This window comes from Homo sapiens, chromosome X, assembly GCF_000001405.40.
Source record: "Homo sapiens chromosome X, GRCh38.p14 Primary Assembly".
NCBI lineage: Eukaryota > Metazoa > Chordata > Mammalia > Primates > Hominidae > Homo > Homo sapiens.
The window spans coordinates 135431026-135705868 of NC_000023.11; the positions used below are offsets into that span (position 1 = coordinate 135431026).

The window sequence follows — 274843 nt, forward strand, 5'->3', positions numbered from 1 at the left end:
CATTATTGTTGCACCTCTCTCCATTGTTGCAAGTCCCTCCCCCTCTGGCTGAAGCAACTTCCCAAGATTTAAAGGGTTAGCACCACTTTTCCTTTTCCCTCCTTCATTTTTCCCTTTTCTCCTTTTGGAAGCCAGAGATTAAAGACTAGGACATTCAAAAACAACTGCACATATGGAGGAAATTAGAAAGTGACTGCACATGCACAGGGGAAGCTGCAGGCTCAGAAAAAACCTGAGAAGATCTTAAGTTTACACCCCAGGCTAATCTTTGGCAAAGAAAAAACCTACAGCAATAAAAAGAACCACAATAAATAGAAACAATAACAAAAAACAGCAAACACCAAGGAAGGGGAAGAATCTGATTTCCAAAGTTCTCACATTATTATATTCAAATGTCTAATTTTCAACAAAAAATCACAAGGCATACAAAGAAACAGGAAAGTATGGCACATTCAAAGGAAAAAATAAATCGACAGTAACAGTCCCTGATCTAGTAGATATGACAGCAGATCTATTAGACAAAGACTGTAAAACAACTTTCTTAAAAATGCTCAAGAACTAAAGGAAGATGTGGAGAAAATCAAGAAAGTGATGCATGAACAAAATGGAAATATCAAGAAAGAGATAGAAAGCCAAAGAAAGAAATCAAAAATAAACTGTAGAGCCAAAAAGTACAAAAACTGAAATAAAAAAAATCAGAAGAGGGGTTTAAAGGCAGAATTGAGCATGACAAAAGAAAGAATCAGCAACCTTGAAGATAGGACAATGGAAATTATCAAGTCTGAGGAACAGGTAGATAAAAGATTGAAGAAAAGATGAACAGAGCCTAAGAGACTTTTGGACAACACCAAGCCCATCAACATATGCATTGGAGAAGTCCCAAAAGGAAAGGAGAGAGAGAAAGGGGCAAAGGAAACCTTTGAAGAAATAATGACTGAAAACTTAACAAATTTTATGAAAGACATGAATATAAACCTCCAAGAATCTCAATGAATGCCAAGTAAGATGAACTAAGAGATACCCCAAAACCACAGCACCTTATAATGAAACTTACAATAGGCAAACACAGAGAGAAAAATCTTGAAAGCAGCAAGAGAAAAATGACTCATCACATACAAGTGATCCTCAATGAAACTGTTAGCAATTTTCTCTTCAGAAAATTTAGATGCCAGAAGGCTGTGAGCTGATATATTCAAAGTGCTAAAAATATGTTGACTAAGAATGCTATATCTGGCAAAATTGTTCCTCAAATATGAGGGAGAAATTAAGATATTCCCAGATAAACAAAAGCTAATGTTACCACTACACCTGTCCTGCAAGAACTGCTCAAGAGAGTACTGCAAAGTGAAATGAAAGGGTACTAGATAGGAATTCAAAGCTGTATGAAGATATAAAGATTCCCCCCTCCTTTCCTCCCCTATTCCCTCTTCTCTCTTTTTCCCTCCCTTTCTCTCCCTTCTCCTTCATCCTTCCTCTTCCTTCTTCTTCCCTCGGATCCCCCCTGCCTCTGCTTCCCTCCTCTCCTGTCCTTTCCCATCCTCTCCCCTCTCAACCCCCATCTCGCTCCTCCCACGGCTGTGGTCACATGGGGGCGCCGCGGGATTTAAGCTTAATCTGCCTGGTGCTCAGCACAGCAGCCTGGCTGTGGGGCGTGCTGACTGAGCTAGTCTTGGGGTCCTGCAGAAGGGGGCTGGAGGGATGCCCACAGCCACCCCGCCATGAGCTTGGGGCTGTAGGGGCCACAGGAGGGCCAGCTGACACTGGAGACGGTTATCCGGACACTGGAGAGAAGCGTCCTGGGCCATGAGAAGGGCTTGGGCACGCGGGACCTGGCCCAGGACCCTCAGACCATCATCCTACCTGCCCGCATCAGGGAGATTGTCACCCGCAACCTCTCCCGGCCTGAAAGCCCAGTCCCTCTGCGGGCCACAGAGATGGCACTGCTGCTGTCGCTGCAGAAAAAGAACCAGCTGCTGCAGCAGGAGCTGTCGCGCGCGGAGGACTTACTGGCCCAGAGCCACGCCAAGCGTGATGAGCTCACCATTAAGCACAATGGGCTGGAGCAGGGTGTGCGTCTGGAGTCTGAGGAGCTGGAGATGCAGGAGCCCGGGGGCTGGTACAGCAGAGCGTGGAGTTGTGGAGGCAGCTGCAGGAGGAGCCTACCAGGAGGGCCAACAGTGGCAGGCCCAGCTTGTGCAGCAGCTGCAGGCCAAGATTCTCCAGTACAAGAAGAGGTGCTGGGAGCTGGAGCAGCAGCTGCTGGAGAGATCCAGAGAGCTTGCGCAGCAGCGGCTGAGGGACACAGAGCACAGCCAAGACCTGGAGAGCGCCCTCATTCGGCTGGAGGAGGAGCAGCAGAGGAGTGCCAGCCTGGTCCAGGTGAATGCCATGCTCCGAGAGCAGCTGGACCACGCAGGATCGGCCAGCCAGACTCTGAGTGAGGACATATGAAAGGTGACCAGCCACTGGACACTCAGCCGCAAGGAGCTGGAGCAGCGGGAGGCGGCATGGAGGCTCGAGGAGGAGTCCTTCAACGCCTACTTCAGCAACGAGCACAGTCGCCTGTTACTCCTCTGTAGGCAGGTGGGGGTCGGGTGACTGGTCAGCGAGGTGAAGATGTCCACCGAGAGGGACCTGCTGCAGCTGGGAGGGGAGCTGGCCTGGACATCATACGCTGTCCAGGAGGCGGGCCTGGTACTGAGCACGGGCCTGCGGCTGGCAGAGAGCGGGGCCGAAGCGGCCCTGGAGAAGCAGGCCCTGCTGCAGGCCCAACTGGAGGAGCAGCTGCAGGACAAGGTGCTCCATGAGAAGGACATGGCCCAGCAGCAGATGCAAAGCGACCTGGACAAGGCCGACCTCAGTGCCAGAGTGACAGAGCTGGCCCTGGCAGTGGAGCGTCTTCAGAAGCAGAATCTGTAGTAGGATTAGGTCAAGAAGCCCCTCGGCAAGCCTGAGGCCCTGGAATCCCTGCGGCTACAGGAGCAGGTGGCCCTGGAGACAGAGGATGGAGAGGGGCTGCAGCAGACCCCGAGGGACCTCGCACAGGCCGTCCTGTTGGACACTGAGACGGCGTCCAGCTGAGCGGCTCCGAGCACACTGCGGACGCGTGCGAAGGCAGCCTGCGGGGCTCTCAGGCCAGCGGATCCCATCCCCACCCACCGCAGTGCTCCTCACTGGGCAGCAGCCGTTCGCCCCACCGAAGCCGGTCCCTGGCTAGCTCAGACTCCTCCAGGCTCGCCCTGATTCACTCTGCCCTGCACAAGCGACAGCTGCAGGTCCAGGACATGCGTGGGCACTATGAGGCAAACCAGGACCTGCTGGGCACCCTGTGGAAGCAGCTTAGCGACAGTGAGGTTGAGCGGCGGGCCCTAGAGGAACAGCTCCAGCACCAGTGGGACAAGACCGATGGCGCCGTGCAGGCCCAAGAGGACGCCCAGCGCGAGGTACAGAGGCTGCGGAACGCCAATGAGCTCCTGAGCAGGGAGAAGAGCAAACTGGCCCACAGTCTGCAGGTGGCCCAGCAACAGGCCAAGGACCTTCTGAAGGAGCGTGAGAAGCTGCAGGCTGCCCAGGAGGGGCTGCGGCGCCAGCGGGACCGATTGGAGGAAGAGCAGGAGGAGGCGGTGCAGGATGGTACACGGGTGCGCCAGGAGCTTGAGCGCAGCCATAAACAGCTAGAGCAGCTGGAAGGGAAGCGCTCAGGCCTGGCCAAGGAGCTGGTGGAGGTGAGGGAGGCGCTGAGCTGCACCACACTGCAGCGGGACATGCTGCAGGCCGAGAAGGCCGAGGTGGCCGAGGCGCTGACCAAGGCTGAGGCTGGCCAGGTGAAACTCGAGCTCTCCGTGACCAAGCTGAGGGCAGAGGAGGCCTCCCTGCAGGACTCCCTGTCCAAGCTGAGCGCCGTCAACGAGAGCCTGGCTCAGGACAAGTTGGATCTGAACCGCCTTGTCGCCCAGCTGGAGGAAGAAAAGGCAGCCCTGCAGGGCCGGCTGCGGCAGGCGGAGCAGGAAGCCACCGTGGCGCGGGAAGAGCAGGAGCGGCTGGAGGAGCTGCGGTTGGAGCAGGAGGCGGCGCGGCAGGGCCTGGAGGGCTCCCTGCGAGTGGCAGAGGAGGTCCAGGAGGCGCTGGAGCAGCAGCTCCCCACGCTGCGCCATGAGCGCAGCCAGCTGCAGGAGCAGCTAGCCCAGCTCTCCCAGCAGCTGAGCGGGCGGGAGCAGGAGCTGGAGCAGGCTCGGCTGGAGGCACAGTGGCAGGCAGAGGCGCTAGCCAAGGGGTGCACTGGCCTGGTCATGCAGCTGGCGGCCGCGGAGCCTGAAGGCAGGACCCTGTCAGAGGAGGCCACATGCCTGCGCTTGGAGAAGGAAGCCCTGGAGGGCAGCCTGTTTGAGGTGCAAGGGCACCTGGTTCAGCTCGAGGCCCGCTGGGATCAGCTGGAAGCCGATGGGCAGGCCCTGCTGTTGGCCAAGGAGACCCTGACTGGGGAGCTGGCGGGCCTGCAGCAGCAAATAATAGCTACAAAGGAGAAAGCCAGCCTAGACAAGGAGCTGATGGCCCAGAAGCTGGTGCAGGCTGAGCAGGAGGCCCAGGCCTCTCTGAGGGAGCAGCGGGCAGCCCATGAGGAGGACTGGCAGTGAGTCCAGCGCGAAAAGGAGGCAGCATGGCGGGAGCTGGAAGCCAAGCGGGCCCAGCTGCAGAGTCAGCTGCAGTGCGAGCAGGAGGAGCTGCTGGCCCGACTGGAGATCGAGAAGGAAGAGCTGAGCGAGGAGATTGCTGCCTTGCAGCAAGAGCGCGACGAGGGCCTCCTCCTGGCCGAGAGCAAGAAGCAGCAAGCCTTGTCTCTGAAGGGGTCTGAAAAGACTCTGTCAGAGAAGTTGTCAGAGAAGTTGATGGGTACGCGGCACAGCCTGGCCACCATCTCCCTGGAGATGCAGCCACAGAAACTAGATGCCCAGAGCTGGCAGGAGCAGGACCGGAGCACCGTGAACGCTCTGATGTCCAAGCTGAGGGACCTATGGGCCCAGCTGGAGGAGGCTGATGTGGCCCACGCCCAGGAAGTGAGGAGGCTGCAAGAGCAGGCCCGAGACCTGGGCAAGCAGCAGGACTCCTGTCTTCGAGAGGCAGAAGAGCTTCGGACCCAGCTGCACGTGCTGGAGGATGCCCGCGACCGGCTTCGGCGGGAGCTGCTGGAGGCCCAGCGCAAGCTGCGTGAGAGCCAGGAGGGCCTCGAGGTGCAGCGCCAGGAGGCGGGCAAGCTGTGGCGCAGCCTGGGCGAGGGTGCCAAGGAGCGTGAGGCACTGCAGGCCGCCGTGAAGAAGGCAGAGAGCGAGCGCATCAGCCTGAAGTTTACCAATGAGGACAAGGAGCAGAAGCTGGCACTCCTAGAGGGCAAGGAGGCTGGGGAGCTTTGGACTGGGCTGCAGGAGGTGGAGCGCTCACGGCTGGAGGCTTGGAGGGAGCTGCAGGAGCTCCGGCGTCAGATGAAGATGCTGGACAGTGAGAATACCAGAGTGGGCCGCGAGTTGGCGGAGCTGCAGGGCCGCCTGGTGCTGGGCTAGCAGGCAGAGAAGGAGAGCCGGCGGGAGATCCTGCGCCTCCGGCAGAGGCTGCTGAAGGGCGAGGACAGCCTGGAGGCGACGCGGCAGGAGCTCCAGGTAGCCCAGCGGAAGCTGCAGGAACAAGAAGGCGAGTTCCGGACCCGCGAGCGAGGCCTGCTGGGCTTCCTGGAGGAGGTGCGCGGCACCGAAAAGCAGCAGCTGGACCACGCCCGCGGCCTGGAGCACAAGCTGGAGGCGGCGCGGGCCGAGGCTGCGGAGCTGGGCCTGTGGCTGAGCGCGGCCGAGAGCCGGGCACAAGACCTGGAGGCCGAGCTGGCCCGCGTGGAGGTGCAGCGGTGCGCGGTGGAGGCCCAGCTGGGCGGCCTGCGCTCGGTTCTGTGCCGGGGCCTCGCCCTGGGTCGCGCGCCCAGCCCAGTCCAGCCCCGCCACCAATGCCCGGCTCCCCTGCCCGGGACGCGCCCGCTGGAGGAAGCGGGGAAAGGCTAGGCCGCCCCAGCACCTTAGAATGCAGCCCTGGGTCCCAGCCACCATTTCCAGGACCTACCACCTCCCCGGCTCCTCTAGACCTGGACCCAGAGGCAGTGCGCGGGGCCCTCCGGGAATTTCTGCAGGAGCGGCGGAGCGCCCTGAGAGAACAGGACGAACTTCGGACCCAGAGTGCCCTGAATCGCCAACTGGCCAAGATGGAGGCTGAGAGGGACACCACAACCTCGAAGGCCAGGCAGCTGCAGAAGGCCAGAGTGGCTACAGTGGCTGAGAGTGAGAAAGCCCTGCGCAGTGTGGATGGACGGCTGAGCCGGGTCCAGGAGGAGCTGGCGCTGCAGGAGGAGAGTGTGCGGCGCAGTGAGCGGGAGCGCCAGGGCCACAGTGGACTAGGTGGCCGCACTGGAGAGAAGCCTGCAGGCCACTGAGAGCGAGCTCCGGGCCAGTCGGGAGAAGATCAGCAAGATGAAGGCCAACAAGAGGAAGCTGGAGGGCGACAAGTGGTGCCTGAAGGAGATGCTGGACGCCTCCGAGGGCCTCACCGTCAAGCTGGAACTGCAGCGGCCCTCGCTTGAGGGGGAGCCGTAGCGCAGCCACCTGGGCCTGAGCGGCCACGAGGCCCAAGCCCAGGCCCTCCAGAATCGGATGGACTCCCTGCAGAGACAGGTGGCAGACAGCGAGGTGAAGGCAGGAATCCTGCAGCTGACAGTGGAGTGGCTGAATGGGGCCCTGGCCAAGGTGGAGGAAAGGGAGGGGCTCCTGCACGTCAAGGTGCGGGGCCTGACAGAGGCCCTGGCCTAGAGCAGCGCCAGCCTCAACAGCACCCAGGACAAGAACCTGCATCTGCAGAAGGCTCTGACCGCCTGTGAACATGACTGCCAAGTGCTCCTGGAACGGCTGGACGCTGCCAGGCAGACATTGTCTGAGGCAGGGAAGCAGAGCAGCTCCCTTGGCGAGCAGGTGCAGACGTTGCCAGGCGAGGTGGCTGACCTGGAGCTGCAGTGGGCCGAGGCCGAGGGCCAGCTACAACAGCTTCAGGAGGTGCTGCAGCAGTGGCAGGAGGGCGAGGCTGCAGTCCTGCACACGGTCCTGAAGCTGCAGGACGAGCAGAGGATGCTGCAGGAAAGCCTGGGCAGCCTGCAGCGCACCCTGGCTCAGCTGGAAGCCGAGAGGCGGGAGGTGGAGCGCTCAGCCCTGCAGCTGGAGAAGGACCCTGGGGCCCTCAGGAGGGCACTGGACAAGGTGGAGCGAGAGAAGCTTCGCAGTCATAAGGACACAGTGCCGCTGAGCCCAGAGAAGGGCCGCCTGACCTGGACCCTCATGGGGGCTGAGCTGGAGCTGGCCGAGGCCCAGAGGCAGATCTAGCAGCTAGAGGCGCAGGTGGTGGCGCTGGAGCAGAGCCACAGCCCAGCCCAGCTGGAGGTGGACGCACAGCAGCAGCAGCAGCTGGAGCTGCAGTAGAAGGTGGAGCGCCTGTGCAGTGCCCAGGCACAGGCTGAACGTACCCTGGAGGCATGGGAGCGGGCCCACCGCCAGAGGGTGCACTAGCTGGAGGAGCAGGTGTCCACACTGAAGGGACCAAAGTTGCAGCAGGAGCTTCAAGGAGCTCAGCACCCTTCTCCCACCCTCAGGCCCCCCCAGAGAAATAAGCCCCTGCTGGCATCTGGAGAATGGCCCTGTGCCCGGGACAGGGGAGGGCCCTCCTCTTGGACACCCCACCCAGAGCATGGTCCCTTGGGGGCCTCGAGCTGAGGTGGAATGAGGAGGAGCCCCACTGGCAGTGCTGAGGAGAGGTACTCCAGCTCCAGGCCTGGAGAGCCTTCCCGGCATCGCCTGCGGACCCCACCTCAGTCCAGCCCCCTCTTCCAGGATGAGCCATTGTAGATCATAGAAGGTCTTCCTTGAGAGGTTGAGCCAGGGTTCGGGAGAGCCCTTGTCTCTGGTCAGCCTTGGAGCATGGGCTCGTGGGAAAGAGGAAGGGGACGGGGCACAGGGCAAGGATCAGAGGCCCAGGCTTCCAGAGATCTCTCCGCCTTAGTTCAGAGTGTGTGTCAGGAAATTCCTCAGAGAGCTCAGAGCCCCTACCCTGTATTTTTATACCTTTTTACAATGTTAACAGTTCAAAACTGTTTTCTGTGACAAGAAGACCTCCTTTTCTAAAAAAAAAAAAAAGTCTCAATAAATATATGGGCAATTATAAAAGACAGCATTATTGTAACAACCATTTGTAACTCTACTTTTTGACTTGTGCATGACTTAAGAGACTAACACATTTTTAAAATTATTAGTCTAAAAGCTTGTATTATTATAACTTTGGTTTGTAACTCCACACTTTGTTTCCCACATAACTTTAAGAGATGAATGAATTTAAAAGAATTAGTAGTTTATGTTCTTGGGAATACAGTGTGTAAGGATGTAAGCCTGTGATGTCAACAACTGAAAGGAGTGAAAACCAAGTTGTAAATAAACAGAGTTTTTATATGTTATTGAGGTTAAACTAGTATAAATTCAAACTAGAGTGTTATAACTTTAGGATGTTAAATGTAATCCCCATGGTAAGCACGAAGAAAATAACTACAATATGTACAAAAGGAAATGAGAAAAGAATAAACTGCTCACTGCAAAAGAGTCAACACAAAAGAAGACAGTAATGCAAGCAATGAGGTCCCCCAAAACTATAAAGAATATTAAAAATGAGTGCCAAAATATCAGAAGTCCTTCCTTATCCTTAATTACTTGAAATGTAAATTGATTATACTCTCCAATCAAAAGGCAGAAATTAGCAGAATGGATAAAAACACATGATCCAAATATATTCTTTCTACTATCAACAGAGTAAACAGACAACGTACATAATGGGAGAAAATATTTGCAAACTATGTATCTGACAAAGATCCAATATCCAGAATCTATAAGGAACCTAAACAAATCAACAAGCAAAAACTAAACAACCTTGTTAAAAATGGGCAAAGGACACAAACACATTTCTCAAAATAAGACATACGAGCATCCAACAAGCATACGAAAAAATGTTCAATATTACTAATCATTAGGGAAATGCAAATTAAAACCATAATGAGATACCATCTCGCACCAGTCAGAATGACTATTACCAAAAAGTCAAAAAATAACAAATGCTGGTGAGGATGCAGAGTAAAGGGAACGTTTATATACTGCTGGTGGGAATGTAAATTAGTTCAGCCACTGTGGAAAGCAGTCTGAAGATTTCTCAAAGAACTTAAAATAGAACTGCCATTTGATCCAGCAATCCCATTACTAGGTATGTACCCAAAGGAATATAAATCATTCTGCCATAAAGACACATGTATGGGTATGTTCATTCCAGCACTATCCACCATAGTGCCTAAATGCCCATCAATGGTAGACCGGATAAAGAAAATGTGGTACATTTACACCATGGAATACTACACAGCTATAAAAAGAATGAGATCATGGCCTTTGCAGCAATGTGGATGGATCTGGAGGCCATTATCCTAAGTGAATTAACACAGGAACAGAAAACCAAATACTGCATGTTGTCATTTATAAATGGGTGCTAAACACTGAGTACACATGGACACAAAGAAGGGAACAATAGACACTGGGGCTTATTTGAGGATAGGTAGTGGGAGCAGGGTGATGATCAAAAATCTACCTATCACGAGTTATGCTGATTACCTCGGTGACAAAACTATATGTGCACCAAACCCCTGTGACACACAATTTACCCATGCAAAATACCTGAACACGTACCCCTTGAACCTAAAATAAAAGTTGAAAACTATATGTATTTATATATATATGTATGCATAAAATATGTGTGTATGTATATATATGTGTGTGTGTGTGTGTATACATGTCTACTTTCTAAAGGAGACTCATTTTAGATCCAAAGACGCAAATGGATTGAAAGTGAAAGGATGGAAAACTATATGGTATGCAAATAGTAAACAAAAGAGAGCAGGAGTGATTATACTAATATCATACAAAATAGACTTTAAATCAAAAAAAGATTCAAGAGACAAAGCCATTATAATAAATAAATGGTTCAATACAGCAAGAAGATATAACAATTATATACACAATTATAATAACAGACCATCAAAATATATGAAGCAGATATTGACAGAATTGAAGGGAGAACTAGACAGTTCTGCAATAATAGTTGGAGACTTCAATATCCCACACTCAATAATGGATAGAAGAACCAGACAGAAGAGAAATAAAGAAATAGACAATTAGTTGTAGTTTATTATTAACACAATAAACCAACTAATTCTAACAGACATACACAGGCCACTCTACATAACAACAACACACACATTCTGCTAAAGTGCACATAGGACATATTCCAGGATAGATTACATGTTAAGCCACAAACTTAGTCCTAATAGATTTTAAAGGATAGATATAATTCAAAGTATTCTCCAATTACAACATGATGAAGTTAGAAATTAATAACAGTAGTAAAACTGGAAAATTGACAAATTTGTGAAAATTGAGACATTCTTAAACAATCGATGGATCAAAGAAGAAATCACAAGGAAAATTTAAAAATACTCAGAGGTGAAAGAAAAGACTATGCTTTGGGGAAAAGACATTCTTTTCAACAAATGGTGCTGGGAAAACTGGATGTCTTATGTGAAAGAATGAAGATGGAACCTTACCTAACATCGTACACACAAATTAATTCAAAGTGGATCAAAAACTTAAATGTAAGACCTAAAACCATAAGACATTTAGAAGAAAACAGGGTAAAACATCACAATATTGGATTTGCCAATTATTTGATGGACATGAAACCAAAGGCACAGACAACAAAAGAAAAAATAGACAAATTGGACTTCAGAGATCCTGTCATTTGCAACAACATGGATGGAACTGGAGGAAATTATGTTAAGTGAAATAAGCCAAGCACAGAAGGACAAACTTCATGTGTTCTCACTCATTTGTGGGAGCTAAAAACGAAAACAACTGAACTCACGAAGATCAAGTATAGAAGGGTGGTTACCAGAGGCTGGGAAGGGTAATGGGGAGCAGGGAGGAAAAGTGGGGATGATTAATGGGTACAAAAATATACTTAGATAGAATGCATAAGTTCTAGTATTTGGTACCACAACAGGGCGACTACAGTCAACAATAATTTATTGTACATTTTAAAATAACTAAAATAGTACACTTGGAATGTTTATAACACTAATAAATAACAAATGCTTGAGGTGATGGATACCCCATTTATCCTCGCATGATTATTACACATTGTATACCTCTATCAAAATATCTCATATACTCCATAAATATATACACCTACTAGGTACCCATAAAAATTTAAAAATGTGTGCATCAAAATACACTATGAGCAGAGTAAAAATGCAACCTACAGAATGGGAGAAAATATTTGCAAATCACATATCTGATAAGAGAGTAATATGAAGACTATATAGAGAATACATACAACTCAACAACAACAAAAACCTGATTCCAAAATGGATGAAGGACTAAAATAGACAACTCTCCAAAGAAGATATACAAATGGCCAATAAGCACATGAAACGATGCCCAAAATCGTTAGGAAAATGCAAATTAAAACTACAATGAGACCCAATAAGATGGCTACTATCAAACAAACAGAAAACCACAAATGTTGACAAGGATGTAGAGAAGTTAAAACTTTTGTGCACTGTTGGTGGGAATGTAAAGTGGTATAGCTACTGTGGAAAACAGTGTAGCAGTTCATCAAAAAATTAAAAGCAAAATGACCATATGATCCAGCATTTCCATTTCCAGTATATGCACCCAAAAGAATTAAAAACACGGTCTCAAAGAGATATTTGTACACCTATGTCATAGCTTTATTCACAAAATCTAAACAGTGGAAGCAATTCAAGTCTCCATTGATGAATGTATTTATGACTGTATTCAATTCCAATGAACTATACACTTAAAATGGTTAAGGTGATAAATTTTATGTTATGTGTGTTTTACCACAGTAAAAACAACTGAAAAAAAAAAGGACCAGGGATTCTTGGAGAAATCACTGATAAAGTGGCATTTTTAAATTCTGACAAAATAAATTTTTAAAACCACCCATTAAACATGAGAGAGGGGTTGTTTATACTCACAAAACATATCCATAAGGCAGATATATAGTCAAACTTTTATGCATCTTATAACAGCAGTGAAATAACAGACCAAGTAGTATATTACTACTATATAAGTAGTAATGGATGAAACCACAATTATGATGAAGACTTCAAAGCATGTCAATTAATAACATCCATAATCATGATGACAATAGTAAGTACAGTATACTAGGTCCTAATTAAATTCCAGGTACTTTAATAGAACTTCAATTTTTAAGAATCATTTCAGGCATCAAGACAGATTTGACACAACAGCCTTAGCTTTCCAACCCCTGCTCAAGATCATTGTCTTATTTCCTTTTCTTCATTGCATGTAATCCTGTGTCAGCCCATTCTCACATTGTTATAAAGAAATAATTGAAGCTGGGTAATTTATAAAGAAATAATTGAAGCTGGGTAATTTATAAAGAAATAATTGAAGCTGAGTAAATAAATAATTTATGAATAATAAAGTAATAATTTATAATTTAATAATATTTATGAAGAAATAATTGAAGCTGGGTAATTTATAAAGAAAAGAGGTTTTATTTGGCTCATAGTTCTGCAGCTGTACAGGAAGCATGGTGCTGACATCTGCTTTTGGTGAAGGCCTCAGAAAGCTTACAATCATGGCAGAAGGTGAAGGGCAGCCAGCGTGTCACATGGTGAGGGAGAGAAAGAAAGAGTGAGGAGGTGCCATGCTGTTTTTAACGAACCAAATCTCAGGTAAACTCCAAGTGAGAACTCACTCATTATCGCGAGGGCAGCACCAAGCCATTCATGAGGGATCCGCCCTCAAGACCCAACACCTCCCACCAGGCCCCACCTCCAAATTGGGAATCATATTTCAACATGAGATTTGGAGGGGACAAATATCCAAATCATATCAATCCCTAAATGAGCTGAAGGACATCTAACATCAGCACATCTGCAACCCATTCACAGCATACCAGTTGGAAGTTCTACCATAGAACACTGGAGCCCCAGAAACTTGTGGTGACAGGTTCCTGTATTTTCTTTTCTTTTCTTTCTTTCTTTATTTACTTTTTGAGATGGATTTTCGCTCTTGTTGCCCAGGCTGGAGTACAGTGGTGCGATCACGGCTCACTGCAACCTCCGCCTCCTGGGTTCAAGTGATTCTCTTGCCTCAGCCTCCCGAGTAGCTGGGATTGCAGGCATGTGCCACCATGCCCGGCTAATTTTGTATTTTTAGTAGAGACGGGGTTTCTCCATGTTGGTCAGGCTGATCTTGAATTCCCAACTTCAGGTGATCCACCTGCCTTGGCCTCCCAAAGTGCTGGGATTACAGGCGTGAGCCACTGCTCCAGGCCGGTTTCTGTATTTTCATGGCATTTCTTTTTCACCAGTAGAAAATATGCTTTTAACCCATCCTGCTACTTTCCTGCTCCCGGGGTTCTTGCACCATTTAGGAAGACCAGTATGTTGCTTCACTGAGGGTGAGGTTATCAAGAACCCTGCATTTGAAATTATGGCAACAAGCCTCAAAGTTGACATATCCATGAAGCAAATGTTCAAAGTATACTACTGCTGGACCAGCCCTAGAAAAGCAAATGGATTCTGGACTTTGCTATTTAAAAGGATGAAGGAAAATTATTCATGCAACCACTGCACCCCAGGTACCGAAGTAATTCACTCATTTCAGTCATGATGTCTGTGTAACACTGGCTATAATTGAATCACCACCTGACTAGGCTTACCTTAATCCACTGTTACTCTCAAAGAGCATTCTTCTACAGCAACTAACGCCAAAAATTAATTGGGGAGATGGTAGCATCCATGACCCATGTATCTCTCAAGTCCAATGGTGGCCTTCTCTGTAATTCCCACAGCTTATGGGGCTGCTTTTGAATGACGACTTTCACAGGGACCTGGAGCTGTCACAGTAAAAGCCTAAAATCTACAGGATATTCATGCCTACTATGTTCCTGTAAAATGGGAAACTAACCACTGGATGCTTGAAAGGTCTCAGTACACCTGTAAAGCAATTTCAGAACCAAACTTTCTTTATCCACTGAGCAGGAGATTATGGGGTAATTCTGAATCCCAGGACTGAAAGGGAGCTCACAGCCACTTTCCAGTGACGCCCAAAGATCTGAATATGTCCCTTCCCCTAGGCCACAGTTATCTGGTTAAGGCTCTATTTGAGGAAGAAAGGAAAACTTTTCATCAGGTGTATTTGTGGGATTTTAGTACCATCATAGCCCATGGGTAGGTAGCTTCTCCTTCCTTCAAAGGGCTCTGATTTGCCCCCTAATTCATGTATGGAGTTGGCCCGCACTTCTCCCAAAAGTAGATCTCCAGCCACTTTGAGGCTTATGTGCACCAGATCTGGAGACGTTTTTAGTAAAATATCAAGTGAAGTCTTAATGGATTGCTCAACAATTTTATTCCTAGAAAACAAGTCATTAATTACCCACACCTAAGCATTATCGTTGGCCAGATCACCCATTCATTGAATTTAACAACATTTAATCTGCCTTTAATATATGCCAGGCACTCTTCTAAGTGCTTTGTGATGCATTAAGGAGAAAAGCAGACCAAAATACGTTCTGGCATAACAAATTAGGTAGGTAAATATAAGATGAAAAAGGCTATGGAAAAATAAAAACAGCATAAGGGGGACTCAAAATTGAAGTCAGATTGTAACTTTAAATCATGCTTTTAACATGCTGACTCTGCTGCTTCTTCAGTTAAATTCTTTTCCTCTGATGGTGCCTTCAGGGCTGCCCCAGGCCTCTGCCATCTTATAATTCACTCTTGGTAATAGAAAACAAGGAATTTAAGGTGAATTGTTGTGTCTCCAGGAACACCCTACCTACAGTAACTTGCCAGGTTTAGCATGCTTTTTAATTGATAAGGCACTTCACTAAAGTGGGCTCATGGTCCAAGTGAACCAGCCAGTATCTTAATTGAATTTACTAGAAAAGTCATATGTAAAAAAAGTTTAGGTTTACTAAGCTAAGCTTTTCAATTAAACTAGACTCTTTACTGCCCAAAGAGGAGAAGATGAACAGAGAATAAGTGTTTTATTATTACAACCTTTGCACCGGTGTGATAGAAACTGCCCTCCAAATATAACAGGATTGAATCCTCTCAACCATGGCCATATTGACGATATCATATCTTTGAGGTATGTATCCATCAGGAAGTTTCAGAGAATCCAAGGTGAAAAAGATACTATCATCTATCACCCCATGTCTTCCATGTAGACTAGTAATGCAGGCCTGTAATTATAAATGGTGGAAATGACTATGTAAAAGCATAGTACACTTTAATGGGCTCTGCACCTCCTCACTCTGGCTCTAATCTTCAAGTCACTCCATCTTCTTCAGTGATTCCCAACATGGTTGGCACACGGGCAACACCAGGGGTACTTTGTAAAAATAATTATGCCCAGATTGCATTTTAAGCCAACTAAATCAGAGTCTCTGGGGATGGGGCCTAGGTCTCTGCTGAGAAGCTCTGTGCTGAATACTACATAGAATATCCATAAACCTCTGTAGTAAAGGTTGAGAGAGTGAAAGGGGTTGAATGAGAAAGGAATGTGGCAGTAAGTAGACTATCATTTTTTCCCTGCTTCCTCTGTCACTTTCCAAGCTCACTATTTCATCTGTACCTTTGTTAAAAATGAATTTCTTTCTCATTTTCAGGCTCTACTATCCAAATGATACCCAGCATTTACTGGAAAACTCAAATCCCACAACCCACTCCATTCATTCTCTCCCAACAATTTTCTGGCATACAGCATTTTCTGTCACACAGTTTTTCTTCCTGTTGTTCTCAGAACATCCTAATAACATTAAAATACCAAATATACTATACAACTTAGAACTTACTTATGTACATGTTCTACATGATTTTCTAATCATTTTCTTTTGGGAGTCCTGCCATTTCAGTAAGAAAACAGGCTACTTTTGATAAAAAACAAATATGTTTTCTCATATTTTCTAGATTTCCTAGCACACCCAATAGACTTCTGGGCATAAAAATTATCACTAAAGGAAGGTTTCGAAGAAACTAATGACAAGTGCAACATGGAAACAAATTACCTCGTCCACATATTTACAGCTCATGGGCTTCACTGAGCATGGCTTGATGTTTAAGGTGCCTGGCTGCATGTAATACTCAACTTCTAACCAGTCACCGTTATAAGGCAAGAGACCTAAAACAACCATGGAGAAATTTGAGTGTCATTATCTATTAATTGAGGTTATGTTAAATTTCACGTTACTTTGACATTGTAATACCCTAAAATAGCTTTTAGTAGATCCAAGGTACATTTCGCACATGTTTAAACAGACACCTTGTAAATCTGTCAGAAAGGAAGTTTATAATCCTTTAGGCATTGATTCTCCTTTACTGATTTAACAAAGTTAAATGGAGAAAGTGTGAACTTTTCATCACAGCCAATCTAAGGGAGAAGCACAGGATTTATTAAACAATTGGTCATGTTCACAACTCCTTAGTGAGAGGCAGTCAAGTACACAGGTAAGAGCAAAAGTTGGAACCTGGCTACCTGCGTTAAAATCTTGACAGTGTCACTTACTCAATTTGCAACCTTAGTCAAAGCGCTTAATCTCTCTGTTCCTCGGTTTCTTCATCTATAAAATGAGAAGCACAATAATAGTCCTCACGACATAAAAGTGTTGTGATAATTAATTGGTATATTTAGAGCTCAGAGAATAATGCCTGGCACTAGTAACCACCAAATAAATGTTGATTGGTATTAGTGGTAGAAATAACTATGTAAAAGCATAGTACACTGTAACTGGCTCTGCACCTCCTTACTCTGGCTCTAACCTGATACTAGGAAATATTGCTACTGTAAGAATGAATCAATTCCCTAGGTGTTTTGTTCAGTTGATAAACTCTTATTTATTTATTTATTTATTTATTTATTTATTTATTTATTTATTGAGATAGAGTTTCACTCCTGTTGCCCAGGCTGGAGTGCAATGGTGCAATCTCAGCTCATGGCAACCTCCACCTCCTGGGTTCAAATGATTCTCCTGCCTCAGCCTCCCAAGTAGCTGGGATTACAGGCGCCCGCCATCATCACGCCCGGTTAATTTTTTGTTTTTTTTGTTTTTTTTTTTTTTTTTAGTAGAGACGGGGTTTCACCATGTTGGCCAGGCTGGTCTCAAACTCCTGACCCAAGAAGATCCACCTGCCTCGACCTCCCAAAGTGCTGGGATTACAGGGGTAAGCCACTGCGCCTAGCTTGAACTCTTGGATAGGTATATTACGTGTTACAGTTATAAACAAGTAGTTTCAAATAGAATTTTACAATAAGTTAAAAGTGAGTTGCAGGATATAAATGTCAAGGATCTGGAGGAACTAGAAATTTCAAACACTGCAGGTGGGAGTGGAAATGGTCACACCATGTTGGAAAACTGGCAACATCCGCAATGTTAAACATTTCCTTAACTTACTATCCAACATTATAAATGACACAAGACACACGTCTGGGACCATTTCTCTTTTAATATACATACCTTTCTTTGGTGTGACTTTATATAATATCTGGGGGATGATAACTTCAAAATATGTACACCTCCAGCATTAACCAATCTCAGATTCAATTATCCACATGTCTACGCAAGTTTAATATGTCTAAAGCTGAGTTCTTGCTATTCTTCTTATGCACCCAATTTGGCTCCTCTCAGTTCTCCACGTCTCAAATTGGCAATTCCATCCTTACCACTTCTCAAACAAAAAACTTTGCAGTTACTGGCAGGAATAAGTGACATCAGCAAGATAGCGGAGTAGGAGTTCCAGCCTTTTTTCCTCCAAAACAACAACAACAACAACAACGACAACAACAACAACTTGACGGTCATTCATGAATAAAAACAGCTCCAAAAGAGCACAAGAGTCCACTTAAGAAGCTATAGCAACACAGTTGAAGAAAAAAACTGAGAATACTTGCACAAAAAAGGTAGGAAGGACAGTTTCATTTTACCTGCATCATCCCATCCCCCAGTTGACACTGCTCAGCATGGAGAGAACATTCCCTAGCTCGTGAGTTCCTCTTGCAGGGCAGGATGAACAACTGGCTCTCTCAGTCTTCAGGACACTGCCTGGGACTGATCTGCTCCAGTTTCACTCACTCAGAATGTTGAGAAAACTGCCAGCTGAATGCTTGGAGATGGTTAAGAACAAAGGAAATGGGTAGGGGATATCAGTGTCTGCCATGTAGGAGAAGCCACTGTGGTCCCCAGTAGCCTGCTTTGCACAGGACTCCAGCAGCCTTCTTTACTGAAGACCTTAACAGCCCTTGAAGCCTTTTACTGCTGAGGAAAATAAATCATGTCCTCTCAGCACTGCTGCAGTGGACAACCAGTGCCTCGAGGGCTGTGAAGTTTTTCACCTTCGCAGTCTCCAGCTGCCAGAGTCTCCACCCTTCTTCCACCCCTTCTCCTGGAACATCCCCAGTGGCTGCTGCTGTGGACACCCCAGCCCAGTGACCCCACACATCCACCTTGCATGTGTGCACAATCAGCCTGGGCCTGTGCTACAGGCCCCAACCCACCACTACATGTGTGTCTGACTGACCCTGTTAGCTGTATGTGTTCATGCACAGCTGGCCCTGACTCCAGTTGCCAGCCCCTACCATCACATTTATGTCGGCAGCTGATTCCTGCAACATGTGTACACACCAAAAGCTCTCGTGGTCCTTGCAGCTGACCAACCCCTGTTGCCAGGCTGCACAGTCCTGCACATGCCTATAGCTGACCCATGGAACTGTGTGTGTACTGGCCACCATTTGCATTCCCCATGGCTATGCATGCACAAGAAACCAGCCCTGACTGCTGACTCATGTCTCCAGCCCTTACTGCCATGCTCACTTCCACAACTAGCGCCTGTAGCAGTGTACATGCATGCTGCCAGCTCTGGTTATGTGCAGCTGTGCACATGCACACATCAACCCAACCTCCATCACAGGCCACCCATCATGCATGTGCCTGCAGATGGCGCCTGCAGCTGCACACATGCTGTCCAACAGCCCTGGCCCTGTAGCTATGTGTGTACTTGCACCTGGGCCCACCAACTGGTGCCTGCCCTCACTACCATGCTTACACATGCAACAAGTCCCTGCAACCATGCACAGGCATGCTGCCAGACCCAACTCCTGTACCTGTGCACGTGCAAGCCACCGGCCCCCACCACCACATGAGTACCTGCAGTCAGGCCCTGCTGCCATGCATATGCCTGCAGCTGAACATGTGTACACCACCAGTCCTGGCCCCCGCCACTGCCTACCCTAGTCTCTTGCCACTGAACCCGAAGCTCCACTGAGAACCCAAACAGCCTTTAGAACCACCAAGGACCATGCAGTTACCAGAGTTGTAGACCCTAGCTGCCCAAGCCAATGAGACCCTGCATCCTCCCCTGAAACTCGAGTGCCCAACAGAAGGTTCCAGTATGTTTCTATCCTTTGAAGATACTGCTGTTACAGAGAATAATAGGACATGTATGAAGCAGAGAATTATTCCTCGTCTTCAATCTGATATTAAGCTGAACAACAGGGGCAGCTGTCAATCTCTGTATCTGGATTTTTGTCAGCACCACTGCCAGATACACCTATTTTATGCAGCTAGTTTGAAAATCAAAAAACTATCCTGAATCTACCCTGGTGGTGAGTTTTGCCTTTGGGTCAGGACTTTTTTTTCTGTAACATATTTGCTGATGTGTTATTGTTTCACCACTGGGCCTTGTGTTAGTCTGTTTTGCATTGCTGTAATGAAGTACCTGACGCTGGGTAATTTATAAAGAAAAGAGGCTTATTTGGCTCATGATTCTGAAGATTTTACAAGCATGTCACCAGCATCTGCTCAGCTTCTGGTGAGGTCTCAGGAAGCTTTTACTCATGGTAGAAGGTGAAGGGGGAGCGGGCATGTCACGTGGCAGGAGAGGGAGCAATAGAAATGCCAGGTTATTTTAAACAATCAGCTCTCATATGAACTAATAAAGTGGGAACTCACTTACTACTGCAAGGACAGCATCAAGCCATTCATGAAGGATCTTCCCCCATGACCTAAACACCTCCCACCGGGTCCCACATCCAGCATTGGGGATCACATTTCAACATGAGATTTGGAGAAGAGAAACATCCAAACTATATCTGGCCTCTTCCATAGACTCTCTTGGCCTTTCTTTCAATCCCCTACAGCCCTTGCCCCACCACTGTGGTATTAAAAGCTTACAAAAGTAGCCCCATCCTATTAGTTCCCAAGCAATCCAAGCCCTCAATTATTTCTCTATCTGGTGGTTCAGAGAGTGGGGATCCCCAGTGAATGATCAGGTGATCCAGGACTGATCCAGCTACATTCCTCAACTGTCTGCCCAGTGGAGAACATCATAGACTTCTTCATTCTCCTTCCTGGCCTCATGCTTTAGAGAATGATCAGGGCATTCATCTTCCACCCCAGCAGGCTCACCTGCATTGCCTTTGGGCTGGGCTCTTGGCTCTGACCCTGAGGCCTTCTCCTTGGACACAGATGTCCTGGCCTTGTGGGTACATTGGATGCCACAAACACATGACTGCCTGCCCCTGGACCAAATCCTACATCATCTCACATTCTCAGTTCCTCCCAGGAAGAGGATCAGAGGGGCAAACAGGACCCTAGACAGCAGCCAAGGGGGCTTGGTCCCTTGCCACAACATTCCAAATATGACCTCATGGAGAGCAGACATTGAGTCTTACAAGCAGGGTGACCAGACTCGCAGAGATTTAGTGGGACCAACAGGCTGGAACTTCTAAGGGTTTGCTCCCTGGGCCCTGAGACTGGGAGACAGTCTTGCTGCAGGCTGTACCCCATGAGCTTTCCTCCCATTGCGATGCTGCTGGTGGCACACACAACAGTCACTATTGCCATCTGTTCCACTCAGCCACCTAGAGATCAGGCTGAACCTCAAGCCCTCTCCCAGTTCTGCAGAGCAATCCCCCAGGTCCCCCCAGGCTGGATTGACCCAAGCCCTGCCACCGGCCCTTTCTCAGCAGGTTCCCTCTGTGGCTGTCATGACAGCACACTCCCTCTCCCTGGCCACCAGAGTCCATCTGTAACAACTGCAGCTGCTTTTCCACTCACAACACCCCCTCCTACAGATATCAGGGGTCCTCTCATTAACCAAATCTTTCTTCTTCCCCTACCCACACAAACATACACCAATTCATGCCACATACCTCCAGCACTCGGAAATTCAGAAGAGCTCTGTGCTCCAGGGAAGGCTTCCAGGACACCCTGACAAGGGACTCCTGGCCTATTCCCTGATCCCTTTTTACATCTGACACTGCAGTGGGCCCCAGGCACAGATTCCCTGTGGGCAGTTAGAGGAGGAGCTTACAGGAACAGGTGAGTGCTGAGTAGGAGACAAGGTGTGCATGCAGGCTCAGCCAACAGGATTGCAACTCCCCCTACCAAAGAAATAGTATGGGGTATGGGTTTTGTCATTACCTCCAGGGCAAAGGTTAACTCAGACAAAACCAGACCACCCAGACCCTCGGAGCTACAAGATGGCCTTCCCAGTTCCCAGAGATTGGCACCCAAAGATTTCTTTTTTCAAATTATGAACGTTAAAAATAAATGTCAGGGCACATGCAGCAAGAACCCCAATGTACACACCAGATATCATGGCTGGAAAGTGATTCCACTTATACTCTAGAAGTGCTCTCAATGCAGTTTTCCTGAAATGTCTTTTCTAAAGGGCTTTCCATGTGAACACCATGGCAAATCTGAGCACCGGTTAAAGCAGTTTTTGCTCAGATGTGATACAAAGCCTCACCCCAGACCCTCTGTTGTGTTTCTCATACTCCTTTTCCCACTTCCCTCTTCCATATGCTTTTGCTCATGGGAGTGCAGAGGGCAAAGACCAGCCTAAGAGCTCAAAGGCTGGCTTGGGTGTTCAGCTCCTGGTTCACCAGCTCTGGGAACATGGGCATGTCACCGTGCCCCTCTGCACCTGCCTCCCTCTCTGCCCCATGGGCGCAGCAGTACATAAGGGGGAAGCAACGTTCACAGTGCCTGTCAACATTTGAAACTGGCAGACTCATTTCTCTTCCACTTCCTAGTTTCTCACTTTCTATGACATTTCCAGGTAACAGCAACTCTCCACATTCATGCCACCTGGGAATCACTGCAGGTCCATTGTCAAATGTAGTAAAATGTCAGGTCATATTATCCTGGGAATCACAGCAAAATGGTTAAAGCTGAGGCTCTGCAGCCTCACACTGACACCTGCTTCCCTTACTCCCTTCCTGTGTCCCATGACCTCGTAGCCTTTCTTCTCTTTCCATTATCAAAGCCTGAGGTGCAGTGGTGGCTGTGTCTCTTGCTGAAAGCCTTAGCAATACCCTCCCAAGGGCCTTCGGATGTAGTTCAGGGGAGTGACCAAGAGATGACGCTATTCTTGTTAGTGCAAGCCAGATGAGCTGGGAAAAAGAACATTTCACCAAACAGCTTTGACAAAATTGGCCTTCTGTAGTTGAACAAACCATAAGAATGAGATAAATGGGCTTTCAGAAGTTATAAGAGGTACCTGATCTTAAGCAAATAAGCCCCCATGAGGTTGTTACGTGCTTTTGATTCCTACAAACACTACAGCAGAGATGTGCAAACAGGACTGGAGACCCAGATACCCAGATAAGTTACAAGGGCCTTCTCCAGACACCAGTAAACACTGAGAGACAGTCAACCCCATGTTTTAAACTAGGCACCCTGAGGTTCAAGCAGGCTTTGGAGGGAGAAACCAACTGGGCTTAAATCCTGGCTCTTCAGGTTATGAGCTGGGTGACATTGGGCCGGTCACTCACACTCTCTCTTCCCAGCTTCTGGTGGCTGCCAGCAGTCTTTAGTGATCCTTGGCTTATAGGCATCACTCTAATTGCTGCTTCCATAATCACATGGCCTTCTCTCCTGTGTGTCTCTGTGTCTTTGTTCTTAGGAGAACAGCAGTCTCATTAGATTCATACCCTAATCCAGTATGACTTCATTTAAATGTAACTAATTACATTTTTAAAGACCCTATTTTCAAGTAAGGTCATATTCTGAGGTTCCAGGTGGACATTGACTTTGGGGTCACACTAATCAGCCCAGAGCAGTGCTTGACACATGGAAGTGGTTAGTAAACGAGTACTAGTCTTTTTTGTCTTTATTAGCTTTTAGCTTTACTTGTAGCTGTTCACATTGTGTCTTGGGGACATCAAATAGACATTCATCCTGCAGACTGCCATGGAGACCAAGTACAGCCATGCTTGTACAAGTGTCTGGTACATAGGAAGGGCTGCATACATGGAATTGGCTGTGGTCATATGCAAAACAGAAGCACCACTGCGAGTGCTCCTGCCCATGAAAACAACTGATATTTATCCAGCCTCGTCTGCACCTTGTTCATCTATTTGTTACGTGCCAGCCCTCAGTGGCAGAGAAGGGGTAGCAGACACAGAAGGCTTAAGAAAAAGAAGAGAAAAAAGAAAACAGAAAGTAGGGGGCATTCTACCCATCAGCATTGTTTCTGGTTTTGGAAAAGGTAGCCATTCTCTGACTTTGATGGTTGTACTCCAGCTGAAATCAACAGTGAGCCTTTCTGAAGCTCACAGCCTTCCTCTGCTCGTCCCCAGCTCTGTCTGTGTGTGCCTGTACCTTTGGTTTCCTGCAGCCACTGAAGCAAGCATCTTGCTGCTGTGTCTCCTCACAAGTTCCTCCAGGAGGAAAACTTAAGGAGAAGAGCTTGGCCACATTCCTGCCCCCGCTCCATTCCTTCCTGTGACTTTGCCTTTTCCCCCGCCAGAGAGAAGGCCTTGGAATGCTTTGTGCTGTTTCCTGTCCCTGCTTCCTGATAACTCCCCAAACCGGGCCCATTTATTCCCCACTTGGAAGTTCAGCCCTGCCAGTGAGGCTCCAGAGCCAGGCATTCTTTGTAGTGGGAAGAATTTTGAATCCCAGCCCAAAGATAATCTGTTTGCTTCTCTTTTTGTCATTTAAGTTCTTATCAGGTAGATATAAAGGGAAATGTACATGTACTTATTGAAGTTGGGTAGTGCCTATATGGGAATTTGTTATACTTTTGAATTTGGTATATATTTGAAATTTTCCATAATAAAATTTAAAATATTAACCCCACTCCCTGAGAAAGGGCTATAATCCATTGCTTTTAAGCTCTTTTTATTTTTCAAATAAAATCTTAGGTGAAGCCCTAAAATGTAAAACAAATCAAAGGCAAGCTACTCCTACTAAAACTGGGGAGGGGGTGATGACTTCTAATCTTCCATCCCCACCAGCAGATAGGCAACTGAGACACTTCTGTGGTCCTCTATGCTTGCCTGCTACTAAAAGTGTTGTCCAGAGACAAGCAGAACATAGTCATCTAGAAGCATGTGAGAAATGCAGTCTCTGAGGGCCCCACTGCAGACCTGCTGAAGCAGGACCTGGATTTTGGCAAGATCTCCCAGTGATTCACGTATATATTAAAGTTTGAGAGGCATGGCCCTGTAGTAGGTTGGGGCTGCAGAGGCTGAAACCCACTGACATAAGTGAATTTCTTTATTTTACAAGTGAACTAAGTAAGACCCATAATGTCGTGCATAAAGCCATACAACTTTTGAGTGGGAGAGCCAAGGCTAATAGCCAAGTTGCCTGGCTTTCACTTCATGGATTTCTGCCCTATTCTTGTTGATTGCACCCTGTGGCAGATCCTCTTCTAGTTCCAGAGGTCGGGATCATGCTTTGTTTCTAGGACAAAGCCCCAGGTTTATCCCTGGTGCCCACAACAGGGCCCCTTTCTCATGTTCCTGCATGTAAATCCATTACTTACTTCCTTATTGTCTTAGTCAGCTGAGGCTGCTATAACAAATTACCATAGACTGAGAGGTTTAAACAACAAACAGTCATTTCTCACAGCTTTGGAGGCTGGAAGTCCCAGATTAGAGTTCTTTCTTCTAGGTCATCAGGAACAAGTCTCTCTGAGCTTCATCTTCTTTTAAAGACTATTCTGGTTAGGTCAAGCCCACCTAGGTTAATCTCCTTTTGATTAACTCAAAGCCAACTGATTAGTGACCTAATCACTGAGTGACATCTCATACATTCACAGGTTTCTGTCCACACTCAAAAGGAGGACATTATGCAAGGTATGTATACCAGGAGCAGGGGCGGGAATCTTGGGCATTGTTTCAGAATTCTGACAACTCCACTGATACAACCCAAATTTGGAAAGTTCTAAGAGCTAGACAAGGACTGATTGTTTCTTCCACCTTAGGGAATGTAAATAGCTCATGACCTGTCGGTAAGGTTCTCATTTGCATAATAATTCCAATGCTTCTAGTAGGGGTCACCTCTAAGGACCTGGAGGGACAACTCTCAAAATGAGGAAAATTCTTATCCTGGGGTGCCTGGTAGCAGCTCCTCAATTATAAAGGGCACACAGCAGTTTCTCTACCCTAACATTAACTAGAGTAAACAACCCTGGATCCTTTCCTTCCATAAACATTCAAGCATGAACAACTATGGGTACTGCACACTTCTACACTGTTGCCATAGCATCCTCAGTGATCTTTTAAAGAAACTGTACAGAAAGACTTTTGTTCTTTACAGGAGTGGAGAGCCCTGGAATCTTCTTTTTAATGTGGCAAAATACATATAACATAAAATTTATCATTTTAACCATTTTAAAGTATACTATGTAATGGCATGAAGTACCTTCACAATGTTGTGCAACCATCACTAATTCCACAATATTTTCATCAACCTGGAAAAACCCTGTATCCATTAAGCAGTCACTTCCCATTCTCCCGTCCATCCCTGGCAACCACTAATCTGCTTTCCATCTCTATGGATTTGCTCATTCTGGATATTTAATAAAAATAGAATCATACAATATGTTATATTTTGTGCCTGGCTTCTTTTGCTTAGGATAATGTTTTCAAGGATCATCCATGTGATAGCATCTATCAGTACTCCAATACCTTTTATGGCAGAATAATATTCCATTGTATGGATATACCACATTGTATTTATCCATTCATTTGTTGATAAGCGTTTGTCTTGTTTCCACCTTTTGGCTGTAGTGAATGAATAGTGCTGCTGTGAACACTCATGTACAATTTTTTGTTTGACACCTATTTCCAATTCTTCTGAGTTTATACTTAAGAGTGGAATTCCTGGGTCATATGGTAATTCCATGTTTAACTTATTGAGGAAACACTAGTTTTCCATAACAGCTACAACATTTTACCTCTCCCCAGCAATATATGAATGTTGTTATTTCTCCACATCTTTTCCAACACTTGTTTTCCTTCTTTTCTGTCAATCCTAGTGAATGTGAAGTGGTATCCCCCTGGAGTTTTTATTTTTGTTTCCCTAATAACTAATGACATTGCGCATCTTTCCATATATTGTTTGCCATTTGTGTATCTTTTTTGGAGAAATGTCTATTCAAGTCCTTCACCCATTTTCTAATTGGTTGTTTGTCTTTTGTATTGTTGAGTGGTAAGAGTATTTTATATATTCTGGATACTAGATCCTTCTCAGATATACACTTTGTAAATATTTTCTCCTATTCCGTGGGTTGTCTTTTTAGTTTTTGATAACATCCTTTGGTGCATAAAAGTTTTAAAATTTTGATTAAGTCCAATTTATCTATTTTTTTCTTTTGTTGCCTGTGCTTTTTTATCCTATCTAAGAAACCATTGCCAATCCAAGATCATGAAGATTTACCCTTATGTTTTCTTCTAAGAGTTTTATGGTTTTAGCTTTAGTACTTAGGTCTTTGATGAATTTTGATTTGTTTGTTGCATAGTTTTTAAGACAGAGTTCCAACTTTATAGTTTTACATGTGCACATCCAGCTGTCCCAGCACCATTTTTTGAAAAAACTACTCTTTAGCCTATTGAATTATCTTGGCACTCTTGTTGAGAAGCAACTGACCATAGGTGTATGGATTTACTTCTGGAATCTCTATTTTATTCTATTAGTCTATATGTCTATCCATACATGAATGCCACACTGTTTTGATTATTATGGTTTTGTAATAAGTTCTGAAATCTGGAAGTGTGAGTACCCAAAATTTGTTCTTTGTCAAGATTGTTTTGGCTATTTGTAGAGTCTCTTGCAATTCCTTTAAAAATTTAGGATCAGCTTTTCAATTTCTACAAGAAAAAGGGCCATTGGCATTTTGATTCTGTTGATCTTTTTGGGCAATATTGCCATCTTAACATTGTCTCCCAATCCATGCATACAGGATGTCTTTCTATTTATTTAAGTCATCTTTAATTTCTTTTAGCAATGTTTTATAGTTTTCACTGTGTAAGTGAAAGTTTACACAGTATACAAGTGTAAGCTGAATATCAAGTGTAAATTTATTCCCATATATTTAATTTATCTTCATGGCATTGTAAATAGAATTTCTTTAAGTTTCCATTTCAGATTGTGCATTGTTAGTGTATAAAAATACAACTGATTTTTGCATATTGATCTTGTATTCTGCAACACTGCTGAATTTTTTATTAGTTCTAATTGTTTTGAAAATTTCTTAGGATTTTCTATATAAAAGATCCTATCTCTGCACATAGGGTTTTCCATTCTCCTTTCCAACTTGGGTGCCTTTTATTTCCTTTTATTGCCTAATTGCTCTGGGTAAAACTTTCAGTACTATGTGAATAGAAGTGGTGAAAGTGGGCATTTTTGTCTTGTTCCTGATCTTAGGGGGAAAGCTTTCAGATTTTCACAATTGAATATTATTTTAGCTGTGTGTTTTTCATAAATGTCCTTTATTATTTTGAGTTAATTCATTTCTATTATCTTATAATTCACTTTTTAGCCTTTCAATTTTTTATTTTGTACTAGCAGTTTAAACATATCTTTAAATAGAGAGCTGCTATATTTAAATATTTTTGTAGCAAAAAAACACATAACAAAATTTACCATCTTAATCATTTTAAGTGTATAATTCAGTAATGTTAAGTATATTCACACTGCTGTGAAGCAGATCTCCAGAACTTTTTCATCTTGAAGATCTGAAACTTCATACCCATTAAACAATAACTCTCCTTTTCCCCCTCTCTCAAGCCCCTGGTAGCCACCATTCTACTTTCTGTTTCTATGAATTTAACTACTTTAGATACTTCATATACATAGGATCATACAGTATTTGTCTTTTTGTGACTGGCTTATTTTACTTAGCATAATGTCCTTAAGGTTTATCCATAATGTATCATATAAAAAGAGTTTCTTTCTTTTTAAGGCTGCATAATAATCCATTGTTATATATACACTGCATTTTGTTTATCTATTCATCTGTCCATGCAAATGTGGGTTGCTTACACCTCTTGGCTCCTGTGACTAGTGCTGCTATGAACATGGCCATGTAAATATTCCTCGAAGACCCTGTGCTATGGTCTGAATGTGCCCCCTCCCAATTCATATGTTAAAACTTAATCACCAATGTGATAGTATCCCCCCCCCAAAAAAAAAGAGGTGGAGCCTTTAAGAGGTGATTAAGTCATAAGTGTAGAACCCTCATGAATGAGATTAGGGCCCTTGTAAAAGAGTTTGGAGAGTTGATTCACTGCCTACTATTCCTTCTGCCATGTGAGGACAAAGCATTTGTCCTTCCAGAAGATGCACCAACAAGGTGCCATGGTAGAAGTGGAGAGTAGGCCCTTTGTACCAGACATCAAATCCTGATACCTTGATCTTGAACTTAGCCTCCAGAATTGTGAGAAATAAAGTTCTGTTATTTATAGATTACCCAGTCTCAGGCATTTTGTTACAGCAGTGCAAACAGACTAAGACACGCTACTTTCAATTCTTTTGGCTGTATATCCAGAATTGGGATTGCTGGATGGCATGGTCATTCTATTTTTAATTTTTTGAGAAAACTTCATACTGTTTTCCACAGCAGTTTCCCCATTTTTCAATTCCACCAACAGAGCACAGGATTCGAATTTCTCTTTATCAACACTTGTTATTTTCTGGGTTTTGAAAAATAGTAGCCATCTAGGCCAAGCACGGTAGTTCATGCCTGTAATCCCAGTACTCTGGGAGGCCGACACGGGCAGATCCCTAGAGACCAGGAGTTCGAGACCAGCCAGGGCAACATGGCAAAACCTCGTCTCTACTAAAATTATGAAAATTAGCCGGGCATGGTGGCGCATGTCTGTAATCCCAGCTTCTTGGGAGGCTGAGGCACTGGCTCTGCCAAAGAAAAAAAAAAAGTGGCCATTTAAACAACCATTTAAATGGTTGTTACTCTCGTAATTCATTTTTGAACTACTTTACAAAACTATTTGTTTATACTGGATTGAAAACCGAAAAGCCTGGTTCTTTGCCACGGGTAGTTTGTGGAGAAGCCTTGCTATCAAGTCTGGTACTGGGGAGTCTTGGAACAGACACTATGTAACATTTCAGTCACAGAAGAACTTAGGCAAAGTCAGAACTAAATTTTTGAGTCCAAGACATTAGTGCTTCTTTCCAAACTACCGAATTCTGTGTTACCACCTTTTCATGGCTGAGTTTCTTAAAATAACAAACTTGAATCCATTCAACATTCACATGCTTTCTCAGGCCTAAACATTAAGTTCTTGATCTTCCCTGGCCTTCAGAATTGTTCCTGTTGTCATTCCATTGGCTCTGGAGGATTGTATATCTCTATAACTCATCTGTGAATACTGTGACTGCCTGAAAATTCTCACCATGGCTTTGCTGGCTGTGCCTGCCCAATACTGTCTTCTCCCCTTCTGCCCCAGACCAGCAAATTCCTAAGACATTTAGAAAGACGGGCAACAAAACCTTTCAATCCTAAATACCCATCTTCGATGTTTGTACTTAAAATTATGGGATCAATGACAGATACTTGTATTTGTTTCTTCGGCTATGGGGCAAGGTGCTAATGACCACTGTAGTCATGGGAGAGTGTGCCCTTGACACAGTCTTTGGTACAGCAGCAGTTATTGTCAGCACCAAGAGACGTGGATGACCACAGTGAGGGGAAGCTGGAGCTGAAGAGAACTGTTCTTCAGAGCACACATGAGAAATCCGTGAGATACACCAAAAAGTACTTAGGAGGCATTAGGGAGGGGATCTGGGGCTTCATCAAAGCAGGTTCAGTCAGAAAAGTACTGATTGGAGTTCATCATTACTATGACCCTATTTTTATCTCTATGCTGGTGTCCTGAGGAACACAGGTATATTAGGTGGTTCTTGCATTGCTATAAATAAATATCTGAGACTGGGTAATTTATAAAGAAAAGCAGTTTAATTGGCTCAGAGTTCTGCAAGCTGTACAGGAAGCATGGTTCTAGCATCTACTTGGCTCCTGGGAAGGCCTCAGAGAGCTTTTTCATGGTGAAAGGCAAAGTGGGAGCAGGCACATCACATGGCCAGGTCAGGAGCAAGAGAGAGATTTGTGGGGAGGGGTAGGTGCCACACACTTGTAAACAGCCAGATCTCATGGAACTCATTCATTATTGCAAGGACAGCGCCAAGCCATGAAGGATCTACCCCATGACCCAAACACCTCCTTCCAGGCTCTACCTCCAATATTGGGGATTACAATTCAACATGAGATTTGACGGGGACATATATTCAAACTATATCCACAGGTTACATTTTAGGAGCCTGATTGAATTGAAATATTTTAAGGAAGTCATGTTTCTTTCCATATCTGCTCAGCTGCTAAAGTACCAGAGGGTGCTTTTGGAAACAGATTTACCTCTCACAGGCTGTGAAGGTCTTTGAGGCACCATTACGAATGCCTTTTTTCCCACTCTGTGGGTTGTCTATTTACTCTGCTGACTGTTCCTTTTGTGATGCAAAAGCTCTTTAGTTTAACTAAGTCCCAACTATTTATCTTTGTTTTTATTGCATTTGCTTTGGGGTTCTTGGTCATGAAATTCTTGCCTAAGCCAATGTCTAGAAGGATTTTTCCAATGTTATCTTCTAGAATTTTTATAGAAAATCTTCACAATCTACACATCTGAGAAAGGAATCTAATATCAAGAATCTACATCAAATTCAAACAAGTCAGTAAGAAAGAAACAAACAATCCCATAAAAAGTGGGCTAAGGACATGAATAGACAATTCTCAAAAGAAGATATACAAAAGGCCAACAAACATATGAAAAAATGCTCAACATCACTAATGATCAGGGAAATGCAAATCAAAACCACAATGCAATACCACCTTACTCCTGAAAGAATGGCTATAATCAAAAAATCAAAAAACAGTAGATGTTGGCTTGGATGTGGTGATCAGGGAACACTTCTACACTGCTGGTGGGAATGTAAACCAGTACAGCATCTATGGAAAACAGTGTGGAGATTTCTTAAAGAACTAAAAGTAGAACTACCGTTTGATCCAGCAATCCCACTACTGGGTATCTACCCAGAGGAAAAGAAGTCATTATATAAAAAAGATACTTGCACATGTATGTTTATAGCAGCACAATTTGCAATTGCAAATTTGTGGAACCAACCCAAATGCCCATCAATCAATGAGTGGATAATGAAACTGTGGTATATATATACAATGGAATACTACTCAGCCATAGAAAAGAATGAATTAAAGGCATTTGTAGCAGTATGGATGAGATTCGAGACTATTATTCTAAGTGAAGTAACTCAGGAATGGAAAACCAAACACTGTATGTTCTCACTGATATGTGGGAGCTAAGCTATGAGGACACAAAGGCATAAGAAGGATACAATGGACTTTGGGGACTTGGAGGGAAGGGTGGGAGTGGGGAGAGGGATAAAAGACTACCAATAGCAGTGGCAGCTGTTGATTTTTCTACCATACTCGTAATACTGTTCATGCTGGACATGTCAGAGTGTATACTGCTCAGGTGATGGGTGCACCAAAATCTCACAAATCACCACTAAAGAACTTACTCATGTAACCAAATACCATCTGTACCGCAATAACTTACGGAAAAAATAAAATAAGAGTGTCTTTTTTTAAGGAAAACAAGGCATTTATGAAAAACTTGAAGCACTCCAGCTTTTGATACAGCTTTTGTTTCTAAGGCCCCAGCGAAACCCCACACCCAAGTTATCACCAACATGTACAGTCACTCCTGTGTTTGAAACTTAATCATTGGAGAGTGGGTAGAAGCTAAAATGAACAAATTACCTGATGTATCTAGAAGCCAAACCATCACAGAATCTTTCTTCCCAAATCACTTCCCAGAAGTGTTCAATTTGTGACTGAACACTTCAGTCACAAACAGTGCATGCACCCAAATGTTTTGCTCAATATGTTTTGAGTCTAATTCTGTATATTGCTGCTAAAGATTTCCAGAAAGTTGCAAAAGTTCGTCCTTATTGATAGGTGATTGGAATTCAGTGACACTGCTGCTGCTCTGTAGTGTGTGCAAAGGTCAAATCAAAGTAATAAATACGATATTCTCGATCATTTCTCTGTAAAACTAGGTTTCTAGCCAGGGCCCATGCCTTCACACTTGCTGAAACAAGTTCACCTTCTGCACCAGTGCTGCCAGAGAGAGCTCCCTGTGACATGGGAATCATGTTTCTGCACTTCCCATGCAGGAGCCACTCACCACATGTGGCTCCTGAGCACACGAAGTGTGGCTGGAGCTGGGAATGGCTGAAGAGTTAGTTCTATTTGAGTTTCAATAGTGCGGCAAGTGGCTACTTGGAAAGCAGCACACCACCTGAGATGGAAGGAAAAACATGAAAACATCCTCCATGCCACTGCAAAAATGTCTGCCTATACATCTTAGAGGAAGACATGTCCAGCATGAACATCATTATGAGTACGGTAGAAAAATCAACAGCTGCCACTGCTACAGGTTAATAGATTGCCTTCAACATGAAGATAAAATGCTTCCAGCACTTCCACTCTGCCCCATAGTCTCTTAGTTGAGCTAATGCCCTGCACAGCTTCTCTTCAACCAGAAGGGGGCACAGACACCAGGCAAGAGCCTATGCTCAGTGATACAGAATGTTCTAGAGCCCAGGAGACCGTTCCATCCACTGAGCTGAGCTGGTCAGACCTAACTAATGTCATCTTTTCCTTCTTAAAGGGAGATGCCAGGATGAGGAGGGAACAAGTTAAAACTGCTTCTGCTGTTTCAAGGTTGTAAGAGGCACTACCAACCACCAAGGTCAACAACTCAAAGCCACTTCACCCGGCCTCAACTTCTTGGTTTGGGGCCCAGGTGGGGGAATTCTCCAGCTGCTAATGCAGTCTCTCCTCTTTCTTCTTCAGATAGAAGGTCATGTTATCGAAGATGGCCTTGTAGAGACTGCTGAAGCTGGCATCTGTGACGTTAGAGCCTTCCAGCATGGCCCAGTTCCCATGAATAACACTGGAGACTTTTTTTTTTTTTTTAAACACAGTGCATTCAGGAACAGAATGCCACTGGCCACCTACAGGCCTGCAGAGCACCAAGGGGATTTCATGGCAGTCCGGCAGCACCCACAGCCCCTGGGTCTCCTCGAAAGCCACATCCCACACATGGTGCTAGCTTGACAGATGCTGCCTGTACACTAAGTTAGCAGTCTGAGAGCATCAAGCTGGAAGATGTAGATTACAGGAATACAGTTGCACAGAAGCGTCATGCAGTTCTCCTAGCACCAGAACGTGATCCCGGATGTGACAAACCTCCGGTGTCCCAGGGGCCCATCAGCACTTGCAGACTGGCCAGGTGATAGCAGTGCAGTTGATGGCCACTTCTGTACTCCCAGAGCCTAAGAGTGCAGTCCCTGGAGGAGGACAAGAAACAGTTCGGGCTGAGTGGGCACCACAGAGATGCGGCTCACAAACTCCGTGTGCCCGAGGCAGAAGGACTCGATACTGTGAGGTGCTGTGGCCTAGCTGACCTGGATCTTCTCATCCGGGTTGGCAGTGAGGATGAAGCAGTTATCAGGACTCACAGTCACCTCTAACAACATTGACAGGTGTGCCAGGTCAAGTCTGCCGCATCTGTGTGGCTCTGAAACCAAAAAGGAGTACACATCTCCAGATTTGTCGGCCACCAAGACCTTCTCCTCAGAGGCTGTAAGGTCAGGGCCCTACACCTCCTTGCCATGGTCCTGACACTCAGACATTGCCATGGTTTTGTATGGAAAAGAATCAGACGCTTGTGGTCATCTGTTAAAGCAAAATAGCGCCAGACTTGGAGGTGGATGCCAGAATCATGCCACTCCCCCAGACCAAGGGCAGCCCGTCCTCCCCTTTATTTTCTTGTGACTATTCTGCAGCACTGCAGTCATAGATGAAGAGGTTGTTGTCATCATTGTTTGCAGCAGAGGTGGCCAGGAAAAACCCAGAGACTCCACAAGAAAATGGTTAGAACTGATAAACAAATTCAGTAAATTTGCAGAACACAAAATCAACATAAAAAACTCAGTATCACTTCTATATGCCAACAACAAACAATCTGAATAAAAAATCAAGAAAGTAGTCCTATTTACAATTGCCAGAAATAAAATAAAATACCTAGGGTTAAATTTAACCAAAGTGAAAGATCTCTACAATGAAAACTATAAAACATTGATGCAAGAAATTGAAGAGGACACAAAATAATAGAAAGATATTTCATGTTCATGGATTAGAAGAATCAATATTGTTAAAATGTCCATATTAACCAAAGCAATCTACAGATTCAATGCAATCCCTATCAAAATACTAATGCCATTCTTCACAGAAATAGAAAAAAAAATCCTAACATTTATATGGAATCACAAAAGATCCAGAATAGCCAAAATTATCCTGGGCAAAAAGAACAAAACTGGAGGCATCACATTACCAGACCTCAAATTATATTACAGAGTGTAGTAACCAAAACAGCATAATACTGCCATAAAAACAGACGTATAGACCAATGGAACAGAATAGAGAACCCAGAAACAAATCCACACCCCTACAGTGAACTCGTTTTCAACAAAGGTGCCAAGAACATACACTGGGGAAAAGAGTCTCTTCAAAAAATGGTGCTGGGAAAACTGGATATTCATATGCAGAAGGATGAAACTAGACCCCCATCTCTGACCACATTAAAAATCAAATCGAGTGGATTAAAGACTTAAATCTAAGACCTCAAATTATGAAACTACTACAAGAAAACATCAGGGAAACTCTCCAGGACATGAGACTGGGCAAAGATTTCTTGAGTAATACCCTGCAAGCACAGACAACCAAAGCAAATGTGGACAAATGAGATCACACCAAATTTAAAATCTTCTGCACAGAAAAGGAAACAACCAACAAAGTGAAGAGACAACCCACAGAATAAGGGAAAATATTTGCAAACTACCCATCTGACAGGGGATTAATAACCAGAATATATAAGGAGCTCATACAACTCAATAGGAAAAAATCTAATAATCTGATTTTTAAATGGGCAAAAGATCTGAATACATATTTTTCAAAAGAAGATATACAAATGGCAAACAGGTATATGAAAAGATGCTCAACATCATTGATCATTGAGAAATGCAGATCAAAACTACAATGAGATATCATCTCACTCCAGTTAGAATGGGTTTTATCCAAAAGACAGGCAATAATAACAAATGCTGGAGAGGATGTGGAGAAAAGAAAACCCCTTGTACACTGTTAGTGGAAATGTAAATTAGTACAACCACTATAGAGAATAGCTTGGAGTTTCCTTAAAGAAACTAAAGTAGGACTACCATAAGGATTCACCAATCCCACCCCTAGATGTATACTCAAATGAAAGGAAATCAGTATGTTGAAGTGATATCTGCACTCCCGTGTTTATTGCAGCACTATTCACAATAGCCAAGATTTGGAAGCAACCTATGTGTCCATCAACAGATGAATGGAAAAAGAAAATGTGGTGTATATACACAATGGAGTACTATTCAGCCATAAAAAGAATGACATTCTTTCATTTGCAACAACACGGATGGAACTGGAAATCATTATGTTAAGTGAAATAAGCCAGGCATAAAAAAGACAAACTTTGCATGTTTTCACTCATTTGTGGGAGCTAAAAATTAAAAATAATTGAACTCATGGAGATGGAGAGTAGAAGGATGGTTCCTGAGGCTGGGAAGGGTAGTCACAAGGGAGTGGGGATGGTTAATGGGTACAAAAATATAGTTAGATAGAATGAATAAGATCTAGTATTTGATAACACAGCAGGGTGACTACAGTCAACGTAATTTATTGTACATTTCAAAATCACTAAAAGAGTATCATTGGATTGTCTGTAACACAAAGAAATGGTGAATGCTTGAGCTGATGATTACCCCATTTACCCTGATGTGGCTATTATGCATTGTATGCCTAATGTATCAAAATATCTCAGGTACCCTATAAATATATACACCCACTATGTACCCACAAAATTTAAAAATAAAAAAATTAAACATTTTTTAGAGACAATATATAGGTAGTTATATGGATTTTTGTATAGATATAGATTTAGTTGATAAATACTAACTACCCAACTTTGTGTGATTTGCCTACGGTGTGACTGCATTATCTCTTGGGAATCATCAGGAGAGGGAGTATCTTAGAAGCTAGTCTGTAAGGTAGAATGCAGAAACTCTGACTTTTGAGGGAGAAACTGACGCCTTTCCCTTGACCTGGAAGGTAAGTCTATGGTAAACTGTGTGGGTAAATTAAGAATTTTGGCTTGGTCCCAGCTACTCGGGCACAATTCTCTCAGAACTGGGGTCATGTTATTTGTGATGGTTTTTCTGATGTGTCACCTTGGGTAGGCTACAGTTTCCAGTTATTTAATCAAACACTAAATGCTGCTGTAAAGAGAGTTTTTAAATATAATTAAAGGCTATAATCAGCTGAATCTAGGTGAGGGAGATTATCCTGGTTAATTTGGGTTGGCCTGATTCAATCTGTTGGAAGGCCTTAAAAGCAGGGTTGAGGTTTCCCTGAGAGAGAAGAAATTCCACCTATGGATTTCAGCTTCAGCCTGTGCCTATGAATTCCAAGTTGTCCAAGACTTTTCCTTCCTGACTGCCTGCCATACCAACTTGTTTAGCCAGACCTCACAATTGCCAATTCCATGCAATAAACAGATAGATAGATGATAGATAGATAATAGATAGATAGATAGATAGATAGATAGATAGATAGATAGATGGAGAAAGAGAGAGATAGGTAAGATATAGATATAGATACAGATATCCTACCAATACTGCTTCTGTAATTGAGTTCTTACTAATACACTCTGCAAAGGCAATTGAACTAGGGTGTTTCTACCGGTAAGATGCTAGGGCCCCAGAGGAGGGTTTCGAATTGTGTCTATACAAACCATAGGTGGTGCATCATCTCCTTGATTGAGGTTGACCACTTCAAGGCAGTTGAATGTATGTTTGGAAAAATGAAAGCTAGCAGGGATTTAGTAACTTGTAGAATTCTTAAACTCTGGAAAGCAGGAGAAAAGAAAGCCTCAGCAAATATACTGATGTTGCAGAGGTTGGAGACAAGGCTTTGGCAAAAGAATGGAGAGGAGCAAATCAGATTTGTTTAGATCAAGTGAGAGTAGGAACTGTCTGAAATAGAATACTTCCATGGAAACATGAATGGCACTGGAATCCTGAAGTCCTCCACAGATTCTCACTTTTATCAGAATTAGTTTGTGAGGAGGATAGAAAGGAAGCAGCATGAAAGGCTTGCAGTAGTGAAGGTGACTAAGTCTTATATCATGAGCAGAAACATTTAGGGCAAACACCCAGGACCTAGGGAAGTACTGTTGTGGTCCTCCCAAGGGAGGGAATGTGGAGACAAGTAGGTCAGCTGTAGCCACTGGGAAAACCACCTGAGAGCATGTAGAAAGCTACTGGGAATAGAGGCACATCAGAAAAAGGCCACAAAACCTTCTGTAGTGAGGAAACTTGGCACTGAGAAGGATAGGCTTAACAAAGGATAGGCTGACTTCATGTACCGCCGTGGGCAACATGGAAGCCAAGATAGAATGAAGGCTGTGTTTTGCAGTATTGGATGGTGGATAGTAGTGACTATAATTGTCCAATACTTTCTATGAATAGCCCTTGACCATCTCCCACAATCATCTATTAGCTGGTGGAGTTACTTTACCTCCTCCAGCCTCTTTTCTCCTCAGTAAAATGGAGATAACAATAGTCTGTTTCCTAGGAATGTTGTAATGGCCTTATGAGAGGATGTATGCAAAGTGCTTCAGTCAGCTGCTCACATTTCATGAAGTATATAAGGTATTTCAGGCTTCCATGTCTTTTCTGGTTGTTCCTTCTACATGGTAGGAGAACATTCCCACATCTGGCCTCAACCTTCTCAGACCCAACTAGAAAATTCTTCAGCATGTTTCAAGGCTGAAATTAAGGGTCCTCCCTCCATGAGCCCTTCCTTGATGGTCCTATTAGGCATAGCTGACCACTCTCATTCGGTGAACAGTCAAACAAGCTTCTATAGATGTCTTGGGGGGATTCAGTGAAGAGCATAAAAAGTTCACGCCAATCCAGGCTCTGGATTCCTTGTCTCCCATCCAGGATGCTCCAATTCCTGACTGCTACTGCTTTTCAAGTGAATTATACTGGAATGGCAACCAGCCTACGTTAAAGATTTGTTTAAAGCCATGGCCAGTTGCAGAATAGACTAAATGCATCATTTAACTGTAAGTAAGAAAACCCCAGCATGGCCCCCTAAGGGATCAGTGCAGAGACACGCCTCTGTTTTATCTGTCTTGGAACCTTTTCAGGGCTGCAGCAGCCTTCTGAAAAGAGTTTGATGAATTAATTTCAAAGCAAATATATTACTCTTAGCTATCTAGTGCAAGGGATAATAGATGGGGCAAGCAATAGACAAATCAAAAAAGCCTGGGAAATAAGAGGCTAGGGGAAAAGATAGAAAGGAGAACGAGGGCTTTGTAAAGCTTCTGAGTACATTAAGGACTCTATAAGCCCGTGCACTTGCCCGGGAATGGATGGATACTCAAAGAAGACCTGAGAAGACCTTGATCTTTCACCTATGGCTGACATTTAAGCTCTGCACAAGCATATAGTGTAGGCTAGGTCAGAAATGTAATACAGAGTCAATCTACTATTTTTATTTTTGTCTCCTAGCATGCAAGGAAATCTCGGTCTTATTATTAGTGGACCACTAAGCTAACAGAACAAAGACTTTAGTGAACACACATAACAAAGAATAGAGTCTTTAAAAATGTTTCTAAAAGTCACCAAACAAAAGAACAAACAAACCTACAACCCACAATAAGCAGTAACAACAAGCCCTGGAGAGAGATAATCTGATTCCCTGAGTTACTGCATTATAATGTTTTAGACGTTCAATTTTCATCAAAAATATGTAATGCCTGCAAAGAAATTAAAAACTATGACTCAAGCACAGGAAGAAAAAGAACAGGTACTGTCCCTGAGGAAGTCTGAATGTGCTTCTTACTAGACAAAAGACATTAAATCTTACTAGACAAAAGACCAGGTGCCTCACCTGGGGATCCTGAGGCCTTTATGTCCCCACTACTATTAAAATAGACCTGTCTTGGGATCCCTTTCCTTTAACAATACTTCCTGCTTTCTAATCCATATTGCTAACTTAACCTGACCACTATAGTTCTCATTGAAAGTTGATTGGCATTCTACTTTGTAAATCAATCCTTGGTAAGTTTGGCTTAACTCTTGGCTCTTGCAAAATGTGTTCATGACTCTGAAAAGCTGAAGACCAGCCCTTAGACATGGTAACTGAGCAGATTCTGAACATATCTCTAACTGCCTATGGCACACTCAAATATAAAAACTCAAAATGTCCCAAGTTGAACTTGTCTTTTCTTAAAAAAAAAAAAAAATCCCTCCTTCTTTCTTTGTTCCCTCTCTTGAATGGTGTCACCATCATATACCTAGAAAGTCAGAAGACATCTCTGAGTCAGCTGCATCCCACTTCCCCAGGAAAAACAGTTAAGACAGACTTCACTTCTTATAGTTTCAAAAATCCATCCCACACTTCATCCTCATCAGCCTTAACTTGGTTTGGATACACTTTATGTTCCCCTATGTCACTGCAAGTTTTTTGTTACTGTCCCTGTTTCCAGGTTTTCACCCACATCTCCACCAATGCTAAATTTATCCTCCTCATCCCAGGTAAGGTGATCCATAGAAAACATAAATATGACCACGCCACTCCCCTCTCCAATATACTTCAACAAAGAATATCAACTTATGATAAAGTTTGAATTCTAAGACCCATTAAAATCTAATTGCTGCCCTTACACCACTTGTTCTCCCTCTCTTCCACCTGAGGATCTCACAACCTGATATATCCTCCACTGCTGACAGAGTGATGTACTCTCCACACAACCTAACCTTATCCTTCCTCTTTCAGTCCTTCTTCCCACCATGAACATATCCTCATTTCACCTGCTGTCTTCAGGATAAAGTTCAAACTCCTTTATCCCTCTGATGTTAGTGTTTGCTACACCTCCAACTTGGCTGGATTATAGATATGGTCACAAAGGCAGATGAAGAAGGGCATACTAAGCAAACTCAGGAAATGAGCTAGTCATTAATGTCAGGCAGACACTGGCAGTGGGGAAAGGAAAGAATATGAACAACTGAAATTCTTCCCAGAATGACTGTAGATAAAATAAGGGAGCAGAAAAGTTATCAAAACCATAGGCTGGAACCATATAGTGAAGGAATGAACTGTGACCATCACATTCGTTACTCTAAAAGCATAATAAGTGGAAATTAATGATATAAAAGTAATAATTGATAACAATTAATATTACATATTGAATTCGTATAAATTAGCAATAGTACTAGTATGAACAATTAATATTTATATAAGGATGATCTTCAGTCATCAGGAAAGGGTACATTATTTTCAGGGTACTTAGTTTAAGAAGCAGAGGTCACATGTAATTCTTTAAATTCCTATGAAAGAAGTATTAAAAGTTTGGGTGCTCAAAGCTGACACTGACAAGTAAAATGTATATATACATAATATATATAATAGTATATATATCATATATAGATAATATATACATATATTGCAATTCAATCCCAAAAGATGCTCGGTACACGCAACTAAGATACTTAAAACATATGTTAGATATTTGTTATCTGCTAGGACTTGTACCAAAAGCTTTCCTTTGATTTTGACAGATAGGTTGTGGTGAGTATTATTACTACTATTTACCAATTAGGAGATGGAGACTCAGGAATATCATCTACCTGCCCATGATCACAATCCGAGTGAGTGGTGGAGATAGGATCCACATCTGGGTCAATCTGACTCCAAAGCTATAATTTCCTTGTATCTCAGTTTCACAAACTTTCCCTTTCTTTTCATGGCAGAAGGGCCAGAAATTGGCAGAAGATGAAAGCAAACATATTTTTTGAAAGAGAGAAATGCAAAAAGTTTGCATAGTGGTGGAAAGTCTGGAATGGCAGGGTGAAACCCTCCATAAACTTGTTCCTCCTTAAAAAAATGCAAATACTGGCAAAAATTGTCACAATCAACTTTTTTAGAACTCTGGAAATTAAACAAAGGTTTGCAAGAATCTGAGAAGCTTTTATTAAACAAAAGCTGCTGAGTCTCAGTAAGAGCAGCAAGGCTTATGACTTTTTAACTTGAACTATCCCCATTCCTTTCTCCCCAGCTTCACAGAATCCTTAAAATCCAGCATCCTCAAAATCATGGCTGTGAAAACCATCAGGCTGAAAAAGGATTCCTCCTCCACAAAAAAAAGTCAAAATGTAAAAAGTCCAAATGTCCTTCCATTAGTAATGGTTATCTCTGAGTGTGGAGTGAGATTTGAGACTTGCTTTTTACTTTATAACACTTCTATACAATTAAATTATTATGAGTGTAACTTTTAAAATAAATGACACAATAAAGATAAAACAGGAAGAAATCATTTCTGAAAATGCTCTAATGAGTGAAGGATGGTAGATGGAAATTATACAGAATTGCTTATGACTATTTCTAATTTTAAAAGTATATAAAATATTGACTTTTTAAGTGTGGTGTTCTGTCTTTAACTTTCATTTTTTTCATTTAATGTTCATTGCAGCACTATTCACAATAGCCAAGATATGGAATCAACTTAAGTGCCCATCGATGGATGAATGGATAAAGAAAATGTAGTGCACATAGACAATGGAAAACTATTCAGCCTTAAAGAGGAGAAATCCTGGATCTGAAACAACATAGGTAGATCTGAAGGACATTATGCTAAGCTAAATAAGCCAAACACAGAAAGGCAAATACTGCATGATCTCATTTATGTGCAGAATCTAAAAAAGTCAAACTCATAAAAACAGAGACTAGAACAGTAATTATCAGAGACTGCCAGGTGGGAGAAATGGGGAGATGTTGTTCAAAGAGTACCAAGTTTATAAGGTGAATAAGTTCTGGGGATCAGGACCATGAATCTGGGGATCCGTTCCATGAACGGATCAGGATCTCTTCCAGGCCTTTGTCAATGCTGCTCTTTTCTGCTTGGAATGTCACTTCCCCTCTCAAACTCCTTGTCTAACTAACTCTTACTCATGTTTTATGCATTAAAATTATAGCATCACTTCTTCTTAAGTCCTTCCCTGCTCTCTAAAGTCTGGGTTAAGTTCCTTTCCTCTGAGCTCCCACAGATCTCTGGACCTCCTTCATATACCACTTATCATGCTGCAAAATGATTGCCTGTTCAGTTGCCTGTCACTTTCACCAGACAGCTATGGACTACCTTGTTCACCTTTGTGATCTAGCATCTCACCAAGATCATGGCATAGAGTAGGATCTTGTACCTACAGTATGTTTTCAAACGAAATCAATACAGCACTTTGTTGTAATACGACAATATGTAAATAAAAGAGCATGCTGTGTTCACGGGACAGAGATTGAATAGGCCTGACTAGAATAGAAGATGCAGAAGCATGCTAGGAGTTGTGGGAATTAAGGATGAGTGGGTGCCAGGATGAGGCCTGAAGGGAGGGTCTTGAAAGGCTAACAGATGAGTTTACACTTTCTGCTATTGGAAATCCATGGAGTCATTGAAAAGCTTAGTACAGGGGAGTGAGTGGTGTGTGTGATGTTGAAGGATCATTATTCTGGTATCAGTATGTAGGATGGATAGAAGGCAGGTATCACTGTGGTTATCCAGGCCAGCTAGTGATCATTTGGGCAGGAGAAATGAGGGCCTGGGCTAGGTTGGAGGTGGTAGAGTTGGAAAAGACTAGATGATGATAGTAAATTTTAAATGATCATCAACAGAAGCCTTGGAAAATCACCTCAGAATACATTTATAATAAATAAACAGATTATTGCAGTCTATTTTTCAAATTCAGATAAAATCAAGTTAAAATTTAAATCAAGTCTTGAAAATAGTCACAGATTAGGGTAATTGAATGTGGCTGCTAGGGAAGCCGATCTCACCACTTTACAGCCTCACTTCATGAACCTCAGGTAATTTTTATTTTTGGTGTGAGGGACTTATTCCCTCTCCAAGCCTCTGCACCCTCCATTCCATGAGTTCCAACATGGAAGAACTCCTAAAATCACCTCCCCAACTGGCCTTAAGTTAGGAATAATTCTGCTGACTTGATACAAGTTTTTTGTGTGTGCGTAATTCTGCTGACTTGATACAAGCTTGTGTGTGTGTGTGTGTGTGTTCAACTGTTCTTTCAGAGTAATAGCATCTAGAAACACAAAGCTGTTTTGGCAAGGTCCTTTATTTGATGGATGTCCTGAGCTGAAGAGTTGCTTAATACACACACATACATTCACGTGCACACACATGAATGTGCACACATGTATGCACATACACATTCTAAATAGAAAAAATGAATGAATTGAATGAGTTAGCCTAAATTAGAAGAATTTGCCATACAACATAGAAATAGAAGAACTCTAGTTTCTCTGCATAGATTAATGACAGTGAGTCCTAAAGCAATGCCAGTCAAAATAAGCTAGGAAGATATATCCAGAATGGGCATATAAAAGTTATTAGGAATATAAAACAGCATAGTCAATTGATATGTAGATTTAATTTCTTCATTTGATATTATATGGAACTCATTAGAGTGAGGTGTTTAAGAGAGCTGGTTTTGCAGTCAGTCAGACCTGGCTCAAGTCCTAGCCACCACTTGCTAGCTACGTGATCTTGGGTACTTTGGCCTGTTTACAACTCGGTTTCCTCAGATGTCAAATGGAGGTACATATAATACTAATTCCATACGTTTTTGATGAAGATTCAGAAAATAGATACAAAGAGGCTGATAGATGATAGTGCTAAATACATAATAGCTATTGTCCTTTAAATACAAATGTAAGGGTTTATGTCCCTTATTAGTAATGTTTTCTCAACTGGCCAGATGGAAGACCACCACAGTGGAGTCAGAGGATGATGATGGAGATTATTAAGAAGCCAGAGAGAAGAGTCTCCACTGAGGAATAGGTGAACTAGAGCCTTCATTACGCTAACGTATGTCTGAAGAACTTTATAATAATTGATTGGTACTGGCTGATCTTCTATAATAACATAGTGTACTTTCAAAAAGCTACCTATATTATGTAGTTACTGTGGAACTGAATGTGAAATTATGTTCAAAAGGCTTTTCTCTCTCAAATGTCCCTCTTCTGGTAATACTTCAAGATTTTGAACACCTGGGAGGCTGCTATTCAAGGAGTCATTCTTTTTTACTCTATTGCAGTCTTAAGAGCATTGTCTCTAGAACCAGACTACCTGGACTCAAATACTTGCTGTACTGCTTGATAGCTTTGTTGTCTTAGGAAATTTAATTAACCTCTCTGTTTCTTGGTTTCCACATCTCTAAAATGACAATAAAAATAGCACCTCCTTCATAGGATTGTTGTGAGAATTAAATGAGATAATCCCTATGCTACCATGTATTATTATGTTTTTATGTACATGTACTGTTTTCGTAACTAGATTGTAGCACATACCATTGAGAGAAGGAACTGTGCCCTATTTATCTTTGGAGTCAATGTCCATGGACATATGCTGTTGAGTATGAGGAAACTTAAAGTAATATTTTTCTTTAATACATAGATTTTCAAAGGCTACCAAAGGTGGTTTTAGTTGACATTTTCTATTTAGACTAAAAGTAGGTCCGTGAAATGGGTCATCTGCCACTCTAGCTTTATAAAGCAAAACCAGACAGTTCTCATATAATAATGGGTGTCTTAACTACACTTATAATCCAATGTGCAGCATAAAGTTTTTGCCTTTATTTTGAAGAAATCCCAAAAGATGAAAGTGATTTTTGCAAAGTAAAGGATTTCTGCTGTAGCTATGGTATTGTATGGGACTTTTAGGCTTGCTTTCTAAAGAGTCTTTTTCTGGAGAGCATGTAATTGGCCACATTTGGATCCATCCTGATTTGTTGCCTAGCGATGGCCAAAGGAAGTCACCCTATGGTGAACCACAAGTCTGTTTGCCATTTTGGTTTCACACAAAGTGGCTTTGTAGCAATGTTTAGCAAAAACAACACAGTGCTCATTCGATCTCAAAACAGTTACATTGGGAGGATTCTATATTCTGATTCCCTGGTTTGCTCTGGGGCGCCCTAGGACCACTGTAAGATTTGGTTTAAGAAAGGGTCCAGTGACTCCAATAAAACCCCCTAGTTACTTAGCATCACTCTCTACAAATCTGGGTTTTTCAGAAACTCCAGGGGGAACTGATGATTCTGTATACCCCTTCAAGATTTCCTAACTGGCTTCAGGGGTCTGGACTCAATTAGAGTCTACTCTCTTATCAACTCGTATCCTTCAGGCTCTTTGACAGCCTTACTCTCCATATACCTTGGATTAGTTTTCTAGGGCTTCTGTTACAAAATACCACAAAGTAGGTGGCTTAAAATAACATAAAAGTATTGTCTCACAATTCTGAAGGCTAGAAGTCTGAAAGTGTCAGCAGGATTGCATTCCCTCTGAAACCCCTAAGGGAAATTCTTCCTTGCCGCTGTTTTAGCTTTTGGTGGTTGGCTGGCAATTTTGGCATTCTGTGGCTTGTACATGCATCACTCCAATCCTTTGTCTTCACATAGTATTCTCCCTGTGTGTCAGTCACATCATCTTCTCTCTGTTGCATATCTGTCTGTGTCCAAATTTCCCCTTTTTATAAGGACATATATTATAAAATCATATTGGATTAGGGCCCATACTAATGACCTCTTTATGGATTATCACTGTAAAAACCCTATTTTCAAATAAGGTCACACTCTGAGAATGTGCCTGGGAATTAGGACTTTAATATATCTTTTTTGGGGGGATGGGGTGGAGAAGAACACCTCAACCCATAACATACCTGCTTCTTGTTGTTTTGGTTTGTTTTTTAAAATTCACCAGATTTCAGTTCCCTGGCCCTTCCATGTTGTTCTAGTCAATTAACCCTTATCTGTCTTTAATTCTTTCCTGATCTAGACTAGACCTGTGGTACATTATTCAATGACTCTATCCCCGTTATACTTCCATTCCACTTTCCAGAAAAACTCTAACCCTGGGTCAATTCGATTGCACCTGCCTTCTTTGTGCCTTCTTACTCTAGAGTTGCTGAGTGCTGCAAGAGGAAATCCTGCCACCATGTGGATGGGTGCCAGCCACTACACATTCATGATCTCCAATTCCAACTCAGTCCTTGGATGCTGTCCAGGGTCCTCCAGAGATACAGAAACAATAGGAGGGGTGTGTGTGCGTGTGTGTGTGTGTGTGTGTGTGTGTGTGTCAGGGATTTTAAAGATTGTCTAAAAATCTGTGGGGGCTGGAAAATCTAAATTCTGTAGGACAGACCAACAGGCTGGAGACCCAGAGAAGAATTGAGACAAGTTGATACATAAGATTAATCACCATATACCCTCATGCTCCACAAGAACTATTTGAAACATTCTCTACTCTTGTTAACCTTCAGTCATAGTAAAAAGGACTTTGATTCCTACTCTTCAGGGAAAATGGCCATTTTCAGTCAGGAAGTCCCTCACCTTTCTGCCTTCATGCCATTAAAAACCCACCCACCCCAGCCGTGATCCTTGCCTCCTCTCTTCCTGGCACAGAGGAAGGGAAGTCACTCCTAAACCCAGTCTCCCCATCTGTACTCTGGGTTTTAATTATCACTGCATTTTCAGAACCTATATGGTGTAAGGAATATGGTGGTCCTTCCTTAAGCATATGTTGAACGACTGAATGAATCCCTTCCTAAGCCCTTTCTTTCATTCTCCCCTCTTTCCCTCTATCCTCAACCTCTCCTTCCACTCTTTAATATTTCTCTGTAGTATTTAAACAAACTGAAGTCTTTACTACTATGGAATTGGCAACCTTGACCATGTTTCTTCTTTGCAAAATAAAAATTGTATAAAAATTGTATATATTTAAGATGTACAGTGGGATTATTTGATATATGTATACATTGTGAAATGATTACCACAATCAAGCTCATTAACATACTCTTCACCTCACATATTTACCCCTTCTTTTATATGTGGTGAGAACATTTAAGATTTATTCTCTTAGCACATTTTAAGTATACAATACATTTTTTGTTGTAGAAACGAAGTCTTACTATGTTGCTCAAGCTGGACTTGAATTCCTGGGCTCAAGGGATCCTTCCATCTCAGCTTCCCAAGTAGCTGGGACTACAGGCATGTGTCACCACACCCAGATTACAACTTATTATTATTAACTGTAGTCACCATGCTGAAGTGTTGATGGGGAGAGGAGAGGGAAAAGTGTTATGGGAGCACTTAAAAGGAAACATTTAGTTCTACCTATTGGAAAGGAGAGAATCAAAGAAAATAGAGACAGTGAGAGTTTGATTGTGTTGTAGACATCTATGTATTGTGCCTGCACCTAACACTCTCCTGGGCACATGGAAAGCACCCAGCAGTTGATTGTTAGTTCACCATTCTGTCTCTTCATCAGCTAGGCCATTTAACAGATTCATTTTGGCCAAGGAATGCTGTATTAGTTATGCTGTGGTAGCAACACTAAAAATCTCACTGTCTGACTACAACAAAATTTAATTTCTTGCTCTCATAAAATCCATTGCAAGTCCAGGTGACACTCTGAGGCAGCTTTCCTTCATGTGGTGACTCAGTGGTGCCAGTTGCTTTGATTTTGTGGCACCCGAAATCTCTATACATGCTTCCATAATCACTTCAGGCATGGGAAGAAAGAGTGGAGGGTCTCACTCAGACAATTAAATAACGTAATCATAAAATGTATCACTTTATCTCACAATTCATTGGCCAGAATAAGTCACATGGTCTGTCTCAATAGCAAAAGAGAATGGGGGAAGTGGAATCCCTCAGTGTGCTCAGAAGGAGGAGAACCAACTAGACTAACATTAGCTAAGTGAATGCTAAATTTCACTTAAATAGATTTATTTATGCTATGGACTAAACGTTTGTGTCACTCCCCAAATTCATATATTGAAATCTAATCACCAAGGTGATTATATTAAAAGGTCCTTGGGGTTGATTAGGTCATGAAGGATCTGCCCTCCTGACTGGCATTACTGGCCTTATAAATGAGGCCCCAGAGAGCTGCTGTGCTGCTTGCACCATGTGTGAAGACGTATAGAAGGCACTATCTATGAGGAACAGGCTCTTACCAGAAAGCAAATTTGCTGGTGCCTTGATCTTGGACCTCCCAGCCTCCAGGACTGTGAGCAATAAATTTCTACTCTTTATAAATTACACAAAATACTTTGGTTGGTGCAAAATACTTTAGGCTGGTGCAAAAGTAATTGCGGTTTTGGACCATGAATTTTGAATCATTATAACTAGGCTCAAACACATCTTTATTAATCAAAATAGGAACCATTACAATTGATATAGGATTTAAGAAGAAATTACTTAGGTAGATAGTAAGGGTATGGGAGTCCCCAATAAGGCTTTTCTTTTTAATGAAAAGCAGCCCCAAATTATTTTCCTTTCTAATGAAGAGCAGCCTGTAAAATTAAGCTGCAGACACAGATACCAGCAGTTGTGCCAATCATGTTCAAGACGGCAGCTCCATCTCCCCTTCTGTCAGCCACTGGTGTACAGTAAGAAGCAGACAAGATGGCACCGATCAACTGGAATACCCATTTGCATAATAAGATTAGGGTGGGGCGACCCTTCTCCCACGCACTATGTAGACGTCATAACTGATTGAACCAATCTGTGAGAGCTATGTAAATCAGACACTGCCTCCTCAAACTGGACTATAAAACTCAGCGCATTCGCATCAGCAGTCCTTTTTTTTTTCCTCTTGGAGACCCTCTTTTGGGCTTTCTCAACATGAGGAAGCTTTCTCTCTCTTTTCTTCTTTTTCTGTTAAACTTTCTGCTCCAAAACCCACTCCTCTTGTGTGTCTGTGTCCTGAATTCCTTCTCTACTGAGACCAAGAGCTAGGGTATATACCCTAGACAATGGAGCTGTTTCACAATCAACACATTTTTGCCAAAGAGAAATAAGTTTGTCTATTCCTGTAGCATAAAAATCCATGCTTTGGGATTCGATGAACTCTTGGAAAGTATTTTCTGCCTCCTGCTGGTTGTGGAAGCATTTTCCCTGCAAAAAGTTGTCGAGATGCTTAAAGAAGTGGTAGTCAGTTGGCAAGAGGTCAGGTGAATATGGCGGATGAGACAAAACTTTGTAGCCCAATCTGTTCAACTTTTGAAGCATTGGTTGTGCAACCTGTGGTCGGGCATTGTCATGGAGAAGAACTGGGCCCTTTCTGTTTACCAGTGCTGGCTGCCATCATTGCAGTTTTTGGTGCATCTCATCAATTTGCTGAGCACACTTCTCAGATGTAATGGTTTCGCTGGGATTCAGAAAGCTGTAGTGGATTAGACAGGCAGCAGACCACCAAACAGTGACCGTGACCTTTTTATGATGCAAATTTGGCTTTGTGAAGTGCTGTGGAGCTTCTTCTCCATCCAACCACTGAGCTGGTGGTTGCTGGCTGTTGTATAAAATCCACTTTTCTTTGCATGTCACAATCCAATTGAGGAATGGTTCATTGTTGTTGTTATGTAAAATAAGACAATACTTCAAAACGACGATTTAAAAATTTTCGGTCAGCTCATGAGGCAACCACTTACAGAGCTTTTTCACTTTTCCAATTTGCCTCAAATGCCAAACGACTGTAGAATGGTCGACGTTGAGTTCTTCAGCAACTTTTCGTGTAGTTGTAAGCGATCAGCTTCTATGATTGCTCTCAATTGGTTGTTGCCAACTTCTGATGGCCAGCCACTAAGTTCCTCATCTTCAAGTCTCTCGTCTCCTTGGACCACCACCACACTGCACGTTCGTTAACAGTTCCTGGGCCAAATGTATTTTTGGTGTTGTGAGTTGCCTCTGTTGCTTTACAACCCATTTTGAACTCGAATGAGAAAATCGCTCAAATTTGCTTTTTGTGTAACATCATTTCTATAGCCTAAAATAAACAGCAAGTAATAAGACATTAGCAAAAATAAATAAATAAATAATAAAAATAAACCGAGGGCCCATTAAAATGATGTCTAACATAACCATATTATTTAAGAATGTATTCCAATATTAAACCGCAATTTCCAACAATGCAAAAACCACAATTACATTTGCACCAACCTAATATTTTATTATAGCAGCCCAAACAGACTAAGTCAATTCATGATTATTTGTGCTAAGTCAGTCTGTTAGCTATTGTGTTGACAGAGGCAACTACTCAAATATTTGGGCTTAGATGCTTTTGTTACAGTTGTTTTCCCTGACTGGAAACTATGCCATCACCTGTTTAGTGTATTGAGCCAACAATACTGTCATCTGGCGAAACGATTACATTACTTTGAGCCACTGTATTATCGATGATGTCACCATTTGGAAAATGTGGTTTGTATATGTTGCGAATGAAACAAGACAAACAGCCAAGTGACAGATCCAGGACAGATCTACTATGCTCTGTAGGTCTTTCTTATCAGATGAAGATTTTCTTCATTTGTATCCTTTGATGGGCGATTCAGCTATTTCCTTGAATTAGGTTGTCGTGCAACTTAAGTCACATCCATTATCCAGCTCTATCTATATTTCCTATATACAAACTCTATGAAGTTATATACCAAACGTACATCTGGTGTGTGTTCCCAGAATGAGTGTCTAACATGCCAGGCCCTGAAAAATGACCCTAAAAACCTTTTGAGAATATATGCAGGTTATATGGAAGAATGAGAGAGGCCAATTAGCATTAGCTTCCTAATTCACCCCAAATATGGATGCTTAATGTATATTGATTATTGGAAAAATAAGATATCCTTTTTTTGTCTATCCTAGTATGAAAAGTGTAAAAGTTTGATAGTATTAAAGAGGGTGTGAACAAGCCAGCACACTCTGGCTGAAAGTATAAATTGGTATGATATTTTCAAAGGGCAATTTGGTAGTATCTGTCAATTTGGTGGTATCTGGTAAAAGACGACTCATAAGACCCAGTGATGCAACATTTATAGTGCCAGACATTTTTCCTGTAGAAACATCTCCACAAATGTGCAAAGATTTATGTATAAATATATTTATTGCATCATTGCTTATAATAGAAAAAAAATGAAAAGAACTCATATGTCTATCCTTAGAGGAACTGAGAAAAATACACAAAGGTGCATTTTAAAAAATTAGGTGGATCTACATGTACTGATACGCAAAGACAATTTGTGCTGTATAAGTCATTTAATAAAGCAAACTAAAAACAGTATGAATCATTTGTTTAAAAAAATAGTTCTGTAATGTTAGAAAATTTTGGAATCAGTAAATGATATTAAGTTAGAAAAAAGGTAAAACTTTTCTCCAAGAAAACAATATATTTTTATATATGTACTTTATATATGTACATATATACACATATAAAATACATATATACTTTATATATCTATTTTTATATATGTATAAATATTTTTATATATAATAAAACTGTTTGAATAAAAGCTGACTTCTGAGAAAGTCCTGATCTACTCTGTAACTCAGGAAATAGATTTGGCAGCTCTTAATGTGACCAGACAAGTGTAGCAGAGTGGAGCTTAGCAAAAGGCTCTGAGCAATTAAAGCTGCAGAATAATTGACCAGGTGCGGTGGCTCATGCCTGTAATCCCAGCACTTTGGGACGCCGAGGAAGGAGGATTGCTTGAGCCCAGGAGTTCAAGACCAGCCTGGGCAACATAGTAAGACCCTGTGAAGAAAAAAGCTGCAGAATAATTACCAGCCATCAGAGCTTCTGATGGAACCCACTCCTCTGTACTGTCGTCTTTGATCTGCTCTCAAGCCCTAATCCAAATGCTTAGCGCTTTTGGTACAAGAGTACAGTTCTGATGAGATGACTCTCTTTAAAACCATCCTTGGCTACCTACAGAATAAATCCAAATCATTTAGTGTGGCATTCAGGGCCCTATGCTATTTTCCAATTGTAAATCTCAACCCAATCAAAAGGCCTGTACAGCATAATGTTTAAGAGTTCAGGTTTTAGAGTGGGGATGGTTAATGGGTCCAAAAACATAGATATAATGAATAAGATCTAGCATTTGGTAGCACAGCAGAGTGACTACAGCCAACAATAATTTATTGTATATTTTTAAATAACTAAGAGTGGAACTGGAATGTTCCCAACACAAAGAAATGATAAATCCTTGAGGTGATGGATGCCCCAATTACTTTGATGTGATTAGTACACACTGTATGCCTGTATCAAAATGTCACATGTACCCCATAAATATATACAACTTTTTTCTCATTAGAAGATTTTATTTCTTTTTTTTAATCTTTTTTTTGATTTGTTTGTTTGTTTGTTTGTTTGTTTTGGAGACGGAGTTTCACTCTTGTTGCCCAGGCTGGCATGCAATGGCAAAATCTGGGCGCACTGCAACCTCCACCTCCCGGGTTCAAGTGATTCTCCTGCCTCAGCCTCCCAAGTAGCGGGGATTACAGGCACCCGCCACCATGCCCAGCTAATTTTTTTACTTTTAGTACAGAAGGGGTTTTGCCATGTTGACCAAGCTAGTCTTGAACTCCTGACCTCAGGTGATCCACCTGCCTCGGCCTCCCAAAGTGCTGGAATTATAGGCGTGAGCCACTGAGCCTGGCCTTATCTTTAAATTATTATTTTATTTTATTTTATTTTATTTTATTTTATTTTATTTTATTTTATGTTCCAGGATACATGTGCAGGATGCACCGGCTTGTTACATAGGTAAACGCGTGCCATGGATATACACCTATTTTTTTTTTTTTAATTAAGAGTTCAGGCTTTAAATGCTTAGCCAGATCTAGGATTGAGTGCTCTGCCTTATCACCATTTCAACGAATCTTAAACTATTTGTCCTTTGAAGCCAAATTCACCAATCTTTTCTCCATACCCCCTTCTTCCCAGATCCCTGTGAGAAAGCATGAAACTGTCCTTTCCCTGAACTCCCACATGGTTGTGTCTATACTGCTCTCAAGGCACTTGCACTTTTTTACTAAGTAATTTTTTGTTTGTTTTTTGTGACTTCCGTACTAAAATGTCAGGCCCATGAGAGTGGGACTCCACCGCCATCCCCATAGCACCCAGCATATTGCTTGCACATGCCAGGCTGATAGTAAATATTTGTGGAATTAAATGAATAAATGAATGAATGCATTTCCTTTTTGCAACAGTCTCAACAATTTACATATGCTACCAGCAAGTGGCAGTAGTCTCCTTTGGCTGTTCTGCCATTCAGCAAGCTGCTGCTCATTAGAGCCTAAAATCATTCTACAAGTAATGCAATTCCCAGTTTTAGATAGTTTGGCAGAGCTGAAAGTGCTGAAATCAGAATCTAGTAATTTGAGCTTTTAGCCCCAGATCTGCCACTGACAAGATATGTGACTTTCAAATCAGTCCTTTACTTTCTGGATATTTTTCTGCATCTGCAAAATGAAGGATGGGATGATTTCCAGAGTTTGACATTCTGTGATTTTCATACCCTGCAAACTCAAGATAATGAGAGCTATGGATTCTTGGCTTGTTGCCATCGTCATTTTTTATCTCTTGTAGAATGTACTTAAGATAAGGTCATGGACAGAGGTATTTCCTTAGAAATTCTCTCTAAATGATCTTTCCTTGTTTGGATGTAATGGAAGATCACCAGGGCCTAACCATCCCTCCCTGACTAGTGTTAACTCTCACGACGAAAACAGGTAGTGATTCTTAGAAGTGAAGAAAGACGAGGATTAGGGGAGGAGGTTCAGTTCAAGAACCATGGGATCAGGCAATGTGGGAAGGCTGGGAATCTGCTGATTTGATTCCCAGAAGGATCTCTACTGTATCTGTTTCGAAACCTCTGTTTTGATTCTGCATGAATGTGTTTTTAAAATTATATTCTGGGGAAAAGGAGTAATTACTTTTTATAATTACTATGGTAATTTAACTATTTAATGTTTTTAAACCACAGTTCTATTTTCATCAATAAAATACTGTCCCTAAAACACTATTGGAGAGTGGACGGCTCTCGTAATATAATGCTAAGTGAAATAAACCAGATTAAACTTCTATAGACAATATGATCCATTGTGTTTAATTGTAACATATACACATAGAAAAGGAGAGAAGGCTCCCTATCAAGGATAGGAAGCAGGAAGCCAGACACTGGAGCAAAACGGCACACATTTTAGAACCCAGGGTAACTTCAGGTAAGCATCAGGAGAGAAAAAGTCTTGCTGTGTAGGTCGGGTTTTAAAGGCAAGAAGGGACAAAGGGCTGCCACGTTATTTAGAAAAAAAAAAAAGATGCACGTAATTGAGGTTCTGTATTTGATTAACAAATATAATGGATATCACATTCAAAGTTTTGTTACTTAGATGTAACAAAGGTAAATATTATTTTGATAAAGAGTTGAACTTGGTGTAGAAGTCTGGTTCTAGCTACAAGAAAATATCTTCACTCTTTTCTTATTACCTTGTGGCAGAGAGTGCAAATTACTGGAACAAAGAGTAAATTTGGAATAAGGATCTCCTCTGAGAGGGAAACTAATAGGGAAATAAAAATGTTTTCTAGTTACAAGAAACAACTGATTTAACTTTACCTTAACCAATGATATCAATGCATCTTAAGTATGCAGGAGAGACAGACAGAAAGTTTTCTGTGCATGTGCAGCACTGTCTAGGAGAAAGAAACAATCTCGTAATGTAATGCTAAGTGAAATAAATGAGATTAAACTTCTATAGACAATATCATCCATTGTGTTTAATTGTAATGTATACACATAGAAAAATTAGTGGAAAAAAACATACAAAATATGTTCACAGTGTTTATGATGGAATTTTACATAACAGGCAATTTTACTTTTCTTCCGTATAATTTTCTTTAACTTTTGAATTCTCTGTGGAACTAATAGAACGTTTACAATGTAAAAAGTAAAACTGATATCAAGGCTTATTATGTTAATAGTGAAAAAGGCAGGTATGGCTAAGTTTCTCTGGATCCTTGAAGCCCATCTTGCTGCCCATACTCCAACAGATTCCCAAGGGTAGGATATAATCACAAAGACGCCTCAGGAAAGAGCCTACTTATTGCTGAATCGCTTAAAGTATTAGGTTGGTGCAAAAGTGATCACGGTTTTTGCCATTAAAAGTAATAGCAAAATCACTTTTGCACCAACCTAATAGTTACTTACCTTGGTAAACTGGCCTGCTGTGTGTGAGGTGAAAGGACCCTTTTTTCCCCTTGAGCTTAAATGAGCTTAGATGAGAAGTAAAGCCTAAGCAGGTACAAGACAGATGTTTTTTTTTTTTTCTCCTTGGCCCACCCTGGTTTCCTTTTTGGGTAAGGTCAAGGCAGCCTGCTTATAAAGAGGAGACCACCCTGGCCTGTCTTGTCATACCAACCACATGAGTTGCAGGGGCAGGGGAGATCACAGAATGGAGAGAACTTGCACTGCACTGAAGAGGTTAGCCCTAGTCCTGTTCTAACTAAAATCACCTGACTCTTCCCGGAGAAAGCTCTAACACCTAGTAGGGGAGGACATGGGAGAAGCCTGGCCTTCTCCTAAAGCAGGGATTCCCAAACTTTGACGATGACCCCAGTACACACATACCACACACTCCCACACACACACCTGAAGTAAAACTTTCACAAAAAATACGTAATCCTCAGGGCTGGCTTCCTAGGCTTGTGGCCTGTTATAGTAGCACAGGGCCACACGCTCAGAAGAGCCGCATAGTTGGTTTAGTGTTCTACTACCACTGTCTAGGAATCTTTAATAATTTTATTTTTGAACTTGTGTTTTGTAAATGAAGTCAAATGCAACAGTGGAGCACGCACATGAGCAGAGTAGATGCGGAAAATGTGTGTTTCTTGTTCCCTCATTTACATACAGTGTTTGTGATGCCCCCAGAGAACACAACTGCAGTGAACTGGCAGTGCTTGGGAGTTCAGCAAGTCTCAAAGGGAGAAGAAGATGTGTTCCCTCTACAACTAAGGCGGGGTGGAGTAGGGTAGTGACAGACCAAAGAGGTCATGCTTACCTTTTGAACAAGATCTTGTTTCATAGACAGAAAGAATTCAATGCAATGGGATTCTAAGAAATATGAAAACCGGCCAGGCGCAGTGGTTCACACCTGTAATCCCAACACTTTGGGAGGCCAAGGTGGGTGGATCACGAGGTCAGGAGATCGAGACCATTCTGGCTAACACAGTGAAACCCTGTCTCTACTAAAAATACAAAACATTAGCCAGGCGTGGTGGCGGGCGCCTGTAGTCCCAGCTACTCGGGAGGCTGAGGCAGGAGAATGGTGTGAACCCAGGAGGTGGAGCTTGCAGTGAGCCGAGATCGCACCACTGCACTCCAGCCTGGGCCACAGAGCAAGACTCCGTCTCAAAAAAAAAAAAAAAAAAAAAAAAAAAAGTAATATGAAGAACCCTATTATATCCTATGGTGTTACTTTCCTGTATTAGCCAACCAGTTATGCTGAAGATGATGACATAGAAAAAAAGGGAGAAGATACATCAACCCTTTCTCTTTCATCATGCCTTACTCACCAGTAAACCAAAGGCAGAGACTATTTTTAGTATGTGTAGTATGTGCATGTATCGGAAGTGAAACAAAAACACTTCAATTCATTTTGTGCAGTGTTTCCACTGTTCTGGTAAAAGCTACAAAATATAAACTGTGTAGTTTTGGTGATTCTGCATGTAAGTTAAGTGCTTTTATATTTGTGTCTTTGAACTGGCCTTGCCTAATAAAGATTAACAGTAAATTTTATGTTAATAATTTAATTTTTTTTTTTTTTTACTTAGGGTTGGAATAAATAGCAAATAAAAATACACTGTGGCAGTCAGGCGCAGTGGGTCTCGCTTGTAATCCCAGCACTTGGGGAGACCGAGGTGGGCAGATTCCTTGAGTTCTGGAGTTCAAGACCTGCCTGGGAAACATGGTGAAACATGTCTGCACAAAAATTAAAAAATTAGCTGGGCATGGTGTGCACCTGTAGTCCCAGCTACTCGGGAGGCTGAGGTGGGAGGATCGCTGAAGCTCAGGAGTTCAAGGCTGCAGTGAGCCGTGATTGTCCCACTGCATTCCAGCTTGGGCGACAGAGTGAGACCCTGTCTCAAAAAAAAAAAAAAAATCCCCAATATGGCTGGCAAGTCAAGACAGAGACTGCAGAAAAAAGAAAAAAGCTTTATATTTGAGTCCCTCTAGCAACAGTATTTTCTGCCTTTTAATCAAGGAGCCCCATATTTCTATTTTGTGGTGAGCCCCAAAAATTATTTAGCTGGTCCTGCCTATAAGGTATGAGATCCATAATACTTTCTACTCTGGTCTTCTCTGTTTTTAAGTGTTACTCATGGATACAAACACATAGAAATGATAAATACTTAAGGTGATGGATACCCCAAATACCCTGGCTTGATCATTACACGTTCTATGCCTGTGGCAAACAGTCACATGTACCCTATAAATATGTAACACATTATGTATCAGTAAAAGAAAAAAGCCAAGCGTGATGGCTCACGCCTGTAATCCCAGCACATTGGGAGGCCAAGGCAGGTGGATCTCTTGAGCCCGGCAGTTACAGACCAGCCTGGGCAACATGGTGAAATCCCGTCTCTACAAAAAATACAAAAATTAACCAGGAGCACACCTATGGTCCCAGCTACTTGGAAGGCTGAGGTGGGAGGATTGCTTGAACCTGGGAGGTTGAGGCTGCAGTGAGCTGTGATCATGCCACTGAACTCTAGACTAGACAACAGAGCAAGACCCTGTCTCAAAAAAAAAAAAAAAAAAAAGGAAATGGAAAAAACTATAACACATGTAAATACACGAAGAACACAAGAAATAATAATTAATAATGTCATAAAAATAATGCTATCTTTAGTAATCCATATTACTTTAGAATGGTCTAGTCCATGAGTGTGTGAAATAAAAGGAGTCATGTAAATTGGGTTAAAAAATGTTGCTCATGATCCACTAAATTGATTTCATGACCCTTAATGGGTTGTGACAGGCAGTTGGCAGAACCCTGCCCTAGAGGTTAGAGTGCATGGTTAACATTTCCCCAAACATTTTCTCTTCAACTAAACCAAAGTGCTTAGCAGCCAGATCTGGGGTCAGTCAAAGGTGATTTCACTTCCCCTTGAGGGAGACAATTAGAGGTATAAGGAAAGTCCTACCAGCACCTTCGAAAGGCTGCTTGACTAATTATTGTCATGGCTGCTAGAACCAATGAGATGGCTAATTTGGTCCCTCAAGGCCTTATACAAATGTCTCTTTGATCTTACCTCAGAAGTCTCTGTAACCCATCAAAGTAATACTTCAATTAAGTTTATCCCAAGGCTATCCCACGTACTGGGTCAGGAAGTCACCCCCTATTCAATTTCTCATCTAAAATTATGCTCAACTCAGTTATCCAAATAGGGTCACCAGACAGGATTATACAAGGCACGCTAAATATTAACATCCCACAGAGGAAGCTGCATTTCTAACAAAATTAATACTGTGATGGTTCAGAGCATGAGCTTAGAAGTCAATTAGATCAGATACTAATCCTAGCTCTGTCCCTCTCTTGGGCATGTAACTTAACTTTTCTGGGTATTGTTTTACTCATCTGTAAAATGGGAATATTCATATCTATAGTGTTGCTGTAAGGATTGATGTTTGCAAAGTGCCTAATAGCACTTAGTAACTTATAGCTGTTATTATTGCTGCTGTCTTTTCCAACAGAGATATTTAAGTAAAATTATCTAAAAAACATCTTCCTTATACGATTCTGTTTCTGTACTGTTCTGTCCAGCCAGAAGGGTCTTCCTTCAGTACCTGGTTCAGTGATTCTCAACTGGAGGCACTTTGCACACTGGGTGATATTTGACAATGTCTAAAGATGTTTTGGTTGTCATGACACGGGGTGAAGGGTGCCACTAGCATCAAGTGGATAGAGGCCAGGGATGCCATTAAACATCCTACAGTGCACAGCACCCCTTACCCCAGATACACACACAACAAAGAATTATACAGTCCAAAATGTCAAAAGAGCCAAGGTTGAGAAACCCTGCCTTGGTTGAAGCCTGGACCAGCATCTATTAGAAAGTGCATAGCTCCTTCAACACCTCCAAAATTGTTTTTTTCTGATTTTGAACAATTAAATTTTAGATTTTGTGATAATTTAGTCAGACCTGGCCTAAATTTGTCATCATGAAATTTCTAGGCAAATAATTAATAAACAAGATATATGTGTGTGTGTATCTGTGTCTATGTGTGTATATTAGTATAGTGGTGAGGGGTGATGGTGAGAAGTACTTCCTTGAAAGAATTAAGCAATTTTAAGTACTCCAGGAATAAATTACAAATGAATTTTGTCCACCCGTACAATGGAAATCCTATAGGAATCTCTATTAATCTACCTTTTAACCTACTTTAAATTACTGAGTGATTACATGAAATGAAACTGGTGCAAAATTCAACACCTCCAAAATTATATTACTCCAACCCCGTGACTCCTATCTTTCAAAGTTCCCAGAGCTATCACACTATATGGAACGACCAGGGAAAATTTTGATCCATTCATACTACAGAATATGATGCAATCATAAAAGGAATGAGAACGTTAGCATAATAGCTAATATTAATTCAGCATTCACGTGCTTTACATTCAGGATCTCATTTGGTTCCTATGGCATTATGAGGTAGATTCTATTATGATCACCACCACCTCCCACACAGTTTTACAGATAAGGAAACTGGAGGTGGAAGAGGTAAGGTGACAAGTAATTGAGGTTAGTTTCTTGAAACTTGAGAGTTTATTTTTGTTAACCAAAGATAAATAATTGCAGTATGGTGTAAGTCAATTGGGAGAAACAGATTCAACTGGCTTAATATAATTTTAAAGGCCTATATTTCTTCACTTGTGATTTACTTGCTTTAAGATCTTATTTTGAATAGACAGAAACTCTTCTTATTGAATTTCTCATTATTTTGATTTTTTATATATTCACTGGGGAACCATCAGTGCAGGCACCATGGAATGTAATTGAGATATTAAATCCAAGCTAAACATTTGAATACTTATCCTCAAATTATAATGCAGTGCTTCTCAAAGTGTGGTCTATGGACCCATACAATCCCTTGAGACAGTCTCAGGGGGTCCACAAAGTCAAAACTAATATAATATCAAAATATTATTCACTTTTTTCACTATGTTGAAGTTTGCACAGATAGTGCAAAAGCAATGGTGAGTAAAACTGCCAGCCCCTTAGAATGAATCAAGGCAGTGGAACTAAACCACTAACTTGTAGTGGTTTTTGTAGTCTTCAATAACACATTTTATTGTAGTCTTCGATACCACATACTCAGAGGGAAAAAAAGCAGTTTCATTTAAGAATGCCTTTGGAGAAAGAGCAAAAATTATTATTTTTATTAAATCCTTTTATATTGCATAGTAACGAAATGAGAAGTATGCATAACGTAGTTCCACTTTGCAATAAAGTATAGTGGTTGTTTCAGTGGAAAGCACTTGTCTAGTTGTTTGAGTTGAAAGATAAACGTAAAACATTCATTGATATGACTTCACATTCCACATTGCAACTAAACTTTAAGAACTACCAAGCCAAATGACTTCACTGGTGAATTCTACTACTCACTTAAATGTAAATAATAGTAAAACTATATAAACTCTTCCAAAAAGTTGGAGACAATAGAATACCTCTCAACTCATTCTTTGAGGCCTACATTTATCTGACACCAAAACTATGAAAAGAAATTACAAGAAAAGAAAAGGTCTGTGGTTACAAACTAATATCCCTTATAAACTTCGATGCAAAAATTCTTAACAAAATCTCAGAAAATCAAATCCAACAAGATATATTTAAAAAGTGAATACATTGATATCAAGTGTCATTTATGCCAGGGAGGCAAAGTTGGTTTAACATTCGGAAATTAATTCAGTTCACCATATTAATGGATTAAAAAACTAAAAACATATCATTTTCTCAATAGACTTAAGGAAATACTACATCTATTCCCAATTAAAAACAAACCTCTCAGCAAACTAGGAATAAAAAGGAACTTTCCGGACATAAAGGGCACTTACAAAAAAACCTACATATACCATCATATTTAATTAGGAAAAATTAGAGTTTTTCCTCTTAAGATCAAGAACAAAGCAAGGACGTGTGCTCTCACCACTTCTATCCAACAATGTACTGGACATTCAAACCAGTGCACTAAGGCAGGAAAAGAAAAAGCATCCAGATCAGAAAGGAAGAAATTAAACTATCTTTATTTTCAGAAGAAATGATGGAGAAAATCCAGTGTAATCTACAAAGAAGTTACTAAAACTAAGAAGTGAGTTTAGCTTAGTTGCAGGATATAAGATCATTATACAATGTTTTTCTATACTAGGAATGAACAATCAGGAATTAAAATTTAAAATATTATTTATAGTAGCATCAAAAGTATGAAACACTTAGGGATAAATTTGACAAAAAAACGCAAGAGCTGTACACCAAAAACTACAAAACATTGCTGAGATAAATTTTAAAAGACTTAATTAAAGAGGGGAAGAGTGTTTATCACTTGGAAGAATAAATACTGTTAAGATGTCAATCTTCCCCAAATTGATCTGCATATTCAGGGCAACTCTAGACAAAATCTTAACATGCATTTTTATAGAAATTAACAAGCTTGTTCTAAAATTTATATGGAAATGCAAAGGACTCAAAGTAACCAAAACAATTTTGAAAAGAAAAACAAAGCTGGAAGACTTACACTACAGACCGGCCTGCCCCTACATCATCCTGGAGCCTGAGGACAGGCATGCCCCACCTCTGCCACCACCAGTGCTTTTGCATGTCATCTGGGGGCCTGGGGATCACCTGGCCCCATTCACCACAGCTGGCACTTGCATACACGATTGAGATTCCTGTGGGCAGACCTGCACCACCTGCCACTCTATGCAGTTCCCTATACTAGGCTCAAGGCCCATGAATGCCAAGGGGCTCTCCCATGGCTAGGATTGCAGGAATTTATGGTGGTAATGTGTACCCCTGAGGATATCTTGCTTACCTTTTTCCCATGATAGGGAATTTCTCCTGGTTCTGAGCCTATTTTGGTTGAGCCAGCTGCTTTGCCTCCCTCTCTTTCTCAGAGGGTCCCTGTCCCTTCCCTGCGGAATTCCAGTGTTCTCTCTTAGAAGCTCTATTTAACACGTGGTTATCTACTCCTGTTTTGGTTTTTCTTTGTGGAGGAGGCGATTACCAGGTGCCTCTAGTCAGCCATCTTGAAGCCCCCAATCCAATTTCTTAAATGGCAAAATATTTTAACAGACACTTTACCAAAGAATATATATGGATAACAAATAAATACATAAAAATTTCTCAATATCATTATTCATTAACTAAAATCATCATTAATTTTAAATTAAAATAATGAATACTACAACACATTCATTAGAATGGCTAAAATTATAAAAATGTATCATTCTAAATGTTGGTGAGGATTTAGGGCAACTGGAACTCATACACTGTTGGTGGGACTTTAAAATGGCATAACTACTTTGGAAAACAGTTTTACAGTTTCTTAAAAACTTAAACATATACCTACCATATGACCTAATCATTCACTCCTAAGTATTTACTTAAGAAAAATGAAAACATATGTTCATATAAAGACTTGTACATGAAGTCTTTATTTATGTGCAACTTTCTTTGTAATATTTCCAAACTGGAAACCACCCAAATGTCCATGAACAGGTGATTGGATAATTAAATTGTTGTATGTTCTTAAAATTGAATACTGCTTGGCAGTAGAAGGGAATTAACTATTAATACATGCAACAGCATATTATGAATCTCAAAATAATTATGCTGAGTGAAAGAAGACAAACAAGAAAGAGTTTAACTATTGATTCATTTTGTACAAAATTCAAGAAAGTGCAAATGAATCTATAGTTACAGAAATGAATCTATAGTTACAGAAAGTATATCAGTGGTTTCCTGGAACAGTTGGGGAGCTGAGAGGGTCAGAAGGGAGTCATAAGGGTTATAAAGGGTCATAAGGATAAAGGGTCATAAAGTTATAAAGGGTCATAAAGAAACTTTGGCGGATGCTGGATATGCTCATTGTCTTGATTGTGGCAATGGGAGCCCCAAGAGGGTGGATCGGGAGGTCAGGAGTTCAAGACCAGCCGGGCACGGTGGCTCATGCCTATAATTCCAGCACTTTGGGAGGCCGAGGTCGGTGGATCATTTGAGGGCAGGAGTTCGAGACCAGCCTGGCCAACATGGTTAAACCCTTGTCTCTACTAAAAATACAGAAATTAGCCGGGCGTGGTGGCAGGTGCCTGTAATCCCAGCTACTCAGGAGGCTGAGGCAGGAGAATCGCTTGAACCCGGGCGGCAGAGGTTGCAGTGAGCTGAGATCATGCCACTGCACTCCAGCTTGGGCAACAGAGTGAGACTCCATTAAAAAAAAAATCTCCACAAATTCTTTGATATACCTCCCTTCAAGAGACGTAGTTTACTTCTCCTGTTGAGTACAGGCTGGTATTAGTGACTCACTTCTAATGAATAAAATATGACAGAATTTACAGAATTTCACATCCAAGATTAAGTCCTAAAGAGCACTGCAGCATACTGAATGCATTCTGTGTTGGATCACTTATTCTAGAATCCAGCTGCCACGTATGAGAACACTCAAACAGTGCAATGGAGAAGCCCATGTGACAAAAAACTGAGACCTGCTCCCAATAGGCAGCAAAAAAACTAAGGCTTTCTGCTCATAACCATGGAAGAGAACCATCTTTAAGGCAAATCCTCCATCCTCAGTCATGCCTTTGGATGCAGCCCCAGCTGTGGTTGTGACTGAAACTTCATGAGACCATGAGCCCAAACCACTCACACAATTAAGCCACTGCTCGATTACTGGCCCACAGAAACTGTGATATAATAAATGTTTATTGTTTTAAGCCAGTAACTTTGGAGTAATTTGTTACACAGCCACTATATATATATATATATTTGCATTTATGTATTGCATATATATGTATATATATCAAAACATCAAATTATACTCTTTAAATATATGTATTAGTAGTTTATTATATGTCCACCATACTTCAATAAAATTGTAACAAGGAAAAGAAACTACCATTTGTTGAGTTTTGGTGCATATCAACAAAGAATATCCACAATTATCTTCAAAATATAAAGCACTCCTCTTTGTTCCAACTCTGCATCTATGTGAGTTCTGATTCTCTTTCACATACTGCAACCAAAACAACATTTGGCAACTGATTGAACACAGAGACAGATATGAGAATCCAGCTGTTTTTTATTGTTCTAGATATTGAAGAAATTTGCAAAAAATGCAAAACAATGCCACTTTTCTCATTAACTTTTTTTGTTTTGCATAATGTAAAGTTTTAACGTTTATTTTACCAGTTTTGAGAAATACCTAAATTCAATATGAAATTAAAATTACAAATGGGACACAGCCCTCATCACTTACCTGGATTACTATCATATCTAAGAATTATCATTCCGAAAGAAAACATATTATGCATTTTCTAGTAATAATTTAGCTGACTTTTATCATCTGTTTTCTAGAGATGGACACACCTAGAGCAAGACTATGAGGACTTCCACTTTGGGAGGCTGAGGCGAGTCAATCACCTAAGGTCAGGAGTTCAAGACCAGCCTGGCCAACATGGCAAAACCCCGTCTCTACTAAAAATACAAAAAATTAGCTGGGCATGGTGGTGTGTGCCTGTAATCCCAACTACTCAGGAAGCTGAGGCAGGAGAATCACATGAACCCAAGAGGTGGAGGTTGCAGTGACCCGAGATCGTGCCACTGCACTCCAGCTTAGGCAACAGAGGAAGAATCTGCCTCAGAAAAAAAAAAAAAGGTAAATTGAAACTGTATCCTAGTCTACTAATGAAACAATTCAGACTGGAAGTTAACCGATAGGAAACTATTCAAATGTTCATTAACAGAAAGACTGATAAATAAATTGTGATTATTCATACAATGGAATGTTATTTAGCAATAGAAAGAAATACATTCCGGTTATATACAATTTTGAATGAATCTCAACATTATGGTGAGTTTTAAAAGCCAGACACAAAAGAATGTATAAAATATGATTCCATTTATATAAAGTTCAAGAACAGGCAAAAATAACCAATGGTTATTCAGAACAGGGATGTCTATGAAGGGTTTGTTAGGAAGAAGGCATGAGGGAACTTTCTGGAGTTATTTGGATAATAGTAACATAGATGTATACATTTTTCAAAGACCATAAAACTGTACACTTAAGATCTGTGCCTTTAAATGAACTAAATTGTACCTCAAAAAGTAAGTTAACAAACCAATGTATAGATAGATCATGCTTTGAATTAATCCATGTGTCACTGGTTTAACCTAAGATACTTGTTTCTTTCAAATTGAAATGAAGTGAGACTGTCACCAGCTGTGGTGAAAAAGACTCATTTCTCCAGCAAAAATCCATCCACTACTAAATCTGTCCACTACTCCCCATCTCCACTACTCCACTCAAGTACACTAGGAGCCTCCCGTGTGGACTCCTTGCTTACAATCCTGCCCTGCTACAGTCTTCTCTCTAAACAGCAGCAATACCACTCAGAGCATATCATTACCATACTTACACCTTCCAAAGGCTTCCCTTCACATTTAGGAAGAGATCCAAGCTCCTTCCTCTGTCCTACAAAGTCCTACATGAACGGGTCCTGCCCTCCTCACCAGCTACTCTGCCACTTATTACTGTGTTCTAGCTACTCTGCCCATCTTTCAGTTCAAAAGCACCAAGCTCTTTCCTGACTCTAGACACTCACCCAGCCTGTTTCTTCTGCCCAGAAAGCTCTTCCCTGACCCTCTTCAACTAACTGTCCCACATTCTGCAAATCTGCTGAAATGTTATTTATTCAGAGAGTCCATCCCCGATTCTCCAGTCTGTTCGGTTTTCCTGTTATTCATTCTTATAGTACACTGTATTCTTCTCTTTTGCAGAACATATCCTCATTTATAGTTATATATTTATTAGTGTGTTCATTTGTTTATTGTATGTGTTCCCTACTAGAATGCTGTTTCTCCAGAGTCTAGCGCTTATTCACCAATAAATATTTGGCGAATGAATGAATGAATGCACTCATCCTACAACTAGCTTGAAAGGGTTTTATTTGGGACGATTATGAAGGCTGGCCTAACGAGTAAGAAAAGGGAACATTAGTGGAGAATGTTTTTTCTACTGGACAGAGCAGAAAGAAGAGCAATAGTGCAACAGTGAAGGGCATCTGTTGTTTTAATGAGTGCCCCAGGCAATTTTGAGGCAGATGGTCCCCAAATGTAACTCATTCTTTTTGATTCATGCCACACATACTTGATTAGCACCGTGTGTTGGGGAGACAGCAGGGAACAAGGTAGTTCCTGCCTCCATGGAGTTCACATTTTAGTGGAAGGCAAGAGAAAATAAACAAAATAAGAAAAGTGCCACACAATATAATGTCCGGACTGTAGTGATAATCCAAGGCTCAATCTGTAGCAGTAGCTCTACCTACTCCATCTCCACCTCCACACTTAAAGGCCTAGCAAGTACCAAGATGTGTCATCCCAGCCTGATCACTTTGCTTCTCTCTGCCTTCTTGCTATTTTAGAGTGAATTCTGATCATGTTACTACCCTTTCTATTTTCACCATGGTTCCCAACCATAGCTATACAATAGAATTGTTTGAGGAGGTTTAAAAAATACTGATACGCTGGGCTGCCCTCCCCCAGAGATTCTGATTTAGTTGCTCTGGTGTGTGGTCTGGGCATGCAAATGTTTTAAAGTTCCCAAGGTGATTCTTATGTGTAGCCAAGGTTGAGATGCTGTATAAGAAAAAATACTACAAGATACAATAAGACTTGGACATCTGTAACTTTTAACAAGACCTTACTGTCACCTGAAAGCTTCAACCTTAGCCAGAGGCTCTCGCCCTGTGATCCTCTGATTGCCTGAATCTGCTGGGGAGCATGTTAAATGCAGATTTCTGGATTCTACAGATGGAAGTTTTGATTCTTTAGATCTGGGATAAGGCCCATGTTTCTGCACTGAAACAAGCATCCTGCATGGCTCTGAGGCACACTACAGCCTCAGAACCTTGCGTCCTAGAAATTGGCCACGCCCACCAACTGGGGGTACAAAGCCCTGTTCTAGATGATGTGGTGGGGTATGTAAAGAAAGAGTAAATCAAGGACCTCACAGCCTAGTAGGGGAGAGAAAAGCTATACATGAATAACTGAAAGTCATGGTACAGTAAAGAGGGTGCCATGGCAGAGGTATTTAGGTAGAAAATAAGAAATTTCTGATATTTAAACATTATTTTAAGGATTGGTAAAACTTCAATAGGTGGAAATCAGGCTAGAAAGGGTCAGGCCCATACCACCATTCTCATTTCCTAGTCTGGAGCACTGCATCTTAATGTTGCCATGTTTTATTGTTGTGTTTGTTTGTTCGTTTGCTTGTTTGTTTTGTTTTTGAGATGGGGTCTCATCTGTCGCCCAGGTTGGAGTGCAGTGGCATGATCTTGGCTCACTGTAACCTCTGCTTCCCAGGTTCAAGCAATTCTGCTGCCTCGGCCTCCTGAGTAGTTGGGATTACAGGCATGTGCCACCACACCCAGCTAATTTTGGTATTTTTTTCTTCTTTAGCAGAAACAAGGTTTCACCATGTTGGTCAGGCTGGTCTCGAACTCCTGGCCTCCAGTGATCCGCCCACCTTGGCCTCCCAAAGTGCTGAGATTACAGGCATGAGTCACCATGCCCAGCTGGTAGTGCCAGGTTTTAGTGTGGAGATCATTTTTATTTCTCTGGCATGAATGCCCAGTGATGGCACTTATCATGGGTCATATAATTAGTATATGTTTAGTTTTTAATAAATTTCCAAACTGTTTTTCAGGGGCTATACCATTTTACATTCCCACCAGCAATGTATGAATGAACTAGTTTCTCTACATCTTCACCAGCATTTGGTGTTGTTACTATTTTCTTTTAATTTTAGCCATTCTGATAAGTGTACTGTAATGATATTTCATTATTGTTTTAATTTCATTTTCCTACTGATTAATGATGTTGAATAATGCTATGGCTTGCATGTGTCCCCCATAGTTCATGTGTTGAAAAGTTCTTCCTCAATGCAACAGTATTGAGAGGTGGGACCTTTCAGAAATGATGAGGCCCATGCTAGCTCTGCCCTCATGAATGGATTAATGCAGTTATCATGAAAGTAGGTTAGTTATCATTGGAGTGGATTCCTGATAAAAGGATGAGTTTGGGCCCCCTTCTCTCCTCTCTCTCTCACACATGCTTTCTTGCCCTTCCACCTTCCACCATGGGATGATGCAGCAACAAAGCCCTCACAAGACATAGGGTCCTCAAACTTTGACTTCCAAGACTCCAGAAATGTACCCTAGAAATTTGTAAAATCATTATGTATCAATTAAAAATAAATAAAATCAAAAGAAATAAATCTCTGTTTTTTATAAACCGCCCAATCTCAGCTAATCTGCTATAACAGCACAAAACAGATCAAGACAAACAACTTTTTATTGGCTTATTTTCCATTTGTATATTGTCTCCAGTGAAAGGTCTGCTCATTTGGTTTTCTCGTTTTCTAATTGAATTATTTGCTTTGTTACAGTTGAGTTTTAAAAATGCTTTATATATTCTAGACACTTAGTACTGTGTTAGATATGTGGTTTGCAAATATTTTCTTCCAGTCTGTAGCTAGTTTTTTCATCTTTTTCACAAGTTCTTCCACAAAGCAGAAGTTTTTCAATTTGATGAGGTCCAATTTATCAATTTTTTTCTTTTATAAGTCATGTTTTTGGGATCATGAGTTAATTTATGCATATGCTATAAGGTTTAGACCAAGATTAATGTCTTCCCTATGGTATCTAATTACAGTATTACCATTTGTTGAAAAAGCTATCATTCCTCCATTGAATTGCTTTTGCATCTTTGTAAAACAAATCATTAGCTCTTTCCCCATTAAGTATGATGTTAGCTGAACAACATACAGCTAACGTGAAAGGTTGGGGTTGTTTTTTCTCTTTTCTCTTTTTTTTTCCTTTTTCTTTTTTGTAGATGCTCTTTATCAAGTTGAGGAAGTTACCCTCTCTTCCTATTTTTGAGGGTTTTTTAAAAAAATCACAAAAAGATGTTGGATTTAGTCAATTTTTTTTTGCATTGATTAATATAATAATGTTGTTTTTCTCCTTTAGCCCGTTAATATGGTTGATTACATTGATTGATTTTTAAATACCAAACCAGCCTTGCATCTCTGGAGTACACTCCATTTGGTTATAGTGTAGAATTGTTACATAGTGCTGAATTCTATTTGCTAATTTTAAAGTATTTTTGCATCTATGTTATGAGGGATATTGGTATATAGTTACATGAATTTTTTTGTTTTTGCACTTTGTCTGGCTTTGGTATCAGGGTAAAACTGGCCTCATAAAGAGAGTTGAAAAAGCATTCCCCTCCCCTTTTCTGGAAGATATGTGGATAATTAGTGTGAATTGTTCATTAAACACTTGGTAAAAATCTCCAGTGAGACCACTGGACCAGGAGATGTATTTTTAGGGAGATTTAAAATTACAAATCCAATCTCCTTCATAATTATAGTACTATTCAAATTCTCTATTTTACATTGAGTGATTTTTGGTAGTTTGTGCTTTTCAAAGAATTGATACATTTTATCTAAGTTCTCAAATATATGCAAGCACAGTTGTTTATAGTATTCTTTTATGTTCTTTTAATGGCTCTAGAGTCAGTAGTGATACCTTGTTTCATTCCTGGTGTTAGTAATTTGTGTCACCTCTTTTTTTTTTCTTTTTCAGTATTGCTAGAGATTTGTTAATTTTATATACCTTTTCAAAGAAGCAAGTTTTTTTTCCATTGATTTTCTGTACTTTTTTCTATTTTCAATTTCATTGATTTCTGCTCTTTGTTTTTTCTATCCTTCTCCTTGCTGGCTTTGTTTTGCCCTTCTTTTTCTAGATCTTTAAGGTGGAAGCTTAGATTATTGATTTGATCCTTTTTTCTAATGCAAACATTTAGTACAATACATTTTCTCTTTAACTCTACTTCAGTGAGATACCATAAATTATAGTATGTTGTATTTTCATTTTAACTTAGTTCAATGTATTTTTTATTTCCCTGAGGCTTCTTCTTTGATCCATGGATTATTTAGAAATGTGCTATATAGTTTCCAAATGTTTGGAAATTTTCCTGTTATTTTTCTCTTACTAATTTCTAGTTAAATCTCATTGTATCAGGGAATAAACCCTGAGCACTTTTAATTCTTTTAAATTTGTTGAGGTTTGTTTCATGGCCCAGAATACAGTGTATCTTGGTATTACGTTCCATGGGTGCTTGAAAAGAACATGCATTCTGCTGTTGTTGGATAGAGTATTCTATAAATATCGATAAGATCATTTTGGTTGATCAACACCGGTGTTGTTGGGCTCTTTTATGGCTTTGCTGATGTTCTGTGTGGTCGTTCTATCGCTTGTTGAGAGGGGTGTTGAAGTCTCAACTGCAACTGTGGACCTATTTTTCCTTTCAGTTCTATCAGTTTTCGGTTCACAAATTTTTCAGCTCTGCAGTTCAGTACATACACATTTAGGATTCTTAGTGGATTGGCTCTTTTATCATTATATAATGATCCTCTCTGTTCCTGCCTTTCTGTAGATTATTTGAACATTGTTTTAGAATTCAGTTTTGATTTTTCTATATTAGTTTATCTCTTTGTACAACTTTTAAGTGGTTGTTCTAGGTATTACATTATACATACATAACTTATCACAGTCTACTAATGTCATTATTTCGCCAGCCTGGGGGAAAAATAGAAACTTGATCTCTCTTTGTATTCCTTTACCTTCCCTCGTTTATAATATAATTGTCTTGATTAGTCCCCTTGCCTATATTGACAATGAGTTCAGGGTAGTGTTATTGTTTTTGTTTCAACCATCAAAAATAATTCAGAAAATTCAAAAGGAGAAAAAAAATCTACAGTATTCGCTTCTACTTTTATTCATCATATTACTCTTTCTTCCTGATAATCTGAGACTATTTTAGTTATTATTTCTTGTCTGCGTATAGAAGTTCATGAACCATTTTTCCTCACTGGCATCATATTCCCTTAATCTTCATGTGAAGATTCATGTCTTGAATTCACCTTCATTCTTGGAGGATATTTTTGCTTGATATAAAATTTTGGATTGATAGTTCTTTTCTTTCAGCACTTAGGTCACTTTTTTTCTGTCCTCTATGGTTTCTAATGAGAAAATCATAATTATCTGAATTGTCTTCCCCATCTGTAAAACGCCATTTCTCCCTTCATGATTTCAAATTTTCCTTTTTCTATTTAGTTTTCAGAATTTTTATGGTGATTTGTCTAGGCCTGGATATCTTTTGGTTTATCCCATTTGGGTTAGCTCAACTTCTTGATTTTGTATGTTTATTTCTTTTGTCAAATTTTGGAAATTTTACTCATTATTTTTTGAATACTTTTTTCAGCTCTTCGTTTGAGACTCAGGGGGAGTTGACATGAATGCTAGATCTTTTGTTACAGTCTCACATGTCTCTGAGGTTGTGTTCATTTTTCCCTATCTATGTGCTCTCTGTTATACAAATTGGGAAGGTTTTATTGCTCTATTTTCAACTTCAATGATTTATTTCCTCTGTCTTGTCCATTCTGTTGTTAGGCCATCCATTAAATATTTTAGATTCATTTTTGTGTTTCTCAACTCTAAAGTTTCAATTTTGTTTCCTCTTTACATCTTTTTTTTCTGATATTTTCTATTATTTTAATTTTTAGTTTAGGTTCAGCGGTACATGTGCAGGCATGTTATGCAGGTAAATTGCATATCACAGGAGTTTGGTGTACAGATTATTTTGTCACCCAGGTAATAAGCATAGCACCCAATATGTAGTTTTTTGATCCTCTCCATCCTACCACCCTCCACTCTCATGTAGGCCACAGCGTCTGTTGTTTCCTTTTTTGTGTCCATGTGTTCTCAATGTTTAGCCCCCACTTATAAGTAAGAACATACATTATTTGGTTTTCTGTTCCTGCGGTAGTTGGCTTAAGATAATAGCCTCTATCTCCATCTTTGTTGCTATGAAGGACATGGTCTTCTTCTTTTTTATGGCTGCATATGTTGTATGTATGTATGTATTTATTTTAGAGACAGGATCTTGCTCTGTTGCCCAGGCTGGAGTGCAGTGATGTGATCATGGCTCACTGCAGCCTTGAACTCCTGGGCTCAGGCAATCCTCCTGCTTCAGCCTCCCAAGTATCTCGGACAACAGGCTTACACCACCACAGCCAGCTAATTTTTCAATAAAAATTTTTGTAGAGACAGAGTCTTGCTATATTGCCCAGGCTGGTCTTGAACTCCTGGGCTTAACAAATTCTCCCACCTTAGCCTCCCAAAGTGCTGGGATTACAGGCATGAGTCGCTATGCCTGGCCCTTCTAGAAGTATTTTTATAATAACGCCTTTAAAATATTTTTTGGCTAATTCTAACATCTCTGTCATCAACAGTAGTTGGCATCTACTGATTGTCTTTCTTCATTGTTAGAGATCTTTCTGGTTCTTTGTGTAACAAGTGAGTTTTTATTGAATCTTGGACATTCTTATATTATGTCAGAGACTTTGGCTCTTACTTAAACCTTTGGTTTTAGCTGGTTTCCTATGACACTGTTTTAGCAGGGAAAGGGGAGACACAGCCTTCTTACTGACAGATGGAAGAAGTCTAGGCTCACCAGTTGGCCTCCATTGATAACTGTTGGGGGCAGTGGGGTCATTACTGCTGTGAAGCGTTGGCAGTTTTGGGTTCTCATATGGTCTCCTTTATACCCAACTGTTTGGGAGGGGTTAGAATGCCTTAGTACAGCTCTTCATCTGGAGTCACTGACACAGGGCAGGTATAGGAGTGTGCAGTGGATTATTTTCCATTGGGTAGTAATGAAGTCCTGACTCTCCACTAGGCCTCCTCTGCCACCACCCTAGAAGGTACACTGGAGCACCTTTTTACAGCCTGTTAAGGATGGAAGTCTAGGCACCCTACTAGGAATTTACTTGCTTGGGTTCATTAATGCCACAGTATTTTCTATGGGGTTTGGCTGGAGTAGAGCAGTTATTACCTGAAAGTTTCCACTCTTGCTAGATTGCCCCTTTCCTTGTCCTCTAGCTAAAGAGACCAGGCTTTCCTTGGGGCTTTTTTGTCTACACCTTTTGGTACTTGGGGTTATCAGTTTCCCCAGTACTCAGTCTGGGATATATGAGGCAAAAAGGAAACTTACCATCAAGGTCCCTACCTTATTTGCCACCTTCTCTCCACTTTTCAGTGTCTTATGTTTGTTTTATTTATTTATATTTTGAGACATGGTCTCGCTCTGTCACTCAGGCTGGAGTGCATTGGCATGATCATGGCTCACTGCAGTCTCAACCTCTGAGACTCAAGCGACCCTCCCACCTCAGCCTCCCACATACCTAGGACTACAGGCATGTGCCACCATAACCAGCTATTTTTTTTTTGTAGAGACGGGATCTCACTGTGTTGCCCAGGCTGGTCTCAAACTCCTGGACTCAAGTGATCATCTCACCTTGGCCTCCCAAAGTGCTACGATTACAGGGGTGAGCCACCGTGCCTGGCTTGTTCTATTTTTTGAAGTCCAAAGTGTTTAGCTGTACTTAGTGGGAAGAATAGTGGTGGTGGGGGGAAGAATGTCTACTCTATCTTTCTGTATATGGAAGTCTCCAAATTTATTTTGAAATTCAGAATTTGGGGGATTTTAAGATGTTAATGTGATGCACAATGGTTCTCAAATGAGTGTGCATCAGAATTTCCTGGAGGGCTTGTTTAAACAGATTTCTGGGCTCATGTCCCAGATATTCTGATTGAGTAAATGTGGGTGGGGGTTGGGAATTTGTATTTCTAACAAATCCTATCCAATACTGCTGTTTAAGGATCACATTTTAAGACTACTGCCTTAAGATATTTAGCTCAATGATTCTCAACTTTGACTGCTTATTAGAGTCATTTGGTGAGCTTTTTTTTTTTTTTTAAAGAATGTCCAAGCACTACCCATTCTCTACCCCCCAGATATTTTGATTCTGTTGGTGTGGAGTGAGACCTGGGAATTCTGTAGTTTTAAAAGTTTCCCAGACAAGAATGTTCATAGCAGAGTTATTTATAATAGCTAAAAAGTGGAAATAACCTAAATATCCATCAACTAATGAATAGATAACAAAAATATGTTATATTTATACAATGGAATATTTAACCATAAAAAGAAATGAAATATTATACATGCTACAACATGGATGAACCTTGACAACATATGTAAAGTGAAATGAGCCAATCATGAAAGGTCACATAGTATATGATTCCATTTACATGAAATGTCTAGAATAGGCAAATCCATAGAGCCCAAACTTAGACTAGTGGTTGTCAGGGCTGGTAGTGTTGTATGTGTTGGGGGGATGCTATGGTTTGAATGTCTTATCTAAAACTCATGTTGAAACTTAACCTCAAAGTGGTAGTATTGAGAAATGGGGCCTTTCAGAGGCGATTGGATCATGAGGGCCCTCCCATCATGAGTAGATTAATACAATAATGGATTAAATGGTTAATGGATTAATGGGTTGTCATGGGAGTGAGACTAGTGGCTTGCTCTATCTATCTATCTATCTATCTATCTATCTATCTATCTATCTATCTATCTATTTGTAGAGACAGGTTCTCACTCTGTCACCCAGGCTAGAGTGCAGTGATGGGATTAGAGCTCACTGCAGCCTCCAATTCCTGGGCTCAAGTAATCCTTCCAGTTCAGCCTTCCAAGTAGCCAGGACTACAGGTGCATGTCACCATGCCTGGCTCAGTTTTTTATGTTTTGTAGAGATGGGGTCTCACTATGTTGCCCAGGCTGATCTCAAACTCCTGGCCTCAAGTGATCATCCCACCTTGGTCTCCCAAAGTGTTTGGATTACAGGTGTGAGCCACTGTGCCCAGCCGAGACTAGTGGCTTTATAAGAAGAGGAAGACAGACTTGAGCTAGCATGCTCAGTCACCTTGCCATGTTGGGACTCTAGAAAGTGCCCACCAGCAAGAAGGCTGTCACCAGATGCAGTCCCTCAACCTTGGACTTCTCAGCCTCCATAACTGCAAGAAATGAATTCCTTTTTAAAATAAATTACCTAGTTTCAGGCATTCTGTTATAAGCAACAGAAAACTGACTAAGAAGAGGGAAATAGAAAATGACCGCTAGTGGCTATGGAGTGGTTTGCTTTTGGAGGTGAAGAAATATCCTGGACTTAGAGAGTTGTGATGGTTATATGACTTTATGAACATACTAGACACCATTGAATTGTATTATTTAACAAGATGAATTTTATGGTATGTGAATTTTGTTGTGATAAAAAAAAATCCCTCTCAGGTGATATGCAATATATCCCAGTAACTGAAACAACGCAGCATTATACCTCACAGGAAGTTGCAAATGTTGACAGGAATGATTGAGATTTTTAAAGTCCAGGTAAAGGATTTGTAATTATTTCTTTAAGTTAATGTTTTCTAAACTTTTCTGAGCAGAAGAATCACCTGAGAACTTGCTAAAAATGTAGAGTTCCAGACCCCTCCAGTGAGGATTTAGATCTTGGATTGTGATCAGATTTAGGTTAAGAGTGATACTTATAATCTGTTTTTGTTTGTTTGTTTGTTTTAACAATACCTGGAGTGATTTTGTTGGTGGTTTTTTTTTTAAATTAATTTCAGTAGATTTAGGGCTACATGCGGTTTTTGGCTACATGAATTACTTGTACAGTGGTGAGGTCTGAAATTTGAGTGCACCTGTCACCTAGGTAGTGTACATTGTACCCAATATGTAGTTTTTTATCCCTCATCCCCCTTTTACCCTCCCCACTTCTGAGTCGCCAATGTCCATTATGCCACTCTGTATGCCTTTGTGTACCCATAACTTAGCTCCCACTTGTAAGTGACAACATACAGCAGCATTTTGGTTTTCCATTACTGAGTTACTTCACTTAGAATAATGGCCTCCAATTCCATCCAAGTTGCTGCAAAATACATTATTTCATTATTTTTATGGCTGAGTAGTATTCCATAAATACACAATATATACTATATTTTACTTATCCACTCATTGGTTGATGGGCACTTAAGTTGGTTCCACATGTTTGCAACTGTGAATTGTGCTGCGATAAATGTATGTGTGCAGGTATCTTTTTCATTAATGACTTCTTTTCCTTTAGATAGATACCCAGTAGTGGGATTGCCGGATTAAATGCATGGTAGATCTACTTTCAGTCTTTGAGAAATCTCCATTCTATTTCCTGGAGTGATTTTGATGTTCAGGCAAATTTGGGAAACAGCCTTAAGTGATGAGAAGCCAATGAAAGCTTTTTCTCTTTTAATTGAAAATTGTTATTTTCTCAAATATCTCTTTGTTTTGGTAGTTGATTAGACTGGAGTTAATTTAACCAGAATTTTAATTTATTACACCTGTTTGTCAAGGAGCAATTAAGTGTATTTCTGTTGTGTTAAACATTAGGAAATGGTCTATTTGTAAAGTCTATTCGATTTCAAGTCTAATTATGTATCTGTAGTTAGTTCCCACAGTTAACAGATGTGAATTTGTGTCAACTGCAGATTTCTAACTGTTTTCTCATCGTTTCTCCCATGTTGTTCCTTCTTCATTTTATCTATGTGTAGCACATTTCTAACATTTACATCATTTATCCAATGTTTTGCAAAATGGAAAATTTCCCTACTGACAGCTTTTTAAAAAATTCAAACAACAAAGAAAAAAATTAAAGTTATTCACAGACTCTTGTACTTCCCAGAAATAACTTCTGTTAACACTGTGGTATATATACTTCCAGATATTTTATGCACATATACAAAAATGGAATCATACTATACCTTCTGTCTTTTTTAGTTAATATGTTGAAGATCCTTTTGTGTCAATGCTTTAAATATCTACCTTGTCTACCTTAATGATTGCATGGTATTATATTGTATGTATACAACTGTCCCTTGGTGTCCCACCGCAGGGGACTGGTTCCAGGACTCCCTCAGAAAACAAAGTTGGAGGATGCTCAAGTCCCTTATATAAAATGGCAGTATTTGCATATCATCTACGCTCATCCTCCCATATACTTTAAATCATCTCTAGATTATTTACAATAATGAAAACAATGTAAATGCTATATAAATAATTGCTATACTATATTGTTTTAAAATTTGCATTACTTTTATTGTTGTACTCTTATTTTTAAAATATTTTCCATTTGTGGTTGGTTAAATCAGTGGATGTGGAACCCATGGAAATGGATAGCCAATTGTATATTATTACTTATGTAATCAGTATCCTTTTGAAAGACTTAAATGATGGTCCAATACTATACCACTTTTTGAATGAATGAAGTAGATCTGCATGTGCTGCCATAAAAAGATATCCAGGAAGTAATATATGGTTAAAAGAAAACCCTAAACTAAATTGCAGAACAGTATGTGAGCTATGGTCCTATTTTTGTAAAAATGTTTGTGACATGTATGTATATAGACATATACCTACATACCTAGAATACACACATACTCACACCTAGAAAAATGCCTGGAATATAACATATCAAATGTTAACAGTAATTACCTCTGATGAGTGAGACATTTATTTTTTTGGTTACACATCTGTATAATCACAATTCTGAATTTGTTACAATGAATAAGCAAAGCATTTTTTTTGTAGCTATATATATATATTCAGGATATATATGTTTAGAATATATAAATTTGGAATAGATATATGAAATTCCATGTGGAAGTTGTGTTTTTGTGAAAGTTGACAGTTTTAGAGCAGGAGTATGTAAACAATTAGAGCTGAGCCTTAGTTTAATCTGGAGAAAGGCATGTACCAAGGACAAGGATAGTTGGCAGAGACACTACAGAAAGGAAAAACCATAGGACCTGACAACTAATTCTATGTAAGCACAGAGATAAGGGTGAGTTAAAAAAAGCTCACTCAAAGAGCTTTGGAGATAGCATTAACCTGAGTAGGGAAGCCAGAGGAGCTGATTTTAAAAGGAAAATCATGACTTCAGAGCCTAGAAAGATATATTAGTTGCCTACTGTTACAAAATAAATTACCCTCAAACTTAGTGGCTTAAAACACCAATAATCATCTATTATTTATATGGCTTCTGTAGATCAGGAATTCAGACTTAGGCTCAGCAAGGAAAAGTTGTTTCTGTCTCATGATGTCTGTGTCCTCAGCTGGAAGATCCAAAAGCTGAGAGCTGGAAATCATCTGATGGCTCTTTCACTCACATTATCTCACAACTGATGTCAGGCTGGTGACAGGTGTCAGCTAGGGGCCTAGCTGGGACTGTCAGCCAGAACATCAACATGGAGCCTCTTCATGTGGTCTGGCTTCCTCACAACATAGTGGCTGCGTTCCAAAGGAGAGCATCCTGACAGAGAGAGAGAGAGAGATCCAGGTGGAAGCCATATTTCCTGTTAGAAGCTTGCCTTGGACATCACGCAGCATTGCCACCACTGTACACCATGGACCAGTGTGGTTATAAGCCCCCTTCCCCACATTTGAGAGTGGGAAACACAGACCCCACCTCCCAGTGGGAAGAGTGTTAGTCACATTACATTGTAAGGGCATGTGGGGTGGGATAAATGTATAGGTATGGCCATCTTTTAAAAATGAATCTGTTACACTGTATCATACTTTAAGGTGAATTCGACTATTCATGGCTTAATGAATTATCACTTCGAGAAAGACAGGCATTTGGCTAAGGAACCCAGCAGCCCACAATGCCTTAACCTAAATAAATAACTCACTAAAGGTGGGGAAGCTACATTGTTAAGGGGGGACCATGATTTGAGGAAGGGTGCTTTAATCTTTAAAAGGCTCAATATAAACATTAAAAAGACTCAAAAAGTCTTTAACATGGCATACACAGTCCTCTATGATCTGGCTTTTTGCTGAATTCTTGGGTTTCATCTTCCAACTATTCCTTAACTCACACCTTAAGTACAAGGTATGCCAAATGTCTGGAAGTTCTTTGAACATACTATTTGAGGTCAGGTTCTCTAGAAGCAGGGATTCAGGTCCTTGTAATTTACTACAGGAGAGTTTTAGGAAGAAGTGGGTGAGGGAAGCAGGATAGGGCAGGGGAGGAACCTAAGCAAGAATGTGGACTCACTTAGAGAGAGGGTTCGGCTACTTCCCCAAATCTGGAAATCATGAATGGCACCACAAAGATGATCCCATCTTATATAAAATGGCAATATTTGCATATCATCTACGCTCATCCTCCCATATACTTTAAATGGTCCCATCTTTGTTAGGCAGTCATTGGCTGCAGGTTGCGGGAGACGGCGAGGGGGATATGACTTGGTGCCAAAGAGGCTCCCATTCTTGAGGAGAACTTTCCAGAGAAGGGAAGGGGGCAGCCGACATTCACAGCAGCTGTGGGATGGGTGCACTGGCCAATAAAGAGCACCTGAGCAGACCACTAGTTGGGGCTACCACACACATTAATCTGTTTCAAGGCCTCAGACCCTGGCTCCTACTAGTCCCTTTATTTTGGAAGACAACTGCTTCTCTTTTTCTTTCTTTTTTTTTTTTTCATTTTTTTGAGACCAAGTCTCACTCTGTCACCCAGGCTGGAGGGCAGTGACATGATCTCAGCTCACTGCAGCCTCTGCCTCCCCGGTTCAAGTGATTCTCCTGCCTCCACACCCTGCTAATTTTTGTATTTTCATACAGACAAGGTTTCACCATGTTGCCCAGGCTGGTCTCGAACTCCTGACCTCAAGTGATCCACCCACCTCGGCCTCTCAAAGTGCTGGGATTACAGGTGTGAGCCACCACACCCGGCCTCAACTGCCTCTCTTTTTCATCACGAATTCTTCCTTTCAGGTCAAGTTCAGATACCACCTCCTCCAGGAGGCTTTCCCTGATGACTGGCTAAGTCCTACCCTTCTGTGCTCACATAGAACCTTGTGCGTTTCCCACATTGTATTGAAAATATCTGTTTCTATTCTGGCCTTCCCCAGTGGAATAGAAGCTCATCAAGGCAGAAGCCATGTCCTGTTTATCTTTTCACCCCAGGCATTTAGCAAAGTGTCAAGTAGAGCAGGCCTAAATAAATATCTGATGAACTGAACACTAAGTAAGTGATTTCTGTGGCCCTACAAGGCCAGCCAGCTCTGCTATCAATAGTTCTTCATTCTCCATTGGTAGAAGGGAAACAGGCAAAATTGGGAAAATTAAGTTATTTATGACAAATAAGCTAGGTATGGCGGTTCTCACTACACCTAAGTAAAAACATGATTTTACTATTGTTACATTTTAAAGGACCTGTTTACAAAAAAGGGAACAACAGACAGTGGGGCCTACTTGAAGGTGGAGGGTGGGAGGAGGGAGAGGAGCAGAAAAAATAACCATTAGATCCTAGGCCTAGTCCAACATATTCCTGTGACATGAGTTTGCCTATATAACAAACCTTCACATGTACTCCCAAACCTAAAATAAAAGTTAAAATAAAATAAAATAAAATAAAGGACATGTTCAAACATAGTTTAAATGTTGTCATTTAGAAAACATAGCCTTAAGGAGAGGAGGGAAGAATGATGAAACTTATGCTTTAGCAAGAATCAAAATGTTTCTTTTTTGTCAGTGGAAATGTCTTGGTACAGAAGCTGTTTAAGGATTTTTCACAATACTAATCCTCCCCAGAAGTTAAAAGGGAAACTAAAGGCATGTTAGTACTATGGACTAAATAAGATGCAAAGAACCCAGCCAGGAGAAAAGCAGTGAGGGGATGAATTTAAGTGATATAGAAGGTAGAAATTCAACAGTACTTGATGGTCTGTGGATGTGGAGGAGGAAAGAGACAGAAGCATCTAGTTTTCTGGAGGCAAGAGAGGCAGAAGCTGGCTGTGGCAAGGTCCTCCCCACCACCATGCTTAGAATTCACTCTCTGTGCACTGTGTACATCCCTGGTGTTCCACACACAGAATAATGACCCTCTTGCCTGTGAGTTCCACAGGAGGCATGGGCAGTGGCTTCAGGGTGGTGAGGTATGAGGAGAACACCACAGAAAATGTGAAGGGGAAAGACCAAGATTCCAGGGCCTCAGCCCAGAGGCTCCAACACCCTGACTTGTGAGAGGAAGTTACCCAAGTGGCAAGACTCGCTGGGGAGCTTTGTGCGGGCTGCCCTGGGCCAACTTTCATCATCAGCTATTTTTATTTTTAGCCTACACCACCTCTCAGAGTAACCAAGTCTATAAATGTCCATATAACTTGCTGTGCCTGGGCCCTGGGCAGAAGGGAGCCACTAAGAAGGATTGTGCTAGGCGTTTGGCTGCCCTTGATCAACAGATGTTTGGATCTCACCTCAGCTCTCTGGGCACCCCAACATTGCCATCACCCCTCACCCCTCATCAGCCCTTCTCTCATCAGGTTTCAGAAAGGGGATTTCCTGAGCATGGGTAGAACAAGTGTCCGTAGGCACATCACAGCAAATTCAGGTCCCATACAGTCCTACAAGATGGGTTATCCAAGGCCAGTCTTTTGCGGGCTGAGGGAGCCCAGTCTTCATGCCTGGATGACTCACTCGCACCATCCTCTCTCTGGCCCCTCTGCATCCTGCTCTCCTGCAGGGCAGTGCCCGGGTTTCCTGTGCTTCTCTGCCAGTGAGCTGGTTCCATGCTGGGCTTCTTCTAATGCATTTCTGGGCTCTTAGACACCCAGCACATACCCTCTCGCTCTGGTATTGTTCCTGCAGAGTGGAGAAAAAGAGCTTGGGCTGGGGGGTCAGGCAACTGACCAGCGGAGGGACCCCAGTTTCCTCACCTTCACCTGGGAAAAATAGCAGGCCCTACCTCACAAGGTTGATGCCTTGAGATAAGATGCGCAAAGTGCCAAGGCCTTTGCCTTGTACATAGTTAGTGCTTAAAAAAAGAAGCACTCACAACTGTAGTGTATTCCCACAAAATCTGTCTGGGAAGCTTCTGCCTTCTTCAAGGCTTATTTTTATACTTTACTCAGCCAGCTTGCTTCCTAGTAATTTTTACATGGGTGGCCCACAGACAAGTCAAACTCACCTTGCCCCCCTGCACAAAGATTAACTTTTTACCTGACTTTATTTCTTCCATGGTAGTTATCACCATCTGACATACTAGATATTTACTTGTTTATTTATTATAAATGCGCCAAGACAGGGAATCTTGGCCTATGTATCTAGATCTTGGAACAATGCCTGGCACTGCTTAAAAAATATTTGTTGAATAGCCTCCACCTGCTCCAAAATGCATCTCTTCTTTTGTCTTCTGTCTCAGTGAGTAGCCCCACAATTTCCCTATCGCCCAAGCCGGAATGCTGGTCACCCTTAACTCCTCCCTTTCCCTACACCCCATGTTCAGTCAATGGCTAGGACCTGACTACCCTACCGTCTAAATGTACCTGGCACCCATACACTTCTCTCCACCCTCTTGTCACCACTACAATTCAGCCCACCTAAATTACAGAAATAGACTCCTCACTTGTCTTCTGGATTCCATTTTTGTCCTCATCTAACCCATTCTCTGTGCTGAAGATAGAATGATATCACCGAAACCTGATCTGTTGAGAATCATTCAATGGTTCCTTGTTGTCTCCACAATAAAATTCAACTCCTTACAGGGCCAACTAGGCCCTGCATGATCTGGCTCCGGCTCACCTCTTCAAACTCATTTCTATCCATTTCTCCCCTCTTCCTATTCCCCTACTCCAGCTCTTCTGCATTACAGTCATACAGAACTTTCCTTTTTTTCCAAGGGGTGTCTGTCAGTCTCTCTCACCATCTCATCCACATCCCCATTTCCTGCCTGGGACAGTCTTCCTCCTTCCCTGTGTTATTCCTCAACCCCCACCAGCCTCCTTCACCAGGCTAATTCCTAAGCAAAGTCAGATTCTATAAGAAACTTCTCTGTATGCCCCCCTGACATATCCACCCCCTCTAGAATATACTTTCCTTCTTGGTGCTTCCATAACACCCTGTATTTCCTCTCTTATAGCACTCAATATAATATCATATGTATTCTTTTGACTATTTTCCCCACTAGAATGTAAGCTCTACAAGGGCCAGAACTATATCTATTCCTGCTTTTATTTAACAGAAATAGAGCTTACTCTGTGCTTAGCATTTCTCTAAGCTCTTCATGGGCTGGGCATGGTGGCTCACACCTGTAATCCCAACATTTGGGAGGCTGAAGCGGGAGGAATGGTTGAGCCCAGGAGTTTGAGACCAGCCTGGGCAACATAGCAAGACCATGTCTCTACAAAAAAATAAATAAAAGAATAAGTATTCATTCATTTAATCATTAATACAATCCAAAGAAATATTATTATTATTATTATTATTATTACCATTATACAGATGATGAAGCTGAGGCAGAAAGAGGTTAAGTAAACTTGTCCCAGGTCACATAGCTGGTAAATGGCAGAGCTGGAATTTGAACCCCCAAATCCAAGCTCTTAACCACTACAATATGCTGTTTCCCTTTTTCCCACATGCATACTCATTGCCCATCATATAGAAGGTCCACCCAAGAAGTATTTGAATAAAAGAAAGAAAGAAAGAAAGAATGACTAAATGAACAAAGATTGTGGAAATAACACAGTCCTTGTGGAGACAGTGAGAGGAAAGGAGGTAGCCATGGAGTGAGACAAAGATTAAGTTTAAGAGTCAGTGAAGGTGGAAACAAATGGTCCAAGGTGTAGAAAGACCCCAGGTGAAATTGCAGGAGATGAAAAACAAGGTAGTTGGGAGTAGGAGCTCAGGAAGGCATGTAACAAGCTCTGCAATCAACAAAGGACATACAGAACACACCATTGGACTTGGCCAGCCAGAAGTAGGCCATTGGGGACCTCTGGGCAGTTTCCATGGAGTGCAGGGAAAGAAACCAGATTACATGGGCTTGAGGAGACACAGGGTGGTGGAGAAACCAGACAGGGAGATTTTACTGCCCTCTAAACCATGAAAGGTGGGCTTTGGGAGGGAGTAGTAACCAGGTTAAGTAAGGTCTTTTTGTCAAGATGTAGTAATTAGGGCCAGGCCTGGTGGCTTATGTCTATAATCCCAGCATTTTGGGAGGCTGAGTTGGGATGATTGGTCGCATCCAGGAGTTCAAGACCAGCCTGGGCAACATAGTGAGACCCCATCTCTATAAAAAAAATTAAACATTAGCCAGGCATGGTGGCAAGCACCTGTAGTCCCAACTACACAGGAGGCTGAGGTGGGAGGATCACTTGAGCCAGAGAGGTTGAGGTTCTAGTGAGTTGTGATCACACCACTGTACTCTAGCCTGGGTGACAGAGTGTGACCCTGTCTCAAAAATAAAAATAAAAATATAGTGATTAGGGACTGCTTAAAGACAAGAGGTGACAAAACTTAGGAGAGTGAAAAATCAAACTGACTCTCACCAAAACAAAGCATCAGCTGTATGGTGGTGGACCACACCACAACATAAAATGTAAACATGGGGCAAAGTCTGTGGACATTTATGTGAACAGAATGAAGGCCAGGAGAGCAGTATATGAAGAGCAAGGACTTGAAGAGGAAAGAGGAAACTCTTTTCAAGAGCTCACAAGTTGAAAAAAAGTGAGAAAATTGAAAAGAAGATAGGATGGTTAATGCAGGCCATAGAGGCTGAAATTTGGGAGCAGTTGGAAAGAGGATTTGACTGAAGGAGACAAACAGTGAGCAGTGGCCCCAGAAAGAGCCATTTCATAAGGAAGCATGAGTAGAACAAAAGGGAAGTTGCCAGGGTTCTGGGTAAGCAGTAAGGACTGTCAGTTCAATGCTTTGGCCTGAAGGGGCCTCCTGGAGCCCAAATCCAAATGGCCCGGGATCCACAGGGACAGGGGAGCTGGGTCTACCACCCTGCTCCCATGAAAGATGGCAGGCAGGGGGCAACACAGGAGGGCTGGGTAACCCTAGGAAAGGAGCTACAGGATAATACCCCAAGCACCTGGAAAGATGATGAAAGAATGAAAACCACAGCACATTTGACAATTTCTTTCAATAACCATTTATGGAGCAAGTACTTTGCACCAGGCATTGGTTATAGGCTCTAGCTGCTCTCAAGGAGTTTACATTCTAGTGCAAGAAACAAACCCATGGCAGAAATAACCTATAACACGAAGAGGCTGATGTTCTGTAGCAGAGAAAGATGTAGAAAGGGCTTTGTATGGTTTAGTGTTGATGTATGCCAAAGAAACACAGTGGAGAAGTCTACACAATTTCTAGCATAATACAGAACTTACTTTCCTCCAGGAAGTGATGAAGAGAAGGTTCTTGGTGACAGCTTGGGGATTGGTTTAATCTGAATAAGCCCATAAATCCGTTACATCATTTTTGTTTTTGTTTTTTGTTTTTTTTTTGTATATTGCCATTTTTGTAGTTTATACTGAGACACAAATATTTTTCAATTCTATGTTGACATCATTTCAATTCCATTTGCATTTATGCCAGAAAAAATCAATAACATGTCTTGTTAGAAAAAAAAAAAAATTAAAAGGCATTCACCTGCATGGGGAGAATATCTTGTCCCTAGAAGGTCACTCTGTGGCACCATGCATATCCTTGACCACAGGAGCATTGTGTGACTGAGACTATTTGTGTTTCACTAATGCTGGTAAGCCGTTTTTGAAAATTGTCTCAGTAATATTCAAGTTGGAAGAACTTTTTACAATTCTTTTAATGTAATTTTTAACATAGCCCCTTTTCTGATTATAAAAGTAAGGCACACTCATTGAAAAGTTGGGAGGAAAGTATAAAGGAGATATTTTAATGTCATCTTAAAATACCATTTGTAAACTGGGGTATATCATGGCTCAGCAGTCCTTATTCTCCTCTCTCATACACACATACACATATAGATATTCACAAAATAAAATATAAACTCCTCATAGGAAATCTTGTAATTCTTCAACCAAAGGCTAGTCTAAGCAACAAGTCAACCCAATGCATTTATTCGGTGGGCTGAAAGTTTGTACAGTATTACTCAAAATTGACTTTAACAGGCAGGGCACGGTGGCTCACACCTGTAAACCCAGCAATTTGGGAGGCCGAGGTGGGTGGATCGCTTGAAGTCAGGAGTTTGAGACCAGCCTGGCCAACATGGTGAAACTCCATCTCTACTCAAAATATAAAAATTAGCTGAGCATGGTAGCACATGCCTCTAGTACCAGCTACTCAGGAGGCTGAGGCAGGAGAATCGCTTTAAGCTGGGAGGCAGAGGTTGCAGTGAGCCGAGATCATGCCACTGTACTGCAGTCTGGGCGACAGAGCAAGATTCCATCTCATAAAAACTGTGAACTAGGCAAAGTTTGTTTCCAGGAAATAATCACATCCCCATCTTAATAATCCCATCCCTATCTAATATTAGGCACAATTCTTAGCTGGCCCCATGATCTCCAATCCTTGGTGTTACATCCTGTATAATATTCTTTCCTTGAGTGTGGGTGGGACCTGTGACTTGCTTCTAGTTGAGATTATCTACATTACATAAGGCTCCATCTTGGAGTAAGAGATTTCTCTGCTGGCCCTGAAGTAGCAGCTATGTTGTGAACAGCCAATGGAGAAAGCCATATGGCAGAGACCTGCAACAGAAGGTGGACCTGAAGGTGGCCTCTGGTCACCAGCAACAGCCCCAAGGAAATGAATTCTGCCAGAAATCTGAATGAGCCTGGAAGCCAGTTCTTTCCCAGGTGAACCTCCAGATGAAAACAGCCTGGCTGACACGTTGACTGCAGACTTATGAGACTAAGTAGAGAACCCAGGTAAACTTAGACCTCTGACTCATGGAAACTGTGAGATAGTAAATGCTTGTGTTGTTTTAAGCCACTAAATTTGTAATAATTTGTTAAACAGCAGTAGAAAACTAACACACTGCCCCCAACAGTCCTATATTTTTTGTACCCTAGCCCATGTAGGCATTGCCCTTCTACACTGACATTTGTATCGGAATGGAAATGGGGGCTTCTAGTATCTTTTTCATCCTTATTTCTTCATTAATTCCCTACTTTCCACCAGAATGGCCTGAAATGCACCATACATAGTACTATCTTTGGCTGAGTTTTTGTTCATATCATTCCTTCCAACCCAGATTCCCTCTCTTCCCTTTTTGTGCCTTGTTCGTGAAATCCTATGAATTTCTAGACTGGACCATTGTTTCCATAGCACTTTTTAACTTGCATCCTTGTTTGTCCCTGATTCATATACTGCCATATGACTTCTTTTAAAATCGTATTTCTCTGAGAATGTTATTGAATGTGCATATATAATATATGAAACATATACACAGAACATACATATATATATAGAGAGAGAGAGAGAGAGAGAGAGTGTATATAAAATATATAAAATACTTTTTTGAGATGTTATCTCATTCTGTTGCCCAGGCTGGAGTGCAGTGGTGTGATCTCAGTTCACTGCAACCTCCGTCTCCTGGGTTGAAGTGATTCTCCTGCCTCAGCCTCCCAAGTAGCTGGGACTACAGGCGCCTGCTCCCATGCCCGGCTAATTTTTGTATTTTTAGTAGAGACGGGGGTTTCACCATGTTGGCCAGGCTGGTCTCAAACTCCTGCCCTCAAATGATCCACCCACCTCGGCCTCCCAAAGTGCTGGAATTACAGGCATGAGCCACTGCGCCTGGCCAAAATATATAAAATATTATGTATGTATATGTCATCATCTCTCCTCAATGAAACTGCAAACTCATTGAAGTCCTGGATTCCACATTGTCAATAGTAATTGCCAGGAATACACAAGTCCAATTTTTAAAATTGTGTCATATGAAGTAGTCAATCAAGTGTGGTTGGCCACTTACTGAGTCTCTTCACAGAGCCAGACCTGAGAGTATCCGTAATTGTTACCCTAACCTCAGGGAGCTGCATTTTCCTCTACTGAAAATTGAATACAATGCCATCTGCCATAATTAATTCAAAGATTAAACAAGGCTACCGTGGGTGCCTGGCTCTTCATAGGCACTCAATAAATGTGAGTTGAGAGCCTGCCCCTGTGGTCCCAGCTACTTGAGAGGCTGAGATGGGAGGATCGCTTAAGCCCAGGAGCTGGACGCTGCAGGCAGCTATGATGGGGCCACTGCACTCCAGCCTGGGCGATCAAGCGAGATCCTCTTTATTTATTTATAAAAATAAATAAATAAATAAATATGTGAGTTGAATCACAATCTAGGTTTGCAAACCTCCATGTGTAAAGGCTGCGCAGAGGGAACAGTGGTGGAATTATCACAGGCAGGCCAATGTTTCAAAGAGCTTAGTGAAACTGAAGAAGCTTGTGCATACAAAAGGCCAGTTTAGGTAACTGTAACTGTGTTTAAGCTTTAGTTTCCTTTCTAAGTAGATATATGTGGAATGCAAGGCCAGCAACCAACTCACAAATACTGATCAAGACGGGGGAGGGATCTAAAGGAATGTGAGTACGTCCTGCCAGGAAAGAAGTTTGCTGCTTCTGAAATATTTTCGTCTTCGCCACTGGCAGGATTGATCGATTGCAGTTAGCGAAGAATTTTCTGTGCAAACTGTCCAAGCATCTGCTTCTGTACTTCTGTACAACTGTTGCTCAAATTCACTCTTCTTTTCGAATCACCATCTTTGAAGAGAGACAGAAAAATCCATTTAAACCACCCGAACTAATCATTCGAACTGCTTCCAAGTCCTTTAAAGGAGAATCCTAGCGAGGGTCCGTAACACTTCCCCTTACCCTCTGCCTGGGTTCAAACTTCAACTCCCAGGGTTCGCCCAAGTCCCTCCCCTAGTCCTGTCATCTAATGAATATGCAAATACCACATAATTGGCAGCCAATGGCATGGGTTCTGGTCACATGGTGCCGATGGTAGGTGAGCAGACAGAAGTTGTCAGTGAACAGAGACGGCGCTCAGTCTGGGGCGAGCGCTCTAGTGAGCGCGGACGGATGCTTAGGCAGTAGTCCTGGCAGCGGCAGTAGTGGTGGCAGCAGAAGAGAGGAAGGGGGAGGGCCCCGAGGGCTACACACGCTCACACTTTCAAGTTCCCTTGGAGGGAGAGGAGGTGGGGCTGCAGAAAGAGGAGGCCAGGAGCGGTCCCATCCGTCCCGTCCCGTCCCGTCTCCCCCTCTTCCTCTTGCTCCTTGCTCCCCGGCTCTGCGAGAGTTGAGGGTTCAGGTGGCCGTACGCGGCAGTGAGGGCAAGAGGGCCGGGAGAGTGGGGAGCGGAGGCAGGAGTGCGGGGGAAGATGCCCATCCTGCTGTTCCTCATAGACACGTCCGCCTCTATGAACCAGCGCACTGACCTGGGCACCTCTTATTTGGACATTGCCAAAGGCGCTGTGGAGTTATTCTTGAAGGTAAAGGGAGGGGAGGGGAGAGATGGGGAGAGCTCCCGAGGGATTTCAGGGTGTGGATTGAGGTGCTTCTGTAACGTTTGTATCGCCCTCCCCCCTCCTTTCCTACGCGACCCCCTCCGTCATCCCTTGCCCCGCAGCTGCGCGCCCGGGACCCGGCCAGCCGTGGAGACAGGTACATGCTGGTCACCTACGACGAACCCCCGTACTGCATCAAGGTAAAGGGGCTACGGGTGGGGGGACAGGCGGGAAGCGGGAGCAAGTCGGCGGGGGCTGCTTACCCCCCTGCCCCCGCCTAAGGCGGTCCTGCGTCGCCCGGCGGGGCGGGCGGCGAGGGGGTGCGCAGAGGGCGGGCGGAGTGGTGCCGTCGGCGGCTTCGGAGTAGCTGTCGCGCCTGGGGTCGGGGAGAGGGGACCGGGGAGGAGCAGCCCCGGGGAGAAACCGCAGGAGGGCCGAGCTCGTGGCGCGACAACCGCAGCCGCCTCGGAACATGGCGGACATTTTGCTTTTGTATGAGCCTGCGAGAGGGAGACTGAGGGCGCTGCTGAGATGGAAAGGAGGGAGGGGAGGGAGGAGCGGGGAAGGAGGGCCCGAAACCCGGAGGGAGGCTGCGAGGCGGGCCCGCCCCTTCGAGGCGCACCGCGCGAGGGTCGCCGCGCGGGGGGCCGGACGGAGCCTGCGACTCCGCCCCGAGGTCCTGCCGGCCGGGCGCGCGGGCTTTCCCGGAGCCTGGGCTCCTCCTCTGGCCCCTCCTTCCTCCCCCGGTCTTCCTCCCCCTCCTTGGGCTCTTCGCTGCATCTCCTCCTTCTCCCCCTCTTCCTCCTGGTCCCCTCCCCTTCCTGCTGAGAGCGTGGCAGAGCCAGCCGCCGGCCTTCAAAGACTAGACAACCGCCTTTGCACTCGTTGGCCTCTCACCACCCCCGCGCAATCGGAAATCTGTCCGCGACGCCAGTCTCCCCACCCCCAGACCCGGAGAAAGTCTTTGCGTTTCTGCTCCGGAATTGGCCAGGTTCAGCCCCGCTCTCAGTTACCTTAGCTACTGTTACTGTTTCATTGGAAATTCCAGCGAAGCAACGACACGGAGGGGGACGTGCCAAGTGCGAACCCACAGGGGCAGAGCTTTTTAGGGATCCGCTCTACCTATTTACATCATAAATTAGGTTTGTGCTAGCCACGTAGGAATTAATCCAGGGACAAGAAAGAAAGGAAGGGGAGGACTCAAATGTGAGCATTTGTAATAGTCAAGTTCGATGATTTGATTCTGACCTACAGGAGAAAAGTAGGGAGGACGGTCTCTGTGGGGTAATTTATGTTCCTATGGTGAGGAGATAAAGAACTGCTGCTTTGCCTGCAGTGGCCAGATAAAATGGAATTTAAACTGTTAAATCAACCTGCATAAGAGTCCTGCTTGCATATTGAAATTTTAAAAATACTACCACAATCCTTGACGTCTTTTGTTAGGCTTTTTCTTTTTTCCTCAGAATAATCGTAATAGTGCTAGGGAGACGCAGTCTGGATGTGTTGTGATCCGTTTCTGTAGAGTGAGGTGTTTTAATGAATGGAACCTACCAAGCTGAATAGTTGGCCAAAGAGTGTTCCTTCAAGCATAAGGAAACCAAAGAGAAACTAATTTTGTAACTCGTAGCTTCGGTTAACTGTTTAATTAGTAGGTTCCCCTTAAAACTGTTCTTTTTTCGATAATTTGTTTTCAGTTTGTGATTCTATCCATTTAGAAAAGTGGAACAAGTAGACATCTTTCAAAATGCCGTAAGCTTTTTAAAAATGTCAGTTTTCCCAAAAGGATGTGATCATTTTTTTCCACATAGAAAAGGAGATGTTTATACATCCTAGGTCTGAATGTCTACACTCTTCGACTGCTAATACAGATAAGAACCGACCATTTGTAGTGTGGCCATTTGAAGACATGCTCCTTAATTCGAAGTAGTAAAAAAGATAAACCACAAAGCAGTGTGCCTTCTTTTCCTTAAAGGAACAACTTATTGGCCGGGTGCGGTGGCTCAGGCCTGTAATCCTAGCACTTTGGGAGGTCGAGATGGGCGGATTGCCTGAGCTCAGGAGTTTGAGACCAGCCTGGGCAACATGGTGAAACCCCGTCTTTACTAAAATACAAAAAAACAAAACAAAAAAAAAAACGGCCGGATGTGGTGGCGGGCGCCTGTAATCCCAGCTACGCGGGAGGCTGAGGCGTGAGAATTGCTTGAACCCGGGAGTCGGAGGTTGCAGTGAGCCAAGACCATGCCACTGCACTCCAGCCTGGGCAAGAAAGTGAAACTCTGTCGTCAAAAAAAAAAAAAAAAAAAAAAAAAGGAACAACCTATTTATCATTTTTCCATATGCCAAGAAGGATTGTTTAAAGATAGTTTTCCATCTGTAAAACTTATCAAAACAGTATTTACAGAAACTTGGGAAAGGAAATAAACCTCATTCTTAACAACCATCATTACATCTTTTAACCTAGCATTGTGATTACAGTGCACATATTACTTTGTATTCTGCTTTTTCTACCGATTTTTATCCAATGAATTATTCCAGGTCGCCACATAGCCTTCATACTTAAAATTTTTAATGGCTGTGTAATTTATCCATGCTATTTTAAAGGCTCCAGATAGTTCTATAGAACGGACAGGAAAAGTTGGATTTTGTTTTTAGTGGAAATTTCATCAGATAGCTCTTTTTATCCTGCCATCTTATATACTACATTTTTTTCCTAAAGCAAAAAGCACGTTTCCAAGTTGAGTTTGATTTTTTTTCCTTATGTAGGTCAGATATATGGGAAGATACTTTTTGTAATATGTTTAATTATTAATCGTTGGTTATCTTCTTCTTAGCCTATCTTTCCAAAGTTTTTCATTTTACTCTTAGGTGATAACTACATGTTCTAGAAAAAGGTTAATGATCTTAATGATGTTCTTGTCATTTTGCTTTCTATACCTGAATTAATAATATGCCATATTTTGGTAGCATTTTCTTTTTCCGAGTCTCTCTTCAATCACTCTCCTGCCAGCCTGCCTCCAACCCTCCTCAGCATGTGGTAACTATTTGTTCTTTTGCTTTTAGGATCTAACCAGCTTGGAAGGTCTGAAATTTTAGAACATCTGGTGATTTTTTTTTCTTAAAATTTAGTCTAGTCTTTCACTTGCTAATAGCTGGGAGCCATAAATGTCTGTTTTCTGTCACACTGATTATCAAATAGGTCTTTCTTTGATTGTCAGCGGGCACCTTAGTTCCTACTTAAAAACTTCACTCTCATTAGGAGTCTGAGGTCTTTTCAGCAAAGTGATGTTGGCTAGGATTTTATTGGTAGCTTATACTTTTGCAGAATATGAGTGTTTTTTTTTTTTATTTCTCTAAGGTTTGAGCGCCATTGTTTCTCTTTTTTCACAGTAACTGCTTATTTCTTAGGTCTTGGTTGTATCCAAGTCTAAACACTGTAAAATGAACTTTATTTTCTACTTGAAGGTTTGTTTCTATTGGTGTTATAACAGACATGAGTTGTGCATTTGGTTGGAAGATTTTTTTCTTAATAGGCATGCAACTCTTCCCAGTATATCCACTTACAAGATCCGACAATAAATCTTGTGAAAAGTTACTGTGACTGAAAATTTTCACTAATGTATACTGTTGAATATGTGACTATAGTATTTCACCAAAGACTTCGGAACGTTTTACTGCATACTCCTCACTATATAGCTGTGTGCTCTTTTAAAATTAGTCATACCTTTTACTTGCAGTCCCGGTTTGCATGGATAGAATTAAGTTTGACTTAAGTACCACATAAAAAGCGTACGAAATGTAAGCATCATGTGCTACATCTGTTATGTTGCTTTCTAGACAAGTTTTATGCATAGTGTTACAAGTGTTGACCCCACCTTTATACCGTGGTATCTTCAGTGTACACAGCTAGTATGAAACCCTGTTTAACATTTAAAAACGTCTAATGTATCCTTATAAAACTAGTATGTGGTTTTTAAAAGTGTTAATGTTTTGGGATTTTTTGGTATAATTGTTGTTTTTAGTCTTGGCTGAGGTTCTGCTGTCTTGTATGTTTTGTTTTGCTATGAATCATAATTTCCTTTTATTTAGTGAATAGAAGAGGCAGGCTTGTCACTACTATTACTTTGAAAGAAAGTAAGCCATTAGAGTAGGGTATATATTAACAAAGGTATTCAAAATAGTTTTATGTTGGAAGCTACTTAAAATTATTTCTTTTTTGTTGAAGGAAATTATCTTTTTAAACATAAAATGGAGTTACTTTTCTAGAAATAGTTGAAACACATGTATAAAATACTGGCCAGAAGATTTTTATAAATAGGAAATGATAATGTTTCAAAGAAATATCCTAAGTCTGTAATTTGAAGACATACATTTGAAAAAGTAAAATTTTCCCTGAGTGTTGCCTTTTCCCATCCTGTAGCTAGCTTTGCTTACTGGTGTCTGCATGCCTTTGACAACATGTATCAGAAAATAGCAAAATTTTGGCTTACAGATTTAGGAAGTAATTTAAGCTTTTAAAATGATATGTGTTACAGGCATTTTTTAGAATTTTAACTAAGACATAACTTTTTCATATGCCCATGAATATATTTTATAGATCTTATTTGCAAAAGGAGTGACTTTTATGGGAGCCTTTCATTGTGGTTAAGAAGCTATGGAAGAGCTTATCAGTGAAATAGTAGCAACATGGCCTGTGAGAGCAATCTTAGACAATGAAAGATGCTTTTAAAACTCAAAAAGCCACACAGGCAGTGCATTGACTTTTACAACGAATTGCCTCTCCCATGATCTTGCTTTCTTATCCACCTTCCTTTACTGGCCATTTGTGGCATGCAGCAATAATTATTTTGAAATAAGAAAAGGAGAGAGTCAACAGTAGAAGACTAGACCTCTGGGCAATACAATCTTCAGACTAAGGACCAGCTGTAAGATGACTAGGGAAGATGCCTGACAAAACTGTGGAGGTCTGTCTGTTCTGTATCCCCAACCTCTCTCGTATCCATTCATTCTTATTTGCTCCTCGTTTCAACCTTCATCATTTCTCACTTGCAAGCAGCCACTCAGTTGTTCTCCCTACTTCCAGTCTTGCTCTCCACTGATTCCTTCCCGTCATTGCCCTCAGATTGGTCATTCTTTAAATAAAATAAAGTCATTCCCCTATGAAAAAAAAATCCTTCAGTGGCACTCCATTACATTTCCCAATAAAAGTAAATTTCTTGGCCTGGCCTCCATGGCCGTTCATGATCTGGCCCTATCTTACCATGTCTCTGCGCCCTCTCTTCTCTTCTCATGGACCTCAGGCTTCACCCACAATGAAAAATTAGGTCCTCCTCTCCAAACACACTATGCCAGTTGCTTCTGTGCCATTGTAAATGTTATTCCCTCTGCCTGGGACACATTGGTTGGCCAGACATACCTCAGTTCTTTATTCTATGTTTTCAAAAGTCATTTTGTCCGTCGGCTTTTTCCCTACTCCAAGCAGTATAACAACTTCCTCTGTGATCCTTTAACATGTTGTCCACACCTTAACTATATAGCATTTAGCATGTTATATGGGGACTATTAGTGTTCATGTTGACTTCCCTAATGTGAGCTCTTGAAGGGCAAATATTTGAACTTCTAGGTATTTGTATCCCTAGTACCTAAGGGGGTGTTTAGATTTTAATATGTACTCAACAAATGGAAAAAAGGTTTCAAGCAATATGTTAAGTGTCAAAGCTACTCATTTCCCTCATGTCAAAGCTTACCTCATTCCCGGTACTCTTCCCCATAGAGTAATCACTATTAACAATTTGATATATTTAATGTTTATTACAGCTAGCATTTTCATATAGGTTCAAGTTTATAATATGGTAGAATCTTATTGTATTTTTTACAAGATAAGTGTATATATTTCTCTTTTTTCTTTTTTATAGAAGTATAATTCATATATAGAAAATACATGAATCCTAATGACTTGATGCATTTTTATATTTATACATTCATGTAACCACCATCCCAGGCCAAGATATATAACGTTTCCATCAACCAGGAAAATGCCTCTTGCATCTTTCTGCAATCCATCTCTCCCCTGCATGTAATTACCGTTCTGACTTTTATCACCATTGTAGTGACATGATCAAAATGGTGTTTCCAAAAGACAAGTGTAACAGTGGGTTGACACTACGGCAGTCTCGGCATTCATTTACCATATACTTCTTGAACATCTCCTCTGCACCAGGCTCTGTTATAGGGGCCTAAGGTGAAACCAGAAAGATCTGGCCTAAGAAGGGACCAGAATAGTAAAAGACATGGTCCTAGTCATTAAAGGTCTTGAGGATAGTCACTGGAAAAAGCTGACTAGAGAAGGTGGCTTAGGATATGGGAAATGTAAAGAGCAGTGGACTCTTAACCAGAGAATTGGAGGTGAGGGAGGAGGATGCACAGGACTCTGAGAATCTGGTGTGTCTCAAGACTATAACTAGTTAAGACTGGACCACAGAAAGGCTTTGAAACTTGTAAGCTAGATTTTGTACATTTCTTCTGGGATGCAGAGCTCTTAGGTAGAATTGAAGAGAAATAGGACAAAGCTTGTTGTCTATATGCTTGTTTGGTTATAATTACCTTTTAAGTGAGCTAAAGGGAGGGGAGAATAAAAGGCTAGGGAGACCCATAAGTTGTAGTTGAAATTGCCTAGTTTTGTTGCTTGCTGCTTGAGAGCTTTTGGCCTTATGGTTGGGATTGGGGTGGGGGTAGGGAGATGGTGAAGGGCAGGGCACAGGTAAGGAAAGGGCAGATATTTTTTCTTTTCAGTTTGCCTTTGCTTTGGGAAGATAATTATAATTTAGAACACAGGGTTCTCAGTTTCACAGAGTGAAAAAATATGATAGTGGTTCCACATCTCAGGAAGAAATGTGTTTTCTAGAGAAGGGTAGGATTGAAGGACCCTCCTTATGGGAGTGAGAAGGGCAGTGAAGAAAGGAAACTACATGTTTCATTTAAGTTCTTAAATGAAAAAGTCTTTGTAAACATGGCCTCCTCCCGGTTGCCTTTTACCGAAAGAGTGTAAATGAGAGACCCAGGCAGTCCCTTTGTAACTGTGTATTGGGAGCTTGGAACACATTATCTCCTGGATACAATGTTGGAAGTGGTGATTATGTTCCCAGACCTTCCTCCCAGGAACCTTTTTAACCCTTCATGTCACTTAGCCATAGACCTATTGTGTTTATAATTGTTTCTAATGGGAAATGGGTTTAAGTTTCCAGCTTGATTTGTTAAAAACATATTCTTTCTCTCTTCTTCCTCACAACTGGGTGTGGACTTTGGTTCCATGAGGGGTGGGGACACTGTAAAGGCTCCGGCAGAGAGGGTGAGGGGCTGAGGTGGCAGTGGAGGTAGGCGGGGCTCTTCACATATGCCAGTTACTCCTATTCATAGATTGGCTACATTTACACGGTTCAGCATAGCGTCCACTTAGCCACGTATGGTTATTGAGCACTTGAAAGGTGGCTAGTCTGTCAGTGGGTGCTTCAACAGACAGTGTAAAATATAATATTTTGGATATATTAAGTAAATTATTAATCTAACTTGTTTCTTTTTACTTTTTCAATGTGGTGAGTTGAAAATTTGAAATTCCATATGTGAAATTTGCACTATATTTCTATTAGCAGTGTTTGTCTATATTCTTTCTTAAGATATTTTATGATGTTCATATCCTAGGAATTGTTTCTGAAGGAGGATCCTTTCTCTGGAAGTTCCGTTTAAAATGAACACCCCCCCCCCCGACCCACCGCAATAAAAGACTCATTTGTGCATGAAAGGTTATCATACAGTTCAGAGTTGATGGCTTGATAACCCTTGCCTGTGGGGCAAAATATGAAAGCATCCCATTCTTATTTGTATTGAAAGCCAGTTTGGTTGCTTAGTCTTTTGGATGCAGTTGGTGATCCAACTGGTTGGGTTAGAAGTCTTTTCCTGGGCTAAGTATAATGGAATATGTATGTGAATGAATGTAACTGCAGTAATTCAGAATTCTGTTTATAATATGTGCTCACCAGTAGTGCTAAATGTTTCATACTTTCAGTGTTATTAGAAATATGTAACATGTCCGTTGTTTGATTTACATAGCTACTTTGCCCAAGAATTCTCAGGAGCAGCATTCTTTAGGAAGTGTAGGATAAAGGAGAAATACTCTAGTTTGTCATAGTGTAAAACTTAACAAAGGGGAATTTGTATCACTGCTGTTTTTGAGAGCTTTCTTGATGTTCCCCAGCGGAGCCCTTGTCTTATATCATGGCAAGTCATCAGTGGCGTTAAAAGGAGGGAGAGGCCACATGACTGGAGGGCTCCTAGGATTCTTACTTCTGACAGTCGTTAACTTTCTCAAAACTTAATCCTCCTAGTGGAGGTTACAGGAGTGATTAATTGTTATTTTTTGGTAACTATAATGGCTCCCATTTAAGGAATAAGCACCAATGTCTAATTCTGAGGCTGGGTGGATTTATAGATATGCTGATGAATAGCATCTATAAGAGGTAGGACCACTTTATAGCCCTAATTTTGGATCCTCCTAAATCCCATCTTATAGTCGAAGGTGTTATCTAGCTTGTATAACTATCCCTGTATTTCAGATATGATTTGACTTATATTTGCTTCCTTGTAATAATGAACAATCACGAAATAGCCTTCAAATAATAGCAGCTGACATTTATTGAGTAATGCTTAGGTACAGGGCAATGTGCTAATGAATGTAAAATGTTTATTTAGTTTCTCTTCCTAGTCAGTCTGTGTACTGGATTACTAGGTACTATTATTATACTCTTTTTATAGATAAGGGAACCAGGGCCCAGAGAGGTTAAGTAACACAGCCAGTAGTAACCTAGGTCTGTCTCTATTCTAGTCTATTCAGTGATTAACCACTTCACTTCTCCTATCAATTGTGACAGAAAATTCCTTTTGATAACTTCTCACTGGTATTTTCTCATTATGATGCATGTCCTAGAGCCATCATTTTTTAAACATAATTATCATGCTGTTATTTATAGCTGCTTTTAATGTAATAGTGCTTGGCATTGTAGCAAGCACTCAATGAATGAAAATTATTACTGCTAGTGTTATTATTTCTAATATTTCTCTGACTGTTGCTGGGTGAGTATTGTGGTGCATATGTTTGTAAAACACTTTTGCCTTTGATGTCCCACAGTTATGCCCCTACTGGTGACAGATATAGAGTTGTTGAGACTCTCAGTTGATGGAGTATGAAATAGTTGAGGACTGGAGGATGTGAACTGGTGGCCTAGGCTGAGGAGGCCCTATAGGAATAGTGGTAGGTTTGTAAAAGCAGCAGGGTAGTCCTTGGCTATTTATTAATAATAGCCACTAAAAACTGATATGCCGTCTTCACTTTACCAATCTCCTGATAAATGCTTTTCTTATGAGGAAAAGAAAGATATTCAGTGTACTCCACAGTAGCCATTTGTTTTTTCTAATCCACAGCCTCTGGAGGAGGTAGACATGGTTTTTAAAAACGTCTGGAATACCATCATGCCTTTGCAGAGTTTTGTGTATCAGCCTGAGCCTTATCTGCTGGTGTGGTCTTCATTTCAACTACTTCTCCCATTTTCCTCAAGCCACACACCTGTCATAGCCAGATCATTGGTTTTTTCCCCTCCTGTGTAGTTAGATGGCCTGGGGTAGAAGAGTGGATTTTATAGAAGAAGTAGAGATGTCAGTCAGTGGGGTCTTAACCAGAGAAACATTGCATGAAGACTTTTGGGTGATGTGCCAGATGTTTATAGAAAAAGTAGAATTCTATATCTTAAACCATTTTCCCCTGGTTATACTACTCATTAATGCCAGTCGCTCTTTTATTATCTATATCCTGCCCTGTAGCTCAAATAGTTCAGTGAACTTAGTACCAGGAGCCAAACACAGGATTTGAATGCAATTGAACAAAAGTCTTGAAACATTTTTGTTTGTGCAACTGAAAAATAGTACTGTTAAGAAAACTAAATATGATTTATTAAGGTCTTAAGATTTACTGTCGAGCTACTTGGGCAAAGTTACTAATATTCATCCTCTTTGTCCTTGACTACATTTGAAACTAACTACTTCTTCCTTCCAGAAACTTATCACTTCCTATATTCTGTTTCTCCACTCCTCTCTCTGATAATTCTTTCTCTATCTTCCAAAGTCTTTCCCTTGGGGAGTGTATCCTGCTTCATTCGTGGTTCCAAATATTCCGACACACACTGATGCTTCACCATCTTCAGCTTCTCACTCAGGCATCTCAGCTGAGTGCAGGACATCTCCACACATCTCCACTGACTGTCTGTCCTGCTGTCAGCTCACAGTCAGACCTCTTCTGTCATTATTCAGCTTTGTTTTTTCTTTTTGCCTTCCATCTTCTCTGGCTTATCTGCCATCCCTTTGAAATTTCTCTTACATGTGTTCCTTTGACTCAATTTCTGTTGCCATCACTTTAATCTAGGTCCTCATGTTTTTATGCTTTGACCACTGTACCAGCCTTCTAACTGGACTCCCAAGTGCCTCCAAAATTCCTGTCTCCACTTACATCAATTGCTAACTTTCGAAAAAAGTTGGTTTTATCATATCACCCTCCCCACCAGCCTGCCATTCTGAGCTCTCTAGTATCTGTTCCACGTGTCGGTAAAAACTTATTTCCCATCATTTCCCACAGAAGCCCTGCACTGTCTCTTCTACCCTCTGAGTGTATCTCCCCATTCCTGATGCCAGCCCTTAGAACATCAGTTAACCAAAGGAAGAAGAGATACAGAGCCAGGAGAGCTGAAGGCCTGGGGGAGGAGAGGAAGTAAACTGAAATCATTCCATTAAGGGTGTGACTTGAGGGTGAGGACATGACAGAACATGCTTTAAAATACTATTATAATGATGAGAAGTTGCAGAAGGAAGGAGGGTGGGAGCTGGAGTATGACCTTTCGTGTTTGATTAGTCTGAACTCTAGACCAAAATGGTTTCATTTAAATTGGCCTGAAGTTGCCTGGAGGCACTGCTGTTTAATCAGAAGGGCCAGTCCCTCTTTGAATTTTTGTCTCTGCCAAAGACAGCCCACATAACTAGACAGTGGACAATAGGATTCCAGGGAGAATATCTAGCCTTTAATATAGCCATGGCATTGGAAAGTGGAGACCCCCTCCTGTTTTATTTCTTGAAGGAGGATGTTGGCGATATGCAGAGCAAAGCTCTCCACTTTTCTTAATAGCTTACGTAGGTGCGTAAACATTGTAAACTCCCTTTCATAGTGATGCCTTTGAGTTGTGTGTTAGAAGTAGATTTAGGCTATAGCTAGGTACTTTTATAAAATCAGATTTTAAAAAGTGGACATAGTACATCCAGTCTAGTAGATCATACCATCTACTGTCATGTAATATGGCAAACTGTATCATTGTCACTTCAGTAGCTCTGTCAAAAGTGCTGGACTGGAAGGCAAGAGATCCATGTTCTTAACCTGAGTCTGTTACTAATTACACACATGACCCCAGGCAAGTCACTTAACCTTTTATGGTGTCAGTTTCCTCATCTGTTAAATGAAGGGATTAGACTAGATTATTTCCAGGACTCCTTCCGAAAAAGTACAGGAGAGAGTTGTATAACTGAAAGGCAGAAAGTGGAATAATTGAGGCTTGGAATTCAGGGTGACTTAAAAATTACTTTAGGCTGGACATGGTGGCTCACACCTGTAATCCCAGCACTTTGGGAGGCTGAGGTGGGAGGACCACTTGAGCCCAGGAGTTTGAGACAGCCTAGGAAACACGGCAAGACCTTGTCTCTACAAAAAATAATTAAAAAAAAATTAGCCTGGCATAGTGGCACATGCCTGCAGTCCCAGCTTCTCAGGAGGCTGAGGTGGGAAGATCACTTGAGCCCAGGATTACAAGACTGAAGTTAGCTATGTTCACACCACTGCAGTCCAGCCTGTGCCACAAAGTGAGATCCTGTCTCAAAAACAAAAACAAAAACAAAAACAAAAAAACAACTTTTAAATTTTAGAAAACAGGTCCTGGATGTGTTTAATGTGCTATATCACACACTTAGTGGTTACATTGGTAAATGCCACTCCATCTTATTGATGTCAATTCTGTTTGCTGTAAACAATTTAATAACGTTCATGACAGAGTCCTATCAATACTTTGGAAGAGTGAGAGTGAGGGTTTGGTGAACAGACAGACTAACTTTGTATTTTGTTGGGATTTTTAACAATGAATGCATGTTACTTTTACCACGTAAAAAGTAGCTCATAACAATTTTTTTGAAATTATTTATTTTCATTAACTTTTATTTTAAGTTCTAGTGTACATGTGCAAAATGTGCAGGTTTGTTAACATGTGCCATGGTGGTTTGCTGCATAGATCATCCCATTACCTATGTGTTAAGCCCAGCATCCATTAGCTATTCTTCCTGATGCTCTCCCTTCCCCCACCCCCATTCACAGGCCCCACCCAGTGTGTGTGGTTCCCCCCATGTGCCCATGTGTTCTCATGGAAGAATTTTTCCTAAAAGAATTAGTCCTGGGGAAAGAGGTGCTGTGTAATCTTCAGAACGTAATAAATGGCCATTCTGCTATCTCATATGTTCAACACTTTCTGCAATGCTTAGGTGGCTTAGTCTCACTCCTGTCCATGTATGTTTTTTCCAAGGCCAAAAATTTTTATTATTTTGTGTATCTGTCCATAAATGAGCCAAAATGTAACTAACTGAATGTGTGATATGCACAATAGCAGTTTTTTTTCCTGATAATAGGTATTAGTTGATAGCTGCAGTTGAAATAGTCTGAGACTGGGAAAGGAAACTTTTCACATTTAAGTATGACCAAGTTTAGTAAGTTCTAAGATGTTTCTGCTTCAGTAGCAGTGCAATTGACTTTTGGAGGGAGGAGAAAAGCTTCTAAAATTATTGGTTTCTACGTGTTACTGTCCACTGGTGAAGGTCAGATTTCTTTGGATATTATCATGTTTTCCAGTAAACTTTGAGAAGTGTGCTGCTTCACAATTTTATCCTAATTCCCTGGGGTAATAATTGAAAACTTCATAAACATATTTTTAAAATTTTCTAGATCCTTATGATTGTTTATATGCTTAAAAAACTTCATACTAGATATTAATTTAAAGAGGTCAGTAAAACAAAATGGTGAACTATGTGTCAGTGGAATCAAACTGTGAATCATTTCTTTGCCCAGTTTCGTTAAAATATGTGATCATGTGAGTCTTTAACTGTCTGCTGAAGATCAGTGCAGCAGGCCACAGACTGTTAAATACATTTCTGCAATATATCGGGGGAGGTCAATTTCTTAATATCTTTGTTAAAAAGTAGAAGACGCAAGTAAACTAGATTTCATACATGTAGTCTTGGTTGGTAGTATCTCCTGAAGCATGTGGAGGAAAATTGGTAGATCGAAACAGAATGATAGCATTCAGAGTTCTCAGGGAGAGAACCGATTTAATCAAATAAAATGGGCTTTGCACATTTCGGCAAGTTCAAGACACTAAGAAAAGCCCTTGGGGAAGTAACTTTTATAAAACTGAATCCAAGAGAACTGGTTTTTCTTTTCTTTTTTTTTTTTTTTTTTTAAATAGAGTCTTGCTCTGACACCCAGGCTAGGGTGTAGTGGCGTTATCGTAGCTCACTGTAGCCTTGAACTCCTGGGTTCAAGCGATTACCACTTGGGGCTACAAACACATGCCACTATGGTTGGCTAATTTGTATGTTAATTTTTTGTAGAGAGAGGAGTCTCGCTGTGTTGCCCAGGCTGATCTTGAACTCGTGGGCTCCAGTGATCCTCTCTCCTCAGCCTCCCAAAGTGTTGGGATTACAGGTGTGAGCCACTGCACCCAGCCTGGCTATCCTTTAAAAAGTAATTTTAAAGCTACACTATACATTTAAAACACAGAACACTAAAATACCTCCTTTGAGCGTTGAAGTATATTAGTACCTTGAGTAAAGTGAGAAAAGCACAAAAAAAGTGAAATCTGGCCAAATTGTTGGAGTATCAGGGAAAAAGTTGTGTCAGGGTCAGAAAATATAAGCAAGAAGGAAGTTTTTAGGGGAGGTACAAGAAGGAAGACAGTTCCATTCTTATAATGATATAATGTATTCTTAGTGTGTACTTTATAATTGTAACAACCTCCTTTATAGGTGTGCTAGCTGTAAAAATCATTTTACAAAGATATTTCAACAGTTTAAGGTGATTCAGCTGTCACAGTGTTCTGTTACCTAAGAGAGCAAGTAAACCTTGTCTTTGTTATCAGAATTGGAGTCCATTTTAATTGTGAGAAGAAAATTCCTGAAGTTGAGAAGTTTTAACTTGCCCAAATATTCAGGGCAAAGACCAAGAGAAAAGTCATTTGTCTCCTCGGGAGACAGAGATGATTGGAAAAGCAGGGCTTCTTATTTTTCATGTCATTCCATCTCACTGGTGAGTTTACCAATGCAGGAACAGTTTGTGATGACAGAGATGACAGAATGCTAAGTTGAAGAAGAAAGTGAGTTGGTTGAAAAATACTGTTGGAATTGATTTATGCAAATTTTCTGGGTTGTTTCAGAGCAAGTTTTCCCCAAACTTATGGAGAGCAGATGGAAAAAGGAAAATAGTTTATCTTTCAACAAGAGAAATGATGGCCCTGCTAAATTTAGACTCTGGCTTTAACTTGTGACATCTGGGAAAATACTCAAATCTGTTAATCATTTAGTTTGTATAACCACCTAGAAGAGCCCAATGTCCAGGATAGACCTCTAACATGGGCTTACAAATGGCAGATATTACCAGGCTGATTTAATTTCCTTTAATAAAAGATAAAAAGTCTTGTCAAGGAGAGGAAAGCAACATGCATTGGCTTTCTGGATGTCAACAAGGTTTTCCTTCATTCATTGTGAAGAGCTTGCTAACAAGCTAGGAAGATTTGGACTGGACTGCACTGCTCCTCAGGGGAATGTCCAGATAGGCTGCAGGATGTATGTGCCTAAAACAGGTCAGTGCAGTGGCTCAGCACCAAGTCAGGGGGACACCACAAATGGAGCCTCCCAGCAAGAAGTTTTGTCACTGCTGTGTGAAGGAGCCTGGCTTGTGAAAATTCATAACGTACAAGGATTCTTTTTACTGTTTGGAAAGATTCATTGCCAGTCCCTTTAAATAGCTACCACCCTAGAGAATATTAATCATTCAACTATTTTTTTTTATTTATAAATAGTCAATTCACATACAGTTTGTAAGGGTTACTTTTCTTGTGGAAAGTTAGGTACAGCTGCCCTAAATATCTTTATCGGTTACCTTGGCTGGGGAAATTAACAGCATGTTTATTAAACTTGTACATTATACTGTGTTATAACATTATACCATTTTCCAAATATTAGTAAGGTCGCTAACATTTTGGAAAAGGATTACAAGTGACCTTTAGAGATAGAACAGGAGTTTTTCAGAAAGGCCTCTAACACCACTCCCACATCCCCTTCGAGGACAGTTGATCTGCTTTTATCTCTTTTACTTGTTCTTAGTTCCTGGCAAGATTTCAATGGAGGAAAAGGCTTCTCTATTTAAAAAAAATAAAAATCAATGAAAATTAATGAATCGGAGAAATGGCCTGGCTAAAATGGGATGAAGTTCAGTATTAGGATACTGAGGGATACTAAAGTTTAGGGGAGCCACTAAATAACACTCCTTCATTTCCCTCCTCCACTTGAAATCTATTGAGAAGTAAGACACAGAAGCCAGCCAGAGTTCCAAATTACAGCTTTATTCCTGATCAAAGCTGGAGGAAAGGATGTAGCCTACATGTGTGTTCTGAAAAGCTTCCAAGTAGTTCACATATTGACAGACCTACCCTATGGGTCTGTTGTAGGGGTGGAACCTACCCCTTTAGCACCACATGTCAGAGAACATACCAGAATATTCAAAAGAGCTTCAGCAACAGGCCTGCAGAGAGCATGCCAGTTTCCTGTTTGCAAACCAACCAGTCAGATGAGAAGGTGGAAATGTGGGTGCAGAGGGTAATAGAAAATATTGCTTTTAGGCTTTGCCCTTCTGAGGAGAAAAGTGCAAATTCTCTCCTTCCTGTGGTGATGTAAGTGGAGAATAAATAGCTAGTGGCTAGTCAGATCAAGCTGGGACAAGAACCCAGGTCACTGATAGAAAGGCCCATGTTTTTCTGTTGGTATGAAAAGACATTTTTAGTTGACTATGGAAACTTAAACCCGATCTGAATTAACATATTGAATTAACATTTATTGAGACAGGAGGTGTTCTCTTTCTGTAAGTCAGATTTACATGAAGGATTGTTACAGGGTGTAGAATTATAAGATACATAAGTCTGATTTATATTAAAGGAACGTATAGAATTATAGGATATAAAAACTGCAAGGGACCTTAGAGTTGGTTTTTCAGCCCTTTCATTCCTTGGGTGAGGAAACAGCCACAGTGGGATTAAGTGACTTACTCTAGACCACTTGCCAAGCGAGTTAGTGACAGCTAGGAATAGACTAGGCCCTTCTAATTCTTAATTCACTGTTCCCCACACCTAATTGTTCTGTACTTAGATGTCAGGGAAAGTAGGCTTAAATTAAAATGAAATTTGAAAAATTTATTAAACTTATAAACTAATCTAACAAGACATATTTGTGAAGTGAATATAGGCTTACCATGAAGATAGTGCAGGTTCAATTCCCAGACCACCACAATGAAGTGAGTCACAAGAATTTTTTGCTTTCCCAATTCATGGAAAAATTATGTTTACACTATACTGTAGTCTATTAAGTGTGCAATAGCATTATGTCTAAAAAACAATGTATACACCTTAATTTAAAATACTTTGTTGCTAAAAAAATGTTAATGATCAACTGAGCTTTCAGCCAGTCATAATCTTTTTGCTGGTGGACAGTCTTGCCTTGATGTTGATGGCTGCTGAGTGATCAGGGCAGTTGTTGCTGAAGGATGGGGGTGGCTGTGGCAATTTCTTAAAATAAGACAACTATGAACTTTACCGCATCGGTGAACGCTTCCTTTCAGGAAAGTTTTCTCTGAAGCATGCAGTGCTTTTTGATAACATTTTACCCACAGTAGAACTTCTTTCTATTTTCTTTTATTGGAGTCCATCCTCAAACTCTGCCACTGATGTATAAACTCAGTTTATATAATATTGTAAATCCTTTGTTGTCATTTCAACAATGTTCACAACATCTTCACCATGAGTAGATTCCATCTCAGGAAACCACTTTATTTGGTTATTCATAAGAAACAACTCATTCATTAAAGTTTTATTATGAGATTGAAGCAATTCAGTCACATCCTTAGCTTCACTTCTAAATCTAGTTCTCATGCTCTTTCTACCACTTATGCAGTTACTTCCTCCACTGGAGTTTTGAACCCCTTAAAGTCATCCATGAAGGTTGGAATCACCTTCTTCCAAACTCCTGCTAATGTTGGTATTTTGACCTCCTCCCATGAATCACGAATGTTCTTAATGTCGTCTAGAATGTTGAATCATTCCCAGAAGGTTTTCAACTTTTCCCAGACGCATCACAGGAATCACTATCTATGGCAGCTATAGCCCTACAAAATGTACTTCTTAATAGCCTTACAAAATGTATTTTTTAAATAATAAAACTTGAAAGTCAAAATGACTCCTTCACCCACGGGCTGCAGAATGGATGTTGTGTTAGCAGGCATGACAACAACATTGATCTCCTTGTACATCTACATCAGGGCTCTTGGGTGGCCAGGTGCATTGTCGATGATCAATAGTATTTTGAAATGAATCTTTTTTCCTGAGCATTAGGTCTCAAAAGAGGGCTTAAAATATTCGGTAAACCATGCTGTAAACAGATGTGCTGTCATCCAGGTTTTGTTGTTCCATTGCTAAAGCACAGGCAGAGTAGATGTAGCATAATTCTTAAGGGCCCTTGGATTTTCAGGATGGCAAATGAATGTTGGCTTCAGCTTAAAGTCGCCAGCTGCATTAGCCTCTAACAAAAAGTCAGCCTGTCCTTTGAGGCTTTGAAGTCAGGCATTGACTTCTCCTTTCAAATTATGAAAGTCCTAGATTGCATCTTCTTCCTATAGAAGTCCGCTTCATCTACATTGAAAATCTGTTGTTTAGTGTAGCCAATCTCATCAGTGATCTTAGCTAGATCTTCTGGATAACTTGCTACAGCTTCTATATCAGCACCTGCTGCTTCACCTTGCACTTTTATGACATGGAAGTGGCTGCTTCTTCTAGCTTCAAAGTTTTCTTCTGCAGCTTCCTCACCTCTCTCAGCCTTCATAGAGTTGAAGATTCATTCCATCAACTCTAGGAAGAGTTAGGGCCTTGCTCTGGATTAGGCTTTGGTTTAAGGGAATGTTGTAGCTGATTTGATCTTCTATCCAGACCACTAAGTCTTTCTCCATCTCGGCAATGTGGCTGTTTTTCTTCTTACTCCTGTGTTTCCTGAAGTAGCATTTTAAATTTTCTTCAAGAGCTTCCTTTGTATTCACAACGTGGCTAACTGGTGCAAGAGGCCTAGCTATCTCAGCTTTCGACATGCCTTCCTCACTAAGTTTAATCATTTCTAGCTTTTGATTTAAAGCGAGAGAAGTGCAACTGTTCCTTTCACTTGAACGCTTAAGAGTCCATTGTAGGGTCACTAATTGGCCTGATTTCAATATTGTTGTGTCTCAAGGAATAGGGAGGCCTGAGGAGAGGGAGAGAGATAGGGAACAGCTGGTCGATGGAGCAGTTAGGACACATACAACATTTATCGATTAAGTTCACTGCCCTCTTATGTGGGTATGGTTCATGGTGCCCCAAAATAATTACAATAGTAACATCAAAGCTCACTGATCATAGATCACCATAAAAGATATAATAATAATGAAAAAGTTAGAAATATTGCAAAAATTACCAAAATGTAACAGAGAAACACAAAGTGAGCACATGCTGTTGGAAAAATGGCACTGATAATACAGGGCTGCCACAAACATTCAATTTGTAAAAAATGCAATATCTGTGTGGTGCAATAAAGCAAAGCACCATAAAATGAGGAATGCCAATATACATAATGTGTGGAAGAGTGGTTTAAATTGGTGGGCTCTGAAGTTAGGCTATCTGGATTCAAATCTTGGCTGTGCCATTTCCTAGTTGTCTGGCCTGGACAAGTTACCTCGCTTTCCCAAGCCTCAGTATCCTCATGTATAAAGTGAAGATAGTAACAGCACCTACCCAGAGGGTGGTTGTGAGGTTCATGTAAGAAGGATGTATATTACATGCTATGCTTAGTATAAGTGAGTTCCTAACATATAAGCACTGATAAATATTAGCTATCATTAGTCATCATCATGATTATTTTACCTTGGAGAGACTTAAAATTTGACCTGTGAAGATAATAAACCCTTAGCTTAGGATTCTACCCATCCTAAGTTACTCCTTTGTCCTAAACCTCCATTCTTTAGGCCTCTTGTAATCATCTTTTACTGTCTATCCTTTGGCCTCATGCTCTATCACCAAGTCTGTCCTATTTGTTTCACATGTTTCTCATTTAACTCTTTCATCTGCATTTCCATCCTAATTCAGGTCTTGATTCCCCAGGTGTGGCTTACTATTCAAGCCTCCTAGCTGCTCCTCCTCCTCCTCCTCCTCCTCTTCCTCCCCCTCCTCCTCCCACCCCCTTTTTTTTGAGACAGGGCCTGGTTCTGTCACCCAGGCTGGAGTGCAGTGGCATGATGGAGTGCAGTGGCATGATCATGGCACACTGCGGCCTCCACCTCCTGGGCTCAAGTGATCTTCCCGCCTCAGCCTTCTGAGTAGCTGGGACCACAGGTGCACATCACCATACCCGGCTATTTTTGTGTGTGTGTATTTTTGGTAGAGACAGGGTCTTGCCATGTTGCCTAGGCTGGTCTCGAACTCCTGAGCTCAAGCAATGTGCCGGCCTTGGCCTCCCAAAGTGTTGGGATTACAGGTGTGAGCCATCGCGCCTGGCCTCAAACCTCCTAGCTTCTTCTGACTACAGCTTCACTTTCCTGCAGGCTGTCCTGTATGTCACTATCAGACTGATTTTCCTGTTTACCCCTGCCTTGGATTCTGTAGTGTGTCTACTGTCTGCTGCTTTAAGGCCAGGCTCTCATACCTGACCTTCAGGTCTTTTAGGAACGTCAGTGTCCAATAGAAATATAATGTCAGTCATACACATAATTTAAAAATTTCTACTAGCCACATTAAAAAGTAAAAACAGGTAAAATTAATTTTACTAAAATATTTTATGTAACCAAAAATATCCAAGACATTATCATTTCAACATGTAATCAATACAAAAATAATGAGATTTTGGCATTTTTTGTTCTGCATCCTCAAAATGCCAAATGCATTCTATACTTACATCACATCTCGATCCAAACTAGCCACACATCAAGTGTTAAATAACCACATGTAGATAAAAGCCACTGTATCAGATAGTGCAGCTGTAGAATGTGACTTGCCACCACATAAACAAGACATAACTATGTTTCACTTCTTCCTTGTTTGTTAAAATAGGGATGTTAATGCCATGCCTATTTTATAGGGTTGTCCTAAGCCAATGTGAAGTGTGAAAGTGCTTTGTAAGCAGTAAAGTTCTGTAAGAATGTATGGAAGTTATTATCAGGAGTGAAGGTTTTTACTAACATAAGAATACAATATCTTTGGAGTAAAGTAATTTAAAAGAAAAACCCATATTAAGGAGGCAAATTAGCTGTCCTGAATTCATTTGTGAAAAAAATTAACTCTAAGCAATGAATGGAGAGTGTAAATGTATACTCACTATCTCTTTATAATTATCTTTTTGGTAGAAATTTATCACATTAATAAGATTCTCTAAATACTTCAATAAATCTGTGGGCCTTTTTTCCTTCAGCATGTTGAGCAATGGACATAGGGACATTTGGTTCTTCTCTTGATATAGGGAGCTGGACCCCTACCAAAGAGTTCATTGCTCTTGGTAGTAAATGTAGCCTACATACTTTGTAGTACTGAGGTAGGAGTGGCATTAAAATTTCCCATATCATCCAATTCATTGCAAAGAATAGGAATTAACCTACAAACAATGTCAGAGATTTAGATACAGAAACTATTAATATTTGGGCCGGGCGCAGTGGCTCACACCTGTAATCACAGCACTTTAGGAGGCCAAGGCAGGCAGATCACCTGAGCTCAGGAGTTCAAGACTGCCCTGGGCAACATGGTGAAACCCTGAATATACTAAAATATAAAAAATTAGCCAGGCATGGTGGCACACGCTTGTAGTCCCAGCTACTCAGGAGGCTGAGGCACAAGAATCGCTTGAACCTGGGAGGTGGAGGTTGCAGTGAGCCGAGATCGTGCCACTGCACCCCAGCTTGGGCTACAGAGTGAGACTCCATCTCAAAAAAAAGGAAAGAAAAAGAAAAAGAGAGAGAGAGAAGGAGAGAAGGGAGGGAGGGGAAGGAAGGAAGGAAGGAAGGAAACTATTAATATTTGTAAAATGCTTTCATTTCATATTCTGTATTCTGACAGATTGGTGAATAGCACCACTAACGATAAGGACACATTATTTTAAATAAAGATGAGTCATAAAGTGGTACCCAAATCTTATCCTAGCCCTTTACCAAACCAAATAGTCCACTAATTTTTAAAAATTATACCTTGAACTACCACATGGCCCTTCAGGTGTTCAAATTTAATATATAACCTTTGTTACCAGTGTGGAAATAAGATTGCTAAACGAAGTGACTCCAAAAACAAGAATCAATTTTATATAATGGCTTCAGGGTAAAGGACCCCCGCCCACCATTTACAAGTTTGCCAAAGCCAGAAACTTCAACATAATGCATGACCTTTTCTTTCTCACCTGTCCCTCTAATTAGCTACTAAATCCTTAGGACTCCTCCTCTGAAATACTTCCTTAATCTGCAACCTCCTCTCCATCCCCACTGCCCTAACTCAGCCTTTCATCACTTTTCTCGTAAGCTCTTTCAGCAGTCTCCAAACCAGTTTCCCTGCCTCAAGCTTCAGCCTCCCCTCCACCCCACAATTTATTCTCCAACTACCAGCAGAGATCTTAGTAAAATAAAGATCTGATCATACCACTCCCCGGATTTAAAACCTTGAGTTCTTCCCAGGGCCAGCAGATAAAATCCAAACTGCTGAGCATGGTGTACAAAGCACTTTATAGTCAGAGCCCAAATTATCTTAATCAGCCTTGCCTCCTGCCATGTGCCCAGAGCAATGATAATCAGATTACTGGTGGTTCTCAAGTAAGTCCTATCCTTTTATCTGTTCTCTTCCCTTGCACAGTCCCCTCCACCCCTCACATCAGTGAGTCTCATGATCTTCACTCCATCCCATCAGTATTTCTCAAATGTCCCACTTTCAGTGAGAAGCCTTCCCTCACTCTCTGGTCACTTGTTCTTTCAGTCTCCATAAGTGCATCTCTTATTCCTTTGTGGCAGGAACCCCTCAAGAGCTAATTCCTCTCTATATCCCCAGCACGTAGCATTCTGCCAAGTATAGCATAGTTTGTCAGTAAAAAATCTGTTGAATAAATACATGAAAAAATTGATCCTCTCCACCCAAATGTACACCTTTCTCTTCTACCCCAAAGAAGAAATCTAATTTCCTAATTCAGTGTGATTTATAATCAACTACTGATAGTTCCAGGTATTTGAAAAGATACTTTAAATCATAATGCTTCCTTTTCACTAAAGTTCAGTTTATCTAGTCCAATAAGATTTTCCTTGGGCCATAAAGAGTTATTCTCATTCCCTATATTTCCAGTACTAAAAGTCATATATACAATTTGGCCAAAGGAGCACCTGGAAAGTTTTAACCTTTAAATGCTTCGACCTATAGGATATGTTAGGAACATTAAAATAAAAGACAACAAACTAAGCACATCTTTAATTTCACAAGAATTGCCAGCTATTGGACCTGGAGTGAATCTTAACCAAGATCACCTTCACCTTGAAGGGTTATGCAGGTTGTGTTCTGTTTAACCCTAGGGGGCGCCACTCTCACAGATTATGATGTGAATGACTGCAAGGTGGTATCATTCTCAGCCTTATACAGTGTCCCTGCTTATCAGATCATCCTCCTTTTCAGCTTAGGTCCTAAGAAGCCAACTGGTTTGCTCAAGGTCACACAGGTATTTCATAACAGGGTTCATAGCCAATAACCTGCCCCCTTTCTTACTTCCCAGTCATTCTACTAATCCAAATTGCTCTGGAAGACCATGAAACCAGAAAAGAGTGTTTGATGTAGTTGCATGGATAATGGACTATATGCCTTCAGCTAAATGTGAAATTCAAATGGTTTGGTTTATCTCGGTATCATTTGCTCTTGTTTTCCACCTCTAGCTGTACTGGCCTGGTTGGCATAACTTCAGCATTTAGCATATCACACTGCTGCTCTCAGGCTCACCGAGACTCAAGTGGCTGTTCCACTCTGTTGCCACGCTGTGCTGTCTTCTCTCTTTCTTGCTGGCCCATTCCTCTGTGACTTCCTGTTAGCTGCCACCTTCTTCTTTTAGCTTCTCTTCTCAGCACTTTTTGCTGCTTTGTTTTTATACCCATCTCAGACCAGTCAGCACGATCCTTTCCTTCCTTCTATTCTACAAACCAATCAATCACAGCATGTTGGCTGTTGACCTTGGATCTTTGGTTGTTTGCTGCTGTTCATAGCTGCTGGGCGTGGCTAGGGGATGCTGCTTCTTTGCCAAAACTTTTTGTTTCTTTTTCTTTCTCCCTTTATTCTAGATCTTGGGCTTTCTGAATGCTTGAAGATACCAGAAGGGTTATATCCAAATAAGTGTGGCTCTATTCCTATTACTCCCTCTTTACTCTTGCTTAAAAGTGAAAATATTGCTTCGGTGGAAGAATCTTGGTTAGAAGAATTAATGTAGCTCAGACAGTCAATATAGCTAATTGTCTTTACCAAGGACAATGCATTTAAAAAATAACTACTCCTTCCTCTGCCCCTTACTCCATGCTCACCATCAATGTGAAGCTAGGGTAACAGGTGTGTTGGCAGGTTTGGTTGAGCCTGAACAGAAAACTGGACCTCTTGAGCCACAGTCCTTCAGCCATAATGGACGAAGTATTTTTTGCTTCAGTTCTTTGCGCTTGATCATTAGAGCTAGCAGGTCTTTCCGAAACTGCTTGCTTTAGTTCTACCTGATCAGTGAAGATATAGAATAGAATTAGGTTAAAGAGTGGTTAATTTCTTAGAGTTTTGATACTTGCTGTTTAGTGATTGTACTTTATATATTGTTCATTGTATAATCAAGAAATTCTTTGTAAATGTTTGGTTTGCAGGCTGGTTGGAAGGAAAATCATGCAACATTCATGAGCGAACTAAAAAATCTTCAGGCTTCTGGACTGACTACTCTCGGTCAGGCTCTAAGATCCTCATTTGATTTGTTAAATCTCAATAGATTAATATCTGGAATAGACAATTATGGACAGGTAAAAATAATTTGAGTGAGTACAGCTAATTTATTTTGGTGGCTTGGGGTAAGAATTTAAAATTGGGCATGATTACTAAGTTTTCTGCTACTTTTCATAACCTCCAAAAATGAGATTCTTATTACCTTTTAAATATATACTTTTTAAAAATCCCTCTTCTTTTGGTTCTTGTATATGGCTTGATAATAGAATAGCTAAAATTGTCTACCATGAGATAATCAGATGTTTGAGAATGATGTGAATAAACGGCTGAGAAATATCGGAACAAGACAATTGGAAAGAAACTTTCAGTGTCCTTAACTCCTCTGCCCCTCCCAATTTGATGAAAAAGCTCTAGGATAAGAAGGCAGAGTAGCATTTGCTGTTGCTCCCATTGTCCTTTCCTCCTCTAAAGTCTGTGCTCACAGTAACCAGAGTCACTCTCCAGGTTGCAGCACGCAAGTCACTAGTGTCCTATCTGTGCCAGGATTTTGACTTAAGTGAATGGATTCATGAGAGTGGATGATAATGCCAGTAATCTTGTAATATTATTTTGTGATTACTTGGAAAGCAGAGTGAGAGAGGTATTTGAATGTTAATGGTTTGGGGAGTTCCTGAATTATAAGAATTCCTCAGTTTATACTGAATGTTACCTCTTCAGGGGTTGTTATTTTTATTCCTACCCATTTCGTTCCCTGGTCATTTCTTCCTTATTTATCCAGACAAATTTTATCATATTCTTGAGAGATCATTGGCAAGGCAAATATAAAAATTTAAATATACTTTTATTACTTTACATGGCTCTAATGCTTTTTAAATGTATTTTAGGGGAGAAATCCATTTTTTTTAGAACCATCTATTTTAATTACCATCACAGATGGAAACAAGTTAACAAGTACTGCTGGTGTTCAAGAAGAGGTGAGATTTTATTTTTTTTTTAATTTTGTTTAAATGGCAGGGAACATGCAGCTATTTCTGTGGGAGGCATTTCCAGTTAACAGTAAGTTTGGTCAAATCATCCATCTTGGTAATCCTTGAAAGACTGCTTAATTTTATTGAGTTACATGAAAGAAAAAGTCAACCCTTTAATTCTTTCTTCATTTTTATATGGTTTGTTATGATGAACCTTTTCACATTTTTGCCTTATCAGCTCCATCTTCCTTTGAATTCCCCTCTGCCTGGAAGTGAACTAACCAAAGAACCTTTTCGTTGGGATCAAAGGTTATTTGCCCTGGTGTTGCGTTTGCCTGGAGTGGCTTCTACCGAACCAGAGCAACTAGGGAGCGTACCAACTGATGAATCTGCCATCACACAGATGTGTGAAGTCACAGGAGGTATTGGCAATATTTAATGTTTCTGAAGGAAAAATTCAGAGCATAGAGTATATTTTTCATTAAATGCCATATCCAGTCTTTACTTGTTTTCCTTCAAAGCCTTTTAACTCTGTTGCTTAAGGTCATCATTGGTATATTTGCTGCCAATGTAGTTATGATTATTTCAAGTTATATTTTAGGATTTTAAAATGCTTATATTATGAAATTATATTTGATCAAACTTGTGCTATTTATTTTTCCTTCTGGGATAGGTCGCTCCTACTGTGTGAGAACACAAAGAATGTTGAATCAATGTTTAGAATCTCTAGTTCAAAAAGTTCAGAGTGGTGTAGTTATTAATTTTGAAAAAACAGGACCAGATCCACTTCCTATTGGAGAAGGTATAGTAGATAACTTTTTTAACCCTAAAGTGTTATATAGGAGAATGAGAAGACATTAAATAAATTACTATAGACACAGTCTTCACTATCCACGTGCATTTGAGTGGTTACAAACATACATCCAAACAACTACCACACATTCACTGCCTATGTATATGTATCAGGTGGCCAAATTCTAACAACTTTAATTTCATGTTGAATGTTCCTAAGAACGTGTTTCCTTTTCCTGGTGCATTTTATATTCCCTGGTCCCAGTCTTTGGATGGCACTGACTCATTCACCTCTCTATTCACAAAATGTCTGGAGATTCACTATGGTGTACACTTAAATAATAATCTTGTTTTGGTTTTGTGAGTGCCAAATATGCTAAGCCATCTTTACGAAATATGTGTTAGTTTCTGCACCTCAGCAAGAAATTATGAATGTTTATCCAGGAACTGCTCATCTTCTCTAAGATCCTACACTAGTATTTTCCCGGTCACTTTTTCACTCTGAAGTTAAGAGTTGAGCAACCTTTTCTCCAAATGAGATTTCACAGAAAGTTCGACATCCAAAACTTGATGAAAGTAGGGTGACTTTTGCATAGGGGAAGTTAAATCGTAGTGAATCTCTAGATGGTTTGTGAATGGATGTTTGTAATCACTTGAATGCAAATGAATTTCAAAGGGATCAGGGAACTAAACAAGCACCATGGCAACGCATTGCAAGACTTCCATGGTAATGCACTGCAAGAACAGAGCTCCTAGAAAGTCTATGTGTATATGTATGTAAATGTGTAAGTGTATATATATATATATATATACACACACACACTCCATTATTATTACCACAGTGATTGTCTAGCCTGATTTATATGTTTTAATTGCCTTGACGAAGAACAAAGGGGTCAAATGCATAAGGGCAGAAAGCTACACATTTCTGTCTGAAGCAGTGGATCCTGTGGCTCCTGATCTTTTGTTGTTGTTGTTATTGTTGTTGTTTTGCTCTTTAGTTCCCCATCCTTTTGAGAAGCTGTTGGAAAAAATATAGACCCCTTTCCCTATAAATACAGACATAAGTGACACATTCACAATTTTGTATATAATCTCAGGGGTTTTTTGGGCCTCCAAGTTAAGAACATCTGCCATAAAAGACTGAGGCCCCACAGCCTATTTTAAATTAACTGTGTAGGAAGGCCATGTTATACTGCTAGCAATCCAAAATTTCGTGCTCACTATCTTAGCATAAACTGGGAACTTACATATTGAAATTCTAGTAGGATTTGGTGTCATGTAAATGGCACAGATTTTTTTTCTAGCTCCAGTTCTCCTTTGTCCAGAGTTCTTAACCTTTCAGGTTCTGATGAAAGTTAAGAACCCTTTCCTCAGAAAAATACACATTGTCAGAATTGTGAGCTCAACTTTGGGGGGATCCTCCAAAGCCATTACACTTTTTTTCCCTACTGCACAGTGGACCCATTAAATCTCCTAGTCTAAAGAAATTACTTGTTTAAAGTAATGCTTAAATAAGTTATTCAAATGACTGATAATTTAAGAAAAATGAGACTCAAATCATTAAAGCATATCTTTTACAAATATTATCATTAAAAGTTTATATAACTCTGCCTTGCCCTGATTTGAGGCGGGGGGAGAAGGAGGAAGGAAATGAAATATGCTAGTTTAAATCATTAAAATGCATTCAGGATACATTATTCAGCATTATACAACACCCATTGTCCATGGAATTTTGATGGTGGATGGAGAAACCATAGTGAATTAGTCCACGATAAACTTGATGTGTTTGCTTTGTGCTCCCCTCAACTATATACACATTGTCTGCATTTCTTCTATCTTTAAGTGAATTTGGCTAGTTTTTATTTTGCCTTTGTGGTCATTGGGTCTAATTGTTTGGCAAAGAACACTTTTTTCTTGTATTTGGAAATAGAAAGAATATATAAATGGAATTTATGATCTATTTTTATCAGACTCCAGAAATGTAAAAACTATACCAGGGAGTGAACAATTTCATTTGCCTAATTTAGTAATTGAATTCTTGAAAAATAACTGTAGTGTTTTGATGTTTTTAATTTATGTGTACGAGTCTCAGAAAATTTAAAACTAGTTTTACCATAGTTTTCTGCATAACTGCATATTCTCTTACTAGGTTAAGAATGGTGGGGTGGGTGTTGGGTTAGAAGAGATGGATTAGACGAAAAGAGTTGCTAGAGAGAACATTTAGAAATCCTAGTAGAGTCACTTTTTTTTCTTCTTCCATTTTTCATGAATCATTGTTCTTGTTTTATTTTGGACTTTGCTTTCAGCTGGAAAATTTGTACAAGAAGATCAGCAGCTGTAAAAAGAAACTCACGCCTTAGTTTGTCTTTTGTTTAACTTTTAGATGGACTTATGGATTCATCCAGGCCAAGCAATTCATTTGCTGCTCAGCCATGGCATAGTTGTCATAAACTCATTTATGTACGACCTAACTCTAAAACTGGTGTTCCTGTTGGACATTGGCCAATTCCAGAATCTTTTTGGCCAGATCAGAATTTACCTTCACTAGTAAGTGTCATAAAATAAAAAGGTAAACATCATTCTGGATTTTCAATTTTCTGATTACAGTGAACCTTTTAAAATAGCTTTGAGGCCTTTATGCCATGCCACAGGCAAGTAAGTCTTCCCTCCTTTGCCTTCTATCTCTTACTGGAAGTCTAGCTTTGTGCCTAAAAGCAAAGGAGGACTTCCTTTATTTTCTGATACTTGTCATTCTTCAGTTGCCTTCGCCACTTGAGCTGCCCTTTTTGGATGTTAAAACATTGCTGTTTTTGATGCTGTTATAATCTGTTACTTGGTTTTCATTTCAGAGCAGCTGACTTGATTTACGTGGCAAACACAACGTCTAAAATGTACTGGCCTTGGTTTTCATGCACAGCCTCAGGAAGTTTGAACATAGTTTACACCTTGGATAGGTTCTGGGAACATATTAAAATCATATTCAAAATTCTACTTCTTCCTACTTTTCATCTTTTTGTAATCAATGGACTTTTGTAGCAATATACCTTTCAATGATGGGTAATTAAGCAATATTTAAAAAATAATCTCTAAGCAAGGACTTGTCTTTTTGGTCACTGCATTTGGTAGGAGAGGCTTTGCTATTACAGTTGCTCCCAGTGCCAGATCAATTGGCTTTTTTTTTTTTTTTTGGAGGGAGGGCAGTGTCTAGTAATAAAGGAGACGGTATGAAACCCACTCTCTTTTGTCTTCTTTCCCCTTCCCCAAATTGTAAGAGGGCCTGAGTAATCTCCCTTGTGTGGGCTCAGGAGGGGACACAAACAAATCACTACTTCTTCTATTTAACATCTTCCTAGTTCAGTTCATCTATATTCTGTCTCAGTTTTAGAAATTTCTGACAGTGAATTGCATTTTCTCCTGGATTACTGCTTTTAGGCTTCTGCCCTTTTTTCAGAAGTGGCCATGAAAGACCTGAATGTAAGACTGAAGAGCCCTTTTGGCCCCTGCTGTGGGTGAGGGTAAACGTCCCACTCCTCTCCTCAGGGCTTCAAGGTGTTACACCTGTGAAACCTCAGCCCTTCCAAACTCGAGTACAGGCTTTATGGCAAATTTACTTCATTTTTGCTAGCAACAAGTCTTCATTCATGTCTTTATGACATTTTTACCTGTTCAAATCTAAGGAGTCAGAAACCTTTCACAAGTTAATTAAAACTAAGTTGGGAAAAAACAAAATAGAATAAGACATTCCAAGTAATTCACACATAGCTCATGTTACCATTCCTCCATCTTTAAAAGTTCATTTAAGAGCTATTTTTCTCAACCCCCAAACATCTTATAATTGTAAACTATAAAGGCAAGTGAATATGTTTTCATTTTTTATAAAGGAAGCAGTGATATTTTATCATATTCATATTAGCTTTACAGGTTTCGCAACAAGAATAGGCTGACCCACTTCTTACTTTGTCTCTGGGACTTGTCCTGTGTCCCTCTCTCTCCATATTGCCCTTGCTGTTCGCCTTTCTCTCTCTGGTGCTCTCCAATCACACAAGCTAAACCTGTTACTTAAATGGCTTCTCCATTAATCTGCTCCAGCACCCCAGGTACACAGGCCTTCGAAGCCCAGCGCAAAGCATCCCCAGCTCCAGCTATTCAAGGCAAACACGTTGGTGTTAGCAATGCTGCAAAAATCCATCTGGGCCCTGGCATTGTGACTAGCTTATTATCAGTCTCTATCTTGCCCTCTCCATCCCTCTACTATTTTTCATCTTGCTTGTTCATGGCTTTAGCCCTCTCATTACCTTATTAGAAAGTTGCATGGATTTCTTCATTCCCAGCATATCTGGACTATCTGTAACCTCATGGTACAAAGGAATGAAGGGCAGGCAATTCTTGGAGGTCATAAAATAGATCTGAAATTCAACATTCATCCTACAATCATAAGCACTTCTTAAACATATTCAAAACAGTTTTTTTTCAATTCACTGAAATTTTAGTTATGAGTGTTGAAATTTACCTTTCCTCTTCCTAATGTCAAGTAGATAGTAAAGAATCTGAGCCCTCTCTCCCATGGAAGCCATTGGTGGTTCCTAGAGATCTAGTAATCTTCTTTCTCAAAATGCTAGTCTGTATTTCAGTGAAAATGTAACAAAATATAAAACGACTTGCAGAATTGTCAGAAATATAAGCTTGCTTTGAGACCTAACCATTTTTTCTGCTTTTTTTAAAAAATTTTTTTTAGCCTCCACGAACATCTCATCCTGTTGTGAGGTTCTCCTGTGTAGATTGTGAGCCAATGGTAATAGACAAACTTCCTTTTGACAAATATGAACTTGAACCTTCGCCCTTAACTCAGTATATCTTGGAACGAAAGTCTCCCCATACCTGCTGGCAGGTACTTATCCTTACCTATTAGCTAAATGTCTGTAACCACTCTAGGATCTGGGAATTGTTTTAAGAAGCTTCAAAGGTTATTCTCAAAATAATTGGACTGACTGTGCTAATGATGTTTCTCATGAATGCTGTCAAATAAGCAACAGGGCCAGGCAAATAATTTCAGACTAATATGAATCATTAGTCTACTGTACATTGCCATTTAAAGCAATAGAGTCTGATGAAACCTATATATTTGAAGATTTGGGGGACCCCTTGAAGTCTACCCATGCACCCCAGCTTAAGAATCCCTAATCTAAAGGTTGTACTTCACTTCAGGTATGGCGTCTGCAGCTGAAACAAGGTGTTTAGCCCTTACTTTGAACTTGACAGATTGGAAGTACAGGATAGTTTAGGCAGAGAACCATAAGTCCTGAAACTAATTTCTGTATTAGTGTAATATAATAAAACTCTTCGTCCTGTGGTACAAATCACACTAAAAAATGTGTGTAATGTGGATTTTGCAACTTGGATGAGACAAATGCATAGAGATATCTATCATACACTGGCTCTTCCAAGTGTTACACTTAAGCCAGAAGGATTTGCTGATTGGTTAATAGAGTCACCTATGGAATTTAATTTGTAAAAATTCAGAGATGGCAGTCACAGCCTTTTTATGTGGATACAACAAAAATGTCCTACACTGTAAAGATGTATGTTCTATTTCTAAACTGTAGAGATGTATGTTCTACTTCTATTAATATATAGGACTCTATAGCAATCAGTAACTGTTAGGCTCTATTTATGCAAGGAACACTTTCAGACTGCCATCTGTTTTATCTTAAAATGTGAGATTATTGCTACAAGTTGTCTGTAAGCTACTTAAATTCTCCCAAGATGCTACAACTAGTTAGAAAAAAAGGAGCAGGATTAAAGCAAGAATGTAAAAGCACAAGAAACAGAATAATCTCACAAACATAATACTGAGCAAAGAAGCTAGACAGAAAAGATTACATATTGTGTGATTCTATGTTATATACTTTCAGAGAGAGATAAAACTAACTTACTCTGTTAGAAGTCGGGATAGTGGTTTCTCTTGGGGGGATGCAAGGTAGTGGACAGAAGAGGACACAAGGAGATGTCTGGTTTTGTTCTCTTTCTTTCTTTCATTCTTTTTGTTTTGTTTTGTTTTGAGACAGCGTCCAGCCTGTTGCCCAGGGTGGAGTGCAGTAACACAATCTCAGCTCACTGTAGCCTCGACCTCCTTGGCTCAAGCAAAGCGATCCTCCCACCTCAGCCCCCCACAGAGGAGCTAGGACTACAGGCACACACCACAATTCCTGGCTAATTTTTTAAATTTTTTTTTTTTTTTTTTTTTTTAGAGAGACGGAGTCTCACCGTGTTGCCCAGGCTGGTCTCAAACTCCTGGGCTCAAGCAATCCTCCCACCTCGGCTTCCCAGAGTGCCGGGATGATGGCATCAACCATTGTGCCTGGCCATATTCTGTTTTTTGACTCGTGTGCTGTTTACACATGTACATTCACTTTGTGAGCATTCATTGAGCTCTATACTTATAGTTTACCCCAAAAGTGCTAGAAATGTAGAGATATGGATAATAGATTGCTAATTTAAAATAAAGATATGACCTTTGAATTTATGGGTTGAAAAACATTTTTATAATGAAAGCAAATAAAATTACAAATTATAGCTTTTCCCTAAAATAACCCCTCTTTTCTATATAGCACATTTCTTGGAAACCTTCTTCAGAGAAACTTAAGAAATGCTGTCCTTGCTTCTGCACTACCCCTTAAATATGTCATATGCCTCTTTCCTGTACTTTATGTTACTTTTTTTAGAGTATTCTTAATGTGATGAATTAGTGTTAGTGAAAAAGAATAAAATGAACCAGTAGCCAGGAAATTTGGCAAAACCACAATGGAGACCGGAGCCTAACCCTAGCTCTGTCACCAACTATGTGGCCTTGCACGAGGGACTTACATTGTCTGAACTAGCTCTAAAGATCCTTTGGAACCCTAAAAATCTATGAATCTGTGGCTGATAAGGAATTTGGAAAAACTCAAGGGGCCAAGGAAGGTAGGAAAGAGAAAGAGAGAAAGAAACAAAATTCAGTGCTTTTCCTTTCATGGGAATCATAGATCTGACCCTTGACTGCCTTGTGCATGTGATTTTTTTTATCTTTCTTTGATGAATTTTTCCTCTCTTCTAATATACACACTTAGGAAATAAAATCCAGCATGGTTTATTGCAGTTATCTGTTTCTATTATCATTCAAATTATGACACAAAATCTAGTAGACTCATGTTTTAGTACAACTCATGTTCTGTGGGGTCATAAATTACATAAATTACATTACATAATTATACCAACTTATTCTTAGTGATAATATTATAAGAAGGTAGTGAATTGGTAGGTGATATTGGTAGTACTGAGAACTAGCAAGGTAAATGGATTCTGTTAAATGTCAAGGTTCGACTTTGTTGTAAATGATTCTGCCGAAGGACTTTGGAAAAGTAAAGGACCAGGTCTCTAAAAGTATATATTGGTGGTTTGGACCAAAGACTCTGAACATGGAACAGAGAAAACATGGCAGCTAGGGGACCCCAGTACAACATATCAACTGTAAGGGGGCTGATGATACAGGAATCACATCAGGAAATCAATAAGGAGTAAGAAAATAGTCATATGGAATTAAGATCAATGTTTTAATCTTCACTGAATGTTTACTCTACCAGCATAACTTTTTTTTTTTTTTTTTTTTTTTTTGAGACAGAGTCCTGCTCTGTTGCCCAGGCTGGAGTGCAGTGGCACAATCTCAGCTCACTGCAACCTCCACCTCCTGGGTTCAAGTGATTCTGCTGCCCAGCCTCTTGAGTAGCTGGGATTACAGGCGCACCACTATGCCTGGCTAATTTTTGTATTTTTTAGTAGAGATGGGGTTTCACCATGTTGGCCAGGCTGGTCTGGAACTCCTGACCTCAGGTGATCCGCCCGCCTCGGCCTCCCGAAGTGCTAGGATTATAGGCGTGAGCCACCGCACTCAGCCACTACCAGCATAATTTATAAGAGAAATGCCTTCCAGGTTGACCCAAAGTATCTCCTTGCTGCCTCAAAATAATTAGCACCAGTGCCTGGCTTATTATAACAGGTTACTCAGTAAATATTTATTGAAAAAAAAATGGATAAATGGGTAGGGGAAGGAGGCAGCAAAGATGCATGGAGCAAAGACTTAATAATAGTACAATGAAGATGGTTTACATAATCCTTTAAGTAGGCTTTGTTTTTGTAATTTCATGCTTCAGGCATGGGACTGTGTTCTATTTTCTTCACAGTCTGCACTCTGATTACCACTTGTTCTTTTGAGAAGTTAATTTGTTTTAGTGGCTGGTTTCCTCTTAGCAGTATTTCAGCTTTATTTTTCATTTTGCTAAGTAAGTAAATATTTGGGTACTGTTGATGTGGCCTGTGGTCTCTGAATGGTTGTTGCATAGTATAGTTTCATTTCTTAATATAATTTATAGGAGAATTGCGATCTGAACATTCATATTTAGTAGGATTTTTTTTGAGACAGGGTCTCGCTCTGTCACCCAGGGTGGAGCGCAGTGGCACAGTCATGACTCACTGCAGCCTCAAGCTCCCTGGCTCAAGCCATCCTCCTGCTCAGCCTCCCAAGGATCTGGGACCATAGGCACGTGCCACCACACTTGGCTAATTTTTTAAATTTGTTGTAGAGATGAGATCTCCCTTTGTCTCCCAGGCTGGTCTCAAACTCCTGGCCTCAAGCAATCCTTCCACCTCAGTCTCCCAAAGTGTCAGGATTATAAGTGTGAGCCACCTGTAATCCTAGTACATGAGCCTGGCCTAGTATAATATATTTTGACATAACCATAGGCTAAAAACACTATTGCTATTTTAAAATTACAATCAAATTGCGCCATAGATGCTGCTATGGAATGTTACAATGGGTTTGGTTTGACATAAAATCCTTATTGTCATCACTGTGCATTACTTCATGTTATTCTCAGGTATTTGTTACTAGCAGTGGAAAGTACAATGAACTTGGATATCCATTTGGTTATTTAAAAGCCAGTACAACTTTAACTTGTGTAAACCTCTTTGTGATGCCTTACAACTACCCAGTTTTACTTCCTCTTTTAGGTAAGTAAAACATGTGCCACTGAATCATCTTTAAAATACAACAGAAATGAAAAATCGATAATAGACTAAGCATTTTAAATGTAGATGACGGTAACAAATTGATTTGAAAGGATAGAATTTGCATACTGTTTTCTGTTTTGTTTGTTTTCTTTTTGTTGTTTTTACATCAAACAGAAGAGAAGCTTGACTTTCAGTGTGTGATTCTTATGCTTGTTCTTCAGGTTGCAACTTCCAATGCACACCCCACCCCCAATCCCCAGTTTGAAGTGCACTTGGCTTTTTTGTATAGTTTGGGCCAAAAAATACCAAAACAGAGCTACCATGGGGTGGGAGTAATGGCTTGTGCTTGTTTCCCCTCAGAAGATAAATGCTCTTGAGGCATCTGTTTTAGGCAGAGTAGTGAGTTAAGAAAATAGGTACCAGAGTAAATTCTGCAATGACTGTGGTTGTAGAAGCTGTGATTTCCATAGCAAGGTTCTAAAAGGAACAACTCAAGAAGCTGTTACTCAGATACTAATGAAAATGTGTGTGGAGATATTTTCCCCTTATTGGAAGAGCCACATCTGTTTAGAGTAATGTAGTACTTACTGCACAGTATCCTAGTTGTAAAGTTGTAAATGTTTTTATTTCGTGGAGTTTCTTAATTTTTGCAAAAAGGGTCGAATCTTTACTAAGTTTTCATACGATCATTAAAACTATGAGACTTTTAGTGCTATAAATACAACATACATTGAATATACTGAAATTGCAATACTTTTACATGTCGATTTAAGAAGTTTAAGAATGAGTCATCGTAAATGTATTAGCATGATTATTTTAAATAACCTATCTACTTTATTTCTTAGTGCAACCTAAGAGGGATGTTCTCTTTCTAAGAGCTGATTATCATTAACATAAGATATAGGTTATATCTTTCAGATTAATAAGACAGCCAGTAAAAAAGTGTCTGTATTTTGCAGATTTATTTATCCCTTTTCTTAAATAAGTCTTTATGACTTCAGTTTCCACAACTATAAAGTGAAGAGATTAGACTATGTAATCTTCACTAACACTGTTAATGATATTATTTTTCTATTTTTAAGTGCACTTTTTTTGATCTACTTTATTGAGTTATGCTTGACGTACAAAAAGCTGTACATATTTAATGTATACAACTTGATGAGTTTGGAGATAAGTATATACGCATTAAACCATCACCTCATTCTATGCCATAAACCTATCAGTCACCTCCAGAAGTTTCCTCCTGCCCTGGTAAGATCTACCCTCTTACTGACCTTTTAAGTACACAATACAGTATTGTTAACTGTAGGTACTATGCTAGAAAACATTATGCTGAGTGAAATAAGGCAGACACAGAAGAACAGATACCACATGATACCACTTACACACTTTTTATTTTGAGATAATTGCAGATTCACATGTAGTTGTAAGAAATAATATAGAAAGAGATGACCTCAAAAGCACAGGCTGCAAAGACAAAACTAGACACATGGGACTATATCAACCTTAAAAGCTTGTGCATCAAGGGAGACGATTAACAGAGTGAAAAGGCAACCTATGGAATAGGAGAAAACATTTGCAAATCATATATCTTATAAGGGCTTAATTTCCAAAAAATATAAGGAAGTCTTACATTTCAATAGCAAAACAAAAACAAAACCCTAAATAGCCTGCTTAAAAAATGGGCAAAGGACTTGAATAGATATTTCTCCAAGGAAGAGGTACAAATGGTTAACAAGCATATCAAGAGATGCTCAACATCACTAATCATTACAGAAATGCAAATCAAAACTACAGTAAGGCATTACATTACACCCCTCAGGATGGTCACTATCACAAAAACAGAAAATGAGAAGTGTTGGTAAAGATGTGGAGAAATCGGAATTCTTGTGCACTCTTAGGAATGTAAAATGGTGTAACCAGTATGGAAAACAGATAGAAGTACCTCAAAAAATTAAAAATAAAATTAACCATATGATCCAGCAATCCCATTTCTGAGTATATATCCAAAAGAATCGAATCCAGAATCTTGAAGATATATTTGCACACCCATGTTCACTGCAGCATTATTCACAATAGCCAAAAAAAAATCCATTGATGGATAAATGAATAAAGAAAATGTGGTAGATATACATGCAATGGAATATTATTTAGCCTTAAGAAGGAAATTTTGTGACATGCTACAATATGGATGAACCTAGTGGACTTATGCTAAGTGAAATAAGCCAAATGACAAATATTGTATGATTCCACTTACATGAGGTATTAAAAGTAGTCAAACTCATAGAAACAGGGGCTGTGTGAGGGGAAAATGGGAACTTGTTCTTCAGTGGGTAATAGAGTTTCAGTTTTGTAAGGTGAAAAGCCTCTAGATATCTGTGGCACAGCAATATGCATACAGTTAACACTACTGGACTGTACAGTTAAAAATGGTTAAGATGGTAAGTATTACGTGTTTTTAAACACAATTTCTTCTTTTCTTTTTTCTTTTTTTTTTTTTTTTGAGACAGAGTGTCTCTCTGTCACCCAAGCCAGAGTGTAATGGCATGATCTTGGCTCACCGCAACCTCCACCTCCCAGGTTCAAGTGACTCTCCCGCCTCAGCCTCCCAAGTAGCTTGGATTACAGGTGCGCACCACCACGCCCAGCTTTTTGTATTTTTAGTAGAGATGAGGTTTCACCATATTTTCCAGGCTGGTCTCGAACTCCTGACCTCAAGTGATTGGCCCACCTTGGCCTCCTAAAGTGCTGGGATTGCAGGCATGAGCCACTGTGCCCAGCCTAAACACAATTTTTAATAGGATTTTTAAAAAAGAAATAACACAGAAATATCCTATGTACTCTTTATTCAGTTTTCCCAAATGGAAGTCTTGCAAAACTACAGTACAGTATCACAATTGTGATATTAACATTGATGCAGTGAAGATACAGAACATTTTCATCACCACAAAGATCCCTTATGAGGCCCTATTACAGCCACATCTACCTGCCTTCTGTACCCATCCCCTCCTTAACCACTGCCAACCACTAATCGGTTCTACATGTCTACAATTTTATTATATCAAGAATGTTATATAAATGGAACCATTCAGTATGTAACCTTTTGGGATTGGCTTTTTTCAGTCAGTGTAATTCTCTAGAGATTCCTTCAGGTTGTTGCAAGTATCAATAGTTTGTTCCTCTTCACTGCTGAGTTTACAAACTATGACATTAATATACCACAGTTTCTCCACCTGTTCACCTGTTGAAGGACATCTGTGTTGTTTATGCTTTTTGGCTATTGTGAATAAAGCTACTGTAAACATTTGCATACAGGTTGTGAACATAAGTCTTCACTTCTATGAGATAAATGCCCAGGAGTGCAATTGCTGGATCCTATGGTAGTTGCATGTTTAGTTATTTAAGAAATAGCCTAAATGTTTTCCAGAGTAGCTATACTATTTTACATTCCCACTATTAGTGTATGAGTGAATCAGTTTCTCTGCATCTTCATCAGCCATTGGTGTTGTCAGTATTTTTAAAATTTTAGCCATTTTGATAGGTGTATGGTGATATAGCACTGTGGTTTTAATTTGTATTTCCCTAATGGCTAACAATATTGATCATCTTTCTATGTGCTGATGTGATGATGTGCCATTGTATATGTTCTTTGGTGAACTGACTTTTCCCTATATTTTAATTAGATTGTTTGCTTTTGTTACTGTTGAGTTTTGAAAGTTCTTTATATATCATAGATACTAGCCCTCTGACAGATAGGTGACTTGCAAATACTTATTTAGATCTTTTTTGATCTTTCATTGGTGTTACGCAGTTTTCCACTTACAAATACGGTGCATATTTTGTTATATTTACACTTACTTCATTTTTTGAGTGATTGCAAATGGTATTGTATTTTTGATGTTGGTATCTACATGTTCACTGCTAGTATATACAAATACAGTTGATTTTTATGTTAATATTGTATCCTGCAACTTTACTGAGCTCACTTATTAGTTGTAGGAGAGTTTTGTAGATTCCCTGGAATTTTCAACATAGACAATTATGTCATCTGCAAATAGAGACAGTTTTACCTTTTCTATTCTTATCTTTATGTTTTTTCTTTTCTTTTCTTGCCTTACTGTACTGTAGAGAACTTCCAGCACTGTGTTTAATGGCAGTGGTAAGATGTATGTTCCATCGGTGCTTGACAACTATGCACTATTCATTCTTACATTAAGCATAATGCTTTTGTAGATTTTCTTCATCAAGTTGAAGAGTTCTGGCTGGGTGCGGTGGCTCACGCCTGTAATCTCAGCAATTTGGGAAGCCAAGGCGGGTGGATCACCTGAGGTCAGGAGTTTGAGACCAGCCTGACCAACATGGCAAAACCCTGTCTCTACTAAAAAATACAAAAATTAGCTGGGCGTGGTGGCACGCACCTGTAGTCCCAGCTACTTGGGAGGCTGAGGCGGGAGAATCACTCGAACCCGGGAGGTGGAGGTTGCAATGAGCCGAGATTGTGCCACTGCACTCCAGCCTGGGAGACAGTGCAAAACTCCATCTCAAAAATAAAAAGTTGAAGAATTCCCCTTCTATTTGTATTTTTCTGAGTTTTAAAAAATCATAAATAGGTGTTAAAGCTTCTCAAATGCTCTTTCTTTTTTTTTTTTCTTTTCTTTCTTTTTTTTTTTGAGATGGAATCTTGCTGTGTTGCCCAGGCTGGAGTGCAGTGGCACAATCTCAGCTCACTGCAACCTCCACCTCCTGGGTTCAAGCGATTCTCATGCCTCAGCCTCCCAAGTAGCTGGATTACAGGCATGTACCACCCTGCCTGGCTAATTTTCATATTTTTAGTTAGAGACGGGGTTTCACCATGTTGGGCAAGCTGATCTTGAACTCCTGACCTCAGGTGATCCATTCGCCTCGGCCTTCCAAAGTGCTGGGATTATAGGCACAAGCCACTGGGCCAGGCCTCAAATGTTCTTTCTGCATCATTTGATATGACCATATGATTTTTCTTCTTTAGTCTGTTAAGTATGATGGATTACACTGACTAATTTTCAAATATTGAACCAGCTTTCTATCCCTGAAATAAATCTCACTTGGTCATGGCATATAATTCTTTTCATATATATTACTGAGTTCTATGTGCTGATATTTTCTTGAGTAATTTTGTGTCTATATTCATGAAAGATATTGGCCTGTAGTTTTCTTTTTTGTTGTTGTCTTTGGTTTTAGTATCAAGGTAATACAAGCTCTTCATAAAATGAATTGGGAAGTGCTTCTCCTATTCTGTTTTCTGGAAAAGATTGTGTATAATTGGTATTAATTATTCTGTAAACATTTGATAGAATTCCTGAGTGAAACTATCTGGTTCTAAACATTCCTGTTGGGAGTTTTCAAATTATTAATTCAATTTCTTTCATAGTTATAGGGTTATTCAAATTATGTATTTCATTGAGTGAAATGTGGTTATATGTCCTTTTGAGGAATCAGTCCATTTGTCCATTTTATCTAAGTTGTGAAATGTATGTGTGTAGAATCATTCTTAGCAATCCCTTATGGTCCTTTTGATGTGTACAGAGTCTTTAGTGATATCACCTATATTATTCCTGGTATTGATAATACGGGTCTTATGTCTTCTTTGTCTTTGTCAGCCTTGCTAGATGTTTGTCACTTTTATTAATCTCATCAAAGAACCAGCTGTTTCATTAATCTTATCAATTTTTTTTTAAAATTTCATTGATTTATTTCCTTTCTTCTTACTTTAAGTTTGTTTTGCTTTTCTTTTTTGATTCTTGGTATGGGATCTTAGATTATTGGTTTGATACTTTTCCTCTTTTCTATTGTAAGTAGTACTTAGTGCCTTAAATTTCTCTCAGCGCTAATTTAGCTGCTTTCCGCAAATTTTACATGTTGTCCTTCATTTTCATTCACTTTACTTTGTCTTTTGATTTCTCCTGAGACTTATTTGACCCATAGATTATTTAGAAGTGTATTGTTTGATTTCCAAGTATTTTGAAATTTACCTATTATCTTTTTGTTACTAGTTTCTAGATTGAATTCCATCGTGGTCAGAGGACACATCTGTATTCGATATCTACTCTTATAAATATGTTGCCATTTGCTTTATGGCAAAGCATATTTTCTATCTTAATATATATTCCAGCAGTGCTTGAGAATAATGTATGGTCTCATGTTGTTTGGTAGGATATTCTACAAGTGTTAAATTGTTCCTGTTGGTTGATGGTGTTCTGCTATATCCTTGTTGATTTTCTGTCTATTTGCTCTATCAGTTTTTGAGAGAGGGTTGTTGAAGTCTCCAACTATAATTGTGGATTTGTCTGTTTCTTTTTCAGTTCCATCAATTTTTGCTTCAACTATTTTGCAGCTTTTACTTGGTTCATACACATTTAGAATCATGGTGTATTCTTCCTTGATTGATCATTATGTAATGTATCTTTGCTAATTTTCTTTGCTTTTAAGTCTGCTTTATCTGATACTAATGTATCCACTTCTGTTTTTCTTTGATGTTTGCATGATATATCTTTTCCCATCATTTTACTTTGAACTTGCCTATAACTGTTTTGTTTAAGTGAGTTTCTTATGGACAGCACATTTTTGGGTCATGTTTTTTAATCCACTCTGCCAATCTTTGTTTTCTAATTGATGTATTTAGATATCTGCATTTAATGTGATTATTGTTATGTTAGGGCTTAAGTATGCCATCTTATAGTATTGTTTTCTCTTTGTTCTATTTTTCTTTTCTCTGTTTTCATTTTACTGGCATCTTTTGGGTTATTTAAACGTTTTTTAGAATTCTATTTTCTTTTACTATAGTACTTTCAAGTATATCTGTTTGGATAGCTTTTTTAGTGATTGCTCCAGGTGTTATTATACACAAATTACCACAGTCTACTCGTTCTCATTATTTTACTAATTTGAGTGGAATATAGAAACTTTATCTCTCATTATATTCCCTTACCCTCCTCTATTTATAATAAAATTATCTGAACTATTTTATGTACAATTAGAAATACATGAGGCAGTGTTATAACTTTCGCTTCAACTGTCAAACATAATTTAGAAAACTCAGGATGAAAGTCCATTGTTTTAAACCATATTTTGGCATATCCTGTTCTTTCTTCCTGATAATTCAAGGTTTGTTCTTTTATGTTTAATTTCTGTTTAAAGAACATCCTTTAGCTGTTTTTTAAGGGTAGGTCTGCTAGTGACAAATTCTCTTAGTTTCTCTTCATCTGAGAATATCTTGATTTCCCCTTCATTCCTGAAATATATATATACATATATATATGTATATACATATGTATATATCCATATGTGTGTGTGTGTGTATATATATATATATATATATATAGCTATATATATAGCTATATATATAGCTAGGTATAGAATTCTCGGTTGACAGTACTTTTATTTTAGCACTAGAAAAATGCTGTGTAACTGCCTTCTGTTCTTTTGGTTTCTAATGAGAAATCTACTTTAATTCTAATTGTTCTTCCTCTGTAAGTGAGGTATTGTTTTTCTTTGCTTTCAAGATTTATTTCTGCCTGTAGTTTTCAGAAGTTTGATTATGATGTGTCTTGGCATGCACTCCTCTGAGATTATTCTGTTTGAGGTTCATTCAGCTTCTTGAATCTGTAGGTTTATTTCTCCTTCCAAATTTGGCCGGTTTTCAGCCATTATTACCTTGAGTACTTTTTCAGCCCCACTTTCTTTCTCTTCTCCTTCCAGGATTCTGTTGACATGAATGTTAGATCTTTTCTTATAGTCTCTTAGGTTCCTTAGGCTCCGTTCATTTTTTTCATTCTATTTTCTCTGTTATTCAGATTGGGTAATTTACATTGTTCTATTTTCCAGTTCATTGATTATTTCCTCTGTCCCCTGCATTCTGTTGTTGAGCCTATCTACTGAGCTTTTTATTTTGGTTATTGTATTTTTTTAATTCTAAAATTTCCACTTAGTTATTCTTTATATCTTCTATTCTTATTCTCTGTTTCTTTGCATGTGTTTTCATTTGTTTCAAGCCTGCTCATATTATTTTTTGAAACATGTTTTATGATGGCCGCTTTAAATTGGATATTTTTAACATCTCTATTATCTTGGTGTTGGCATCCCTTAATTGTCTTTTTAAATTAATTTTGAGGCCAGGCACGGTGGCTCACACCTTAATCACAGCACTTTGGGAGGCCAAGGCAGGTGGATCACTTGAGGTTAAGAGTTCCAGACCAGACTAGCCTGGCCAACATGGTGAAACCCCGTCTCTACTAAAAATACAAAAATTAGCCAGGCATGGTGGTGCACGCCTGTAATTCCCACTACTCGGGAGGCTGAGGCACGACACTTACTTGAACTTGGGAGACAAAGGTTGTAGTGAGCCCAGATCACGCCACTGCACTCCAGCCTGGGTGTTGGAGTGATACACTGTCTCAAAAAAAAAAAAAATTAATTTTGAGATCTTCCTGGTTCTTGGTATGATGAGTGATTTTTTTCCTGTACATTTTCAATATTTTGTTATGAGTCTCTGGATCTTACTTAAACCTTCTGTTTTAACTTACTTCCTCTCACACCCCTCTTGGAGAAACTGGGAGGTGCTGCCTCATTCATGCCAGGTAGAAGTCCAGGCTCGCCACTTGGCCTTCATTGACACCAAAAGGGAGGGATCTCCTTGTTATTGTTGTGTGTGAGTAGGAGTTCTGGATCCTCCCTAGAATGATACCTTCCTGGCTGGAAGAGATAGGAATGCTTCATTATCTTCCACACTTGACCTCCACTGACACCATATGGGTAGAGGTGACCTCATTACTACTGAGCAGTTGTGAAAGTCCTATACAACTATTATGGGCTAAGCTCTAGGGTCCCATCTTTGGTCTAAATCCAGCCTGCCTTCCAAATTATTCCCTGAAAATTCCTTTAACTAGAGTAGCTGGTCTTCCAGTAGCTATCAGGATGTAGAGCACTTTACAATAGCAAGACTCATCCTCTCATCTTTGCCTTTGCTCGTCTTTCAGGTAATGGAGGTCAGATGAAGGCATGACATAATGGTTAAGAGGAATGATTATAGTGTGATCAAGCATTCAGTTCTCCCTTTGCCTAAAACCTTCTGTGCTTAAGTTGCCATGTGGTGCCCTTCCCCAAACTCCTCAGCACTATGCCAAGTCAAATCCTGACACTGTCTTCCTGGTCACCTTTTAGTTTGCATCACTCTATTCCTCAAATGTCAAGTGTTTCTTCTGTTTGAAGTGTCTTCTGTCACCAGTAAGACATGTGTGGCATCTGTGCCTGGTCCTCCTTAGCCTATAACACTAAGACTCCAACCCTGCCTAGAGCATGATGACCTAAATTATTTTGGTTGCCCAACAGCCTTCTGGATGTTTCAAGAGTGTCTTCAAGCCAAGCTGAACTCTTACCTTACCATGCTCTTCCTCCTCTCTTCACAGTTTAGTTAGTGGCATCACCATGTCTATGCAAACATCCCACACCAGAAACTCTGGAGGCATCTTTGACTCTTCCCCTGTTCCCTAATCCCATACATTCAGCTAGGGTCCATGCCAATCTTGACTCAGTTCCCATTCTGCCCCCTGGCTTCAAATATCCATCTCCAGGCCTTTCTGTAACCTGTGTTTTCTGAGGAGTATAGGGTTTTTAACACCCTTTGAGGCTGGAGGTCCTTGAGCTCCTAAAGTCCAAACTTGGGATTCCTTGTGAGTTTCTGAAATAAACAGAAACTCAACATTTCCATAATTACTTAATTCTCTGGGGAGTTTGACATTTATAGTGGTTAAGAGTTTGGGCTGGAGGGCATAGCTGCCCAGGTATGAATCTGGCTCTGCTACTTGCTAGTTTCATGACGTTGGGCAAGATACCTAATCTGTCTATGCCTCAGTTTCCTCATTAGTGAAATGGGGATAATGATAGTACTTACCTCAAAGGGATTTAGTTGGAATTAAATGAGTTAATACAGTTAAATTGTTTAGAACTTGCCTGGCAAATAGTAAGTGCTCAATAAATGCTGTTGTTATTATTACTGTCATTATTAATACCTACATTATCTTAGTAGCTCTCGAAGGCACTGCTATATTATACTAAGAAGGCTATTGTATAATTTTGCAGTTTTAGTGGACAGGGACAGTTAGTAAAAGGGCAAGTTAAGTTACACAGACTACATAAGTCCAGAAGCATCACTATATTACTGCATAGTACAGTAATTGTTCATAACAGTGTCCCTTGTTTTCTTTTTATTAATACCAGATTTCAATCAAATTAAGGTCATGAAAGTTTAATTACTTATGCACTAAAACTTACCAGAAAATATAAAATATCTCATTTTCTGGAATAGATAAACGAAGCTTAATTGTATCAATGAGCTACCAGAATCATTTCATTAAGGAGGTCACCAGATTGTTGTAGTTAGCAAAGGACTCTCTCCCAATTAGGAAATTAGTTTTTCTATTGAGACCTAATAACTGCAGAAATTAGAGCATTTGTAACAACTTTTTTTTTCGTTTTCTTAAATATATCACATTCAATCCACCTGTTCTTTTAAATTAAGAACTGAGGACTTGTGTAAAAAATAAACTTTAGTTCCATATTAAAACCAGTTATGATCAGGAGGAAGAAAGGGAGAGGTATGAGAATAGAGAATAGAAGCAGGATACTTTGATGTGTATCAGTCACTATGTATCTGGTGCTTAACAGCTTACACTGGTTTGTTTGTTTTTCATTTTGTACGGGGCTTTTACACATACATTATGTAGTTCCTTAGAATAGTCTTGTGGTAAGGCAATTATCATCTAACCCATTTTATAGATGAAATGGAGGCTTACAAAAGGCAATTTCTCCAAACTCACTGAGCTAAGGATGTGGCTGAGCTTGAACTCAAACCCAGGTCTTCCCTCTCTTTGAAGAAAGAAATGGGGAGAAAGGAACTGGAAGAGAAAATACCGGTCATTTTTGAGGTGCTGGCAGTATCATTTTACTTTCATTCTACACTCTCATCATATCTTCTTTCAAATGTTGATCAGCTAATTGTTTATGTGACACCTTTACTGTACCATCCTAGAGAGTCCATGTGAATGGGTATTTAATGCCATGGAAATAATTTGCTGAGCTACAGAGGTAGTGACTAAGGCAGTGTCACCCCAGGAGCTCTCTACTCTTAATCTAGACTGCAGAAGATTTTCTTTCTTCTCCTGACTCCCATTTTAAAACTCTGGCAGAAAATAATTAGCCTAAATGAGCTCCTTGGTGGAATCATTGCACTTGGCATTGTTAGAAATGCAAAGAGTATTATTCACTTGATTATCTAATCTATTTATATCTAAAAGTTTCTCCAGTATTTACGTTTGTCCGTTAGTTTCCAAAATCTGCCTAATTCCCAACAGACACAACATAAAGACATGGTATAACAGGATATATCCATGGTCTCTCATTCCTTTCTGTCAAGATATGAATGGTCTTTAAAGGCCCCACTTGCTGCAATGAACCAGAAATATCTTCAAATCTTTAACAAAAGACCTACATTTTATGACTTTGTAAATTCATTTAAATTTGTTTCAGCAGGAGTGAATAATTTATTATAGCTGTAAAAGGAAGGAAATATGTAGTCGCTTTTCTTAACTAAAGTAATTCAGATTTTCAAAGAATAGCCCTATTTGTAAAGAAATTATGCATGTGGGATAGGGATGGTTTTGTCTCTGTAAGTAAAGCATTTTTTTTAAAAAAATCAAAACTACTAAAACCTTAAGACACAAAATAAAGGATGAATTTATAGTGTCTTTGGTACCTATAGTATGTGTGGCAGATTCATGTTGATGTCTGGGGATTCCAATTTTTATATTTTTATTGTATTAGAAAAATGTTTTTTTCTTACACTTGGAAGGAAATAATGAGATGTGAAGGAAATTTTCATGCGTATATAAAATGTATTTAGATTATTAAAATAATTAAATTTAAGTGTGAAAAGATAGGGAATGTCTACTTAGGTAAATATTTTTAGTTCAAATATTTTTAGTACATGGTATTCAAGAAACATGTTTAGTTGTTCTACAGAATTTTAAACTTCAACCTAACATCTGTACTTACTTCTACTAGTGCTTTTACTATCACCCAATGACTTTAGGTCAGTGAGTGACCTAAAGTTTGGCTCAAAATGTGTGATCATGGAAATAAAAAAAAAATGCAGAGGCAGGGAAATATGGCTAAACAAAGCATAGGCTGATTAAAATTTTTATTTTATTATTTTATTTTATTTTATTATGTTTTTTTGAGACACAGTCTTGCTCTGTCACCCAGGCTGGAGTGCAGTGGTACGATCACAGCTCACTGCAGCCTCAACCTCCCAGGCTCAAGCAATCCTCCTGCCTCAACCTCCCCAGCTACAGGCATATGCCATCATACCTGGCTAATTTTTGTTTATTTTTTTTATAGAGACAGGGGTCTCATTATGTTGCCCAGGCTGGTCTCAAACTTCTGGGCTCAAGTGATTCATCCATCTGAGCCTCCCAAAGTGTTGGAATTACAGGTGTGAGCCACTGCGCCTGGCCCAAAATATAGTTTTAGAGCTTGCTCATCACTGCCTAGAAATTATAGGCTTAGCTTTTGTTTGTATATACTTTGTAAAGTCTCTTACCTTGACCTTTCAGCAAAATGGATAACACCCTCTATGTTTAAATGAAATAAATGTTATTCCATCAACCAGTGACCATGGATTGCCCCTGAGGTGAAAATTACTAGTTACCAATATGTAAGAGGTTGGGAAAATATTTCAAGTGGATCAAAATCATTGTTTTAATATTGTATTTCATGTAGCATTGCAGATGAAAGAGGAATATGTAACTTAAGAATTTATTTCATTTTTTAGAAAAAATACTATATATAATTTTGGTAAATAGTACAACCACTAAAAAAGATAATCAAATAAACGCCAATGAAATTTTCATCTACATTAAAAGCTGAAGTTTCTAGATGTGGGTTGCTTGATTATATCTTAGAGCTCAGGACTAGAATGATGTAATATTTTATTTTTCTATTACAGATGACTTGTTTAAAGTTCACAAGCTTAAGCCAAATCTGAAGTGGCGACAGGCTTTTGACAGCTACTTAAAAACTCTGCCTCCATACTACCTATTAGTATGTATTTGTGTGTATATATGTATTAACTGTATCAATGATAATTCTTGTCACAAGAAATGTTAGTGATCAAAAGCTTTTACTGTTGCAATAAGAGAGATATCTTTTTATTTTACAGATATTTGTGTCGTCACTGTCTTCTCAAATCATGTGTAAGAGTTTGGAGATGTCATGGCGGCACAAAAGAGAGCTGTTTTCTCTATTTTATTCCTTTAACTGCCATGGTTATTTTTATAAAACACATCTATGTTTCTCTTATTAAAAGTAACCTTAATTTCATTGGAATTTAAGAATAAATAGATCTGGATTCATATATTACATCAACTTCCCTTTTTAACTCTAGAAATTCTCAGTATGGGGTTTCCCTCTGGAAAAAGAAAATCTGAAGACATTACAGTTGCCTATTGCCTCTTAAATGTGTCCTAGACACAGCATGAAGTTGGGGCACTGGTGGTGAGAGGCGGAATCCAAAAAAATTCAGAAATGACTTGGCCTCATTTTGGATTTCATAATGTGAAGTATTCATGATTTTGAACTGGTAATATAATCTAAATCAAGATTACCAAAATAATTTCAGAGGTTGATGTGGTAACCTTTAAGCGAAGTTTCTAGAGGTGAAAAGGCAGAATCTTAAATGGTACCATTGGTGTCACTGGGAGGAGAAATTGGGGTGTGTTACTGTTTACCATGGCAGTAATGGGGCAAACAATAAAATGCAATGTGAAATGATTTGATGATTTGGGAAATAAGATTGAACGCAATTTACTTGTTTGAATTTGCTGTTACTTGCTCTTCTTATCCCACTCTCTTCTGATTTTTTTTTACTTTCTGCTCCTTACTTCTCTGCTATTTTCATTGCCACTTTTTAATGTTCCATGTTTGGTTTTATGTGCAGCACCTTGACTTCTAAGAAATGAATCATGTCCCTTTGCCCCTTATAACTGAACTTTGAGTATTTTAAGATTTATTCTATTCTTACTGTTGTGTATTTTGTTTCCTTATAGCCATTAAAGAAAGCACTAAGGATGATGGGAGCTCCAAATCTGATATCAGATAATTTAGATTGTGGACTTAGTTACAGTGTTATCTCTTACCTTAAAAAACTCAGCCAACAGGTAGTATTGGTAAAAACAAACAAACAAAAATCCTTTGCCCTCAGAAGTGCATTTCCTTATTCTTTAGTGTAATTGTAATTTTTCAAATTAAATGTGTATATATCTCTACACTTTATGGATTAGTAATAATGTGATTCTCTATGGCTTCTAGCTTCACCATTAAGCTGCAGTTAAGGGTCTGTCAGTATCATTTGATGCTGTGCCATTTCTCCTTTTGCCTGCCAGTTTGTCCTACCCGCAAGCTGGTTGATATGGGGCAGAGGTTTAATAGACTTCTCTCATGGGTCACATTTTGTCTATCTTCAACCTAGTTCCTCCTCAGATCACTCTGGGCTACAGCATCCCTCCTGTTTAGATCAGCACACTGAGGCGTGGTGTGATTAAATGACTTGTCTGAGATTAGTTTTCAGGCATGTGAAGGACTTATACTCACATGCTAGCCCTTGGATAAAGAGCTATATGCTTTTCCCTGGAGAGTGGGGAGATGAGACCAGTGTTCCTCACACTGGAGGGTGATAGACCCCAAGGGGAACTGAAGAGTGGAGCTCAGTTTCCTCTCTTCTCACCCTCCACCTGTTCCTCATTTGCCATTATTCACCTTGTCCCTTGCCTGCCCCTCTCTATTAGTACCTCATCCTCCACTCACCGTTCCTTATCATACTTCTCACCTCTACTTAGCCCATTCTTGTAGGATGGAAATATTTGAGAACTACTGAGTTAGAACTTTACTATCATATGAATGTGTTATGTTATATGACAAATTAATGCAGCAGTTTTACTTACCTTATGCACAAAGGTATTCCCAGGTAGGGGACAATAGTAGCATTCGCAGTGGTGATAATGCTTCAAGGTGGATGTGTTTGGAAGTTTGGCCTTTAGGAAATGGAGAGTAGTGAGCAAAACATCAGATTTCACCAAAGAACCAAAGTGACTCCACAATTGGGATGCCGACACACCTTGCTAGGAACTGACAACAACTTCAGTATGGTCTGGAGCTTACCAGCTCCTACCAGTCCAGTGTGCTTATAAGTGCAAAAGAAAGTAAAGGCAACCCCAGATTTCTAATCTACCAAGTGTCCCCCTAACCTCCTTTCCTCTCTGCTAATAGATTTTTTGTGGTTGTTGTAAATGTTTTGGTTTGGTTATTTATTTATTTATCTATCTATTGATCTATCGATTTTTTTTAATTTGATGTTTACCTAAGCCTTTAAGGCTGTGTCACCAAGGTATGGCCACAAGGAAGAATAGTGTACAGAGATTTTAATTAATGCAAGTTCTGGGACCTTTTGGGGCACATGTATCATTTTACAAATGAGCTTTCAAGACCATTTAAGGAAACAGATGCTTCATTTGCTCTTATCTCATATTTCATGACTTAAGAATTTTTTAGTGATAATAAACATAGACTTAATTCCAATAATTAGGGAAAATTGATAAATATCTGTCACCAAACCACAAGAAATCCAAAATCATTTTAGGTTTACCAAACATTGGTGGAATTCCATCTTTCTGAGAAAAAGGGAAGATCATAGCTAATTTATAATAGCTCAAATTACTAATTTAATAACTGGGTCACCAGTGTTTCTTGAGCCATTTCAGATGTATGTAAAACACAAAATATGCCAAATATATATTGCTATAATACACTCAAGCAGTATTAATCAATATGGTATCACAATGCCTATTAAGAGGCTTTTTACAAATTACTTACTTAGTAATATCTGTTAAATTAAGCATTATCTTCTAAGACCTTTTTTGGATAGTCAAATATAAGAGATAAATAGTTTAATTTTTTCAGACCTTTTTTGGATAGTCCAATATTAGAGATAAATAGTTTAATTTTTTCAGATATAATGCCAGTCGATGTGATCTGAATTTTAGTACTAGTTTACACGTATAAATACAGTCTTAAACCTTTATGTCTGAGTCTGAAATGAACCTGTTCACTTAGACTAGATTTTATAGTAACAAAATGTGCTTTTAAATGTCTATGAATGAAATTCTTATTCATGGTTTTTATTCTCTCCATGATTTTATTATAATTTTGACACTAGACAAGAAAAAAAAATATTATTTGTCTTTCCTGCCCCCTATCTGTTTGCTGTGATAGTGCAAAGAAGCACAGGAAAATGTTTAATTATCCATTTTTCTGTGATTTGTAATTGAAAATTGTTCTGTGGGGTTCTGAAAGTATTATCTTTCTTAAGTAGTAAAAATGACAGTGGTAATGTAGATGTTTTTATAACATACTATGTACTTTCATTTTAGACCAAACTAGAGTCAGAACGAATACTAGCATCAGTGGGGAAGAAACCTCCCCAGGAAATTGGAATTAAAGTGAAAAATCATTCTGGAGGTGGCATGTCCTTGACTCACAATAAAAATTTTAGAAAACTATTGAAAGAAATCACAGGGGAAACTGCACTTAGACTGACAGAATTGAACACCAAAGAATTTGCTGGCTTCCAAATTGGGCTCTTAAACAAGGTAAATTGTGACATAAATAGTTTGTATTTGTTTGAACTTGTCTGATACATTTATGTCTTTCATATTCCTTTAGTTTTGAAATAATGGACAATCCTATTTTGGAGTTAGTAGTTAATAATGGACCAGTTTAGGAATTGTCAGCAGATATCAATATGGAATTAAATGGACAAGATATGTTTTGTGGGTAACGCCCATGAAAGATAAAGGGGAGATGAAGCTGGAGTAGGCAGGCAGAGCTTCCAAGCTACAAAGCTGGCCCATCACCTGTGAGAGGAAGGAGGAATGAAGGAGAATTGGGTGTGAAGAAGCTCAGACACTGGTGTAGCTTGGAGAAAGTCTTGGCCAGCACAGTGGGGACCTCTAGCACCAAGATTTCCTACAGAGGAGGGCCACACTGGGCAGAGCTGGCCAGGCCCTAACACCCTGCCATTGTCTGTTACTGGCTATGGGCAGCCTGGGAAGGGCATGGCCTCAGCTCAGTGCTGCAGCGGATCCCTATGGCACCACAGCAGCGGGAGGCTCTCTGCTAACTGCACTCCTTGCAGGATCAGCCATTGCTTTCCTGAAGGGAGATCCCAGCAGCTCACCTCCCCTCCATGGCTGCCAGAGGAATACATCTAGAGTACGAGCAGTGGTCCTGCAAGGCGGCCACAGGTATCAATCTCGGGATTTGGTGTTTTAAATGACATATTTGAAAAGGGATAGTCCCAGTGGCTTTAATACCCTGTAGGTGTGTTACAATGCAGAACAAGGCTAGCAAGTGGAATTTTGCCACTGGGAAAATTCTACTGTAGTCAGTTGTATTGATATAACACTCTTCAATAACATTTTAAGAGAGATAAGTATGACATTTCTATATTAAAAGCCTTAGGAGTAACTGAAATTATTTGTTTCATTTCAAATAGGATTTGAAACCTCAGACATACAGAAATGCTTATGATATTCCCCGTAGAGGTCTTTTAGACCAGCTGACCAGAATGAGATCCAATCTGCTGAAAACGCACAAGTTTATTGTTGGACAAGATGAAGGTAAAATAACTGTGAAATACTTTTTTTTTTTTTTTGGAAAATGCCAGGCATGACTTACAGGAAGGTGTTTATTGCATAATGAGTAGGCTATTTTATAGTATTTTAATGTTTAAAATGCCTGTTTTCACTGAATCCCTATGTCTGTTTACCAGGCACATTTTTTTTTTCAAGTTTAAGGTCAAGTGTGCATTAATCAGCACGTACACTACACTTGCCATGCTTTAGCTATTGTAAGCTTCAAACAACCCCAGGAAATAGATACTGTTTTTATGTCCAATTCATGGACATGGAAACTGAGAGTGAGGATTTTTAGTAGTTTGCCCAAGTTTAGCCAGTTGGAAAGTGGCAGAACCTAGGTCTGTCAGATTTCCCAATTTGCACACCCAAACACTAACACTCAGCCTACTGTGATAAATTCAGTAGAGAATACCTCATTTAAATGAAAGTAATCAACCTAATGGTATCCAGGATAATTGTGACTATTTACAAATTCCATTTACTCCATTTTGTTAATTTTAAAAAGGCTCACCTGTTCACTAAAATGAGCAAATCTTATTCTGGTCAATTCCCTGAAATTATACACAAAGTTTTGTGTGTAAGAGGGCTTTTCTAGGAAGAGAACCTACAGATTTAATCAAATTTTCAGTGATTAAGACCTACTAACCAAGATTCTCTGGATGATAAGTGAATGCCATAGAGACTAGACTCTTTGAAATGCAGAAGATATGTGGTGATTTGAGTTGGGATGGTGGTGTAGGGTCAGCCCATTCTCAAACCTGGTTTGAAGGCAAGGGAGTTGTTCTGATCCTAGCGATGTGAGCCTGTAGGCAGTAGTAACGGTAGACTAAGTTATGATTGGGATGAAGAGAGATGATTCTAGATCCTAGAATGCTAGATTCGAGACTTTAAATACTATTTGATGCCAAGACACACACTGCTAAACCAAACTATGATCATGTCTTCTCGAAAGGACCATACGCTTCAGCTATAAGCATCAATTTCTTTTCCTGTGATTTTGCAGATTCCCTTCATAGTGTTCCAGTTGCACAAATGGGTAACTATCAGGAATATCTGAAGACATTGGCTTCTCCACTGCGAGAGATTGATCCAGACCAACCCAAAAGACTGCATACTTTTGGCAATCCGTTTAAACAAGATAAGAAGGTAGGATACCTATGCCTATGTCTGCCTAAATTGGGATATTCTTGCTATATAATTATTTTCTTTTTGGCAAGATAAATACAAATCAGAGGTTCTTCATTTGTTTGTTTAAACAATAAAATATGACACTAAGGCTCTTAGTGGGAGCCTCCTGATGCAAGAGTGTGTTGGTTGAATAAAGTCAGAGCTGCCATGTATTGAGTACTAGTAGGAGCTGGTGTTTTAAATGATCTCACTTAATGCTCACAACTGTTCTGTAAGACAAATGTTACTGTTTGTCCTTTAAAAGGGAGAAATCAAAGGCCACAGTGGTCAAACGCCTTACCTGTGACATAGCACATAAGAGCAAGGATTTGAATCCACGTCTTTCTCACTCCAGAATCTATATTCATTCCACCACACACTAATTTCTTTAATATCGAAATCACAGTTTATTTCCTGTTTCCATGATTCATATCTGTAGTGCTTGATCTAGAAAACGATGAATGTGTCCCTTGAAATATGAAGTACTAAGTGATGTTGTTTTACTTGAATGGTCCTACTAAAAATCTAAATGTGGGGAGTGTGTGTGTGTGTGTGTGTGTGTATGTGTGTGTGTGTGTGTTATACTGACTTGCCCATTAAAGCATGAAAACAAATGGGATTATAGCTGCACTCATGGAGGAGACCATTGGTGTTAATTAAGGCTCAGACCACACAATAATCTCTTTTGTGACAAGACTGATTGAAAGGTATTCCACGTCACCTAAATCCTCAATTTATCTTTCTATGCTTCACTTTCCTCATTTTGTAGCACTGGGGATAATAATTACACCTAACTATGCTGGACGAGGTGGCTCACGCCTGTAATCCCAGCACACTGGGAGGCCGAGGCAGGCAAATCACTTGAGGTTGGGAGTTTGAGACCAGCCTGGCCAACATGGCAAAACCCTGTCTCTACTAAAAATACAAAAATTAGCCAGGCGTGGTGGTGGGTGCCTGTAATCCCAGCTACTCTGGAAGTCTTAGGCAGGAGAATCACTTGAACCTGGGAGGCGGAGATTGCAGTGAACCAAGATCGTACCACTGCGCTCCAGCCTGGGTGACAGAGTGAGACTCCATCTCAAAAAAAAAAAAAAAAAATTACACCTAATTAACTAATAGAACTCTGCATAATATTAAGTGAGTACATGCACATTGTTTACAACATGAACAGGCATGTAGTAAATTATCTGAAAATGTTTTCCCCTTTCTGTATTGTTTATGAGTAAAAAATCTTTTGGAAAAGCCATTTATTATTATTTTATTCAACTAATGAGGGCACATATTCTTGGATTATTCCTGGACAAGAACAGCTCTTGGCTAAATTTCTATACTGCTGCCTCTCATCTTTTATCTATCCCCCCAAGAGTGAAAAGCCTCCTCACTGCCTGCCCAGCACCAAAGTGGGCATATTTGAATCTCTGTGAGGCTGCAGATGGGGAGGTGCATTTTCCACCTGCCTGCCTTTCAACACGTACATGTAGCATACTGTACAGTGATAATCAATGTTGTTTAATGATATGAGTTTGGAGCATAAAAAAGGAAATTATTTCCCTTATGAAGAGTTGATGCAAAATAGTTCGTACTTCTCTCCTTTTGGTTGAATAATGCTGCTTATTTGCAAACTTTCTGATTAATCATTATTGTAGTATGTTTTGCTTGGGACAACATCCTGTATGTTAGTTTCCTCCTTGTTCCATTTAAATTGGATTAAAATTGAGTTGCATATTTCTAAGAACAAAGTTGGGGTGGGGTAAGATAAATCTTCGGCCCATGATTAAGGTTTATATTAGTTAATCTGGCATGGGATTTAAAAAAATGAAAGAAAAAAAGACATATTCGTGATATAATGCAAGATTGATTATGTATGCATATTAAGAGTGCTTGCAGTTATATAATAGTGGAATTTTGGTCTTTAATGAAATACGTTCATTTATGTGTTTTTTAGGGAATGATGATTGATGAAGCAGATGAGTTTGTAGCAGGGCCACAAAACAAAGTGAAACGTCCAGGGGAACCCAACAGTCCTATGTCATCTAAGAGAAGGCGGAGTATGTCCCTGCTGTTGAGGAAACCACAAACACCACCTACTGTAACTAACCATGTGGGCGGAAAGGGACCACCCTCAGCCTCGTGGTTCCCATCTTATCCAAACCTCATAAAACCCACCCTTGTACATACAGGTATAGAGTAGTGGTTGTGATTTCCTTATGGCTCCTAGAGGACTAAGACGCTAAACAATTTTATTTCCCTTTTTGTGTTCCTTCCTTTGTGTTCAGTTTGTGTTCATTAAGTAAGCCATTACTAAATCATCTATTTGGTAGGTACAATAAACCCCACAGGGAGCAGAGACCCTGTTTCAAGGATCTCAATCTACATGAGGTGAAAAAAATTATAATTATATAGTAATTAACACACAGTAATTAACAGTAATGAATACATTGCTTAGCAAGTAAATGCCACAGTAATTAATGGAGAAATGGAAAGAGGTGAGCATGTCTGCTGCAACCTTTTGGAGTGGCTGCAAGGGTGAGGAGGATAAAGCAGGTTTCCCTGGCAGTAGGAGCAAGTGGACTCAGCAAGACTGGATCTGCACTTGCTCTTTGTGTTATCACCACCTATGCATGCTCTAATCCGGTGCAGTCTGGTATCTGCCTCCTCGACCCCACTGAAACATTCTCATCAAGGTCACTAGTGTGTGCAGCACATTGCCATTCCTTCTCCACAGCATTTGACACAGTTGTTCACTCCCTCCTCCATGTGTACGTTGGGTGCTCAGACACCATAAGCTTATAGCTTTCTTTTCCCTCTAATAGCAACTCCCTTTCATCCTCTTTTTCTGGTTTTGCCTTTTCTTTCCACCTCTAAATATCATAGGGCCTCAAAACTCAATCCTGGTACCTCTCCTGTCCTTCACTGCGTTCTCTTCCTAGGTGACCCCATGCAGTCTTGGGGCTCTAAATTTGACCTCTAGAATATAAATTGCTCCTCAATTTCAGACTCAGACTTACTTGTGGACATGCATCTCCACTTAGGTGTCTAATAGACAAATAAAACTCAGTAGGTTTCATGAGTTTCAACTGAACTCTCGAACTTGCCCCTCTCCAAAACAGCTCTACTTGTAGCCTTCCACATTGCAGATAATGACACCATCCAGATATGTGCCAGTAAAGCTTTAACATCTGTCAGGGTTGAGGAGGGTAGAGAAGCTCTAGATTGTAGTGTTTGCAGATTTCCTTCATGTAAATAATGCTAATATTTATCAAAGTCAAGCTGTCAACCTGAGGTCATTGAACCAGAGTCGGGAAGAATGCTCTGGAGGGCAGTTGTGCCCTGGCTCCTGCCACACTTCAGCACTATTTACCCAGCGGTTCAGCTGACAAACCATAGAGTCATCATGATTTTTCTCTTATTCTTCCCTCGCTTTGATACCTTTCACAAGTTCAGGAAACTTGATGTTCAACATAATCCCTAAATCCCACTATTTCTCTCTATCCCTCCAGTGCACACTGCTGTGGCCTCTCACCACACTACTACAATACCTTCTTATCCCAGCTTCATGTTTCTAATCTAGCCCCCATCTATCACATACTCTCTAACCCTGTGGCCAGAAAATTATGTCTGCATGTATATCACATCATGCCATGTCGCTCCTGAAAACCTGTCCTCAACTCTCCTGAGCACTCAGAAGGGACCCTGAACCAGCTTTAGTCTGCAAGACTGCACGGCTGGCCTCTGTCACCTTCTCCTAACACGGGAGCCCCTGGGGCTCCCTCTGCTGCTGTCTCCCAAAGGCCTGTAGATGACTTCCCCAACACCAGCCCAATGCTGCTTGTTTCATTTGCTCATTGTGCATGTACTGTCTGACTGCCCCATGAGGATGTGAGCTCCACAAGGGCAGGGAACGTTGCTCTGGCTGTTTACTGCTGATCTCCAGCTCCCGACACACTGCCTGCCACAGACGATGAATAAATGAAAGAGGTGTCAGATCTGGAGTGAAAAGAAAGTACTTTTCTGACACAGAAAAGAAGGATTAGGAAGATAATACACTAAGAGGGATTTTTGGTGATGGAGTGTGTATAGAACTTTCAGCACTAATGGCCGCCTCTATTTTCTCAGAATGTATTTGATGTAAAGAGGAGGCAGGTTGTGGTGTATCCAAGTTGTCTGGCTTCCAGCTCAGTAAAGCATGGCAGGTTGTATGTGAATTTGAGAAATCATGAAATAAAGTGAGACTTGCTGTTTTCAACTTGTAAAGCATAACAAGCTGACACTAACGCATGAGTACCAGGGATCTGTGAATGTGTGTTTAGAGTTGTACTGTCTTACTTGGTTTCCATATGTATTCATAGGGCCAGAAAATAAGAGGTGGTTTTATTGTATTATGTGTCCTGGCCTCAATTTGAGGGGTCTCAGATCGCCACCTGGTATATCATCCTGCTTTATGAGATAATTTCCTAGAAATTGAGCATCAGAGGGATATACCTGTGGGGTTGACATAATACCCTTACCTCACAGCTCAACCTCTTCATTTGGTTTCCAGATGCTACTATCATTCACGATGGCCATGAGGAGAAGATGGAAAATGGTCAGATCACACCTGATGGCTTCCTGTCAAAATCTGCTCCATCAGAGCTTATAAATATGACAGGAGATCTTATGCCACCCAACCAAGTGGATTCTCTGTCTGACGACTTCACAAGTCTCAGCAAAGATGGGCTGATTCAAAAACCTGGTAGTAACGCATTTGTAGGAGGAGCCAAAAACTGCAGTCTCTCCGTAGATGACCAAAAAGACCCAGTAGCATCTACTTTGGGAGCTATGCCAAATACATTACAAATCACTCCTGCTATGGCACAAGGAATCAATGCTGATATAAAACATCAATTAATGAAGGAAGTTCGAAAGTTTGGTCGAAGTAAGTAGTGAAAGAACATCTATCAATAATGCACCAGGAGGTTTCTCTCATTCTGTGATTCACTATAGATTCAAGCTATCCCTTGAGGTACACTGGGGGCAATATTGGGCTTTCACATAGTTTAAGGCAGTTCCTCTTGTTTTAACTAAAAAGGTACAGTCTATATTTTCCTGTTTTTTCCCCTTATTTCTTGTAATGTTTCCTTTTGCTGCCGTAACAAGTTATCAAAAGATTCCTAGCTTAAAACAATACAAATTATTATATTAAGTTCTGGAAGTCAGAATTTTGAAATTATTTTTGCTGGGCCAAAATAGTGTTGGCAGACCAGCATTCCTTCTGCTAGCTCTAGAGAGAATTTCTTTCTTTGCCTTTTCGAGCTTCTAAGGGCCATCTGTATTCCTTGGCCCATGGCCCCTTCCTCCATCTTCATGAAAACACCCTTAGCACTTTTTCTCCTCTCTGACCTCTGCTTCTGTCTTTACATGTTTTCTCTCTGACCTTAACTCTACTGTTTCATCTTATAAGGACACTTGTGCTTACATTGGGCCCACATGCATAAACTTGGATAATCTCCCCATCTCAAGATCCTTAACTTAATTACACCTGCAAAGTAAAGTCTTTTTTGCTATATAAGGTAATGTATTCACAGGTTCCAGGGATTAATATGTAGACAATTTTAAGCAGCTGCTATTCAGCCTGCTACATTTGGTTAGTGTTAACAAGAGTTGCCCTAGTAGATGCATGCAGATATTTTGATAAGAATGTTAAAATACAAACTACATCTAACTTTCCACTCACGAAGAACAATTACTAAGGATGTACAACAATTAAATTTTATTTCCCATTCATCTTTATAAAAATACTGAAGTTTTTTTAAATATCTTCAGAATATGAAAGAATTTTCATTTTGCTTGAAGAAGTGCAAGGACCTCTGGAGATGAAGAAACAGTTTGTTGAATTTACCATCAAGGAAGCCGCAAGGTAGGTATAAACAGGAACTCTTCAATTTTTTGTTTTTGTTTTTAGAGCAGTAGGGCCCAGTGCAGGAAAAAGAGAGGAATAGGCTCTGCCTTGCTTTTTTCTCAAACCCTGGCCCTCACTCATAGTTAAGGCTGTCTCCAGAAGTATTTGGATTTATGTTATCTGAACTCAACTCATTCATCCTTCTACTTTTATCATAGCCTCAGGTAGGCTTGGGCCCTCAATTGCCACTATTGGTACTTGCTCTAAGACATATCTTTCCATGAGGACAATCTTTATATTCCTATGTAGATTGTAAGCTTCGATTTGTATCCCACACAGTGCCTTGAACATCATGAGTACTTTAAGTATCTTTTGGTTCATAAAATTTCTCTTTATTTTCAGGTTTAAAAGACGAGTCCTAATTCAGTACCTTGAGAAGGTACTAGAAAAAATAAATTCCCACCACCTTCACAACAACATTAGTCACATCAACAGCAGATCATCATGTTAGTGCAAAGACCAGTGAGAAAAAAATGACAAGTTTTCTGTGCTGTAGGATGGAACAGGATATTGTTGAAGCCTCCTGGAATGTTTGAGTCAAGGGAATTGCTTTCCAGATGCTAAGAAGCAGCAGTGGGGCTTTTGAATTTTATGATTATCTGGCAGTGAAAGCTGGGCTTTTGCCTTAATAATTTTTTAAAGTATGAATTGTTTTGTTTTGTTTTCCTCAATTGAGGAAGCTGATGTTATTAATTCACAGGCTAAATTCGGTAAACACCACTGCCCCTACCACGGGTAATGAGAGGTCACTCACTTGAACTTTGCCATTCCAGGCATTCTCAGAGTGGCGAGGGGCCACCTGCAAGTGGAGCACAACTTGGTGCTCTTACTGTGTCCTTCAGAAAGAATAGGTGTACAGAAAGGAAATGGCAATCTTATGTGTGCTGAACAAAGTTTTCAACAATTCCTAGTTGTGCCTTTTAAACCATGCAATATTCAGGATAGTTTGAATCAAAGAAGTAAGAAGCTGCTATTTGGGTAACTTATTTCTCTGTGGGAAGGGGCAGGGAGAGTCACCAAACAATCTACCTCCAACTCTCTTCTCTTTTGTCTAGAGACATTACAAAGTGCACTTGAGGCTGCCCCCAACCTCTGACATTTGTTCTTGCATGTGATGATAGAAAGTCTTCAGATGGACTTATACATTCTGTGCTTTGGAAGCACAAGAAGAACAAAATATGTGTATATTTCCTTTAATGTTTATACAAAAGTTTATATGGAGCAGTATTGTTATGTTTGTATGAATTTGCAAAAATTAAAGTGTACAAAGAGATTTTGATTTTGCATATATAAAATAAATCATTTTATTGATTTTCACAAGTTCATTAATGCTGGATAAATTTCTACTTATATGTTTCTTGTGATTTGTTACTCCTTTCAGAAAAAGAGTGTATGCTGTTAAACAAGTTAAGATGTTAACATAAGGATTTAAACTTCAAAACATCACTCACAGAATTGAGTGACGCTAGTGAAAAATCACAGAGTAGAGTACCCACGGACTAGTCACTTTCAAGAAACTTGGAAAACACTGGGGGAAAAAAAAACCTGTCAGAATCAAGTTTTATTGGAACTCTAGAATATAGTAAAAGGTTTACAGCAACCAAGCCAATCCTGAATTAGGAGAGAAGTCATTGAAACATGGTAGGGGAGCTTTGTGGCATTTCAACTCACCCTTGGAATGGCTGAGTAAGAAAGAAATTTGAGGCCAGGTGCAGTGGCCCACATCTGTAATCCCAGCACTTTGGGAGGCCAAGGTGGGAAGACCACTTGAGCCCAGGAGTTCAAGAGCAGCTTGGGCAACATGGCGAGACCCCATCTCTCCAAAATATATGTATTTTTAATTAGCTGGACGTGGTTGCACACAATTGTGGTCCCAGCTACTCAGGAGACTCAGGTGGGAGGACTGCTGGAGCCCAGGAGGTGGAGGCTGCAGTGAACTGTGATCACACCACTGAACTCCAGCCTGAGCAACAGAGCAAGACCCTGTCTCAAATAATAATATATACAAGCTGACTTCTGAAATGGCATGGCTGCTTACTTCCCACCTTCCTACCCCTCTCAAACAAAGAGGGAGTTTTTGCATTTTCTATTCCTGGTTGCAAAACACAAAGGAAAATGGAAAAATAGTTTGTGTGCATTCATGATATGCTTGCTCCTTTGAGACTCTCAAACAGCCAGCACCATCCCTTCCCATAGCCTGCTAGGAGCCAAGATGGCTTCCCAGTGCCTGTTTCTCGACCATTTTAATTTAAAAGCACGGTGAGTAGTATTAGCTGTGCCTTCTCTGCCACAGGAGAGAAAGCCTGGTCAAGAGGTGTGGTTTTGGATGCAATAAGTCCACTGCTTCTTGGAGACGTTCCTGGACATTCAATCGTGTCTTTCCTGGGTCCTTGGAGTAGTTGGTCAGGATGGGCTTCCCACTCAGTCCACGGGCCTGGGGCTGATTCATGGTGGTCCCAGAGACCTCAGCCCTCTGTGTTTGGCTGGAAGCCCAGAATGGTGTACAGTTCCTCAGGCATGAGCCCCAGCAAGTTCTGGACGTCACACAAAAAGCAGCACATATAGCACTTTCCCGACATCTTATGGATGATGTTCTTGTCATGATAGTAGGTAAACCCAGGCTCAGCTTCTTGTAGTTCATCTTGGGCTTATTTTTCCTGATTCCCCACTGGCAGGCAACATTGTCAGGGTTGGCAAGTTTAAACTCCCACCTGTCCCTATTCCAGCTGATGAAATGACTGGCAAGACTGTCTAAAATTCCAGGAAAAACTGCTGTGGGTGAATAGGTCCACTTTCTGTGAAGCCAGACAGCACAGCCACAGGTATAACTGGTTTGCCTTGCTCCACCGGGTTGCTCCTCTCTTGGATGTAATCCTTGAAAGGCATGGTCAACTTTTTGAGGCAGGGGGACTGACTGCAGTTTTCTTTGAAGCTCTCGAAGAAAGGAACCTGCTGCACATCCAGTAAGGATGACTGGTTGTTCCAGGTGCCTGAGCTCTCAAAGCTGTCTGCCTCATGATTTAAATGTTAAAAAAGCAGACAGCTTTAAATGTCTGCACCATTCTCAGGGGATTTGTGGTCTTTAGGCTTCCCAGAATTGTTGGTGAGCAAATTCAAGTTGCCTAGAAAGTCCTGACTGATGGAGCATAGTTGAGGCTGATAGGGCTGAGCTGAGACTTGGAGAACATCTGAAACTCCTGTTCAGAGCTGAGCACGCTGGGTGCAGAAGCTGGACACATGCTGTCCAGGAGGCTGCCTTTGGGGTAATTGTGTGTTTGCATACCATAGGGTACCTGCTTTATGCCAAAACCTAATGTATTGCTGTTAAACCAATGAGGAATTGAGTTCAGGCATGAATTTTCTTTACATTGATCTTTTGTCTTTTCTTGGCTTTCTTCGGTCATCTGGTCCAGATGTTCCCAGAAAATGTCATCCACAAAGTCAAGTACCAGCTCCAGAAAGTACTCCTTGCCAAGGTTATACAATACCTGGCCACTCATGCTAAGCCTCTGGAGATTCACGTTCACCAGACTGAACTTGTTGGTAGTGCAGATAAGCCCCTGGCATACTTACTGCTCCCTCCATAGCCAGGGTTTCTTTGGAAAGCCAAAGCACTATTTCTCCTTTTTGAAGCCACTGAAGGTAGCTTTTAAAGCTTGATTCATCACAGCCTTGCTATACAGCGTTAACAAGGACAATGCACAGTTGGCAAGTCATGAGAAATTGAATCCAAGCCTGTTGGCACTTTTTACAGTGTTTGCTCTTTTTTTAATTTTTATTTTATTATTATTATACTTTAAGTTTTAGGGTACATGTGCACAACGTGCAGGTTTGTTACATGTTTGCTCTTTAGAGAGTGAAACACAGCAGAGACCCATAAAAAGTGTCAAAGGCTGGCTGGTGCCTGAGTGTCCCTCCGTAACTGTTAGCCACAGGAGCTATGTGGTCCATATTCTTGATTCTAAAATCATTCATTGTGCTGCTGCAGGCAAGTCCAGAGCATGATCGGGGTGGTGGCTACTCAGGGCCCATGGCTGTTCGGTGTGCAATGTGTTAGGGCACACAGGTGCAGGCATGGGGCTAGAAAAGGGACAATCAGGGAGGCTGGATGCAGGCCAGGTGGCTCCCAGCACTCAGGGCTGGGGTGACACCGTGCTCACCCGCCATTGGAGCAAGTAACTAGCCCGTCCCCCATGCGGCATGCTCTTCAAGAGTGGGGGAAGGAGGGAGGATGGATGACTGAGGGAAAAGGGAAGGAGGGAGAGGAAGGAAGAGGGGAGGGGAGAGAGAGAAGAGGAGAAGGGAGGAAGGCAGGAGGAGGGGCCAATAGCAGCTTTGATCAGGCAAAAGAAACAATCAGTGAACTTGAAGATAAGTTGATTGAAATTATCCAGTCTGAGGAGTAGAAAGAAAGGAGAATTAAGAAGAATGAACGTAACTTAAGAGACTTATGGGACATCATCAAGTGTAACAACATATACACAATAGGATACCCAGAAGGAGAGGAGGGAAAGTAGCATAAAGAATATTTAAAGAAACATTGGCCCCAAACTCCCAAATTTAATAACAGACATGAATCTACACATGCAACAAGCTCAAGGAATTCTAAGGGAGATAAACTCAAACAGATCCACACTGAAAAGCATTATGTCAAACTGTTCAAAGACAAAGAGAATCTTGAAAGCACTGAGAGAGAAATTACCTGTCAAAAAAGATCCTTACTAAGATTAACAACCAATTTCTCATTAGAAGCAATGAAAGCCAGAAAGCCATGTAATTACATGTTTAAAGTGTTACCAGGAGAAAAAAAAACTGTCAATCAAGAATTCTATATCTGGCCAAACTAACCTTCACAAATGAAGGAGAAATTAAGACATTCTCAGATAAACAAAACTTGAAGGAGTTTGCCACTAGCAGCGTTTTCCTACAAGAAATGGTAAAGAGTTCTTCAGGGTGAAATGAAAGGACACAAGACAGTACTTAGAAGCCTTAGGAAGAAACATAAAGTACCAGTCTCAAGATAACCATATAGGTTACTTTTAGGTTTTAAGTTAGGGCTGGGGGGGTGGGGACGGGATAATGTGGAGTTAATGCTGAATGGTTACAGAGTCTCTGTTTAGGTGATGATAAAGTTTAGAAATAGGTAGTGGTAATGATTGCATAACATTGTGGATGTAATTAAAGCCACTGAATTGAAAAAAATAAATTTAAAAAGGCCAGGTGTAGTGGCTCACATCTATCATCCCAGCACTGTGGGAGACCAAGGCAGGAGGACCACTTGAGGCCATGAGTTTGAGACAGCCTGGGCAATGCGGTGAGACCCCATCTTTATTGAAAAATAATAATAGCCCCTGCAGCCACTGCCACCACTGCCCTGGTGGCTCTCGCCCTTCAGCCTGCTGGTGCCCCCGGCACCCCAGGACCCCTGGCTGCTGCCTGCCTTCCCTCTGCCCCTGCCACCCCCACCACTGCATTTCTTCCTGTCACCACTCTTCTGACGCGGCCCTCCCAGGGTGAGTGGCCTGAGCTCAGGTAACCATGCGGAAGTCCTATCTCAATGGGGTCTTCTACAGAAGCTCAGGAATCTTATCAGGAAGCCAACCTTGACCTTGGGTGACCTCTTGAGAGCTTGGGACCCACCACCAAGAAGGGCAGTGTATCAGTTTCTTGTGACTGCAGTAACAAATTTACACACACTGAATGGCTTTAAACAACAGAAATTTATTCTCTCACAGTTCTAGAGGCCAGAAGTTAAAAATCAAGGTCTGGGCAGGGCCATGTTCCCTTCACAAGTGCTAGTGGGACGCACCTTCCAGCTTCTCTCAGCTCCTGGCAGCTCCAGGCCTTCCATGACTTGTGGCCGCATCTCTCCAATCTCTGCCTCCATCTTCACATCTTCTCCTTATGCCTGTCTCAAATCTCCCTCTGTTTTTATCTTGTTAGAGATTGGACTGTCATTGGATATAGGGCCCACCTGAAATCTAGGTTAATCTCATTTTGGGATCCTTAATTTAATTACATTTGCAAAGACCCTTTTATCAAGTAAGGTCACATTTACAGATTACAGGGCTTAGGGATGGGGGTGTCATTTTGCATGCCCCCATCCAATCCATACAGGCAGTGTCCTCTCCCTTGTGGGACTGGCCTACCTCCTCGGCTGTCTTCCCAGAATTTAATGTCTTTTAGGTCCTGTCTCTTGCTGACCTGGAGCCCTGGGTTCCCCAGTGCAGGAACTGATGGCACTAAGTACCTTGATAAAGCCCTTACTGCCACCGAAAGAAAACAGAGTGACCATCTTTCCCCTTCTCTGAGTTAAGGCCAAGTGCCTCTTCCTGTTGGCTTGCTCCTCCGCCAACCCTTTATGTTGTGCAGCCCTCCTCTCTCAGCTAAGAAACAGGAAGGACTCTTAAAGACAGCATTAACCAAGGGGAACCCCATTTTCAAAGCTTGGGAGCAATAACTGCTGCTGGTTGAAACTGACAATTATCACTGATAATAAATTTAATTTTACCCCCACAAAAATAATAATAATTTTTTAAAGCCACTGAACTGTATATGTCAAATTGGTTAAAATAACAAATTTTATGTTATACATATATTACCATAATTTTAAAAAATTAATAATGTAATATAACAGCCATCTAATTATACACTTTAAATGGATGAATTGCATGGTGTAAAATAAAGCTCTCAGTAAAGCTGTTTGTTAAACATTGACAGAATGATTTACAAAAGTGATCCAACTCTACGTTGTGTATAAGAGATTCACCTTAAAGACAAATTGACAAATAGGTTAAAAGTGAAAGGATGAAAACAGATATTCCATGCAAATTGTAACCAAAAGTGAGATGGATATCTATTACTAATATCAGACAAAATAGACTTGAAACCAAAAATTGTTACAAGAGACCAAAAAGGACCTTATATATTGATAAATTGGCCAACCCATCAAAAAGTTGTAAAAATTATAAATATATGCACCAGTCAAGACAGCCCCAAAATAAGTGAAGCAAAAACGGACATATTGAAGGGAAAATATACAGTTCTACAATAATAGTTGGAGACTTCAATAATGGATAGAAGTACTAGTCAGAAGAAGGATGAGTAAATAGAAGACTTGAACACTATAAACTGATTAGGTCTAACAGACATAAATAGAACACTTGTCCCAACAACACCAGACTATACATTATTGTCAAATGCACATGGAACAGTCTCCATGATGGAAGGTATGTTAAGCTACAGAACAAGTTTGCATAAAATTAAAAAGATTGAAATCACACAAAGTATATCCTCCAACCAAAATGGAATGGAACTAAACATCAATAACAGAAGGAAAATTGGAAAATGTATAAATATGTGGAAATAAAACAACACACTCTTAAATAACTAATGGATTAAAGAAAAAGTCAAAACAGATGCCTATAGAACACTCCACCAACCATAGCAGATCACACATTCTTCTAAAGTGCTCATGGAGTGTTCTCCAAGATCAACCATATATTAGGCCACAAAACAAATGACAATAAGTTTAAAAAGACTAAGTCATACAAAGTATCTTCTTAGAGCATAATGGAGTCAAACCAGAAACTAATAACAGAAGTTGGACCCTTACCTCACAACACATACAAAAATTAACTCAAAATGGATCAACATCAAAATAAAAGAACTACAACCATAAAACTCTTAAAAGGGAACTTTGGAGTAAAGGTTCATGACCTTGGATTTGGCAATGACTTCTTAGATATGACACCAAAGCAAAAGCAAAAAAAAATAGATAATTTGATTTTATCAAAGTTAAAAACTGTGTATCAAAAAACTGTATCAAGAGCGTGAAAATGGCCAGGCACGGTGGCTCATGCCTGTAATCCCAACACTTTGGGAGGCAGAGGCAAGCGGATCACCTGAAGTCAGGAGTTCAAGACCAGCCTGGCCAATATGGTGAAACCTCGACTCCACTAAAAATACAAAAATTAGCCGGGTGTGGTGGCACACACTTGTAATCCCAGCTACTTGGGGGACTGAGACAGTATAATCGCTTCAACCCAGGAGATGGAGGATGCAGTGAGCCAAGATTGCGCCACTGCACTCCAACCTGGGCAATAGAGTGAGGCTCTGTCTAAAAACAAAACAAAACAAAACAAAAGAGTGTGAAAAGACAACCACAGCATGGGAGAAAATACTTGCAAAACATACATCTGATAAGGGTCTAGTATCCATAATATAAAAAGAACTCTCAACAACAAAAAGATGAATAATGGGCAGAGGAGTTGAGTAGACTTTTCTCCAGTGAAGACATACAACTGACCAACAAGTACATGAAAAGATGTTCAACATCATTAATTACTAGAGATACACAATCAAAATCACAATAAAAACCACAATTCATACCTACTAGGATGGCCATAATTTTTAAAATGAAAAACGACAAGCATTGTTGGAGATGTGGAGGAATTGAAACCTTCATACACTGCTGTTCAGAAAGTGAAAAGGTACAGCCATTGTGGAAAACATTTCTTCCAAATGGTAAACATTGGACTGTCATTTGACTGAGCAATTCCATTCCTATGAATGTACTCAAAAGAACTGAAAAAAAGGTGTTCATCTGCATGTTCTCATTTGTAACTGGGAGCCGAACAATGAGAACACATGGACACATGGGGCAAACAACATACACTGGGGCCTTTTGCGGGGCGGGCAGAGGGAGAGCATTAAGAAGAATAGCTAATGGATGCTGTAGGTGATGGGTTGATCTATGCAGGAAATCACATGACATACATTTACCTATGTAACGAACCTGCACACCCTGCACTTGTAAACATGGAACTCAAAACAAAAGTTAATGAAAAAAAATAGGTGTTGACTATTCACAATAGCAAAGACATGGAATGTACTAAATGCCCATCAATGATAGACTGCATAAAGAAAATGTGGTACATATACATCACAGAATACTATGCACCCATAGAAAAGAATAAAATCATGTCCTTTGCAGAAACATGGATGGAGCTGAAGGCCATTATCCTTAGCAAACTAATGCGGGAACAGAAAACCAAATACTGAGTGTTCTGACTTATAAATGGGAGCTAAATGATGAGAAAACATGGACACAAGATGGGGAACAACAGACACTGGGGCCTATCAGAAGGTGGAAGATGGGAGGAGGGAGAGGAGCAGAAAAAATAACTATTGAGTACTAGGCTTAGCACCTAGGTGATGAAATAGTCTGTACAACAAATCTCCATTGCATGAGTTTACCTATATAACAAACCTGTACATGTACCCCTAAACCTAAAACAAAAGTTTAAAATAGGAAGAAAATAGAATGGGTGTTCAAACAAAAACTTGCATGCATTTGTTCATAGCAGCACTATTCACAACAACCAAAAGGTGGAAACAGCCCAAATGTCCATTAATGGGTAAATAAAAAATCAGAATGTGATATATACATGCAATGGAGTAATAATCATCATAAAAGAGAAGTACTAATACATGCTACAACATGGATGAACATTGGAAACATTATGCTAAGTGAAAGAAGACAGAAGAGCATATACCATGATTGATTCAATTTATATGAAATATCAAGAATTGGGAAATCTACAGAGACAGAAAGTAGATTACTGGTTGCAAGGGGCCAGGGAGAGGGGAAAATGGGTAGTGACTGCTAATGGATACAGAGTTTCCTTTTGGGATAGTGATGAAAAATTTCTAGAACTAGATAGTTGTGTGATGGTTGCAGAACATTGTGAATGTACTTAATGCCATTGAATTATACACTTTAAAATTGTGAAACTGATAAAGTTTATTTTGTGTGTATTTTATAACAACAATAAAGCTCTCCAGAGCAGCCCAGCTGCCATCTGGATATCACTGAGTGGTGCCAGGTGATTCCATGTTAAGCAGAATGATTGCCCATCCCAGCCCTGCTCAAATTCCTGAATAGAAAAATCATGAAATGTAATCATGTTTTTATAAGAAACAGCTTACCATCAATAATGGTATTTGTGTTTATACTTGGTTCAAAAATGTTTTGAATGGGACAAGGAAATTATAAAAGAATTCTAAAAGGTGCCTATCTACAATACATCAGCACAGGGAAAACTACCAAACTTTAGAAGCAAGTGGTATAACGAGGCTTAATAAGGGTTTAGTCATTTTCCTGCCTACAGCAATCAAAGTTCAACTAAAGAAGCAGAAAAAGGCTAGGCAGGGCGGCTCATGCCTATAATCCCAGCACTTTGGGAGATAGAGGCAGGAGGATTGCTTGAGGCCAGGAGTTTGAGACCGGCATGGGCAACATAACAAGACCTCGTGTGTACTAAAAATAAATTAGTCGGGCATGATGGCAGGTGCCTGTAGTTCCAGCTAATCAGGAGGCTGAGGTGGGAGGGTCTCTTGAGCCCAGGAGGTCAAGGCTGCAGTGAGACTATGCACCAATGCACTCCAGCCTGGAAAACACAGCAAGACCCTAAATCAAAAAGAAAAAAGAAAAGAAAAGAAAGAAAGAAAGAAAGTAAAGGAAGGAAGGAAGGAAGGAAGGCAGAAAGGAAGAAAGAAAGAAGGAAGCAGCAGCAGAAAAAGTATGTGATATGTAAGTTTGTTGTTGCTGCTGCTGTTACAAAAAAAATCGCCTTATGTAGTTACGGAATGTGGTTACCAAGTCTCTATACGAAGAAAGAACAGGCTATTAATAAAATCCACAAACATGATCTGAAAGCCCATAAGGACAGACAAATATGTCTCCATTCTTCTTGCCTCTGACCTTATTCTTGTTGCCTCTGACCTCGGTGACGAGGGTATTCTGTATAATCCAGGACCCTGCCTAAAGGAGCTAAACTCAAAGACCTTATCCTAAAGATAGAGAAACTGAAGGAGAATCCAGTGGAAGGTAGAAGAATTGCAGGCACAGCTGCTGCTTCATGCCAAAAGGTGAATCAGCAGGTCAGCAACAATGGGTATGAGCTACAAAATCAATGCTGTTTCTCCTCGGCCACATTCTCCAATCTTCAAAGTATCTCCCTGTCGTACAATCTAACTGGAAACACACAGGAAAGGGAATTGTCTGTAATGAATTCACCTAGCCAAGCTGACACATTACAAGGTGTACCTCTTGTCATTTTGGTACCCATGCACATCTCCTTAAGCCATATCTATCGCTAAATAAACACAGTAGCAAAGTTATTTTTCTGCCTAACATGAGAAAGTTTTCCTGCTTACAAATAACATATTAACACTTTTCCTAAAGAGGATACAAAGTCTAGTTTTTGTCTCTAGATATTGCACATTTTTCTTCAACCTGATTCACACTCTACCCTTAATATCCTATATCTCAAATACTGAAAATAAAGTTAAATCTTGGTTAATACATTTTAGATTATTAGCTAAGGGGACGAGAACCAAAAATATTTGCTTCATATGTATGTAAACATCCATATCAAGATAAGGAAGTAATACTCATAGTTATTACAGTCCTTGTTTCTGCATATGGCCATGTGGTCACTCCTTCCACTACCCATTTCATACTCCCTTTGTCCTCAGCAAGCATCTTCCCTGGTGACAGACCTTTTCCTGATGGGGTGACTCAAACTTGAATTCCTGAGGTTCACGGTTCAAGGCCATTAGCAGTCCTGATTGAATTAAGTTGTATTAGTTTCCATTGGCTTTCATCACTGGATACAGGAGTACTAAGAGGTGCTCTATAGGAGCTTCTGCATTTCAGACATATCTCTCATTACTCCCATTTTCATTAAGGGTCCCTGAATCAATCAAATCCCAGACTTGACTTGGTTAAAGACCCAAAAAAGTTTAAGGGTCCCTGAATCAATCAAATCCCAGACTTGACTTGGTTAAAGACCCAAAAAAGTTTATGCATGAAGGGGGGGCTTCTTGAAGAAGGACCCTTCATATGCTGAAATGGTATATACTATTACTTGTTCTCCTGTTCTTACCCAAAGGAGACTGAAGCCCTTTACTAGGGTGATGGTGCATTGGAAAAGGGAAATAATCAGATTTCTCCATGATTACAGGACACCAGCTCTACTGGCACTAATTTCCTAGAGAAATAAATGTCATTCTTGAACTTTCAAGAAACATTTGGCTTACTACTGGGCTTTAGTAGAGGCTGAACCCCTGGCTATGGGACATAATATTACCATGCCAGCTGAGCTGCCTATCCTAACCAGGGTGTTTTCTGACCCCCCAAATCATAGTGATGTGTAGGTACAGAAGCACCCCATTATCAAATTGAAGGGATACATAAAGATCACACTCAGGTCCTGGAGCGATAAGTACTTTGCAAGAGAAAGTGGCCCAAAACTCATGGCTTCAACTCTTGCTATATTTAGCTTCTCTCTCTTTCTTTGGAAGAATTCTGAGATGGTCCCCATGATCTTTACCCTCTGGTGTTAGTCTCATGATTACATTACAGGAAAAAGATAATTTTGCAGATGTAATTAAGCTCACTAGTCACTTGATCTTACGATAAGGAGATTCTCCAAGTGGGTCTGACTTACACACATGAGCCCTTTAAAAGCAGAGCATTCAGTATCATTGATCATTAGAGAAATGCAAATTGCAAATCGAAACCACAATGAGATATCATCTCACAACAGTCAAAATGGCTATTATTAAAAAGTCAGGAAATAACAGATGCTGGTGAGGTTGTGGAGAATAGCAAACACTTAATACACAGTTAGTGGGAGCGTAAATTATTAGGTTGGTGCAAAAGTAATTGCAGTTTTGCCATTACGTTTAATGGCAAAAATAGCAATTACTTTTGCACCAACCTAATAGTTCAACCACTGTGGAAAGCAGCATAGTGATTCCTCAAAGAGCTGAAAGCAGAACTAACATTTGACCCAGCAATGCCATTACTGTGTATATACCCTGAGGAATATAAATCATTCTAACATAAAGACATATGCACGCAAATGTTCACTGCAACACTATTCACAATAGCAAAGACATGCAATCAACCTAAGTGATCATCAATGGCAGACTGAATAAAGAAAATGTGGTACATATATATCATGGAATACTATGCAGCCATAAAAAAGAATGAGATCATGTCCTTTGCAGGGACATGGATGAAGCTGAATGCCGTTATCCTTAGCAAACTAACACAGGAACAGAAAACCAAATACTGCATGTTCTCACTCATAAGTGGGAGCTAAATGATGAGAACACATGGACACAAATATGGGAGCAACAGACACTGGAACCTACCTGGGGATGGAGGGTGAGAGGAGGAAAGTATCAGGAAAAATAACTAATGGGTACTAGGCTTAACACCTGGGTGATGAAATAATCTGTACAACAAACTCCTGTGACACAAGTTTACCCAGGTAACAAACCTGTACTTGTACCCTTGAACTTAAAATAAAAGTTAAAAAAAAAAGTCTGGCATTCATCCAATCAAATTCCCTCACTTTTATGATGAGGAAGTATGAATTGCCCAGGTCTTTTGAGTGGTCAAGGGCAGGACCAGAGCTAAATGTGAGCTCATGTGAAGCTCAGCATTTTTTACCACATACTACCTTCTACATGTTCGTGTATCCTGTGATTTTAATGCAAATAGCAATGTGTTTGGATTAAAATATCAAACATCAAAAAAAGAAAGAAAGATGAGGAAGTTATATTGATATCAGATAAAGGACCAATAAAATGCATTATTTGAGCATAAATAGTCCCTACGTAATGGTCAAAATTTGTTTCTCCAGAAACATTTAACAATTGTATAGTTGTATGCAGGTAATAAAACAGTCTCGAAAATATATAAAGCAATAAGTAGAACTATTGAGGGAAACTGAAAAATCCACCATTATTGTAGAAGATTTTAAATGTAATTATCTCAGTTATTGTTAAGTTGAACAGAAAAAAATAATAAACACATAAATGTGAACAATACAATAAGCAAAGTTAACTTGTGGCCATTTACAGAAACCTGTACCCAATAATTGGAATATAAACTATTCTCAAGCATACACACACACACACAGCTGTGATGAGCACGTGAGGAAGAGTCCCCTGCAGGGCTGAGATATAGCAACCAAGGAATGGTCCTCCCCTATCCGAGGTGGGAAACAGAGCATCCAAGGAAGCTCCTTCACTTCATGGCCGACATAGAGAAACAAAGGAAGGCATCCCCTAACATAATTATGATGAGAACCCAGGGAAGAGCCTTCCAACTGCAGTTATGAAACAACCAAGGAAAAGTCTCCTTCCCAAGGGCTGAGATACAGCCCCTTAGAGTCACCCATCTGGACTGAGATAGAGCATTATGGAAAATCCTTTCCAGGGCTAAGATACAGCACCTCAGAAACAGCCCCATCCAAAAGGGATGTGACAGAGCCCACAAGGAAGCATTCACCTAGGGTTGAGGTAGGGCACCCAGGGAAGCTAAGAGCTTTCTCCCAGGATTAAGTTAAAACCCAGAGGAAGATTCATCACCCCCATGCTGAGACAGAGGAACCCATGAAAGTCCTCTGCAGGGCTTGAAGAGAGCATATGAGGAAACACTCACAACACCACCACCACAACCAAGGGTTGAAGTCCACATATCGGGTAAGCCCAGCTGTTACTCAGTGTATGCCAGAGAACTTGTTGGGCTGCCACATTGGCAGAACTCATTGGAGATCTACCTTTGGGAATTTGAGGTTAGTATACAGGAAAGAATCCCTTTAACCCAGAGCTAAGATAGATTAACTTCCAAAAAGTTTATCCTGAAATACTGCTGAGATACAGTGCCTTGGAAAGAGCTCCCCACTACAGATCTTAAATGGAATACTCAAATAACCTCCCCCAACCCCCCAATGTTGAATGAAATTCTATCCTATTCATCTTAGCACCAATGTTGATATTCTGACCTTGCTGGGCGTGGTTGCTCACGCCTATAATGTCAGCACTTTGGAAGGTCGTGGAGGGTGGATTGCTTGAGCCCGAGTTTGAGACCAGCCTGGGCAACATAGTGAGACCCCATCTCTACAAAAAATAGGTATGGTGGTGCATGCCTGTGGTCCCAGCTACTCGGGAGGCTGAGGTGGGAGGATCACTTGAGCCCAGGAGGTCAAGGCTGCAGTGAGCCCTGTTCACTGCCACTGCACGCCAGCCTGAGAGACAAAGTAAGACTCTGTCTCAAACATAAAAATGAGAAAACAAAAAACAAAAAAAACAAAACCCTGATCTTGCCAGAGGAGTATGGCTGCACCTCACAAAATGGCAATAAAGTTGTTATGGTGCCTCACCACTGCTGGAACTTTCTAGAAACCTGCCCTCTAGGAGTTGTGGGAAATGTGCCCCCTAGGGCGCCCGGGAATGATGCGCATGGGGAGGCGTCTCACCATAAGCACCGATCACTCGTATGGTCCAAGCGCAATGGAAGGAAGGGAAGCTGCAGGCCACCACGTGCCCTGCTCCAACCGAACTCTGGGATCTGTGTGGGGCGCCAGAGTCCCTAGGAGAAGCCTCTCGCTCAGTGGGTGCCAGCCTAGAGAACCTGGAAGCGCAGCCCTCCCTTTCGCTGACTCTGGCGCCCTCTAAAGGCGGCCTTCAGTAACAACTGTACAGCCGACATAGGCGGAGGAACACAGACCCTTCTCACACAGCGGGATAAAAAGGTGAATTTGGAGCTGACAGGAAAATATATCTTGTGACATATTTGTCTGGCTTTGATATCGGGGTGATATTGGCTTCATAGAATGAAGTAGTGTTCCTTCGTCCGTTATTTTTTGAAGACATTGCCAAGTATTGGTATTATTTCTTCCGTAAATGTTTGCAGAATTTACACGTGAAGCCACCTTGGCTTGGCTTGTATTTGTGGGGAGATTTTAAATTACTAATTAAATCCCTTTTCTTTCAATAGTCCTATTTCGATTTTCTATTTCTTCTTGAGTCAGTAATTTGTCTTCTAGGATTTTTTTCTATTTTATCTAAGTTGTTTAGTGTGTTGGCATAAAGTTGTTCATAATTTATTCCTCTGAGTTTCTATAAGGTCAGTATTAATTACCCCCCTTTCATTCTTGATTTTGATAATCTGTGAGTCCTTTCTTTTTTTCCTTGGTCAGTCAAGTTAAAAGATTGTTAGGTTTCTTTCACTTTTTCAGTGAACCAACTTTTGATTTCATTGATTTTTCTGTTTTTTTTATTTTATTGATTTTCTTCTACTCTAATTTCCATCATTCCTCTCCTACTGCTTGTCTGTGTTAAATACATCAATTTAAAACTTCAGGAATAATGAATTACTTGTTTCATAAAGGAGGACTTAGACATACAGAAATGCTTATGATATTGCAAGTAGCAGTCATTTAGACAAGTTAACTAGGAGGAAATTTGCTATGCTGAAACCAGACACGTTTTTGTGTCGGCCTTTATTGATTTTGAAAATATCAAGTCTAGTTTGTAGGAAGGTGTTTATTGTATGAGTAGTTTATTTTTGAATATTTTAAAATTTAGAATGTCCATTTTCACTAAATCCCAGAAGTTTATTTTTTTCAAGCTTAAAGGAAAGTATGTATTAGCCAGCACATACACTATCCTCTTTGTGCTTTATCTCTGGTAATCCTTATGAGAGCGCCATGAGTTAGATACTGTTTTATGCCCATTTTATGGAAATAGAATCGTAGAGTGCATATTTAAGCAGCCCTCACAGGTTTATCCAGTTGGAAAAGTGACAGAACCTAGGTCTGTCAGATTTCAGAGATTGCACACACAAATACTATATGACACTGCCTACCGCTGTGAGTTCAGCAGAGAATTCCTTGTTTATATGGAAATAACAAAGCTGATAGTGTCCAGGATAATTGGCATCAGTTTACAAACCCTCTGTACCCCAATGTTGGTGATTTTAAGTGGGGTCATCTGTCCACTAAATTAATCAGATCTCAGGCTGGTCACACTTCTGAAATTATACACCAAGTTTGTGTGTAAGGGTATTTTTCCAGGGAAAAATATCTATAGATTTCAGCAAGTTATCCAAAGAGGGTTAGGCCCACTATTTAGCGTTCTCTGGATGATAAGAGAATGCCATGGAGCCTACACCCTTTCAATGGGGAGAATAGTGTCGATTTCTTTGCCATTTATGTTCTAGTTTTTAATCAGAGTGTTCTAGTCACACACACATAGTTAGCTATGAGGAATATCTGCAGATGCTGGTTCAAAGGAGTCAGTCACTTCAAATCGGACACTTCAAACGAGTCAGCCAACTCCACCTGAAGAAGTTTATACTTTTGGCTGTGTGTTTATAAATAATGGGCAGGTAAGTTAAGTAGGACAGTGTATGTGCTCATTAATACATACTTCTCCTTTGAGCTTTAAAAAATGAACTTGAATAATTCAGTGAAAATTGGCATTCTAAATATTAAAGTATTAATATTTAGAATTAGATTTTTAGTTGGGATGGTGGTGTAAGGGAGGTCAGCCCATTCTCAAACTGAGCTGGAGGCATAAGGGAATTGTTTAACCTAGTGGTGTGAACCTATAGGAAGTAGTGAGGGTGGACTGAGTCATGACTTAGGTAAAGGGAGATGATTCTAGATCACGGAACATGATATAGATTCTAGATATGAGATTCTAAACTGTGTTTGGTGCCAAGGCACACATTACTAAGACAGTCTGTGATCATGTACTCTCAAGAGGATCATATATTTCAGCTGTGTAGCACTGATTTATGTGCCAGTTATGTTCCAGTTATAAATCAAAGTGTTCTAGTAACACACATAGTTAATTATGAGGACTATCTGCAGATACAGGCTTCTCCACTTCAAACGAGTCAACCAACTCCACCTGAAGAACTTCATACAGTTGGCTACGTGTTTACAAATGATGGGCAGGTAAGATAACTATTTCTATTTCTGCCCTAATTGTGACGTTTTTAGTATAATTACTTTCTTATTGAAAAAATAAACGTGAACTATAGGTGTTAATTCTCTTGATTTAAAAGATAAAACATGACACGGGAATTCTTATGTGAACATAAAATGGGAATTTTTTGAACCAAGAGTGGATTCATTACACAAGGAACTAAGTTTTTAATTATCACATTTAATACTCATAATTGTTCTGCAGATGTGTATTACTATATCCCCTTTAGTAAGAAATAAAGGCTGACAGTGGTCAAATGGCTTGCCCCAAGTGACACATGATAGGAGGTAGAGCCAGGGTTTGAACGCATACCTTTCTGACTCCAGACTCTATATTCTTTCCCACTCCCCACAATAACTCCTTTCATATCGAGATTACAGTCTACAGTCTCTGTTTCTCTTATCCAAGTCTCTAGTGCTCTATCTAAAAAATGACTAAGTATTCCTCGTGGACTATGAAGCACTAGATGATGTTGCCATAATTGGATTGTCCTAATGGAGATCTTAATATGAGTTTTGTGTTGTGTATGAGATAGACATACTAACTCCACCATTAAAACATGAAGACAAAAGAGATTGCATCTGCAGTTGTGGAACAGACCATTGGCCTAAGGACACAGGTAGGCAATAATCTCTTCTGTGACAAAAACAGACTAAAGTTATTCCACCATATTCCCAAAACTCCTCAATTAATTAAACTTTTCCTTAATTTTCTGTGCCTTTATTTTCTCTTTTTTAGCAATAGAGATAAGAATCACACCACATTCATAGAGATTGGCCAAGGATTGCGTTAATACATGTAAAGCATTTAGAACCGTAACTGGATGGTAGTAGATGTTCGGTAAAAATGTTTTCACACATTCTAAGCCCCTATTTTATAGGAAATGAAAATGGTTTGGAAAATTTTAAAATCAACATTATATATAAATATATTTTTATTAAATACTATATTTAATAAAATTTATATAATAAATATAACTATTTTTATTATTATTGATATTTATTAATATAATAAATGTGAATTTTATTAAATATTAATAAATTTGTATAATAAATATAAATATATTTATTTTTAATAATAAAATATAAATTTTATTAAATATGCTCCTGCATATTTAATGCAGGAGCATATTCTTTTTTTCAACTTTTATTTTATGTTGTGAGGTACATATGCATGATATGCAGGTTTGTTACATAGGTAAACGTGTGCCATTGTGACTTGCTGGACCTAACAACCCATCACCTTGGTATTAAGCCCAGCATCCATTAGCTATTCTTCCTGATGCTCTCCCTACTCCTCCCCCACCACCTGACAGGACCCAGTGTGTGTTGCTCCCCACCCATGTGTCCATGTGTTCTCATCATTCAGTTCCCACTCATAAGTGAGAACATGCACTGTTTGGTTTTCTGTTCCTGCATTAGTTTTCTGAGGATAACGGCTTCCAGCTCCATCCATGTTTCTACAATGACATGATCTCATGTCTTTTTATGGCTGCATGGTATTCCATGGTGTATATGTACTACATTTTCTTTATCCGATCTATCATTGCTGGACATTTGGGTTCATTCCACGTCTTTGCTATTGTAAATAGTGCTGCAATGAACATACGCATGCTTGTATATTTATAATAGAATGATTTATATTTCTTTGGGTATATACCCAGGAATGGGATTGCTGGATCAAATGCTATTTCTGCCTGTGGATCTTTGAGGAATCACCACACTGTCTCCCATGTGGATGAAGTAATTTACACTTCCACCAACAGTGTAAAAGCAGTCCTTTTTCTCCACAACCTTGCCAGCATCTGTTGTTTCTTGACGTTTTAATAATCGCCATTCTGACTGACAAGAGATGTTATCTCATTGTGGTTTTGATTTGCATTTCTATAATGATCAATGATGTTGAGCTTTTTTTCATATGCTTGTTGGCCGCGTGAATGTCTTCTTTTGAGAAGTGTCTGTTCACGTCCTTTGCCAACTTTTTAAAGGGTTTGTTTGATTTTCTTTTGTAAATTTGTTTAAGTTTCTTGTAGAGTCTGGATAGTAGACCTTTGTCAGATGGTCAGATTGCAAAAGTTTTCTCCCATTCTGTAGGTTGTCTGTACACTCTGATTATACTTCATTTTGCTATGCATAAGCTGTTTAGTTTAATTAGATCCCGTTTGTCAATTTTTGCTTTTGTTGCCATTGCTTTTGGCATTTTTGTCATGAAATCTTTGCCCGTGCCTATGTCCTGAATAGTATTGCCTATATTTTTTTCTAGGGTTTTTATAGTTTTGGGTTTTACATTTAAGTCTTTAATCCATCTCGAGTTAATTTTTGCATAAGGTGTAAGGAAGGGGTCCCGTTTCAATTTTTGCATATGGCTAGCCAGTTCTCCCCGCACCATTAATTAAATAGGGAATCCTGTCCCCATTGCTTGTTTTTGTCAGGTTTGTTGAAGAACAGATGGTTACCGCTGTGCGATCTTATTTCTGAGTTCTCTATTCTGTTCCATTGGTCTATATCTGTTCTTGTACCAGGAAAACGCTGTTTCAGTTACTGTAGCCCCGTAGTATAGTTTGAAGTTAGGTAGCGTGATGCCTCTAGCTTTCTTCTTTTGGCTTAGAATTGTCTTGGCTATTCTGGCTCTTTTTTGGTTCCGTATGAATTTTAAAATAACTTCTTCTCAACTGTGAAGAATGTCAATGGTATTTTAGTGGGAATAGCATGGAATCTCTAAATTACTTTGGGCAGTATGGCCATTTTCACAATATTGATTTTTCCTATCCACGAGCATGGAATGTTTTTCCATTTGTTTGTGTCCTCTGATTTCCTTGAGCAGTGGTTTGTAGTTCTATTTGAAGAGGTCCTTCACTTCCCTTGTTTGCTGTATTCCTAGGTACTTTATTCTTTTTGTAGCAATTGTGCATGGGAGTTCATTCATGATTTGTCTCTCTGCTTGCCTGCTTTTGGCGTATAGGAATACTAGCAATTTTTTTTTTTTTTGAAACGGAGTCTCGCTCTGTCGCCCAGGCTGGAGTGCAGTGGTGCTATCTCGGCTAACTGCAAGCTCCGCCTCCCGGGTTCAGGCCATTCCCCTGCCTCAGCCTCGGAGTAGCTGGGACTACAGACGCCCGGCTAATTTTTTGTATTTTTAGTAGAGACGGGGTTTCACCGTGTTAGCCAGGATGGTCTCCATCTCCTGAGCTCATGATCCGCCCGCCTCGGCGCGCTGGGATTACAGGCGTGAGCCACTGTGCCCAGCCAGGAATGCTAGCAATTTTTGCACATGGATTTTATATCCTGAGACTTTGCTGAAGTTGCTTATCAGCTTAAGAAGCTTTTGGGCTGAGACAATGGGATTTTCTAGATATAGGGTCATGTCATCTGCAAACAAAGATAATTTGACGTCCTCTCTCCCTATTTGAATACACTTTATTTCTTAGTCTTGCGTGATTGCCGTGGCCAGAACATCTGATACTGTGTTAAATAGGAGTGGTGAGGGAGGGCATCCTTGTCTTGTGCAAGTTTCAAGGGGAATGCTTCCACCTTTTTTCCATTCAGTATGATATTGGCTGTGGCTTTGTCATACATGGTTCTTATTATTTTGAGGTATTTTCTTTCAGTACCTGGTTTATTGAGAGCTTTTAATATAAGGGGATGTTGAATTTTATCAAAGGCCTTTTCTGCATCTATTGATATAATCATGTGGTTTTTATCATTAGTTCTATTTATGTGATGAATTACATTCATTGATTTCCCTATTCTGAAACGACCTTGCATCCTGGGGATGAAGCCAACTTGATCATGGTGGATAAGCTTTTTGATGTGCTGCTGGATTCAGTTTTCCAGAATTTTACTGAGGATTTTTGCATCGATATTCATCAGGAATACCGGCCTGAAATTTTCTTTTTTTGTTGTATGTCTGCCAGGTTTTGGTATCAGGATGATGCTGGCCTCATAAAATGAGTTAGGTAGGAGTCCCTCCTTTTCAATTTTTTTGGAATACTTTCAGTAGAAATAGTACGAGCTCTTCTTGGTACCTCTGGTAGTCAGGAGCATAGTCTTGGGTTATCCTTTGATGAAAATAGCTTTTAGTTAGCCTAGTATACCCTTGAATTTCATGTTTTATCTACCATCAACATTGCAAAGCACGCCCTATCCCTGTCTGTCTCCAAGATCAACATATTGGAATAAAAGATTTGTCATCACTCAACACACATGATGCTCTCATAAAAGGCAAGTTAATTTTAATCTAGTCTCAGTGAAACAAGGGAAGGTAAAATACAAGGTGTTATCCAAAGTCAAACATGGTGCAGTCATGATTAATCAGAATGCTTGGGGAATGAAGCATATAGAAACATATAGATAGTGATACATATAGATATAATGATATCTATATGTATCTATATGATATACATAATGATACATATAGATAGTGAAGGGTAGGATAGATTGAAAAGGTAAATGTTCCCACACCTCCATGGTGGGAACATTTACCTTTTCAATCTATCCTACCCTTCACTATCTATATGTATCATCTAATAAAGTATTTATCAGTGTTTGTTAATACGTAGCTTTAAAGCACTGAAAGATAAGAAAGGTATTTCTTTTTTTTGGTCCCCTAACAAGGGCTGAGACAAAATGATGTGTAATTCATTAGAGATATAACCATATGTTTATTCCTTTGGTTGATGGAAGCCACTCATTCCCCAAACATTCTGATTAATCATGACTGTACCATGTTTGACTTTGGATAACACCTTGTATTTTACCTTCCCTTGTTTCACTGAGACTAGATTAAAATTAGCTTGCCTTTTCTGAGAGCGTCGTGTGTGTTGAGTGATGAGAAATCTTTGACCTGTGACTAAAACTTTATATTAGCGATATAAATGCATGGCTGTGTATGCATATGAAGACTGTGACTTTACAATGGTTGGATTTGTCTTTATTTTTTATTTATTTATTTATTTATTTATTTATTTATTTATTGTTTTTTTGAGACGGAGTCTTGCTCTGTCACCCAGGCTGGAGTGCAGTGGCGCGATCTTGGCTCACTGCAAGCTCCGCCTCCCAGGTTCACGCCATTCTCCTGTCTCAGCCTCCAGAGTAGCTGGGACTACAGGCGCCTGCCACCACGCCCAGCTAATTTTTTGTATTTTTAGTAGAGACAGGGTTTCCCCATGTTAGCCAGGATGGTCTCGATCTCCTGACCTTGTGATCTGCCCGGATTACAGGCTTAAGCCACCACGCCCGGCCTAGGATTTGTCTTTAAGGGAATATGTTCACTGATGTTTTTCAGCAAATGAGGAGTGATGAAGTAAATCAGGTTGCAACAGGGCATCAAAGCAAACAGAAACGTTCCAGAAAATCCAAGAGACACTCTTCATCTAAGAGAGGGAAGAGTATGTCCCTGCGGTTAGACAAACAGGAAGGTGAGGGGGAATCCAATCTTTGGGCCTCAACCATGTCAAAGGACATTTGTAGTCATGTCCTTGAGGGATGAACAGATATGAGCACATTTGCAAGTGGAAGGGCAAGGTTCTAATTAGGTGCAACAATTTGGAGTTGCTGCAAGTGTTAGATGAATGAAGCAGGTTCCTGAGGCAGAAGGAGATGGTGGGCTCAACAAGAGGATGAGTCTGCTCACTTTCTGCCTGTCCTCACATTCCGCTCTAACCCAGTGTGGTCTGGCTTCTTAGTGTACTCCAATGAAACTACTATCATTAAGGTCACCAGTGTTTGCTACACTTTGGCATTAATGTCTCAGCAGCATGCGACACAGTTGTTTACTCCCTCCTGCACGGAAAGCTTCTTGGGTCCCCAGACACCTGGATTTCTTACCCTGTTACTAGAGACTCATTTTCCTTCTCTTTTTTGTTTTTCTCCTCTCCCTTCCCACCTCTAAATATTTCGGAACCCCAAAGCTTAATCCTAGACTCTCTTCTCTTCAGTATACTATCTATTTAGGCGATGCCATGCTGTCTTAGAATTTTAAATGATTCACACTATAAGAATTCTCACCATTATACTTCAGCACTACAACTTGCTCCTGAAATCCAGACTCAAATACAACTACACGCGCGGTATCTCTACTGGGTGTCTAATAGGCATGTAAAATTCAACTGGCTCTACGTGTTCAAATTTCTGACCTCCCTCTCTCCAAAAATACTCTACTTTCATCCTTCACTTTTCAATTAAAGATACTGTCCATTAGGTGAAATATCCTCTAAGTTGTAGCAACCAGCTGTTCACAGGTATCGAGGATTGAGAAGTCCTGGTTTTTGGAGTTTGCAGCTATCCATAGAGCAGATAATCCCACCATGGCCTAGTTCAAGCTGTCAACGTAAGGTCACGGAACCAGATTCAAGAAGAGTTGGCAGCACTCAGCTCTCACAGTCGGTTGCCTAACACCTCCTGAACACCCCGGTGTACTTTTACTTAGTAGTTCAAGTCAAAATACTTAAAGTCACTTATGAGTTATCTTACGATTCTTTTATTACTCTCTCATTTCCCATCTCTTAGCAAGTCTAGTAGTCGATGCCCAGTATAAATTCTGCATCCAACCGTTTCTCTCTGTCCCTCCAGTGCACACTTCCGTGATCTCTCTCCAAGATAGTACAATGCCTTCTTAGCTCAGTGTTTCTAATCTTCGCTCATCTATCACATACTCTAACCCTATGGCTAGATAATTATGTCAGCGTGTAAATTACATCATGCCATGTCCCTCCTGAAAACCCAACCTCAACTCTCCTAAGCACTCAGAACAGACCCTGAACCGGCTTTGGTCTCCAAGCCTCTGCACAGACTGGCCTCTATCACCCTCTCCTAACGCGGGTCCCGTCCATTTCCTCCTGGCTCTCTCTGCCTCTGTCCTTCACCTCTCTAGTGCCCGGTCTATCCCCACTCCATCCCCTAACCTTGGCCTCACCGCAACCTGGAACTCTCCCTCTGCCTCTGCACAGGAGGTTCTGCTTCTTCCTCCAAGCACTGCCCGATGGCACCTTTTCAGAAGGCCCTGCCAACAAGCTGCAGCCCCTGGGGCTACCTCTGCTGCTGTCTCCCACATGCCTGTGGACTGCTTCCCCAAAACCAGCCCAGCACTGTTTGTTTCATTTGCTCTTTGTACATGTTTTGTCTGACTGCCCCATGAGGATGTGAGCTCCACAGGGCAGGGAACGTTGCTCTCTGGGCTGTTTACTGCCGATCCCCAGCTCCTGGCACGCTGCCTGCCACAGATGGTGAATAAATGAAAGAGGTGTCAGACCTGGAGTGAAAAGAAAGTCACTTTTTCTAGACAAAAGGGAAGGATCTGTAGAATCATATAAAAACACAGATGTATGATGATAGAGTGGAGATAAGAGTGTTCAACTCCAATAGCCACCTCTAATTTCTCAGAATATTTGAGGTAGAAAGGAGGCAGGTTAAGGACGGCTCACTTAGTCTGGCTTCCTGCTGCACACAGCATGGCATTTATAGGTGAATTACAACAATAATATCAAATGAGAAATGTAAAGGGCAGCAAGATGATACAAAATGATGAGTACTAAAACCTGTGAATATTTATTCTGCTGTCGTACTTCTTTACTGCATGTATTCATTATGCCAAGAGGTAAGAAGGTAGTTTTACTGTGTTATCTAACCTGATCTCTGTTTGCAAGATCTGAGATTCCCACGTGGTAAATCCTTCTGTTTCATGAAATAAATAATTTCCTAGAAACTGATTAATACATAGCTGTCCCTCTGGGGGAGGATTGGACAAAGCACACCTATCTTGCAGCTCAATCTCTTCATTTGGTTTCCAGATGCTAGCATCACTCACAATGTCCATGAAGAGAAGGTAAAAAATGGCCAGCCAGCACCTGGTAATGTCATCACAACTGTTCCACCAGTGCTTATTAATATGGCTGCAGCTGGTATTTCATCCATGAGTACTAGGGATCAGTGTAAGTTTGCTCACTTGGTATACTGTTCTATTTGATTTCCACTATGCAGTATATGCATAGTCTCATGAGGGAAGAAGGTAATTTTGTTGTATTATCTTTTCTGGCCTCAATTTTAGGGTTCTCAAATTGCTACCTGGTATATCCTCCTTCTTTATGAGATAATTTCCTAGATACTGAGCATCAGAGGGGTATGCCTGTGTGGTTGACATAATGCACTTACCTCGCAGCTCAACCACTTCATTTGGTTTCCAGATGCTGCAGTCACTCACAGCATTCGTGAAGAGAGGATAAATAACGGCCAACCAGCACCTGATAACACCTTGTCGACTGCTCGACTGCTGGTAATATGGCAGCAGCTGGAGTTTCATCCACGAGCACGAGAGATCTGTGTATGTCTGCTTGTTATTTGGACTTGTCCTATTTGGTTTACATAAGCAGGCATATTTTCATGAATGGTGGAAGGTGGTTTTGTTGTATATTATTTCCTAGCCTCAATTTGAGGGGTATCAGATGGCCACCCGCCATATCCTCCACTGATTTTTTAGATAATCTCCTAGAAACTGAGCATCAGAGGGATAGGCCTGTGGGATTGACAAAATGCACTTACCTCACAACTCAACCTCTTCACTTAGTTTCCACATGCTACCGTCAATCCCAATGTCCATGAAGAGAGGAAGGAAAATGGCCAACTGCAAATGGATAACGTCTTGTCAAATGTTCTGTCAGGGCTGATTTATATGGCAGGAGCTTGTATACCAGCGATGAGTACCAGGGATCTGTGTATGTTTGCTTATTGGTTGTAGTGTTCTCCTTGGTTTCCATATGCAAGCATAGTGTCATGAAGGGAAGAAGATGGTTTTGTTGAATTATTTTTCCTGGCCTCAATTTGAGGGGACTCAGATCATTATATGATGTATTCTCCTGCTTTATCAGATAATTTCTTAGAAACTGAGCATCAGTGGGATATACCGGTGAGGTGGTCATAATGCACTTACCTCACAGCTCAACCTGTTCCACTGGTTTCCAGATGTTACCATCACTCACAATGTCCGTGAAGAGAGGATGGAAAATGACCAACCCCAAACTGATAATGTCTTGTCAACTGCTCCACCACAGCTTGGTTATATGGCTGCAGCTCCATCCACAAGTATCAGGGATCTGTGTATGTCTGCTAATTAGTTGTACTTTCATACTTGTTTTCCATAAGCGTGCATATTTTCATGAAGGGTAGAAGTCGGTTTTATTGTATATTCTTTCTTAGCCTCAATTTGAGGGGTCTCAGATGGCCACCTGGCATATCCTCCCTGCTTTCTTAGATAATTTCCTAGAAACAGAACATCAGAAGGTTATACCTGGGGGGTTACCATAATGCACTTACCTCACAACTCAACCTGTTCATTTGGTTTTCAGATGCTACAGTCACCTTCACAGTCCCTGAAGAGAAGATGGAAAATGGCCAACCCCAATCTGAGAACCCCTTGTCAACTGCTCCAACAGGGTTTATTAATATGGCAGGAGCTGTTATTCCATCCATGAGTACCAATGATCTGTGTATGTTCACTTATAAATTGGATTGTCCTGCTTGGTTTCCATATGCATGCATATTGTCATGAAGAGGAGATGGAGGTTTTGTTGTATTATCTTCCGTGAGCTCAATTTGAGGGGTGTCAGATCACCAACTGTCATGTCCTCCTGCTTTATGCAATAATTTCTTAGAAGCTGAGCATCAGAGGGATATACCTTTGGGGTTAACATAATGCACTTACTCACAGTTCACCCTCTTCATTTGTTTTCCAGATTCCACCGTCACTCACAATGTCCGTGAAGAGAAGATGGAAAATGACCAACCCCAACCTAATAACATGTTGTCAACTGTTCAACCAGTGGTTATTTATTTGGCAGCAGCTGGTATTCTGGGCATGAGTACCAGGGATCAGTGTATGTTTGTTTACTAGTTGTAGTGTCCTACTTGGTTTCTATATGAATGCACAGTGTCAAAAAGGGAAGGAGGTTGTTTTGTTAGATTCTCTTTTGTGAGCTCAATTTGAGGTGTCTCAGATCATCACCTGGTGTATCCTCCTGCTTTATGAGATAAATTTCCTAGACACTGATCATCAGAGGGATATACCTGTAGGGTTGACACAATACACTTAGCTCACAGCTCAACCCTTTTATTTGGTTTTCAGATGCTACCGTCACTCACAATGTCTGTGAAGAGAGGGTGGAAAATAACCAACCACTACCTAATAACGGCTTGTCAACTGTTCTACCAGGGCTTACTTATTTGGCAGCAGCTGGTATTCCAGCCATGAGTACCAGGGATCAGTGTAAGTTTGTTTACTAGTTGTAGTGTCCTACTTGGTTTCCATATGCATGCATATTGTCATCAAGGGAAGAAGGTGGTATTGTCGTATTATGTTTTCTGGCCTCAATTTGAGGGTTCTCAGAGGGCTGCCTAGTATATCCTAGTTCTTTATGAGATAAATTCCTAGATAGTGAGCATCAGAGGGGTATCCCTGTGGGATTCATATACTGTACTTACCTCACAGCTCATCCACTACATTTGGTTTCCAGATGCTACCATCACTCACAATGTCCATGAAGAGAAGATAAATAATGGCCAACCAGCCCTGATAATGTCATGTCAACTCTTATACCAGGGCTTATTAATTTGGCAGGAGCTGGTATTCTACCTATGAGTATCAGAGATCAGTGTGTGTTTGTTTACTAGTTGTACTATCCTACTTTGTTTCCATATGCATGCAGTGTCATAAATGGAAAAATGTAGTTTTATTGTATTGTCTTTCGTGAGCTGAATTTGTGGGATCTCAGATCACCACCTGGTATATCCTCCTGCTTTAAGTGATTATTTCCTAGAAACTGAGCATCAGAGGGATATACCTGTGGGGTTGGCATAATGCACTTACCTTACAGCTCGACCTCTTCATTTGGTTTTCAGTTGCTACCATCAATCACAATGTCCATGGAGCGAGGATGGAAAATGGCCAACCGCAACAGGATAATGTCTTGTCAAATGTTCTATTTGGGCTTATTAATATGGCAGGAACTGGTACTCCTTCAGTTAGTACCAGGGATCTGTGTATGTGTTTTATTTTCTTGCACTGTCCTTCTTGGTTTCCATATGCATGCATAGTGTCATGAAGGGAAGAAGGTTGTTTTGTGAATTATCTTTCCTGGACTCAACTTGAGGGGCCTCAGTTCATCATATGATGTATTATCCTGCTTTATGGGATAATTTCCTAGAAACTTATCATCAGTGGAATATACCGGTGGGATTGACATAATGCACTTACCTCACAGCTCGACCTCTTCCTTTGGTTTCCAGATGCTACCATCACTCACAATGTCCGTGAAGAGACGACGGAAAATGGCCAATGCCAAACTGATAACGTCGTATCAACTGTTCCACCACAGCTTGGTCATATGGCAGCAGCTGGTATTCCATCCATGAGCACCAGGGATCTGTGTATGTCTATTAATTAGTTGTACTGTCATACTTGATTTCCATGTGCATACTTATTTTCATGAATTATAGAAGGTGGTTTCGTAGTATATTCTTTCCTAACCTCCATTTGAGGGGTCTCAGTTGACCACATGGCATATCCTCGCCTGCTTTCTTAGATAACTTCCTAGAAACTGAGCATCAGAGGGATATACCTGTAGGGCTGACATAATGCACTTACCTCACAGCTCAACTTCTTCATGTGGTTTCCAGATTTTACCATCACTCACAATGTCTGTGAAGAAAAGACAAAAAATGACCAAACAGCACCTGATAAATTCTTGTCAACTGTTACAGCAGGGCTTATGAATTTCGCAGGAGCTGGTATTCCACCCCTGAGTACCAGGGATAAGTGTATGTTTGTTTAATAGTTGTACTGTCCTACTTGGTTTCCATACGCATGCAGTGTCATGCAGGGAAGAAGATGGTTTTGTTATATTATCTTTTCTGGCCTAAATTTGAGGGGTCTCCGATCACCACCTGATATATCCTCCTGCGTTATGGAGCAATTTCTTAGAAACTGAGCTTCAGAGGGATATACCTGTGGTGTTGACATAATGCACTTACCTCACAGCTCGACCTCTTCCTTTGGCTTCCAGATGCTACCGTCACTCAAAATGTCCGTGAAGAGAGGATGGAAAATAACCAACCATCATCTAATAACGTCTTGTCAACTCTTCTACCAGGACTTACTTATTTGGCAACAGCTGGTATTCTAGCCATGAGTACCGGGGATCAGTGTATGTTTGCTTATTCAGTTGTACTGTCCTACTTGGTTTTTTCAGATTGATACCTGGCATATCCTCCTTCTTTATGAGATAATTTCCTAGATACTGAGCATCAGTGGGGTATGCCTGTGTGGTTGACATAATGCACTTACCTCACAGCTCAACCACTTCATTTGGTTTCCAGATGCTGCAGTCACTCACATCGTCTGTGAGAAGATAAATAACGACCAGCCAGCACCTGATAACATCTTGTCAACTGTTCCACCGTGGATTGGTAATATGGCTGCAGCTGGAATTTCATCCACGAGTACCAGGGATCTGTGTATGTCTGCTTATTAGTTGTATTGTCCTACTTGTTTCCTCTAAGCAGGCCTATTTTCATGAATGGTAGAAGGTAAGTTTGCTGTATATTCTTTTCTATCCTCAATTTGGGGGGTGTCACATGGCCACCTGGCATATCCTCCCTTGCTTTCTTTGATAATTTCCTAGAAATTGAGTTTCAGAGGGATATACCTGTGGGGTTGACATAATGCACTTACCTGACAGCTCAACCTCTTCATTTCGTTTACAGATGCTACGGCCAGTCTCAATGTCCATGAAGAGAGGATGGAAAATAGCCAACCGCAACCGGATAACATCTTGTCAAATGTTCTATCGGGGCTTATTAATATGGCAGGAGCTGGTATTCCAGCCATGAGTACCAGAGATCTGTGTATGCTCACTTTTTAGTTGGATTTTCCTACTTGGTTTCCATTTGCATGCATAGTGTCATGAAGGGGCGAAGGTGGTTTTGTTGTATTATGTTTTTTGCCTCCATTTGAGGGGTCTCAGGACAACGCCTGTCATGTCCTCCTGCTCCATGTAATAATTTCGTAGAAGCTGAGCATCAGAGGGATATATTTGTGGGTTGAAATAAGGCACTTACTTCACAGCTCGACCTCAACATTTGGTTTCCAGATGCTACCATCACTCACAATGTCTGTGACGAGAGGATGGAAAATGACCAACCACAACTTAATAATGTCTTGTTAACTTTTCCACCAGGGCATATTAACATGGCAGTAGCTGGTTTTCCGACCATGAGTCCTAGGGATCTGTGTATGTTTGTTTACTACTTGTACGGTCTTACCTGGTTATTATATGAAGGCATGGTGTCATAAAGGGAAGAAGATGGTTTTGTTTTATCTTTCATGACCTCAATTTGAGGGATTTCAGATCACTAACTGGTGTATCCTCTCCTCCTTTATGAGTTAGCTTCCTAGAAACTGAGCATGACAGGGATATACCTGTGGAGTTGCCAAAATGCACTTACCTCACAGCTCAACATTTTCCTTTGGTTTCTAGATGCTACCGTCAATCAGTGTCTATGAAGTGAGGATGGAAAATAACCAACCACAATCTAATAACGTCTTGTCAACTGTTAAACCAGGGCATATTAACATGGCAGCAGCTGGTATTCCAGCTATGAGCACCAAGGATCTGTGTATGTTTGCTTATAAGTTGGATTGTCCTACTTGGTTTTCATATGCATGCATAGTGTTATCAAGGGAAGAAGGTGATTTGGTTGGTTGTACCTTCTTTCATGAGCTCAATTTGAGTGTTCTCAGATCGCCACCTGGCATACCCTCTCCTGCTTCATGAAATATTTTCCTAGAAACTGAGCATCAGACGGATATACCTGTGGGGTTACCACAGTACACTTATCTTACAACTCAACCTCTTCATCTGGTTTCCAGATGCTACAGTCACTCACCATGTCCGTGGAGAGAAGATAAATAATGGCCAACCAGCACCTGATAACTTCTTGTCATCCGTTACACCAGGGCTTATTAATGTGTCAGTAGATGGTATTCCACCCATGAGTACCAGGGATCAGTGTATGTTTGTTTACTAGTTGTTTCTACTTGGTTTCCTACTTGGTTTCCATATGCATGCAGTGTCATAAGTCGAAGAAGGTGGTTTTATTGTATTATCTTTCATGAGCTCAATTTCAGGGGTCTCAGGTTGCCACCTGGTATATCCTTCTGCTTTATGAGATAATGTCCTAAAAAGTGAGCATCAGAGGGATATCCTGTGGGGTTGACATAATGCACTTACCTCACAGCTTGATGTATTCTTCTGGTTTCTAGATGTTACTGTCACTCACAATGCCCATGAAGAGAAGATGGAAAATGGCCAACAAGCAGCTGATAACATCTTGTCAGCTGTTCCACTGGGGCTTATTAATACACCAGAAGCTGGTATTCCAGCCATGAGTACCAATGATCTGTGTATGTTAACTTATAAGTTGGATTGTCCTACTTGGTTTCCATATGCGTGCATGGTGTCATGAAAGGGAGAAGGGGATTTTGTTATATTATATTTCATGACCTCAATTTAAGGGATTTCATATCACCACCTGGCATGTCCTCCTGCTTTGTGCAATAATTTCCTAGCAAGTGAGCATCAGAGGAATATACCCTGCAGGGTTGATATAATGTACTTACCTCACAGCTCGACCTCTTGTTGTTTCCAGATGCCACCACCACTCACAATGTCCATGAAGAGAAGATGAAAAACAAGCACCTGATAACTCCTTGTCAGTGGTTCCACTGGGGCATATTAATCTGTCAGGAGCTGGTATTTCATCCAGGAGTACCAGGGATCTGTGTATGTTTGTGTATTGCTTGTACTGTCCTACTTGGTTTCCATATGCATACATAGTGTCCTGCAGGGAAGAAGGTGGTTTTGTTGTATCATCTTTCTTGAGCTCAGTTTGAGGGGTCTCGGATAGCCACCTGGTGTATCTTCCTGCTTTATGAGATAACATCCTAAAAACTGAGCCTCAGATGGATATAGCTGTGGGGGTGACATAATGCACTTATCTCACAGCTCAACTTTTTCATTTGGATTCCAGATGCTACTGTCATTCACAATATCCAAGAGGAGGAGATGGAAAATGGTCAAACGCCTCCTAATGGCTTCCTGTTAAATTCTGCTCCACCAGAGCTTATAAATATGACAGGAGATCATATGCCACCCAACGCATTGGATTCTTTCTCCTACAACTTCACTAGTCTCAGCAGATATAAGCTGCTTTACAAACCTGATAGTAATGACTTGTGGTAGGCACCAAAAATGGTCTCTGCAGGTGACCCACCAGTCACAGCAATGTCTTCAGTGGAAACTGTGCCAAATATACCACAAATATCTCCTGCCATGGCAAAGAAAATTAATCATGATATAAAATGTCAATTAATGAAAGAAGTTTGAAGGTTTGGGCAAAGTAAGTAGTGCAAGGATGACTATCAATGAAAGCATGCCAAGTCTCTCATTCTATGATTTAGAACAGAATTAAGCTGCCTCTTGAGCTCATTGCTGGGCTGAATTGGATCTGTATATGATTTAGCATGACTTCTATTTAATTTCACTGAAAATTTCTAACACATCTGCTTAAGTGTTTTGTTTTCCTTTGTTAGTGTTCACAACAGTTTCCTTAGTAATATACAGGTGTTGTGATTTAAGCATTCAAACACAAACACTACGTAACATTGTAACCCATGAAAAATGTATACAGTGGTAGTGGATGCACTAAGATTGAGGTATATTTCATTTTCATAATTCTAGAAATACTAATATTTTAAAATATCTTCAGATTATAAAACAATTTTCATTTTGCTTGAAGAACTACAAGGATCTATGAAAGTCAAGAGACAATTTGTTGAATTTACCATCAGGGAAGCAGCAAGGTGGGTGCAAAAAGGAACTCTGCTGTTGTTTTAAGCACTTGCGCCCAATTTGGGACAGGGGCAGGAAAAAATCATGCCTTGTTCTTCCTAATCCCTGGCCCTCAATCATAGTTCATACTATTTCCACAGGCAGTTAGGTTGATATTATCTTATTCTAACACTTTCTTCCGATGCCATGGAGCCTTCCAAATTTACCATAATCTGGGAGTGGGCGTGGGTCCTCAGTTGAATCACTTTGTATTTTTCTAGTTTGTATCTTTCCATGAGGATGCATTTTCTATTTGCATGTCGATTGTAAACTCTATTTTGTATCCACTACTACCTCTTACAACTCGTAGATCCTGTAGGTATCCTCTGGTTAATGGAATACCTCTTTAATTTCAGGTTTAAAAAAGTTGCCTTAATTCAGCAACTCGAGAAGGTGCTTAAAGATATAGGTTCCTACTGCCATCTCAGAAAAGTTAAGCACATGAGAAAAAAAATAATTGTTTTAGTGCAAAGACCAAGGAGAAACAAGGATACACGCCGCAGGATGGAACAGGTTATTACTGAAGCTCCCTATAATTTTGAAGCGAAGAGAATTCCCTTCCAAAAGCTAAGAAAAAAAGAGGTAACTTTTTATATTTAATAAATCTCCCTTAATAAAAGCTGCACTTTTGTTTGTTTGTTTGTTCTTCCGCCGGAGGAGGGGCATGAGTCAATAACTCAGCAAGGTATTTAGTATTACAGTCCTGGTTTCTGCAGCAGCTCACATTGTTGTAGCTGGTATTTATAACTGCCTTCTTTCTCTACCCATTTCTCATTCCCTTTGCCCTGAGATAGCATGTCAGCTGGTCATGATGCTTGGTCTGGCAGGATGACTCAAACCTTCATTACTGAACAGTCTGGACCAATAGATATCCTGCCTGGATTGGGTTGCTGTAATTTTCCATTAAGTGTAATAAACATGAGAGGACTAAGAAGCTGTCTAGACATATCAAACATACTCTTTTTAGCCCCTGGTGTAGTGCAATTAATCCCCCTTTGGTTGTCAGGTTCATCACCCCCAGCCAGTAGATGACCCCCTCCTTTGCCTCTAGATGGAAAGTGATGAAGAGAACAAAATGGCCTGCTGGCAGTATCGATCTCTTTTCAATGGAGTCACTGTTGTGTCCCTTGTCAAAAGCATTTCTTCCTTTGGAACTAAGACTTCTAGTACAGGAGAGCCTAAAATCAGAAGGACAGGAAGCACTTATGCTAGTGGTTCACGGCGGGGAAAGTGAGTAGAGACACTCCCAGTTATACCCCTTCGTTCTAAGACGAATGAATCCTGACTATTGGAGAGAAAGCAGACTATGTTGGATGCAGACATACAGCAAACACTGCTTCTAAAAGTAATTTCTCAGACCTGCAAGGTATTGCCACTTAGCTAGCACTGTAACCGAGTTGTACAAGACCATTTCAGTTTCTGTTCATCCAGTCAGGTTCAGATTATGGGGGACACATTGGGAGGCTGATTTGGAATCAAAAAACAATGAGGCCAAGACAGTATCATGTCTATAAAGAAGATGATGGGGGATAGGGAGATATAAATAATAAGACCAGTGAATTCCTATGAACACGGGCCCATCACTGCACTTTATTTTCTGGGAAGCGAGTGCCTTGTTTGGAGGTGATGCTGTGTGGAATACCATGATGGTAAATAAAGCATTTTCTAAGTGCACAAATGTTGATTTTCTGAAATTACTGTGGTTGGGAAGGAAGATCCATATTCAGAATAAGTGTCAATTTGAGTAAGAACACAGCCCTGTCCCTTCCATAGTGGAAGTGGTCCAATGTAATCACCTGCCATCTGGTAACTGGCTGATCACGCTGGAGACAGGTGCCATATAAGAGACTCAGTGTTGCTCTCTGTTCTAGCAGATTGTACACTCAGCAATGACTAATTGCAGAATTTTGCTCCTTAGTTCAGTTAAAACCGAGTTCACACGAACGGGGAAGATTAGGTTCGCGGACACATTGAAGGGTGAGGAGCTGAATTTATTGGTTAAAAAAGAAAAATAGGGAGGAAAAAAAATCTCTCGGCAAAGTGAGAGGGAGTCCTGCTAAGAGGCCCCCATCTCACAGATTGATTCCGGGCCACCGCACAGGAACCGAAGAGACCAGGCTCCACACCGCCACCCCTGCACAAGGTGCAAACTTCCCATGGCTCCACACCCTTCCCCCAGTACACACGATGCTAATATTAAGAAAGAATCAGTTGGGAATGGGCTAGCAAACAGTGCCAGTTCTTCTGGCTGCAGGTTTCATTCGGTAGCAGCAGTCTGGTTTCTCAACCTTCAGGCCATTTTAGGCTTGAAGGCGGGGTTTCACCGGGGACCCCTGGCTGTCTCATGTCTCTATCAACTGTAGCCAGGTTGGCCTTGGTGAGTGGAAGTCCATGCTACTGAAGCAAAATCTCTATCCTTGGTCACCTTGGCCACTCTGTGAGCTCACGAGGTTATGACACCAATGTTGGGGAAAGAGGCTGATTAATATCTAGATAATAGGTACTTTATCCTTCAGATTATTAAAATTCTGCTCTACAGAGGTTACCCTTTGCTGAGAACTCTCATGAGACCTAAGTATCTTCACATTGTATATCCATTTGGACTACTCTATCCACATATTTTTTCCCAGACCTCCTTGTCATAAATTTTCAATCATGTGTCCACAAAGTCCTTGATCATACAGCCAATAAACGAGACACGGCCTAAACATGGATACATACTTATAGTCTGGCCATCTCTCCTCCACACAGAAACACTGCTCAAGCATCTTCCCTCTTGGAGGATTTCCCTTCACCACTGTCCTTCAGAGCTATCCCAGTTGGGCCTGTCGTAATGAAGCTGTCCGCTTCTGGCTTTTGTGGTAGACAGGCATTATGAACAGACTGAATATTTGTGTCCTCTGAGAATTCATATGATGAAACCCTAACTCCCAGTGGGATGATATTTGGAGGTGGAGCTTTTGGGAGGTAATTAGGTTTAGATGTGTTCATGATGTTTGGGTCCCTATGATGAGATTAGTGCCCTTATAATTAGAGAAAAGGGAACTTGTTCTTCCATGCCTCTTCAACGTGTGAGGCTACCGCAAGGTGGCTGACTGCAAGCCAGGAAGAGGCCCCCCACCAGAATTTGAGCATGTTGGCACCCTGATCTTGGATTTCTAGCTTCCAGAACCTTGAGAAAGAAATGGGTGATGAAGCCACCCAGTCTGTGGTATTCTGTGATAGCAACTCGAGCTGACTGAGACAGCTGTAGTCTGATTCCCCAGACTCCCATCTCCTGTATACTCGATCAAGCAATAATCCCAATACTGCTATGGTGGGATTTTGCTGGATAACTAATGTCTCAAGCCAGTTGACCCTGAGACACGAATGTGGTGTGGGTGGGCCAGACCTGGCAGGGGAATCCTTGAGAAGCAGAGCATTTTCCTTACCAAGGAGCAGAAGAAGAGGTAAGGGAATCAAAGTGCAAGAAGGATGTGACACAGCAGGCCCGCTTTGAGGATAAAGCAGTGCTCCCAAGAAGGTATAGGATGGCTCTAGGTGTTTAGTGCAGTTTCTGGATGACAGCCAGCAAAAAAATGGGAACCACATTCCTACCACCTTAAGGAACTAGGTCTAAATGAGCAATAACCTGAATAAGCTTAGAAGTGGATTATTCCGCAGTCTCCACATCAGCACCCACCCGGCCTGACATTTTGAGTTGGCCTTGGGAGACAGTCAGCGGAGAGGCCGGTCAAACCTTCCTGGTCTTGACTTGCAGAAGTGTGGATAATTAATGTGTGTTGTTTTAGGCTGCTCAATTTGGGGTAATTTGTTATGTGGCAATAGAAAATTAACAGCGGTGCTGCCAGCCCATTATAAAGAAAGAAAAGTAAGCCAGGCCTAGGGATTTTTTTATTGTTTGTTTTTCTGACAACTCTGTTCCTAAGGAAGCTGCCCTTGGAGCCATAGGTGTGGATTCAGAGAGCTTTTTCTTGTACTAGGCCAAACTCAGAAGTAGCAGATTTTCCGGTCATTAGAAGATAAGTCACAGCAGCACACCTCGATGAGGTACATGTTACCACCATCAGAACCTAAGGAGGCCCACTATATTTTGCGTGTCCCCTTTGAATGGTAGGAAGGGTGAGATGTACCTACTTGCTGTTCACCTGATAAGTACTATGTTGATATTTCACTAAGTTAAAAGGCCCCTGATTTTTTGTGCAAATTAATACTTCGGTTGTCATGTCAGTATGTTACCAGTGTGTCTAGAGTAGTTGCTAGGTCCTGCTCAATCAGCATAACGTCCTCAATGCAAAGAAATGGTGTCACATGGTGGGAAGGAAAGGAGATCAAGATCCCTAAGGACTAGTTTGGGACATAAGTTTATGATGCAGGATACTTTCTTGACCCCTTCACAGGACTCGTGACAGGGGTGCCCAGCCACTTTGGCACCAGCAGGAGCAAACTCCTTTTCCTTGGGCCCACCACACCTCACCTCTCACGGGATGGAGCATGTAGACAAGTGAGTGTGGCAACTGGCCAGCTGCTTTGGCGCTGGCAGGAGCAACCTCCATGCAGGCACTGTGGCACCATCTGGGTAGGAGTGCCTGCAACCCCAAGGCCCCAGAGTGCATGTTACAATGCTCTGTTAGCTCCACCATCCATGGACAGCAGTGTGTTATCAGCTCAGTGGGACCTTTGCCTCATTGCATGGGGTGGCTGCCCTCTATCAGCAAGGGCAAAGGGCCAGTGTGACAGCCTTTTTGGGTACTCATACTTGGTGCGTCCCAAATTCTTGTCTGGTGCCCAAGAAGAATGAGGTCACACAGACTAATTGAAGGATGGTGAGTGCAGAGAATTTTGTTTTGCGATGAAAGCAGCTTTCAGGGGAAAAGGCAGCTGGAAAGGGGACGTGAAGGGCAGGTCACTCTCCCCTGAAGTCAAATCGCCTCTCTGCCTCTCTCCTCCGAAGTCAAATTGCTTCTGCCCGACCTCTAGCTGTCATCTCTGAAGTCAAGTCACTTCTCCTTGATGTCCGGCTGCTTCTCCTCTCTAGTGGCTGAATCTGGGGTCTTTACAAACATGGGACATGGGGCAGGATGGGCCATAGGTGGTTTTGGGAAAGGCAAAATTCGATTGGTAAAAAAATATTATTCAGAAAAAACCAATTGGCAGGGAGTGGCCAAGATGGGATAGAAGTCCTCACTTCAGGCTTTTCAGCTTGAAGGTGGGGTTGCACCAAGGACTCACCCTTGTCTGCCTAGAGTTTCTTTGCCTCCTGCCTGTATCACTTAGAGAGTTGATGTAAGACTGAGGTAGGAAGGAAAAGGGTTTTGCTGGCCTTGCCAGCTGAAAGCAAACAGTTCCTCCTGATCTTTAAAAAACATGTTTAGAGATAGTTTTAGATATGTGGCGTTATTTCTGAGGGCTCTGCTCTGTTCCATTGATCTATATCTCTGTTTTGGTACAAGTACCATGCTGTTTTGGTTACCGTAGCTTTGTAGTATAGTTTGAAGTCAGGTAGTGTGATGCCTCCAGCTTTGTTCTTTTGGCTTAGGATTGACTTGGCGATGTGGGCTCTTTTTTGGTTCCATATGAACTTTAAAGTCGTTTTTTCGAGTTCTGTGAAGAAAGTCATTGGTAGCTTGATAGGGATGGCATTGAATCTATAAATTACCTTGGGCAGTATGGCCATTTTCACGATATTGATTCTTCCTACTAGGTCAACAATTGTGGAAGTCAGTGTGGCGATTCCTCAGGGATCTAGAACTAGAAATACCATTTGACCCAGCCATCCCATTACTGGGTATATACCCAAAGGAATATAAATCATGCTGCTATAAAGACACATGCACACGTATGTTTATTGCGGCACTATTCACAATAGCAAAGACTTGGAACCAACCCAAATGTCCAACAATGATAGACTGGATTAAGAAAATGTGGCACATATGCACCATGGAATACTATGCAGCCATAAAAAATGATGAGTTCATGTCCTTTGTAGGGACATGGACGAAATTGGAAATCATCATTCTCAGTAAACTATCGCAAGGACAAAAAACCAAACACCGCATGTTCTCACTCATAGATGGGAATTGAACAATGAGAACACATGAACACAGGAAGGGGAACATCACACTCTGGGGACTGTTGTGGGGTGGGGGGAGTGGGGAGGGATAGCATTAGGAGATATACCTAATGCTAAATGACGAGTTAATGGGTACAGCACACCAGCATGGCACATGTATACATATGTAACTAACCTGCACATTTTGCACATGTACCCTAAAACTTAAAGTATAATAATAATAATAATAATAAACATGTATAGAGAAAAACGCAGTCACATGATCTCACACACACACACAAACATATATGTGTGTATATATGCATACATAATGTTAAATTTCTATCTAATGTTAAACATCTGTATAAAAGGGAGCTGTTATGTAAAATTGGTCGGATATAGTATTTTTACAGGACTATGCTCTCTGTATAAGGCTATTATCTCAGTATAATACCGGACAAGGAGTGAAACATTTCTGGACTTGCTAAACCATATTTTGTGCTACAAGAATAGAGTGGAAGCACCCAGTGAGGGTGCGTTTGCCAAAATGCTGCCCTCAGTAAGCAGAGAGGCTCTCACCCCAAATACCTGAGGCTCCTGGGTCTGGGCAAGGAGCAGCCCTGTGCAGCAGGCAGGCTGGACATTTGGCTTCTTAGACTCTGTTCCAGCCCTAGCTGCCTATGACCTGAGATTTGTCTTTCCCTTCTTGGGGCCTCATTTGTAATATCTCTGGAAAATGGCAATCCCGGGATAACTGATGTCTGACGTTCCTTGTGGCCTTGACAGTCGTGTCTGGGGAGATTGCTTTCCCTGGCCACAAGAGCGGTGTGTTTCTGTAATTCTTTTATTCTAAAGATTTTTGAAAGCCACTTTGTTGGAACACCAATCATTTCCCATCAGGAGCTTAAAGCAATCTTCAGACACTCGTTATGATGTTTCCTTCATTCAACAAATGTTCCTCAAGGGTTTTCCAGTGCTGGTTCTCTCCTAGACACTGGGGAGATGATGGCGAAAAGGCCACATGGTTGGCATTTCACCATCTTATGCATTAGGGTGCCTCTGGTTGCAATGAGCAGAGAATCTCCCTGCCTGTGGGAGTAGCCGAAGACATCACACATTGAGAAGTCTGCAGGGAAGCAGGCAGGGTAGGGCCAGGACTTGGTTCAGATGAAGGAGGCAAAATTTTGGGGGAAAGCAAGGCACTTGGTAATCAAGATGAGGAGTAGTTTGCCATAATTTTTCAAAAATCAAAATTAATACAAAACATCCACAATGAACAATATATCAAAATTTAAAATAAAGGCAGGATTTGCCCTTGCACCTGCAGAGCCCTGAACATTGTGCACGTGGAGGGGACACGTGGGTGCCACAGTCCTACTACTTAAAAACGTCTCACTTGCAATTTTCTGTGAAGGCCACTGCTTCCTTCTGAGGGAAGCTGGCAATTGTTCTCTTTCTATGCTCATGCAATCCATATTGCCACAGGGTGGAAAAAAGAAATAGTTTGATTTAATTACAAATATGTCTGTGCAATTTTTGAAAATATTCTAAAGAACCCTCAAGTAGGTCGTGAAAATTTTATTCCTTAAAATATTTGACTTTTCAGAAATAGAATTTCATCAAATATGAAACATTTTCTGAAAAAGTATTCTTTCCAAGGAAAATAGCAATTATCAAGAAACTTTTGTACTTTATTCACTGAAGGCAGTTATGAAAATTACACTGGTGTTCACTTCATTTTTAAAAAATTAATTTTTGGCCGGGCGAGGTGGCTCACGCCCATAATTCCAGCACTTTGGGAGGCTGAGAAGGGCGGATCACGAGGTCAGGAGATCGAGACCATCCTGGCTAACACTGTGAAACCCCATCTCTACTAAAAATACAAAAAATTAGCCGGGCATGGTGGCGGGTGCCTGTAGTTCCAGCTACTCGGGAGGCTGAGGCAGGAGTATGGCGTGAACCTGGGAGGTGGAGCTTGCAGTGAGCCGAGACTGTGCCACTGCACTCCAGCCTGAGCGACAGAGCGAGACTCCGTCTCAAAAAAAGAAAAAAGAAAAAAGAAAATTAATTAATTTTCAAGAGTTTTTTAAAGTCAGATTTGTTCAGAAGCCTGGTGTGAAATTTTTTACTCTTCATAACTATTTATTTTTTATCTTTATATAAATTTCTATGTACATCGGTGTAATGACTAAATATTTCAAAAGAATCCATAATTAATTTAAATTACTTGATTATGTGTTAGCACATTTATTCTACATGGACTATATCAATTAAAAGTAAATATTTTTGTCAATTATGCTACAATTATTTAGAGAGTTAAGGCACCAAAGGTAAGTGATGTAATGTTCAAGAATGAAGTAAAATGCATGTGGAAATTCATCAGAATTACAGGATTCACTCAGTTATGAGAGTGACTAGAAGAAAGTATTGCAGCTACTGAAAATAAATGTTTTCCTGTCATTGACATTATTAGAATAGAGTTACCCTCAAATCCACTGAAAACTAAGGAAACTTTTTGAAATCGTGAGAAGAAATTGAAGGAGAGTGTTAGATATTTCAGAAACATGTTGACGTTTGAGCTAATGAAACAAAAGGGGTTTACTGGAAAGAATATGGACAAAACCAAGAACAACATGCAGATTCTAATGTATTCATATAATGACTGGAGATTTTTTAAAATACAGGTGTGTGGCCGGGCACGATATCTCACACCTGTAATCCCAGCACTTTGGGGAACTGAGGCGGGAGGATCACTTGAGCCCAGGAGTATGCGACCAGCCTGGGCACCATGGCGAGACCACATCTCAGCAAAACATACAAAAATTAGCTGGGTGTGGTGGTGCACACCTGTAGCCCTAGCTACTCAGGAGGTCAGGAGGATTGTTTGGGCTCAGAAGATCGAGGCTGCAGTGAGCTGTGATCCCAATAGTGCACTGACTGGGCAACAAGTGAGGCCCTGTCTAAAAAAAAAAAAAAAAAAAGACATTTATTCCAAATAATATATGTCTTTATCTGGTTCTCTGTGAATAATTATTTTTAGCAGTAATACGACAGAATCAGATGCATGAAACTCAAAAAAGTGGGTTCACAGATTGGAAGAATTGAAATAGAATTTGGAAACATGAGAATTTCCTGTTCCAGCATAATGCTTTTCCAAAATGGAGGTGTATTATGGTATGTATATGCAGACTCATAGCTTAATAGATGATGGTTTGCAGAAGGTGATGAAATCAACAAAAGTGGCAGAATATTTTGGAGTGTTGTTGATGGCTGTTCTGAGACATTGGTTCTTGCTTTCTTAGTTTAAATGAATTTAAACAAGAGGCACATAGCAAAGGAGATGCAGCATAGAGTAATTTATTGCAAAGGAAAAAGAATATTTTGAAAGTTAGCTGCAGAATACACACTGAGAAACACAGAGAGGATTCAGGGCTGGCTGGTCATAAGGATGAGACAGCATTCATTATTACTGGGGAAACTCCCTTTATGGGAGTCTTACATGATTATTCTTAAGGAAGTGGGAAGATGTGTTACTAGCAAACATGTTCTGGGTGGTCCTCTGGGTGTACATGCTCATCCATGCTCATTCATACATCACATGTCTCATTAGCATTTTAAATCTCCACCCAGGGGTGTGTTTTTTACTATTACAATAAGCAAAGGGTCAGTTTGAGGACAGGTGAAATCAAAGTGCACATGCTCTCTACAGAGGAAATTCCCTACTGAAGATAGCTTTGCTTGAATGAGCTTAACTACAATGTGAATGCTGAGGCTTATTGTGTTGGCTGTATGGTCCCCACGGTTGCTGCATGCCAAGGGCATGGTCACTTCCTTGACTACTTACCCTGCCTCAATTCCGCCTAAGAGATCTTAGGGCCTATAATCATATGGGAGGTTGAGGGGCTAGGTCATTTCTTCTGAAGCTGCTTCCTGCTGAGTGGGGCGTTGTCCCTGCCTAGCCTGGGCCCTAAAGTCTCTTCCTGCCTGATCTAACGCGGTGTGAACCATGTTGTTCACGGGACTGGTGCACAAGACCTGAGATAGCTCATCAGGAGACCAAGGTTAAAAGCCTTGCAAAACCGTCATGTGGAGCTGAAATTGCTGTAAGCAAGAAACTAAGAAATCAGCATTTTAAACAAAATTGGACCAAAAGTTAAAGCTTAAAATATATTAATGACTGGCAGTGTTAAAGGGAGCAAGGCAGACAATAGCTAATGCTTCCAAATTCCCATTGAATTTACTAATGTGTATTGACTGTTGGGGCTGATATCCCCATTCTGTGGGCCAGTGAGTTTGTCCCTGGAGATGTGTTAGGAGCCAGGCCAGTCTTATAATGGCCCAGATCTGTCATATCCCCAAATTTTGGTATTTATGCAATGTCAACAAGGTTTAGTTAAGTTTTTGTTTGTTTGTTTGTTTGTTCTTGTTTTGAGACAGTGTTTCACTCTTGTAGCCTAGGCTGGAATGCAATGGCACAAACTCGGTGCACTGCAATGTCTACCTCCTGGGTTTAAGCAATTCTCCTGCCTCAGCCTCCCAGGTAGCTGGGATTACAGGCATGCGCCACCACGCTCGGCTAATTTTGTATTTTTAGTAAAGATGGGGTTTCACCATGTTGGTCAGGCTGGTGTCGAACTCCTGACCTCAGGTGACCCACTCGCCTTGGCCTCCCAAAGTGTTGGGATTACAGGTGTGAGCCAAAGCTCCCAGGCCTCAGTTAAGTTTAATAGACTAACAGTATGGTTAATTACTTCCCCAGCAGATAGGCCAGTCTCTCTAAAAGTCATTAGAGTGCAGCAGGCAAGTACCAAGAAATGAAGATGTTACTTATCTTCCAGATGGGCTTTATCTGGAATTGTGTTCTTGAATAGAAGTTTTAGAGCTCCTATGGGCTGGCAGGTGTAATTAGTAGCTTCCTCTGGTTCCTGTAAAGGTTTATTGCAAAGTTGAATTCTGATCATATGAGCCGGAGTTGCTATGTCTTGAAGCTTGACAGCCATTGGGGTGGTTGGTAGTACTTGCTAAGACCCTTCCATTTAGGAAGAAGCAGATCTGCCAGGGTGGGGGGCTTCCTTCCAAGTTTTTAATAGGACCCAGTCTCCAGGCAGGACTTGCGGGATGTTTATCATTTGTCCAGGTGAGGGCAGCACTGTATTGCTATATTCCTGGATAGCCTGCTGTGCCAGGCTTAGATTTTTTATATTTATTTATCTATTTATTTATTTATTTATTTATTTATTTATTTATTTATTTATCTGGATAGCAGAGTGTCGCTCTATCACCCAGGATAGAGTGCAGTGGTGCAATCTCGGCTCACTGCAATCTCCGCGTCTCAGATTCAAGAGATTCTCCTGCCTCAGCCACCTGAGTAGCTGTGATTACAAACCCACTACCTTGCCTGGCTCATTTTTGTATTTCGGGGGTTTTGCCATGTGGCCCAGGCCAGTTTCGATTTCCTGACCTCAAGTGATCTGCCCCCCGTGGTCTCCCAAAGTGATGACAGTACAGCCAGGAATCACCACGCCTGGTCCCTGGCTTAGATTTTGAATCTATTATATAGTAGACTGGGTTTCCAGTTTGATAAACAGGTCTAAGGTAAGGAAGGGTCTCCCAGAAGTCATCTCAAACGGACTAAGTTTTGTCTTTTCTTTGGGTGCCACTCGTATTCTCATGAGGGCTATAGGCAACAGAGTGTACCAAGACTCAGAAGTTTCCTGGCACAGTTTTGCCAGTGTCTGCCTTAAAGTTTGATTAGTCCTATTAACCTTGCTGGAGGATTGTGGCCTCCATGAGGAGTGGAGATGAAATTTAATTTCCAAAGCTTGGGCTATCTATTAGGTTATAGTTGCAGGAAAACAGGGTCTTTTGTCGCTTTGCAAGGAGCAGAGGAGGCCAAATCCTGGTATGATCACTTTTGGCAGTGCCTTGGCCACTTCTGTAACTTTCTCTGTTCTGGTGGGGAAAGCTTCTACCCATTCCAGAATGGTGTCTACAAAAACTAAAAGGTATTAAAAAACCTGAAAGGTGGGTATTTGGGTGCAGTGAATTTGCCAGTAGTCACCAGGATAGGTTCCTCGCCACTGGACTGAGGTTAATAAAGCAGGAGACCCTTGTTTTTTTGTTGTTGTTGTTTGCTTGTTTATTTTTCCAGAGACGGAGTTTCGCTTTATCGCCCAGGCTGGAGTGCAATGGCGCGATCTCGGCTCACTGCAATCCCCGCCTCCCTGGGTTCAAGCGATTCTCCTGCCTCAGCTTCCCGAGTAGCTGGGATTACAGGCACGTGCCATCATGCCCCGCTAACTTTTGTATTTTTAGTAGAGACAGAGTTTCGCCATGTTGGCCAGGCTGGTCTCAAACTCCTGACCTCGTGATCCTCCCTCCTCGGACTCCCAAAGTGTGGGGATTTCAGGCGTAAGCCACCGCACCTGGCCGTTGTTTTTTTGTTGTTCATTTTCCCCCAAGGTAATTTTGAGAGCAAAGTTCACAGGCCAGAGTGACCTTTTTTATTGTGGTTGCCAGGCCTTTACCTGTAAAGTCATGGTCCATCCAGGTGGTCATAGCATCCTGCCCATATGGATGGAATTATGTAAATTTTTGACAATTTATCGTGATGGGACTGAGGAAGCAAGAGCTTTTGGCCTACGAGCCACCAACCCTCAGGTGTTAGGCTCCCCTGATTTTCTTTAGCCCATGCTATTTCTTCCATAGTATAGGACGGATTATACCAAGAGAATGGGATGGGCATGGTGTCTCATGCCTGTTATCCAGCATTTTGGGCTGCCAAGGCAGGCAGACCAGTTGAGGCCAGGAGTTCGAGATCAGCCTGGATAACATGGCAAACCCCTTCTCTACTGAAAGTACAAAAATTAGCGGCATGATGGCATGTGTCTGTATTCCCAGCTACTAGTGTGGCTGAGGCAGGAGAATTGCTTGAGCCCAGGAGGGTGCAGTGAGTTGAAATCAGGCCACTGCACTTCAGCCTGGGTGACAGAGTGAGACTCAGTCTCAAAAAAATAAAAAATAAAATAAAATGAAGAGAATGGGCAGAGAGGAATAAGGCCAGCTGGGCTACAGCTTCCATAGTCGCCATCCTGTCTTCCCTGCCAGCCCTTGCATTGTCCGATGAGACTGAGGAGTTTCCTTTTTGATGTTTCTGATCCTTTTTCTTTTTTGATATTTTTGATCCTCTTGCTTAAGATCATGCACAGCCTCTAAAAGCTGCAGTATTTCTGTTCCATGTTCAATGGGGAATCCCTTGCATTTAAAGACCCCATTCTTTATAGATGGCAGCATATGTATGAAGGACAATGCAGGCATCCTTGGAGTCAATGTATATGTTAGTGTTTTTCCCTGATCTAGAGCCAGGGCCCTGGCCAGGACAATTTTTGTGGCAAGGACAATCTGCTTTTTGTGCTGAGGCACTAGGTGGCAGTGCCTGGGCCTTTGTTGTTTGGTGCACACTAACCACAGTGTATCCTGCCCTTCTTTTTCCATTTCCCATAAAACTACTGGCATCAGTGAACCTTTCATTATCAGGATTCTTGAAAGATGTATCTCTGAGATCTATTCTATCTAAATAGACCTGGTCTATGGTTTTAATACAGGAATGAGTTAGGTTCTCTGAGGAATTGACTGGCATGAGCAGAGCTGGATTGAGGGTGCCAGAAGTTTTTATAGTAACCTTGGGGAGTCCAGGAGGAGAGCCTGATGTTTGGTGAGTCTTCCTCTTGAGAGCCAATAGTGGCTCTTTATTTCTAAAACTCCCTGCACTTGACGCAGAATGAGGACCTCTAAAGTGTGTCTAAAAGTCAGCTTTAGGGCTTCCTCCACCAGAATGGCAGTGGCTGTGACTGCCCTAAGGCAACCAGGCCATCCACAGGCCACAAAGTCCATGTGCTTTAAATGTAGTCAGCTGGATGAGGTGGTTCTCCCAGTTTTTGGCGAGGACTCCCTGTTTCTCTGCCACATATAAGGTGCATAGATTTTCCAAGTCATGAATTTCCAGGGCAGGAGCCTCAACAAGGGCCTTTTTTATGTCTTGAAATGCCCTGGTTTGTTCTCTTTGCCATCGCAGGGCTCAGTGTCAGGCCCTTTAATGGCATCATATAAAGGATGAGCCATTAGTCCAAATCCCAGAATCCAAATTCTACAGAATGCAGACATTCCGAGAAATGTTAAGAGTTGTCTCCTGGTTTGGCGACCAGGCAACTCTGGTATGGCCTGTTTTCTTTCCCCTGAGAGCTTCCTTGTTCCAGGGGTTATAATGTCCCCTAAGTAAGTTACTCTCTGTTTGGTTAATTGTGCCCCCTTTTTTTTGAAACCTTATATCTGCTTGCTCCAAGCAAATTTAAGACTGTAATGGTATTCCTGTCAGGTGTTTCCTGGGTTGGATTACATATTCAGTTGTTACCTAAATACTGTAGGAGGCTGCCTTAACTAAGTTGTAATTCTCAAAGATCTTTGCCTGGGGCTAGTGCAAACAGGTGAGGGCTATCTTGAAAGCCCTGGAGCAATACTATTCATGGGCGTTTCCTATATTTGTCCATTCAAAGGCAAATAGAAACTGAAAGGACAAGTGCACTGGGATACAAACAGATGGCCTCTTTAAGGTCTAGTACGCTACAACATTGGCAATGTCTTGGAATTTGGTTAACAAGGTATAGGTATTAGCTACTAAGGGATGAAGAGGGTTCCTGCCTCGTTTATGATTCTCATGTCTTGTGCCATTGGATATTCTCCATTTTGTTTTATGACTAGCAGAATAGGAGTATTACAAGGTGATTGGCAGGACACTAGTAAGCCATGTTGTAAGAATTTAGAAATTAAGGGCTTCAATCTTTTTTTAGCTTCTAACTTTAGGGGATATTGGTTTTCCTTGGGGTACCTATTGGGGTCCTGTATTTTAATGACCATGGGTTCAGCCCAAAGGGCTCTTCTGAGTACCCTGTCATCCCAGACGGCAAGTTTTACTTGTTCTAAGATTGATATAGGGAGGTGATCTGTTGGCCCTGCAGTGAGGACCATTTGGGAGGGACTGGTGCCTTTCAGTGATTAGATGCCTTCCATGATATTTAATAAATCGCTCTCTAAAAGCAGGGTAGGACACTCAGGAATAAGCAACAAGAAGTGTTACTTAACTGATCTCTTTAGTGACATGTGAGTAAGGAAGTAAAATATTAAGAACGGGGTTTCCTATTGACCCCAGCTATGGTACAATTTTGAAGGTCACTGACCCAACTGAGAAGTTAATACAGAGTAGGAGTCCCCGGTATTGATTTTAAAAATCAGTATTCTTACCTACCATGTCATGGGTCAGCCAGGGTTCCAGATCGGTGACTGGAATGTCCTTTTCAATGGGGGCTGTCTGGATCCCTTAGCCTCCTCCGTCTTGAGTTAGTGCCATCTTGAAGGAGGATGTCCCCTTTCCCCTTCAGGGCTCAGGAAAATCCATTCCCCAGTGGCTATCCTGTTTACAGACTGGGCATGGCCCAGGGGCAGTTGGGTGCACCCTCTTTCCTGGTGCTCTGATTGTTTGCATTTAAAGCAGGCTCCTTGATTGTTTGTTGACCGGCTTCCAAGCTTCAAGGTTCCTGGGGGTGACTTGAGGTTCCAAGACACTACTGACAGAAACAGCTATCTTTTTAGACTGGGCTGTATCTCACCAGTTCTTGTGCTGGAGTCTGCCTTCCTCTTCAGCCAGATTCCTATTACGAAACACTCCAAAAGCCATTTCTAATAATTGAGGTATAGGTGTTTATGGCCCTTATTGTAATTTCTATAGTTTTCTCCTGATATCTGGAGTAGACTGGCCAATTAAGTTTTGTCCTGGTAACACTTGGCATTCAGCAGATGTAGGGTCTATGTTGGTATACTTTTGGAAGTATCCTTTAAGCTCCCCTGAAAGAAGGCAGGGTTTACATGTTTTCTCTGTGGGACTACTTTGACTTTCTCTTAAGAAACAGATTTTTTAACACATTGTCTGATCCCTGCCAGGAGGCATTGCACCATGTAGTCCATCCATATTCTTTATTCCTCCAGATAAAGGAGGAATTCCAATGTTGTAATTCCAATGTGGGTCCTGGGAGAGATCAGCAGTAGCTGCCACTTCATGGGTGGCAGGCTGGTCAGCTGCCCTGCTATCTATGTATCCCTGACTGGCTAGCCAGATTCTCTATTGTTCCTGTGGAGTACAGCAATAAAAAGGACAACTTGTATACCTTTCCAAGTTAAGTCAAAGGCCAAAGTTAGAGCCTTGCATGCGTTGGTAAATGCACTGAGTTCTTCTGAGAAGTATCTGCGGTTTTGCTTTTACTGGATTAGATCACTCATTAAGAATGGAACATGTATTCTAATGGTCCCTTCTCCATTTGGACTTCCCATAAAGGGAGCAGATTCTCTGGCCCTGGATGGTATGAAATCCCACTGCGAGTTATTCCAGCTAGGCTAGTCTGCAACGCACAAGGCGAAGGAGCATAAAGAGGAGCATAAACAGGAAGTGAAATGGGATTATATTCCACAGAAGACTCTGGTAGTGCAGGGGTGCTGGGGACTCAGAAGGAAGTGAGGGTCCCTGACAGCCCCTATCTGGAGCCATCTTTGTGTCATGGGGCCTGGGTTCCCTTCCCTTAATAAAAGAGGATCTTCTAATGCATCTGTGTGGCTTCCTTGCTTACTGGGTTTCAGCCCACAGGTGCCACATAGAGCTGGGTTTTCTTATAAGGCCACAAAAGCCTCCACATAAGGTACTTCAGGGCACTTTCCATGATTTGTACAGAAAAGATCTAGCTGTAGGATGGTAATAAAGTTCACATTTCCATTTTCTGGCCATTTTTCATTGTTAGCTGACTTTTTCCCAGGCTAAACAGTGTTACAAAAGAAGATAAGGGTTTTTTTTCTTTTTTAGCTCATCTCACCCAAATTATTCCAGCTTTTAAAATATACATCCCAGGGGTGTTTCATTGAGAGTATTGGAGATGGCTCCCGTGGTGCCAAGAGAATCCTGCAATGACAGACACATATACAGAAGACCAGGAGGTCATGGCTGTCCCTATTAGCCAAGCTGGACCACGATGCAATACAGGGCATCTGCTTGAATTCCCACAAACCGAGACCCTAGGAGGTCACGGGTGTTTGCCATGCACCATCCTAGGTCTCACCAGAACTGGATATCTACAGCCTTGACCAAGGTGGCCATCACTGCCAGCTGGGGGGCCCAGATGTCTCACTGACAAGACTTTCCCTACTTCACTGGTTTGCCATTCGTTATGCCCAATTATAATAACTGGAATGCCTGGATGCAATCCCTGGGACCAGGCATCTGCTTGACTGCACATCTTTTTTTCAGCATAGAAAGTTTGTTAAAGGACAATCTGAAGTTGTATGAAAATGAACAAAGTCTGGAGGGATAGGGATTCTTAATGTGGCCCTCAAAACTCTGTTTTGTAAACAGAAAATCAGATTAGAAAATAAATCACAATAGCCACTAAGTGGCAGTCAAGTATTGCCAGAGTGACAACAAAGGCGCTGAGTCTGAAATGTGGCCAGAAAGAAGTGAAACTAAGCAGCAAAATAGCCTGAATATTGAACATTGAGAGAAACCCACATGGCTAGTATAATTATGAATAGTACAGAAGTAGCAACAAAAAGGGCAGCTGAGAGAGACAGAGACAAGAGGACTGCTTGAGACCAGGAGTTCAAGATCAGCCTGGGCAAAATAGAAAGACCCCATCTCTACAAAAAATTTAAAAAATATAATAATAAAATAAAATAAAGGAAAATGGACAAAATGGGAAACAGTTATTTTGGCAGAGGAAAGAGCAACTACAAAGGGCCAGCAGTAGACATATGCCTGTCATGTCTGAGGAACGGCATAGAAGCTGGATTGCCTTCAGCACAGGGATGGATGGGAGGGGGACAGGTGGGTGACAATAAGTGAGGTTGGGAATACGAAGCAGGGGCCTCACCATGCAAAGCTCTTCCAACTGCCCCTTCTGTGATTGCATCCTTAGTCCTTCTTGGTTGAAAAGTCTAAGAATATGGTTTGGGTTTTTGTTTTTTGCCCTCCATCCACAATATCCACCCTGCCCATTGTGGAGTTGGGGCTGGCCGAGGAAGAAGCCCATGATTCCCCCAGTTCCTCCAGCAGCTACAGCCTGGCAGCTCTTGCTGCCAACTTGCTAGCTGATGCACAGGGGATGAGCCCTCAGCCTGTGTTCACAGAATTCCTTAAAGCCCTTTTCCCTAGACATGGCCCAGCTTCGTGGGACTGCACTGCTACTCAGTTTCCTTGAAAAGCACTCCTGGACCCTGTAAAACCTGGAGTCTACAGAACATTCCATTCCATATATTTTTCCAAATTCTACAACTTATAAAACCTTGCACATATTTTTCCATAGGAGGCCAAAACCTCCTCTTTATATCTCCTTTTCTTCCCTGTTTCTTAAAGAGATTGCCCAAGGGGCACCAACTGGATTAGATTCTTCCAGTAAGCCTGCTTGTTGGGCTCTAGGCTCTCCCCTTGGAAACTGCAACATCGAGGCTCCAGGGCCTGCTAGCAAGCTCTGGCCTTGTAGATGACAGATTCCGGTGTCCCAGGAGCACCAGTCCATCCTAAGTCCTTCCTTCACAGTTCAGAGAAAACCCACAGTGGCTAAGCTGAGTTCTGATGCAGGCACTAGTTCTTTGGGTTCAAACGTAGTTTTGTACAGCACACTACTGGCTGCATAGCAGACATTGGGAAAAGGCAAATATCTATATTCCCCTTTTTACATTTCCTTGGGCATGACTTTTACTAATCTCTCTCACAAGACTTGCAGAGCACTTGGAACTTTCTCAAATGGAAAGATCTCTGCATACATAATTTTACGTTCTGTAACAACTTATTCAGAAACTTCTTCATTCTGGTTCTGAGACTAATGCATTACATACGTTGGATATCCCACTTGTGAAAGTCAGCTTTAAGCAGAACATCAAGTATATTTGTGGACTGCCTACACATCAGTGGGCAAAACCTTGTGGGAACCATGCTTTTCCACCATCAGAGAAGACCTACTTTAAAGCAAAAGCTCTTTTGAGAATCATCAGGTTGTGTCTGGCATGGCAGCCTGGGCAGGGACATTATACCACAGGTTATTGCCATTCCCCCCTCACCAAGTCTCCTAAAAGCATCTGCTGGCTCTGGTGGCCCTGTCTGGTTGTCCTCAACCGTCAAGATTTGGATTTACCATTTACCGACAGTGCAACTTGGGTCATCACCTCATCTTCTTTGGCCTGAACTTCCTCACCAGTAAAATGGGGTGAGTAACTTCTACTCCATGGAATCCTCAGGAGGAGTGAAAGAGGTGTAACATTCCGAGTGTCTGTACCATGCCTGGGCATAGTTGGCACTCAGAAAATTTGTGGACTAACGATGAGGGCAAAGATGAATGATACTAGCAGGGCTCATCAGTGCTGCGTGACAACTACAGAGAGACAGACTCTGATGACCCCTAACCCCCAGGAGAAACTGAAAAGGTACAGAGATGTCCGCCATGGAGTGCAGCCTGTGGACAGGGCAACAGGCACTTTGGAGGCAGGAAGACAGCCCGATTTAAGATGCTTGACTTGAGCTTTAAGCAGAATCTCCACTGTTTAGTGTGAATTGATTTTTCTGAGTATCTCCCTTGGAAAAGAGACTACTGTTCTAGGTGTAGGTTTTCAAAAGTAAGGACATCCCTTTTTATACAGGCTCCCTGTTGCAGTAATATAAAGCATCTGCCAAGGGACACTTAGCCTTCTGTTACAGTCTCTTGAACCTGGTTCAGAGGTGCATCATACTTTAAGGTGAAAGGAGTTTTTGCCATGGACTTCTTCACTTGGCAACACAAAATCTTCACACTTTTCAGTTTGTGGATTTCAGTTTAGTAAGAAATCTAGCCACCCTTTTGTGTAGTAGACTCACATTGCTGTAGAGTTCTTAGAGCATGGGCAGTGGAATTAGAAACACCTGGGTTTAAATCTGGGTTCAGCTGCCAGCCAGTTGTCTGACCTTGGGCAAATGACTTAATCTCTCAAGGCTCAGTCTCCTCAGGGGTTAAGTAGAAACCATAGCTCCTATCTCAAAAGGTTGTGTGGGGATTGAAGGTGAGCATGAATGTAAGAAGTCATAGGCAATGCCCAGCATGTTTTCATTGCTCATGAGATGTCCTCCCTGGGTTGGTATGGCATATAGGAAATGGTTATGGCCAAGTACCTAATAGTCGTTGCAGCTCTTGGGCAGAGCGAAGTTCAGGATGGGTCATTTGCTGATTTTCAGTGATCTGTTCTGGGGTAAACAGAGTGAAGTCTAGCCCGGAAGGCCAGCAATAAGCTGAGTGAGGGTAATTTGGCCCTGGCAGGAGGGAGCTTCCTAGGAGTACTCAGAGCTGAGAGGCTGTGGCAGAGGCAGAAGCAGAAGATGGGAGCCAAGCCTTCCTTCTCCTGAGAGACCCTATAAGAGACGAGTGAGTGGAGAAAGTTCTGGAATCAGGGTCATGTGATGAGTAGAACAGGATGAGAGGCTGTGTGTCAGGAGGAGCCTAAAGCTGGAGTGTATGGTGAGGCTGCACTGGACAAGTGGAAAGTGCTTTGGGTTCAAGACAGAGCTGGAGATGAGGTGCTGCTGCAGGTATGCACTTACATGCCTATGACCTGGCACTAGTTACTTAACCTCTCTGTGTTTCCATATCCTCTTCTGTAAACAGAGGATGATAACAGCAGCTATTCTCTAGGATTGTGGTGAATAGTAAAAAAAAAAAAATCCGTAATTCATTTATTCAATATTGACTAAAAACTCTCTGAGTGCCAGGTACTTATCTAGGCATGAAAAAAAACAGTGAACTAAACTGTTCTCATGAATCTTACATTCCAGCTGAGGGCAAATGCACTAAAGAAAGAGAGCAACTATGGAATATGTTATTGGCCAAAAGCAGAAATCAGGTGGAGAGATGGAACATGAGTGGATGGTACTTTGAACCTGGTAGTCAAGGAAGGTCTCTCTGAGGAAGAGACATCTAACTTTAGTCAAGTGTAAAGGGCCTTGTGCATTTAGATTTGCTCTGAAGGGCTCAGCTTCTGCAGAGTTCCCTCTCCTCCAAGGTGAGAGAAAAAGGAGGGACACGGATTTTAGTAAGTCTTCCTTCAAAACCCTGTAAGACTAAAGTTTCCACCAGCCCCAAACTAGAGGGTACATGGGTGTGACCCATTAGTAGGCATAAAATTTACCTTAACAACTACTGATTTTTTTAATGCTGATAGGCAGAAACCTAGAGACTTTGTGTGCAAATAGTTCTTGAGGGTGGGGTATGAGGTGGAAGAAAAATTAATTTGATTCACACCAAACTTATTGCTATATAGTCATTAAGCCAAGGGTCATTAAGCCAAGGCTCTGGATTCAGTGTTTCTCTTTGAGAGGATAAGGATGGCTCTAGCAGTTTGCTTGGTTGGTTAGCTAAAATGAGAAACCGAATGTTGACTATCGTCAATTAAGGAGAAGTTCAAGGACTTCCTTGATATACTCCAAAGGCTTAAGGACATTGGAATGTGAGAGTGACTTTATCCTGGAAGAACTGCTCAGCCACGCTGGATGTCCAGATGATGTGACTTTCACCAAGGCTGCAAGAAATTACTTGGTAAGGGGAGCCCAAAAATCTGTGAGGAGATTGTGGTGGCTCTCTTCTTTAATCAGACATTACTGCAGGCTTGCCCTTGAGGAAAGATCATGCTGCACTGCCAAATAACAATGCTGTTAATCCTTGTCCCCACCTTCCCCAACAGACCTGTGGCCAATTATTAGTGTGGCAGGTCATGGTGGAGAAGTAAATAATCAGAATTCTCAGGAATTACTTGATAATGGCTCTGAACTGGTGCTAATTCCAGGATACCCAAAATGTCACTATGCTCTTCTAATAAGAGTTGTAGTTTCTGGTAATCATGTGATTTTACATCAGGTAATCCATGTGGTTTTACATCAGGTCCAACGTACAGTGGACTAAGTTGGTCCATGAATCCACCCTCTGGTTGTTTCCCAGTTTCAGAATGCATAGTTGGGATCATACTCAGTGACTGGCAGAATCCCCACATTGGTTCTATGACCCGCAAAGTGAGGGCTACTATGATGGAAAGGCCAATTAGAAGCCACTAGAACTGCCACAATTATAAAAACTATAATCCACAAGCAACACTACTTTCTTGGAGGGACTGCAATAATTGGTGGTAACACCAAGCATTTGAAGGACACAGGTTGGTGTGATTCTTCAGCCATCCCTTTCAACTGAGCTATTTGTCCTGTGCAGAAATATATGGATTTTTGGCCAGGCACAGTGGCTCATGCCTGTAAACCCACAACTTTGGGAAGCCGAGGCGGGAGGATCACTTGAGGTCAGGAGTTCGAGACCAGCCTGCAGTTTTCTAGAAATTATTTCATGAAGCAGGAGAGGGTATCAGGTGGCGATCTGAAAACACTCAAATTGAGCTCACGAAAGAAGGTACAACCAAACCACCTTCTTCCCTTGATGACACTATGCATGCATATGAAAATCAAGTAGGACAATCCAACTTATAAGCAAACATACACAGATCCCTGGTACTCATGGCTGGAATGCCACGTGCTGCCATGTTAATGTGCCCTGGTGGAAAAGCTAACAAGACGTTATTAAGTTATGGTTGGTCATTTTCCATCCTCTCGTCACAGACATTATCAGTGACGGTGGCATCTGGAAACCAAATGTAGAGGTGGAGCTGTGAAGTAAGTGCATTATTTCAACCCCACAGGTATATTCGTCTGATACTCAGCTTCTAAGAAATTATTGCACGAAGCAGGAGGACATGACAGGTGGCGATCTGAGACTCCTCAAATTGATCTCAAGAAAGATAATACAACAAAACTACCTTCTCCCCTTCATGACACTATGCACACATATGGAAACCAAGTAGGACAATCCAACTAAAAAGCAAACATACACAGATCTCTGGTATTCATGGCCAGAATACCAGCTCATGGTGCAGCAGTTGAGAAGACGTTATCTAGTTGGCATTGCCAATTTTCCATCTCCTCTTCGTGGACATCGTGAGTGATGGTAGCATCTGAAAACCAAGTGAAGAGGTCGAGCTGTGAGATAAGTGTATTATGGTAACCCCATAGGTATATCTCTCTAATGCTCAATTTCTAGGAAATTCTCTCATAAAGCAGGAGGATATATGAAGTGGTGATCTGAGACCCCTCAAATTGAGGCCAGGAAAGATAATACACCAAAACCACCTTCTTCCTCACCTGTCCTTCTTCCCTATGAATGCATATGGAAACCAAGTGGAACAGTACAAATAATAAATAAACATACACAGATCCCTGGTACTCATGGATGGAATACCAGTTGCTTCCATATTAATGAGCCCTGGTAGAACATTTGATAAGATGTTTTGAGGTGCTGGTTGGCCGTTTTCCATCTTCTCTTCATGGACATTGTGAGTGAAGGTAGCATCTAGAAACCAAATGAACAGGTTGGGCTGTGAGAAAAGTGCATTATGTCAACCTCACAGGTATATCCCTCTCATGCTCAGTTTCTAGGAAATTATCACATAAAGCAGGAGGAAATACCAGGTGATGATCAGAGACCACACAAATTGAGCTCGCGAAAGACAATACAATGAAATCACATTATTTATGACACTGCATGCATATGAAAACCAAGTAGGATAGTAGAACTAGAAAAGAAACATTAGGATAGTACAACTAGTAAACCAACATACGCCTATCCCTGGTACTCATGGGTGGAATACCACCTCCTGCCAAATTAACAAGCCCTGATGTAACAGTTGACAAGACATTATCAGGTGCTGGTTAGCCATTATTTATATTTTCTTCATGGACTTTGTGAGTGACTGCAGTATCTGGAAAGAAAATGAAGTGGTTGGGCTATGAGGTAATCGCATTATGTCAACCACACAGGCTTACCCTTCTGATGCTCAGTATCTAGGAAATTATCTCATAAAGAAGGAGGATACAACAAGTGTCAATCTGAGAACCCTAAAATTGAGGCCAGAAAAGGTAATACAACAAAACTGCCTTCTCTCATGACCCTATGCATGCATATGGAAACCAAGTAGGACAGTACAACAAGTGAACGAACTTACACTGATCCCTGGTACTCATGGATGAAACACCAGCTGCTGCCATATTAGTAAGTGCTGGTGGAACAGTTGCGATGACATTATCGGGTGCTGGTTGGCCATTTTTTGTCTTCTCTTCATGGACATTGTGAGTGACAGTAGCATCTGGAAACAAAATGAAGAGGTTAATTTTTAGTTAAGAACATTATGTGAAGCCCACAGGTATATCCCTTTTATGCTCAGTTTCTAGAAAACTATTTCATAAATCTGGAGAGGATATGTCAGGTGGTGATCTGAGAACACTAAAATTGAGCTCATGAAAGATAACAACGTGTCTCCCATGCATGACATGAGGCATGCATATGAAAATCAAGTAGGACAGTTCAAATTACAAGCAAACATACACTGATCCCTGGTACTCATGGCTGGAATACCAGCTGTTGCCAAATAACTAAGCCGTAGTGGAAGAGTTGACCTGACATTATTAGGTTGTGGTCGGTTATTTTCCATCCTCTCTTCACAGACATTGTGAGTGACAGTAGCATCTGGAAACCAAATGAAAAGGTTGAGCTGTGAGGTAAGTATATTACGTCAACCTTACAGGTATATCCCTCTGATGCTCAGGGTCTAGGAAATTATCCCATAAAGTAGGAGGATACACCAGTTGATGATCTGAGACACCTCAAATTGAGCTCACAAAAAAGAATACCACAAAACCACCTCCTTCCCTTTATGACACTATGAATTCATATGGAAATCAACTAGGACAGAACAACTAGTAAACAAAATACACTGATATCTGGTACTCATGCCCAGAATACCGACTGCTGCCAAATAAATAACCACTGGTCGAACAATTGACAGTACGTATTAGGTTGCAGTTTGTCATTTTCCATCTTCTATTCACAGACATTGTAAGTGACAGTAGAACCTGGAAACCAAATGAAGAGGTTGAGCTGTGAGGAAGCACATTATGTCAGTCCCACAGGTATATCCCTCTGGTGCTCAGCTTCTATTATATTATTGCAAAAAGCAGAAGGACATGACAGGAGGTGATCTCAGATGCATCAAATTGAGCTCAAGAAAGATTATACAACAAAACTTCCTTTCCTCTTCATGACAATATGCAGGCATATGGAAACCAAGCAGGACAATTCGACTTATAAGCGAACACACACAGATCATTGGTGCTCATGGCTGGAATATCAGCTCCTGTCATATTAAGACCTGTTGGAGCAGTTGAAAAAACGTTATCAGATTGGGGTTGGCCATCTTCCATCTTCTCTTCAGGGACGTAGTAAGTGATGGTAGCATCTGGAAACCAAATGAAGAGGCTGAGCTGTGAGGTAAGTGTATTATGGTAACCCCACAGGTATATCTCTCTGATACTCAGTTTCTAGGAAATTATGTCATAAAGCGGGAGCATAGAGCAGGTTGCCATCTGAGATCCCTGAAATTGACACCAGGAAATATACAACAAAACCACCTCCCACCCTTTTTGACACTATGCATGCATATGGAAACCAAGTAGGATGGTAATACTAATAAGCAAACTTATTTGTACACGGATCCCTGGTACTCATGGATGAAATATCAGTGGCTGTCATATTAATAAGCTCTGGTGGAAGAGTCAACAACACGTTATCAGGTGCTGGTTGGCCATTTTCTATCTTCTGTTCATAGACATTGTGAGTGACGGTAGCATCTGGAAACCAAAGGAAGAGGTTGAGCTGTGAGGTAAGTGCACTATGCCAACTCACAAGTATATCCCTCTGATGCTCAGTTTCTATGAAATTGTTTCATAAAGCAGGAGGATATATCACATGGTGATCTGAGATGCCTTAGATTTAGGCCAGAAATGATAATACAACAAAACCACCTTACTCCCTTCATGGCACTATGCATGCATATGAAAACCAAGTAGGACAGTACAACTTATAAGCAAACATACAAAGATCTCTGGTACTCATGGCCGGAATATCAGCCGCTGCCATATTAATAAGTGCTGTCAGACCAGTTGACAAGTCGTGATCAGTTGGGGTTGGCCATTTTCCATTCTCTCTTTGTGGACATTGTGAGTGACGGTAGCATCTGGAAACCAAATAAAGAATTTGAGCTGTGAGGTAAGTGCATTATGTCAATGCCATAGGTATGTCCTTCTCATGTTCAGTTTCTAGGAAATCATCCCATAAAGCAGGAGGATATATCAAGTGGTGGTCTGAGATCCCTCAAATTTAGGCCAGAAAAGATAATACAATAAAACCACCTTCTTCCCTGCATTACACTGCATGCGTATGGAAACCATGTAGGACAGTACAGCTGGTGAACAAACATACACTGATAAATGGTACTCATGGATGGAATACCAGCTGCTGCCATATGACGAACCTGTGGTGGAATAGTTGACAAGACGTTATCAGTTTGGGGTTGGCTGTTTTCCATCCTCTCTTCACCAACATTGTGAGTGATGGTAGCATCTGGAAACCAAAGAAGGAGGTTGAGCCGTGAGGTAAGTGCATTATGTCAACCCCACTTGTATATCCCACTGATGCTCAGTTTCTAGGAAACTATCCCATAAAGCAGGAGAATACATCAAATAATGATCTACATCCCCTCAAATTGAGGCCGGGAAAGATAATTCAACAAAACCATCTTTTTCCCCTCATGACACTACGGATGCATATGGAAACTGAGGAGGACAGTACAACTAATAAATAAACATACATAGATGCCTGGTACTCATCAATGGAATACCAGCTCCTGCCATATTAATAAGCCCTGATAGAACATGTGACAAGATGTTATGTGGTTGTGTTTGGCCATTCTCCATCTGCTCTTCATGGACATTGGGATTGACGGTAGCATCGGGAAACCAATTGAAGAAGTTGAGCTGTGAGGTAAGTGCATGATGTCAACCCCACAGGTAAAGCCCTCTGATGCTCAGTTTCTAGCAAATCATATAAGAAAGCAGGGGAGGATATGCCAGGTGGCTATTTGATGCCCCTCAAATTGAGGCTAGGAAAAAATATACAACAAACCATCTTCTACCATTCATGAAAATATGCCTGCTTATGGAAACTAAGTAAGACAGTACAACTAATAAGCAGACATACACAGATCCCTGGTACTCGTGGATGAAACTCCAGTTGCTGCCATATCACCAAGCTGTGGTGGAGCAGTTGACAAGATGTTATCAGTTTGGGGTTGGCCGTTTTCCATCCTCTGTTCAAAGGAAGAGGTTGAGCTGTGAGGTAAGTGCATTATGACAACGCCACTGCTATATCCCACTGATACTCAGTTTCTAGGAAATTATCCCATAAAACTGAAGAATATGCCAGGTGGCCATCTGAGCCCCCTCAAATTGAGCTCACAATAGATAATACAACAAAAGCACCTTTTCCCCTTCATTACGGCATGCATGCATATGGAAACCAAGTAGGACAGTACAACTAATAAACATACACAGATCCCTGGTACTCATGGATGACATACTAGCTTCTGGCCTATTAAATAGTCCTGGTGGAACAGTTGACAAGATGTTGTCAGGTTGTGTTTGGCCATTTTCCATCTTCTCTTAATGGACATTGTGAGTAACACTAGCATCTGGAAACCAAGTAAAGAGGTTGAGCTGCAAGATAGGTGTATTTTTTCCCACCCTCCCCCCAGAGGGACAGCTATGTATGAATCAGTTTCTAGGGAATTATTTATATCATGAAACAGAAGGATATACCGTGTGGAAATCCCAGATCTTGCAATCAGAGATCAGGTGAGATAATAAAATAAAACTACCTTTTTACCTCTTGGCATAATGAATACATGCAGTAAACAAGTACGACAGCAGAATAAACATTCACAGGTTTCTTGTACTCATCATTTTGTATCATCTCGCTGCCCTTTACAATTCTCACTTGATATTATTTTTATAGTTCACCTATAAATGCCATGCTGTACACAGCAGGAAGCCAGACTAAGTGAGCCCTCCTTAACCTGCTTCCTATCTATCTCAAATATTCTGAGAAAATAGAGGTGGCTATTAGAACCGAGCACTCTATCTCCACTCTATCATCAAACATCCCTGTTTTTATATGATTCTACAGATCCTTCCCTTTTGTCTAGAAAAAAGTGACTTTATTTTCACTCCGTGTCTGACACCTCTTTCATTTATTCATCATCTGTGGCAGCCTGCATGCCAGAAGCTGGGGATCAGCAGTAAATAGCCTATATAGCAGCGTTCCCTGCCCTTGTGGAGCCCAGCCAGTATCATTCATCTTTGCCCTCATCATTAGCCCACAAATTTTCTGAGTGCCAACTATGCCCAGGCATGGTACAGACACTTGGAATGTCTCATCTCTTTTACTACTGCTGAGGAACCTGTGCAGTAGAAATTCCCCACCCCACCTTACTGGTGAGGAAGTGCAGGCCAGAGAAGATGAGGTGATGACCTGTGTCCCACTGTCAGTAAATGGTAAAGCCAAATCTTGATGGTTGAGGACAAACAGACAGGGCCACCAGAGCCAGCCGATGGTTTTAGGAGCCTTGGTGAGGGGGGATGACACTAACCTGTGTTCTAATCTCCCTGTCCCTGCTGCCATACCAAACACAATCTGATGATTCTCAAAAAAGCTTTTGCTTTAAAGTAGGTCTCCTCTGAAGGTGGAAAAGCATGGTTGCCACATTGCCCACAGATGTGTAGCATGTCCACAAATATACTTGATGTTCTGCTTAAAGGTGGGATATCCAATGTATGTAATACATTAGTCTCAGAACCAGAATGAAGAAGTTTCTGAACAAGTTACAGAACATAAAATTATATATACAGAGATCTTTGTATTTGAGAAAGTTCCAATTGCTCTGCAAGACCTGTGAGGGAGAATAGTAAATGTGATGCCCTATGAAATGTAAAAAGGGGTACATAGATATTTGCATTTTCACAATGTCTTCTACGTAGCCAGCAGTGGGCTGTACTAACCTATGTTTGAACCCAAAGGGGCAGCGCCTACATCAGAAGTCAGCATAGCCACTGTGGGTTTTTTCTGAACTGGGAAGGAAAGATTTAGGATGGATCGGTGCCCTGGGGACACCAGAATCTGTCATCTACAATGCCAGAGTGTGCTAGCAGGTCCTAGGGCCTCAACATTGTGTTCCCTAAGTGGACAGCTGAGAGCCCAACAAGCAGGCTTACTGGAAGAGTCCAATCCAGGTGGTTCCCCCTGGCCAATCTCTTTAAGAAAGAGGGAAGAAAAAGAGATACAAAGAGCAGATTTGGGTCTCTTATGGAATAATATTTGCAAGGTTATGTAAATTCCAGAATTTAGAAAAATACATGAAAGTTTTGGTAGACTCCAGATTTTACAAGTTCCAGAAGTGCTGGTCAAGGAAACTGAGCAGAAGTGCAGTCCCACAAAGCTGGGACAAGTCTAGGGAAAAGGGCTTTAGGGAATGCTGTGAACACAGGCTGAGGGCTCATCCCCTGTACATCAGCTAGCAGGTTGGCAGCAAGACCAATCCCAGGCTGTGGCTGCTGGAGGAACAGGAGAAATCATGGGTTTCTGCCTTGGCCAGCCCCAACTCCACGATGAGCAGGGTGGATATTGTGGATGGAGGCCCAAAAAACAAAAACAAAAACCCAAATCATAATCTTAGACCTTTCAGCCAAGAAGGACTGATGATGCAATCACAGAAGGGATAGTTGAAAGAGCTTTGCATGGTGAGGACCCTGCTTCATATTCCTAACCACGCTTGGTGCCACCTACCTGCCCCTGTCTTGTCCATCCCTGTGCTGAAGCCACTCCACCTCTTTGATGTTCCTCAAACATGACAGGCATGTGTTTGCTGCTGGGCCTTAGTAGTTGTTCTTTCCTCTGCCCAAATCACTGTTTCTCATTTTGTCCATTTTTCTTTATTTTTTAAAAAATTTTTTGTAGAGAAGTGGTCTTGCTATGTTGCTTAGTCTGGTCTTGAACTCCTCGTCTCAAGCAGTCCACCTGCCATGGGCTCCCAAAGTGCTGGGATTACAGGCGTGAGCCGCTGTGCCTGGTCATCTATTCTATCTCTTTAAATATCACTTCCTCAGAGAGACCTTTTTGTCATACCATCTGAAGTAAGACCCTCAGTGATTTCAGCCCCTTGTTTTCATCGTAGCACTACAACTTGCAGACTATCTATCCGTGTCGTGGTTCAGTGTCTCATTTGTGGGCAGGCATTGCTACCTGACTACCTTAGCATTGCTACCTGACTACTTACTATCTATTCCCCTTTCTCCCTCTCTATTGGAACCCTGATTTTGTTTTGGGCAGACTTTTAAAAAATATTTTCCATCTCAGACTCCTTTGCGGCAAGGGTGGTCCTCTGAACCCAGTTGTTGAAAGTGCGATGTCAGCTGAGATGGTGTGGGAAAACCTCTGCTTTCAGAGCCACCCCTACCTTCTTCCACTTCTCTCCTTTTTCTATTCCAGGAAGAGTCACTCACGATGCTGAATGTGGGGAGCCCTAATCCCCCGCCCTTACTTAGTGCTATGTGGAGTCACACTGGAGCCCAAGGCATGGGGAAAATGTGCACCTTGATAAAAATAATTTCATATATTTATAAACAATTAGTGTTTCCAGAACATTAAAGTTGTCACAAAGATATTGAAAATTTGGAAAGTAGGTGAACAAACCTTACAATATTATTTTATTTATTTTTTTATTATTTACTCTCTCTCTCCATATATATATATATATATCCATATATATATCTCCATATATATATCCATATATATATCTCCATATATATATATCCATATATATATCTCCATATATATATATCCATATATATATCTCCATATATATATATCCATATATATATCTCCATATATATATATCCATATATATATCTCCATATATATATCTCCATATATATATCTCCATATATATATCTCCATATATATATCTCCATATATATATCTCCATATATATATATCCATATATATATCTCCATATATATATATCCATATATATATCTCCATATATATATATCCATATATATATCTCCATATATATATATCCATATATATATCTCCATATATATATATCCATATATATATATCCATATATATATCTCCATATATATATATCCATATATATATATCCATATATATATATCCATATATATATATATATCCATATATATATATATATCCATATATATATCTCCATATATATATCTCCATATATATATCTCCATATATATATCTCCATATATATATATCTCCATATATATCTCCATATATATATCTCCATATATATATCCATATATATATCTCCATATATATAGCTCTCTCCATATATATATCTGTATATATATATACCTCCATATATATATCTGCATATATATATCTCTCTCCATATATATATGTATATATGGAGAGAGATATATATCTATATCTCTGTGTGTGTATATATATATATATATATATATATATCCATATATATATACACTCTGTCAGCCAGGCTGGAGTGTGGTAGCACAATACAGCTCATTGCAGCCTCAACCTCACAGGTTCAAACAATCCTCCTACCTCAGCCTCCCAAGTAGCTGAGATTACAGGCCCACACCACCATGCATGGCTACTTTTTGTATATTTTGTAGAGACGGGTTTTGCCATGTTGCCCAGGCTGGTCTTGAACTCCTGGGCTCAAGGAATCCACCTGCCTCGGCCTCTCATAGTGCTGAGATTATAAGCGTGAGACACTCAGCCCACCTGCAATATTATTTTAAATTGAAATATTTTATTTAAGCTCCAAATAGAATTTATTGACATCTCACTTTCTGGCTCTAATGGAAGCAAGCTCATATTTTGAAAATATAGTACTTTTTAATCTCATTTTCAATTAGAAGAATTGCCATGTGTGTCAATTTCTGTTGACAAAGTGATAATCTGAAGTAATTTTTTTTCAACTTCAGCTTACTGAAAGTTCTTCTGCAGGATGCCACTGTGACCTGGTATTGTTCAATAAAAATCTTAAGGCTAAAGTTGGATAAGACAGTGCAAAGGGAGATGAGTGACTCAGTTTTACAAGATCCAAACATGATGCTGATGTTTTTCAAAGTATTGATACTGTGTTCTGCTTCAAACTAGTTATTGCAGATGAAAATCTACAAGACATATCAACCGAATATTTATAAGTTACGTCAGTGGTTTCTTTCATAGATCAGATGTACTCATAAGAAGTTATATTTCTCCAACTAAAAGATTCCAAACACTTTGTTTACTTTGTCATATCTCCATTATTAATACGAAATTAGGGTAATTATAAATGTTTTACTTTCTATCTGAATTGTACTTTTCCCAAAATATTTTATATTGTTATCTAGTGATTTGAACATTTCTAATTTCTCTACTTTTCTGTTCCTTACATTTTCAAATTAAGGAAATGCATTCATTTATCTTGTTAAACTTTTACCTCCATCAAACATACTTTCAAAGATGCTTTATTCCACTTGCTGTAAGCAAAGGTAGCTTTGCTTTTCTGTATGTATACTTATGGGATTTTTTTTTGAGACAGGGTCTTGCTCTGTTGCCCAGACTGGAGTGCAGAGGCACTATCATGGCCCACTGCAGCCTTGACCTCTTGGGCTCCAGTGATCCTCCCATCTCAGTCTCTCTATTAGCTGGGACTACATGTGTGCACCGGCTAATCTTTATATATTTTTTAGAGACAGTGTTTCACCATGTCGTCCAGGCTGGTATGGAACTCCTGGGCTCAAGTGGTCAACCCACTTCACCCCCTCAAAGTGCTCGGATTACAGGCATGAGCCATGGCACCTGGCCAAGATATGTTCTTTTTTAAAAAATTATAGAGTTTTATTAACTTTTTCTACTTGGTAGAAAATATTATTAAATCAAAAACTTACACAAAAGTTTGTAATCTACATGTGACAAGACACTTGGTGCTTGGCATAATGTTTTATGTCTTTTCATATTATGTGTTTTAATATTTGATAACCATCTTTAATTAGTTTCTAGTGTCTCGATTGCATGTTATCTTGATGTCCAGTATGTTCCATATAAATTATACTTTCCAGATATATTTTGATGTATTATTTCAAACAGACACAAGAACTTCCCTATACTCACTGAAATCATGCGAAAAATGAGCCCAGTGAGTCTTGTGTTTGGCATAATTACTTTTGCATAAATTCTGGCAAGTATGTACCCTTGTATACACCTGCCATAGATGCTCTGTTATATCCCTGGCCTTCAGTACTTTTATGCCCATATTGCCTTCTAATTTGTTGAACATTTTGTAAACGAGACTCTATCCAGCTTTCTTCTTTTAATTTCAATGAAGTTAAAAAAAACCTTTGTTCTATTGTTATAACGTTATTGTTAGTGCAAATATACTTAATCATCTGAAACATTTATTCAGAATTGATCACATCTGTGGTACAACTGAATAGTGAGAATACACGGTTTGCTTGTTTGGTTCTCAAAAGATTTAACATGATTTCCCAGAAGCATTAAATATTTGTTTTGAATTTTTAAAACGAATAAGACCCATGATGGTCTATGGTTAGCTATAACATTATAAACACCTGTAAGTTCACCTAAATTTAGAAATATTTAAGCATTTGGACTTTCAATAATTTCTTGTGATCTTTTATGAGGTAAATTCTTTTATATACAAAATGTATTGATATCTAATCACACTGAGGCAGGATAGGAAGTCAAGGAAGTGACCATGTCCTTGGGACAGAGCAATCATGGTGACCATACAATCAACACCAATAAGGCTCAGCATTCCCATTGTACTTAAGCTCATTCAAGCATAGCTATCTTCATTCGGGAATTTCCTCTGTAGACAGCATGCGTACTTTGAGTTTACCTGTCCTCACACTGACCCTTTGTTCTTTATAATAGTCGAAAACACATCCCTGGGCGGAGATTTAAGATACTAATGAGACATGTGATGCATGAACAAGCATGGACAGCTACTGCAAATATGCACCCAGAGGACCACCCTGAACATGCTTGCTAGCTACACTTTTTCCCACCTCCTTATGAATATTCATATAAGACTCCCATAAAGGGAGTTTCCCCAGTAATAATCAGTGCTGTCTCGTGCTTTCAAACACTCCACCCTAAATTCTCTCTCTGTCTCAGGGTATACTCTCTATTCTGCACTTAGATTTGAAAATATTCTTTTTCCTTTGCAAAAAAAATTGCTCTGTGCTGCATCTCCTTTGCTGTGTGTCTCTTGCTTAAATTGTTAAACTAGGAAAACAAGAACCGAGGTCTCACAGCAGCTGTCAACATTTCTGGTGCCGTGACACAGATAGAAGTTTGTCTGCTTCATTGACTTCAGTTTCCCTGCACCCGTGATGTGTCCTATGGCAGTCCCAAACTACCTGGTTGAGTATGACTGCTTTTTCTAGGGCTTTTTCCTTGAAGTTGTGGGGAAAACGTTTTTAAGTCACCTATATTCTTTATGTGAATATATGTGCTGCTCTACTTTTGGCTGCGACTTCTGCACTATTCATAATTATACTAACCATGCGGGTTGCCCTCAATATTCAATATTCAGGCTATTTTGCTGCTTAGTGTCACATGTTTCTGGCCACATTTCAGACTCAGCACGTTTGTTGTCCCTCTGGCAATACTTGACTGCCACTTTGTGGCTATTGTGATTTATATTCTAATCTGATTTTCTACTGACAAAGCTTTCTGTTTTGAGGGGCACATTAAGAGTCCCTATCCTGCCAGGCTTTATGCATTTTCATACTCCTTCAGATTGTCCTTCCACAAACTTTCTATGCTGAAAAAAAATATGTGCAGTTATGTAGATGCCTGGTACCAGGGATTGCATCCAGGCATTTTTGGTATTATAACTACTGGAATGCCTGGATTGCATCCAGGCATTCTTGGTATTATAAACGGCAAACCAGTGAGGTAGGGAACGTCTTGTCAGAGAGACACCTGGGCCCCCCAGCCAGCAGCAGGGGCTGCCTTGGTTGAGCCTGGAGATGTCCAGTGCTGGTGAGACCTAGGATGGTGCATAGCAAACTCTGGTGACATCCTAGGGCCTCGGTCTCATGGGGATTCAAGCAAATACCCTGTACCACTTCATGGTCTAGCTCGGCTCATGGGGACACCAACAACCTCCTGGACTTTGGTATATGTGTCCATCATTGCAGGATTCTCTTGGCACCATTGGACTCATCTCCTCTACTCTCACTGAAACACCCATGGGATTTATATTTTAAAAACTGGCATATCATTTGGTTAGATGAGCTAAAAAAGGAAAAAAAAACCTCATCTTCTTTTGTCACACTGTTTGCCCTGGGTACAATTAAGCAAACAATGAAAAATGGCCACAGAATGGAAATGTGAACTTTAACACCACAGATCTTTTCTGTACAAATCAGGGTAAGTGGTCTCAAGCACCCTGTGTGCAGGCCTTTATGGCCTTACAACAGAACCCAGCTCTATGCAGCACCTGTGGGCTAAAATCCAGTATGAAAGAAATCCACGCAGAAGCATTAGAATATTTTCTTTCATTAAGGGGAAAGGACCCCAGGACCCACAGTCCAACACCAGTTCCACATAGGGGCTCTCAGGGACTCACACCTCCTTCCGAGTCCAGGGCACCCCCCACACTATCAGAGTCTTCTGGAGAATCTAATCCCATTTCAACTCCTGCTTATGCTCCTCTTTATCCTTCTTGCTTTGTACACTAGGGACTAGCCCAGCTGGAATAACTCGCAGTGGGACTTCATAGCAACCAGGGCCAGTAAAACTGCTCCCTTTAGGGGAAGTCCAAATGGAGAAGGGACCATTAGAGTACATGTTCCATTCCCAATAAATGATCTAATCCAGTGCAAGCAAAACCTCAGACTGTTCTCAGAGGAAGCCAGTGCATTTACCGACACATTCCAGGCTCTAACTTTGGCCTTCGACTTAACTTGGAAAGGTATACAAGTTGTCCTTTTTCTTGCTGTACTCCACAGGAACAACAAAGAATCTGGTTAGCCAGTCAGAGATACATAGATAGCAAGGAAGCTGACCAGCCTGCCACCCATGAAGTGGCAGCTATTGCTGATCTCTCCCTGGACCTACATTGGAGTTACAACAGGTCTGGAGGAATAAAGAAAAGGGATGGACTACATGGTCCAATGCCTCCTGGCAGAAATCAGACAATGTATTAAAAATCCTGTTAACTAAGAGAAAGTCAAAGTAGTCATACAGGGAAAAGATGTAAACCCTGCTTTCTTTCAGGGGTGCTTAATGGAGGCCTTCCAAAAGTACACCAACATAGACCCTACATCTGCTAAAGGCCAAGTGTCACCAGGACAAAACTTTATTAGCCAGTCTACCCCAGACATCAGGAGAAAACCACAGAAATTACAATTAGGGCCACAAACACCTGTCCCTCAATTTTTAGAAATGGCTTTTGGAGTATTTCATAATAGGAATCTGGCTGAGGAGGAAGGCAGAGTCCAGATCAAGAACTGGTGAGATAAGGCCCAGGATAAAATGACAGCTGTCTCTGACAATAGTGTCCTGCCACCTTAAAGTCACCCCCAGGAACCTTGAAGCTTGGAAACCGGTCAACAGCAAGGTAACAACAATTAAGGAGCCTCCTTTCAATGCAAACAATCAGAGCACCAGGCCAGAGGGTTCACCCAGCTGCCCCTGGGCTATGGCCAGTCTGTAAACAAGATAGCCATTAGGAAATGGATTTTCCTCAGTCCTGAAGGGGAAAGGGGACATCCTCCCTCGAGATGGCACTAATTCAAGACTGAGGAGGCCCAGGGATCCAGACGGCCCCCATTGAAAAGGACATTCCGGTCACCAATCTGGAACCCTGGCTGACCCTTGACATGGTAGGTAAGAATATTGATTTTTTAATCAATACTGGGGCCTCCTACTCTGTGTTAACTCCCCAGTTGGGCCAGTGACCTTCGAAAGTTGTACTATAACTGGAGTCAATGGGAAACCCCATTCTTACTATTTTACTTCCTGACTCACATGTCACTAAAGAGATCAGTTTAAGTCACACTTCTTGTTGCTTATTTATGAGTGTCCTAGCTTACTCTTAGAGAGCGATTTATTAAATATAATGGGAGCCATCATATCACCCAAAGGCACCAGTCCCTCCCAAATGGTCCTCTCTGCAGGGCCAACAGATCACCTCCCTATGTCAATCTTAGAATGAGTAAATCCTGACATCTGGGATGACAGCGTGCTCAGAAGGGCTCTTTGAGCTCAACCCATGCTCATTAAATGAAAGGACCCCAATAGGTACCCCAGTGAAAATTGATATCCCCTAAAGTTAGAAGCTAAGAAAGGATTGGAGCCCTTAATTTCTAAATTCTTATAGCATGGTTACTAGTGTCCTTCCAATCACCTTGTAATACCCCTCTTCTACCAGTCTTAAAACCAAATGGGGAATATCAACTGGCACAACACTTGAGAATCATAAACGAGGCAGAACCCTCTTTACTTCTTACTAGCTAATACTTATACCTTGTTAACCAAATTCCAGGGCATTGTGAATGGTTTAGTGTACCAGACCTTAAAGATGCTGTCTTTTTGCATCACAGTGCACTTGTCCTTTCAGTTTCTATTTGCCTTTGAATGGACAAATATAGGAAACACCCATGAATAGTATTGCCCCAGGGCTTTCAAGATAGCCCTCACCTGTTTGCACCAGCCCCAGGCAAAGATCTTTGAGAATTACAACTTAGTTAAGGCAGCCACCTACAGTATGTAGATAACATCTGAATACGTAACCCAACCAAGGAAACACCTGACAGGAATACCACTACAGTCTTAAATTTGCTTGGCACAAGCAGATATAAGGTTTCAAAAAAAGGGGCACAGAGAGTAACTTGCTTAGGGTAACAAACAGAGAGTAACTTGCTTAGGGTACATTATAACCCCTGGAACAAGGAAGCTCTCAGGGGAAAGAAAACAGGCCATACCAGAGTTGCCTGGTCGCCAAACCAGGAGACAACTCTTAACATTTCTCGGAATGTCTGCATTCTGTAGAATTTGGATTCTGGGATTTGGACTAATGGCTCATCCTTTATATGATGCCATTAAAGGGCCTGACACTGAGCCCTACGATGGCAAAGAGAACAAACCAGGGCATTTCAAGACATAAAAAAGGTCCTTTTTGAGGCTCCTGCCCTGGAAATTCCCGACTTGAAAAGCCATTCATTTTATATGTGGTAGAAAAACATGAAGTCACCTTAGAAGTTCTCTCCCAAAAACTGGGAGAACCACCTTGTCCAGTTGGCTACTTTTCAAAGCACATAGACTTTGTGGCCTGTGGATGGCCTGGTTGCCTTAGGGCAGTCACAGCCACTGCCATTCTGGTGGAGGAAGCCCTAAAGCTGACTTTTAGACAGACCTTAGAGGTCCTCATTCCCCATCAAGTGCAGGGAGTTTTAGAAATAAAGAGCCACTGTTGGCTCTCAAGAGGAAGACTCACCAAACATCAGACTCTCCTTCTGGACTCACCCAAGGTTACTATAAAAACTTGTGGCACCCTTAATCCAGCTTAACTCATGCCAGTCAATTCCTCAGAGAACCTAACTCATTCCTGTATTAAAACCATAGACCAGGTCTACTTAGATAGAAAAGAGCTCAGAGATACATCTCTCAAGAATCCTGATGATGAATGGTTCACTGATGGCAGTAGTTTTATGGAAAATGGAAAAAGAAGGGCAGGATACACTGTGGTTAGTGTGCACCAAACAATAAATGCCCAGGCACTGCCACCTAATGCCTCGGCACAAAAAACAGAGCTAATTGTCCTTGCTAGGGCCCTGGCTCTAGATCAGGGAAAAACACTAACATATACATTGACTCCAAGGATGCCTGCTTTGTCCTTTATGGCACATGCTGCTATCTATAAAGAATGGAATCTTTAAATGCAAGGGATTCCCCCATTGAACATGGAACAGAAATATTGCAGCTTTTACAGGCTCTGCATGATCCCAAGCAAGTGGCAGTCCTTCACTGTCACAGACATCAAAAACGAAACTACTCAGTCTCATTGGACAGTGCAAGCGCTGGCAGGGAAGATAGGATGGCAACTATGGGAGCTGTAGTCCAGCTGGTCTTATTCCTCTCTGCCCATTCTCTTTATTTTATTTCATTCTTTTTTTTTTTTTTTTTCAGATAGAGTCTCACACTGTCACCCAGGCTGAAGTGCAGTGGCATGATCTCGACTCACTGCACTCTCCTGGGCTCAAGCAATTCTCCTGCCTCAGCCTGCCAAGTAGCTGGGACTACAGGCATGTGCCATCATGCCGCCAAGTTTTGTACTTTCAGTAGAGAAGGGGCTTTCCGTGTTTCCCAGGCTGGTCCTGAACTCCTCCTGATCCTCAACTGATCCTCCTGCCTTGGTATCCCAAAGTGCTGGATAACAGGCATGAGCCATCATGCCTGTCCCATTCTCTTGGTATAAATCCATCATATATTATAGAAGAAAGAGCATGGGCTAAAGAAAATCAGGAGACTCTAACACATGAGTGTTGGTGGCTCATAGGACAAAAACTTTTGCTTCCTCAGTCCCACTGTGGCAAATTGTTAAAAATTTACATAATTCCCTCCACATGGGCAGGATGCTACGAGCACCTGGATGGATCATGATTTTACAGGTAAAGGCCTGGCAATTACAATAAAAAGAGTCACTCGGGTCTGTGAACTTTGCTCTCAAAATTACCTTTGGGGCAAACAAAACAAGGGTCCTTCCTTTATTAACCTCAGTCCAGTGGTGAGGAACATATCCTGGTGCGGACTGGCAAATTCACTGCACCCAAATTCCCTCCTTTTGAGTTTTTAAATACCTTTTAGTTTTTGTACACACCTTTATAGAATGGGTAGAAGCTTTCCCCACCAGAACAGAGAAAGCTACAAAAGTGGCCAAGGCACTGCCAAAAGAGATCATACCAGGATTTGGCCTCCCTTGCTCCTTGCAGAGCGACAAAGGACCCTGTTTTCTTGCAACTATAACCAAATAGATAGCCCGAGCTTTGGAAATTAAATATCATCTCTACTGCTCATGGAAGCCACAATCCTCCTACAAGGTTAATAAGGCTAGTCAAAATTTAAGGCAGACTCTGGCTAAACTGTCCCAGGGAACTTGTGAGTCTTGGAACACTGTGTTGCCTATAGCCCTCATGAGAATACAAGTGGCACCCAAAGAAATGATAAAACTTAGTCCGTTTGAGATGACTTCTGGGAGACCCTTCCTTACCTTAGACCTGTTTATCAAACTGGAAACCCAGTCTACTATACAGTATAATCAAAATCTAAGCCAGGGGCCAGGCATGTTGATTCATGGCTGTACTGTCATCACTTTGGGAGACTGCAGGGGGCGGATCACTGGAGGTCAGGAGTTCGAGATCATCCTGGGCCGCATGGCAAAACGCCTGAAATACAAAAATGAGCCAGGCGAGGTGGTGGGCCTGTAATGCCAGCTACTTAGCTGGCTGAGGCAGGAGAATCTCTTGAACCTGGGAGGCTGAGATTACAGTGAGCTGAGATCGCACCATTGCACTCCAGCCTGGGTGATAGGGCAACACTCTGCTATGCAAACAAACAAACAAACAAACACACCAACAAATAATTTAAGCCCAGTACATCAGGCTATCCAGGAATATAGCAATACAGTGCTGCTCTCACCTGGACAAGTGAAAAACATCCCCCAAATCCTACCTGGAGACAGGGCCCTATTAAAAACTTGGAAGGAAGGCCCCCTGGCAGATCCACTTCTTTCTAAATGGAAGGGACCTTAGCAAGTACTACTCACCACCCCAATGGCTGTCGAGCTGCAATGAATAGCCAGTCGGGTTCACATGATCAGAATTCAACTTTGCAATAAACCTTTACAGGAACCAGAGGAAGCTACTAATTACACCTGCCAGCCCATAAGGGCTCTAAAGCTTCTATTCAAGAACACAATTCCAGATAAAGCCCATCTGGAAGATAAGTAACATCTTCATTTTCTTGGTACTTGCCTGCTGTACTCCAATGACTTTTAGAGAGACTGGCCTATCTGCTGGGGAACTAATTAACCATACTGTTAGTCTATTAAACTTAACTGAGGCCTAGGAGCTCTGGCTCACACCTGTAATCCCAACACTTTGGGAGGCCGAGGCGAGTGGGTTACTTGAGGTCAGGAGTTCGACACCAGCCTGACCAACATGGTGAAACCCTGTCTCTACTAAAAATACAAAATTAGCCAAGCATGGTGTCACATGCCTGTAATCCCAGCTACTTGGGAGGCTGAGGCAGGAGAATCGCTTGAACCCAGGAGGTGGAGGTTGCAGTGAGCCGAGTTTGCACCATTGCACTCCAGCCTGGGCAACAAGAGTGAAACACTGTCTCAAAACAAAAATAAACAAAAAAACAAAAAAAAAACTTAACCTTATTGACTTTGCGTAACTACCAAAATTTGGGGATATGCCAGACCCAGGCCCTTAGAAAACTGGCCAGGCATCCTAGCACATCTCCAGGGACAAAATCACTGGCCCACAGAATAGGGATATCAGGCCCAACAGTCAACACAAAAGGATTTTACTGGGTCAGGTAATGGGTTCCTGAAGTTCCTCCTCTTAACTATCAACAGTAGTTCAAATGTCCCTAAAGGAAAAATAGTTTCTTACAAACCTTTTATCCATAGCAATTCTCATTCTGGCTTTACAGTAATCATGGCAGTTCTGCCACTTTGGTAAAACTCCAACAGAGTCAGTGCAGCTGAAACTTTGCCACTGGGTAACCAATCTTAGTCAATACCTCTGCAAGAATTAAACTAATAAGTGGACTCCTCACCCAGGCAACCAATTTTTTGCTCTCTATGCCCCCGGACTGGCACCACCTCTATTTCCTATCAAGACAACTAGATCCTGTAGTTTTTGTTGAGGCCATCCTCCCACGGGAAGCCCTTGTTCACCCTATCTCAATATGTCCCCCAGGGACTCTCAACATATCCCATCAAAAGATGACTATGCCTCGTGGTGGAACCCTAAAGGGGGAACATTATTTAAAGATCTTACTAATGCCACCATCAAACTCTACCATTCATTAATGGACCCAGTAACCACTGCCAACTTAGTTGCACATATCTTTCACTTACAGGCCAGAAAATAGGAGACCCCTTTTATAGAGCCTCCACTGCATTCACCACTTTAATGCAAAATACTTTTGCAGCAGAAATTTCACCATCATAAGGAAGTTTTGGGGTTTGTTGATTTTCAGCATATCTACAATTTCTTCCACTATGGTAGGGATGATGCTCCATTGCTTACATCTCCCCTTATCTAACTTTCGAATGGTCTAACACATCTCTCCCTTTCCCCATGTAGCAACATAGCAAGATTCACCTCTGAGCAAGACCCCATATTCCCTTAAATTCAGTACTGCCCTCTCTATTGGGATTATCAGGGTCAGCTACGGGAGGTGGAGGTTGGGAATCCAGCATAAACTGTTTTAGGAGATCACAGTGGCCCTCCCACAAATGGAAATGGGCCTCATTGGACTTCAACAACAGCTGGATTCCCTGGCCAGTATAGTCCTACAAAACTGAAAAGCCAGAATCTTCTCACAGCTGGACAACGAGACACATATTTGTATCTGAAAGAAGAATGCTTTTTTTACATCAATCAGTCTGGTTTAGTCCAAGAAAATATTAAAAATATCTTTACTCAGGCAAACAAAATTAAAACTTTAGGAACTTCCATGGGAAATTGGAAGCATTAGCTATTGTCTGCCTTGCTCCCTTTAATACTGCCAGTCATTAAAATATTTTAAGATTTAACTTTTGGTCCAATTTTGTTTAAAGTCCTGATTTCTTAGTTTCTTGCTTACAGCAATTTCAGTTCCACATGACGGTTTTGCAAGGCTTTTAACCTTGGTCTCCTGATGAGCTATCTCAGGTCTTGTGCACCAGTCCCGTGAACAACATGGTTCACACCGCGTTAGATCAGGCAGGAAGAGACTTTAGGGCCCAGGCTAGGCAGGGACAACGCCCCACTCAGCAGGAAGCAGCTTCAGAAGAAATGACCTAGCCCCTCAACCTCCCATATGATTATAGGCCCTAAGATCTCTTAGGGGGGAATTGAGGCAGGGTAAGTAGTCAAGGAAGTGACCATGACCTTGGCATGCAGCAACCGTGGGGACCATACAGCCAACACAATAAGCCTCAGCATTCACATTGTAGTTAAGCTCATTCAAGCAAAGCTGTCTTCAGTAGGGAATTTCCTCTGTAGAGAGAACGTGCACTTTGATTTTACCTCAAACTGACCCTTTGCTCATTGTAATAGTAAAAAACACACCCCTGGGTGGAGATTTAAAGTGCTAATGAGATATGTGATGTATGAATGAGCATGGATGGGCATGTACACCCAGAGGACCACCCAGAACATGTTTGCTAGTAACACATCTTCCCACTTCCTTAAGAATAATCATGTAAGACTCCCATAAAGGGAGTTTCCCCAGTAATAATGAATGCTGTCTCATCCTTATGACCAGCCAGCCCTGAATCCTCTCTGTGTTTCTCAGTGTGTATTCTGCAGCTAACTTTCAAAATATTCTTTTTCCTTTGCAATAAATTACTCTATGCTGCATCTCCTTTGCTATGTGCCTCTTGTTTAAATTCATTTAAACTAAGAAAGCAAGAACCAATGTCTCAGAACAGCCATCAACAACACTCCAAAATATTCTGCCACTTTTGTTGATTTCATCACCTTCTGCAAATCATCATCTATTAAGCTGTGAGTCTGCATATACATACCATAATACACCTCCATTTTGGAAAAGCATTATGCTGAAACAGGAAATTCTCATGTTTCCAAATTCTATTTCAATTCTTCCAATCTGTGAACTCCCTGTTTTTGAGTTTCATATATCTGATTCTGTCACATTACTGCTAAAAATTATTCACAGAGAACTAGATAAAGACAAACATTATTTTGAATAAACGTCTTCTTTTTGTTTGTTTGTTTGTTTTTTAGACAGGGCCTTGCTTGTTGTCCAGTCTGGAGTGCACTGTTGGGATCACAGCTCACTGCAGCCTCGATCTCCTGAGCTCAAACAATCCTCCTACCTCAGCCTCCTGAGTAGCTGGGACAACAGGTGTGCAACACCACACCCAGCTAATTTTTTATGTTTTGCAGAGATGTAGTCTCCCCATGGTGCCCAGGCTGGTGTCATATTCCTGGGCTCAAGTGATCCTCCGGACTCAGCTCCCCAAAATGCTGGGATTACAGGTGTGAGACACTGTGCCTTGCCATACACCCGTCTTTTTAAAAAACTCCAGTCATTATATGAATACAATAGAATCTGCATGTTGTTCTTCGTCTTGTCCATTTTCTTTTTTTACTATTATTATACTTTAAGTTCTAGGGTACATGTGCACAATGTGCAGGTTTATTACATATGTATACTTACACCATGTTGGTTTGCTGCACCCATTAACTCCTCATTTACATTAGGTATTCCTACTAATGCTATCCCTCCCCCCTCCCCCCACCCCAAGACAAGCTCCAGTGTGAGAAGTTACCCACCCTGTTTCCAAGTGTTCTCATTGTTCAGTTCCCACCTATGAGTGAGAACATGCGGTGTTTTGTTTTCTGTCCTTCCTATAGTTTGCTGAGAATGATGGTTTCCAGCTTCACCCATGTCCCTACAAAGGACATGAACTCATCCCTTTTTATGGCTGCATAGTATTCCATGGTGTATATGTGCCACATTTTCTTAATCCAGTCTATCATCGATGGACATTTGGGTTGGTTCCAAGTCTTTGCTATTGTGAATAGTGCTGCAATAAACATATGTGTCCATATGTCTTTATAGTAGCATGATTTATAATCCTTTGGGTATATAACCAGTAATGGGATGGCTGGGTCAAATGGTATTTCTAGTTCTAGATCCTTGAGGAATTGCCACACTGTCTTCCACAATGGTTGAACTAATTTACACTCCCACCAACAGTGTAAAATTGTTCCTATTTCTCCACATCCTCTCCAGCACCTGTTGTTTCCTGACTTTTTAATGATCACCATTCTAACTGGTGTGAGATGGCATCTCATTGTGGTTTTGATTTGCATTTCTCTGATGGCCAGTGATGATGAGCGTTTTTTCATGTGCTGTTGGCTGCATAAATGTCTTCTTTTGAGAAGCATCTGTTCATATCCTTTGCCCAATTTTTATGGGGTTGTTTGATTTTTTCTTGTAAATTTGTTTAAGTTCTCTGTAGATTATGGATATTAGCCCTTTGTCAGATGAGTAGATTGCAAAATTTTTCTCCCATTCTGTAGGTTGCCTGTTCACTCTGCTGGTAGTTTCTTGCTGTGCAGAGCTCTTTAGTTTAATTAGATCCCGTTTGTCAATTTTGGCTTTTGTTGCCATTGCTTTTGGTGTTTGAGTCATGAAGTCCTTGCCCATGCCTATGTCCTGAATGGTATTGCCTAGGTTTTCTTCTAGGGTTTTTATGGTTTTAGGTCTAACATTTAAGTCTTTAACCCATCTTGAATTTATGTTTATATAAGGTGTAAGGAAGGGATCCAGTTTCAGCTTTCTGCATATGGCTAGCCAGTTTTCCCAGCACCATTTATTAAATAGGGAATCTTTTCCCCATTTCTTGTTTTTGTCAGGTTTGTCAAAGATCAGATGGTTGTAGATGTGTGGTATTGTTTCTGAGGGCTCTGTTCTGTTCCATTGGTCCATATCTCTGTTTTGGTACCAGTAACATGCTGTTTTGGTTACTGTAGCCTTGTAGTATAGTTTGAAGTCAGGTAATGTGATGCCTCCAGCTTTGTTCTTTTTGCTTAGGATTGTCTCGGAAATGTGGGCTCTTTTTTCCTTCCATATGAACTTTAAAGTAGCTTTTTCCAATTCTGTGAAGAAAGTCATTGGTAGCTTGATGGGGATGGCATTCAATCTACAAATGACCTTGAGCAATATGGCCATTTTCATGATATTGATTCTTCCTATCGATGAGCACGGAATGTTCTTCCATTTGTTTGTGTCCTCTTTTATTTTGTTGAGCAGTGGTTTGTAGTTCTCCTTGAAGAGATCCTTCACATCCCTTGTAAGTTGGATTCCTAGGTATTTTATTCTCTTTGAAGCAATTGTGAATGGGAGTTCACTCATGATTTGGCTCTCTGGCTGTTATTGGTGTATAGGAATGCGTGTGATTTTTGCACATTGGTTTTGTATCCTGAGACTTTGCTGAAGTTGCTTATCAGCTTAAGGAGATTTTGGGCTGACATGATGGGGTTTTCTAAATATACAATCATGTCATCTGCAAACAGGGACAATTTGACTTCCTCTTTTCCTAATTGAATACCCTTTATTTCCTTCTCCTGCCTGATTGCCCTGGCCAGAACTTCCAACACTATGTTGAAGAGGAGTGGGGAAAGAGGGCATCCCTGTCTTGTGCCAGTTTTCAAAGGGAATGCTTCCAGTTTTTGCCCATTCAGTATGATATTGGCTGTGGGTTTGTCATAAATAGCTTTTATTATTTTGAGATATATCCCATCGATACCTAGTTTATTGAGAGTTTTTAGCATGAAGGGGTGTTGAATTTTGTCAAAGGCCTTTTCTGCATCTATTGAGATAATCATGTGGTTTTTGTCTTTGGTTCTGTTTATATGATGGATTACGTTTATTGATTTGCATATGTTGAACCAGCCTTGCATCCCAGGGATGAAGCCAACTTGATCATGGTGGATAAGCTTTTTGATGTGCTACTGGATTCGGTTTGCCAGTATTTTATTGAGGATATTTGCATCGATGTTCATCAGGGATATTGTTCTAAAATTCTCTTTTTTTGTTGTGTCTCTGCCAGGCTTTGGTATCAGGATGATGCTGGCCTCATGAAATGATTTAGGGAGGATTCCCTCTTTTTCTATTGATTGGAATAGTTTCAGAAGGAATGGTACCAGTTCCTCTTTGTACCTCTGGTAGAATTTGGCTGTGAATCCCTCTGGTCCTGGACTTTTTTTGGTTGATAGGCTATTAATTATTGCCTCAATTTCAGAGCCTGTTGTTGGTCTATTCAGAGATTCAATTTCTTCCTGGTTTAGTCTTGGGAGCGTGTATGTGTCAAGGAATTTATGCATTTCTTCTAGATTTTCTAGTTTATTTGCATAGAGGTGTTTATAGCATTCTCTGATGGTAGTTTTTATTTCTGTGGGATTGGTGGTGATATCCCCTTTATCATTTTTTATTGTGTCTATTTGATTCTTCTCTCTTTTCTTCTTTATTAGTCTTGCTAGCGGTCTATCAATTTTGTTGATCTTTTCAAAAAACCAGCTCCTGGATTCATCGATTTTATGAAGGGTTTTTTGTGTCTCTATCTCCTTCAGTTTTGCTCTGATCTTAGTTATTTCTTGCCTTCTGCTGGCTTTTGAATGTGTTTGCTCTTACTTCTCTAGTTCTTTTAATTGTGATGTTAGGGTGTTGATTTTAGCTCTTTCCTGCTTTCTCTTGTGGGCATTTAGTGCTATAAATTTCCCTCTATACACTACTTAAAATATGTCCCAGAGATTCTGGTATGTTTTGTCTTTTTTCTCACTGGTTTTAAAGAGCATCTTTATTTCTGCCTTCATTTTGCTATTTACCCAGTAGTCATTCAGGAGCACGTTGTTCAGTTTCCATGTAGTTGTGATGTTTTGAGTGAGTTTCTGAATCCTGAGTTCTAATTTGATTGCCCTGTGGTCTGAGAGACAGTTAGTGATAATTTCTGTTCTTTTCCATTTGTTGAGGAGTGTTTTACTTCCAACTATGTGGTTAATTTTGGAATAAGTGTGACGTGGTGCTGGGAAGAATGTATATTCTGTTGATTGGAGGTGGAGAGTTCTGTAGATGTCTATTAGGTCTGCTTGGTGTAGAGCTGAGTTCAAGTCCTGGATATTCTTGTTAACTTTCTATCTTGTTGATCTGTCTAATGTAGACAGTGGGATGTTAAAGTCTCCCATTATTATTGTGCGGGAGTCTAAGTCTCTTTGTAGGTCTCTAAGGACTCACTTTATGAATCTGGGTGCTGCTGTATTGGATGCATATATATTTAGGATAGTTAGCTCTTCTTGTTGAATTCATCCCTTTACCATTATGTAATGGCCTTCTTTGTTTCTTTTGATCTTTGTTGGTTTATAGTCTGTTTTATCAGAGACTAGGATTGCAACCCCTGCTTTTTTGTTGTTGTTGTTTTCCATTTGCTTGGTAGATCTTCCTCCATCCCTTTATTTTGAGCCTATGTTTGTCTTTGCACGTGAGATGTGTCTCCTGAATACAGCACACTGATGGGTCTTGACTCTTTATCCAATTTGCCAGTCTGTGTCTTTTAATTGGGGCATTTAGCCCATTTACATTTAAGGTTAATATTGTTGATCCTGTCATTACGATGTTAGCTGGTTATTTTGCTTGTTAGTTGATGCAGTTTCTTCCTAGCATCGATGGTCTTTACAATTTGGCATGTTTTTGCAGTGGCTGGTACCGGTTGATCCTTTCCATGTTTAGTGCTTCCTTCAGGAGCTCTTGTAAGGCAGGCCTGGTGGTAACAAAATCTCTCAGCATTTTTTCGTATGTAAAGAATTTTATTTCTCCTTCACTTATGAAGCTTAGTTTGGCTGGATATGAAATTCTGGGTTGAAGAATCTTTTCTTTAAGAATGTTGAATATTGGCCCCCACTCTCTTCTGGCTTGTAGAGTTTCTGCTAAGAGATCCGCTGTTAGTCTGATAGGCTTCCCTTTGTGAGTAACCTGACCTTTCTCTCTGCCTGCCCTTAACATTTTTTCCTTCATTTCAACCTTGGTGAATCTGACAATTATGTGTCTTGGGGTGGCTTTTCTTGAGGAGTATCTTTGTGGCATTCTCTGTATTTCCTGAATTTGAATATTGGCATGCCTTGCTAGGTTGAGGAAGTTCTCCTGGATCATATCCTGAAGAGTGTTTTCCAACTTGGTCCATTCTCCTCATCACTTTTAGGTACACCAATCAAATGTGGATTTGGTCTTTTCACATAGTCCCATATTTTTGGAGGCTTTGTTTGTTTCTTTTTACTCTTTTTTCTCTAAACTTCTCTTCTCGCTTCACTTTATTCATTTGATCTTCCATCACTGATACCCTTTCTTCCACTTGATCGAATCTGCTACTGAAGCTTGTGCATGCATCACGTAGTTCTTGTGCCATGGTTTTCAGCTCCATCAGGTCATTTAAGGTCTTCTCTACACTGTTTGTTCTAGTTAGCTATTCGTCTGATCTTTTTTCAAGGTTTTTGGCATATTTGTGATGGGTTCGAACATCCCCCTTTAGCTTGGAGAAGTTTGTTATTACTGATCTTCTGAAGCCTACTTCTGTCTACTTGTCAAAGTCATTCTCCATCCAGCTTTGTTCCATTGCTGGCAAGGAACTGCGATCCTTTGGAGGAGAAGAGGCATTCTAATTTTTAGAATTTTCAGCTTTTCTGCTCTGGTTTCTCCCCATCTTTGTAGTTTTATCTACCTTTGGTGTTTGATGATGGTGACCTACAGATGGGGTTTTGGTGTGGATGTCCTTTTTGTTGGTGTTGATGCTATTCCTTGCTGTGTGTTAGTTTTCCTTCTAACAATCAGGACACTCAGCTGCAGGTCTGTTGGAGTTTGCTGGAGGTCCACTCCAGACGCTCTTTGCCTAGGTATCACCAGCAGAGGCTGCAGAACAGCAAATATTGCAGAACAGCAAATATTGCTGCCTGATCCTTCCTCTGGAAGCTTCGTCTCAGAGGGGCACCCGGCTGTTTGAGGTGTCAGTCGGAACCCTACTGGGAGATGTCTCCCAGTTAGTCTACTTGGGGGTCAAGGACCCACTTGACGAGGCAGTCGGTCTGTTCTCAGATCTCGAACTCCGTGCTGGGAGAACCACTGCTCTCTTCAAAACTGTCAGACAGGGACGTTTAAGTCTGCAGAAGTTTCTGCTGCCTTTTGTTTATTTATGCCCTGCCCCCGGAGGTGGAATCTACAGAGGCAGGCAGGCCTTGTTGAGCTGCGGTGGGCTCCTCCCAGTCTGAGCTTCCTGGCTGCTTTGTTTACCTAGTCAAGCCTCAGCAATGGAGGGCGCCCCTCCCCCAGCCTCACTGCCACATTTCAATCTTGGACTGCTGCGCTAGCAGTGAGCAAGGCTCCATGGGTGTGAGAACCACTGAGCCAGGCACAGGATATAATCTCCTGGTGTGCCGTTTGCTAAGACTTTTGGAAAAGTGCAGTATTAGGGCAGGAGTGTCCCGAGTTTCCAGGTACCATCTGTCACGGCTTCCCTTGGCTAGGAAAGGGAGTTCCTCGATGCCTTGTGCTTCCCTGGTGAGGTGATGCCCTGCCCAGCTTCAGCTCACACTCTGTGGGCTGCACCCACTGTCCAACGAGTCCCAATGAGATGAACCTTGTACCTCCGTTGGAAATGCAGAAATCACCTGTCTTCTGTGTTGCTCACACTAGGAGCTGTAGCCTGGAGCTGTTCCTATTCGGCCATCTTGGAATAATCTCAGTCTTATCCATATTCTTTCTAGTAAACCCCTTTTGTTTCATTAGCTCAAACTCACATCCACATGTTTCTGAAATATCTAACACTCCCCTTCAATTGCTTCTCACAATTTCAAAAATTTCCTTAGTTTTCAGTGGATTTCAGGGTAACTGTTTTCTAATAATGTCAATGATAGGAACACATTTATTTTCCGTAGCTGCAATACTTTTTTCTAGTCAACCTCATAACTAAGGGACTCCCATAATTTTGATGAATTTCTACATGCATTTTGCTTCATTCTTGAACATTACACCACTTACCTTTGGTGCCTTAACTGTCTAAATAATTTTAGCATAATTTACAAATATTTACTTTTAATTGATACAGTCCATGTAGAGTAAATGTGCTCTCTAACACATAATCAAGTAATTTACATTAATTGTGGATACTTGTGTGATTTAAAATATTTAGTCATTACACTGATGTACATAAAAATTTATATAAAGATACAAAATAAATAGTTATAAAGAGTAAAAAATTTCACCCCAGGCTTCTGAACAAATCTGACTTTTAAAAACTCTTGAAAATAATTTTTTAAACATGAAATAAACACCAATGTAATTTTCATAACTGCCTTCAGTGAATAAAGTACAAAAGTTTCTTGATAATTGCTATTTTCCTGGGAAAGAATACTTTTTCAGAAAATATTTCATATTTGATGAAATTCCATTTCTGAAAAGTCAAATATTTTAAGGAATAAAATTTGCATGACCTACTTGAGGGTTCTTTAGAATATTTTCAAAAATTGCACGGACATATTTGTAATTAAATCAAACTATTTCTTTTTTCCACCCTGTGGCACTATGGATTCCATGAGCATAGAAAGAGAACAATTGCCAGATTCCCTCAGAAGGAAGTAGTGGCCTTCAGAAGAATTGCAAGTGAGACGTTTTTCAGTAATAGGCCTGTGGCACCCATGTGTCCCCTCCACATGCACGACGCTCAGGGCTCTGCAGGTGCAAGGGCAAATCCTGCCTTTATTTTAAATTTTGATATATTGTTCATTGTGGATGTTTTGTATTAATTTTGATTTTTGAAAAATTATGGCAAACTACTTCTCATCTTGATTGCCAATTGCCTTGCTTTCCCCCAAAATTTTGCCTCCTTCATCTGAACCAAGTCCTGGCCCTACCCTGCCTGCTTCCCTGCAGACTTCTCAATGTGTGATGTCTTCGGCTACTCCCACAGGCAGGGAGATTCTCTGCTCATTGCAACCAGAGGCACCCTAATGCATAAGATGGTGAAATGCCAACCATGTGGCCTTTTCGCCATCATCTCCCCAGTGTCTAGGAGAGAACCAGCACTGGAAAACCCTTGAGGAACATTTGTTGAATGAAGGAAACATCATAACGAGTGTCTGAAGATTGCTTTAAGCTCCTGATGGGAAATGATTGGTGTTCCAACAAAGTGGCTTTCAAAAATCTTTAGAATAAAGGAATTACAGAAACACACCACTCTTGTGGCCAGGGAAAGCAATCTCCCCAGACACGACTGTCAAGGCCACAAGGAACGTCAGACATCAGTTATCCCGGGATTGCCATTTTCCAGAGATATTACAAATGAGGCCCCAAGAAGGGAAAGACAAATCTCAGGTCATAGGCAGCTAGGGCTGGAACAGAGTCTAAGAAGCCAAATGTCCAGCCTGCCTGCTGCACAGGGCTGCTCCTTGCCCAGACCCAGGAGCCTCAGGTATTTGGGGTGAGAGCCTCTCTGCTTACTGAGGGCAGCATTTTGGCAAACGCACCCTCACTGGGTGCTTCCACTCTATTCTTGTAGCACAAAATATGGTTTAGCAAGTCCAGAAATGTTTCACTCCTTGTCCGGTATTATACTGAGATAATAGCCTTATACAGAGAGCATAGTCCTGTAAAAATACTATATCCGACCAATTTTACATAACAGCTCCCTTTTATACAGATGTTTAACATTAGATAGAAATTTAACATTATGTATGCATATATACACACATATATGTTTGTGTGTGTGTGTGTGAGATCATGTGACTGTGTTTTTCTCTATACATGTTTATTATTATTATTATTATACTTTAAGTTTTAGGGTACATGTACAAAATGTGCAGGTTAGTTACATATGTATACATGTGCCATGCTGGTGTGCTGCACCCATTAACTCATCATTTAGCATTAGGTATATCTTCTAATGCTATCCCTTCCCGCTCCCCCCACCCCACAACAGTCCCCAGAGTGTGATGTTCCCCTTCCTGTGTCCATGTGTTCTCATTGTTCAATTCCCATCTATAAGTGAGAACATGCGGTGTTTGGTTTTTTGTCCTTGCGATAGTTTACTGAGAATGATGATTTCCAATTTCGTCCATGTCCCTACAAAGGACATGAACTCATCATTTTTTATGGCTCATAGTATTCCATGGTGTATATGTGCCACATTTTCTTAATCCAGTCTATCATTGTTGGACATTTGGGTTGGTTCCAAGTCTTTGCTATTGTGAATAGTGCAGCAATAAACATACGTGTGCATGTGTCTTTATAGCAGCATGATTTATATTCCTTTGGGTATATACCCAGTAATGGGATGGCTGGGTCAAATGGTATTTCTAGTTCTAGATCCCTGAGGAATCGCCACACTGACTTCCACAATTGTTGACCTAGTAGGAAGAATCAATATCGTGAAAATGGCCATACTGCCCAAGGTAATTTATAGATTCAATGCCATCCCTATCAAGCTACCAATGACTTTCTTCACAGAACTCGAAAAAACGACTTTAAAGTTCATATGGAACCAAAAAAGAGCCCGCAACGCCAAGTCAATCCTAAGCCAAAAAAACAAAGCTGGAGGCATCACACTACCTGACTTCAAACTATACTACAAAGCTACGGTAACCAAAACAGCATGGTACTTCTACCAAAGCAGAGATATAGATCAATGGAACAGAGCAGAACCCTCAGAAATAACGCCACATATCTAAAACTATCTCTAAACATGTTTTTTAAAGATCAGGAGGAACTGTTTGCTTTCAGCTGGCAAGGCCAGCAAAACCCTTTTCCTTCCTACCTCAGTCTTACATCAACTCTCTAAGTGATACAGGCAGGAGGCAAAGAAACTCTAGGCAGACAAGGGTGAGTCCTTGGTGCAACCCCACCTTCAAGCTGAAAAGCCTGAAGTGAGGACTTCTATCCCATCTTGGCCACTCCCTGCCAATTGGTTCTTTCTGAATAATGCTTTTTTACCAATCAAATTTTGCCTTTCCCAAAACCACCTACGGCCCACCATGCCCCACGTCCCATGTTTGTAAAGACCCCGGATTCAGCCAGTAGAGAGGAGAGGCAGCCAGACATCAAGGAGAAGTGACTTGACTTCAGAGATGACAGCTAGAGGTCGGGGAGAAGCAATTTGACTTCGGAGGAGAGAGGCAGAGGCGATTTGACTTCAGGGGACAGTGACCTGCCCTTCACGTCCCCTTTCCAGCTGCCTTCTCCCCTGAAAGCTGCTTTCATCGCAAAACAAAATTCTCTGCACTCACCATCCTTCACTTCAATTAGTCTGTGTGACCTCATTCTTCTTGGGCACCAGACAAGAATTTGGGACGCACCAAGTATGAGTACCCAAAAAGGCTGTCACACTGGCCCTTTGCCCTTGCTGACAGAGGGCAGCCACCCCATGCGATGAGGCAAAGGTCCCACTGAGCTGATAACACACTGCTGTCCATGGATGGTGGAGCTAACAGAGCATTGTAACATGCACTCTGGGGCCTTGGGGTTGCAGGCACTCCTACCCAGATGGTGCCACAGTGCCTGCATGGAGGTTGCTCCTGCCAGCGCCAAAGCAGCTGGCCAGTTGCCACACTCACTTGTCTACATGCTCCATCCCGTGAGAGGTGGGGTGTGGTGGGCCCAAGGAAAAGGAGTTTGCTCCTGCTGGTGCCAAAGTGGCTGGGCACCCCTGTCATGTGTCCTGTGAAGGGGTCAAGAAAGTATCCTGCATCATAAACTTATGTCCCAAACTAGTCCTTAGGGATCTTGATCTCCTTTCCTTCCCACCATGTGACACCATTTCTTTGCATTGAGGACGTTATGCTGATTGAGCAGGACCTAGCAACTACTCTAGACACACTGGTAACATACTGACATGACAACCGAAGTATTAATTTGCACAAAAAATCAGGGGCCTTTTAACTTAGTGAAATATCAACATAGTACTTATCAGGTGAACAGCAAGTAGGTACATCTCACCCTTCCTACCATTCAAAGGGGACACGCAAAATATAGTGGGCCTCCTTAGGTTCTGATGGTGGTAACATGTACCTCATCGAGGTGTGCTGCTGTGACTTATCTTCTAATGACCGGAAAATCTGCTACTTCTGAGTTTGGCCTAGTACAAGAAAAAGCTCTCTGAATCCACACCTATGGCTCCAAGGGCAGCTTCCTTAGGAACAGAGTTGTCAGAAAAACAAACAATAAAAAAATCCCTAGGCCTGGCTTACTTTTCTTTCTTTATAATGGGCTGGCAGCACCGCTGTTAATTTTCTATTGCCACATAACAAATTACCCCAAATTGAGCAGCCTAAAACAACACACATTAATTATCCACACTTCTGCAAGTCAAGACCAGGAAGGTTTGACCGGCCTCTCCGCTGACTGTCTCCCAAGGCCAACTCAAAATGTCAGGCCGGGTGGGTGCTGATGTGGAGACTGCGGAATAATCCACTTCTAAGCTTATTCAGGTTATTGCTCATTTAGACCTAGTTCCTTAAGGTGGTAGGAATGTGGTTCCCATTTTTTTGCTGGCTGTCATCCAGAAACTGCACTAAACACCTAGAGCCATCCTATACCTTCTTGGGAGCACTGCTTTATCCTCAAAGCGGGCCTGCTGTGTCACATCCTTCTTGCACTTTGATTCCCTTACCTCTTCTTCTGCTCCTTGGTAAGGAAAATGCTCTGCTTCTCAAGGATTCCCCTGCCAGGTCTGGCCCACCCACACCACATTCGTGTCTCAGGGTCAACTGGCTTGAGACATTAGTTATCCAGCAAAATCCCACCATAGCAGTATTGGGATTATTGCTTGATCGAGTATACAGGAGATGGGAGTCTGGGGAATCAGACTACAGCTGTCTCAGTCAGCTCGAGTTGCTATCACAGAATACCACAGACTGGGTGGCTTCATCACCAGACATTTCTTTCTCAAGGTTCTGGAAGCTAGAAATCCAAGATCAGGGTGCCAACATGCTCAAATTCTGGTGGGGGGCCTCTTCCTGGCTTGCAGTCAGCCACCTTGCGGTAGCCTCACACGTTGAAGAGGCATGGAAGAACAAGTTCCCTTTTCTCTAATTATAAGGGCACTAATCTCATCATAGGGACCCAAACATCATGAACACATCTAAACCTAATTACCTCCCAAAAGCTCCACCTCCAAATATCATCCCACTGGGAGTTAGGGTTTCATCATATGAATTCTCAGAGGACACAAATATTCAGTCTGTTCATAATGCCTGTCTACCACAAAAGCCAGAAGCGGACAGCTTCATTACGACAGGCCCAACTGGGATAGCTCTGAAGGACAGTGGTGAAGGGAAATCCTCCAAGAGGGAAGATGCTTGAGCAGTGTTTCTGTGTGGAGGAGAGATGGCCAGACTATAAGTATGTATCCATGTTTAGGCCGTGTCTCGTTTATTGGCTGTATGATCAAGGACTTTGTGGACACATGATTGAAAATTTATGACAAGGAGGTCTGGGAAAAAATATGTGGATAGAGTAGTCCAAATGGATATACAATGTGAAGATACTTAGGTCTCATGAGAGTTCTCAGCAAAGGGTAACCTCTGTAGAGCAGAATTTTAATAATCTGAAGGATAAAGTACCTATTATCTAGATATTAATCAGCCTCTTTCCCCAACATTGGTGTCATAACCTCGTGAGCTCACAGAGTGGCCAAGGTGACCAAGGATAGAGATTTTGCTTCAGTAGCATGGACTTCCACTCACCAAGGCCAACCTGGCTACAGTTGATAGAGACATGAGACAGCCAGGGGTCCCCGGTGAAACCCCGCCTTCAAGCCTAAAATGGCCTGAAGGTTGAGAAACCAGACTGCTGCTACCGAATGAAACCTGCAGCCAGAAGAACTGGCACTGTTTGCTAGCCCATTCCCAACTGATTCTTTCTTAATATTAGCATCGTGTGTACTGGGGGAAGGGTGTGGAGCCATGGGAAGTTTGCACCTTGTGCAGGGGTGGCGGTGTGGAGCCTGGTCTCTTCGGTTCCTGTGCGGTGGCCCGGAATCAATCTGTGAGATGGGGGCCTCTTAGCAGGACTCCCTCTCACTTTGCCGAGAGATTTTTTTTCCTCCCTATTTTTCTTTTTTAACCAATAAATTCAGCTCCTCACCCTTCAATGTGTCCACGAACCTAATCTTCCCCGTTCGTGTGAACTCGGTTTTAACTGAACTAAGGAGCAAAATTCTGCAATTAGTCATTGCTGAGTGTACAATCTGCTAGAACAGAGAGCAACACTGAGTCTCTTATATGGCACCTGTCTCCAGCGTGATCAGCCAGTTACCAGATGGCAGGTGATTACATTGGACCACTTCCACTATGGAAGGGACAGGGCTGTGTTCTTACTCAAATTGACACTTATTCTGAATATGGATCTTCCTTCCCAACCACAGTAATTTCAGAAAATCAACATTTGTGCACTTAGAAAATGCTTTATTTACCATCATGGTATTCCACACAGCATCACCTCCAAACAAGGCACTCGCTTCCCAGAAAATAAAGTGCAGTGATGGGCCCGTGTTCATAGGAATTCACTGGTCTTATTATTTATATCTCCCTATCCCCCATCATCTTCTTTATAGACATGATACTGTCTTGGCCTCATTGTTTTTTGATTCCAAATCAGCCTCCCAATGTGTCCCCCATAATCTGAACCTGACTGGATGAACAGAAACTGAAATGGTCTTGTACAACTCGGTTACAGTGCTAGCTAAGTGGCAATACCTTGCAGGTCTGAGAAATTACTTTTAGAAGCAGTGTTTGCTGTATGCCTGCATCCAACATAGTCTGCTTTCTCTCCAATAGTCAGGATTCATTCGTCTTAGAACGAAGGGGTATAACTGGGAGTGTCTCTACTCACTTTCCCCGCCGTGAACCACTAGCATAAGTGCTTCCTGTCCTTCTGATTTTAGGCTCTCCTGTACTAGAAGTCTTAGTTCCAAAGGAAGAAATGCTTTTGACAAGGGACACAACAGTGACTCCATTGAAAAGAGATCGATACTGCCAGCAGGCCATTTTGTTCTCTTCATCACTTTCCATCTAGAGGCAAAGGAGGGGGTCATCTACTGGCTGGGGGTGATGAACCTGACAACCAAAGGGGGATTAATTGCACTACACCAGGGGCTAAAAAGAGTATGTTTGATATGTCTAGACAGCTTCTTAGTCCTCTCATGTTTATTACACTTAATGGAAAATTACAGCAACCCAATCCAGGCAGGATATCTATTGGTCCAGACTGTTCAGTAATGAAGGTTTGAGTCATCCTGCCAGACCAAGCATCATGACCAGCTGACATGCTATCTCAGGGCAAAGGGAATGAGAAATGGGTAGAGAAAGAAGGCAGTTATAAATACCAGCTACAACAATGTGAGCTGCTGCAGAAACCAGGACTGTAATACTAAATACCTTGCTGAGTTATTGACTCATGCCCCTCCTCAGGCGGAAGAACAAACAAACAAACAAAAGTGCAGCTTTTATTAAGGGAGATTTATTAAATATAAAAAGTTCCCTCTTTTTTTTCTTAGCTTTTGGAAGGTAATTCTCTTCACTTCAAAATTATAGGGAGCTTCAGCAATAACCTGTTCCATCCTACCGCGTGTACCCTTGTTTCTCCTTGGTCTTTGCACTAAAACAATTATTTTTTTTCTCATGTGCTTAACTTTTCTGAGATGGCAGTGGGAATCTATTTCTTTAAGCACCTTCTCAAGTTGCTGAATTAAGGCAACTTTTTTAAACCTGAAATTAAAGAGGTATTCCATTAACCAGAGGATACCTACAGCACCTGTGAGATGTAAGAGGTAGTAGTGGACACAAAATAGAGTTCACAATCGACATGCAAATAAAAAATGCATCCTCATGGAAAGATACAAACTAGAAAAATACAAAGTGATTCAACTGAGGACCCACGCCCACTCCCAGATTATGGTAAATTTGGAAGGCTCCATGGCATCAGAAGAAAGTGTTAGAATAAGATAATATCAACCTAACTGCCTGTGGAAATAGTATGAACTATGATTGAGGGCCAGGGATTAGGAAGAACAAGGCATGATTTTTTCCTGCCCCTGTCCCAAATTGGGCGCAAGTGCTTAAAACAACAGCAGAGTTCCTTTTTGCACCCACCTTACTGCTTCCCTGATGGTAAATTCAACAAATTGTCTCTTGACTTTCATAGATCCTTGTAGTTCTTCAAGCAAAATGAAAATTCTTTTATAATCTGAAGATATTTAAAAACATTAGTATTTCTACAATTATGAAAATGAAATATACCTCAATCTTAGTGCATCCACTACCACTGTATACATTTTTCATGGGTTACAATGTTACGTAGTGTTTGTGTTTGAATGCTTAAATCACAACACCTGTATATTACTAAGGAAACTATTGTGAACACTAACAAAGGAAAACAAAACATTTAAGCAGATGTATTAGAAATTTTCAGTGAAATTAAATAGAAGTCACGCTAAATCACATACAGATCTAATGCAGCCCAAGAATGAGCTCAAGAGGCAGCTTAATTCTGTTCTAAATCATAGAATGAGAGACTTGGCATGCTTTCATTGATAGACATTCTTGCACTACTTACTTTGCCCAAACCTTTGAACTTCTTTCATTAATTGACATTTTATATCTTGATTAATTTTTTTTGCCATGGCAGGAGATATCTGTGGAGTTTCCACTGAAGACATTGCTGTGACTGGTGGGTCACCTGCAGAGACACTGTAGTTTTTGGTGCCTACCGCAAATTCATTACTATCATGTTTGTAAAGCAGCTCCTCTCTGCTGAGACTAGTGAAGTCGTAAGAGAAAGAATCCAATGCGTTGAGTGGCATACAATCTTCTGTCATATTTATAAGCTCTAGTGGAGCAGAATTTGACAGGAAGCCATCAGGAGGCATTTGACCATTTTCCATCTCCTCCTCTTGGATATTGTGAATGACAGTAGCATCTGGAATCCAAATGAAAAAGTTGAGCTGTGAGGTAAGTGCATTATGTCACCCCCACAGCTATATCCATCTGAGGCTCAGTTTTTAGGATGTTATCTCATAAAGCAGGAAGATACACCAGGTGGCTATCCGAGACCCCTCAAACTGAGCTCAAGTAGGATAATACGACAAAATCACCTTCTTCCCTGCAGGACGCTATGCATGCATATGGAAACCATAAGACAGTACAAGCAATACACAAACATACACAGATCCTTGGTACTCCTGGATGAAATACCAGCTCCTGACAGATTAACAAGTCCCAGTGGAACTGTTGACAAGGAGTTATCAGGTGCTTGTTTTTCATCTTCTCTTCATGGACATTGTGAGTGGCGGTGTCATCTGGAAACAAAACGAAGAGGTCGAGCTGTGAGGTAAGTGCATAATGACAACCCCATAGGGATAGCCCACTGATGCTCAGTTTCTAGGAAATTATCCCATAAAGCGGGAGGATATAACAGGTGGCAATCAGAGAACCCTGAAATTGAGGCAAGAAAAGATTACCGCAAAACCACCTTCTTCCCTTGATGCCACTATGCATGCATATGGAAATCAAGTAGTACAGTACAATTCATAAGGGAACACACACAGATCCCTGGTACTCATGGCTGGAACCCTAGCTCCTGCCATATTAATAAGTCCTCATGGAACACTTGACAAGAAGTTATTAGGTGCTAGTTGGTCGTTTTGTGTCTTCTCTTCATGGACACTGTGAGTGATGGTAGCGTCTGGAAACCAAACAAAGAGGATGACCTGTGAGGTAAGTCCGTTATGTCAACCCCCAGGTATATCCATCTGAGGCTCAGTTTCAAGGAAATTATAAAGCAGGAGAGGATATGCCAGGTGACCATCTGAAAACCCTCAAATTGAGCTCATGAAAGATAATACAACAAAACCACTTTCTTCCCTTCATGACACCACGCATTCATATGGAAAACAAGTAGGACAGTACAACCAGTAAACAGACATACACAGATCCCTCGTACTCGTGGCCAGAATACCAGCTTCTGCCAAATTAATAAGCCCTGGTGTAACAGTGCACAGGAAGTTATCAGTTGCTGGTTGGCTGTTTTTTATCTTCTTTTCACTGACATCGTGAGTGATGGTAGCATCTGGAAACCAAATGAAGAGGTTGAGCTGTGAAGAAAGCGCATTATGTCAACCCCTCAGGGTATATTCCTGTGATGCTCACTTGCTAGGAAATTATTGCACAAAGCAGGAGGACATGCCAGGTGGTGATATGAAATCCCTTAAATTGAGGTCACAATAGATAATACAACAAAACCACCTTCTCCCCTTCATGACACCATGCACGCATATGGAAACCAATGAGGACAATCCAACTTATAAGTTAACATACACAGATCATTGGTACTCATGGCTGGAATACCAGCTTCTGATGTATTAATAAGCCCCGGTGGAACAGCTGACAATATATTATCAGCTGCTTGTTGGCCATTTTCCATCTTCTCTTCATAGGCATTGTGAGTGACAGTAGCACCTAGAAACCAGAAGAAGACGTCAAGCTGTGAGGTAAGTGCATTATGTCAACCCCACAGGTATATTCTCTGATGCTCAGTTTTTAGGACATTATCTCATAAAGCAGAAGGATATACCAGGTGGTGATCTGAGACCCCTGAAATTGAGCTCATGAAAGATAATACAATAAAACCACCTTCTTCGACTTATGACACTGCATGCATATGAAAACCAAGTAGGAAACCAAGTAGAAACAACTAGTAAACAAACAAACATCCCTGGTACTCATGGGTGGAATACCATCTCCTGACACATTAATAAGCCCTGGTGTAACGGATGACAAGAAGTTATCAGGTGCTGGTTGACCTTTATTTATCTTCTCTCCATGGACATTGAGATTGACTACAGCATCTGGAAACCAAATGAAGAGGTTGAGTTGTAAGATGAGTGTATTATGGTAACCCCACAGGTATATCTGTCTGATGCTCAGTTTCTAGGAAAATATTTCATGAAGCAGGAGAGGGTATGCCAGGTGGTGATCTGAGAACACTCAAATTGAGCTCATGAAAGAAGGTACAACCAACCAAATCACCTTCTTCCCTTGATGACACTATGCATGCATATGAAAACCGAGTAGGACAATCCAACTTATAAGCAAACATACACAGACCCTTGGCACTCATGGCTGGAATACCAGCTGCTGCCATGTTAATATGCCCTGGTTTAACAGTTGACAAGACGTTATTAAACTGTGGTTGGTTATTTTCCATCCTCACTTCATAGACATTGTGATTGATGGTAGCATCTAGAAACCAAAGGAAAATGTTGAGCTGTGAGGTAAGTGCATTATGGCAACACCACAGGTATATCCCTGTCATGCTCAGTTTCTAGTAAATTATCTCATTAAGCAGGAAAGGATACACCAGGTAGTGATCTGAAACCCCTCAAATTGAGGTCACGAAAGATAATAAAACAAAACCACCTTCTTCCCTTTATGACACCATGCCTTCATATAATAACCAAGTAAGACAGTACAAGTAGTAAACAAGCATACACAGATCCCTAGGACTCATGGCCGAAAAATCAGCTACTGCCATGTTAACACGCTCTGGTGGAAAAGTTAACAAGACATTATTCAGTTGCAGTTGGTCATTTTCCATCCTCTCATCACAGACATTGTGAGTGACGGTAGCATCTGGAAACCAAACGTTGAGGTCGAGCTGTGAAGTAAGTGCATTATTTCAACCCACAGGTATATCCCTCTGATGCTCAGCTTCTAAGAAATTATTGCATGGAGCAGGAGGACATGACAGGCGGGGTTCTGAGACCCCTCAAATGGAGCTCAAGAAACATAATACAACAAAACCACCATCTCCCCTTCATGACACTATGCATGCATATGGAAACTAAGTAGGAAAATCCAATTAGAAAGCAAACATACACAGATCTCTGGTACTCATGGCTGGAATACCAGCTTCTGCCATATTAATAAACCATGATAGAACATTTGACAAGACATTATCCAGTTGCGGTTAACTATTTACCATCCTCTCTTCATGGACATTGGGATTGACAGTAGCATCTGGAAACCAAATGAAGAGGTTGAGCTGTGAGGTAAGTGCATTATGTCAGCCCCACAGGTATATCCCTCTGATGCTCAATTTCTAGGAAATTATCAAAGAAAGCAATATGCCAGGTGGCCATCTGACATCCCTCAAATTGAGGCTAGGAAGGAATATACAACAAAATTACCTTCTACCGTTCATGAAAATACGCCTGCTTAGAGAAACCAAGTAGGACAGTACAACTAATAAGCAGACATACACAGATCCCTGGTACTCGTGGATGAAATTCCAGCTGCTGCCATATCACGAAGCCATGGTGGAGCAGTTGACAAGACATTATCAGGTGCTGGCTGGTCGTTATTTATCTTCTCCTCACAGACGATGTGAGTGACTGCAGCATCTGGAAACCAAATGAAGTGGTTGAGCTGTGAGGTAAGTGCATTATGTCAACCACACAGGCATACCCCTCTGATGCTCAGTATCTAGGAAATTATCTCATAAAGAAGGAAGATTTACCAGGTAGCAATTTGAGAACCCTAAAATTGAGGCCAGAAAAGATAATACAACAAAATTACCTTCTTTCCTCATGACACTATGCATATAGTGCATAGTGGAAATGAAGTAGAACAGTATACCAAGTTAGCAAACTTACACCGATCCCTGGTACTCATGGATGAAATACCAGCTGCTGCTATATTAATAAGCGCTGGTGGAACAGTAGTGACGACATTACCAGGTGCTGGTTGGCCATTTTTTTTATCTTCTCTTCATGGACATTGTGAGTGATACTAGCATCTGGAAACCAAACGAAGAGGTTGAGCTGCAAGATAGGTATGTTTTGTCCCATCCTCCCCCAGAGGGACAGCTATGTATTAATCAGTTTCTAGGAAATTATTTATTTCATGAAACAGAAGTATTTACCACGTGGAAATCTCAGATCTTGCAAACAGAGATCAGGTTAGATAATACAATAAAACTGCCTTTTTACTTCTTGGCATAATGAATACAGTAAAGAAGTACGATAGCAGAATAAACATTCACAGGTTTTAGTACTCATCATTTTGTATCATCTTGCTGCCCTTTACATTTCTCATTTGATATTATTTTTATAGTTCACCTATAAATGCCGTGCTGTACACAGCAGGAAGCGAGACTAATTGAGCCCTCCTTAACCTGCCTCCTTTCTACCTCAAATATTCTGAAAAAATGGAGGTGGCTATTGGAGTTGAACACTCTTATCTCCACTCCATCATCACACATCTGTGTTTTTTATGATTCTACAGATCCTTCCCCTTTGTCTAGAAAAAGTGGCTTTCTTTTCACTCCAGGTCTGACACCTCTTTCATTTATTCATCATCTGTGGCAGGCAGCATGCCAGGAGCTGGGAATCAGCAGTAAACAGCCCAGAGAGCAACGTTCCCTGCCCTTGTGGAGCTCACATCCTCATGGGGCAGTCAGACAAAACATGTACAATGAGCAAATGAAACAAACAGCGCTGAGCTGGTGTTGGGGAAGCAGTCCACGGGCCTGTGGGAGGCAGCAGCAGAGGGAGCCCCAGGGGCTGCAGCTGGTTTGGCAGGGCCTTCTGAAGAGGTGCCATTGGGCAGCGCTTGGAGGAAGAAGCAGAGCGTCCTGTGCAGAGGCAGAGGGAGAGTTCCAGGCTGCAGTGAGGCCAAGGGTAGGGAATGGAGTGGGGATGGACCGGGCACTACAGAGGTGAAGGACAGAGGCAGAGAGAGCCAGGAGGAAATGGATGGGACCCGCGTTAGGAGAGGGTGACAGAGGCCAGGCTGTGCAGAGGCTCGCAGACCAAAGCTAGTTCAGGGTCTGTTCTGAGTGCTTAGGAGAGATGAGGATGGGTTTTCAGGAGGGACATGGATGATGTGATTTACGTGCTGACGTAATTATCTAGCCACAGGGTTAGAGAGTATGCGATAGATGAGCGAAGATTAGAAACACAGAGCTAAGAAGGTATTCTACTAGCTTGAAGAGAGATCAGTACATACTGGAGGGAAAGAGAGAAACGGTTGGATGCAGAATTTATACTGGGCATCGACTGCTGGACTTGCTAAGAGATGGGAAATGAGAGAGTAATAAAAGAATCATAAGATAACTCATAAGTGACTTTAAGTATTTTGACTTGAACTACTAAGTAAGAGTACACCAGGGGTGTTCAGGAGGTGTTAGGCAACCGACTGTGAGAGCTGAGTGCAGCCAACTCTTCCTGAATCTGGTTTAGCCACCTTATGTTGACAGTTTGAACTAGATCATGGTGGGATTATCCGCACTATGGATACCTACAAACTCTAAAAACCAGGACTTCTCAATCCCCCATACCTGTGAACAGCTGGTTGTTACACCTTTGTGGATGTTTCACCTAATGGACAGTATCTTTAGCTGAAATAGTGAAGGCTGAAAGTAGTGTATTTTTAGAGAGAGGGAAGTCAGAAATTTGAACATGTAGAGCCAGTTGAATTTTAGATGTCTATTAGACACCCAGTAGAGATACCACGCGAGTAGTTGTATTTGAGTCTGGATTTCAGGAGCAAGTTGCAGTGTTGAAGTATAATGGTGAGAATTCTTGTAGTGTGAATCATTTAAAATTCTAAGACAGCATGGCATCGCCTAAGGAGATAGTATAGTGAAGAGAAGAGAGTCTAGGATGAAGCTTTGGCGCCCTGAAATATTTAGAGGTGGGAAAGGAGAGGAGAAAAACAAAAAGGAGAAGGAAAATGAGTCTCTAGTAACAGGGTAAGAAATCCAGGTGCCTCGGGACCCAAGAAGCTTTCCGTGCAGGAGGGAGTAAACAACTGTGTTGCATTCTGCTGAGAGATTAATGCCAAAGTGCAGCAAACACTGGTGACCTTGATGATAGTAGTTTCATTGGAATACACTAAGAAGAAGCCAGACCACACTGGGTTAGAGCGGAATGTGAGGACAGGCAGAAAGTGAGCAGACCCATCCTCTTGTTGAGCCCACCATCTCCTTCTGCCTCAGGAACCTGCTTTATTCATCTAATGCTTGCAGCAACTCCAAATTGTTACACCTAATTAGAACCTTGCCCTTCCACTTGCAAATGTGCTCATATCTGTTCATCCCTCAAGGACATGACTACAAATGTCCTTTGACATGGTTGAGGCCCAAAGATTGGATTCCCCCTCACCTTCCTGTTTGTTTAACCACCGCGACATACTCTTCCTTCTCTTAGATGAAGAGTGTCTCTTGGATTCTCTGGAACGTTTCTGTTTGCTTTGATGCCCTGTTGCAACCTGATTTACTTCATCACTCCTTGTTTGCTGAAAAACATCAGTGAACATATTCCATTAAAGACAAATCCAACCATTGCAAAGTCACAGTCTTCATATGCATACACAGCCATGCATTTATATCGTTAATATAAAGTTTTAGGCACAGGTCAAAGATTTCTCATCACTCAACACACACGACGCTCTCAGAAAAGGCAAGCTAATTTTAATCTAGTCTCAGTGAAACAAGAGAAGGTGAAATACAAGGTGTTATCCAAAGTCAAACATGGTACAGTCATGATAAACCAGAATGCGTGGGGAATAAGTGGTTTTCATCAACCAAAAGAATAAACATATGGTTATATCTCTAATGAATTACACATCATTTTGTCTCAGCCTTTGTTAGGGGACAAAAAAAAAGAAATACCTTTCTTATCTTTCAGTGCTTTAAAACTACGTATTAACAAATACTGATTAATACTTCATTAGATGATACATATAGATAGTGAACAGTAGGATAGATTGAAAAGGTAAATGTTCCCACACCTCCATAGTGGGAACATTTACCTTTTCAATCTATCCTACCTTTCAATATCTATGTGTATCATTATGCATATCATATAGATACATATAGATATCATTATATCTATATGTATCACTACCTATATGTATCTATATGCTTCATTTCCCAAGCATTCTGATTAATCTTGACTATACCATGTTTGACTTTGGATAACACCTTGTATTCTACCTTCCCTTGTTTCACTGAGACTAGATTAAATTAACTTGCCTTTTCTGAGAGCATCATGTGTGTTAAGTGATGATAAATCTTTTATTCCAATATGTTGATCTTGGAGACAGACAGGGGTAGGGAGTGCTTTGCAATGTTGATGGTAGATAAAACATGAAATTCAAGGGTATAGTAGGTAAACTAAAAGCTGTTTTCATCAACGGATAACCGAAGAATATGCTCCTGACTACCAGAGGTACCAAGAAGGGCTGGTACTTTTTCTACTGAAAGTATTCCAAAAATTTGAAAAGGAGGGACTCCTACCTAACTCATTTTATGAGGCCAGCATCATCCTGATACCAAAACCTGGCAGAGATACAACCAAAAAAGAAAACTTCAGGCCGGTATTCCTGATGAACATCGACGCAAAAATCCTCAATAAAATTCTGGAAAACTGAATCCAGCAGCACATCAAAAAGCGTATCCACCATGATCAAGTTGGCTTCATCCCCAGGATGCAAGGTCGTTTCAGAATAGGCCAATCAATGAATGTAATTCATCACATAAACAGATCTAATGACAAAAACCACATGATTATCTCAATAGATGCAGAAAAGGCCTTTGATAAAATTCAACACCCCCTTATATTAGAGGCTGTCAATAAACCAGGCACTGAAAGAAAATACCTCAAAATTAGAAGAACCATATATGACAAGCCCACAGCCAATATCATACTGAGTGGGAAACAGCTGGAAGCATTCCCCTTGAAACTTGCACAAGACAAGGATGCCCTCCCTCACCACTCCTATTTAACATAGTATCAGATGTTCTGGCCATGGCAATCAGACAAGACAAAGAAAAAGGGTATTCAAATAGGGAGAGAAGACATCAAATTATCTTTGTTTGCAGATGACATGACCCTATATCTAGAAAATCCCATCGTCTCAGCCCAAAAGCTTCTTAAGCTGATAAGCAACTTCAGCAAATCTCAGGATACAAAATCCATGTGCAAAATTGCTAACATTCCTATATACCAAAAACAGGCAAGCAGAGAGACAAATCATGAATGAACTCCCATGCACAATTGCTACAAAAAGAATAAAGTACCTAGGAATACAGGTAACAAGGGACGTGAAGGACCTCTTCAAAGAGAACTACAAACCACTGCTCAAGGAAATCAGAGAGGACACAAACAAATGGAAAAACATTCCATGCTCGTGGATAGGAAGAATCAATATTGTGAAAATGGCCATACTGCCCACAGTAATTTAGGGATTCCATGCTATTCCCATTAAACTACCATTGACATTCTTCACAGAGTGAAAAGAAGTTATTTTAAAATTCATAAGGAACCAAAAAAGAGCCAGAATAGCCAAGACAATCCTAAGCAAAAAGAAGAAAGCTAGAGTCATCACGCTACCTAATTTCAAACTATACTACGGGGCTACAGTAACTGAAACAGCGTTTTCCTGGTACAAGAACAGATATAGACCAATGGAACAGAATAGAGAACTCAGAAATAAGATCACACAGCGATAACCATCCGTTCTTCGACAAACCTGACAAAAACAAGAAATGGGGACAGGATTCCCTATTTAATTAATGGTGCTGGGAGAACTGGCTAGCCATATGCAAAAATTGAAACTGGACCCCTTCCTTACACCTTATACACAAATTAATTCGAGATGGATTAAAGACTTAAATGTAAAACCCAAAACTATAAAAACCCTAGAAAAAAATATAGGCAATACTATTCAGGACATAGGCACGGGGAAAGATTTCATGACAAAAATGCCAAAAGCAATGGCAACAAAAGCAAAAATTGACAAACGGGATCTAATTAAACTAAACAGCTTATGCATAGCAAAATGAACTATAATCAGAGTGTACAGATAATCTAGAGAATGGGAGAAAGCTTTTGCAATCTGACCATCTGACAAAGGTCTACTATCCAGACCCTACAAGAAACTTAAACAAATTTACAAAAGGAAATCAAACAACCCCATTAAAAAGTGGGCAAAGGACATGAACAGACACTTCTCAAAAGAAGACATTCATGCAGCCAACAAACATGAAAAAAAGTTCAGCATCACTGATCATTACAGAAATGCAAATCAAAACCACAATGAGATAACATCTCTTGCCAGTCAGAATGGCAATTATTAAAACGTCAAGAAACAACAGATGCTGGCAAGTTTGTGGAGAAAAAGGGCTGCTTTTACACTGTTGGTGGGAGTGTAAATTACTTCAACCATATGGAAGACAGTGTGGTGATTCCTCAAAGATCCACAGGCAGAAATAGCATTTGATCCAGCAATCCTATCCCTGGGTATATACCCAAAGAAATATAAATCATTCTATTATAAACATACAAGCACGTGTGTGTTCATTGCAGTACTATTCACAATAGCAAAGAGGTGGAATCAACCCAAATCTCCAGCAATGATAGACTGAATAAAGAAAATGTAGTACATATACACCATGGAATACCATGCAGCCATAAAAAGGAACGAGATCATGTCTTTGTAGAAACATGGATGGAGCTGGAAGCCGTTATCCTCGGAAAACTAATGCAGGAACAGAAAACCAAACAGTGCATGTTCTCACTTATAAGTGGGAGCTGAATGATGAGAACACATGGACACATGGCTTGGGGGCACACACAATGGGGCCTGTCAGGGGAGGCCTGGGGGTAGGGAGAGAGAGCATCAGGAAGAATAGCTAATGGATACTGGGCTTAATACCAAGTTGATGGGTTGATAGATCCAGCAGACCACGATGGCACATGTTTACCTATGTGACAAACCTGCACATTGTGCATATGTACCTCAAAACATAAAAGTTGAAAAACAAAGAATATGCTCCTGTATTAAATATGCAGGAGCATATTTAATAAAATTTATAATTTATAATAAATTACAATACAATAAATATATTATAAATATATCTATAATAAATATATTATATAATATAATGTAACAATATAATAAAATTATATATTTATTATTAATAAATATATTTATATTTATTGTGCAAATTTATTAATACTTAATAAAATTTACATTTATTTTATTAACAATAAATATTAATAACAGTAAACATATTTATATTTATTATATCAATTTTATTACATATACTATTTAATAAAAACATTTATATATAATGTTGATTTTAAAATTTTCCAAACAATTTTCATTTCCTATAAAATAGGGGCTTAGAATGTGTGAAAACATTTTTACCAAACATTTACTACCATCTAGTTACTGTTCTAAACGGTTTACATGTATTAGCTCAATCCTTGGCCAATCCCTATGAGTGAGGTGCGATTCTTATCTCTATTGTTAAAAAAGAGAAAATAAAGGCACAGAAAATTGAGGAAAAATTTAATTAATTGAGGAGTTTTGGGACTGTGGTGGAATAACTTTAGTCTGGTTTTATTACAGAAGAGATTATTGCCTACCTGTGTCTTTATACCAATGGTCTGATCCACAACTGCAGATGCAATCTCCTTTGTCTTCATGTTTTAATGGTGAAGTTAGTATGTCTATCTCATACACAACACAAAACTCACATTAAGATCTCCATTAGGACAATCCAATTATGGCAACATCACCTAGTGCTTCATATTCCATGAGGAATACTTAGTCATTTTTTAGATAGAGCACTAGAGACTTGGATAAGAGAAACAGAGACTGTAGACTGTAATCTCGATATGAAAGGAGTTATTGTGGGGAGTGGGAAAGAATATAGAGTCTGGAGTCAGAAAGGTATGCGTTCAAACCCTGGCTCTACCTCCTATCATGTGTCACTTGGGGCAAGCCATTTGACCACTGTCAGCCTTTATTTCTTACTAAAGGGGATATAGTAATACACATCTGCAGAACAATTATGAGCATTACATGTGATAATTAAAAACATCAGTTCCTTGTACAATGAATCCACTCTTGGATCAAAAAGTTCCCATTTTATGTTCACATAAGAATTCCCGTGTCATGTTTTATCTTTTAAATCAAGAGAATTAACACCTATAGTTCACGTTTATTTTTTCAATAAGAAAGTAATTATACTAAAAACGCCACAATTAGGGCGGAAATAGAAATAGTTATCTTACCTGCCCATCATTTGTAAACACGTAGCCAACTGTATGAAGTTCTTCAGGTGGAGTTGGTTGACTCGTTTGAAGTGGAGAAGCCTGTATCTGCAGATAGTCCTCATAATTAACTATGTGTGTTACTAGAACACTTTGATTTATAACTGGAACATAACTGGCACATAAATCAGTGCTACACAGCTGAAATATATGATCCTCTTGAGAGTACATGATCACAGACTGTCTTAGTAATGTGTGCCTTGGCACCAAACACAGTTTAGAATCTCATATCTAGAATCTATATCATGTTCCGTGATCTAGAATCATCTCCCTTTACCTAAGTCATGACTCAGTCCACCCTCACTACTTCCTATAGGTTCACACCACTAGGTTAAACAATTCCCTTATGCCTCCAGCTCAGTTTGAGAATGGGCTGACCTCCCTTACACCACCATCCCAACTAAAAATCTAATTCTAAATATTAATACTTTAATATTTAGAATGCCAATTTTCACTGAATTATTCAAGCTCATTTTTTAAAGCTCAAAGGAGAAGTATGTATTAATGAGCACATACACTGTCCTACTTAACTTACCTGCCCATTATTTATAAACACACAGCCAAAAGTATAAACTTCTTCAGGTGGAGTTGGCTGACTCGTTTGAAGTGTCCAATTTGAAGTGACTGACTCCTTTGAACCAGCATCTGCAGATATTCCTCATAGCTAACTATGTGTGTGTGACTAGAACACTCTGATTAAAAACTAGAACATAAATGGCAAAGAAATCGACACTATTCTCCCCATTGAAAGGGTGTAGGCTCCGTGGCATTCTCTTATCATCCAGAGAACGCTGAGTAGTGGGCCTAACCCTCTTTGGATAACTTGCTGAAATCTATAGATATTTTTCCCTGGAAAAATACCCTTACACACAAACTTGGTGTATAATTTCAGAAGTGTGACCAGCCTGAGATCTGATTAATTTAGTGGACAGATGACCCCACTTAAAATCACCAACATTGGGGTACAGAGGGTTTGTAAACTGATGCCAATTATCCTGGACACTATCAGCTTTGTTATTTCCATATAAACAAGGAATTCTCTGCTGAACTCACAGCGGTAGGCAGTGTCATATAGTATTTGCGTGTGCAGTCTCTGAAATCTGACAGACCTAGGTTCTGTCACTTTTCCAACTGGTTAAACCTGTGAGGGATGCTTAAATGTGCACTCTACGATTCTATTTCCATAAAATGGGCATAAAACAGTATCTAACTCATGGCGCTCTCATAAGGATTATCAGAGATAAAGCACAAAGAGGATAGTGTATGTGCTGGCTAATACATACTTTCTTTAAGCTTGAAAAAAATAAAGTTGTGGGATTCAGTGAAAATGGACATTCTAAATTTTAAAATATTCAAAAATAAACTACTCTTACGATAAACACCTTCCTACAAACTAGACTTGATATTTTCAAAATCAATAAAGGCAGACACAAAAACTTGTCTGGTTTCAGCATAGCAAATTTCCTCCTGGTTAACTTGTCTAAATGACTGCTACTTGCAATATCATAAACATTTCTATATGTCTAAGTCCTCCTTTATAAAACAAGTAATTCGTTATTCCTGAAGTTTTAAATTGATGTATTTAATACAGGCAAGCAGAAGGAGAGGAATGATGGAAATTAGAGTAGAAGAAAATCAATAAAATAAAAAAACAGAAAAATCAATGAAATCAAAAGTTGGTTCACTGAAAAAGTGAAAGAAACCTAACAATCTTTTAGCCTGACTGACCAAGAAAAAAAGAAAGGACTACTAAAATCAAGAATGAAAGGGGGGTTATTAATACTGACCTTATAGAAATTAAAAGGAATAAATTCTGAACAATTTTATGCCAACAAGTTAAACAACTTAGATAAAATAGAAAAATTCCTAGAAGACAAATTACTGACTCTAGAAGAAATAGAAAATCGAAATAGGACTATTGAAAGAAAAGGGATATAATTAGTAATTTAAAATCTCCCCACAAATACAAGCCAAGCCAAGGTGGCTTTGCGTGTAAATTCTGTAAACATTTAAGGAAGAAATAATACCAATACTTAGCAATGTCTTCAAAAAAATAACACAGGAAGAAACACTACTTCATTCTATCAAGCCAATATTACCCCGATATCAAAGCCATTTTGTCAGCTCCAAATTCCCCCTTTCATCCCGCTGTGTGAGAAGGTTCTGCGTTCCTCTGCTTACGTCGGCTGTACAGTCCGCTGTACAGGCCGCCTTTAGAGGGCGCCAGAGTCAGCGAAGGGGAGGGCTGCGCTTCCTGGTTCTCTAGGCTGGCACCCACTGAGCGAGAGCCTTCTCCTAGGGACTCTGGCGCCCTGCACAGGTCCCCGTGTTCTGTTGGAGCAGGGCACGCGGTGTCCTGAGGCTTCCCTTCCTTCCATTGCCCTTGGACCATACACGGTGCTTGTGGTGAGATGCCACCCCATGTGCATCACTCCCAGGCGCCCTAGGGGGTACATTTCCCACAACTCCCAGAGGGCAGGTTTCTAGAAAGTTCCAGCAGTGGTGAGGCACCATAACAACTTTATTGCCATTTTGTGAGGTGCAGCCACACTCCTCTGGCAAGATCAGGATTTTTTTTTTTTTTTTTTTTTTTACGTTTGAGACAGAGTCCTGCTTTGTCCCTCAGGCTGACGTGCAGTGGCAGCGAACAGGGCTCACTGCAGCCTCGACCTCCTGGGCTCAAGCAATCCTCCCACCTGAGCCTCTCGAGTAGCTGGGACTACAGGCATGCACCACCATACCTATTTTTTGTAGAGATGGGGTCTCACTATGTTGCCCAGGCTGGTCTCAAACTCGGGCTCAAGCAATCCACCCGCCACGGCCTTCCAAAGTGCTGGCATTATAGGCGTGAGCAACCACGCCCAGCAAGGTCAGAATATCAACATTGGTGATAAGATGAATAGGATAGAATTTCAACATTGGGGGGTTGGGGGAGGTTATTTGAGTATTCCATTTAAGATCTGTAGTGGGGAGCTCTTTCCAAGGCACTGTATCTCAACAGTGTTTCAGGATAAACTTTTTGGAAGGTAATCTGTCTTAGCTCTGGGTTAAAGGGATTCTTCCCTGTATACTCCACCTCAAATTCCCAAAGGTAGATCTCCAATGAGTTCTGCCAATGTGGCACCCCAACAAGTTCTCTGGCATACATTGAGTAACAGCTGGGCCTACCCGATACGTGGACTTCAACCCTTGGTTGTGGTGGTGGTGGTGTGAGTGTTTCCTCATATGCTCTCTTCAAGCCCTGAGAGGACTTTCATGGGTTCCTCTGTCTCAGCATGGGGGTGATGAATCTTCCTCTGGGTTTTAACTTACTCCTGGGAGAAAGTTCTTATCTTACCTGGGTGCCCTACCTCAACCCTACGTAAATGTTTTCTTGTGGGCTCTGTCTCATCCCTTTTGGATGGGGCTGTTTCTGAGTTGCTGTATCTTAGCCCTGGAAAGGATGTTCCATAATGCTCTATCTCAGTCCAGAGGGGCGACTCTTAGGGGCTCTATCTCAGTCCTTGGGAAGGAGACTTTTCCTTGGTTGTTTCATAACTGCAGTTGGAAGACTCTTCCCTGGGTTCTCATCATACTTATGTTAGGGGATGCCTTCCTTGGTTGCTCTATGTCAGCCATGAAGTGAAGGAGCTTCCTTGGATGCTCTGTTTCCCACCTCAGGTGGGGGAGGACCACTCCTTGGATGCTATATCTCAGCCCTGCAGGGGACTCTTCCTCATGTGCTCATCACAGCTGTGTGTGTGTGTGTGTGTGTGTGTGTGTGTGTGTGTGTGTAACTTTCCTTTGATAGTCAATCTCTTCCTCATGTGCTGTATACAAGCTCTGGAGTTGAGGTTTTTCCTTGGATGCTCTATCTCAAGCCTACAGTGGCACATCCTTAATGCTCTAACTCACCATTGCTGGAATTTTTCTTAACTCTGGGGTGTAGAACTTTTCCTTGCATGCTCCATCCTCTAGTGGGGGAGTTATTCTTTGTGGTCTTTTAACTCCACCACCCAGAGGTTCTTACTTGTGTGCTCTGTTTCAACTCTAGGGGAGGGACAGTAGTTGTATTTTGGGTGCTCTATCACTCCTATGAGAGGACTGAGGTCTTTCTTAGGTTCTCTAATTCATCTGTGGAGAGGATTCTTCTGTGGGCTTCTGATTCAGCCCTGTGGGGAAGACTCTTCCTAGGAGCTCTAGCTGAGCTCTGCCATGGTGTGGGGGCGTGGGAGGGGCAGGAACTTGGTCTTGGATGCTCTATCTCAGCCTAGGCAGGATTCATCCTTGGGTGTGCCTTCTCAGCTTTGAGCAGGAAAATCTTCCTTGTGGGATCAAACTCAATCCTTGGGGGATTCTGCATCAGGTGCTTTCACTTAGCTAAGGAGGTGGGTTGGCTTTTTCTTAACTGTTCTATCTCAGCAATGTCTGGGAGGTGGGAGGTGGAGCGTGGAGGACTTCTTTGGGTGCAATATCTCAGTTGAGGATACTGACCACTTCTTATACTTGCTCTTTCTGTATTTAGACTTCTCTTTATTTCTTACTAGCCAGTTTCTTGTTACTCTGTTCCCCTGTTATCGTTAATAATTCTATATGTTCAACTTTCACTGTTTGAATTACTGTGTGGTTTCTCTCTCTTAATTTGATGAGATATGAAACAGAAATGGTACTGTGGATAGTCCTGGGGTAGACCCTTTAGCTGAGATTAGGGAATTTATCTGGTCATGCCTTTGGGCTTAAACACAGCACCCTGCTTCTTGCCAAAGAGAAATGATACGAAAGTATAATCCATGGCATGCATAAACTTCACACCTTGTCAAGGTATCACCATGGATGATTGTGATGAACTGCCAGTTGAACTGCTGGGGAGCCAGTGTATCAATCTGGAGCCAGTGTATCAATCTGGTTCCAACCGCATAGGAGTTGCAGTTGCACCACATCCACACAAAACCTGGTATAGACTGCCGTTAGTTTTAGCTATTTTGCTGGGTGTTTAGCCATATCTCATATGGCTTTCATTTGCCCTTCTCTGATGTGAATGAGTTGAAGCAACTATTTATATATTTAGTAGCCAGCCATTTGTATATGTCCTTATGAAGTACCTTTTCAGGCCCTTTTGCCCATATTTTATTTGGTTATCTTTTTCTCAGTGATTTGTAGGAGTTCTAAATTCAACTCCTTTTTCAGATATTATATATAATATAATATATAATATGTATACATAAAATGAGTATCTTCTGTGAATCTCTGGTTTGCCTTTTCATTCTCTTAATAATGTCTTTTGATGATTAGAAGTTCTTAATTTAATTAATTCCAATTAATCTTTCTTTTTTACGCCATTAAAAACCTTTGCCAACCCCAGAGTCATGAAGATGATATCTCAAGTTTTGTTCTAGATTTCTGACCCATCTCAAATGAATTTTGGTATATGTAATGAGGTAAATGTCAAGGTTCATTTTTCCCCTATGTTTACTTAGTGGACTTATTTGAAAACTATCATTTCCACCAGATATGCAGTTATATTTTTCTGTAAATGTGTATTTCCTTTTTTACTTTCTAAAAATTTTTTTCAACTTTTTTTTTTAATCTTTCCCCTTTTTATTTGCTATGGAGTGGCCACAGTGCTCCATGGAACAGAAATGCGAAGACCATCCCCAAACCAGGTCCAGGCATCTTCTCTGCAGGAGGCCCTAGAGACATCACCATTGACTGGCCAAGTTTCCAAGTATAAGGGAAAGCCACTTTCTTTATGCCTCTCGGTTATGATGTCTTTCCGCCTCTGCCAAGCCCTGGCTCTCTGAGGTCCAGTGTTAAAAAAATAAATTAGGCTTCCCTGGAATGGAACCAGCGTGGGTCTTGTCTCTTTCCTGTGAGTTTCCAGGTACAAGTGCATTCTTCTCCTCTCTCCGAAGGGCAGCCATGCAAGTTGGATCCAGACACTAATACCGTTATCATCATCATCATCATTGTCTGTCATCACTGTCAACAGTCAGGAATCAGTAAGTCCTGTAAGTCAGGCTTAGGGAGCTGAAGGCTGATGGACAGACTTGGAAGGCATGTGCACCCCAAAAGCAACTGCAAGCTGCAGTGCACAGACCAGAGGCAGTAGCCAGCACAGTGTCCACTGTCCCCTTCCAGAGAAGAGATGATGGTGGTTTAGGGAAGGAGGAAGAGGAGAGAAAGCTCCAGGAGTGAGAGCTACTGGGAGCAGCACAGATCAACTGAGATAATGTGAGGAAAACACCCAGCAAGACACCGGCATATGTTAGTTGCTCTGTGAACAGCAGAAGTTTCTTGTGTGTTTTTTTTGTTTTTTGTTTTTTGTTTTTTTTTAAATAAACTGCTGCAGCTGTTGAGAAGCCCCTGCAAGTCTTAGACTATGTGCAGAGGGCCTGGTTTCCTTCATTCACAGACCTGGGCCCCTGGGAGGGATGAAAGAATATAAGAATTCACCTCCAAACCAGAGGCCTGAGTCATGAACTTTAAAGGAGAAGGGGGAAATCCACAGTAAGGTGGAGGCAGCATTCACCCCTGCACGGCTATGTGGGACTCACCATCCAAGGCACACTTTGGTTCCCATCCCAGGGCACCAGGTGCCACCATGGCTGGAGCCCTCAGTCTACACATGAATCAAACAGGTACTACGACAGCTTCTGGTTGATTAATATGTGTTCGTTCTATTTCCCCAGCTGGGCAAGATCAGAAAGTGTTCTAAATGTTGTTTCAAAAAGAGTGAGGCTTTTCCTAGGTCAGGCTCAGTGAGGTGTTGTTTTTATTTTTTAAAACACTTTTTATGTTGAAGAAATTTCACATTTACAAAAGAGTTTCTTGGGGATAGAAGGGAGCTCCCATAAATCCTTCACCTGCCATCAGGGGCTCCAGGCAGGGCAGTAACATGGTCAGAATTCTGTCCTCCAGCAGGTTGCTGGCCAGGGCAATGACAGGCACCAAGATCAGTTAGGGGGTGGATATCAAAGTCCGAGGAATGTTGCCTGAAGTCTGAGCTAAGGCAAGGCGAAGCCTGGTCACCCTCCCAGGGACCAGCAATCAAAATGCCCACAGGCTCCAGGACTACACCAGGAAGAAAGAAGCCAGAAACAACAACAGGTAATGGTTACTGGGAGTCAGCCTGGGCGCAAGCACCACCATGTGCCAGTGGGACCCTGGATGCATCATCTCAGTGCCTGAGGCACTGAGTGCATCCTGAGGCACAGGATCTCTCAGTGCCTCAGTTCCCTTATCTGTAAAATGGGGAGATCTCACTGCCCACCTCACAGAGCCATTGTGAGCATTAAATGAGCTAGTCATGCTTGAAACAGGGTCTTTCCATCTATGTGGTACCAGCTAGTATCATCAATTCAGCATAAAGGGCTCCAAGTGAAGATAATCCTAGCAATCCAGAAGTGGCCAGCATCCACTGGGCACCTCCTATGGGCCAGCCCTGGCTCAGGGTACAGCATGCGTAATCTCACATAATGTTTTCAACTACCATAAGAGGTGGGGATGTCACCAGTCCCCATGTCCAGGGTAGGGCTTAGAGGCACGATGGGTCCAGGGACCAGGTGGGAAAGACTCAGCCAGGACTCCAACTGAGATACTCCAAGTCCAAGTCCACATTTTCAAACCCTATGTCCTCCTGCCTCCAAGGCTGGCAGGGTGACCTTCGAGAGTGACTTGCCCGGTCATCTTTCAGCGTGGACAGCTCCTCTGGGTGTTTAAATGCTGCTCTGCATGTTTTCTGTGCAACCACATGGCTGGTTCATGGGTCCGTGTGGGAGGCGGCCCCAGTGCGTCCTGCTCCTCCTTGGCCCCACTGCTGGTGCCCGCACAATGCTGCTGCTGCCCTCAACTTATTTATTTATTTATTTATTTATTTATTTATTTATTTATTTATTTATTTTTTGAGACGACACCTTGCTGTGTAGTCCAGGCTGGAGTGCAGTGGCGCGATCTCGGCTCACCGCAACCTCCACCTCCCCGGTTCCAGCAATTCTCCTGCCTCAGCCTCCCGAGTAGCTGGGATTACTGGCGCACGCCACTGCACCCGGCTAATTTTTTGTATTTTTAGTAGAGACGAAGTTTCACCATGTTGGCCAGGCTGCTCTTGAACTCCTGACGTCAGGTAATCCACTCACCTCAGCCTCCCAAAGTGCTAGGATTACAGGCTTGATCCACCGTGCCTGGCCTCAGCTTTTATTTTATGTTCAGGGGTACATGTGCAGGATGTGGATGTGCAGGTTTGTTACATAGGTAAACGTGTGCCTTGGCGGTTTGCTGCACAGAGCATTCCATTACCTAGGTATTAAGCACAGTGTCAGTTAGCTATTCTTCCTGATGCTCTCCCTTCCCCCACACTCCTTCTGACAGGCCCCAGTGTGTGTTGTTCCCCCACCCCCCAACGTGTCCTTGTGTTCTCATCATTTGGCTCCCACTAGTAAGTGAGCATATGCGCTGCTTGGTTTTCTGTTCCTGTGTTAGTTTGCTGAAGATAACGGCTTCCAACTCCATCCATACCCCTCCAAAGGACATGATCTCATTCCTTTTTATGGTTGCATTGTATTTCATGGTGTATATGTACCACATTTTCTTTATCCAGTCTATTATTGATGGGCATTTAGGTTGATTCCATGTCTTTGCTGTTGTAAGTAGTGCTGCAATGAACATACTGAATGCTTTATATTCCTTTGGGTATATACCTAGTAATGGGATTGCTGGGTCAAATGGTATTTCTGCCTCTTGATCTTTGAGGAATCACCACACTGTCTTCCACAATGGTTGAAGTAATTTACACTCCCACCAACAGTGTAAAAGCAGTCCTTTTTCTCTGCAACCTCACCAGTATCTGTTGTTTTTTGTCTTTTTTTCTTTTGCTCCTGTCGCGCAGCCCAGAGTACAGTGGAGCAATCTCGGCTCACTGCAACCTCCACCTCCCAGGTTCAAGTGATTCTCCTTCCTCAGCCTCTGACTGGCATGAGATGGTATCTTATTGTGGTTTTGATTTGCATTTCTCTAATGTTCAGTAATGTTGAGCTTTTATTCATATGTTTCTTGGCCGCATGTATGTCTTCTTTTGAGAAGTAAATGTGTATTTCATTTAAGTTTTTGAATTTAATATAAAGTTGTTCATAGGAGTTTCCCTTCCCTTTTTAGAATTTTTGCTGCATCCATAGTTATGTCATTTTTCATTCCTAATGTTACGTATTTGTTCATTATTTTTTTCTTGATCAATCTTCCTAAAGGTTTGTCTATGCTATTAGTTTTCAAAGGACCGACTTTTGGATTTGTTTATTTTCTCTATTGCAATTTCTTTTCTATTTCATTAATTTCTGCTTCATGTTTATTAGCACCTTCTTTCTACTTTCTTTGGGTATATTCTACTGTTCTTCATCCAGTTTCTTATGTTAGACAGAGCTCAATTTTCAGGCTTTTTTTCCTTTTCTAATATAAGCACGTAAGACTATGTATTTCCTCTAAGGACCAGTTTCACTGCATCCAGAAAGTTTTCATATGCAATATATTCCTTATCATTCATACCTAAGTACTTATTAGAAGACTTTTAAAATTTCTGAATACATTTTGTTGTTGTTGCTATTCACTTCTAGTTCAATTTCGTTTTGTTTAAAGAGTATGTATGAAACTAGGTATTTGAACATTGTTGAGACCATGGCCTGTTTTTCCATGTATGCTTGAGAATAGTTTATATTCCGATTGTTGGTTACAGGTTTCTATAAATGGCCACAAGTTAACTTTGTTTATTGTATTGTTCACATTTATGTGTTTATTATTTTTTTCTGTTCAACTTAACATTAATTGAGATAATTACGTTTAAAATCTTCCACAATAATGGTGGATTTTTCAATTTCTCTCAATAGTTCTTATTATTGCTTTATATATTTTCGAGACTATTTTATTAACTGCATACACCTGTACAATTGTTAAATGTTTCTGGAGAAATGAATTTTGACCATTACATAGGGACTATTTATGCTCAAATAATGCATTTTATTGGTCACCTTTATCTGATATCAATATAACTTCCTCATCTTTCTTTCTCTTTTGATGTTTGAGATTTTAATCCAAACACATTGCTATTTGCATTAAAATCACAGGATACACGAACATGTAGAAGGTAGTATGTGGTAAAAAAATGCTGAGCTTCACGTGAGCTCACATTTAACTCTGGTCCTGCCCCTGATCACTCAAAGGACCTTGACAATTCATACTTCCTCATCAGGAAAGTGAGGGAATTTGATTGGATTAGTGCCAGACTTCTTTTTAACTTTTATTTTAAGTTCTAGGGTACAAGTACAGGTTTGTTACACAGGTAAATTTGTGTCACAGGAGTTTGTTGTACAGATTATTTCATCACCCAGGTGTTAAGCCTAGTACCCATCAGTTATTTTTCCTGATACTTTCCCTCCTCTCACCCTCCATCCCCAGGTAGATTCCAGTGTCTGTTGCTCCCATATTTGTGTCCATGTGTTCTCATCATTTAGCTCCCACTCATGAGTGAGAACATGCAGTATTTATTTTTTTGTTCCTGTGTTAGTTTGCTAAGGATAACAGCCTTCAGCTTCATCCATGTTTCTGCAAAAGACAAAATCTCATTCTTTTTTATGGCTGCATAGTATTCCATGGTGTATATGTACCACATTTTCTTTATTCAGTCTGCCATTGATGAGCACTTAGGTTGATTCCATGTCTTTGCTATTGTAATAGTGTTGCAGTGAACATTTGCATGCATATATCTTTATGTTAGAATGGTTTACATTCCTTAGGGTATATACACAGTAATGGCATTGCTGGGTCAAATGTTAGTTCTGCTTTCAGCTCTTTGAGGAATCACTATGCTGCTTTCCACAGTGGTTGAACTATTAGGTTGGTGCAAAAGTAATTGCTATTTTTGCCATTAAACGTAATGGCAAAACTGCAATTACTTTTGCACCAACCTAATAATTTATGCTCCCACCAACAGTGTATAAAGTGTTCGCTTTTCTCCACAACCTCACCAGCATCTGTTATTTCTTGACTTTTTAATAATAGCCATTTTGACTGTTGTGAGATGGTATCTCATTGTGGTTTTGATTTGCAATTTGTGTTTCTCTAGTGATCAATGATATTGAATGCTCTGCTTTTAAAGGGCTCATGTGTGTAAGTCAGACCCACTTGGAGAATCTCCTTATCGTAAGATCAAGTGACTAGTGAGCATAATTACATCTGCAAAATTATTTTTTCCTGTAATGTAATCATGAGACTAACACCAGAGGGTAAAAGTCATGGGGACCATCTCAGAATTCTTCCAAAGAAAGAGAGAGAAGCTAAATATAGCAAGAGTCGAAGCCATGAGTTTTGGGCCACTTTCTCTTACAAAGTACTTATCGCTCCAGGACCTGAGTGTGATCTTTATGTATCCCTTCAATTTGATAATGGGGTGCTTCTGTACCTACCCATCACTAAGATTTGGGGGGTCAGAAAACACCCTGTTTAGGATGGGCAGCTCAGCTGGCATGGTAATGTGCTGTTTCAATGAAATTCTGGGGAAAAAAGTTTTTAAGTCACCTATATTCTTTATGTGAATATATGTGCTGCTCTCCTTTTGGCTGCAACTTCTGCTCTATTCATAATTATACTATGCATGTGGGTTGCTCTCAATATTCAGTACTCAGGCTATTTTGCTGCTTAGTGTCACATCCTTTTGGCCACATTTCAGACTCAGCATGTTTGTTGCCCCTCTGGCAATACTTGACTGCCACTTAGTGGCTATTGTGATCTATTTTCTACTCTGGATTTCTGTTGACAAAACTTTCTGTTTAGGGCACATTAAGAGTCCCTATCTTTCCAGGCTTTATTCATTTTCATAATCCTTCACATGTCCTTCAGCAAACATTCTATCCAGAAAAAAAAAGATGTGCAGTCATGTAGATGTCCGGTCACAGGGAATGCATCCAGGTATTCTAGGTGAGGTAGGGAGAGTCTTGTCAGTGAGACATCTGGGCCCCCAGCTGGCAGCAGGGGCCACCTCGGTTGAGCCTGGAGACGTCCAGTACTGGTGAGATCTAGGATGGTGCATGGCAAACACCGGTGACCTCCTAGGGCCTCAATCTCATGCAGATTCAAGCGAGTGCCCTGTACCACTTCATGGTCTAGGTTAGCTCATGGGAACACCCACAACCTCCTGGACTTCGGCATATGTGTCTGTCATTGCAGGATTCTCTTGGCTCCATGGGACCCATCTCTTCTACTCTCACTAAAACAACCCTGGGATGTATATTTTAAAAACCGGAATACCATTTGGTTAGATGAGCTAAAGAAGAAAAAAAAACTTACCTTGTTTTGTAACACTGTTTGACCTGGATACAATTCAGCTAACAATGAAAAATGGCTGGAGAAAGAAATATGAACTTTAACACCATCTTACGGCTAGATCTTTTCTGTACAAATCAGGGAATGTGGTCTGATGTTCCCTATGTGCAGGCCTTTATAGCCTTACAACAGAACCCAGCTCTATGCAGCACCTGTGGGTTAAACCCAGTAAGACAGAAAACCACACAGATGCACTAGAAAATTATCTTCTATTAAGGGGAAGGGCTCTCAGGGCCCACAGCCCAACACCAGCTCCATAAAGGGGCTCTCAGGGGCCCATATCTACTTCTGAGTCCCCAGCACACCCTACCCTATCAGAGTCTTCTGTAGAATATAATCCCATTTCAACTCCTGCATATGCTTCTCTTTACTCTCCTTTGCCTTGTAAGTAGGGACTGGCCAACCTGGAATAACTCATAGTGGGACTTCATACCATCCAGGACCAGTGAAACTGCTCCCTTTACCAGAAGTCCAAATGCAGAAGGGACCATTAGAATACATGTTCCATTCTCAATAAATGATCTAATCCAGTGCAAGCAAAACCTCAGACTGTTCTCAGAGGAACCCAATGCATTTACCAATGCAGCCCAGGCTCTAACTTTGGCCTTTGACTTAACTTGGAAAGGTATACAAGCTGTCCTTTCCCTTGCTGTACTCCACAGGAACAACAGAGAATCTGATTAGCCAGTCAGGGATACATAAATAGCAGGGCAGCTGACTGGCCTGCCACCCATGAAGTGACAGCTATTGCTGATCTCTCCTATGACCCAGGTTGGAATTACAACAGGTCTGGAAGAATAAAGAATAGGGATGACCTACATGGTCCAATGCCTCCTGGCAGGGATCAGACTATGCATTAAAAAAAAAAAACCTGTTAACTATGAGAAAGTCAAAGTAGTCACACAGGGATTGTCACCAGGACAAAACTTTATTAGCCAGTCTACCCCAGATATCAGGAGAAAACCACAGAAATTACAATTAGGGCCAGAAACACTTATGTCTCAACTAACAGAAATGGATTTTGGAGTATTTCATAATAGGAATCTGAATGAGGAGGAAGGCAGAGTCCAGTGCAAGAACAGGTGAGATAAGGCTCAGGCTAAAATGATAGCTCTTTCTGTTAGTAGTGTCCTGCCACCTCGAAATCACCCCCAGGAAACTTGAAGCTTGGAAACTGGTCGCCAACAGGGTAACAGCTATCAAGGAGCCTGCTTTCAATGCAAGCAATCGGAGCACCAGGCCAGAAAGTGCACACAGCTGCCCCTGGGCCACGCCCAGTCTGTAAACAAGATAGCCACTGGGGAATGGATTTTCCTCAGTCCTGAAGGGGAAAGCGGACATCCTCCCTTGAGATGGCACTAACTCAAGACTAAGGAGGCCCAGGGTTCCAGACGGCCCCCACTGAAAAGAACATTCCAGTCACCAATCTGGAACTCTAGCTGACCCTTGATGTGGCAGGTAAGAATATTGATTTTTTAATGGATAAAGGGGCCTCCTACTGTGTATTAACTTCTCATGTTGGGCCACTTACTTCCAAAAGTTGTACCATAACTGGGGTCAATAATCAACCCCATTCTTACTATTTTACTTCCTTACTCACATACACATCAGTTTATGCCACACTCTTTCTTGCTAATTTCTGAGTGTCCTACCCTGCTCTTAGGCAGAGATTTATTAACTAACATGGGTGCCATCATACCACTCGAAGGCACCAGCCCCTCCCAAATGGTCCTCGTTGAAGGGCCAGCAGATCACCTCCCTATGTCTGTCAATCTTAGAACATGTAAATCCAGCATCTGGAACAACAGCGTGCTCAGAAGAGCCCTTTGGGCTCAACCTGTGGTCATTAAACTACAGGACCCCAATAAGTACCCCAAATAAAAGCAATATCCCCTAATATTAGAAGCAAAAAAGGTATTGAAGCCCTTAATTTCTAGATTCTTACAGCATTGTTTACTAGTGTCCTTAATACTCCTACGCTGACCAGTCATAAAACCAAATGGGGAATATCAACTGGCACAACACTTGAGAATCATAAACGAGGCAGGAACTCTCTTCCTCACTTGGTAGAGAACCGTTATATCTTATTAACCCAAATTCTGGGACATTGCCAATGGTTTAGTGTACTAGGCCTTAAAGATGTCGTGTTTTTAATCCCAGTGCACCTGTCCTTTCAGTTTCTATTTGCCTTTGAAAAGACAGATCCAAATACAGGGAACACCCACCAGTACACCTGGGTGTTATAGTGCCTGGGCTTTCAAGATAGCCCTCACCTGTTTTCACTAGCCCTAGACAAAGATCTCTGAGAGTTACCACTTAGGGAATGTGGTGTCCTACACTATGTAGATAACATCTTGATATGTAGCCCTACCAAGGAAACATCTGACAAGAATACCATCACAGTCTTAAATTCCCTTGGAGCAAGTAGATATAAGTTTTCAAATAAAAGGGCACAATTAAGCAAACAGGGAGTAACTTACTTAGGGTACATTATAACCGCGGGAATAAGGCAGCTATCAGGAAAAAGAAAACAAGCCATACTAGATTGCCTAGTTCCCAAACCAAGAGACAACACAGAACTTTTTTTGAATGTATGGGTTCTGTAGAACCCTGATTCCTAGATCTCTCTCGAGAGGAAGACTCACCAAACATCAGGCTCTCCTCTTAGACTGCCCCAAGGTTACTATAAAAACTTGTGACACCCTTAATCCAGCTCTGCTCATGCCAGTCAATTCCTCGGAGAACCTAACTCATTCCTGTATTAAAACCATAGAGCAGATCTACTTAGGTAGAAGAGATCTAAGAGATACATCTCTCAAGAATCCTGATGATGAATATAGTTTTCTACATTCTGATGGAAGTAGTTTTCTAAAAAATGGAAAAATAAGGGTAGGATGTACTGTGGTAAGTCTATACCAAACAATAGATGCCCAAACACTGCCACCTAATACCTCAGCACAAAAAGCAGGGCTAATCGCCCTCACCCTGAATCCTGGTTCCTCTCCCTAAGGCCCTGGATCTAGGTCAGGGAAAGGCACTTAACATATATGCTGACTCCAAGAACGCCTTCTTTGTGCTTCAACCACATGCAGGTATCTGAAAAAAGCGGGGTCTTCTAAATGCACGGAATTCCCCCATTAAACATGCAAAGGAAACACTGCAGATTTACGGGGCTGTGCATGATCCTAATCAAATGGCAGTCATTCACTGTCAAGAACATCAAAAAGGAAACTCCTCAGTTGCACTGGGCAATGCAAGGGCTAGCAGGGAAGCTAGGACCCTATTCTTCTCAGCTCATTCTCTTTATTTCTTATTTTTTATTTTTTTTGAGATGGAGTTTTGCTCTGTTGCTTAGGATGGAGTGCAGTGGTGCGATCTCAGCTCACTGCAATCTGCACCTCTCTCGCTCAAGCAGTTCTCCTGCCTCAGACTCCCAAGTATCTGGGATTACAGGCACATGCTACCACACCTGTCTAATTTTTGTATTTTCAGTAAAGACGGGGTTTCACCATGTTGGTCAGGCTGGTCTTGAACCTCTGACCTCAAGTGATCCACCAACTTCAGCCTCCCAAAGTGGTGAATTTCATACGGATGTGAGCGACCGTGCACGGCCCCATTCTTTTCTTATAAATCTATCCTATAGGATAGAAAACAAGCATAGGCTAAAGAAAATCAGAAGACCCTAAATCCTGAGGGTTGGAGGCTCATAGGTTTAAACTCTTGCTAGTCCCACCCATGAAAAATTGATAAAAATTTGCACAATTCCCTCCATATGGGGCAGGATGCTATGACCACGTGCATGGACCATGTGTTTACAGGTAAAGGCCTGGCAACCACAATAAAAAGGTCACTCAGGCCTGTGAACTTTGGTCTCAAAATTACCACGAGGCAAACAAAACAAGGGTCTCCTCCTTTATTAACCTCAGTCCAGTGGCAAAGAACTATCGTGGTGAGGACTGGCAAATTGACTGCACCCAAAGGCCCTCCTTTCGAGTTTTTAAATACCTTTTAGTTTTTGTAGACACCATTCTCGAATAGGTAGAAGCGTTCCCCGCCAGAACAGAGAAAGTTACAGAAGTGGCCAAGGCACTGCCAAAAGAGATCATACCAGGATTTGGCCTCCCATGCTCCTTGCAGAGCGACAAAGGCCCCTGTTTTCCTGCAACTGTAACCCAATAGATAGCCCAACCTTTGAAAATTAAATTTCATCTCCACTCCTTATGGAGGCCACAATCCTCCCGCAAGGTTAATAGGACTAATCAAACTTTAAGGTAGACCCTGGTGAAACTGTGCCAGGAAACTTCTGAGTCTTGGAACACTCTGTTGCCTATAGCCCTCATGAGAATACGAGTGGCACCCAAAGAAAAAACAAAACTTAGTCCGTTTGAGATGACTTCTGGGAGACCCTTCCTTACCTTAGACCTGTTTATCAAACCCAAAACCCAGTCTACTATACAATAGGTTCAAAATCTAAGCCAGGGGCCAGGCTGTACTCTCATCAATTTGGGAGACCGAGGTGGGAGGATCACTTGAGGTCAGTAGTTCTGGACCAGCCTGAGCGACATGGAGAAACCCCCAAAATACAAAATGAGCCGGGCGTGGAGGCCTTAGCCTCCCAAGTAGCTGGGATTACAAGTGCATCATAGGTGCCATTACAGGTGCCATCACGCTGCTAATTTTTGTATTTGTAGTAGAGATGGGGTTTTGCCATGTTGGTCAGGCTGGTCTCGAAACCTGGCCTCAAGTGATCCGCCCATCTCATCCTCCCAAATTGCTGGGATTACAGGCGTGAGCCACCACACCCAGTCCATTCTATGCTTTTAAAGCACAAAAAGAGCAAAATATTGTGTGGTTTTTCCTTTAATATTTTACAAATGTTCACATTGATAAGTAATGTTATTTTTTTATTAATTTGCAAGCATTTTGTATAAAAAAGATTTCAACTTTTCATAAATACAAATAAAACATTTTAATTTTCACAAGTCCATTAATGCTGGAGAAATGTCTAGTTGTCTTTCTTTTCTCTTTCTCTCTTTCTTTTCTTTCCTTTCTTTTCTTTCTCTTCTTTCCTTTCTTTTCTTTCTCTCTTTCTTTCTTTCTTTCTCTTTCCTTCTTTCCTTCTTTCTTTTCTTTCTTTTCTTTCTTTCTGACAGAGTTTTGCCCTGTTGCCTATGCTGGAGTGCACTGTCAGGATCTTGGCTCACTGCTGCCTTGGCCTCCTGGGCTCAGGTGATCCTCCCACCTCAGCCTCCTGAGTAGCTGGGACTACTGGTGCACACCACCGTGTCTGGCTAATTTTTGTATTATTATTATTTTTTTTTTTGTAGAGCTGGGGTCTCGCCATGTTGCCCAGTATGGTCTCTAACTCCTGGGCTCAACCAATCCCCCTGCCTCAGCCTCCCAAAGGGCTGGGATTACAGGCATGAGCCACCACGCCCAGCTTAGTTGCCTTTCTTGTGCTTTGTTATTCCTTCATAGAAAAGTAAATTGTACTATTTTCTTTAAGAATATTAAGAACATAAGAATTTAGACTTCAAAACTGCACTCACTGTCAACAGTGGTATTTGTTCATGCTTAATTAAGAAATATTGACCTTAACAGCAAGGATATTTTTAAAAATGGATTTCAAGACAGGCCGTGTGTACTGGTTATCAGCATAGAGTAAAACTATGCAACTCTATAAGCAGGTGATACAATGAGGCTTAATAAAGGCAGTGGATGGATACACAGATTGAATGATTGATTTCTTAAAAAGAATTGGTTTTACACAATTGTGAAAGGTGGTAACACAGTCTTTGTAAGGCTTTTGTCATCTCTACTGAGGATGGTGGCGTAACAAACAGGCTGAAACCCGCGAACATGATCTGGAACATTATGAGGGCAGATGGAGGTACATGTTCATTTTTGTTGCCTCTGATCTTGAAGACGAAAAGCCAAGAAGGCTCTTTGTAACAGAGCTAAACACATACACCTGGCCCAGAAGATAGAGAAGGTAAAAGAGCATCCAGGGGAAGGAAGAGAAATTGCAGGTCTGGCTGTAGCTTCGTACCAATAAGGTGAATCCAGAGAGCAGCAACAATGTGTGTGAGCTAGAAATGGCTGCTGCCTCCTATCCACTGCCCTGCACAATTTTCAAAGAACCTCCACGGGGAACACCAGATACTTCCCAGAAAGAGAACCGTGGCTAATATAATTTGGCCTAGCCAAGTCGACAAATTGCAAGTGATGCCCTTGTCACTTTGATATCCATGCACCTCTCCTTACGCCGTTCTTAATCTCTACGTAGAAACAATAACAAATCACAATTCTCCGTAATGTGGTCCAACTCTCCCACCTGCAACCAAGAAAACACGAACTCTTCTCCAAAAGAGGGCACTAAAAGCCTCACATTTTTCTTAAATCTTGTTCAATCTGCTGCTACCTAATTCATACTGTGCGTTTAATATCCTGTATCTTAAATGTTGAAAAATAAAGTTAACTTAATAACACATGCTAGGAGATCAGGGGATGTCAGGAGGTCAAAACGAAAAATATTTACTATATATATATATATAAACATATATGACACATAATATTAATATATGCAAATGAATTCATTTCAAAATAAAGAAGTGATACTCTTTATTCTGAAACAAAAACAGAAACAAGGTTAGTCTTTGTATCTGCCTATGGTCTTGTAGTCACTTCTCCCACTACCCATTTCATACTCCCTTTGTTTTCAGCTAGCCCCTTCTCTGGTGACAGACCTTTTCCTAGTGGGGTGACTCAAACCTCCAATCTTGAGGTTCACGGCCATAAGCAGTCCTGATTGAATTAGGCTGTTGCAGTTTTCTTTGACTTTCATCACTGGACACAGGAGTACTAAGAGGTGCTCTATAGGATCTCCTGAATTTCAGACATATCCCTCCTTAACCCCATGATGACTGAAAGGTTGTGCCTCAATCAACTTGCAGACTTGACTAGTTTATAGACCTAAAACCTCATGAATCAGGCACATGTACCATAAAACTTAAAATATAATAATAATAAAATAAAATAAAAGGCTTCTTGAGGAGGGGCCTTTCTAGAATGAAAAAGCTTATACCATCACTTTCTCCCATTCTTACTCAAAGAAGGCCTGTAGCCCTTCACTAAGGTGAAAGTACATGCGGAAGAGAAATTATTAGATTTATCAATGACTACAGGACACCAGTTCTGAATTGACACGAATTTCTTGAAGACACAAACATCATGCTGATTCTTTCGAAAAATATGTGATTTATTACTGAGCCTTGGGTGACATTCAATGTTTGACCATGGACGCCAAATTATAATGCTACTTAGACATGCCTGTCTTATCCTAGGTGCTTTCTGACCCACCAAGTTACAGCAATGGGTATGCATAGAAGCACACCATTATTAAATGGAAGTGGTATGTACAAGA

At 41.0% G+C, this 274843-nt stretch overlaps 1 protein-coding gene, 1 long non-coding RNA gene and 6 pseudogenes across 28 annotated transcripts, besides 10 other annotated features; 3 read left to right on the forward strand and 5 right to left on the reverse strand.

The window, feature by feature from the left end:
* Nucleotides 1631-7987, forward strand: CROCCP1 (CROCC pseudogene 1; annotated as a pseudogene).
* Nucleotides 18635-19136: an enhancer, noted in NCBI's record as "H3K4me1 hESC enhancer chrX:134583585-134584086 (GRCh37/hg19 assembly coordinates)". NCBI's record gives its function as "activates a minimal SCP1, AML or CMV promoter by ChIP-STARR-seq in naive H9 embryonic stem cells {active_cell/tissue: H9 hESC(naive)}" and the evidence as "EXISTENCE:reporter gene assay evidence [ECO:0000049][PMID:30033119]".
* Nucleotides 30694-31216: an enhancer, noted in NCBI's record as "OCT4-NANOG hESC enhancer chrX:134595644-134596166 (GRCh37/hg19 assembly coordinates)". NCBI's record gives its function as "activates a minimal SCP1, AML or CMV promoter by ChIP-STARR-seq in primed H9 embryonic stem cells {active_cell/tissue: H9 hESC(primed)}" and the evidence as "EXISTENCE:reporter gene assay evidence [ECO:0000049][PMID:30033119]".
* Nucleotides 33128-33177: a silencer, noted in NCBI's record as "silent region_21021". NCBI's record gives its function as "represses an Ori minimal core promoter by ATAC-STARR-seq in GM12878 lymphoblastoid cells {active_cell/tissue: GM12878}" and the evidence as "EXISTENCE:reporter gene assay evidence [ECO:0000049][PMID:35858748]".
* Nucleotides 33291-34459, reverse strand: WDR4P1 (WDR4 pseudogene 1; annotated as a pseudogene).
* Nucleotides 58532-58581: an enhancer, noted in NCBI's record as "active region_29981". NCBI's record gives its function as "activates an Ori minimal core promoter by ATAC-STARR-seq in GM12878 lymphoblastoid cells {active_cell/tissue: GM12878}" and the evidence as "EXISTENCE:reporter gene assay evidence [ECO:0000049][PMID:35858748]".
* On the reverse strand, nt 89058-89649 carry INTS6L-AS1 (INTS6L antisense RNA 1). The gene is made up of 2 exons (NR_046740.1): nt 89542-89649; nt 89058-89347 (listed from the first exon to the last, which is right to left on the reverse strand). It is a non-coding gene; the product is annotated as an INTS6L antisense RNA 1 (long non-coding RNA).
* On the forward strand, nt 89635-151485 carry INTS6L (integrator complex subunit 6 like). Of its 26 annotated transcripts, none has more exons than XM_006724740.3 (19): nt 89635-90078; nt 90216-90293; nt 114398-114547; nt 115355-115444; nt 115677-115860; nt 116112-116240; nt 118617-118780; nt 120969-121121; nt 125143-125275; nt 138312-138406; nt 139411-139521; nt 141790-142008; nt 142914-143037; nt 144059-144201; nt 146168-146402; nt 148763-149137; nt 150025-150118; nt 150503-150539; nt 151216-151485. In XM_006724740.3, exons 1-19 carry the CDS (start codon nt 89968-89970, stop codon nt 151273-151275), a joined length of 2685 nt encoding a protein of 894 aa, XP_006724803.1. In that variant the 5' UTR covers nt 89635-89967; the 3' UTR covers nt 151276-151485. The 26 variants fall into 26 exon arrangements, 22 of the variants coding, with proteins under 22 accessions (XP_006724803.1, XP_024308118.1, NP_001338530.1 ...); XM_024452350.2 differs by having other exon boundaries at nt 146168-146270; NM_001351601.3 differs by having other exon boundaries at nt 150503-151485.
* Nucleotides 89789-89868: an enhancer, noted in NCBI's record as "active region_29982". NCBI's record gives its function as "activates an Ori minimal core promoter by ATAC-STARR-seq in GM12878 lymphoblastoid cells {active_cell/tissue: GM12878}" and the evidence as "EXISTENCE:reporter gene assay evidence [ECO:0000049][PMID:35858748]".
* Nucleotides 89899-89958: an enhancer, noted in NCBI's record as "active region_29983". NCBI's record gives its function as "activates an Ori minimal core promoter by ATAC-STARR-seq in GM12878 lymphoblastoid cells {active_cell/tissue: GM12878}" and the evidence as "EXISTENCE:reporter gene assay evidence [ECO:0000049][PMID:35858748]".
* Nucleotides 90209-90478: a silencer, noted in NCBI's record as "silent region_21022". NCBI's record gives its function as "represses an Ori minimal core promoter by ATAC-STARR-seq in GM12878 lymphoblastoid cells {active_cell/tissue: GM12878}" and the evidence as "EXISTENCE:reporter gene assay evidence [ECO:0000049][PMID:35858748]".
* Nucleotides 90539-90738: a silencer, noted in NCBI's record as "silent region_21023". NCBI's record gives its function as "represses an Ori minimal core promoter by ATAC-STARR-seq in GM12878 lymphoblastoid cells {active_cell/tissue: GM12878}" and the evidence as "EXISTENCE:reporter gene assay evidence [ECO:0000049][PMID:35858748]".
* Nucleotides 113668-113747: an enhancer, noted in NCBI's record as "active region_29984". NCBI's record gives its function as "activates an Ori minimal core promoter by ATAC-STARR-seq in GM12878 lymphoblastoid cells {active_cell/tissue: GM12878}" and the evidence as "EXISTENCE:reporter gene assay evidence [ECO:0000049][PMID:35858748]".
* ETS2P1 (ETS2 pseudogene 1) lies at nt 153254-154135 on the reverse strand (annotated as a pseudogene).
* SAGE4P (sarcoma antigen 4, pseudogene) lies at nt 167779-202618 on the forward strand (annotated as a pseudogene).
* Nucleotides 179602-180801: an enhancer, noted in NCBI's record as "CDK7 strongly-dependent group 2 enhancer chrX:134744552-134745751 (GRCh37/hg19 assembly coordinates)". NCBI's record gives its function as "activates an origin of replication core promoter dependent on BRD2, BRD4, P300/CBP, MED14 and CDK7 cofactors, with strong dependence on CDK7, by STARR-seq in HCT116 cells {active_cell/tissue: HCT116}" and the evidence as "EXISTENCE:reporter gene assay evidence [ECO:0000049][PMID:35650434]".
* On the reverse strand, nt 206599-207907 carry SAGE3P (sarcoma antigen 3, pseudogene; annotated as a pseudogene).
* On the reverse strand, nt 247641-255069 carry SAGE2P (sarcoma antigen 2, pseudogene; annotated as a pseudogene). Its single transcript, NR_147090.1, has 3 exons — nt 255040-255069; nt 250117-250249; nt 247641-247748 (listed from the first exon to the last, which is right to left on the reverse strand). The product of NR_147090.1 is annotated as a sarcoma antigen 2, pseudogene (transcript).
* Nucleotides 255070-274843: the final 19774 nt, after the last annotated feature.

Bases quoted from the DNA above. Each gene is read 5' to 3' on its own strand.
- INTS6L (NM_001351601.3), top strand. From the start codon at position 89,968: ATGCCCATCCTGCTGTTCCTCATAGACACGTCCGCCTCTATGAACCAG. The intron at 114,548-115,354 runs GTAAAAATAATT...AATGTATTTTAG, and splicing joins GAATAGACAATTATGGACAG to GGGAGAAATCCATTTTTTTT. The intron at 142,009-142,913 runs GTAAATTGTGAC...CATTTCAAATAG, and splicing joins AAATTGGGCTCTTAAACAAG to GATTTGAAACCTCAGACATA.